At 41.4% G+C, this 288,358-nt stretch overlaps 1 protein-coding gene across 4 annotated transcripts; it reads left to right on the forward strand.

Annotated features, from left to right (window-relative positions):
* Nucleotides 1-115,493: 115,493 nt before the first annotated feature.
* nwd2 (NACHT and WD repeat domain containing 2) lies at nucleotides 115,494-240,028 on the forward strand. 4 transcript variants are annotated; one of them, XM_072566707.1, is made up of 7 exons: nucleotides 115,494-116,896; nucleotides 177,391-177,479; nucleotides 196,272-196,388; nucleotides 209,988-210,191; nucleotides 218,448-218,592; nucleotides 224,686-225,275; nucleotides 233,996-240,028. In XM_072566707.1, the coding sequence occupies exons 1-7, from the start codon at nucleotides 116,746-116,748 to the stop codon at nucleotides 237,932-237,934; spliced, it is 5,235 nt and encodes a 1,744-aa protein (XP_072422808.1). In that variant the 5' UTR covers nucleotides 115,494-116,745; the 3' UTR covers nucleotides 237,935-240,028. The 4 variants fall into 4 exon arrangements, with proteins under 4 accessions (XP_072422808.1, XP_072422872.1, XP_072422892.1 ...); XM_072566771.1 differs by lacking the exon at nucleotides 115,494-116,896 and adding an exon at nucleotides 175,964-176,060; XM_072566791.1 differs by lacking the exons at nucleotides 115,494-116,896; nucleotides 177,391-177,479 and adding an exon at nucleotides 209,159-209,352 and having other exon boundaries at nucleotides 196,308-196,388.
* The last annotated feature ends 48,330 nt before the right edge of the window (nucleotides 240,029-288,358 follow it).

Genomic DNA, 288,358 nt, shown 5'->3' on the forward strand with positions numbered 1-288,358 from the left:
ACCCAACATGAGCAAAACCAATGTAGTGTACAAAATCCCATGCAAGGACTGCACAAAACACTACATCAGACAAACAGGAAGACAGTTAACGATCTGTATACACGAACACCAACTAGCCACGAAACGACATGACCAGCTATCCTTAGTAGCCACACACACAGACGACAAGCAACATGAATTTGACTGGGACAATGCTACCATTATAGGGCAAGCCAAACAGAGAACAGCCAGGGAATTCCTAGAGGCATGGCACTCATCCACAGACACTATCAACAAACACATCGACCTGGACCCAATATACCGGCCACTACAGCGGATAGCCAGAACTGACAACCGGAAGCGGCAGAGACAGGCCACTATAAATGCCGGAGGAAACAACACAGAAGCACTTCACAGGAGGGTCCCAAGCACTGAGGATGTCACTTAGACAGGGGACGAAACGTTTGCAAGACAAATTCCCAGCTCGGCGAACAGAACCACAACAGATGCTATTCTGTTCAAATACTAATGCCATTAAAATAGCACAGAATTGGGTGTTAACATATTTACACTTTTGCTTAATATAGAAAAATATAATTTCAAGCTAAACTAAAGTCGAATGTAACATGTTTAGAAATATTTTCTGAGTGAGACAACTTCGTTAGTTAAGGAATTAGATATTACATTAATTACAGGGGGTGGATTTCACTCAGTTGCCTGGATGGTTGGGTTGTGAAGCAGAATGCAGCAGTATAATGCCAATAGCATGGTTTAATTTCCACACCGGCTAAGGTTACCATGAAGGACTCTCCTTCTCAACCTCACCCTTTGTCTGAGGTCTGTTGCTTCCCCTTAAAGAGGCACAGGTTAATCTGAAGCAAGGAGTATTTGTTCTAGGCTTTCACTATTTTGGGCCTACAGCTGAGGCTTGCAGCCATTAAACAGCAGAGCTAGTACAAGGTTGGCATGCTACCTATCATGAAAGCAATGGGTACAGGTTAACCTTACTTTGAGATTCCTATTCAGAAGCAATCACATTTAGCCCGCTTCTCATAAACAGTATTCTAGTAATACCACAAGCAAAGTTACAGACCGACTGAGAGCAGCTATGAGGATCCCTTTCATATGCACAGAAAACAATATTGTTATGTGAAGCTGTAATATCTTGCATTGAACATGCAACAAGTTTATGATCAATGTGTGTGTGTGTGTGTGTTGCCATAGACTTAGCAGACCATAGGCCGCCCTCTCATTGGAGGGAGATGGATGGTAGCGATTTAATCTGAGAGCTATCCTACCTCAGACAAGGGATGAAGTTGAGAAGGAGAGTTCTTCATGGTAACCTTAGCTGGTGTGGAAATTAAACCATGCAGATGACATCACATTGTTTCACAAACAAACCATCCTGCCAACTGAGCTAAACCCACCCCCTATAATTAATGTAATATCTAATTTCTTAACTCACAAAGTTGTCTCACTCAAAAGAATACTTCTAAGCATGTTACATGCTAATTTATTATAGATTGAAATTATATTTTTCTATATTAAGCAAAAGTGTAAATATGTTAATATCCAATTCCCCGTGTGCTATTTTAATGGTATTAGCATTTGAACAGAATAGCATCTATTATAAAATTAACAGACAAAGGAATTTGATACAAACATGTTAAGCATTCATGTGATAGCATTAGAGTATATAATTTTCAAGCTAATGTATACAAAGCACAACTTGGTAACTTTGTGTTTAAATAACACCTATCTAAAATATAAAAATAATTAGAGGCTACAAAAAAGTCTAGATTTAGTACCTATAATATTTGAAAGCTACATTTCCTATTTTTAAATAAGGCAATTTATAATAAGTTGCTTCAACCACAATTCCATTTACAGATTAAGCTCCAGCTGTTTGCAGCAGAAGAACCCATGGAGAAATTGTATTAAATATTCCCAAAGCATATGCCACATGCTGGAGTGATTGCACATGCATTCTATTCAATGAAGATTCAAATTAAACCAGAGCTAGATTACCTTAAGATTCCTAAAGATAAAAGATGCAAACAAACAGGATGAATTAGTATTGAATTTCCAAGATAAAGCAAAAACTTTTATTTAATGCAGTTTTCAAAAACTGTTTTACAGATACAGTAGTCTAATTGCAGTTAATTTACCAAACTGACAATAAACAGGTAATGACATTTAAGATGAAACTCAAGGTATAATTTCCAGTTAAAAATGTTAGAGAAATATCACTTATTGCAAAATATGACCAGCTTAACTGGGTTAGAGCTCTTACAATTCTCATCCTCGTTCCTAAACTCTTCAATATCCTCACTCTTCCCTACCTCTGTAAACTCCTGCAGCATAGCAAGCGTTTGAGATCTCTGTGTTCCTCCTCTAATAACATCCAATTTCATTTGTTTTACAATGAAACAAAAAACTCCAGTCGCTGGAGATCTGAAGCAGAAACAGAAATTGCCGGAAAAGCTCAGTAGATCTGGCGGTATCTGTGGAGAGAAATCAGAGTTAATGTTTCAGGTTCAATGACCCTTCCTCAGCAGCTGAGCAGTGATGATATTTATGCTAATGATAGGGGTGTGGTTGAAGTGGGAAAAGAGTTAAATGAATGGATTGAGATGGTGTTCAGAGCCAGAAAGGGCAAACAAGGGATAGTAAGCTGGGCAAGAGGTGAATATGGTTTAGGTGATAACGGAAATGAAAATAGGCTGATTTTGATGGGACCGATCCAAAAAGAGCAGGATCTGGGGGTGTGAGTAATGATCATAAAAGGAGATGTTCACCTTCTGAAATTGTTAAACTCAATGTTGAGTTCTGAATGCTGTAAGGTACCTAGGTGGAAGAAGAGGTAATATTCCTTCAGATTGTTTTGGGCTTCACGGGAGTGCACAGCAACAGGCCTGAGGCAGAAATGTTGGCATGAGACCATGTTGGTGTGTGAAGTGGCTGACCACTGAAGGCACAAGGACACTTTAACAGATAGAAAAAATGTTTTTAGCAAAGTGGTCACCCAGTCTATGTTTCATCTCCCCAGTGTAGAGGAGATCGCATTGTGAGCAGTGAATACAGTATACTAGACTGAGTGAAGTGCAGGTAAATTACTACTTCACCTGGAAGGTGTGTCTGGGGCCTTTCGTAATGAAGAGGAAGGAGGTAAACAGGTAAGTGATACACATTCTGCAAGCTTAATGCAAGCTAGAGGAAGTACACCTCATCTCCACAGATGTTACTGAGTTTCTCCAGCACTTTCTGTTTTCATTGCAACTGTTCCACCATTGCTAGCTTGGCCTTCAGTTTCCCAAGTGCTAAACACTGGAATTTTCTCCTCAAAACTTTCAACATTGTTTTCCTCCTTTAAAATGCAGCTTTAAGCATATCGCTTTGATTTTATGTTGTATCTATCCTAATATGAGCCATGGTGCCAGAATTTGCTTTTGAACGCTCCTGTGAAATCTTGGGACATCTTATTAATAAAGGTGCTATATAAATGGTGGTTGGTATTGTTACAGTAGCAGTGCAACACTGAGTAGTTATCCTCCTCATAAAATATAGCCATGGCTTTCAATCAAAATACCTGTTTCTTGCAGAATGAACTCTGAAAAGCCATTCACCTGTATAATGTAGGCAACCTTTTACATGCCCACAGGAAACCCATAAAAATTTCCATTTTAGTAGGAATTTCCCAGGGGACTGCCTACCACACAGCTGTAATTATTTTGTCTGTAAGACTACTGCAGGAAAGTTCAGAGGTTGTGTTGGCAATATAAAGAGCACTTAATCACAGATCTACTGCATGTTGAAATCTGTACAGCAAACTAATTAAAATATAAATTGCATTTTACAATAAATAGATTCAGGATGAATCAAATGTGAGATTTTCCTTCTCAGATTTCCTTCAAAAGAAGCTTTTTTAAAATTCAAAATAAAATGAACAGCTGTCAATGTTAGCCGACCATAATCAAAATTGTTGGATGACAGCTGAAGTGCTTTGAGACAGATAAAGAATATTTACATCATATAGATGTAACACTATGAAGAAGTCATTTTCTTGGTTAAATTTTCAAGGACTGTCAACATCTGTGCTGTACAATTTCAGCTGCTAATGTTCATGTAATGACAGGTTTTCAGTTAACTATTTTACTATTCCTTCTTTATAGTCTTTCTGATTACAGTCAGCTTTTGCAACAGCTCCCTTGAGAAATTCGACAGATATTCATGAATTTGATATTCACTGTTCTGCAAACTGCTCTCCTAGAAGCTAAACTAGTATTTCTAATGGAAATGTGCATTGAAATCTCGATAGAACTTTTAATTACATGATAAGAAATAATTGTTAAACTAATGGCTTCAGTACTATTGAGCAAAATAAATTTACTCTAAAATAATTATGCTATGTTATAGAGTCCACGTCACTTAGAATGCTTAAAGTCAGCACAAATCTAAAATGAAGAATGACTTTGAATCAGAACAAGTGTGAATTGGACTCACTCAAAATGTATGTCACAATGGTGTGAGGAACTGGTTCCCTTCACCATTTGTAACAGACAAGTGCTGAGAAGTTACTAAACTAAGAGAGTACCTCAGATAACTTGATTATGCCTTTGCTAAAAGTATTTGTAACCTCTAGGGAAATAGCTCCTTGGACAAACACCCTCCAGACAGATAGAACATACATTTTTATGTAAGAATAAAGACATTTACAAAAAAGCAGCTATCTTGAAAAATAATCCCTCCAAGTTACAAGGAAATTGAGTATGTTAACATAGAATGGAACAAATCAGAAGGCACAGAAATTCGGGCTACAAAATAAAATCATTAAACAAATTGGGGGAAAACATTAACTTCCTCCACATTCCAATTGCAAAAGATACAAAAACCATTCAAACATTTAGTATAAGACTTTAGTTAGAACACATTTGGTGTATTGTGTGCAGTTCTGGTCACCACACTATAGAAGAGATGTGCAGGCTTTGGAGAAGGTACAGAAGAAGTTTATCAGGATACTGCCTGGATGGGAGTATATTAGCTACAAGGAGAGGTTGGACAAATTTGCATTTCTGTTAGTGTGTCAGAGATCTTTTCCCCAATGTGGAAATGTCAATACTAGGGGGCTTAGGTTTAAGGTGAGAGGGGGAAATTTTAAAGGAGATGTGTGAGGAAAGTTTTTTTTTACACAGGCTGGTTGGTGCCTGGAACACACTGCCAGGGCAGGTGGTAGAAACAAATATAATAGCAATGATTAAGAGGCATTTAGATTGACACATTAACATGTAAGATTTAGAGGGAAATGTACCATGTGTAGGCAGATGGGAATAGCTTAGAATAGCATCATGGTAGGCACAAACATGGTGGGCTGAAGGGCCTGTTTATGTGCTGTACTGTTCTATGTTCTATTTTGTACCTGAGATAAAGGCTCTTTCCGATCACTATGGTCCAGAATTTCCACAATTCCATTAATGTCGAAATTATACCAAATTTACTGATTAAAACTTATGCTCAAACTTGCTACAGAATTCATTTCTGCCATAATGTGAAAAGTGGCATAACCAAAGTCCAAATGCAGTACTGCAACTGGGAAATTTGCAGAGCCTGTAGCTTTTCCTCTAGCCAGTGCACTTATCAGTTTGTTGATATGTCATTCAGTGAGTCAAATGAGCTGAAGAATTACCTCTGTGATGCTGGCACCCTCATTAGGAGAGAAACAAGATGGATCAATCAGCACTTCGAGCTGAACATGCTAAATAAGACCTTTTTCCCCTCGCTACTTGATTAATTTTCGACAAGGTTGGCAGGACTGCAGAGATCTAATCTGATCCATTGGATTCTGCTGGGCTTTATCTGTCACATGATTCTTCCACAGTTCAGCATGCATGTGGTTCAGTGTTACAGCTTCATTAGTTTGACACCTCTGTGATTTCTGATGCTGCTGCAGACATGCTGTGCTGCACTTCTCATTGAACTGAAGGTGATCCTCTTTTTTGATGGCTGTTGGAGCATGAAGTGATACATTGGACCTGGGCATTGTGCTTGAATACAGTTCTGCTGCTGATTATGGCCCACAGCATCTCATGGATATCCAGCTGGCTGTCAATATATCCAATATCTGCATGGTTTCATACAGTGGTAATGCCACAGATGGAGCTGAGAAAGGTAGACCTATGAGGTTAACGTTAAACAGGTTTTTTTTCTCCCCTCTGTTAATTTCCTCAGCACCTGGCACAGACCCAGTCTGACAGAATGAAAGGACCATGGTCAGTAGTATGGCACTGAAAACCCAATCAAATGACCCGATTTGAAACACTACTCTAAATGACAAAAATGCCAGGGACAGAAATGGGTATAAAGCCACAACACGCAAGGACATTGCTGCTGTAACTAGGAACTGTGACCTGGTCAGTCATGGGAAGGAATGTGGAAAATTCATTGGTGGAATGACCAGCTGATAAGCCCTCCTGTGCACAGGATTTCACTAAGCAACTGGTGCTTAGAATATATGGTATTACTCAATCACAAGGGGTCACGAATTCAAAGTGAGAGGGGAAAGGTTTAGGCGAAATATGCATTGGAAAGTTCTTTATGCAGAGGGTGGTGGGTGCCAGCAGGGGCATGACAACGTCATTTAAGTTGTATCTAGACAGATACATGAATGGGCAGGGAGCAAAAGGATATAGACCTTTAGAAAATAGGCGACAGGTTTAGATTGAGGATCTGGATCAGCCAGGCTTGGAGGGCTGCAGGGCCTGTTCCTGTGCTGTAATTTTCTTTGTACTTTGTTCTTTATTCTTAGGAAGTTAATAGAGACATTCCATGTAAAGTGGAGAATGTATCCAAAGCTTGTTTTCTGTTACTGTTAAATATTGGGTAAGAACCTTAGAGGATAGTGAGAACACCATTTAAGACTTCTACAGATTCCATGGGCTAGTGAACTTCCAAGAACACTCCCTCCCTCTTGTTGACTATGGTATAACTTGCCATTGGAATAGGACTCATGCAGAAATGGTTTCAGAGATGACTGGATCTTGATTTAATGAGCATGGCATTCAAACAGCAGATTAACTAAACTGTGGGGTGCTTCTGCTAAATTTGGCAAGAGTCCCCAGTTGTTAGTGAGGAGGTCATTGCAAGGTTGACTGTGCTGAGTGTATATTGTTCCTTCAATACCTGGATTGATTCCAGTGATCCATTGGGTTTTATTACTTGTGAATTGAATTTATTGTCACGTGTACCGAGGCACAGTGAAAAGCTTTGCATTGTGAGCAATGCAGGCAGATCACAGAGTAAAATAGCATAGATAATTAAATAATAGGTAAACAGTGGCAAAAACCAAAACACAGGCACAGGCGAATGCTAAGAGTTTGTGAGTCCATTCACTATTCTAACAGTAGGGTAGAAACTGTTACAAAACTGGCTGGTGTGTGCGTTCAGGCGTACTTTCTCCTCGATGGTAGAGGTTGTAGAAAAGCATTGCCAGGGTGGGATGGATCTTTGAGAATGCTGGCGGCCTTACCTTGACAGCGGGTCTTGTAGATGGATTCTATAGATGGGAGGTTGGCCTTTGCGATTGTCCGGGCCGAGTTCACCACTCTCTGTTACTGTCTCCAATCTTGAATGGTACAGTTGCCATACCAGGTAACAATACATCCAGAGTCTAGATTAGAGTGGTACTGGAAAAGCACAGCAGGTCAGACAGCATCCAAAGAGCAGGAAAATCGACCTTTCAGGCAAAAGTCCTTCATCAGGAATAGAGGTAGGAAGCCTCCAGGGTGGAGAGATAAATGGGGGTGGGGGGAGTGAGGGTGGGGCTGGGGGAGAAGGTAGCGATACAACCAGACAGAATGCTCTTGGTGGCACACCTATAAAAGTTGGCAAAGGTATTCACCTTCATGACAAACTTCCTCAGCTGCCTGAGGAAGAAGAGACATTATTGGGCATTTGTAACCAATGCGTCCACATGAAGTGTCCAAGAAAGCTTGTTGTTGATGATCACTCCCAGGAGCTTGACACTTGTTCCACCTCTGTGCTGTTAATGTGTAGAGTAACATCCCGCCGAAAGTCAACAATGAGTTCCTTGGTTTTGCCGACATTGAGATCCAGATTGTTCTCAGTGAACCATTTTTCCAGGTCTTCCACTCCTGTCTGTAGTCTGTTTCATCGCCATCTCAGATTCGCCCGATTATGGTGGTGTCATCAGTGAACTTGTAAATGGCATTAGTCTGGTATTTGACAAAGCAGCCATGAGTATACAGTGAGTACGGGGCTGAGAACGTACACATGAGGGGCTCCAGTGTTGAGTGTTAATGAGGATGAAGTATTATCCCTAACCTTCACTGATTGTGGCCTGTGGGTCAGAAAACTGAGGATCCAGTTGCAGAGAGTGGGGCCTAGTCCGAGATCTTGCGGCGATAATACTCTTGAAGGCTAACTGCAGTCAATAAGTACGATTCTTACGTAGCTGTCTTGGGTGGCAAGGTATTCTAGGGAGAAGTGAAGGGCAAATGATATGGCATCTGATGTGGATCTGTTGGTCCAACAGGCAAATTGGAGTGGGTCAAGAGTAGTGGGGAAGGCTGGAGTTGATTAATGCTTTGACCAGTCTCTCAAAGCACTTCATGACACCGAGGTTAGGGCCACTGAGAGGTCATTGAGACATGCTGCATAAGCCTTCTTAGGCAAGGGTTGATGTTGACCCTCTTGAAACAGGCAGGGACAGTGACCTACTGCAGGGAGAGGTTGATGATGTCCAAGAAGACCTCTGCCAGTTGACCTGTGCATGCTCTGAGTGTACGGCCTGGGACTCCACCTAGTCCCATCGCTTTCCTTGGATTCACACGAAGGGAAATTGATCTGACATCTGATGCAGTGACTGTTGGGATAGGGTCGTCAAGACTTGTCGGAATAGGTGTTACCTCTCCTCTGAAATTCTGCTCAAAGTGAGTATAGAAGGCGTTGAGATGATCTGGGAGGGCTGTGTCATCATCTGCTATCTTGCACTGTCTCTTTTTAGAACTTGTGATGTAATTCAGTCCTTGCCATAGCCGCCGGGTGTCTGGCTGGGTCTCTAGTTTGGATCGATATTAGTCCTTGGTTATCTTAATGGCTCTGTGAAGGTCATATTTGAGTGAGTCTCCTGATCCGAAGGCCTCATGCCTGGTTTTTAGCAGGTTCTGTATATCCTGACTCATCCAGGGTTTCCTGTTGGGCAACACCCAGATTGACTTCCTCAGCATGCAGTCCTCCACACACTTGCTAATAAAGTCTGTGACTGTGGTGGCGTACTTGTCCAAGGTACCTGCGGCCTGTTTGAACACGGCCCAATCAGCCGATTTCAGACAGCATCTCTGCTTCCTCCAACCAGCACTGGACCTGTATCCGTGAGGAAGTCTCCTGCTTAAGCTTTTGCCTGTGAGCTGGGAGAAGAAACATGGCTTTGTGGTCAGAGTTCCCAAAATGAGGGTGGGGGATGGAGCGGTAGGCATCTCTCACAGCGGTGTAGCAGTGGTCTAAAATGTTTGGGCCCCTGATGGGGCAGGTAATGGGTCTGGTGATACTTGGGCACTTCCTTCAATTGGCTTGACTAAAGTTGCCAGTTACAATAAATCGGACCGCGGGGTGTTCTATCTCCAGAGTGTTAGTGGTGGAGTACAGCACATCCAGAACTTCCTCAACCTTTTTTTGTGGCGATATGTACACAATAGTTAATATAGCAGCAGTAAATTTGTCCCACTTTTTAAGAAAGGAGGGAGAGAGAAATCAGAGAATTATAGACCAGTTAGTCTGTGGTGGGAAAGATGCTGGAGTCAATTATAAAGGATGAAATTACAACACATCTGGATAGCAGTTACAGGAAAGGTCAGAGTCAGCATAGATTTATGAAGGGGAAATTATGCTTGACTAATCTTCTGGAATTTTTTGAGGATGTAACTCTGAAGATGGACAAGGGAGATCCAGTGGATGTAGTATACCTGGACTTTCAGAAAGCTTTTGATAAAGTCCCACACAGGAGGTTAGTGAGCAAAATTAGGGTGCATGGTATTGGGGGCAAAATACTGACATGGATTGAAAATTGGTTGGCTGACAAGAAACAAAGAGTAGTGATAAATGGCTCCATTTCGGAATGGCAGACGGTGACCAGTGGTGTGCCGCAGGGTTCAGAACTAGGACCGTAGCTTTTTACAATGTACATTAATGATATAGATGAAGGTATTAAAAATAATATTAGCAAATTTGCTGATGACACAAAGCTGGGTGGCAGTGTGAAATGTGAGGAGGATGTTAGGAGAATACAAGGTGACCTGGACAGGCTAGGTGAGTGGACGGATGCATGGCAGATGCAGTTTAATGTGGATAAATGTATGGTTATCCACTTTGGTGGCAAGAACAGGAAGGCAGATTACTACCTAAATGGAGTCAAGTTTGGTAAAGAGGCAGTACAATGAGATCTAGGTGTTCTTGTACATCAGTCAATGAAAGCAAGCACGCAGGTACAGCAGGTAGTGAAGAAAGCTAATAGCGTGCTGGCCTTCATAACAAGAGGGATTGAGTATAGGAGCAAAGAGGTCCTTCTGCAGCTGTACAGGGCCCTGGTGAGACCGCACCTGGAATATTGTGCGCAGTTTTGGTCTCCAAATTTGAGGAAAAACATTCTGGCTATTGAGGGAGTGCTGCTTAGGTTCACAAGGTCAATTCCCAGAATGGCGTGACTATCTTACGCTGAAAGATTGGAGCGACTGGGCTTGTATACCCTTGAGTTTAGAAGGCTGAGAGGGGATCTGATTAAGACATAAAAGATTATTAAAGGATTGGACACTCTGGAGGCAGGAAGTATGTTTCTGCTGATGGGTGAGTCCTGAACCAGAGGACACAGCTTAAAAATAAGGGGTAGGCCATTTAGGACAGAGATGAGGAGAAACTTCTTCACCCAGAGAGTGGTGGGTGTGTGGAATGCTCTGCCCCAGAAGGCTGTGGAGGCCAAGTCTCTGGATGCTTTCAAGAAAGAGTTGGATAGAGCTCTTAATGATAGTGGAATCAAGGGTTATGGGGATAAGGCAGGAACAGGATACTGATTGAGGTTGATCAGCCATGATCATAATGAATGGTGGTGCTGGCTCAAAGGCAGAATGGCCTACTCCTGCACCTATTGTCTATTGTCTAAATTCCATGCTAGATAGAAGGAGCAGCATTTGATAGTGATGAACCCAAGGTTTGGGGAGCAATGGCTGCCAGGAATGCAATATCCGTGCACCATAAGTTGTTGATTAAAAAGCAAGCCTCTCCACCCTTTGTCTTACCCGAGGACACTATACGGTCCATACAATGAATAGAAAAGCCATCAGCCTGAAGTGCACAGTCGAGAATGGATGGGTTGAGCCAGGTTTCTGTGAAGCAGAGTGTACATCAGTCCTGCAGTTCACGCTGGAAGCTGAGCCGTGATCTGAGTTCATCCAATTTGTTCTCCAGAGATTGTACATTTGCTTGGAATAAGCTAGGAATGGGTATATTAAAACCACGTAGTCTTATTCTTACTAGCAGGCCAGCACGCTTACCCTGTTTCCTCGCAGGTTTCTTATATTTGGTCCGGTGGTCTGATGGAGTAGATTCTGACAGCCTCTAGTTAAGTGATCCTGCCTAGGACCCTGTGGAGCAGGTAGGTTTCAGTTTAGTGTATTTTTACAGAGGGTCTGCTTAGGACTCAGTGTAGCAGGTAATTTACTGTGTGTTTTTTTACCGGAAGGAGTTTGCTTAGGACCCAGTGAAGAAGTTCCTGGTTTAGTTGCTGCCAATATCAACATTTCTTAGGTAGTTAGCACAATTGAATGACATACTAGACTATTTTAGGGGAGTTAAAAGCCAACAAAGCTGCTATTTGGAATTAGATGTTAGCCAGACCGAGATATCAGGTTTCTTTCTCTAAAGGATGTTACTGTGTCCAGATGGGTTTTTAGGACATTGTGGTAGTCTTGGTAATGGTGAATATTACTGAAGCTGACTTATAATTCGCAATTTAATATTAATTGAATTTAAATTCCAACAATGATATTTTGACCACTGTTGACAGAGCTTTAGTTAGGGTTTCTGGTTGAATTAGTCTACTATTATCTTCATTAGCACAAAACAGGTGATTAATCAAGCAGCCTTAATGATTTCTCATTCAAATGAACCTCTTTAAATCTGTTACTGACAGAAAACTGACTGCAGGGCCTTAACAAAGTAGATTCAAACCACAAAATGCCGATTCACCTTGTCTGTAGGACATCACTATATGAGTATGATCAATTACATTGACCTGTGGACAGCACGGTTACTATATTTCAATGTAATTTGATTGACCCCAATGCCTACGTGGAGCCAGAAGAATACCAAAGCAATGGGAGAGAAGGACTTTTATTTGGGAGTCAAGGGCAATTGGTTTTCCTGGACTTAATGCAGACACTAAGAGCAGGTCATCTTTATAAATGTTTTGACAGGTTTCCCACTTGACAATCAGTATGATTGGTTAGGGTGCCTAACAGACATGTCTGGGTGCTGGGGGTGAGGGATTTGTGTGTGTGTAGACTTTGAATGAGGGGAGGATTTGATGTCACAGGATGTCTCATAACGTCAGAATGGTGGTCAGACATCAGGGAAGGATGAAACAGCATGGGGGTGGGAGTGAATTCAACATAGCAGGATGATTGGTTAGTTGTGGGCGTGGAAGGTGAGATTAGCTGATTTTGTAAAACGTATTCTTTCAGAGGCATGGGTTCCACTTCCTGAAGAAGGGCTGATGCCTGAAACGTCAATTCTCCTGTTCCTTGGATGCTGCCTGACCTGCTGCGCTTTTCCAGCAACACATTTTCAGTTCCACTGTCTAAGCCAATATGTATTCCCCATCCACTTGAGAATGAGCTGGAGGTTTGGCTCGAGGTTCTGACCCACAAGTGGTACTGTAAATGCATTTGCCTTATGAATCAGCTGTTTAGGAATCACAGTCTCCATGAATTAATCATTAAAAATTGGTAGAAATGGTGATGCACAAATATTAGTGCCCCTTGAAGTAAATTAGTCACCTGCCCAAACCCTTCATCACCGACCTATCAGGCAAATGTTATGAGAAGAGATTATACAAATCAGGTTTGTTTTCTCCAGAATTTAGAAGGTTATGGGTGACCTGATCAAAGTCATCAAGATATTACAGGAAAAGGCAGGGTTGACAAAGAAAATTAACTTCCACTGGGATTGGGATTCTGGGAGTAGGGGATTTAGTCTGAGAATTAGGCCCAGACTGTTCAGGAAAGATGTTCGGAATCTCTTCTACGCACAAGGGGGTGGCAGTTGTTTGGAACTCTCTTCCACAAATGGCAGTGGATGCTGGATCATTTCTTAATTTTAAACCTGAGAACAAGACATTTTTGTCAAGCAACAGTATTAAGGAACAGGACCAAAGGCAGGTGTATGGAGTTAGGTCACAGAGCAGCCATGCCTGTGTGGCTGAATGGCCTATGCCTGTTGCTATATTCCTAAAATTGTAAGATGGAGAGTTGGGAGGAGATTTAAGGCAATGTCAAGAATTTTACAATTTTAATTTACCTTTGAAGATTAAAATTTCTCCAATCATACTATAGAAAAATATTTTTGAGAGACTTGTTAGGTTGGAAAACAAATTAAAGTCCTTTTTTCTTCCTGTTTGTGACATAATAAGCTGAATTGTTAAATCATAAACAAGGCAAGATTTCCCTCATGATCAGAAGTTATATGAAACTGCATCAAGTAGAGTACAGTTAATGCCACTTACTTGTTTAAAGTTCTAGTTTCAAATCCCACCAGCTCTCGAGGTGTGTAATAACATCGCTTAACAAATTCATTGAAAAAAAGGATTTTTAAATTAAATTTAACTACTTCAACTAGAGGTCTTGTGGTGCAGTGGTAATGTCTCTATCTCTGGACAGAAGACCTGTGTTCAAGACCCCCCCCCCACCCCCACCCCGAGGTGTGTAATAATATCTCTGAATATGACTTGGAGGTGCCAGTGTTGGACTGGGGTGTACAAAGTTAAAAATCACACAACACCAGGTTATAATCCAACAGATTTATTTGGAGGCACTAGTATTCAGAGTACTGCTGCTTCATCAGGTTGTTGTGGTGGTTAAGATCATGCTCACGGAATTTATAGCCAAAGGAGTCAAGTGTCATAGAGATGTGCTACAATAAACAATTTTAGATTAAAACTTTCACCTTTTGTACGCATACATGGGATGAGAGCACGTAGGGAACGCTGAAGGACTGGATCCAAAGTCCTGATCAATGTTTCTAGTTCATGGGTGTGCTGTTTGGTTGGACCAGCTGGTAGTTGTCTGCAGTGATTCTGGTCGTTCATTTGTCAGTATTTCCTTGCAATAGTCTGTTCTATTCTGAATGACGATGGCTCCTCCTTTATCTTCCCTATGTGAGAACCTCTCTGACTATGTCGAAGGCATCTTGAAACCCATTTTACAGGGGACTCCCAGCTTCTGTCGTGACACTACAGATTTCTTCCAGAAACTCAGCACCCACATGCAGTTGAACCGGAAACATTCCTCATCACAATGGACATGTCAGCACTCTACTCCAGCATCCCCCATGATGAAGGCATCAGGACAACAGCCTCATTACTCAATACCACAATTGTGAATATCTGAGCACTGTGCTACAGCTCATCTGCTTCATCCTCGACCGCAACATTTTCACCTTTTGACAAACCAGATCTTCAGCCAGACACATGGAATAGCCATGGGGACGAAATTTGCATTTCAGTATGCCAACATCTTCATGCTCAAGTTCAAATAAGACTTCTTCTTTTCTCCACAGAAACTCCAACCAACACTACACACCAAATATATTGACAACATTTTCTTCCTCCGGACCCTGGTGAGGAGTCACTGAAACAAATACACAGTGATATCAATGAGTTTCATCCCACCTTCAGACTTACCCTAGACTACTCTTTCGTATCTGTTTCATTCTTGGAGACATGCATCTCGATCAAGGATGGGTACCTCAGCACCTCAATGTACCACAAACCAACAGATAACCTCATGATGCTGCACTTCTCCAGCTTCCACCCGAAACATTTTAAAACAGCCATCCCCTATGGACAAGGCCTTTGCATACACAGGATCTGCTCAGATGAAGAGGAATGTGAGAGACATCTGGAAGTACTCAAGGATGCCCTCATACGAACAGGATACGACGCCCAACTCATCAAGGGCCAGTTTCGACGTGCCCCAGCTAGAAACCATAATGACCTTTGTTTTTGCAGAATTACATTTTATTTTACTGCATGAGTCCATGTAAAACTTTGTAAAACAATACAGAGGGTTTGTCAGAATGACAGAGCATTGAGACACAGACAGACTTCACACCTATTGTTTAAAAAGCTGAGCCATCTTGAGAATGTAATTTAAAAGAAGTTCTGGGATTTTCATATCAATGAACAGAACCCAGCATCTCCCATTATACAAGATGAAAGTTTTAACCTAAGATTGTTTACTGGATCAATTCTGGTCTCCTTATCAGGAGGATGATGTGAAACTTGAAAGGGTTCAGAAAAGATTTACAAGGACGTTGCCAGGGTTGGAGGATTTGAGCTACAGGAAGAGGCTGAATAGGCTGGGACTGAGGGGTGACCTTATAGAGGTTTATAAAATCATGAGGGGCATGAATAGCATAAATAGGCAAAGTCTTTTCCTTGGGGTGGGGAAGTCCAGAACTAGAGGGCATAGATTTAGGGTGAGAGGAGAAAGATATAAAAGGGACCTAAGGGGCAACTTTTTCACGCAGAGTGTTGTACGTGTATGGAATGAGCTACCAGAGGAAGTGGTGGAAAATGGTACAATTACATTATTTAAAAGACATCTAGATTTGTATATGAAAAGGAGGGGTTTGGAGGGATAGGGGCCAAATGCTGGCAAATGGGATTAGATTAGGTTGGGATATCTGGTCGGCATGGACGAGTTGGACTGAAGGGTCTGTTTCCATGCTGTACATCTCTATGACTCTATGACACTGGATTCCTTTGGCTATAAATTCTGTGAGCATGATCTTATCTTCACAACCACCTGATGAAGGTGCTCCAAAAGCTAGTGCTTCCAAATAAATCTGTTGGACTATAATGTGGTGTTGTGTGATTTTTAACTTTATCTCTGAACAGTTGATTAAATTATCTAATAACTTCTACCAAGCAACAAAACAGGCTTGCTATATTTGTCATTATTGCATCGTCCCCTGTAGCATTTGTTAATTGTTTTTTTTTAAACTGTACTATGTGTGAATTGCTGGCAGTAAATAAAACACCTGAAGGTGTGGATTTGCATCTCTGACCAGGTGGGATGTCTCATGATACAGTGCTAGTGCCCCTATCTCTGAACCAGAAGGCATAAGTTCCAGTCCAACCTGATCCAGACACGTGTCATCAAACATCTACAATGGGTTGATCAACAATAACACATGTAGGGCTGGACAGCATCTACTGCTCATTCCAAATTGCCCCAGAGAAGCTGGTGTGAGCTGACACCTGAACCTCTTCTGTCTTTTTTGTTTATTTGCAATCACAATGCTCTGAGATGGGCATTTCCAGGATTCCAGCAAATTTACAAGTGGTATTTGATGTTCTATAGACTGTAACTACAATTCAGGTCAAAGGGTTCTTCTGGGTTGAATGAAAGTTTGTTTGGATGTCTGCACGTACCTTATCCGCTGCTATTAAGGCCTCAATCAGTGTCGATGGGTTGATAATTAATTGGGACGTGAATGACACATTTGTCGTAAACTTACTTATCTTCAAATTAATTCTTTCCCAGTGCTTGATAGCTGAAAGGAGATGAGAAGAGATGGAATGGCTGAAAAGGACCTTTTCAGCACAGTTTGTTGGCCAGAAGGAGCAGAATATTTACTCTAGAATCACGCAAATTTACTTTCCTAACAGTGGTAACCTCTCTCCACCCAATCCACTCCATAATCCAAGCATCATTGTCCATTGGCCTGCCATCTGAAATCTCTCTGATTCTCCATCCACTTCCTTTCCTTCTTCATGTCTGCTGCTCTGCTCCCACCTATGAGTATAGGACTCCACTCCCCCAACCTCACAACCTGGTCATTTGCCACCTGGGAAATGGAGAATAAACCATCAAGTAAGATTTTGCTGTGAAATTTGTCCGGATAATATGTTATCCACATTTCTCGTACTCTCAGCAATACCAATATCTCTCCACACTCACACCCACCTTGTGAATATTATGCAAGTCTTTAAATTTGCATTTTTTTAAGGAATGTCTATTAAACCCTAATGCCAAATCATAAGTTGGGCTTCTGACTGGATGCTAATTTGGGTGAAAATCTTGGAGGATAAAACATGTAACATTGTATTACTTCTGTGTTTCTCCACACCCAGAAAAATGGTCAAAAAAGTGAGAGCATTGCTGTGAGTAATATTTCAGGTTATGGCACTCAATTCAAAATCATATGGACACTCATTTGCTTGTTTTCCATTTTAAATAGAAATTCTGGTGAACCATGAGCAATGACTGTGTGCTTCACATGTCTGTTCTCTCTGAGTGCAGCAGTGGAAGTGATTTTTGGTTCAATATGTGGAGATAACAGATTGACATTATTCCTCCAAATATAATTATACTCGGACTACAAGCTTCACAATTCAGCTTGTTTGAAACAATGATCCAAGCATCACGTTGGAACTTGAGGTCACAGCAAAATAATTACTCTCATCCTTCACAAAAACATAAATTGCTTGTGCATTTGCTGCACACATACAGCAGACACATTTTCAACAAATCAAAGACAACTTGTGTATTCAATGTAGGATGGTATATCAGGGTATATCAGTGGAATAGTACGTTAATCAGGAGTTACCATAGTTATTAATCACCCACCTGTATAAAGCTCTTCTTGTCTAACTTGATTAATGCCACAGCTAAGTTTCTGGTTAGCATCTCATAGTTAAGGTGAGGAACACTATACAATTCATCAATAAACTTTATTGTTTGTTGTTTTAACTTTGATAGATATTCAAGATTCTCATAGGTAAATCAGTTTTGTTTGAGTCTGAAAGGGACTGAAAGAGTTAATACCTTGCTAAGTATTCCAGAAGATATTTAATAAGGTGCTAAATCAAAAGTTCTTGTGAAAAACAAATAATACGGAGGTAGGATATTGGCATGGATAACGGAAAACAAAGGATCAGCTTAATTGGGTCTTTTTCAGTTTGGCAAGATTGAACAAATAGTATGCCACAGGGATCAGTGCTGGGATGTTAACTGTTTACAATTTATATAAATGATTTAAACAAAGAGACAGGAGGCATAGTTGCCAAATTTGCTGATAATAGAAAGAAATGTCGGTAAGTAAGTAGTGAAGTAGACATAAGGGAGCAACAAAAAGATTATAGATAGGCTAGGCAAGTGGGCATGTGGAGTTGAACATAGGAAAATATGAAGTTGTCCATTTTGTCAGGAAGAATAAAAAGAAGCATGTTATCTGAATGGTGAGACACTGCAGAGCTATGTGATGGAGAGATATCTATATGCCCTGATGCATGAATCACAAGAGGTCAGTACATAGGTCCAGCAAGTAATTAACAAAGCAAAACAAATGTTATCATTTGTCATGAGGGGAACTGAATACAAAAGTGGGAAAGTTGTGTTTCAGTTCTACAGGACACTGGAGAAGCCACATCTGGAGTAATGTGGGTAGTATCGGTCACTTCTTCAAGGAAGGAATTAAATGAAAAAGAAAGCGTTCAAAGAATGCTTACTGAACTAAAACCTTGAAAGCAGGGAGTAGTTGGGTTGTCTTATGAGGAAAGGTTGAGCAGACTGGCTTAACTCTTAAATATCATGAGTATACATATAATTCATTGTAGCTTTTTGTCTTGTTCTCGTACCAATATAAAGGTGGAATAATATATACTCTATGAGAGGATAGTTCTAATTAGTTGTAAAGTAGACTTTGATTTCTATAAGTGTTGTCCTAGAAGAATGCTCCAGTTCACAACAACTGACAGTTCACTGTCAAGTTTTGTTTAAATCTTATATTTTATTGAGTCCTGTATATCAGTATATGCAACTCTCAGTACATGCAAGTGCATCATAATGGAAGGGGACAGACAATCCTCAATTAGTTGTCAGCATAATTTACGTTCAGGATTATTTAGCAAACAATAGAATCATCCAGTCATGGAAGTCTACAACACAGCAACAAAAGGTTTTTTAGCCCATCAATCTGTACTGGTAAAAAAAAGTAACTATTCTAATTCATTTTGCAGCATAGTCCATAGCCTTGTATGCTTTGACATCTCAAGTGCACACCTAAATACTTCTTAAATATGACATGGGCTTCTGCCTCTATTATTCTTACAGGTGATGAATTCCAGATGGAGATTTAGCCATCAAGGTTTCAAGGTTTTAGTTCAGTAAGCATTCTTTGAACTTTTTCTTTTTCATTTAGTTCCTTCCTTGAAGAAGTGACCGATACTACCTACATTACTCTAGATGTGGCTTCTCCAGTGTCCTGTAGAACTGAAACACAACTTTCCCACTTTTGTATTCAATAGCTAATTTGTCCATGGACTAGTGACTGGTTATTGATGATAAAAGCCTTCTGCTTGCCAGTAACTATATGATGTTTTCAGGTAGCCAATCAGCTTGGGGCTGTGAATAAACCATCAGATTTCCACCAGCAACGTAGGAGCTCTTTCCGAGTCTTCAGTAAAAAGCAATTTTAAGCCTGAAAAAAAAACCAATTTATTTTTCATGCAGCAGCTGCTATAAGCTGTGGCCTTTAAATAATAAGCCAAAATCATTTGATCAGTCTGAACCAGTCACCTGTGCTTCCTGCAAACTAGTGAAAACATCCAGAGAAGGATGACAAAAAAGCAGCATCTGATCAGCACGTGGATAGAATAGTTTTCCCTGGTTTCCCCACCACCCATCATGCATTATTTTGCATATATATATATGTGTGTGTGTGTGTGTGTGTGTGTTTAAGGGAGAGTTTACAATGGGGATTAGAGTTTTTACTAGTAGAGTTTTATGCCAATGGTCCACAAATGTTTACCTAAAGATAAAAAATATGTCAGGTAAATTAGGTAATTCTGTGTAAATTTTAAACTCTTTAATGGCAACTCCAAGAATGGCAGGGCTTGATTTCCAGCATACTACTCAATGAGGCACAATGCAGTTCAGTTTTATTACCCATAAGCACTTAAGAATTAATGACAATGCAAAACACACAGGCAAATGCACGTAATGAGCTTACAAAGAAGCATAGAGTAGAGAGGTGTCTAGCCCAAAGAGGAAGTTAAAGGCAAATGCAGTTACAGGCCTGAAGAATCTTTTCGGCTTTAAGAATAAAAAGGCCTGTTTTCCCTATTTCTTTCATAATAGTGAAATGTCAGACCTTGAGATTTTATTTTCAAATTTTTTTTTCACCAATGTTAGTTTCTGTGATTGTGGCTAAGAATGGGAGAGAGAAAGAGAGAGAGAGAGAAGATCAACCAGTGTCCTTGTTGTTATCAGTGCATGTTAAGCAAGAGATGTGAACATCTTTATGTCTGACTGAGTTTTAGTTCCTCTTCATTAAAAGATTATTAAAAGGTAGCCAGTTTAGTATAATCCATATGTGTTCCCCGAGCTTGTCAGGTGTTCATGGTAACCATTTTAGTTTTGCAGTATCCTTTTTAAAAATATATTCAGGCCATTAAAGTCTCAGGTATTAAAATTAAATCATGAAAGTTGAATATCAATATTCTATTTTTACTACAATTGTTCACAGCAACAACTTCTCTACATCCAAGCACAGTAACATAAATAGTCTTCTGGACACCCCCCACACATGCTACTTGCTACCACTTTCAGTTGTTGGAGCTAAAGAAGCTAGAAAACAAAACTAAAAATAGAAGCTTAATTTCTGAAAGACGCATAAATGTTGAAACAGGTACTAAAAAATCTGTAATTTTCGAAGTAGCATGATATTCATAAATCTTTGTCAAAGTTACCATTGACTTTGTCAGTAGCAGGAAAGCAAATGTTAAGTTGATGAGTCCTTTACATATCGATACCTTTTCAAAGAAGCGTTTTCATCATTTTACATGTTCTAAATTAAAACAAAAGGGCTACAGTCTTTCCTTAAAAATGAAATATTAAAGTATCACTAAAATATTAGAAAATGGAAAAAGTTAAATCACTATCATTTTGAGAATTACTAATTGCAATTAAAATATGCAGTAATGTACCTATCCTTAACGCTACTCATCTTTTAATACATAGCAGCCCTGAGCAATCACTTATAAAAACATCAAAGTAATTTCATTTTTTAAATTCATTCTTGGAATAGGGACATCACTGACCAAGGTAGCATATATTGCCTATCCCTAATTACCCAGAGGGCTGTTAAAGGTCAACTGCATTACTGTGGTTCTGGAGTCACATATAGACCAGACCAGGTAAGGATGGCAGTTTCCTCCCCTAAAGGACATTAGTGAACCACATAAGTTTTTCTGACAATTGATTCATATCACCATCAGACTCTTAATTGCAGACTTTATTGAATTCAAATTCCACCACCTGCCATGGTAGAATTTGAACGTTGACATTTGATATGTGCCAACCTCTCAGAACCCACATATTCCATCGCTGATCCATCCACAGAACACTTCTGCACATCAATGCTGCACCGGCAGCTATCATTGGAATGATATTGTGTGCTCAGCTAGCCACAGACTCAGCTCATGCACTGGACCAGGCTAGATCTCTACGTTCTTCACTTGGTGTCAAAGCACTCACTTAGTCTGAGTCTTCCTGACTGCTTGCCTTTGAACCCAGCTCCCTTGAACATTACTTGAGTCTCTAGATTAATAGTCTGGCAATAATGCCATTAGTCCATTACCTCCCCAAGTGGGGATCACTAACCCAGGAAACACAAGTTTCTTAAGTTTATGTTTCTTGTAAGATTTCACTATAATGGGTTGTGTCAATTTTTTAAAAGTTAATTCAATTTACTGCAGGCAGGCTTTCATTATGTTTCCAAATGGATTTTCCAATTTTCAGAAGTTAGTGGTATATTCCTAAAGGCCATATTTTCAAGCAATCTACACTCATAAAATCCTCAGCAGTTAGAAACAAAATGCGATTAAGCATTGGCAAGCAATGGCGAATATGTAGTTGTTGCAAGATGATAATTTCCTTTGTGCCACTTTGTAGAAATGATTAATCAAAGTTAATATTTAATAATTTTTCAATGTGACATCAAAGCTCTAAGATAATATTTCAGTAGTTTTTTTAAAAACGCCTGTCTTTTGTTTTGATTCACTCCCCTGTTCCTTTTCCTCATCTTGTTCTCTCTTTTTCTGGCTCATAATCTCTCCCTCATTTCTTTCTCTCTCTCTCTCTCTCTCCCTCTCTTTCTCTCTCTCTCTATCCCCCCCTTGTGTGTATGTCTTGCATGTTCATCTCTGGTGGAAATGTAACAATCAAGAACCAACAGGGAGGTACTTATAATTGATTTTTTTTTGGATGTGTCTACAACTCACCTTCGAAGCATCTGGTTTTGGTTTTAACAGAGATGGACACTTGGAAGGCGCAAAATCTTATGGAGGACACGGCAACATGATCTCTGGTGAGTTCTGTAGTAGCAGATTTGGATGAGAATTCCAGTGAAGCCTATTTCCTTGTCCGGAGCATCTCACTTTATCTTTGATATTTTTGACAAGCAGCTTGGTGAGTTTCTCACTAGGCAGCAGCAGCTACAGTCATAGAGTCATAGAGAAATGAAGCACTGAAACAGACCCTTCAGTCCAACTCGTCCATGCCAACCAAATATCCTAAATTAATCTAGTCCCATTTGCCAGCACTTGGCCCATATCCCTCTAAATCCTTCCTATTCATGTACCCATCCAGATGCCTTTAAATGTTATAATTGTAGCAGCCTCAACCACTTCCTCTGGCATACACGCACCACTACCTGCATGAAAAAGTTGCCCCTTAGGTCCCTTTTATATCTTTTTCCTCTCACCCTAAACCTATGTCCTCTAGTTCTGGACTCCCCACCTGAGGGAAAAGACCTTGTCTGTTTACCCTATCCATGCCCGTCATGATTTTATAAACCTCTATAAGGCCACCCCTCAGCTTCCGATGGTCCAGGGGAAAAAGCTTCCGCGTATTCAGAATCATCCATATATCTTAAATCCTCCAACCCTGACAACATCCTTGTAAATCCTTTCTGAACCTTTTCAAGTTTCACAACATCCTTCTGATAGGACAGAGACCAGATTTGCACACAATATTCCAAAAGTAGCCGAATCAATGTCCTGTACAGCCACAACATGACCTCCCAACTCCTATACTCAATACTCTGTCCAATAAGGAAAGCATACCAAATGCCTTCTTCACTATTATGTCTATCTGTGACTCTACTTTCAAGGAAGTATGAACCTAATGAGGAGCATAAAGGGGGATTGTTAAGTGCTTTGTTTACAGACTAACACATCTCAGTAAATTCAACATTCTATCTTACTAAACACCTCAAACAAGCTGGATGTTGAGATAATTCAACTTGGAAAACTTAGCAGCTATCTGGTGAATTCAACTCATCACTTGCTCAAGAACACCAGGCTCCTTAGGCCCTTTGGCCAAATATATCCCTCATCCATGGACAGTGGCATCTGATATGTGCCAACCTCTCAGAACCCACACATCCCATCACTGATCTATCTACAGGACACTTCTGCACCACAATGCTGCACTGGCAACTATCATTGTAATAATATTGTGTGCTCAGCTAGCCACAGACTCAGCTCATGGACTGGACCAAGCTGCATCTCCAAGTTCTTCACTTGCTGTCAAAGCACTCACTCAGTCTGAGCCTTCCTGAATACTTGCCTTTTTGCACGCTGCCTCCTTAGCCAAGATACAAAGCTCATTTTACTTGTATCTTATCTGGGCAGTTAGCGCAGACACAAAGGAAGGAAACTTGGCATGGTTGTCAACTGGCCTCAGTCAAGTCAAGGATGATAGCTTGCTCTCAGGTGGTCACAGCGCAATACGTCTAAGGCAGTGTCCAATAGCAGGGGATTGGACACAGTTAGTCAACCATTCCTGACATTCAGAGTCAGAGTGTTCTTCACACAAGAGGTGAAGAACCAAGTATCAGGCAGTCCACTGCCTCCTGACTCTTTTACCCCTCTAGTTGGCTGCTGGATGGAGAGAGAGGCAGGTATTATGAAAAATGAAAGTGGGTGGCACACATCTTGTGTAGTTGGGGAGGTATCCCAAGAGAGGGGGTAGGCAGCACAGAGGGCATGCAGGATTAGTGGGACTAGGGTTTGAGGTGGGTGACAGTGACTGATGTTGCAGGCAATAGTGAGAGTGATGGAGCATGAGCCTTGGTGGGACTAAGGCCACATTTGGCATGTTGCATGCCGTTCTGATCACCACATCATGGGAAGGATGTAGAGGCTTTGGAGAGAGTGCAAAAGAGATTTATTAAGAAGTTTCATGGATTGGAGTATATTAGCTATAAGGAGAGGTTTGGAATGTGTTCGCTAAGCATCGGAGGCTGAGGGATGACGTGATAGAAGTATGTAAAATTATGGAGTGACATGGATAGGCTGGATAGGCATCATGGTCAACACAAACAGGCCAAAAAGCCTGTTCCTATGTGGTACTGTTCTATGTGTTTACAGTAGCAGAGATAGAGTGAGTGTGAAGTATCGGAGAGAAGATAGAGTGCAGGGCATTAAACCTCCTCTCACAGTACTGTGCATTCTAAATGTAGCTCTGGCTACTCTCAGCTGAGTGGCAATCTTAAACCAGTCTGACACAACCTCACGTTGTGTCCCCCACTGTGGGGCCTGGGATTGGAGGTGGAGGACATCCCACCAGTGCACACCTCCCCATTCGGCAAGATCTCCAGGACTATGCCCACAAAGTGGGATGAGGAGTTCTCCCCTTCCAGGGCAAACGTCTAGAATAGTGCCAGTGCTTGGCTTGGCTGTTTGGAGCTGGTGTGGATGCTAGTGTTACTATTACATTCCAGGACATCTGGCAAGTGGCGAATTGTCCCAGAATGTTATATGCCAAAATAGGGCCAGAAGCAAATGTAATGGTAGCTATAAGTGGGGGTGGGGTGGGGGGAGTTAAGTAGTTAATGTGGGTGGGTTTTGTAAAACATGGCAAGAAAATATCTAAGCCTCATAGCAGAAATCCCACCAAAACAAAACTCAATGCAACTTCGACACAGCTAAACAAATGTAAAGTTCAGCCCACATCTTTAATTCTTACAGACTAGTTAAGTAGTCATTGTGTCAATTATTAACTTCAGTCAATGTTAATGAAGTGTTTTAAAATTGCATTAATTTAGCTTTAAATTTTACATATAGTATATGGATTTTCTGAAGTTTTTAAACTAATCTGAAAAACCGTAATGAGATTGAGCCATAGTTAAAAGTGGCACAATGTTATTCTGAAGGCAGGTCTTTTCCTCAACCTTGAGGCTTTCAAATTTACAAGATTGTGGTAGGAGGTGCATTGGATGTTTCTGACAACACATATCAACTGAGATCCTACCATCAATTGTGTTGATGAAGTGCAGTAATGGGATCATCAGGCACACAGGACAGATTTATAACAAGACGAAAAAAAGATGAATTTTTGCATTAGAAACATGAAGGATTGGGAGAAATAGATTGCACTAGAGTAAAAACTAATACAATTTTAGGTGGGGTCAGACTAAGAGACAATCAGACCTTAAGGCCTAGGGGCAAAAGAAGGCCTCTTGTGCCATTGAGACTGCTCTACCAATCAATGAGATTTTCGCTCATCTGATAACTCTCAACTCTACTATTTTATCTTTTCCCTATAACCCCAATTCACTTGCTGATTAAAATTCTCATGGATGCTCCCTTATGCTGAAATGATGCTCTGGTCCTAGACTTCCCACAAGGGGGAACAACCTCTCCACATCTACACTGTCAAGTCCCGTAACAATCTTCCATGTTTCAACAAGGCCATTTATCATTCTTCTAAATTCCAGTACATACAGGCCCAGCTTACACAACTCCTCTTCTTAAGACAGCATCTCCTACTCAGGATCAAACCTCGTGAAACTTGACTGGGCTGCCTCTGATGCCAGTATATGTTTTCTAACATAAGAGGACCAAAACTGTTCACAGTATTCCAAGTATGATCTAAATAACAGCTTGTATAGTTTACCAAGACTTCCCTATTTTTATACTTCAGTCCATTTGAAATAGTTATTCCATTTACCTTCGCTATTACAGGTTGAATTTAGATGTTAGTGTTTTGTAATTTAAGCATGAGGGGCCCTACAGCCCTCGTTGCTATAGTACAGGAGGCCCAGAGTCTGATAGTCTTAATGCTTTTTCCACCAACAACTCCTGGCAACATTTCTAACTGCATATTTACACGTACTATATTCCATATGACAAGCTTCTATCCTCTCATATAATCTGTCTATATTCTATTCTTGCAACCCCCCCACCCCCAACCCGACCGGGCCTGTAAACTCTTTTGTCATCCTCAACAGATTCATACTATTACTACTTTACAGAAAGAGACCATTCAGCCCATCGATTGGGAGGAAACAGGACACCCAATGTAAACCCATGCAGACATGGACAGAATATGCAAACACCATACAGTCACCTGAGGCTGGACTCGAACCTGGGTCCCTGGTGCTGTGAGGCTGCAAGTCTAACCACTGAATCACCATGCTGCCCACTACTTGGTCTCCCATCTATTTTTATAGCATCGTAAACTTGGCAGTAGTACATTCACTTTTATCGTATAAGCTTTCAATATGTATTACAAGTTATTGTAGCCCAGCTCTGATCCTAAAAGGTTGCCATTCTGAAAATGTCCCCTTCTTTCTTAACTCTGTGTATTGTATTTGTGAGTCAATCGTTATCGATGTTAATGTACTAGCCCCAACATCACAGGTTTTAACCTTATTAGGTAGTCTTATGTGATGTACCTTATCAAATGCTTTTATGAAATCCAAACACATTACACCCCCTTTATCTATTCTGTTTGTAACATCCTCAAAAAATCTAATGAATTTGCCAGCTATGATTTCCCTTCAAAATCCATGTTAATTCTACATGACCGTATAATGCATTTCTAAATGCCCTACTATTTCATCCTTCATAAGAGATTCAAATATATCCCAGTGAGAAATGTCAAGCAGGCCTGTAGTTACCCATTTTTGCCTCCCTCCCTTTTTAAATGTGTGTTATATTGACATTTTTCTACTCTTTTCCTGAAACAAAAGATCCTTGGAAGTTTACAACCAGTGAATCCACAATCTCTATGAGGGCTTGCCCTCATAATTTATTTTCTCTCTCTTTATTTCCATTTTGGACATGTTTTATTTTGTTAACTTTTAAACATCCTAATCATCTGGTTAACCACTAATCTTTGGCATATGTATGTTTTTTTCTTTTAGTTTGATACTTTCCTTGTTTAACAATGGTTGATTTATTCACTTCATTGATCCTTCTTTCTCACTGGAGTATATCTTTGTTGTGAGTCATTAACTATTTTTTAAGCATCTGCTATTGTTTCTCAAATCTTTTCTGCTAAGCTCCCAGTCCATTCCAGCCACCTTTACCTTCATTCCCATGTAAGTACCCTGATTTAAATTGAAAACAGTTGCTTCTAACCAAAGTTTCTCACTCTCAGATTGAATGCTAAATTCTACCAGATAGAGACCATTCAGTTATTTTTCCTTTGTTTATAATTGGAACTCATTTATGCTGTCTAATCTCACCTGCCCCAAGCATTATCATTCCCCAATACTTATACATTTGTTTCATGCCTTGCCTCTACTCTGATTCACCATACCTCTCCAAATCTGATCCTTTTCCCCATAATTTAGTTTAGAACACTCCTGTAAGTAGCTCATGAGAACACCAGTCACAGCTGGTGGTACAGCTATGGTACCAAATGGTACAGCTCCCATTTGCCCCAGTACAGGTACCAGTATCCATGAACCAGAACCTATTAGAACCTGCTGTGCCAGTCTTTGAGATAACTTATCTAATCTTATATGCTCAATGCCAATTTGAATTTGCTCAGATAATAATCCAGAGGTAACTTCTTTTGAAGTTCTGCTTCTTATTTTGGTAAGCACCAAATATCAACTTGTCTTGCCTATGTCATTGGTAGCTGCATGGACCCCAATAACTGGATTCTCCCCCTCCCACTACACATTTCTCTCCTGTGCAGAGTCAATCCTGAATTCTGGCACTGCACAGCCTTCTGAACTCAGGATCATTGCGGAAAAGCAATGTCAATCATAGAGTCACAGAGTAATACAGCACGGTAGCAGACCCTTTGATTAACTCGTCCATGCCAACCAGGCATCCCAATCTGAACTAGTCCCATTTGCCAGCATTTGACTGATATCCCTCTAATCCTTTGTTATTCATATACCCATCCAGGTACCTTTTAAATGTTACAGTTGTACCAGCCTCCATCACTTTCTCCAGCAGCTCATTCCATACACACACCAACCTCTGCATGAAAAAGTTCCCACTCACATCCTTTTCAAATGTTTCCCCTTTCACCATAAACCTACGCCCTCTTATTTTGGAACTCCCTCACCTTAGGAAAAGACCTTGGCCTATTTACCGTAACCATGCCCCTCATGATTTTAAAAACCGCTGTAAAGTCACCCGTCAGTCACTGTCACTCCATGAGAAAAAGCCCCAAACTATTCAGCCTCAATATTCTGTCCTTTACTTCAGCCACATTCATTTTGCTCCCCCAACTCAAATAGCTTCTTGGTGCTATGATCAACTATGTTATCAACCTTGCAGTCCTTCCTTCAGTAAAATAAACTAAAAGAATCTCAGACTTGTTGAACAGTTGCCAAGGCAGAGGCTCCTGTACTCCTGTGCTCTGGGTCACATCACCTGCCTCACTGGCAGTCACAAATCCTATTTGCATAGGATTCACACACACACTCTCACACACACACTCTCTTTTTCTCTCTCACACACACACAAACACTCTCTCTCGGTCTTTCACACACACACTCTCTCTCTCTCTCACACACACACTCTATTTGCATAGGATTTATCCAAACAAATTGAATGATCCAGATTCACCAGAGTTTGAAACATGAATTTTCATTGTAATTTCTTTAATTTTACTATCTCATATTAATCCATAAGGTCCATTCCATTTGTGGTACAATTTGTTAACTTGCCAGATAAGCAGACTATAGACTGCTGCAAAGGCTTCCTGATGTAGATTAGGGGGTGAAGGAAGTGATGCTACTGTCTAGCCCACACACAAAAAGTTTCAGTAATCTGTAATGAAATTAATATATTTCAAAATGTATGACTTGTTCTGGTCTGTATTTAAACACAGTCAAACAAACACTTTGTGTTTGCAATTAAGTTTGGTCAGCTGCAGTATAAAATCATCAGTAAATTTAACAAAATGATCATATTTAATTATGTAATGCATTTGTGTACTCTCTCATTATGTTCAATTTTGATGAGTTTAATTTGGTTCCCCCACTCCACTTCTGCAGAGACGCGTGGTGCTGGACCACACTACAGTAACTTGAATAAGCTAAAGCATTCAGAATAAAGTTTCCTTAAATCAGTTTAACTACCACTGGTTAAGGTTTGTGTGTTCTAAAATTGAAATGCATTCAAAATGCTTTTGTTGATTAAATGAATGTCGCAGTGACCATTTTGTGTTGCAGGGCACTCACTCTTATTAAGCTAAATATTGGACAAACAAAAATAAGAAAGGAGTGGATGAGTCATCATCAAGGTCATTTCCTGGCAACCATAGCAACCACAAGCAAGAGTGGTAAGGTGCTGCAAGAGATAACTAACCCCATCTTTAACTCATATATTTTGCATTGACAATACAAAGAAGAGTGGAGTTGCACCCCTGGGAGCTTTTTGCAAGATTATTTTACTGATTTTAAAATCTCTGTGAAAAAAAATCTTATGCTAAACCTTGCAATGGCAATACACGGATATAAGTAATGAAATGAAAACGGAAACAGCAGGAGTTTTCACAAGTAGTATCGATTTAATAAAGTGGCACCCCAAAAATATGAGCCAGGGACAAGGGATTGGAGGTGCAGGTTAGTAATTGAAGAGTCTGCTTTTGAGGATGGCCCTGGATTAATGGTCTGGTTCTGGAAATGAGGGCCATACCACTCAAGATGATCCAGCCAAATCTGGCAGTAGGTGGCTAAATCAGATACACTTAAGTAATGGGCTTGACGTGGTAAAAATAGGGACAATAGAAATGTAAGTAACTGGTGTAGGTTTTTTCAGGACAATCATGTTAGATGGAGGAGAGGGCATGGTTGAGCAGATTGGTCACTGCTGAATTGTCTTGGTGAATTGAGGGCAAAGCCCACATTACTGCAAGTGATTTAGGTTAGTAATTTCACGTCTAAAATGAAAGACATAACTTTCAGACATGTACTTAGCTGTCATTTGTGTAAGTTTGCAGTCAATTTCATTTATCTGATTATAACTGTGTCTTCATCAGTTTTTAGGTTTTTTTCCTTTGCAATTTAATGAAAGTATCTCACAGTGAGATAATGCAATGGAATAGTAAATCAGGACCTTGTAATAGATTTTTAATTCTTCATTCCAAGTTCTGTTATCCATTGTAAAACATTGCAATTACAATAGGAGTCTAATTGGAAAGCATATAATGGAAATATCTCATTATTAAAGTCTAATTTCCATACTTATTTTGTGTGTTCTTAACAATTTTTATTCTGTATGTTGACACTTCAAAATTATGCAACCAAATTATGTGTGTAATTCATGTTAGAAACAATGAATTCTCGTGTTACCTATCTCCTAAGTGAGGCACTAGTCAATGTTGAATTGCAATGTTTATTTTGCAGTATTTAAACAGTATAATCATGTGATATAATAGGTGGTTTCCTCTGTTCATCATCAGTTGGGGAATTGTTTGAGAAAACCTCCTCTGTTCATTATCTTTGTTAACGAATGAATGAAGAGCAGGAGCCCTTTGAACCTGCTCTGCCATTCAATAAGATCACTGCTGAACTGATTGGAACCTCAAAGTCACATTCCCATCAACCCTGACAACTTTTCAACTCTTTGCTGAACAAGAAGCTGTCCACCTCTATCTTAAAACGAGTAAAGGACTCTAATTCCACGAACTTTTCAGGAAGGGACCTCGAAAGACTCACTACCGTCAGAGAATAAATTGTATCTGATCTCTGGTTCAAACAAGTGATGCTGATTTTTAAATAGTGACTCTGAGTTCTTCCATAAAAGGAACCATCCTTTCCACATCCACGCATCAAGGCCCTCGAGGATGCTATATATTTCAATCAATGTGTCTCTTACACTTCTGAATTCCAGTGGACACAGGCCAAGTCTGCCCAACCTTTTCTCTTAAGAAAATCTATCCATTCCAAGGATCACAAAAGCAATTTTTAAGTTTTCATTTATAGTTTGGCTCCAAAGACCAAATGGAAAAAATCTTGACCCTGTTATTTGTTCTCCCACCCATCCATCCTACGAAGGTCTTGTTTTTGGTACTGCAGATAGCATTTGAAAATGGGAATTTATTTACTTTCAGAAAAGTCATATTTGATGTTATCATTGATGTTAGCCACAGAATATTAAACTATGCTGATTTATTTTAACTCAAATACAGACTATAACAAAGTCGCCCTCCAATCAGGCTTTCCTAATGGCATTGTGGGTCTACCTACAGCACACAGATTGCAGCGGTTCCAAGTGGCAGCTGACCACCACCTTCTCAATGACAACTAGAAATGGGCAATAAATGCTGGACAGTGACATCCACGTCCTTTGCGAGAATAAAAAAAGGTGTATGCCTACAGCAGGTCAGGCAGCATCCCAGGAGCAGGGGAAGTGACGTTTCGGGCATAAGCCCTTCATCAGCTTAAGCCCAAAATGTCGATTCTCCTGCTCCTGGGATGCTGCCTAATCTGCTGTCCTTTTCCAGCACCACACTCTCAGCTCTGATCTCCAGCATCTGCAGTCCTCACTTTCTCCTATATTTTTTACAATTTAGATTGTGCATTTGCTTTCCATTGTGCTAATGTGCGACAAGATTCACCCTTTGTAATTAAGTACAGCATCGGCCCTAAAATCCTATTTCCCTTCACCCAAATAATTGAGTCCAACTCCTGGAGCTGCCTCCCTAGTGGCACTGTAGCTGTAGATATACCACATAGACTTCAACAATTCAAGAAGGCAGCTCAACAACCCATTCTCATAACCAACGAAGATGGGTCGAAAATGCTGGCTTATTCAACAATGCTCATGTCCTATGAATGAATGTTGTTTCTGAGTCTTTGTTCCCAGGAGTTGTACTTCATTATTAACAACTCTTATTTAATTTGTTTGAGGAATTAAATCCTCAATTAGTCAAATAGTTTGATAATTTCTATTATTTGGGGTCTAGACAGTTGCGATATTACCAACTATCTAAAATATCCTGAAGAAGGGCTTATGCCCGAAACGTCGAATCTCCTGCTCCTTGGATGCTGCCTGACCTGCTGCGCTTTTCCAGCAACACATTTTCAGCTCTGATCTAAAATATCACCCTCTAGTGTCCACCTCTCAATTCCTTCAAGGGAGGCAATAGCTTAATGGTCACATTACTAGACTAGTAATCCAAAAATGCAAACTAATGGTTTGGAATTATTGTTTATAAAAATCGAACTGATTCACTAATGTCCTTTAAGGAAGAAAATCTGCCATCCTGACCTAATCTGACTGATGTATAATTCTAGCAATGTGTTTGAATATTAACTGCCCTCTGGAGAATAAGGAACATGCAACAAATAGGTTGAGGGTGAGGGGGAACGATTTACATAAGAACATGGAACTAGGAGCAGGAGTAGGCCAGCTGGCCATTACAGCCTGCTCTGCCATTCAGGAAGATTATGGCTGAAGGGACCGAAGGGGCAACTTCTTCACTCAAAGAATGTTGTGTGTATGGAATGAGCTGCTAGAGGAAGTGGCGGAGGCTGGTACAATTACAACATTTAAAAGGCATCTGGAAAGGTACATGAATAGGAAGGGTTTAAAGGAATATAGGCCAAGTGCTGGCAAATGGAAGTAGATTAATTTAGGATTTCTGGTCAGCATGGACAAGTTGGACCGAAGGGTCTATTTCCATGCTGTAGATCTCTATGACTCTATGACTCTAAATGATAGATGAACACTGCATGAAGCTGTCACGTGGTGCCTGATACGAACAACATGCCAGAGATGAAAGGAAAATAAAAAGAGAAAACTTCCGGAAAAGAACCTGGGCTTTCTGAATACAGTATAGTTTCCAATTTATACAAGGTCTTATGTTGTTAAGTTCTTTGTCAGGAAGGTAATTTTTTGATAGACCATCTAATCTTCTACTGGGTCCACAGCTGGAATCATAGAATCCTTACAGCATGGAAACAGGCCATTCAGCCCCACAATGACATTGGAAGGGAAAAGATTGAGATTCTGAAAGGAGATTACAGAGAGTTAGGCAGAAATTTAAAAAGGAGGTCCTCAAGGGTAGTAATATCTGGATTACTCCCAGTGCTACGAGTTAGTGAGGGCAGGAATAGGAGGATAGTGAAGATGAATGTATGGCTGAGGAGCTGGTGTATGAGAGAAGGATTCACATTTTTGGATCATTGGAATCTCTTTTGGGGTAGAAGTGACCTGTACAAGAAGGACGGATTGCACCTAAATTGGAAGGGGAATAACATACTGGCAGGGAAATTTGCTAGAGCTGCTTGGGAGGATTTAAACTAGTAAGGTGGGGGGGGGTAGTGGGACCCAGGGAGATAGTGAGGAAAGAGATAGATCTGAGACGGGTACAGCTGAGAACAGAAGTGAGTCAAACAGTCAGGGCAGGCAGGGACAAGGTATTTATTTCAATGCAAGGGGCCTAACAGGGAAGGCAGATGAACTCAGGGCATGGTTAGCAACATGGGACAATTACGGAAACATGGCTCAGGGATGGGCAGGACTGGCAGCTTAATGTTGCAGGATACAAATGCTACAGGAAGGATAGAAAGGGAGGTAAGAGAGGAGGGGGAGTGGCATTTTTGATAAGGGATAGCATTACAGCTGTGCTGAGGGAGGATATTCCCGGAAATACATCCAGGGAAGTTATTTGGGTGGAACTGAGAAATAAGAAAGGGATGATCTCCTTATTGGGATTGTATGATAGACCCACCAATAGTCAGAGGGAATTTGAGAAACAAACTTGTAAGGAGATCTCAGCTATCTGTAAGAGTAATGGAGTAGTTATGGTAGGGGATTTTAACTTTCCAAACATCGACTGCCATAGTGTTAAAGGTTTAGATAGAGAGGAATTTCTTAAGTGTGTACAAGACAATTTTCTGATTCAGTATGTGGATATACCTACTAGAGAAGGTGCAAAACTTGACCTACTCTTGGGAAATAAGGCAGGGGTGATGACTGGGGTGTCAGTGGGGGAGTACTTTGGGGCCAGCGACCATAATTCTATTCGTTTTAAAATAGTGATGCAAAAGGATAGACCAGATGTAAAAGTTGAAGTTCTAAATTGGAGAAAGGCCAATTTTGACGGTATTAGGCAAGAACTTTCGAAAGCTGATTGGAGGCAGATGTTTGCAGGTAAAGGGACAGCTGGAAAATGGGAAGCCTTCAGAAATGAGATAACAAGAATCCAGAGAAAGTATATTCCTGTCAGGGTGAAAGGGAAGGCTGGTAGGTATAGGGAATGCTGGATGAGTAAAGAAATTGAGGGTTTGATGAAGAAAAAGAAGGAAGCATACGTCAGGCATAGACAGGATAGATTGAGTGAATCCTTAGAAGAGTATAAAGAAAGTAGGAGTATACTTAAGTGGGAAATCAGGAGGGCAAAACAGGGACATGAGATAGCTTTGGCAAATAAAATTAAGGAGAATCCAAAGGGTTTTTACAAATATGTTAAGGACAAAGGGGTAACTAGGGAGAAAATAGGGCCCCTCAAAGATCAGCAAAACAGCCTTTGTGTGGAGCCACAGAAAATGGGGGAGATACTAAATTAATATTTTGCGTCAGTATTTACTCTAGAAAAGGATATGGAAGATATAGACTGTAGGGAAATAGATGGTGACATCTTGCAAAATGTCCAGATTAGAAAGGAGGAAGTGCTGGATATCTTGAAACAGTTAAAGGTGGATAAATCCCCCGGACCTGATCAGGTGTACCGTAGGACTCTGTGTGAAGCTAGAGAAGTGATTGCTGGGCCTCTTGCTAAGATATTTGTATCATCGATAGTCACAGGTGAGGTGCCAGAAGACTGGAGATTGGCTAACGTGGTGCCACTGTTTAAGAAGGCCGGTAAGGACAAGCCAGGGAACTATAGACCAGTGAGCCTGACCTCAGTGGTGGGCAAGTTGTTGGAGGGAATCTTGAGAGACAGGATGTACATGTATTTGGAAAGGCAAGGACTGATTAGGGATAGTCAATGTGGCTTTGTGCGTGGGAAATCATGTCTCACAAACTTGATTGAGTTTTTTGAGGAAGTAACAAAGAGGATTGATGAAGGCAGAGCAGTAGATGTGATCTATGTGGACTTCAGTAAGGCGTTCAACATGGTTCCCCATGGGAGACTGATTAGCAAGGTTAGATCTCATGGAATACATGGAGAACTAGCCATTTGGATACAGAACTGGCTCAAAGGTAGAAAACAGAGGGTGGTGGTGGAGGGTTGTTTTTCAGACTGAAGGCCTGTGACCAGTGGAGTACCACAAGGATCGGTGCTGGGTCCTCTACTTTTTGTCATTTACATAAATGATTTGGATGCGAGCATAAGAGGTACAGTTAGTAAGTTTACAGATGACACCAAAATTGGAGGTGTAGTGGACAGCGAAGAGGGTTACCTCAGATTACAACAGGATCTGGACCAGATGGGCCAATGGGCTGAGAAGTGGCAGATGGAGTTTAATTCAGATAAATGCGAGATGCTGCATTTTGGGAAAGCAAATCTTAGCAGGACTTATACACTTAATGGTAAGGTCCTAGGGAGTGTTGCTGAACAAAGAGATCTTGGAGTGCAGGTTCATAGCTCCTTGAAAGTGGAGTCGCAGGTAGGTAGGATAGTGAAGAAGGCGTTTGGTATGCTTTCCTTTATTGGTCAGAGTATTGAGTACAGGAGGTGGGAGGTCATGTTGCGGCTGTACAGGACATCGGTTAGGCCACTGTTGGAATATTGCGTGCAATTCTGGTCTCCTTCCTATTAGAAAGATGTTATGAAACTTGAAAGGGTTCAGAAAAGATTTACAAGGATGTTGCCAGGGTTGGAGGATCTGAGCTACAGGGAGAGGCTGAACAGGCTGGGGCTGTTTTCCCTGGAGCGTGGAGGCTGGGGGGTGACCTTATAGAGGTTTACAAAATTATGAGGGGCATGGATAGGATAAATAGACAAAGTCTTTTCCCTGGGGTCGGGGAGTCCAGAACTAGAGGGCATAGGTTTGGGGTGACAGGGAAAAGATCTACGGAGCAACGTTTCCACGCAGAGGGTGGTACGTGTATGGAATGAGCTGCCAGAGGAAGTGGTGGAGGCTGGTACAATTGCAACATTTAAGAGGCATTTGGATGGGTATATGAACAGGAAGGGTTTGGAGGGATATGGGCCGGGCGCTGGCAGGTGGGACTAGATTGGGTCGGGATATCTGATCGGCATGGATGGGTTGGACCGAAGGGTCTGTTTCCATGCTGTACATCTCTATGACTCTATGATTCTAATTCTACACCAACCATCCGAAGATCACCCCACCTAGACCAATCCCCCAACCTATCTCTGTAACCCTGCATTTCCCGTGGCTAATGCACCTCATCTACACATCCCTGAACACAATGGGTGATTTAACAATTTAACACTATGGGCAATTTAGTTTTTGAAGACATTCAATGTTTTCACCTGAATTCACATCATCCGTCTTGACAAATGTTCAAACCAAGGATACTTTGGGTGTTTCTTATTTCATCTGGCAGGCTAAATATTTGAGTTCTGCTGAGCCATGAGATCAAATCTGCCAAGCCTAATGCTGAATGTATTCTTTTCAAAATAGTTCCTGCATTATCCAAAACCTCACTCCCTGATGGATAGCATTCAGTTTTAAATCTTTGTAGCAACTTTGCTGCTTCACAGTGGTTAGCTTGAAACTTTACACAAGCTCTGCTGGCAATTCAGAGCCAAATATGTAATAGCTCCTAAAAAAGACACAGGGATCAAGGTTCATAATTAGTTTGTCCCTGTTTAAAGTAATACAGGCACTTTGCAAAATTAAAGTTGCTAAATTAAATGATAGTAACATGCAGTCCAACACTAAATGGCCTGTTGAGAGCCTTAGTGGAGGACATGTGTTTGTTTGAGACTAATATTTCTTAAAGCTAGCCTGCTCTACTTAAAGTATGAAGTATTTTGTAGAGGTGAGATATGTTCTGGCTGCAGCACTAGCTGGAGGCCACTGTAGAAGACGTCTGACCTAGGGACAGCAGAGTGAAAGTTAGATTATCTGGCACATACACAAGGCCTTGCCACAACATGAGAGACATTCTCTTCATTTAGAAATCCTGGAAGCCCTCGAAACTGGTAAATATAAAAGAGTGAGTGTTGAGAGTCACAGTGGTCATCGTAAACAGTGTCAGCAAGTGGACTTGCATGTGGTGGTTTAAGGGGCGTAATAATATCATACAAGTGGTCAAAATTGGTGAACTCATCTTCCAAAGTCTTATCATAGAATCCCTACAGTGTGGAAGGTATCCATTTAGTACGCACTGACCCTCCAAAGAGCGTATCACCCAGATCCAGCCCCCTCCCATATCCCCAAAAGCCCACACTTACCATGGCTAACCCACCTACTCTTTACATCCCAGACAATGTTTTTGCAGCACAGCTAATCCTCCTAACCTGCACATCTTTGGATTATGGGAGGAATCCAGTGCACCCAGCAGAAATAGGGCGAGCATGCAAACTCTACATAGACAGTCACCCAAAGCTGGAATTGAACCCAGGTCCCTGTCCCTGTGATGCAGCAGTGCTAACCATTGTGCCACCATGCTACCCCAGTCTTTTTAACTGAACCACCAGCTTCAACACAATGATCAATTTACCCACACATCCCAATCACTCACCTATTAACATGTCCTCTCACACCCGAATCACCCATTAATTTTATAGCTTTACTTCAACTTCACACATAATATACAATCCTCATAACTAGATCTCAAAGGTTGCAAACACAGCCAATTATTCAAATATGATGGGTACATCAGCCAGCATACACTACACCATGCTCTTTGGCCTACTTCCCACTTTCTTGCAGGTCAAGCTGATTCATAACCAGAGGAAATAGCAGCTAACAAAAGAGAACAGGGACACAACCCTTCACGGCAGAGATAATGTTCACCCCATGTGAAAGAGACAGCAGTGAGGCTATGGCCAATAGTACCATGAGCCAATAGAGCCGAATGATGTTGTGTTCCTACCTAATCTCTCTCCTATCTTACTTGTGCCTCAGCCAGACTCTGCCACTGTCAACCAGCCAGCCCTGGTTCCTGATGCCCATCCTGACTCTTCCTGTGCTATCGCAGGCTGCTTTCCTGCTTGACGAAGAAAGAAAGAGAGAGAGACAATTATTAAGGAACACAAAAGTGGGTGACACAGCTGTCATTGTCAGTGAGGTTGGGAGGCATCCTGAGTGAGTGAATAGGCAGAGCAGGGCAGAGGGTATGCAGAGTTAGTGGTGAAGGGGTTGATGGGGTGAGAGTGAGTGGGGAAAGTGTTGCAGGAAATTGTGAGAGTGGTAGAACACGAGCTACAAGGACATGAGGTGAGTACTGAATCAAAGATTGAGTGAGTGTGAGATATCAGAGAGTAGACGGTGAGCCTTGAGCCAGAGGACTAGAGAAATTCACTGAGCTTCTTCCTACACTGCTGGTCATTCCTCCAGATAATGGACTCTGCTTTAACCCAAGTGCCAAGCTTGGACCAGGCTACACAGCACTGCTCATCCTTGGGAGAGGAACCAGAGTACATAGATTTAAGGTGATTAGCCCAACAAACAAAGGTAGCATAAAGAAAAACATGCTTCTGCAATGAGTGGTTAGAATAAGATGTACTGCCTGAAACGTGGTACGAAAAGATTCAATCAAGGGTTTCAAAAAAGACTGAGATCATTCTCCTGGTTCATAACCATGTCCCTTGTTATTAACTCCTCTGCTACAGGAAAAAAAAAGGTGCCATCCTATCCACCCTATCTGTGCTCTTCATAATTTTCTACAGGTCCCAGATTCCTTTCGATCTTTGCTGCTCCAAGGAAAAGAGCCCCAGCCTGTCCAAACTTTCCTCGTAGCTCAGACACTCCATCCCAGACTGTATCCTGATAAATGACCTCTGCACCCTCTCCAGTGTGATCACATCCTTTTAATAATGTGATGGGAACTGAACATTGTACTCTAATTGAGTCCTACGCAGTTTCTGGTATATATATTTCTAGGGTAACCTCTCTGCTCTTGTATTCTAGGCCTCAGCTAATTCAGGCAAATATCCAATATGCCTTCTTCAACACTTTTTCCACTTACTCAGCTGCTTTCATGGATTTGTGGATATGCACACCAATGTCATTCTGATCTTCAGTATGTTCCTGGGTTATATAATTCATTTTATAATCCCTCCCCAAGTGCATTACCTCACACTGTTCTGGGCTGAATTTCATTTGTCACCACTGTCCCCATTGATATTCTTCTGTAGTTTATGGCTATTCCCCCTTACTATTTGCCAGTCTACCATTGTTTGTGTCATTCATTAACTTCTTGATCATATCCCCTACATTTAAGCCTGGATCATTAATGTACGCCACAAACAGCAAAGGCCACAGCACCAAGTATTATGGAAGGCCACTGGAAACAGACTTTCAATCACAGAAACATTTACCATTGCCCTCTGCTTCCCCTTCTCAGCCAGTTTTGGATTCAGTGACCAGTTGGTGTTGGGTCCCAGTAGATCTTACTTTCTTGACCCGTCTGCCGTGATTTGTCTAATTTAGATTTACCAAAAGCCTTGCTGACGTGCATGTAGATCACACTAAAATAGCATGATGTGGAGGGGCCAGTGTTAAACTGAGGTGGAGAAAGTTAAAAATCATGCAATACCAGGTTATAGTCCAACAGGTTTATTTGTAAGTGCTGCTCCTTCATCAGGTAGCTGTGGAACAGGATCATAAGACACAGAATTTATAGCAAATTATTACAGTATCTTGCAACTGACACAATATATTGAACAGACCTAGATTGCTGTTAAGTCTTTCAGCTTTTAGAATGGATTGCAGGTTTTGGTTCATTAGTATGTAAATCCCAGAACTTTTTTCAAGTCACATTCTCAAGATAACTTAAGGTTTTAAAAACAAGGTGACAGCTCAGCTCAGATAATGCCTTAAAGGTGTAAGGTTAGACTCTATCTCCCAAACGTGTGTTAGACCAGTTCTATTTCCAAAGTCGGAATTTATGAAATATTACACAGATTGAATTCCTACAGTGTGGAAATATGTCCTTTGGCCCAACAAGTCCACACCGACCCTCCGTAGAGTAACCCATTCCCCTACTGTACCCTATCAGTCTATGTTTATCCCTAACTAATGCACCTGACCTACACATCCCGGAACACCTATGGATAATTTAGCATGGCCAATTCACCTAACCTGCACATCTTTGGACTGTGAGAGGAAACTGGAGCACTCAGACAAAACCCACACAGACACGGGGAGAATGTGCAAATTCCTCGCAGACCACTGAGCCACCATGCCGATTCACTGCCTGCAGATTGTACACTTTTTGAGCAAAATAGAATATATTTGCAAATATAATTCTGCAAATGTAAATTCACCCCATAGACATGGGGAACCTGTGAATTTGCATTTGCAGATACATTCTATTTTGTTCAAACAGCACACAATCTGCAGGCAGTCCATGCAATATTTTATAAATTCCTACTTTGAAAATAGAACCAGTCTGACTCAAGATTGGGATAGAGACAGTCTCTAACCTCATACCTTTAATGCATTGTCTGAGCTGAGATGTCACCTTTTTTATAAAACCTTAAGTTATCTCAAGAATGTGACTTAAAACGAGTTCTGGGTTTTGCATATTAATGAACTGAAACCTGCAACCTATTCTAAAAAATGAAAGACTTAACAGGAATCTAGGTCTGTTCACTATATCATTTCAGTTACATGACACTACAATCCTGTTTCTATACATTCTGTGTCTTATGATCCTGTTCCACAACCACCTGATGAAGGAGCAGCGCTCCGAAAGCTAGTGTGCTTCCAATTAAACCTGTTGGACTATAACCTGGTGTTGTGTGATTTTAAACTCACATCAAAACCCCTTGTTACCTCAAAATAATTTGTCACACATGGCCTTATCTTAACAAATCCATGCTATCTATCTATGATTAACCCACATCTCTCCAATATCACATATATACCATCTCTCAGAATGCTTTCCAACATCTTTACCATTACCAAGCTTAAACTGACTGGCCTGTAATTTCCCTCTCCATCCTTATTCCCATTTCATATGAAAGAGCCAACATTGGCAATCCTCCAGCAGCTCCCCATTTGGGACCAGAGAGGTCATGAAATTTACTGTCAGGACTGCTGACATCTCATCCTTTGCCTCCCTCACAATCTCGGATTCATCTCATTCCAGGTCTGTAATTTTTTTGACTTATAAGACTGCTAAGCCCACCAGAAATCTCTTCTCTCTCTCGCTCTCTGTTAATTTCTTCTTATAGTTCATGATGTCTATATCTGCATCATCCTTTTCCGTTACAAATTCTGATGCAAAGTATTCATTGAGGACCTAGCCCATGTTTTCTGGGTCCATACACAGATTGCCTCAATGGAACATAATGGGCTCCACTCCTTCCTAAGTATTCTTCAGCTCTTTGTATATTTTTAAAAATCGCTTCAGATATTTCTTTATTCCACCCACCAATACTTGCTCATGCACTCTCCAAATTTTCTTTTCAACGTCCCCCAGCACTCCTGTGCGGATTCTGCTATACTGAGCCATTAGTATCTGCCATCAGCTTCTCTTTTTTCCCTTTATCCTGACCTTTATGTCCCTTGACATCCAGGATCTCCAGGCGTAGACTCACCATTTGTCAATGCAGGAATATATTTACCCTATACTCTTGTTATTTATTCCTTGAATGCTTTCCAGTGTTCAGATATAATTTGTCTGTCAGTACTTATTCCCAATCCACTTGGGTCAAATCATATCTTACCTTAATAAGATTAACCATTCCCCAGTTTAAAAATTTTATTCCCAGCTCAGTCTTATCTTTTGCCATAACTATCCTAAATCTAACTGAGTGCTGGTTACAATTTCCAAAAAGCTCCTCTACTGACATGCCTTTTACTCCTTCAGACTCATTGCAAACATTGGGCACAGAGCCACCCCTTCCCTTGTTGAACTTTCTACACATTGGCCAAATATATTTTTTCCAGATGAAATTTAAGAACTTTGTTCCCTCCCTCCTTTGCACACTAAAACTATCCCAGTTAATATTTGGGTAGTTAAAATCTCCTCGTTACAGCTTCATTATTCTTATGCCTCACCAAAATTTGATATTTGAACCACTTCTATTTGGGGTTCTATATGACACGCCTACCAGCCTCTTTGAGTCTCTATATGTTTTTCTTCACTTCAACTCATATGTCATCATTTGATGATCTTCCAAGATACTATCCCTCTTCACAATTATAATTGGTTCCTTGATCAATATTGTGACTCCACCACAGCTTCATTCCTCTCTGTATTTCACCTGAATGCCCTCATAACCAAGAATGTTGAGCTGATGTTCCTGCTCATCTCTCAGTCATAGCTCTGATATCATACTCCCAAAAGCGTCTTTGTGCCTTCAGCTGCCACCTGAGGGTGTTAGTCCCTTTTCTTGTTCCACTCTAACCCAAACAATTTATACAGTTGCCACATCCTCAGAAATATTCCAAAACCACAGAATTCTAAAGCCTTTTCCTCCTGCATCATCTTTCTCATCATGCATTCATCTATTCTATCTTTCTATTCCTGTACTCACTATTGCATGGCATTGTGACTAGTCTAGAGACGACTACCTGTAAAGTCCTGCATTATAATTTCCTACCAAATAACTCAAAATCTGTTTGCATGACCTCATTTCTCTTTAATCCTATGCTCAACATGCATCATGACCTTTAGCTGTTCACATTCCACTTCAGAATGCCCTGTATCTCTCAGTATTGACCCTGGAATATACATCCCAAAGTCATATCTATGGCTGCAAAAGGATCTACCTATTTCATTTCCTAATTAAACCCCTAGCACTATTGCAGCTCAACTACCCACAGCTTTGGCTCTGGCTGGCCACCATCACTCTCACCATTTCCTAAGGCCAAAACCTTATTTGCCTGTGAGATGCACCAGATCATTACTGACCTGGTCCCATTCTTCTTTCTGGGGGTCACCTAACCTCTCTCTGCCTGAACTTTCTTAAGCTCTAGGGTGACGGCATTCTGAGTGTCCGAGCCACAAATCTGTCAGCCTCGTGATACACTGTAGTGCCCCTGGCTACCATTAAATTTCAACAACCTGGAGCTCATGTTGTTCAGACCAGAGGCTCCTCCTGTACCCATGAGGTCATCCAGACTGTTAGCAACATCTAGGGTCACCCACATAGAGCCTGATGTCCCCATGCAACCCTTTACTAAACAGAATATGATCCCTTGCTTTAATTTTACCCTGAACTCTTACTTGGGTATATCTAGAAAAATCCTCATCTTATTTACCAAGTCCCATTCTGGTACCCCACCTGTCTGCCTGCTTCTCTGCAAGGGTGCTTTCCTTGCTTGTTCCTCTCAGCAATGACTGCCTTAAGTAGGGTCATCACCGCACCTACTCCTATCATTAGTTGAGAGCCAGCACAGACATGATAGGCCCAATGGTGTCCTGGAAATGGCTAAATCTATTCCCTTGTCGGAAAGTCTGTTTCCATGTGTATGGTCCACCAACTTCACCATACTCAAAGGGAATACTCTCTCCTTTCCCAGCACAAAAACCTACCTGCTAACTCTTAGACAGCAGTAGACAATGACCTGGGAAATTTTAGATATTCAGATCCATCAATTTGGAAGAATCCTGATTCAAAGAAATGTCAAAACCATCTTCACTTTCATAGCCGCAAGCAGCTCTCGTAGTCACACCAAAGATCCATCACATGTGCCACACCATTCCCTGTACTTGTTACCAACTGACACCTACACCTCAAAACACTCAGTTCCTTTATGGATGCAAACAGAGAAGTAACTAAGCTGCAAGTTATTGATAATTCCCTCAGACAGTTCTTCTGGATGAGAAAAGTGGCCTTTCACCTGCTGATTGTGTGTTCAGTTGTTCAGCTAAGAGAGTACATTAGCTACAGCAATGAGATCAGAACAGGCTGCACTGGAGTCAAATCAGCATTATATATTGACAATCATCATGATTTGCCCACCCCATCCACTCTGCAAATCAGCAGATAAATGTCAGTGCACAAAAATGGCATTCAGCAGCACTGGTCACGTTGGAGTGTGTACACATGGTGAGGAAGCCATTTTGGAGTAAAGAAAAACACTAATTCTACCTGTGTTCCAAACCTTAGCATTGGTGGGAGTTGGGGGTTGGGGGGCAAATATTTCAATGCAATTGAATGATACTAATTTATCCACTTATTTTTCTTAGTCTACACACCTACTGACAAAGTAGTACATTAGTTAACAATCTATAATTCCTGCTTTTTTGTTTCTATTGTGAGTCACAAAGTTAAACTTTGAATTTATGCAACAGAGTAAGGCAGATGATAGCGAATCAGCGGCCTACTTTACATCTCTTTAGGATATTATATCTTTTAGATTTTATATCCTCTCCCTTCATATTATTCTCCCAGCTAAAGGGTCACCACAGAAAGCTAAGGTGTTTTACTTCACTTCCTGAATCTCACATTTACCATGAAGAATAATTTTGCATAGCTTGCAGAAATTTGGGCAGCATTGCAAACTGATATACTAAATTTTTAATGCTCCTCTTTAAAAATTCAATCAAGTTCACTTTACCATTTATCAAGATGTGGATGTGTTATACCTGAAGCAAGGGCATAGAATGAGGGTCGAGAACTTCCACATTCATTGCAAAACGTAGCTCAAAGCACGACATCTGACTGAACGGGGTAGCTGCAAACTGAACGTCCCCGAGAGGCTCTGCAATATCAACAGCAGAAAATTGTGGTTACCAGAATCAATCCATAAATGTTGCAATAACCAGTTCACCTACTTTCAGCCTGAGTTCTTCCAACACCACCCAATTCTAGAGCTCAGTATTGCCTTAGTCAGCAACATAGACAGAAGACCTAAATTCCAAAAGTAAGATAAAAGTAACTGCCTTAGAATGAAGGCAGCATTCGACCAAGTGTTGTTTCAAGCAACACCATGAAGTTCATGGGTATTGGGTGAAAGCTCTTCACTGGCTGGTTTCAAATCGATTACAAAGATAGATCTATTTCTGTTGTAAATAACTAAACTCCCAAAGCATTTCCATTGTTTAGCATAAGTTAGGAGAGTGACAGAGTAATTTCCAATTGCTTGCACGAGAGCTTCTGAAGCTCAGCCCCATCCAGGGCAAGATAGATTTAATTGATACTGCATCCGCCATCTGAAACATTCCGAAGCTCAGTCACCATTAGTGCACTCAGGCTGCAATTTAGATTATCAGGGTTTTCTTCACTCATTCATTTGATCTGACCTTCATGGCCTTGGCCAGCATTTATTGCCAATCTCTAGTTATCTTTGAGAAGGGCATGATGAACTGCCTTCTTGAACTGCTACAGTCTTTGTGCTGTATGTTGACCCACAATGCTGTTAAGGAGAGAGTCCCAGTGTTGCTGCATGTTGACCCATCTACACTGAAGGAAAGGCAAACCAACCAGCATTGAAGTCATTGGCAAATCATCATAACATATCCTAAACAATTCAGTATAATTTCTTAAAGAATTCTGCCCTCCTTTTTGCTTCCTATGAAATATCTGGCTGAAGCATTTGCAGCAATCTTCAGCCAGACGTACCAAGTGCATGATTCATCTCACCCTCCTCCAGAGGTCCCCAACATCACAGATATCAGTCTTCAGCCAATTCGGTTTACTCCACATGATATCAACAAATGGTTGGAGACACTGGATACTGAAAAGGCCATGGGCCCTGACAACAATCTGGCAATAGTACTAAAGACTTGTAATCCAGAACATGCTATGCTCCTAGCCAAGCTGTTACAACTCAGTCCAATAATGTGGAAAATTGCTCAGGTATCACCTGTAAACAAACAGCAGGATAAATCTAGCCCAGCCAATTACCGTCATTCTATCTCCTCCCAATCATCAGTAAAGTAATGGAAGGCGTCATCAACAGTATTATCAAGCAGCATCTGCTCAGTGACGCCCAATTTGGGTTCTGCCAGGGCCACTCAGCTCCTGACCTCATTATGGCCTTGGTTCAAACATGGACAACAGAACTGAATTCCAGAGGTGAGGTGGGAGTGACAGCCCTTAATATTAAGGCTGCATTCAACAGAGTGTGGTATCATGGAGCCCTAGCAAGACTGGAATCAATGGGTATCAGGGGGCAAACTCTCCAGTGGTTGGAGTTACACATGACACATAGGAAGATGGTCATTGTCATTGGAGGACAGTCATCTCAGCTCCAGGACATCCCTGCAGGGGAGGGTTCCTCAGGGTAGGTCCAACCATCTTCAGCTGCTTAGTTAGTGACCTTCCCTCATTAGAAGGTCAGAAGTGGGGATATTCTCCAATGATTGTGCAATGTTCAGCACTGTTCACAACTCCTCAGATACTGAAGCAGTACATGTTCAGATGCAAAAAGATCCGGACAATATTCAGGCTTGGGCTGACAAGTGGCAAGTAACAGTCGTACCACACAAATGTGAGGTTATGGCCATCACGAGTAAGAAACAATCTAACTACCATCCCTTGACATTCAACGATGTTACAATCAGTGAATCCCCCACTATCATCATCCTGGGGCTTATCATTGACCAGAAACTCAACTGGACTCATCACATAAACATAGTGACTACAAGAGCAGGTCAGAGGCTAGGAATACTGTGACGAGTAACTCACCTCCTGACTCCCCAAAGCCTGTCAATTATCTATAAGATACAAGTTAGGAGGGATGGAATACTCTGCACTTGCCTGGATTTGTGCAGCTCCAACAACACTCAGAAAGTTTGACACCATCCAAATCAAAGCAGCCCGCTTGCTTGTCATTACATTCACCATCATCCATTCCCTCCACCACCAACACTCAGTAGCAGCAGCATGTACTATCTACAAAATAATACATAAATTCACCAAAGATCCTCAGACATCACCTTCCAAACCCATGACCACATCCATCTAGAAGGACAAAAACAGCAGATATGTGGGACCACCTTCAAGCTCCCCTCTAAGCCACTCACCATCCTCAATTAGAAATATATCATGTTTCCTTCACTGTCGTTGGGTCCAGATTCTGGAAATCCCTCCCTAATGGCATTGTGGGTCAACCCACAGCAGATGGACTGCAGCGGTTCTAGAAGGCAGCTCACCACCACCTTCTCAAGGGCAACTGGGGACGGGCAATAAATGTTGGCCCAGCCAGTGATACCCACATCCCATTCTTAGTGGGAAGGTCCGAGGGAGTGTTGCTGAATAAAGAGACCTTGGAGTGCAGGTTCATAGTTCCTTGAAAGTAGAGTCGCAAGTAGATAGGATAGTGAAGAAGGCATTTGGTATGCTTTCCTTTATTGGTCAGAGCATTGACTATTGGAGTTGGGAGGTCATGTTGCAGCTGTACAGGACATTGATTAGGCTACTGTTAGAATATTGTATGCAATTCTGGTCTCCTTCCCATCGGAAGGATGTAGTGAAACTTGGAAGGGTTCAGCAAAGATGTACAAGGATGTTGCCAGGGTGGAGGATTTGAGCTACAGGGGGAGGCTGAACAGGCTGGGGCTGTTTTCCCTGGAGCATCAGAGGTTGAGGGGTGACCTTATAGAGGTTTATAAACTCATGAGGGGCATGGATAGGATAAATAACAAAGTCTTTTTCCAGGGTTGGGGGAGTCCAGAACTGGATGGAATAGGTTTAGGGTGAAAGGGGAAAGATATAAAAGGGAGCTAACGGGCAACCTTTTTACATAGAGGTGGGTGCATGTATGGAATGAGGTGCCAGAGAAAGTGGTGGAGGCTGGTACAATTGCAACATTTAAAAGGTATCTGCAAATTTACTTATGGGTATATGAATAGGAAGGGTTTAGAGGGATATGGGCCAAAGTGCTGGCAAATGGGACTAGATTAGTTTAAGATATCTAGTCGGCAAATAAAAAATAAAGCAACTTACTTTTTGACTTGAATTTTAGCTGACACACTGCATATTCATGTCATTGTCCCAAACAGCAAAGAGTCTATTCCATTCTCCCAGTTACTCCATCTCCATCACATCTGTGTTCTAGCAATGCCACCTTAACAAGGAAGCCGCTGAATTGTCCACCTTCTTCCTCAACCAAGGATACCCCAGCACCGAAGTTGACACAGCCCCTTAGACTGGTCCAACCCATCTCTTGCACTTTGACCCTCACTCCCTCTCTTCCTCCCCCCCCAACACAATCAGGTCCCCTTGTCCTCACCTACCATTCCACTGACATTCACATTCAGTGGATTATTAGACACCATTCTCGCCACCTCCAGTGGGATGCCATCAGCAGATACATAGTCCCCCTCCACCCTGTCAGCCTTCCTTCTGGGACTCCCTGGTCTACTCCACCACCATTCCCAACATTCTCCCACATACCCATAGCACCTTTCACTGCAACCACAGGAGGTGTAACACCTACCCATTTATTTCCTCCCTCTTCAGTAACCAAGGGCCCAAATATATCTTCCAGTTGAGGCAACGCTTTACCTGCACTTCACTCAATCTTGTCTTCACTGTTCACAATGTAGTCTTCTCTACGTTGGGAAAATAAAGGGTAGGCTGAGTGACGGCTTCGCAGGCCACCTGTGATGTGTCCACTTCTAGTTGCTTCCAGTTGCCTGCCATTTCAATGCACCACCCTGTTGCCTGTCCAACATCTTTATCTCCGACTTGTTGTAGTGCTCCAGTGAAGCAAAGAGCAAGTTGGAAGATCAGCACCTCATTTCTCGCTTGGGTATCCTACAGCCTTCTGGAATTAATATTGGGTTCAACAATTGTAGGGCTTGAGCACCTTTCCCCATGCTTTCCCCCACCTTCACACACCAGGCCTTGTTATCACATGGGCTGCTGCCACACACTACCCATTGTCAACTTCTAATAGACCCCATTCAATCTCCCAGGCTGGTCCTTATCCACTCCTTTGTCCAATTGCTTTTCTTTTTTTGGGGCTCTGACTCCGCCAATCATTTACTCCTCTCCACACCTCTGCTCCAGCTACCCCCCCTCCAACATCTGTTTTTTTTATGAAATATTGTCCTTCTCCTAGCTACCATCAGTTCTGAAAGAGAGTCATTGGATCTGAAACATTAACTCTGATTTTTCTCCACAGATGCTGCCAGACCTGCTACGATTTTCCAGCAATTTCTGTTTTTGCTTCAGATTTTTAGCATCTGCATTTCTTTTGGGATTTTTTATGTCCTGTCATTGTACTTGGATATAAAGAATTGCTAGAGCCAAGCACAGACAGAATGCTTCCAACTTGTGTTTCTGGAGGATGAAGCCTGGCATCATGAGAGCCTCTTCTTAAAGTTCCATTTAAATATTACACTATCATTTTCTAGAAAGAGAGCATGACATTATATTGTGGAATGCAATGGCGGGCCAACCTCATAAATTTGCATGAAATCTTGCTCTCTTCATTAAACGTTTTCAACTGGGTTTTCCATTTCCATTAGAAGATGAAGAAAAACGGCAAACAAATATTTAGAAGGTATTTTCCCTTGTCTATTTCCAAGGCTGTTGTTAAAGATCATGATCTGTCGGATCATATTTTGCTTAGACTTGCTTTAGATCCATTATACCTTTCTTCACTAGCAGTGTCCTTCTCCCCATATAATCTGATCAATTTCTAAATTCAACAGTTGACCTCTATATATCATTGCAGCCTGACTTAAAAGCAAACTGCTCAATAAATGAATCATTATTATCAAATTTAGGCTACAGGAAAATTGCCAAAGGAAAATTTAAGTCACGTCATCAAAAATAAAAGCATGCCCACAATGTGCAGTTAAGGCAATTAATTAATTAATTAATTAATTTTATCTTTAAAGTTGCAACAGGAAAGACTTCAAAATGAACATTAAATAAGGTACTTGCTCTTAATAGAAGTCAATCAAACTCACCAGGAAATGCCATGTGGCAAAACCATGTACCATCCAACTTCTTAAAATCATGGCCCAAAATTTTCCACCATGAAATCACCAGCCCACGGTGTGTTTTTTCCCTTTTAAATAAAAGCAACACAGCCTGGTAAATATCTTTTTAAAAAATGGTACAGATAGAAGGAATCAGAGGGGCTGGCAGGAATAGTTTTCAAATGATGAATCCGATAAATTTAACCATGCCATATTAGACAGCCTGTGGATGTGCAACAGGACTAAAAAGGACATTAATGTCCTCTGTGCTTTCTCATTGAGTGCTCCCACACAACGTACCTTGACTGATGGAGATGTTGGAACAAATCTGCTCTTGGGTTTCTGCCAAACCTTCTCTTAACCTGCTACAACGGGATGTTTATAGGAGTAACCTGTGAGAAATGGGCTGCTGCAAGGAACGGATTAATCTTTGCAAAATGCTTTCCTATGCACATTTGAGAACACACCGATTGCACTTTTAATTTTGGGTATTGGAATATGGAAACACTGATTCATCAAATGGTGTTTCAGTTATATAGAATAAACTAGCTTTGGGTTATGATGGTCGACTTTGGTGGAAGAAATGCTCACAAATTAAAGCAAAACTTCTGTTTGCTGGCATTACTGTTGAGCATCTTGAAGTGCTTTGTATACCAAGCAGTTAATCCACAGTAAAGAACTTGTACAGAAGGAGCTAATTGCTCTGGGGGTTATTTTATGCATGTTGCAGAAGCTAGACCCTTGTGCACTTAACAGCACCAAATTTTAACACTTCATCAATGTAGAGCCATCAGAAATAAATGCTTTTGAATTGTAACTGCCCTGTGGTAAGACTGTAAGGACACTTACTCAAAGCTGTTAGGTCCTTCTTTGTATTTGCATGTTGCATCCAAGAATGTCTACGGGGTGTGGCTACAATTTCAATTGGATGGCCTCACTGTAAAGTTCACATTGCTTTCTCAACAGGGAAAGATGGGAGGGAACAGGAGCTGGGATCAGAAGAAGGCTTAAACGAGTCGGTTTTGTTATTTTCTCACATTCCAAATTCTTAAAATATCTTCTCTGTCACATGTAAAATTCAAGCCAAGTCCATGCACACAGAATAAGAATGTCAACATCGTATTTATTGACACGAACCTGGTTTCAGACACTGTAAATCAGGAAGGGACTGCACCAATGTGCCTGCCCTGAAAAAGAGAGTCAATCTCAATCACTTACTTTACGATAGCATGATAGCCAATGTGAAAGTACTGCAACATCAAGTGGATGACCTGTCTCCAAGGGTAACAAGAAACAACTTTCTCCTTTTCATTCAGAGTTTGTGAGCATCACTGTCTGGACCAGCATTTATTACCCTCCCTAGTTGCCCTTAAGGAGAGTGTGTTGTCCCATGTTCTTGAACAGCTGCAATCCATTTGGTTGAAGTACCACCACAGTGCTGTTGTGTTCTCAGACACTACCCTGAGGAACACCTGCAGACTTCCTCTGGAATTGAGATGGTTGATCTCTGATAACCAAAATCATCTTCGTATGTGCCAGGAATGACTGCAACCAGCGGAGAGATGTTCCCTCCAATTCCCATTGAATCTGGTTTTACTGGGGACTCTTGATGCCAAATTTGGTCAAATGGTGGCCTTGATGTCACAGCCAATCACTCTTACCTCACTTCTGGAATTCAGCTCTTTGTCCATGTTTGAACCAATGCTGTCATGAGCTCAAGAACTGAGTGACCCTAGCAGAACCTAAACTGGGTGTAAGTGAGCAGACTATTGCTAAGCAAGTGCTGCTTATTAGCACTTTTGATGACCCTTTCCATCACTTTACTGGTGATCAAGAGTAGACTGATGGGGTAGTATTTGGCTAGGTTGGAATGGTTCTCAGAAGATCTCCCACCCCTCATTACCTCAGGAGATCTCCCACCCACAGCTTCCAACCTCATAGTCCGGGAACCCCGCACTGCCCGGTTCTACCTCCTTCCCAAGATCCACAAGCCTGACCACCCTGGCCGACCCATTGTCTCAGCATGCTCCTGCCCCACTGAACTCATCTCTACCTACCTCGACACTGTCTTATCCCCCCTAGTCCAGGAACTCCCCACATACGTTCGAGACACCACCCACGTCCTCCACCTCCTCCAAGACTTCCGTTTCCCCGGCCCCCAACGCCTTATCTTCACCATGGATATCCAATCCCTCTACACCTCCATCCGCCATGACCAGGGCCTCCAAGCCCTCTGTTTTTTCCTCTCCCGATGTCCCCAACAGTACCCTTCCACTGACACTCTCATTCATTTGGCCGAACTGGTCCTCACCCTTAACAATTTCTCCTTCGAATCCTCCCACTTCCTCCAGACCAAAGGGGTAGCCATGGGCACACGTATGGGCCCCAGCTATGCCTGTCTCTTTGTTGGCTATGTAGAACAGTTGATCTTCCGTAATTACACCAGCACCACTCCCCCCCTCTTCCTCCGCTACATTGATGACTGCATTGGCGCCACCTCGTGCTCCCACGAGGAGGCTGAACAATTCATCAACTTCACCAACACATTCCACCCTGACCTTAAATTTACCTGGACCATCTCTGACACCTCCCTCCCCTTCCTGGACCTCTCCATCTCCATTAATGACGACCGACTTGACACCGACATTTTTTACAAACCCACTGACTCTCACAGCTACCTGGATTACACCTCTTCCCACCCTACCTCTTGCAAAAATGCCATCCCGTATTCCCAATTTCTCCGCCTCCGCCAGATCTGCTCCCAGGAGGACCAGTTTGACCATAGAACACACCAGATGGCCTCCTTCTTTAGAGACCGCAATTTCCCTTCCCACGTGGTTAAAGATGCCCTCCAACGCATCTCGTCCACATCCTGCACCTCCGCCCTCAGACACCACCCCTCCAACCGTAACAAGGACAGAACACCCCTGGTGCTCACCTTCCACCCTACCAACCTTCGCATAAACCAAATCATCCGCCGACATTTCTGCCACCTCCAAAAAGACCCCACCACCAGGGATATATTTCCCTCCCCACCCCTTTCCACCTTCTGCAAAGACCGTTCCCTCCGTGACTACCTGGTCAGGTCCACGCCCCCCTACAACCCACCCTCCCATCCTGGCACCTTCCCCTGCAACGGCAGGAACTGCAAAACCTGCGCCCACACCTCCTCCCTCACCTCTATCCAAGGCTCTAAAGGAGCCTTCCATGTCCATCAAAGTTTTACCTGCACATCCACTAATATTTATTGCATCCGTTGCTCCCGATACGGTCTCTTCTACATTGGGAAGACTGGACGCCTCCTAGCAGACCGCTTTAGGGAACATCTCCGGGACACCTGCACCAATCAACCACACCGCTCTGTGGCCCAACATTTCAACTCCCCCTCCCACTCTGCCGAGGACATGGAGGTCCTGGGCCTCCTTCACCGCCGCTCCCTCACCACCAGACGCCTGGAGGAAGAACGCCTCATCTTCCGCCTCGGAACACTTCAACCCCAGGGCATCAATGTGGACTTCAACAGTTTCCTCATTTCCCCTTCCCCCACCTCACCCTAGTTCCAAACTTCCAGCTCAGCACTGTCCCCATGACTTGTTCTACCTGCCTATCTTCTTTTCCACCAATCCACTCCACCCTCGCCCCGCTCCCGACCTATCACCTTCATTCCCTCCCCCACTCACCTGTTGTACTCAATGCTACTTTCTCCCCACCCCCACCCTCCTCTAGCTTATCTCTCCACGCTTCAGGCTCTCTGCCTTTATTCCTGAAACGTTGATTTTGCTGCTCCTCGGATGCTGCCTGAACTGCTGTGCTCTTCCAGCACCACTAATCCAGAATCTGGAATGGTTCTATTTTATTTGTATAGGATATACCTGGACAATTTTCCATACTGCTGAGTTGATGCAAGTGCTGTAGTTGTATGGAAACAGCCTGGTTAGTGGTGTGGCAGGTTATAGAGCACAAACCTCCAGTATTATTGCTGGAATATTGTCAGATGCAGTATCAAGTGCCTTCAGCCATTTCGGAAAATGAATCAAACTGATTGAAAAAGATTGGTATCTGTGATGCTGGAGACCTTATAAGGAGGTCGAGATGGATCATCACTTCTGGATGAAAGTTTTTACAAATTCCTCAGCCTTATCTTGTACACTAAGGTGCTGCACTCCCCCATCATTGAGGATGGGCATATCTGTGAAGTGTCAACTGTTAGTTGTTTACCAACATTTGTAACTGGATATGGCAGGACTGTGGAGCTTGGATCTGATAGGCTGATTGTGGAATCACTTAGCCCTGTCTAAGATTTGCTGTTTCTGGTGTGTGACACGCAAGTAGTCCTGTTGGTTCGTGACTTCACCAGTATAATTAAGCAAGCCTGCTGCTTCTCCTAGTCTCTCATCTACACTCTTCACTGAAATGCAGGTGGGTAGATCAAATAGCTCAGGAAAACCATGTTCCGTTTATGTACAAATCTAGACAATTCCAGTGGATTATGTAAATTTAATTTCAATTTTTTAATTACACAGATCTGATCAATGTTTGCTATTTCAAAGGGGGTTTGAGATAGCGAACAAGCTCTGTGCACCAACAAGTAGGAACAGATATAAAAGTTTGTTTCTAATACACTTCCACATCTTGTCACCACTGAAAAAGGACAGGGAATTGTTTATAGCGACAGACAAAACACTCGGAAGAAGACTTTAGAATGGGTAATGAGGTTTCTAGCAGTTCTTTGAAGTTTCTACATTTTTTTCTGGCAAAATATGGCAGGTAATCAAGAGACATCCTGTGAAAATCTGTACCTCTTTCTCAATCTGACTGCTTTGTTCAATGAATGCCTATAGTACAACTAGTCAAATCTTTCTGCATCTGTTTATAGGTCATAACATTCTTAAATTCACTAACATATATATCCTTCATGCCTATGTTATGACAAACTGAACTTGCAATAACCTATAATTGACATGGAAAATTTATACAAACATTTCCAGGATAGTTAACTAAAGAGTTAACTCATGTTTAAACATCATGTGTCAGCCAAAAACAAACTCATCCTATTTTTCCAAAGTGGAATACAGGAGAATATATTAAACTTATAGAACCCTGTTGAATTTTTGAATATTTTGTTGTGACCTGAAATCCTTTAAAATCTCCTTAAAAGATTCACCAAGTCCCAGCAACACTTTTGAGCTTACAGTCTGGAATCCAAGTAATAAAGGTCTATGGTATGGTGCTTCAGTGAATAGCAGCTCCAATGTGTTGTTGAACCAAGTTGTAGAATAAAAATTCCTGACATTATGTCACTCCAATCTCAAAGATGCTACCAATTACTTGCAAATGTCAAGCAAATTCTTAGAGCAAACAAAAACATGAGAGGGCAGGTCACTCTGAAATGAAATGCTCTCCTAATCCTTTCAATTTACAGCTATGGAACAATGCTGGAGTACAAGCAGCAAAGGGTAAATTAACAATTAAAACCTTGACTTATTACAAGCAAATTGGTGAACAAGCTTAGAGTTAAAGAAATGTTGCAGAGATTGATGTGAAATAAAGGAATCAGCATCAGGACATTGGAAACTGTTGGTGTGACCTTCATCTGCATTGTGCTGGGGCCAGTCTTCCAGCAGTTCGTACAATCAGAGAGGTGGAGAGGGATTTATGCTAAATAGTAAGAGCAAATGAATCTCGTGAGGGGTGTGATAGATTAAAACCTGAGGCATATGTAAAACAGTAGGTTAGATAAAGGAAATGATGATCCAAATGTGGTAGGCAGGGACAGAGCATATAAACATACAAGTGTACCAGCAGATCTGGCTAGCGGTTGTAAGCTAAAGTAAGGACTTTATAACCAAATGCATGTAGCGTTTGTAGCAAAAATGAACAAATTGACAGATCAAGTAAAAATAATTATGTATGGTGCTTTAGTCAATACAGAAACATGACTGCAATACTACAAAAGCTGGGATTTAGATATTCGAACATGTATGGCATTTCAGAAGAACTAGGAAAATGTCCAGTGGCAACTCTGTTAATTAAGGATGATATTAGCAAAATAGATTAAGATATTTTGTTCTAAAGATCAAGGTGTGGAAATAGTTTGGGCAAACCAAGAAATAGCAATGGTAAGAAATCACTTGCTGGAGTAGTTTGTAAACCCTTAACAGTACCTACATTCTTGGGCAGAATATACAAGAAAAATAATGGAGGCATGTCATAGGTTACTGTAATCCATATGTAGATTGGATGAATCAGATTGGAAAAGGTAGCCTGGAATATGACCTCAATGATTGTTGTTGGGACATTGTACACTCTAAAGTCAAGCAGAGAGCAGACTATTGGAGAATAAATAAGAAAGAACTGAACCAAAAACAGAAATTGCTGGAGAAACTTAATAGTCTGGTGCCATCTGTGGAGAGATAAACAGAGTTAATGTTTTGAGAGGGTGACCCTTCTTCAGAATTGATTGGACTGAGCATTAACCTAGAGAGTGATCTGGGCATAATGATCCACAAATCCCTGAAAGTGGCAATACTGGCAGGTAAAATGGTCAAGAAAGTGTACAACATGCTTGTCTTCATTAGCTGGGGTAGTGAATATAAAAGTTGGCAAGTTACGTTACAGCTGTACAAAACTTTAGTGAACCCCATTTGGAATATTACTTGCAGTTATGGTCACCACATTTACCAGAAGGACATAGATGATTTGGAGAGGATGCAGAGAAGGTTTACCAGGATGTTGCCTAATTTTGATTAAGAGGAGAGGTTAGATAAACTCGCATTGTTTTCACTGGAAACATGGGGGCTGAGGGGGTGACATGATAGAGGTATACAAAATTATGAGTGGCATTCATAGGGTGGATAGTCAGAGGCTTTTTTCTAGGTGGAAAGGTTAACTACAGGAGGGCACAGATTCAAGGGGAGAGGGGGATGTTGAGGGGAGGAGTGCACAGAAAAGTTTTCACACAGAGGGTGGTGGGTGCCTGGATCACACTGCCAGTGAGGTGGTGGAAGCAGGCATGTTATTAATGTTTAAGGCATATCTTGATAGACACATGAATGGGAGACAAACAGAGGGATAGAAACCACCCATGGACAATGGATAATGGGTCTGAATAAGGATTAGGAATCAGCGCAGGAGGGTGGGCCAAAGGGTGTATTGTATTGTATCACATTGTATTGTATCATGGAGGAGCATATTGCACTGAAACATTAACTCTATTTTCCTCCCCACAGAGTCTGCCAGACTTGTTGAGTTTCTCCAACACTCTCATTGCTGGCTATTCTACATCTGGCAATATGCAGTAAGACAGGATTATTTAATGATCTCATGGTGAAAATACCCATAGGTAGCATTAATGATAATGACTGAATTTCAGGTTGACAGGGAGAATATTTTGTTTTAAACTTAAAATGAGGACCACTGTAATGGGATGATGATAAAGCTAATGAAAATGGGCTGGGAAGATAAGTTACAGGATATATTAGTCGATATGCAATGGTAAACTTTTAATGAGTTTTCTCTAACACTCAGCAAAGATACAGATACATTCTGTTGAGACTTTAAGCAAAGGACACACTACCCATGGTTAACCAAATCAAAATAAAAAATGTACAATTCTGCTATGAGTAATGGCAGCAGAAGATTGAACAGGATATAAAGCACAGTAAAGAATGAATAAAGAATAATACGACAAAATAGAGTACCAGACAAAGTTAACTGGCAATATAAAAAAAGTGGAAACAATTTCTATTTCAAACAGAAAGACCAAGTATAGTGAGCATTGGTAGTGTTTGTTTTAATTTTGTTCATGGGATGTGAACATTGCTGACTACAAAAGATCAATGAGTCATTTTTGGGCAGGCAACACTAGCAAATAGATTAAGGATAAGTGTGTGGCCTGAACTATTTACAACGGGGTCTCCCATTTAATATGCAGGTGAATTTCTTTTTCTTCTGAGGTTTGAGAGTCTATAGAACGTTCATCATGAAGAGAGTGGTGGAAGTAGATCAATAAAAGTTAGTTAATTAGATGAATGTATGGTTGTTAAAATTGCTGATAACAAAGATAGGTAGGAAAGTAAGTTGCGGAGAGGAGATAGGGAAACTGCAAGGAGATATAGACAAGTTGAGTGAATTATCAAAGATTGATGGACAAAGTGATAAAATCAGACTTTTTTCTAACTTTGACAGGAAGAATAGAAAACAGCATATATTTAAGTAGAGAGAGACTGCAGGGTTCTGAGGTATAGTGGGGTTTGAGTATCCTGGTACAGGAATCACAAATAGAATGCAAGTATGGTAAATGATGAGGAAGTCAAATGGAATGTTGTTTATCATTGCAACAGAACAGAATGTAAAAGTAGAGTTGTTTTTCTACAGATGTAAAAAGTATCAATGAGACCACATCTCGAGAACTGGGTACAGTTTTGCTATCATTGTTTGAAACAGAAAAACTGCATTGGAAGCAATTTAGAGGATTCTTTGGATGAAGAGGTTATTTTGTGAGAAAAAAATAGAATAAGCCTGTGTCCAGTGGAGTTTAGAAGAATGAGAGATTAAAACATAAGAAATCATGAGGAGACTTGAATGGGTAGATGCTGAAAAGACATTTCCCTTTGTGGGAGAAGCTACAGCTTAGAGACACTGTTTAAAAATAAATGGGGATCTCCCATTTAATATGCAGGTGAGTTTCTTTTTCTTCTGAGGTTTGAGAGTCTATAGAATATTCATCATGAAGAGAGTGGTGGAAGTAGATCATTAAAAATTTTGAGGAAGGAGTAGATAGATTCATAATTAAGAAAGAAGTTAAAGGATTTAAGGAGTCGGCAGAAAAGTGACATTGAAGTCACTATCACATAAGCCACAATCTGAACAAATCACAGAATCCCTACAGTGTGGAAGCAGGCCTTTTGGCTCCTTGAGTCCACCAACCCTCTGAACATCATCCCACCCAGACCACCCCCGACTTTATCTCTGTATTTTCATTGGCCAATCCACCTAACCTGCACATCTTTGGACTGTGGGAGGAAAGCAGAGCACCCAGAGGAAACCCACACAGACACAGGGAGAACATGCAAACTCCGCACAGACAGTCACCTGAGGGCAGAATCAACCCCAGGGCAGTGGTACTGTAAAGCCACAGTGCTAACCACTGAGCCACCGTGCCAGGCCTGTCAAATGGCAGAGCAGGCTCAAAAGGGGCCAACCTCCAGTTCCTACTTTGTATTTTTGTTGTCACATGTACATGTGGTTTGGACTTGTCTGGCAATCACCTTGGCAAGCTTACAATGTAAACACCTCCCACAATGAGATGTCCACATCCTATCATCCGTATAGATAAGGCACAGTGACTCCAGTTACCAGCAAATCTGCAAAACCTAGATCTCAAGTTCATATAGCTGGTGGCATTTCCTCTACATGTCATTATTGAGGTCATGGGTAGTGTTCATGAATTCCCACTTACTCCAGGACTCAAATTCCACATGATCAACTTGGCCTGCCATACCTTGACTTTAGTTTACTTATGAACTTTATTTCAAACTGGACCAACTTAATAAACCTTACAACTTTTGATAAAAACTATTAGTACTGATAAATCTGATTAATACTTAAATCATACTTTACTGGTTGTAATAAAACTTACTTGAAGCACCTCCCTCCCTTGTACACAAAATTTCCCCCATGAGTCTTAATTGCTCAGTCTCTGTCCCCCTCAGAAAGAGTGTCTTGGCCTAATGCCTCTACCAAAGGTGCAAAATAATATAAAGTTACTCTTTACTATCGTTTGGACTTTATTTAACAAGATGAGACAACACTTGATGATAGAAAATGGAGTCATTCTGTGTTGCAAAAATCATTGGTTCTTTATATAGGCTTTTAACATGATACAAGTCAAAAGGTGTGGTGCAGGAAAAGTTACCACTGTCGAAGGACAAATATAACATGCGCATGCAAAAGAAACAAGCATTTAAGATCTAAACTCACTTTATCATGCATTCTAATTTATTTTTTCAAAAATGCAAAAAAATTTCAATTTCTTATTTGAAAAGGTTATTAGGAGAGTAGTGGGAAAATAATTGAATGTAATTATTTTGCACTGACACCTGCAGCATATCCATGATATTACACTTCTGCATGATTTTGTTTCTGCTGGTATTTCATTAACCTCTTCACAAAATATTTCTCACCCTTTGGAATTTTTTCCCCTGGACTAAAAGGGTACATGAACTGAAAGGTGCACAACCAAAGAGTTTTCCACCACCTGTCCACAGCCTTCGACATTTGCGTTCTGCAGGCAAATATTCCATTATGCAGACTCAAAGTGCATGTCAAGTGATAGCCTGAGCACTGACAATGATACCTGGGTTGAAATTATCTACTTGAATATGAGCTCAAGTGACACAATAATTGAGGCACAGGTAAGTCAGTTCTGCTAATGGTGGAGAGAAGATTAGCAGCTATACTATATATCTTCTTTTCCATCATTCGATGTTCATATTTCACTCACTTCTAGTGCAAATTACATCTTTTTGTAAAGGAAGAACATCGTACTTCATCAGTTTTAGTTTGAAGACTCCAAGACCAAGTTCCCTAAACTGCTGCCATTTTATTTCCCAAACTAATTGGGGAAGTGACTGGCTTGACATCTCCATGAGTTAATACAGGCTCCCAGATATTGATTATTTAGAACAAGCTTTGAGTTCATACTGAAACTTGTGTTTCATATTCAATCATTCCAAACATTTATCAGGCATTAGAAATTGCATGCTTGGTAAGCTTTATCAAAAATATTCATTTTGTCACTTACAGTAGAACATAGCAAAAGTCAAGGACAAAAAAAACAAGTCAGTCTGTTCAGCAGAGCTCATTAACAAATAAACTCTGTTTTTACAAGGAAGGCATCCAGATTGTCCCTTTATTAAATAAGAAAACACACTGGCAAAGTGCAGAAATTGACTTGTTATTTACTTGTGTTTCCTAAAAGAACTTGTGTTTATTTTCAACTCCTGCACAGGGAATAGCAATTCAGTGGTTCTGCACTGGCTTTCTATTTACTGTGGGCGATTTCCAATGACTGCCTGTCAGTTTCATGTTACAAAACAGGACAACAGCAAGAATTTCCTGTTCCATCTGCCACTGTTTGGTCATCAAAGGTTCATATGGTGTAGGTTTTAGGTGTGTCTGAGATTAGACAGCTGGCAATCCCTTCTGCAACAAGCAGTTATAGGAAATCATTTGAAATTTTTGGCAGTAAAAAGCAAGGTGAGGTTTCAGAAGAGTTTCATTAATTGGACTGCAGTGTAACTCATTGTCCACCAACAAGACATTTCTTGGAATCTCATTATTGTGGAGATAATGGAATATCTCAGGTTACTGCATCATGGAGCAGCTTCTGTATGTCACAGGCACTTGCATAAACCATGAGCTGCACATTGATGGAATAATGGCCTTTTGTATGAATAGATGTCTCTGACCGATCCTGTGATGCACAGATTAGAGTATTCATGTAATCAATGATACTTGGGGAATTGTGGGAAATGCATGCCTGCTTCAACAGTCTGAGCTCTCTGTTGTTGACAATTGAAGCAAATGACATGGTCAGCCCTTGAATAGAGAATCAAAAATATAAGTCTGACAGCATCTGTGAACAGAAATGAAAGTTAATGTTTCGGAACCGGTGACCCTTCCTCAGAACAGTGGAAGGAGAATGTTGGTCATCAGGTTAATGCGGCTGTGTACTTCAAGCTAGGACATTTGGATAATGTGACCTGTAAATGGATTGAAAGAAACCAGTGGCAAGTAAGGGTAATGGTGACTTTGAGAGCTATCAGGATAGTAAGTTCATTCATCTTGCAGATAATAGCTGATGCCATTTGATGTTTTACATAAATGTCATAGATAGCATCGATTCTGTTTTTTAGTTTGAAGTTTATTTTTACTAACTTTTTACAAGGCTATGGTATCACAGACCTAAATAAACTTGGTCCTGAGTTTACTGATGTTACTGGACATTACACACACATAACTGACGGACTCCATTACACTCAGATACTGAAGGTGAGGCAGGGAACCTTTATCTAGAAGTCACAAATCATGATGTCATACACCTATCTTAAAGACACAGTGTCTACAGTGGAAACCCTTTTCTGATATCCTGTACAAGGATTCATTTAAATTATCTGAGTATCCAGAGACAGTAATTTGGTGTACATTCAACACAACCACATCTGGTCCTTATATGATTTGTTGGTATAGATTCACTCTGCAGTATACTATTTGTCATTATGATGGATGTATCTTTTGTTGTAGATGTGTGATTGTTGTCCAGATTGATACATTCATCCTGTGTGACCAATGATTGATGATATGTTTTTGAATGCGTAGTCAATTTCTTTGCAGGAGTGGATCATTGCCCGTTACCATGACATATAATTTAGGCTGGACACAATGCATTGCCATGAACCAATAATTTCATTTGAAAATCTCAAACTCACGTGCTTTATCCTGGTTGAAATTGGAATAATTAGATTAGATTAGATTAGATTAGATTAGATTACTTACAGTGTGGAAACAGGCCCTTCGGCCCAACAAGTCCACACCGCCCCGCCGAAGCGCAACCCACCCATACCCCTACATCTACCCCTTACCTAACACTACGGGCAATTTAGCATGGCCAATTCACCTAACCTGCACATCTTTGGACTGTGGGAGGAAACCGGAGCACCCGGAGGAAACCCACGCAGACACGGGGAGAATGTGCAAACTCCACACAGTCAGTCGCCTGAGGCAGGAATTGAACCCAGGTCTCTGGCGCTGTGAGGCAGCAGTGCTAACCACTGTGCCACCGTGCCTGCCCTATAGGTCATGGATTACATTCTTGTACCATTTTCTTCCTGCTTTTCAATGATATGTTATGAACATGTACCATTCTGAGGAAGGGTTGCTCAACATGAAACATTAACTCTGATTTCTCTCCACAGATGCTGCCAAACCTGCTGACCTTTTCCTACAACTTCTATTTTTGTTTCTGATTTACAGCATCGACAGTTCTTTCAGGTTTTATTTTGTCATGAACATGTGTTTGGGTGATAAGAGTGTGGAAGAAAGAACTGCTTTCTAAACCAGACAGCTGACAGTGATGATAAACCATTGCCATGAGGAGTAACAGGTCGGTGTACCATAGTCATCTGAAAGTCTTGGTATATACCTTTACATTTAAAGGTCTTATATTTCATTCACAAACAATGCATTCTGCAAGACCATTAGCTTGAGGATAGTGAGGAGAAGTGCTAAAATGTTGAATGCTGAACTGAATCTTACCAGAAATTGGTGTCATTTTCACAGAGCCCCGACAGAGTGGAAACAGGCCATTCGGCCCAACAAATCCACACCAACTCTCCGAAGCGTATCCCACCCAGACCTATCCCCCTACCCGATTACTCAAAATTTCCCATGACTGATGCACATCCCTGAACACTATGGGCAATTTAGCATGGCCAATTCACCAAACCTGCACATCTTTGGAATGTGGGAGGAAACCGGAGCACCAAGAGGAAACCCACGCAGATACAGGGAGAATGTGCAAACTCCACACAGACAGTCACCCAAGACTGGAATCAAATCCATGTCTTTGGCACTGTGAGGCAGCAGTGCTAACCACTGAGCCACCATGCCATCCACTGAGTTTAATGGAGGGTTTTACTTGTGAGGTCTAGTGAGTTCTCTCATGCAGTATCCCAACCTCACCTCACTAATCCTGCACCACAATGCTAAGGTACTTTACTCATCTCACTCTCCCACTGGCTAATCATTAATGCTGGGACTTCCCAGAATTCCTGCGAGTACCATAGTTAAAAAGCCATTGTGCACCTAGTCAAGCTGCCCTGCATGGTTTGTACCATTCCCCAGGACAGGGCAGACAAGGGAAAGTTGGCATCTTACTTTAAAGAAGGAACCCAGGGTCTTGGTGGATGGAGTGATGCAAAGGAAGGCCATCTTCTTCCCCCAGGGCCACCAGAAAAGGCTTTGATGCCAGTCTGATCCCAAGGTGGCCAGCCAGATCAGTGAAGTTGTGACCAAGTGGAGAAATGTCCAGCAGATTAGGGAGAAAGTCAATGACTTTCTCTGCTCTGCCAGTGTAAGTGCCACTATCATCTCTCTGATACTATACACTCACTCTCTGCTCCTGTGCCTACCTCTACTGAGGCACAAGACTATTGCATGCAACATATTCTTGTTACCAACCCAAATACCCCAGATTATACTAACCTTTTCTACTGCCTAATCACTCCTTCAAGCACTTCACTATTTTATCCCCATGTGCACCAGAGCTAACTTTACAGAACACCTTCATCACATTCACTCCATCCCATTCTCATTCCAGGAGAAGATAGCCCAAATTAGAACCAAAAGAGCCAGGCCTGATGATGTGCCATCCAACATTTGAGTCCTCAGCTCTTCTGAAAAGAGTCCTTACCAGTGATGTCTGGGACCAATCCTTTGGAGATGTAGATGCATCCATCAACCAATGTAAAACTAATTACTGTGTCAATTGCTATGCTACTCCCCCACCAACCCCACTGTGAATGTATGCTTAACTTGCCCAGACTTCGAACCCTTTTCTCAAGGTCTTCTCTCTTTTATCTCTGTGGCATTACCATGGTGTCCATGGTCAAGAGAGTGGCATGCAAGATATCTCCTCCTCCATCTCTTACGATGAGAGCACAGGTGCCTCAGAAAATGAACTAGCAAGACTGCCTCCTGCATTCCCCACAAGCTCCTATGCTGACACTTGTTGGGGACATTATGCCTCAGAGGTATGTCTTTCACAGGTAGGTTGCACAGTAGCTGTGAGACATATCACCAACACTGAGCACTTGCAATTCTTCTGACCTGCCACAATTGCTTCAGACTTGCATCCTCCCTTTATCATTTCTTATTAGTAGCCTTTTTTTTAAAAAATGCAGGCTTGAACTATGATATGGAACAACAGAAATGATACAGCACAGAAAGGGGCCATTTGGACCAGCTTGCCCATGCTGACCCAAAGACACCTAAATGTTCTTTCCAATCCCGTCTTCCTGCACACGGCCCTTAGTCCTGCAGTTTATAGCACTTAATGTGTAGATCCAGGCACTTTTTGAAAGAATCTCCACCATCGACTCAGGCAGTGAATTCCAGACACCCACACCATCTGCATTAAAAGGTGTTTCCTCACATCCCCTCTAATCCTTCTGCCATTTAGTTTGAATCTATGACCCCTGTTTGTTAAACTCTTTGACAAGGGAGACAGGTTCCTCCTGTCTGTCTCTTCACTTCAATCATGTGGCCCCTCCACCTTCCCTGTTCGAAGGAAGTTGAGAGTGTGGTGCTGGAAAACTCTCAACTCTGACCTTCAGCATCTGCAGTCCTCACTTTCTCCTGTTCCAAGGAAAACAAACCCAACCTCTCACTGTAACTACAAATCTCCAGCCCTGGTCTTTGCTTTTGTTTAGAAATGTAGTGCAATTTTTTTTCCTTCCTTTCTTACAGTGATTTTGGTTCTCTCTCCTTTTGTTTGCCTTTTTTTTATTTCCCTTTCCTTTTATTTGAACATGTTGCTGGGTCCCTTGTGTAGTGTTGGTGCCAAAACAGAGATCTCAGTTTCGTCATGCACCCATTGAGCAGTTTTTGCCGCTTTTTTAAAAACAAAATGGCAGAACTAACTGTCAGCTGTGAAGCGGAAGACCTGGACAAGCAGGGAATTTGTTTCTTCAAATCTGCCTGTTGGGTCCCACAAACGCAGATGAAGAGGGGCCACCCTGCACTGTCTTAGGAGGCTTGACCATCTGGAGAGGCCCAATTGGCAACTTACTTTCAATAGGAAGTACAGCAATGATTGGAAAAGCCTAATCTTCAGCAAAGATAAGACATCTAATAAGACACAAGTGCTGAGAGCAAGGTTGCTGCATTTTAGTTTTAGTTGTATTTGTCAACTTTAGTTCTGAACTCAAATATCTGGGTTGATAACTGTTGGAATAAAACCATTACATCCAATTACTGCCACTAACTAGTTGTCGCAACAGGTTATAGTGTCCACTTGATGCCAACCAACTTATTGTGTACATGTGCTATCATCATCATCATCAATTAACGACTTGCTTTCATCATGGTGACATTTATGATTTTATATCCATGTAACATATATCACAGATAGTCGGGTTTGATTATTCAGATATCTTGAAGTTTATTTACAATATTAATTACAATGTTACAAAAGTAGGGGGTCAGTCAGCTCAGGTGAATGAACAGACAGTTTATAACATTGAGTGATAGTAACAGTGTAAGCTCAGTTACCACTCTGGCTTAAGTTACCAATGGAGGACTCTCCTTTCTGACCTTTCCCCTCACCTGTGGCATGGCGACCCTTTAATGACAGAGTGGCCCAATGGTCTGGTAAGATTGTGGTGACATTTTAATTTATAAAGTCACAATAGTCCAGATTCTGTACTTACTGATATCACACACATAAGAGACCATCTACACAGACTCTATTATACAATGAGAGTGACTGCAGGCCCCTAGGGTACCTTTATATCAGATGCCATTTGTACTTTTAAGACAGTTGTATGAAATCTTGATGTGCGAGGTCTAGAATCCATGCTGTAATACAACATCAGCTACTGTTGGAAGAGGGTGTTGATGCTTTCCTTCCAATTCCAGCTGCAAGGAACTAACAATATCATCACTCACAGTACTCAGAGAAAGTCTTCTGAAGGTAAAATGGTAAAATGGAATACATGGACAAAATGATCTAGCTCTCCATAATGAGAACCCCAACTGCCTACATCATGGTCACCTTCCCATGACTGAATACAAATGGTCATTACTTTCCACAGGGTAAAAACAATGACTCCAGATGCTGGAAACCAGATTCTGGATTAGAGTGGTGCTGGAAAAGCACAGCAGTTCAGGCAGCATCCAAGGAGCAGGAAAATCAACGTTTCAGGCAAAAGCCCTTCATCAGGAATACAGGCCTGTATTCCTGATGAAGGGCTTTTGCCCGAAACACCAATTTTCCTGCTCCTCAGATGCTGCCTGATCTGCTGTGCTTTTCCAGAAGGTCAAACCTCTAACTCTAATCCAGAATTGCTTTCCACAGAACAACAGGGTTAAACTTAGGCCTATGTTGTTAAGTCAGTTTCAATTTGTCAAATAAAATAGCAAATTTGTCTTTTTTGAAAATAAAATTGTGTTATGAAATATTTCCAGGAACAATTGACCAATATGGCTTTAAAAAGTCTATTTTACTGTTGTTGCTGGATAAAAGGTGGATTGTGAGTAAGCGTGCAGGATTATCTTCAAGGTTCTTCATTGCTTTCACTCTTGCTTCAATCATTTAAGAAAAAATAAAGACAATCTCATTACTGATTTCATGTACTTTTTTACAAGCACTTAGTGAAGAATTTTTATAGTCAGTGTAAGTAAGCCATGTAACACTTCTACAGAGTGACCCATCAATTTAGCCTTTCTTCACTCCCGCTTCAATAAGGTTAAGTGGTTTGCAGTAACCTCTGACATCTGCAGAGCCACATACAACCAAGACAGTGAAAAGAGAAGACCTAGCAGGACAAAGGTAATACCTCGGCTCTCTGGTAAAAAAAATGAAATTTTTACAACCCTTGCATTAAGTTTGTGCAGTAAAGAACTTACCTTCAGTGTTCTTCTTTCATTGACATTTCCTGGAACTGTGAATAACAATAAATACTGAAAATCATTCTTGTCGATGATTCACTCTGTTTTTAAATGAAGACATCATTGGCTAAAAATCAAACAGCATTTAATGCAGATTCATAGCATGACTCAGCACAGAAGGAGGCCATCATAATAGAGCTGCTCAATTAATTGCACTTCTGCTCCTTCCCCAGAACCCTGTAAGTTCTGGGGATATTCTTTTGAATTGTAATTTTGAATCTACTTCCATTACTCTCAGGCACTGCATTACAAATTACAAATTGCTGTGTTAACAAAGAAAATCATCTGAGCACATCTGCTTCATTTGCTAATCATCTGAAATCTCCATCTTCTGGTGACCGACTTTCTATCAGTAGACATAGATTCTCCAGATTTATTCTATCAAATCTGTTTGAATAGACTTTTGATATTGAACAGCTCTATCAAATTTCCTCTCAATGGTCTCTGCTTTAGAGAGAACAACCCTAGTTTTTCCATGTAACTGTAGTCCCTCATCACTAGTGATAAGCTGGTAAATTTCTCCTGTATTCTTACCAGGTTCTAGAAATCCTTCGGAAAGAGTGGTGCCTAATTTTTTTTAAATGATCACTCATTCACAGGATGTCGATGTTGTTGGCTAGTCACCCAACCCTCATTCTTCAGAGGGCAGTTACAGTCAACCACATTGCTGTGAGTCAAGAGTCACAGACAGGCGATACCAGGTAAGGATGGCAGTTTTCTTCCCTGAAGGGTGCTAGTGAGTTACAAAGGCTTTTTTTTCCTGGCAGGAAAAAAGAACAGAATGGTCCTAATTTCAGATATTTAAAAAATTCAAATTTCACCATTTGCCACAGCAGGATTCGAACCTGAGACCCCACAACATTACCAGGGCTCTTGGATTGAGTCTAGCAATAATAGCAGGGCTGCCCACTTTTCCTGCCTTGTTTGTGTGTTGTATAGACCCTTTTGCTAAGTCCATCAGGAAGGATGTGAGCCTGAGATGGGTTAATATTCCAGACAGCAGAGACCTGCAGGTCAAAGCCTCCTTGTACATGGATGACGTTGCCGTTTTCACTGTCAGTGCACAGACACATGAGCATCTGTGACCAGTTCAAACCGGCCTTTGGTGCAAAGGTAAATCAAGGCAAGAGCGAGGCCATGTTCTTCAGTAACTGGGCTGACTGATCCCTTCTCACCTTTTCTGTTGGGATTAGATTAACCGAAGGTGCTGGGAATATGGTTTGGAGGGGCTGGAGCTTGCATCAAACCTTAGGAGGAGCACATTGCCAAAGTGAGGCAGAAATTGGGCTTTTGAGAGCAGCGGTCCCTCTCCATTGCAAGGAAAATCCTGGTCATCAGGTGTGAGGCACCCTCTGTCTGTTCTACGTAGCGCAGATTTGGCCCAATCTCCAGAACCTGTGCCATTGCAGTAACCCAAGCCATCTTTCACTGCATCTGGAAGTCCAAGATGGATCATGTCCATGGGGACACCATATACAGACTCTGATAAGGGGTAGGAAGAACGTACCCAAAGTCACCCTCATCCTGAGGGCCACCATGTGTTTGGCTGCATCAGGCTGTGCATAGACCCTCAGTATATAAACACCAAGTGTCACTACTTACTGAGGTTTTATCTGTTCCCAGTGTTGCGAAGGATGGGACTGGCCTCATTGCTGCGGAACGCTCCAAGTAGTTGGACCATTCCATATCACCTGTCCTTGATAGAGAAATCTGCAAAGGAAAATACCTTTGAGCAGCAGTCCATCAGGAAGTGGTCAGTACGTAGCATTCTCGAGATTCTGCAGGAGATAGAGAGGGTAGAGCCTGTCAGGTGGTTCCCTGAGCAGACTCTCAAAATCATTTGGCAGAGAGCCTCATCACCAGAACTTTCCAACAAGCACCAAGGCATCGCTTGGCTGGTGGTGAGAAGGGCATTATCTATGAGCTCCTTCACATACATTCAGACTCTGCGTCACCGCATGCTGCCCTCGAAGAAGCTGCTGGTGGGCTGGGGGGTTGAGCGGTTGAGTGTGGGGTAACAACTGTCACACATCTCCTGCTAGAATGTGTCTTTGCAAAGGAAGACTGGAGAAAGATGCGGTGTTTTTTGTTGAGGTTCATCCCAAGCAGCTCTGTGATGCAGGACTCTATGCTCTATGGGTCTGTTCCCTAGGGGACACACCAAGACAAGCATTGAGTTGGACTGAAGGATCATCAACTCAGTGAAAGACATTCTTTGGTCTGCTTGAAACTTGTTGGTCTTCCAGAGCAAGGAGTTGATCTTAAATGAGTGCTGCAGACCAAACCATTCCAAGGCTGCAGATTTAAGGTGGTTGGTAAGAGGATTAAAGGGAAGGTAGTGTGTGTCTAACTAACCAGTTTGGTGGTTGGGGTAGAAACTGTTCTTTTTATTTGTTCACAGAATGAGAGCGTTGCTGTTTAGGCCAGCATTTATTGAGAGTCAACCACATTGCTGTGGGTCTGGTGTCACATGCAGGTCAGACCAGGTAAGGATGGCAGTTTCCTTCCCTAAACGACATTAGTGAACCAGATGGGTTTTTAACAATAAATCGACAACGGATTTATAGTCATCATTAGACTCCTAATTCCAGATTTTTAATTGAATTCAAATTCCACCATGGAAGGATTCAAACCCCGGTCCCCAGAACATTATCTGGTCTCTGGATTAACAGTTCAGAAATAATACCACTAGGCCATTGCCTCAAATTGCTTTTGAGTAATTTGAAAAGAACCTGGATCTGTACTTGATGCTGTAAGTTGCAAGGCTCCAGATGAGGAGCTGGTGAGTGAAATTAGAGTGGGCATGTAGTTTATTCAGCTGGCACAGACAAGATAGGCTGAATGGCCTCTTTCCACATTGTAAATTTATTATGCTTCCATTGACACAAAAGGCATTAGTGAACAACAATTAACAATGATTGTAAGCTCACTATGAGACAAGGTTTTACTTTTGGACATGTTATACAATACAAATTTCACCTTAGACATGGTGGGATCCAAATCCATGTCCTCAAAATATTAGGTAAAAACAGATGCTGGAAACCAGAGTCTAGATTAGAATGGTGCTGGAAAAGCACAGCAGTTCAGGCAGCATCCGAGGAGCAGTAAAAGGACGCTTCCTAGCAGAGCACTTTAGGGAACATCTCTGGGACTCCCGCACCAATTAATCACACCACCCTGTGGCCCAACATTTCAACTCCCCCTCGCACTCTGCCGAAGACATGGAGGTCCTGGGCCTCCTTCACCACCGATCCCTCACCACCAGACGCCTGGAGGAAGAATGCCTCATCTTCCGCCTCGGAACACTTCAACCCCAGGGCATCAATGTGAACTTCAACAGTTTCCTCATTTCCCCTTCCCCCACCTCAACCCAGTTCCAAACTTCCAGCTCAGTACTGCCCCCATGACTTGTCCTACCTGCTTATCTTCTTTTTTACCTATCCACTCTACCCCCCCTCCCCCCAACCTATCACCTTCATCCCCTCCCCCACTCACCTATTGTACTCTATGCTACTTTCTCCCCATTCCCATCCACCTCTCATTTATCTCTTCACCCTTCAGGCTCTCTGCCTGTATTCCTGAAGAAGGGCTTTTGCCTGAAACGTCGATTTTACTGCTCCTCAAAATATTAGTCTGGGGCTCAGGTTTAGGAATCCAGTGAAAATACCACTACACCATCAATTTCTTCTCATCAATAAATTCCACAATCAAAACAAAACATACTGAATAGATCTGTAATCACTTTGTAGATTTTAACTGTAGATATGTAAATATTTCTTTTGAAGAAAAGTAGTGCTGTACAATTGAGGAATGGAGTGTGAATATATTTTTGAGCATGATTAATAGAAGCTTTACATTAAATTGAGGATTTGTACTTTGTTGTTGCTGAGAGAGCCTATGTTTGAGCAAGCTTCATGGTGCAGTGTAAAAAGAGAGCCTTCTGAGGATGACAAAGAAATAATTATACAACTTGTACAATAAGAATATAATCATATAATTCAACAACAGAGTCTAATTAAGCAACATGCCACCATCTGGGAGATAATGAGGTTCTTTTTGATTGCTCCACATCCTAATGTGATGCAGCCTGAGATTGGTTGCCACAAATCTTAAACTTGTGAACTTTCCATGTCTTATTAACCTTGGCAGCATCTTTGATGAGTGCCAACTGACGATGCCAAAATCATTTGTTTTGGACTTGGCAAAAGACAACAAACCTACAGCAAACTGCAAACAATGAACAGTTTTGTCTGTAGTTCCATCTTTGGCCCAGGGAGTAGAATTCTAGGGTTGGATTTTCACACAGAATCAGTGGAAATAGGAGACAGGTCTGTTTTAGGCCAAATTCTACCTCTGGTGGGAAACTAACTGAAGTCCTGATTTTCACAACATTTAATTTACTCGGGCATAGCTTTACAATTCACTTAGAGCAAGGGAACAGTAGGGAGGTTATGTTGCAGTTATACAGCGTATTGGTGAGACTGTGTCTGAAGTCCTGTGTACAGTACTAGCCAGGGCACTTATAGAAGGATCTTAACACGTTAGAAGCAGTTCAAAGAAGGCTGACTAAACTAATACCTGGAATGAGCAGATTGCTTTATGAGAAAAGGCTAGACAGGCGAGGCCTGGATCCACTTGAGTTTAAGAGTAGAGGTGACTCAATTGAAACATAAGATTCTGCAGGAACCTGACTGGGTGGTCAATGAATGATTTGAATGATTTATTTACTGTCACATATATACGGGGAAAATACGGGGAAAATAGTTAACTGTTGCCACAATCTGGCACCATTTTGAGGTACAAGAATAAAAGAAAGAACTTCAATGTAGAGTTTGTCTCCATTGGCTGAGGTCCCAAACATGGCTCCATGACTTCTGCAAGGTCCACACTCTAAGTTTACCACAGCCAGGAGTGCCCGCTCTTGGCACCAACACTGCTGCAGGTGAAATTGCCATTCCAGGAGTCTATGCGTTAGGTCTGTGAAGCCAAGGGCGCCTGCTGACATTGCTTTGGTCTTCTCGCAACATCGAGAAGCTGAAGAAAAAGAAAAAAGACAAAAAAGGAGAGAGAGCAAGAGGAAAGGAACGTGGCCAGTCTGGAGTGGGCGGTTCAGCCTGAACACACTATCTGCTCCTCGCTCGCCAGGAGAGCCTGGGCTGGGGTGGTGCTGTGCCCAGCTCATCCTGGTGTTGTCGTCGCTACCACTGGAGACCTCCTCCTTCAGCCACCACTCTCCAGGCCTTTACAGAAAAGCCAAAAGAGAAAAAGCAAAGAATAAAATAAAAAAGGAGAACAAAAAAGATATGAAGAAAGCAGATGAGGCCTGGGCACAGCCTTACCACTCTGCCACCATCTTGTAAAGGATATGGAAAGAATATTTCTTCTTGTGGGAGAATCTAGAGTTAGGGCATCCTCATTTAAAACAACGGGTGACCCATTTAAAACAGAGATGAAGAAACATCTTCTCTTCAAGAGTTAAGTCTCTTTTGAATTCCCTTCCTCACTAAGCAGTGGATGCAGATGTAAATAAATTCTTGATTATGAAGGGAATGAAGGATTATTAGGAGAATGTAGCAATGTACAGTGGAGCTTAAAATCAGGTCTGCCATAATTGTATTGAATGGAGGAGCAGGCTCAAAGGGCCAAGTGGCCTACCCTGGTTTGTTATTATAACATGAACATGATGTACAGCTCTAGCTGGGAGCAACAGTGACGTGTAAGATGCAGTAGTTTTTTAAAATGTCTATTTAAAAGCTAGAAGAAGCGAGAAGCAAAGAAGTTCAAAATTGCCACGATATTCGTGGCCACTACTAAAGCATGGCAACCAGATTTATAAGGAGGAGAAAGCGAGGACTGCAGATGCTGGAGGTCAGAGTCAAAAAGGGCGGCACTGCAAAAGCATAGCTGGTCAGGCAGCATCCAAGGAGCAGGAGAGTCAATGTTTCGAGCATAAGCTTTTCTTCAGGAATGTGGGGGGGGGGGGGGTGGTGGGGGGGGGCCAAGGGGGCTGAGAGATACATGGGAGGGGGGATGGGGTTGAGGGGAAGGTAGCTGGGAATGTGATAGGTAGATGAAGGTAGGGGTTATGGTGATAGGTCTGAGTGGAGGGTGGAGCAGATAGGCGGGAAGGATGATGGACAGGTAGGAAAGTTCAAGAGAGCGGTGGCGAGTTGGAGGGTTGAATCTGGAGGGGAGGGGACTTGAGGAAACTGATGAAATTGACACTGATTCCATGTGATTGGAGAGTCCCGTGGGCGGCACGGTGGCACAGTGGTTAGCACTGCTGCCTCACAGAGCCTGAGACCCGGGTTCAATTCCCGCCTCAGGCGACTGACTGTGTGGAGTTTGCACGTTCTCCCCGTGTCTGCGTGGGTTTCCTCCGGGTGCTCCGGTTTCCTCCCACAGTCCAAAGATGTGCAGGCCAGGTGAATTGGCCATGCTAAATTGCCCATAGTGTTAGGTAAGGGGTAAATGTAGATGTAGGGGTATGGGTGGGTTACGCTTCGGCGGGGCAGTGTGGACTTGTTGGGCCGAAGGGCCTGTTTCCACACTGTAAGTAATCTAATCTAAAGTAAGTAATCTAATCTAAAGTGAAAAATGAGGCGTTCTTCCTCCAGGCATCAGGTAGCCAGGATTTGGCGGTGGAGGAGGCCCAGGGCTTGCATGCCCTTAGTGTAGTGGAAGGGGGAGTTGAAGCAGTTGGCCACAGGACGGTGGGGTTGTTTAGTGCATGTGTACCAGAAATGTTCTCTAAAACATTCCTCAAGTTGGCATCCTGTCTCCCCAATGTAGAGGAGATCACATCAAGAGCAACGGACAGAGTAACTGAGGTGTTTGGATGTGCAGGAAAGTCTCTGCTAGATGTGGAAGGATCCTTTGGGGCCTTGAATGGAGGTGAGGGGTGAGGTGTGGGCATAGGGTTTACACCTTTTGCAGTGACAAGGAAAGGTGCCAGGAGTGGAGGGTGGGTTGGTGGGAGGGCGTAGACCTAACAAGGGAGTCGCAGAGGGAATGATCTCTGTGGAATACTGAAAGGCGTAGGGAGGGAAATATATCTCTGGTGGTGTGGTTTGTTTGTAGGTGGCTGAAATGGCAGAGGATGGTACAGTGTATCTGGAGATTGGTGGGGTGGAAGGTGAGGACCAGGGGAGGGGTTCTTTCCTTGTTGCTGTTGGAGGGGTGAGGTTCAAGGATGGAAGTGCGGGAAGTGTAGGAGATGTGCTGGAGAGCATTGTTGCTCAGGTGGGAGGCAAAATTGCGGTCCTTCAAGTATGAAGTTATCTGGAATGTTCTGAAGTGGAATTGATCCTCCTGGGAGCAAATGCTGCAGAGGCGGAGGAATTGAGAATAAGGGATACTGTTTTTACTGGAGGCAGGGTGGGATGAGGTGTAGTCCAGGTAGCTGTGGGAGTCGGTGGGTTTGAAAATGTCCGAGTTGAGTCGGTTGCCGGAAATGGAGATGGAAAGGTCCAGGAAGGGGAGGGAGGTGTCCAAGATGGTCCAGATGAACTTGAGGTCAGGGTAGAAGGTGTTCATGAAGTTGATGAACTGTTCAACCTCCTCGTGACAACATGTGGTGACGCCGATACAGTCATCGATGGAGTGGACGAAAAGCTGGGGAATGGTGCTGGTATAGCTGTTCCAAGTACCTGATGAAGAGGCAGGCCTAACTGGCACCCATGCGGGTGCCCATGGCTATCCCTTTGGTGTGAAAGAAGTGGGAGGATTCGAAGGTGAAATTGTTGAGGGGAAGGACCAGTTCAGCCATTCAAATGAGCGTGTCAGTGGAAGATACTGGTTGATTCGGTGGGAGAGGAAGAAACAGAGGGCTTGGAGGCCTTTGTCATGGCAGATGGACATGTATAAGAACTGGATGTCCATGGTGAAGGTGAGGCATTGAGGGCTGGGGAACCGAAGATCATGGAGGAGGTGGAGGGTGTGCGTGGTGTTCCAAATGTTTGTGGGGAGATCCTGGATCAAGGGGGACAGGATGGTGTCAAGGTGTGCAGAGAGAAGTTCAGTGGGACAGGAGCAGGCTGAGACGATGGGTCGAATGGGGCAGTCAGGTTTGTGAATGTTGCTTAAGAGGTGTGGGGTTCCTAGACTATGAACTTGGAGCTGTGGAAGGGAGATCCCCTGAAATGGTAAGGTTGTGGATGATCTGGGAGATAGTTTGGTGATGGGAGGTGAGGTCTGGGTTGAGGTGGCAGTAGGACAAGGTGTCCATGAGTTGGAGCCTGGCTTCAGTGGTGTACTAGTTTTATGAGATGAGAGATCGTTGCTGACAAAGTCACAGATGTCAATGGACACATGCATACAAAACCGTTGTGTCATGGATCAGTGGGTTCCCATCACCTTCACCTTGTGTCAATAGATCCTGTAGGCAAAAGTGAGGACTGCAGATGCTGGAAATCAGAGTCTAGATGCTGGAAAAGCACAGCAGGTCAGGCAGCATCCGAGGAGTAGGAAAATCAACGTTTCAGGCAAGAGCCTTTCATCAGGACTGAAGGCAGGGACCCTCCAGGATGGGGAGATAAATGGGAGGGGGGTGGGGGTGGAGAGAAGGTAGCAAAGAGTACAATGGGTGGATGGGCATAGGGATGGAGGTGATAGATCAGAGAGGAAGGTGGAGCGGATAGTGGGGAAGGGAGATTGGCAGGTAGGACAGGTCATGAGGATGGTGCTGCATGATTGAAGAGCTTCAGGGAAGAGGAGGTGACCTGGGGGTTGCAGTGAGAGAGAGAGACTCACTGAGATTCTTGTGGAGAGAGGAGGAGAACTTCTTCAAGGTAGGCATCCTTGCAAGAGGATTCGCAGTAAGGTTAAAATCAACTAGGCAAAAGTGAGGACTGCAGATGCTGGAAATCAGAGTCTAGATTAGAGTGGTGCTGGAAAAGTGCAGTAGGTCGGGCAGCATCCGAGAAGTAGGAAAATCGACGTTTTGGGCAATAGATCCTGTGTTGAGGGTGTGGTCCAAATGTCTTCCTTGTCTCTCTTTCCTCTCCTGTTGCCTCCTAATGTTCAGGGTCCCATCCTGCAAAACGAGTCTCACCCCCACTACCACTTGGCCTAATATCTGACAACTGTGTCCCCATCACCAGCTTTAATAAAAACACATTTCTTCTGGAGAGTTGGCTGTCAACCTGTCAATGACAGCCTTGCTCCCTGCTCATATTTCACAGCAATGTTATTCTGAAGGGTATCTGAGACCCTTCAAAGCTCAGGCACTGAATATCCACTCCCCTTGCCAGCACCTCTGCTACGAACACCCCATGACCAAGACTTGAGTCTCCCTTCACCCACCTGACCCTTTCATTGTTCCAGGATGATGTCCTGGAGGGCCGCTCTGTACTTGCATCTACCCAGCCTCATAGGGGATTTGTCTTAAAAAGCATGTATTAAGTCTTACTTATTTGAAAGCCAACTTAATATCCCCGAGAAGCTCCTAATGTAGCTTGGGAAGAAGAGCTGAATTCCTCAGTCAACATTGCTAATAGCAGATGATCTGATCATGACCAAAGGAGCTGGCTAAGTGCAATTGATGCCATATTTCTGACATTCAGCAATTTTTATATTTCCCAAGTACTTCATTGGTTATGGAGTACTTTTGGGCATCTTGAAGTCTTTTGTTATTCTCAGGCACACTGTATAAATGGAGTTATTTTGTTTTATGGAATCAGAAGAAGTTTGTACTCTGCAGCAATCAATTAATTCTGTGTTTAACAGAAAATTTGTATTGTTTCATGGTCAGTCTACCTTGTGATACAGTGCATCCATTTGCTCTTAAAGTATTATACTCCTGGCATTACTGTCTGAGCATGTGGCCAACAATGTACTCTACCTTTACACAGATCACCTTGAAGCACGACATGCTATAAGAAGCATGCTGTTCTGTGTAACAGCTCAAGCATTAGAATGCTTTTGATTGAGTGTTTGCACTCAGAATTAGCAGTAATAACATAGATTGACCATGCTAAATTACCCATAGTGTCCTGGGATGTGCAAGCTAGGTGGGTTCGACATGGAGAATGAAGGGTTAGAGAAGTAGATCAGAGAGGCAGGGTCAGTGGTGCCTTGATGGGCCGAAGAGCCTGCTTCTACACTGTATGGAGTCTATACAATGTATTAGTTACTAAATATCTGTATCTAATTTCTTATGGTAGATAACATTGCTGCATCAGGTAAAAGACAATGCTGGAGGCAAAACTCACATGAATCTCTCCACACATTTTCACATTTTGCCGTGTAGGGTTTTCACTCAAGTTAAGCCTGGCGTTGCTAGCTGTTGTCACCACTTGATGTCCCAATGTTTATTTTGACGAATTGCCCCTAAGCAAAAGATATTAAAAGCAGTTTTTTTTTAGTTTCAAAAATATACTTTATTCTGGTGATGAGGCATTCTGCAAAATGACTTTGACAGTCTGTTCAGGGAACCACCTGACGGGCTTCACCCTCTCCTGTTCTCATAGGATCTCAAGGATGCTATGTGTTGACCACTTCCTGATGGACTTGTGATCAAAGGTGTTTTCCTTTGCAAATTTCTCTACAAGGGTTAGGTGATATGGAATGGTCCAACTACTTGGCAATTGGGCCAGTCAGCCACACACAAAGAACGAGGAGGACATAGGGTGCATCCTTCCCCATTCCCCAACCCTGGCCACCACTCCATATCCTCTCCTCCACCCCACCCCCACCCTCCCAGCTCCACCCCCCCCCCCCCCCACCCCACAACTTATCCAGAGCTTTGTACATGGTGTCCCTGCAGACAGGTCTACCTTAGACCTCAAGATGAAGGGGAAAATGGCTCAGGTAACTGTAATAGTGCAGGTTTTGAGAATGGGTCAGACCTGCACCACGTACAATGGAGAGAGTGCCTCACACCTGATGACCAGGTTTTTACCTGCCATGGAAAGGAAGCATTGCCCCCATAAGCCCGCATTCTGTCTTACCTTGGCGATATGCTCCTCCCAGATTTTGGGCACACCCTGGTCCCTCCAAAACATATTCCCAATGCTTTCAGGTAATCTGCCCTGACGGCAAAGGGAATCAAGTCTCAGTCAGCCCAGTGCCCAAAGAACATGGCCTTGCTTTTGCCTTGATTTACCTTGGCTCCCACGGCCAGTTCGAAGTGGTCACTGATGCTCATGCGTTTGCACACTGACAGCAGATCCCAACTGAAAACGGTGACTGCATCCATGTACAGGGAGGCTTTAACATGCAGGCCTCCGCAGCCTGAAATAATCACCCCCCTCAGGTTCGCATCCTTCCTGATGGACTCGGCAAAAGGCACTATGCAACACACAAACAAGGTAGGAGAGAGTGGTCAGCACTGATTCGGAATCATTCTAATTCCCACCCATTGGTTGCAATTGCACTGATGATGTTAGTGTAGCGCAGTCAGATCCAGTTACAGAGTCCCTCCCCAAAGCCCTTTCTGGAGAGCATGTCCTTCATGTAGGTGTGCAATATCCTGTTAAAGGCCTTCTCCTGGTCCAGGCTGACGTGGCATGCGCCCATACCCCTGTCCTGCACGTAGGAGATTGTATCCCTGAGGAGCGTATGGCTCTCAGAGACCATCCTGCCCAGTATAACACAGGCTTAGTCAGGGTGAATCACCAATCTCAGAGCAGACCTGACCCGGTTGACGATGACCTTAGACAGGATTTTGTCATCTGCATTCAACAGTGAAATTGGACACCAATTTCTAATTTCCTCCCTCTGTTCCTTCTGCTTGTAGGTGAGGGTGATGGCAGGTTTCCTCATGGATTTGTACTGGCTTCTGGCCAGATACATATTGTTGTACACCTCCAGCATAGCTGGCCAATCAAGTCCCACAGAGATGAGTACGACTTAGCCGGTAAGCCGCTGATTCCGGGAGTTTTATTATTTTCTAAGGGCTCAGGGGTCTTGATCAGCTTGTCCAACGATAATGGCTGATGCAGACTTTCCCACATGCTAGATTGTAAGGCCTCATGACAGAGGACAGGAATGGCCAGGAGATCATGCTGTCTGTGCTGACCATGTGGGCTTCGTATCATACAGACTGGCACAAAAGGATTGGCTGATGCCCAGGATGTCTGACTGATGTAACATTACCAAGCCATCTCCCTTCAGGCTGCTGCCTCCCTCTCTCACCTTCCAAACACCTTTGAGGATAAAGAACCTCTTTGATGTTCCCCTTGACTGTTTCCCACCAATCTTCTGGAGACTCAAAGAGAGTCTCATGGTTCCCCAGCCTGCTGAACACAGAGCTCTCCCTGTGCACCTTATGTAAAAAATGCAAGCGGTTCAGACACTGGACCAGAAGATTACTTTGGAGGCCTCCGAGGCAAAAAGCGAGGTTTGCTGGCTCTTCACCTCCAGAGATTGCCGTGATATTGATCCCCATTGTCTGCAGCAGGAGCAGGTTCTGAATGCTTTTCTGGAGCTTGGACAGTTTCCTCTGTCTTCCTCTCTCACCTTCCAAACATCTTTGAGGATAAAGAACCTCTTAATGTTCCTCTTGACTGTTTCTCACCAATCTGCTGGAGACTCCAAGTTGGGTTCTCCAGCCTGTATAATCCCTCGTGAGCTTTCCAATGTTTTTTGAGGACAACAGTTTCACATTCAGCTTCCACATTCCTTTGTCATCCCGCTGGTCATCCTGTATGTGATAGTCGGCCAGCAGGATGCAGGGATCAGAGAAAAACATCAGCTTGACACAAGTGGGTCTGACCGAGAATATGCAGAATTCAAACAGAAAATCTGGCTGTCTGATAGTAAAAGCAAATACCTCGAACAGGGTTCAAGAGCAAGTGGTTGTTAAAAACCCTGATGAATATAAAACAAGAAATATGCTTCAATAAACACAGTAAAGTAATCGTGATTTATCTTGACAGATTTCATTTCCAATCGGAGGAAGCTATCAGCTCAGATTTGATTATTGAAACAGGTGGATAGCTATCAGCTTTATCGACATGGAAATTGGATAGCAAATTCAGTTAAGTGTGAAAATTCAGAAATTACTGTCCAAGATGCAACAATCCTTAAAAGGTCTTGAAAAGTATTGCAGCTAAATATTGTGTGCAAATATCATATTTACAGGCACAATAAGGTGAACTGGAAGCTATTCAGGTACACAGAGCAGCATGTTTCCTGTAACATGTCAGGCTCCAAATAATCCAAGTTAAGATGGAGTAAGCATTCTTTATACACATACATTACATGCAATCAGTGATACAATGATGATGCCATAAGTATGTCTTTTAAAAGGTGCACTGGCAGTGTCACTGAAGGTGTACAGACATACTGACTGGGAATTGCCTTTCAAATGCATTGACCAAAATGAATCACCCAAACCTACAATTTAACACATTAAAAAATTAGGACTATCCATTACAGCCTAAGTTTAAAAAAATTTTAAACCATTAGTTTAGTGGTAAACATAGAAAATAGGAGCAGGCCTTTGAACCTGCTCTGCCATTCAATATGATGATGGCTGATCATCCCTCTCAGTACTCTGTTCCTGCTTTCTCCCCATTTCTTTTGATTGATTTAGCCCTAAGTTACCTAGATGACTAGTCTAGCAATACGACATATTCCACCTCCCCTACTAGTAGTCTTATTTACTTCACAAAGGCTCATTGGCACTGAAAATTGACATTTACAAACATGGAATGTCATTCTTGCAACTTTATTATTGTACATTTAACAATTTTGTGTTACTCTGTCTCTATTTCCTCACTTAATCAAATTCGTATTTCTCTCTTCTTCATTTTCTATACCCGATTTGAAATTCAGTTCAATATTCTGACATCCTACTGATTCAAAGTCTTTGCCATTCATTAATGATTGTTCAAGAAGAATTGTTCTCCGTGGTCATACAGGTCCAGTTACCCTGTGGACATTGCTGTGCTTTTTGAATGAGTGAATGTTGGGAGGCTTCAATGCAAAAATTAATGAGTTAGCCACTGAGAACAAACATTCTGTGAAATTTATTTTTTACATGGAAGTGTAGGTCCCAGCTTGACGGACCTCTGTGAAGCACAACTAGAAAAACATTAACACATTATGTCAACTGTCAACCTCCATCCCCCGCCAAATCTTCCATCACAAGCAGAAGTGGGCGGGTTGGAATTTGCATCAGGTTATAGATTTTAAAAATGTACTTCCCACTCACTCAGACATCCAAAGCCCCCAATCTTTCAGGGAATTTTTAAAAAATGTCTAAATCCCATGAAGAGTCAGGATGTTCACCAGAGGAAGTGAAAAGAGGTGAAAATTGTAAATCAGAGGTACATTTTCTTTTATTCTTCAGCATGTAACTTGCCATTGAAAAATATTTATGTGCACTACACTACAACAAAGAGCATTTGTTACCCAACCTATTATTAAATGCCTTGTGACAACTCGATTACTAGCTGAACAGCAGAGTGCCTGAGGCATATCATCGGAGTACAAGAAAACTGCTGTTATAAATTGTCACTGTGTTTAACATTGTTGTGTACACTTGTTCCTTTAATAATGGGAGAAGTAATCTATGATTAGGGGAAGTGACTGGTTAGTTTCTCTGACAATGAGAAATAACTGTTAATTCAAGTATTCACCATTTTTCAATATATTGAAATGTACCGTGTGCTTTAAGTTCAAGTTTAAATTCTTCTTTTGTTTAATACTGTTCAAGCCAACGCAGAGCTTGCATGTTATCAGGCAGGTCACTAGAGACTAGCATGGATAGAAAGGTAGATGTGAAGTTTTCTTAGAGCAAGCTTCAGTCTACTGGAGGACTTCACTCGGAGAAATCTGATCTACTATTAAAAAAGGTTTTCTTCAGAGATCTGATGATGTTCGAAGGTCATAGAACAACAGTAGTTATACGCAATTCCTAGCCATAGATGTAGCATTGGCACTTCTGCTATCGATTGGCTACTGCAGAGAGGGACAGATCACAAGTTTAATTGGCAGATTTATTATCCAACCACTAATTGTGAGAGAAGTCAGATGGATAACCCCAACTCTCCACTCACTCTGCATGCAGGAGAAAAAATAATTATGTGGAACACAGAAGAAAAGCCAATCAGGAGAATTCAGCTAAGTGGCAGACCAAGTTAATTCATCATAAATTTACATTAAACAGTGTTGTGTCAGCCAGTGTTGTCCAGCAAATGTTGCAGCCGAGCCACGGGTATAGCTACCAAAACACTCTTTCAGTTACATGCAATAATTTTACAAGAGAATTTACATTCATGCGCAGAATAAAAGTAAATGTATTTTCCACATGTATATTTGCTTTACTAATATCCAGTTGAACCAGCAAAAGGAGTAAATCACTATACAGAAAAAAAAGTCAACCAACATTGCATTTTGTCAATTTACCAAAGAAAATGCACAAATTGTGTAAGGTGCCTATGCATACATCATGCAAACAATAGACAATAGGTGCATTCTGCCCTTTGAGCCTGCACCGCCTTTCAATATGATCATGGCTGATCATCCTTAATCAGTTTCCTGTTCCTGCCTTATCTCCATAACCCTTGATTCCACTGTCCTTGAGAGCTTTATCCAACTCTTTCTTAAATGAATCCAGAGACTGGGACTCCACTGCCCTCTGGGGCAGAGCATTCCACACAGCCACCACTCTCTGGGTGAAGAGGTTTCTCCTCATCTCTGTCCTAAATGGCCTACTCCATATTTTTAAGCTGTGTCCTCTGGTTCGGCACTCACCCATCAGCAGAAACATGTTTCCTGCCTCCAGCGTGTCCAATCCTTTAATAATCTTATATGTCTGAATCAGATCCCCTCTCAGTCTTCTAAACTCAAGGGTATACAAGCCCAGTCAGTCCAGTCTTTCAGAGTAAGGTAGTCCCGCCATTCCAGGAATTGACCTCGTGAACCTACGCTGCACTCCCTCAATAGCCAGAATGTCTTTCCTCAAGTTTGGAGACCAGATCTGCACACAGTACTCCAGGTGTGGTCTCACCAGGGCCCTGTACAGCTGCAGAAGAACCTCTTTGCTTCTCTACTCAATCCCTCTTGTTATGAAGGCCAGCATGATTTTAACCTTCTTCACTACCTGCTGTACCTGCATGCTTACCTTCATTGACTAGTGTACAAGACCACCCAGATCTCTTTGTACTGCCCCTTTACCTAACTTGACTCCATTTAAGTAGTAATCTGCCTTCCTGTTCTTGCCACCAAAGTGGATAACCATACATTTATCCACATTAAACTGCATCTGCCATGCATCTGACCACTCACCTAACCTGTCCAGGTCACCCTGTAATCTCCTAACATCCTCCTCACACTTCACCCTGCTACCCAGCTTAGTATCATCAGCAAATTTGCTAATGTTATTACTCATACCATCTTCTATATCATTAATATATATTGTAAAAAGCTGTGGTCCCAGCACTGATCCCTGCAGTACCCCACTGGTCATCGCCTGCCATTCCGAAATGGAGCTGTTTATCACTACTCTTTGTTTCCTATCAGCCAACCAATTTTCAATCCAAGTTAGTACTTTGCCCCCAATGCCATGTGCCCTAATGTTGCTCACTAACCTCCTATGTGGGACTTTATCAAAAGCTTTCTGAAAGTCCAGGTACACTACATCTACTGGATCTCCCTCATCCATCTTCAGAGTTACATCCTCAAAAAAGGAGTTCTAAGATTATATAGCCAACAATTAGAATCTAAAATCATAAGAAATCAAAGCAGGAGCGTAGGCAATTCAGCATATTAAGACAGCTCTGCCATTTGGTGAATCTGTGATCATGATTTCTCAACAATGGTGCTCACTTTGGAAACGTATTGATTTACGTGTCTCCCAACATATTTTTACATGAGTTAGTTTAATAGTCTCAGGTAAAGATTAATAGGTACTGTATGATAATAATAATAATAATAAAGCTAAAAGCATTTTAAATAGAGAAAAGTTTAATCATAATTTAAAAGAAAAATAACATTGGTCATAATGTTGTCCTCAATCATGGCTGATAGTAATCAGAGCCATATATAATTTTGTACTTGAATATTAAAAGATATTTCTTTTTAGATTCAACATAATTTTCTAATCACTCCTGGGATGTCGATGTAACTGGCAAGTCCAGCATTTATTGACTTTACCTAACTTTTTGAGAATGTGTCAATTTTAAGATTTAGGTTACAATTTAAAGTCAAATTCTGAATTGTAAGACTTTAAGACATTAACCATTCAGGCAGTAGGAGACATTCTAGGGAAGTATTTCAGATATATTGGCATAAATTAGGAAACAAAACTTAATAAAGCAGGGCAGCAATTTCATGGGCGTGTTATGGCCATTGCTTACTGGTTTGACTTAGGACACAAGGTGACACTCAGTCCCCAGTCACTTTCCAAGACATTTGTGATCCTCTAATCCCAACTGTTTACTCCCTCCTCCCTACTCCCTACTCCCTATGATCTACTCCCTCTAAACAGCAGGTTCTGCAAACCTCAGTCCAAAATTGGTGCACTCCTTGTTACTGAGAGCTGCAACTTATTAATGTTTTCCAAGACGCAACCCACTGCATGATAAATAATGTTATTACATCTGAGGCAAGGCTCATTTCTTATTGGTTCAAAGGGTGTGCGATCAATCTATGGTTGGCCCTTGAGTCTGATGGTCATTAAACAATATCACTTCTAACTGTACCCTGTTCGGACACTCTGAAACACTAAGTGTCTGCCAAGCCACCTTTTAAAATAAGATGAAATGTCTTTTAATGCCATCCTCAATAAATTTGGACACTAAACACAGATCCTCAGTTAACTCCACATTAAAATCTCTGCTTTCTTTCTTTACTTTAAGCATTTCTCTGGCCAAGTCATGTTGATTGATTTCCTTATGTGTTTGGAGTTCAAGTACTTTAAATTTTATTTCTCTTCTTTTTCTATTGGTCTTTTCTGTTCATCCTTATTTTTTTTCTCCACAGCTCTTGATTTTTCATTAACTTCCCTAACCATTTTTCTTTTTCTTCCACTTCAATCTTTTTCAATTCTTTCTTTCTCTAAGTCAAACCTTTTACTTTCTCTTTCGCTCTATTTTCCATGCACACTCTATACTCATTTGATTCCAGTTTTTTGTGGAATGTTTGTAGACAACTGATTTGTGAACAGTTCCATACCTAATGTCAGTCACCAGAAAAGGTTCATATTCCTGCTTTACCAGATTAAAATGTCCAGGGTACTTCAACAATGCTTCCAATCAGCACAGGTAATCCTCAATATGATTGTCATCACCAATGCACTAATTAGACATTCTCTGTTCCTGAAAACTTTAAAAGCCCCATTTCTTCAGTAACCTTTCTTTTGATTAGAAACAGACCTTTCTTTCATATCATGCTATTAATTAAAACAAAAACAGTTATCATTAACATAAAAATTTTTAACCCTGCAATCCAATAGTTATCTGTTTGTTTCTGTCCATCGTTCAGCAACTGTCTTTTTTTTCTGAAAGATACTGAGGAAACCATATTAAAACTGTCACACAACTTTGATAGATTTCTGTTTGAGTTTTGTTTCTGTCACTAGCTCAGTAGCAGCAGTGTGCACTATCTACAAGATGTAGTGTAGAAATTCACTAAAGATCATCAGACAGCACCTTCAAAACCTACAACCACTTCCATCTAGAAGAACAGGCTCAGCAGATACATGGGAATACCACTACCTGCAAGTTTCCCTCCAAGCCACTCACCATCCTGCTTGGAAATATATCACTGATCCTTCACTGTTGCTGGGGGCAAAATCCTGGAATTTCCCTGTCGAATGGCATTCTGAGTCAACCTTATGAGAACTGCATGTGAACTGCAGCAGTTCAAGAAGGCAGCTCAAGGGCAACTAGGCATGGGCAATAAGTGCTGGGCCAGGCAGCAATGCCCATGTCCTACGAGTGAATATAAAAACAAAATTCACATGGGCATGTCTCTGAGCTTAAACTTTTATTCATAAATCTCTGCTTTGCTGTGATTTAAAGGTACATTTCAAAATATAAGCGGCTGAGAATATTTTCTGACAATGGACAGGTTTTGGGGCATCAGTAATTGTGGAATATCCTGCCTCTGACCTGGTCTTGGAGTTGAGATTACAGTATTTTCAACACCGGCCCAGTTAAGTTTCTGATTAAAGTTGGTGTTGAGCTGATGAGTGGCAATTAATATGGTTAGATGGGAGTGTGGAATTCAAAACACAAACAATTAAGCCATGACTTTACTGAATGATGCAACAGGCCTTCAGGGCTGAAGGATCTACTTCTGTCCTCTTTTGTATTTTGGTATTCCTCATTCATCAGTTGAGAGAGGGTGTTCTTTAATAACCGGCAGGCAGTGTCATTGCACAAGTTTGAACTGGTGCCATGAGATTAAGACAGTCAATGTTGAGGACATTCTACATGACCATACACCACTGTGCCACTATTTTCTGTGGGTCTGCAAGTACACTTGCTGCAGATACTCTTTGTTCTTGATTTTACTTCCAGATTTCAAGACTTCCAACATTCGCAGTTTTTCATCTTACTTTTACCGTGAAGCAAGTTCTGTTGCTTTTACTTAAGTTTTGGAAGGCACTATTAGCCGCTAAGGAGTGGTTGGTTATTTCCATTAGTTACAGAGTGTTCCAGTTAATTACAGTGCTGGAATTCTGATAGTCCAGTTAATGGTTGCTTGCAAATAATTGCTTGTGACAGAGGGTTGCTAAAATTAACTCTGGATTGAATCCACAGGCATAAAATGAACTCACACAGCTTTTAATACCTGGAGCATAAATCTGGCTGTTTCTGTGTGAAAATAAGACCACAATGAATTACATTCACAGTATTGTAATGAAATGAGCAAACTTAGAATTGACATTTGCAATGTAAAATTCCATCATTTGTAAATTAATCATGTCAGAAAATTAGTCATTTTTATTATTTCATATTGCTAGATCTTATTCATAATTGCTGCTAAACATTAAAAATTGCACAATATTTCTCCCAAGAAGTATTCCTAACAAAGCCTAATTGTTTTAATTGCTAAGGATAACAATTCAGTGTTTACAAAACCAAACCAATAAGTGTGCAACAACCCAGATCTGTGCACAATATAAGATATAAACAACACTGTATTTAAATACACTCAACTCCATCAGTACAGAATAACAACTTGACTGGAAAAAATTCACATAAAGTGAGCCATAAAATGTGTTTGTAAAGTTATTGAGCCCAGCCTTCGTCTGATTATTGTCTTTTCTGTGCCAATTCTAATACTTTCAATGTTGGGAACGAGAGCTTTCTAAACCAGCAACATGTTTTGTGAGCTCTCAAGCACACTCCTCAATAACTTCAACCAGGACCACAGAAACCATATTCCCTTGAAGAGATGGATTTTGACTTCATCTGTAATAGAATTATACAAGACAATCCTCCAGCCACATACCTTCTGATTAGATTCCCTACATTGTGGAAACAGGCCCTTCGGCCCAACAAGTCCACAGCGACCCTCCAAAGAGCAACCCACCCAGACCCATTCCCCTACATTCACCCCTGACTAATGCACCTAACACTAAAGGCAATTTAGCATGGCCAATTCACCTGGCCTGCACATCTTTGTGACTGTGGGAGGAGACCGGAGGAAACCCACACAGACATGGGGAGAATGTGCAAACTCCACCTAGACAGTTACCCGAGAGGGGAATTGAACACAGGTCTCTGGCGCTGTGAGGCAGCAGTGCTAACCACTGTGCCACCGTGCCGCCCCAAACAGCTCATGCAAAGCTTGAACCGCACCTGTGCTCCATGTTTCATTTAGTGTGCTAAATACTTCAATCTGTCTGAGCAGGTAGATTTATGGTACTGGTTTGCAAGTAAATGAGGAACTCTTTTGGCTGTGATGTCCTGGAACTATAGTCAGAATCATATTCCTGACCAATAATCATGACTCAGTTACTGCAGACTTTTCCCACTGTGTCTTTGCTCAGTCTTATGAATGTTCTGCTAAATCAAATTCTACCTTAATGTAGGCCAGATCTAACAGGAGTGGCAGGTCCCCTTCCCTGAAGGACATTTGTGAACCAGTTAGGTTCTTACAGCAATCTGGCAGCTTTTTGATCATTTTAGCTGGTGCCAATGCAAATAAAAACTTAAGTTAAAGGCCTGATTTTTCCTCAACTTGTCATGGTGGGATTTGAACTCACAACCTTGGAAATAATATGACAATCCCATAACCACTAATCTACAGTATCCAGTAGAGCTATGAAGTACAAAACAGATACTCAGATGCCTATTATGAATGTTAATTCACCAGAGAATTTACACTCTGTCCTATTTTTAGCCATTTCCCACCAAGTTGCTGCTTGTGATATTTTAAGCACTATTAACCCACTTAATGTAAACCTATTTGGAAGTACTGTACAAAAGAACTAAAATCTCCTAATAGATCTAAACTAGAACAGGGAACTCCAGATGCTCAAAGTATGAAAAAGAAACAGAAATTGCTGGAGAAACTCAGTTCTATAGAAGGGTCACTGGGCTTGAAACATTAACTCTACTTTCTCTCCACAGATGTCACCTGACCTGTTGAGTTTCTCCAGCCAAGTCTGTTTTTTGCTAATTCTCATAGGTCAGTATTTTGTGCTGTTAATTTCTTCTGTAAATTAAACCTCTTTATAATAGCATACACAGCACATCAACACATTAAACTCTGATATGATCAATAAAAGTCTATATTAGGTGGAAAGCTCTATATGAGGTGACCAAATCTCCCAGAATTTCCAACGAATACCAATGAATATGTTAACTCTGTTTCTCTCTTCAAAGATGCTGCCAGTGTTGTGTTAACATTTCCCAGTGCTTTTTGTTTTTATTTATCTCAGAAGTCTACTGGAATCAGCATCAGTCTCACAATAGCCAAAGGAAGATCTCTAGCAAATTTTAAAGTAAAGTTTGTCCAATGTAGTGCCACCCAAACAAATGCAAACCTCCTTAAACATAAAGTAAATTTTGAATAACTCTGATTGGTTTAGATTTTGACAGGCCGCAGTGGGAATAGTGATTTATCTGACCATCTACTTGGAGGAAGGAAGGGGGATACGTAGCATTAACTGTTGGTCAGGTTAAAGACAAGGGACCAAGGCTTTTATGACACACTGGTATTGCCCAAACTGTGAACCAAATGGTCTGGGTTCAAGTCTCACCTGCAAACATAGAAACATTGAAGATAGGAGCAGGAATAGGCCATTTGACCTCTCAAATCCACTCTGCCATTCAATATGGTCATAGCTGATCATCAAGCTCAATACCTTAATTCAACTGTCCCTCCATAATCGTTTGATGTGTTTAGTCACAAGAGCTATGGCTCCCTTCTTCTTCAAAACCAATAATATTTTCAACTCAATGAATGAATTCCACAGGCTCATGAATGAGAAATCTATTCTCATTCATGTCCTTTTACACTTTAGCCTTACATTTTGGTCCCTGGATCTGGACACCCTCACCATTGAGAACATTGTACATCTAACCTGTTTAATCCTGTTAGCATTTTATAGATTTCTATGAGATCCCTGTTCATTCCTCTAAATGCCAGTGAATACAATCTTTCCTCATACATCAGTCCTGCCATGCCAGGAATCAATTTAGTAAGTCTTCGTTGCACTTCCTCTATTACGAGAACATCCTTTCTCAGATAAAGAGACTAAAACTGCGCACAATGTTCCAGATGTGACCTCACCGATGCCCTGTCTAATTACAGTAAGATATCCTTGTTTCTGTACTCAACTCCTCTCACTGTGAAGTCTAACATACAGTTTGCACTCTTTACGCTCTGCTGTATCTGTGTGTTTACTTTCAGCTTACTTTTTACTGTTCTGAGGAAGGGTCACTCGACCCAAAACATTAACTCTGATTTCTCACCACCAATGCTGCCAAACCGCCTGAACTTTTCCAGCAAATTCTGCTTTGGTTTACTTTCAGTGACTGGAGTACTCAGATGCTCAGCACTCATTAAGCATTCCCCTCTCTCAATTTATTGCCATTCAAATAATAATATGCCTTCTTACTTTTGCAATCAAAGTGGATACCCTCACATTTATCCACATTATACTGCAACTGCCATGCATTTTCCCACTCACTCAGCCTGTTTAGGTCACACTACGATATCTCTGCATCCTCCTCACAGCTCACTCCTCCATCCAGCTTTCTGTCATCTGCTAATTTGGAGATATTACATTTCATGCCCTCATCCAAATGCTTAACATATATTGTGAATAGCTGGGGTCCTAGCACTAATCCCTGCAATACCCCATTGGTCACGCTGTACCATTCAGTAAAAGATCCATTTATTCCTACTCTTTGCTTCTTGTCTGTTAAGTAACGTTTTCATCTCAATACTCTACCCCAATCATATGTGATTTAATTTTACACAACAATCTCTTATTTGCAACTTTGTCAGAAGTCTTCTGAAAGTCCAAGCAAATCACATCCAATGGTCCTCCTTCATCAACTCTACTAGTTACATCCTCAAAGAATTCCAATCGATTTGTCAAGTATGATACCTGCTCTACAGATGTGTCATAGTATGCTTGAACAGGTTGACTTAAAAATATCTAAAGCTAAGGGATGTGTATAGGATCTTATCAACAATTCGACTTGAATTCAGTGCTTGGTTCTGTGACTACCTTCAGGAAATCCCTGGTATCACAAACCAGGTGGGCAAAGCCACGTTCTTGAAGGAAAGGCTATATTTTACATTGAAATAAAAACAATGAATTGTTAATGCTGGAAATTAGAAACAAAAATGAAAATTGCTGGAAAAACTCAGCATGTCTGAACATTCAGAGCATTCTGAAAGAGGGTTACTGGACCTGAAACGTTAACTCTTCTTTCTCTTCACAGATGCTACCAGACCTGCTGAGAGCGTTTCCAACAATTCCTATTTTTGTTTCTGTGTTTTACTTTATTGCCACTGTCCTATGAACCAGTTGTCCTCCCTTTCTTGCCATTGTTCCAGACTCAATTTCCAGTGGACAGAACACACTGTTGTTTATCTACGTGTGAGTGAGAAAACTTTGAGAGTGTCGAGTGTCTTAATCTTGAATCCAGGCTGTGATTGTAAGCAGCAGTAGTGAGCACCGGTGAGATTATATCCTTGGCATTCTGTTTTTATTATAAATTGCACTGAGGAGTACTCAGATTACAATTGCTACAAGGCTAGCAAGTTGTACCAGAGGCTGTATTGATGAAGGCGTTAGTGTCATGTGTCCACTATTTTCTTTATCAACATGTTCAGACAAGTTATTACACATCTTTGGAACAGGTAGGACTTGAGCCCAGGCCTCCCTGTCTAGGGGTAGGGACACTATCACTGCACCACAAAAGGGTCTTAATTGTCCCTTTTAAAGGAATCATTAATTTCAGATGATTGCCTGTAGCCACCATTGTACAATTGTTTGGTATGTCAATCGTTGCAGAAACTTACAATAAGTTGTGGGACAATGCTGAAGGATATTCTCCTGACTTTAAGGCTCTTCCATTAACCAGTTGCCCTCAGGCATGCTGCAGTAGTAGGTATTCCCTTTGGAATGAAGCATGGCTGGAAGCAGATTGAACAGAAGGCACACAGAGCATGGCAAAGTGCTACAATATAAAGAGGGAATAGGGGAAATGGGGCTCTCAGGAGGAGATCATAGCTATCTGTACCGTTTAAGGAGCAACACTTCAACCTGAACTTCACTGGGAATACCGAAAAGGCGAGCATCACTTGATACAGGTGCGATCGATTCTGTTGCAACAGTGGATACCTTCTATTATTTACGTGTCTTAGCCAAAGGATATTCGCTGTGGTTTTTCTCACTGGTCAGAAAAGAGACATCACACAAGTCATTATATGGCTCAGAATTTCTTGTTTTACCACCCTCTTGATGTCTTTTCAGCTTCTTGTAGATATGTTTATGCCTTCTGTGAATGTACGATGCGCATTTCTTCCACCTCCATTTACATGGTCATTGCCTTTTTGCACCCATCTTTGTAAGAGCCTCCAGATAAATGTGCAATCAGTGATAGAAAGATGAACTTAAGAACACAAGAAATAGGAGCAGGAGTTGGCTTTTTCCTGATGAAGGGCTTTTGCCCGAAACGTTGATTTCGCTGCTCGTTGGATGCTGCCTGAACTGCTGTGCTCTTCCAGCACCACTAATCCAGCATCTAACCCCTCAAGCCTGCTCCACCACTCAATAAGCTCATGGCTGATCTTTGCTTGGCCTCACTCCACTTATGCAACTGCTCACCATAACCCTTAATTCCTTTACTGTTCAAAAATCTATCTATCTTCGCCTTAAAAACATTCAATGAGATAGCCTCAACTCCTTCACTGGGTAGGGAATTCCAAAGATTCACAACCCTTTGGGTGAAGAGGTTCATCCTAAATCTTGTTCCCCCTTATTTTGAGGCTATGCCCCTTCGTTCTAGTTTCACCCATCAGTGGGAATACCCTCCCTGCTTCTATCTTATCTATTCCCTTCATAATTGCATATGTTTCTCTTGGAACCCCCTCATTCTTCTAAAGTCCAATGAAGACAGTCCCAGTCTACTTAATCTGTCTTCATAAGGCATCCTTCTCAATTCCTGAATCAACCTAGAGAACCTTCTCTGCAGCCCCTACAGTGCTGGTACGTCCTTTCCCAAGTAAGGAGACCAAAACTGTAGACAGTGCCCCAGGTGTGGCCTCACCAGCATCCTATATAGTTGCAGCATAACCTCCCTATTTTTTAAATTCCATCCCTCTTACAATGCAGAACAATATTCCATTTGTCTTCTTACTTATCTGCTGCACCTGCAAACTATCATTTTGTGATTCATGCACAAGAGCACCCAGGTCCCGCTGCACAGCAGCAAGCTGCAAATTTTCACCATTTAAATAATAGTCCATTTTGCTGTTATTCCTATCAAAATGGATAACCTCACATTTCCTATGGTGATGTCATTTCCTGTTCTTTTTCTCAGGGGATGGTAAATGGAGTCCAAGTCAATGTGTTTGTTGATAGAGTTCTAGTTGGAATGTCATGATTCTATGAATTCTCGTACATGTATCTGTTTGGCTTATCCGAGGATGGATGTGTTATCCCAGTCGAAGTGATGTCCTTCCTTACGCATGTAAGGATACTAGTGACAGAGGGTCATGTCATTTTGTGGATAGTTGATGTTCATGTATCCTGGTGGCTAGTTTTCTGCCTGCTTGTCCAATGTAGTGCTTGTTAAAGTTCTTGCACGGTATTTTGTAAATGACATTAGTTTCGCTTGTTGTCTGTATAGGGTCTTTCAAGTTCATTAGCTGCTGTTTTAAAGTGTTGATGGGTTTGTGGGCTACCCCTTGGCACTACTTCAACTGGGACAACACATCCATCCTAGGACAAGCCAATCATGAGAATTCCTAGAAACATGGCATTCCAACCAGAACTCTATCAACAAACACACAGATTTGGACCCCATTTACCATCCCCTGAGAAAAAGAACAGGAAATGGCACCACCACAGGAAATGGCATCACCACAGGAAATGACATCAGCAACCCAAAGAAATCCAAACATATAAATAGAAAGCAGGAATCATCAGCAGTGCTTATTCCGGAAGCTCACTGAAGATGCTACCTAGTATGGCGACGAAACGTCTGAAAATGAACCTTACAGCTCAGTGAGCAAACCTACATCCAGAACCTCAACCTGAGCTACAAACCTTCTCAAAGCAAGCTGATAAATGTTGAGGTGGGCTGGCTAAAAGACCCAGCTTGGTATTTTATAACTGAATTTACAGCACTACCCACTCACTCAACCTATAAGATAGATTATGAAAGCAGTTACCTAGCACTATTCCTATAATGACAATCATCAGAAATGTGCAGAAACATCTATCTTTTTTCACCTGCAAGTCTTTTTTTTTCATTTTGAAGTATAGGAAATTTAAATGACTTATCTTGACAATTCCACAAACCTTATCAATTTCTACTTTTAATAATCCCAAAGGAAAACCAGAAGTGGTTGTCTCCAAAGGAGTACATGACCTCTCAAAAGAACATAACAAAATTCTCACAAAAGCTACCTGTTCTCTCAAAATTGAATTCATGGCCTTTCTAAAGGAATACCAAAAGTACCTGACTTCTCCAAAAGAGTATTTGAGCTTTCCAAAGAATTCCAGCCATTTTAGATATTTTCTTCCAATTCATTAACCCCCATGAATTCTCTTTTGGAAATCTCAATCATAAAATTTGCTTCTGAAAAAAGATAGAGGCATATTTAAATATTTCCACAAAATACAAACACGTGAAATACTTACTGGAGAAGGAACAAAACTTGTCCTACCCTTAGCAAGTACGGTAGGTCAGATGACTGAGGCATCAGTGGGGAGCACTTTGGGGCAGTGACCATAATTCCATTAGTTTTAAAATAGTGATTAAAAAGGACAGACAGGATCTAAATGTTAAAGTTTTTAATTGAAGGAAGGCCAATTTTGATAGTGTTAGGCAAGAACTTTAAAAAGTTGATTGGGGCAGATAATTGCAGGTGAAGGGATAGCTAGAAAATGGGAAGCATTCAAAAATGAGATAACAAGAGTACAGACACAGTATTTTCCTGAAAGGGTGAAGGGCAAGGCTGGTAGGTATAGAGAATGCAGCCTGACTAGAGAAATTGAGGTATTGATTAAAAATAAGAAGGAAGCATATGTCAGGAATACACAGCAGGGATTGAGTGAACCCATGGAAGAGTATAAAAGCAATAAAAGTATACTTAACAGGGAAATCAGGAGGGCAAAAAGGGAACATGAGATAGCTTTAGCAAACAGAGCCAAGGAGAATACAAAGGGATTCTATAAATACATTATGGGCAAAAGAGCAACTAGGCAGAAAATAGGCCCCCTAAAAGATAGCAAGGTCACCTATGTGTGGAACCGCAGGAGCTGGGATAATATTAAAGCAGTATTTTGAATCAGTGTTTACTGTGGAAAAGAATATGGAAGCTGGAGAACATGAAGAAATAAATAGTGACATCTTGAAAAATGTCCATATTAAAGAGGAGGAGGTGCTAGATGTCTTAAATGCATAAAGGTGGATAAATCCCCAGAAACTGATCTGGTGTACCCTAGAACTCTGTGGGAAGCTAGGAAAGTGATTGCTGGGCACCTTGTTGAGATATTTGCATCATTGATAGTCACAGGTGAGGTGCTAGAAGACTGGATGTTGACTAATGTGGTACCACTACTTTAGAAAAGTGGTAAGGAGAAGCCAGGGAACTGTAGACCTGTGAGCCTGATACTGATGGTGCACAAGTTGTTAGAGGCAATCCTGAGGGACAGGATACACATGTATTTGTAAAGGCAAGAACTGATCAGGGATAGTCAACATGGTTTTGTACATAGGAAATCATGGCTCACTAACTTGTTTGATTTTTTTTTAAAAAGCAATGAAGAGAATTGATGAGGGGAGAGTGGGGGATGTGATCGACATGGATTTCAGTAAGGCATTCAACAAGGTCCCTCTGGTAGACTGGTTAGCAAGGTTAGATCACATGGAATACAGGGGGAGCTAGATATTTGGATACAGAACTGGTTTGAAGATAAAAGACAGAGGGTGGTGGAGGAGGGCTGCTTTGCAGACTGCAGGCTTGTGACCAATGGTGTGCCACAATGACAGGTGCTGGGTCCATTGCTTGACATCATTTATGTAAATGTGAATATAGGAGATTTGGTTAGTAAGTTTGCAGGTGACACTAAAATTGTAGTGGGCAGCAAAGGAGGTTACCTCAGAGTTCAACAGGACCTTGATCAGATGGGCTGAAGTTTCAATGAATGGCAGATAAAAGTTAATTTAGATAAATGTGAGGTGCTGCATTTTGGAAAGGCAATTGAAGGGACTTGTACACTCAATGGTAAGGTACTGGGGAGTGTTGCTGAACAAAGAGACCTTGGAATGCAGGTTCATAGTTCCTTGAAAGTGGAGTTGCAGGTAGATAGGATAGTGAAGAAAGCATTTGGTATGATTGCTTTTATTGGTCATTGCATTGAGTGAAGGCAATGGGTGGTCATGTTGCAGCTGTAGAGGACATTGGTTAGGCCACTTTTGGAATACTACATTCAATTCTGGCCTCCCTACTGTAGAAAGAATGTTGTAAAACATGAAAGGGTTCAGAAAAGATTTACAAGGATGTTGCCAGAGTTGGAGGGTTTGAGGTATGGGGAGAGGTTGAATAGTTTGGGGCTATTTTCCCTGGAGCATCAGAGGCTGAAGGATGACCTTATGGAGGTTTCTAAAATCATGAAGGACATGGATAGGGTGAATAGACAAGGTATTTTCCCCAGGATGGAGTAGTCCAAAACTAGAGGGCATAGTTTTAAGGTGAGAAAGGAAAGATTTAAAAGGACATAAGAGGCAACTTTTTTCATGCAGAGGGTGGAGCGTATATGGAATGATCTACCATTGGAAATGGTGAAGGCTGGTATAATTTCAGCATTTAAAGGACATCTGGATGGGTACATGAATAGAAAGAGTTTAGAGGGATATGGACTAAATGCTGGCAAATGGAACTAAATTAATTTAGGATATTGGGTCAGCATGGAGAGTTAGTCAAAAGGATCTGTTTCTGTGTTGTAAATCTGTATGACTGTATAACTTCCCACAACTGCTCACATTTCTACCCTGCCAGGTACAAATGTTGGGGGGCTTGTTTAAGAGTGGGACTTAGAGAATCAGGACTTTGGCACAATGCGTCTAAGGCATGCAGCTCTCATGGTTTGCAAATATTCAGGCAAATTAAATTTTGAAGTTTGGAATTTTCTAACATATGGAGGAATTTGGACATTCACAAATATTATATTAACTTATCAAAACTTTAAACATGTTAAACAGTAATTATGAACTTAATAAACTTCTAAAATACTCAGTTACACTTCATTCAACAAGGCATAAATTTTACAATGAGATCAGCACTGTAAAAGTGGAAGTTTCGTCAATCAATTTGTTGTATATGGATTGCAGTTTTGGATGATCACTGAAGCACCAACCATGTAAATTCTCAGAATAACTAACAGCAGCATCTCGAATCCTGTGTTATTCTGCTTTTCATTGCTGTCAGTTTCAGAGAAAGAATGACAGCTAGTAATGACAATCTTCCTGTCATTCCAGCAAAAAGTCCAGGATGGTTCTCTCCTGTGTCACTCATTGTATTTATAGATGTGGGTTTGCTCGCTAAGCTGGAAGGTTCATTTAACCCTACTAGTTAACATCTTCAGTGGGCCTCAGGTGAAGCAGTGTACATGATTCCTGCTTTCTTAAATAGAAAGCAGGAATCATGTACACTGCTTCACCTGAGGCCCACTGAAGATGTTACCTAGTAGGGTGACAAGACATCTGGAAATGAACCTTCCAGCTCAGCGAGCAAACCTACATCCAGAATCTCAAACTGATCTACAAATCTTCTCAAAACTTGCTAATTGTATTTATAATTGACTTCATTCTTCCCTTCGTGCATTGATATGCAAACTTATAAAACCTAAACTTGCCATCACCTGATTTTCCTACCCAAAAGAGAAAATGCTAGAAAGTCTCAGCAGGTCTGGCAGCATCTGTAAGGAAAGAAAAGAGCTGACATTTTGAGTCTAACTGACTCTTTGTTAAAGCTTTGACAAAGAGTCAGTTAGACTTGAAACATCAGCTCTTTACTCTCCTTACAGATACTGCCAGACCTGCTGAGATTTTCCAGTATTTTCTCTTTTGGTTTCAGATTCCAGCATCCGCAGTAATTTGCTTTTACCTGATTTTCCTAATTTAATTCATTTTCTCTTCTAACTTTTTGATTGTGTCTTTACTTATTGATTTTGTGTCATTCCCAAATAGAAAAAACAAAGGCATTTGTCACAAGAATAACAGACCTATCAACAAATTCCAGGACAATATCAAAATAAAACTGACGGACCCTCACTGGAATCTAAACATTCCTAATTTGATTCCAAGTGAAATTTAGATTGCTTCAGTTAAGCGGAAAAAAAATGCTAGTTCTGCAATACTGAATTTAAGAGACAAGCCTGTGGAGTTCAATTATTTTTTTGTTCCAGTTGACTCAATGTACTTACCTCCACTGGGGACAACCTCATTTTTCTCATCATAAAAATAGCAAAATTGCACAAAAAGAACCCATCAAACGGATTGAAATTAAATTTCTCATTTGATTCTTCATACCACTGCTAATGAACACAAAAAGATAAAGTCCAGTCTAAACTCCTTTCTGCAGTGTTCACATTCACTTACCAAGCCACTTCCTAATGAGTAAAGCAATGGATTCTTGTCTGGAGAATGAAAGTCTTATGTTTCTAAGATTTCCGGCCAAACACAGAATTGAAATTCTGCCACCAGCCAACTATCCATAAGTGGTTTTCAACACTCAAGCCATGAGTACCTTCCTGGAAGTAAAGGGAGATTAATTAAGATCAGAGCTGGACATTATCATTTAATCCTAGAACCTAGTTCATGGCTTCTGATTTCCAATTGGCTGAATCCACATCAACCTAACTTTATTCAAAGCCACTTCTGCAATCAAAGTGTGCTTCACCATGGAGGGTAGATTATCAGTATTGTATTATAATTGCAATTGACACATGCTATTTTAGATTATTGTGAGGCATTGCTGTTGAAAGTAGGCTAAGTGTTTCTTTCACAATGTTGTAATCTGTGTCACAGGCACCTTGTCTTTTTGAAGAACAAAATAAGATCAGGTTGAGTGATACATTATGGAGAATTTCAGAATATTGAATAGGTTTTCAATTTATATCTACTTTCTACATTTATAATTATAACAAGATCAGGAATCTAACATTAGCACAAAATATGGTCTTCAATATTTCAGCAGTATTTCTGAAATTAAAATTTAATTGAATTGTAGAGAACTTCAATACTTGCATTCATTTGTTCGCAAGATGAAGGTGTCCACTGACTTTTGTTTCTATTCATTCATGGGGTCTGAATGTCACTGGCTGAGCCAGCATTTATTGCCCTTCCATGGTCGTAGCTGAGGATGTCGTGGTGAGCTGCCCTCTTGAACTGCTGTAATCCATGTGCTCTGTGTAGACCCACCATGCCATTGGTGAGGGATTTCCATGATTTTGAACCACCTGTCTCTTAAAAACTGAAGGAACAGTCATATATTTCCAAGTCAGGATGATGAGTGGCTTGGAAAGGAACTCAAGGGTGGTGGCATTCCCATGTAACAACTGCATTATTCCTTTCAAATGGTAACAGTCACAGTTTTGAAGAAGGTAAGAATCTTTGATGAATTCCTGCATCCTGTAGATGGTTTGCACTGCTGTTACCGAGAGTTATGGGTGGAGGGAGTGAATAATTGTAAATGTGATGCCAATCAAGTGGTTTCTTTATCCTCAATGATATTAAGCTTCTTGAGTGCTTTTCATGCTGCACCCATCCAGGCAAATGGGAGTATTCCAGCACACTCCTGACTTGTGCTTTGTAGACAGTGGACAGTTTTTGGGGAGTTAGGAGATGAGTTACTCACTACGATTCCTAGCTTCTGACCTGCTCTTGTAACTATCATAATTTTTCAGTTCAGTTTCTGGCTAATAACAACCCCAAGGCTGATGACAGTGGGAGACTCAGCCACAGAATGACAAGGAATAACGGTTAGACTCCATTATTGGAGATGGACATTGCCTGGTGTTCCTGTAGAAGAAATATGACTTGTCACTCGTTTAGAACCTGTTACATATGAACATGAACTGCTAAAGGATCTGAAGATGAATGTGAATAGTCCTGAATATTATAATCAGCAAACATCTTCACTTTTGACCTTACAATGGAGGACAGATCTTTGTTGAAACAGTTGAATTTGGTTGGTTCTAGGCCATTAACCTGAGGAATGCCTGCAGAAAAGTCTTGGAGCTGCAATGACTGACCCCCAATATAACGATTTTGCTAGGTGCCAGGTTTGACTCCTAGAGGCAGAGAGCTTTCCCCTTACTCCAATGGACTCCAGTTTTGCTAGGATCGTCGATGCCACATGGTTAAATATGGCCTTGATGACTTGGGCAGTCACCCTAACCTCACCTTTGGACTTCAGCTTTTTTTTTCCATGTTGTACAAAGGCTGTAATGATATCAGAAGTTGAGTGACCCTCGCAGCATCCAAACTGAGCATAAGTGCACAGGATATTACTAAGCCAGTGCTGCTTAATAGCACTGTCAATGACACCTTTAATCACTTTACTGATGACTGAGAGTAGACGGATGGACAGTAATTGGCCAAGTTGGATTTCTACCACCATTTGTTTACTGGATATATCTGAGCAATTTTCTACATTATTGGGTTGTGTTGTAACAGCTAGGCTAGGGGCATAACAAGTTGTGGAGCACTAGTCTTCAGTGCCATTACTGGAATGTTATCAAGCAAGTAGGTTTTTCTGTATCCAGTGTCTCCAACCGTGTCTTGAAATCACATGAGTGAATCTAATTGGTTGAAGACTGGCCCCTGTGACACTGGGGATCTTTGGAGGTAGCGATTACTGCCCATACCTAAGGGTGGAAAGAAGAGGTGATGAGCAGCCTTTTGGAACAGCTGCAGTCTCTCCAGTGCAGGCAAGCACAAAATGCTGTTAGACAATGAGTTCCCAGTGACAGTGAAGGAGTGGAGAGTTGTTTGGAGGAGAGCTTGCAAGTGATGATGTTCCCATATATCTGCTACCCTCTGCTTCCACATGGTAGAGATTAGATTTTGGGAAGTATTGTTGAAGAAGCCTTGGTAAGTTGCTACATGCATCCTGCAGATGGTACACCCTGTGCATTGGTGTTAAAGCAAATAAGCATGAATAGTGAAACTTTCATGACTTTTGTTGAAGCTGCATTCATATAGGAATGTGAAGAGTTTTCCATCACGTTCCTGACTTATGTCTTGTAGATGATGGACAGGTTTTTAAAGATTCACAAGATGAATTACTCACTACAGAATTCGCAGCCTGTGTTCTGCTACTGTAGCCACAGCATTTATGTGCTAGCTCAATTCAACTTCCCGTCAACAGTAGACTCCACAACCCACCCCCACCTCCAGGGTGTTAAGAATTTAATGATGTCATTGAATGTCAAGGGAGGATGGGTTTGATTCTCTTTCATTAGAGATGGTCATTGCTTTGCACTTGTGGGCAGGAATGTTATTTTCCACATACCAGTTATCATATTCCAGTGTCTGAACTTGCAGTCAACACTTGATATTTTAAAATTGAACAGCAGGCTGCAAAAGGCATTCTCTTCGAGTCATCTGTCTGTAAAGGAAACAAAGGGAACTTTCCAGTCTGATATTATGTTAGTGCTCTTCCTGGAAATAACTCAGAAGGGTGATTTCAAATTTACTGTGTCACAATGAAACACAATGACATTGGCTGTCTCAAACTGTCAAATAACAATGCATGATAATCAAAATGAACAGACATATTATTGTCTGTCAAAAATGTGAAATGAGACAGTCACGTTGGTTTCCTGCTTTAAAATCAGCACAAACTGCTTGCAAAGGGGGAGAATTCTAATATAAGCCGTCAAGTTAGCTGCAAACTATCTATTCAACTCATAAAGAGAAATATTTTGAAAGAGGGAGAAAGATCCCTGACCTGTTCCAATTTTGAATTCATCTGTGAACTAACCTCTTGGAAAGCTAACTAGAGGACATCTTACAATTTATTGAGAATCCTTCACTTTTACGTCAACTAAAGCATCACTTACATCCAAGAAATGACAGGCATGCCACTACAGAAATTGAGATAATTGAAATCTGAAATTATATTGTTTTACCTCCTTCTGTGTTTAATCATTTTTTGTGTGAGAGATGAACCAATGAGATGTTGGTATCATCCTATAGCATAGAAACAGGCCCTTCGATCCACCACATCAATGCTGACCAACTAAGGTCAAATTACTACACAATTCCATTGATCTGCAGTTAGCCCATAGCCTACTATACCATGGCATTTTAAGTGTTCATCCAGAAGCTTCTTAAATGTTGCAAGGTTATCTGCCTCACAACTGAATGAGGTAGGATAGGTGCCTCTCAGGCACACATTCCATATTTCCATTAGCCCCTCAGTTGTATTTTAAAAAGAAATCAAAGGCAAATTCCAAACCATCTGTTCCTTATTCCATCTCCCTCTCTGTCAAAGTATATAAATTATTTTCCAAGCCTTTTCAGTTCTGGCAAAGAGCATATCAGACTCAAAATGTTGAAGTGTTTTTCTCTCCAAAAAAGCTGCCAGACCTGCTGAATTTCTCCCACATTTTCTGTGTTTGTTCTTCCTCCATTAATTACTGAATTGTCCACCACCATTCACAACTGAATGAGGTAGGAAAGCCAAGTTTAAGTCTGATCTGTTGGTCATGAGATCACCTTATTCTTTCTCTTGCATTCTTCTTCTACGTTTGGCATGCCAATATTTCTGTGTTGTAGCTTCAGCTTGTTGACATGTTTTTAGTTGTGTCTGATGTTCATTCTGACATGTCCTCCTGCACTCTTTGTTGAACATGGTTCAATGGTTTGATGGTAATGGGATAGTGGGGATATGTCAGGCATGAGGTTACAGATTGTGGCGGAGTGCAAGTCTTTTATTGTTGATGGACCATAGCACTTCATGGATACCAAGTTTGAGTTGTTAGACATCTTCCAAATCTATCCTACTATTGTACCACAGAACATGATAGTGGATATCTTAAATGAGAAGACAGGATTTTGTCCTCCCAAGGACTGTGTGGTAATTACTCCTACCAGTACTGTTATGGATAGATGCATCTGTGACAGATAGGTTGATGACAATGATGTTGAATACATTTTACCCTCTTGTTGGTTCTCTCACCACTTGTCACAGACCGAACCTAGCGATGACCCTTTGGACTCAGACAGCGTGGCTAACAGGAGTGCTATTGAGCTACTCTTAATGATAGACATTGAATTTCCTTCCACACAGTGTATTCTGGGCCCTTGCCATCTTCAAGTGTTTCTTCTAAAGTGATGTTCAACATGGAACCATTTTGATTCATCAGCTGAATAGATGGTAATCAGTAGGGGTTTCCCGTGACAATGTTTGACTTGATATGATATGATTTTATGAGGCCTGGATTCAATATTAAGAGCTCTCAAGTTAACTCCACCCCCCCGCAGCCCCACAATTTCATCACTGTGAGACCACTCTCAAAGATAAGTGGTTGGACAGGACATTGCCAAAGTTGGTGATGGTTGTGTGCAGGACACTGACAGTTATTCTTTCATGAATATGACTATGTCAGACTGTGACTTAATTGTGCTACGGATCAGCTCTCTCAATTTCGGCATAAGTCCAAGACGGTAGTAAGGAGAATTTGACAGAGCTGCTAGAGCTAGGTTTTCTATTGTTGCTTCAGTAATTTTAGACTTTGTAGAAAATTGGTATAACTGAATAGCTTCCTAGGAGATTCCAGAGATCTGGAATCACATGTGGAGCAGATCAGGTAAGGATGTCAGATTTCCTCTCTGAAAGGATATTAGTGAACCAAATATATCTTTGAAACAATAAATAATGGTCAACATTACTGAGATTAGTTTACATTCCAGATTAATTAATTGAATTTAAATTTCGCTAACTGCCAAGATGTGATTTGAACCTATGTCCCAAAGCGTTAGTCTGGGCTTCAGGATGTCTAGTGAGATGACCACAACATCTTTCTCCATGTGAATATCTATCAGCTGCACAAAACAAACCTCACTAATCATAAGCACTTTTAGTTTGTTCCACACTTGATTATCTAAAACAGGTTGGGCTGATGTATCTGATATCTCATTTACATTAAACTATTGCGCTGCAGATACTTGCAGTACACCCATCCCATCTCAGCCAAGCAACTCATTGGGGAAGTCAATTTCGGTTGTGGGTTAGATTTAGGATTAGGGTGGGAGTGGGATTGGGAGAAGGCTGGTAGGTGTACTGAACGCTGAATAACTGGAGCAATTAGGGCTCTGGTCAAGAAAAAGGATGCATATATCAGGTAAAGGCAGGTAGGATCGAGTGAATCCCTAGTAGAGTATAAATGCAGAAGGAGTATACTTACAAGGGAAATCAGGAGGGCAAAATGAGATGTAAGATAGCTCTGGCAAATATGATTAAGAAGAATCCATAGGCATTCTATAAGGACACTTAGGGCAAAAGTGTAACCAGGGAGAGAATATGGCCACTTAAAGATCAACATAGCTGTCTATATGTGGAACCACAAGAGACGGGTGAAATACTAAATGAATATTTTACATCAGTATTTACTGTGAAAAAGGATATGGAAGCTAAGGCACTTGGGAAAACAAATAGTAACATCTTGAAAAGAGTTCATATTACAGAGGAGGAGGTGCTGAAGGTCTTAAAACATATAAATGTAGATAAATCCCTAAGACCTGATCACGTGTTTCCCAGATCTTTGTAAGAAGCTGGGGAAGAGTTTAACTGGGCTTCTTGCTCAGATATTTGTACAATTCATTGTCATAAGTGAGGTGCCAGAAGCCTGGAAGTTGTACTGTCATTATTTGAGAAAGGTTATTGGGAAAGCCAGGGAACTATAGATTGGCAAGCCTTACATCAGTGGTGGCTAAATCATTGGAGAGGATTCTGCGGGACGAGATTTACATGTATTTGGAAAGGCAAGGACTGATTAGGGATAGTCACCCTTGCTCTGTGAATGGGAAATCATGTTTCACTAACTTAACTGAGTTTTTTGAAGAGGTGACAAAGAAGATTGATGAAGGCAGAGCGGTAGACATTGTCTATATGGACTTCAGCAAAGTGTTTGACAATATTCCACATGGTAGATTGGTTAGTAAGGTTAGAACACATGCGATCTAGGGGGAGCTTAGATTAGATTACTTACAGTGTGGAAACAGGCCCTTCGGCCCAACAAGTCCACACCGACCCGCAACCCACCCATACCACTACATCTACCCCTTACCTAACACTAGGGGCAATTTAGCATGGCCAATTCACCTGACCTGCACATCTTTGGAGTGTGGGAGGAAACCGGAGCACCCGGAGGAAACCCACGCAGACACAGGGAGAATGTGCAAACTCCACACAGTCGCCTGAGGCGGGAATTGAACCCGGGTCTCTGGCGCTGTGAGGCAGCAGTGCTAACCACTGTGCCACCGTGCCGCTAGTCAATTAGATACAAATTGGCTTGAATGCAGGAGACAAGTGTGGTGGTGAAGAGTTGCTTTTCAAACTGGAGGCCTGTGACCAGCAGTGTGCCACAAGAATTGGTGCTGGGTCCACTCTTTTCATCATTTATATAAATTATTTGGATATGAATATAGGAATTATGGTTAGTAGGTTTATAGATGACACCAGAATAGGTGGTGTAGTAGAGCATGAATAAAATTAGATGGGCCATTGGGCAGAGGAGTGGCGGCTGGAGTTTAATTTAGATAAATGCGTGGTGTTGCATTTTGGTAAAGCAAACCAGGACAGGACGTATACACTTAATGGTCAGATCCTGGGGAGTGTTGCTGAACAAAAAGACTTAGCGGTGCAGGTGCATAGTTCCTTGAAAGTGGAGTTGCAGGTATACAGGGTGGTGAAGGAGGTGCTTAGTAACATTGCTATCATTAGTTAGAACATTCAGTATAGGAGTTGGGATGTCATGGTGTGGCTATACAGGACATTGGTGAAGCTACTTTCAAAATACTGCGTAGAATTCTGGTTGCTGTTCTGTCAAAAAGATGTGGTTAAACTTGAGAGGGTGCAGAAAAGATTTATAAGGATGCTGCTGGACTGGAAGGTTTAAGTTATAGGGAGAGTTTTTTTTCCCCTGGAGCATCAGATGTTGAGGGGTGACCTAATAGGGGTTTATAAAATCATGAGGGACATGGATAGGGTAAATGACCAAGGTCTTTTTCCTAGATTGGATGAGTCCAAAACTAGAGGGCATAGGTTTAAGGTAAGAGGGGAAAGATTTACAAAGGACCTGAGGAGGAACTTTTCATGCAGCAGATGGACTATGCACAGAATGAGTTGCCACAGGAAGTGGAGGAGGCAGGTGCAATTACAACATTTAAATGGCATTTTGGATGGGTAGATGAATTGGAAGGGTTTAGAGGGATATGGTCCAAATACTGGCAAATGGGACTAGGTCAGAATAGGATGTCTGGTTGACACGGATGTATAAGACTGAAGGGTCTGTTTCTGTTCGACTCCATATGACTCTGTGACTAAGTAATCAGAAAGGAGAAATGAAAGGAGCTTGAGTACAATCATAGCATTCAATTTTTTAGATTAGAAATTTTCTGAATTAGAAATCTGCAACACACACAAAGAACTGAGCACCTGATTTAAGCATAGGTTCTCTTCTGCATTCATCAATATGATGTGCAGTACCTTCATAAAACCTAATGAGTGCATACCCACCTTATTGGATACTTAAGCACTTATTTTACATTTTAAAAATTGCTCTAGAGACTCCAAAGTGTTTAATCTTCACCAGTCAGTTTTCTACTTTTGCTGCAACATTGAAATAGCCCTTTTCAAAATTATAGATAATATTTCATGTGATTATGTAAACTTTTGTCATCTTTTTTTGTTTTGTCTGCAAGCTTTAACATGTTTCCCACACCATCACAATTCAGCGAAACCAAACAGTTTCAACCTTGGTTTCTTATTTGACCCTAAGTTGACCTAGGAGAAAGTGAGGACTGCAGATGCTGGAGATCTTCATTCCTGAAGGAGGGCTCATGCCCGAAACGTCGATTCTCCTGCTCTTGGATGCTGCCTGACCTGCTGCGCTTTTCCACCAACACATTTTCAGCCCTAAGTTGACCTATTAATGTCTTTCCACTCCATCACCACAGGTGTCCCCAGAGAGTAGGAAAAACAAGAATCTTGTTGAATTTACCACAAAACTTATTGAAGACAACTATAGCAAAATTGGGAAGGAAGAACTGACTCAGCAGCAAACTAGATTAAAATATGAAACCCTTGCAATCTGCAAGGCTTGGTACCAAATCAAAAGTCATTTATTCTGCTCCACAAAGGAAAAAAGCTCATGATTCAAACCTCTATGTCTTGGATAAAGTCCTGACACGTTGCCATCAATGAGAGAAATCTGACATGCAGTTGACAAAGAAATCAGGCAAGTTCTCCAAGTGGGAGGGCCAACATCTCATAAATCTCTGGTCATGAACCTAGAGGGCCACCTGTAACCTGACAGTCAGAATGAGAAAATGTAATGACCCCTTACAAAATCCATTTAACACAAAACCCACCGTATTGTCCAGGCAAACATGGGCTGCCTACATTGCTGACTGAAAATTCCCAAATTTCTAAGGCATTGATAGCCTTTTTTTGGTGACTCCTGAATTGTCAAATATGATAATGATAAATAAATTAGATCTGTGTTTTAATATTGCAATTATTTTGTCACTTTTCTTTGATAAATTGCAGTTCAAAATGAATTAGTTCTTCATTATTGCGTAGTGTGTGTTATTGGACCATAGTTCCCAAGGTAAAGGCAATGTCCTACATATTAATGAGGTTAAAGCTATTCAAAAGTTATACATTGGACAATGAACTCAGCAATAAATAGATTTTTCATCCCTGAATAAAGGACCCTTAATATAATGAACCCAACTATAAAACGACTTCTAAATGATATTCTTAAATAATGCCACAGTTATTCTAAGCACATTAAAGCAGAGTTAGAGTCAGGTTTTATTGTTATGTGTACTCAAGCACAGGGATACAGGATCACAGTGAAAAGTGCAGAAAGTTGTCATTCTCTGGTGCTAGCTTATGTACCTAGGTCCAAACTCTTACGTATAAAGTAGAAAAATAAAGAAATAAAGTTAAAAGTTCAACATTACAGCCCTTCTTAAGTGCTTAGCCATGAAACTGGATCCGGGCTCTTTCAGCCCAATGCTGAGACCAACACCAGCACAAACAGCCTCGAGATTTTCTGCAATGCCACCACTGCTAGAACAGATAGACCATTCTTTGGCACCATCTTATCTCTACCAACAAGGACACTGCCACGAATCCATGCTGGGGTGATCTCTGAAATGCAATCACCACCTGAAGCTGCTGGGTCCCACACTGGGCACTGGGCCCAAACTTTAATATATGCTACTGACAATGTTTCTATGACAGAATTCTGAATATATTGTAAAAATACAAACATGTTGAAAAGCTGAATTGGAAAATCTTGCAACATCCCTAAATTTTGCTATAGAACTTTTGATGTGTGTTTAATTTAAAAGATTACTAATGCTAATATATAATGTCATAGAAACATTTTATACTGTAATATTTAACACTCCATGACATGACTAATTTAACAAGCTTGTTAAAATCTAAGGTTATAGAGTCATGGAGTCTGCTCTGCCCAAGATCTTAAGAAATTACAGAGAGTTGTGAACACAGCCTAATCCATCACGAAAACCAGCCATCGTTCCATTGAATCCATTTACATTTCCCATTGCCTCGGGAAAGCAGCCAACATAATCAAAGATCCCACCCACCCCAGATTCTATTCCACCCTCATCAATCGGGCAGCAAATACAAGAGTTTGAAAATAATTACCAACAGATTTAAGAACAGTTCCTTCCCCCTGTTATCAGACTTATGAACAGACACCTCATATATTAGGGTTGATCTTTCTCTGTGACTGTAACATTATATTCTGCATTCTGTTCTATTATGTAAGGTATGATTTGCCTGGTTAGCAGGCAAAACAATATTTTTCACTGTATTTTGGTACATGTGACAATAATAAATCAGATCAAATCAAATGTGACTACAACTTTTGTTACATTATACTGCAATTATGATTTATGTACTAGTTAATCAGAGTTCCAGAAAAGGAAAGTTTGGAATTTAAGTATTAATTTGATGGAAAGAAACAATCAACATTGACATCTGTATTGTCCTCCTTTCAGAGTGAATTAGTGGTTTGGTATTCTATCTTACGAAATTTCTAATGCAAATACAAAAACTTCAAATCATAAATACTCTTTATTCCAAGAAAAATAGTGTAGACTGTTGATTCTAAAATACTTTCCAAAATGGATTATGTTAAGTGTTTGTAAATACAGGTACCTCAATCTTTAAAATATATATCTATTTCCTAGATTGACAGTCGAATCAACTATTTAAGCAGAATCCTGGATTGACAAGTAGTTAATCAAACTAATGGCAGCTACAACTATTGACCTTAGTTGATATAGGAGCTGCTGCACAAATATTGGCCTAGATGAACTTGATTTAAAAAGGAGGAAAGATAAGCCAGAAATTCCACTTCATGCCATGGTTCCAGTTCATAGGTGTGGGTTTGTCAGATACTGGGCAAGAACAGTGGTTAATTTAATTGCAAAATACCTTTTTATCAAATAGTTTGCAGACACTGAGGATTAGGGTAATTATTACCCTGTACAAATTGCATGCAATTTCCCATGAATGGAACTTTTTGATGGCAGGAGGCCCACATCATCGATCTCAAACATATCAGAGATTTGTTACAGATAGCTGGAATTTGCTATGCATTTTGACATGCAACAGATTGGTTCTCAATGTGAAGTAAGTTTTCAGATTGCAAAGAAAACAGTTTTGGATGGTTATTACTAATTGTGCAATTTTGAAGTGTTTTTAATAGCTTGTTATTCATTTCAATTAGATTCTGCTAGTCATTAGATTCTCACCATGTGCCATGAGCCAAATGTTATCCATTATTTTATTCTTCTTGGCCTAGCAGTGCCAAAGGCAAAACTTGCATTTATTTAGTATATTGGTGTCTTGTACAATCTCAGAATATCCAAACACTTTTGAAGTATTGTAATGTAAGAAATATGGTTGCCAATTGTTCAGAACAAGCTGCCATAATCATCAATGTGATAAATTCAGACATTCTGTTTTAGTGAAAAGAAATATTGACCAAAACACTGGCAAAAATCCTACTGCAAATCTTCTTTGAAACTGTGCCTTTGAAACATGTCTGTTTACCTCAGAGGGAAGTCAACTTAAGAAAAATCAGAGTATAACAGCACCGAAAGTTCGCTTGATGAACATCTAAAAAGATTATGGCATTTAAGTGGAATAGTTAAAGCTAGTAGCAATTTCACAAATTGCAAAATGCCTTGAGAGGATAAATATTGAAAGGTTATTTCCATTAGTTGATAAATTGATAATGAAGAGACACAGACTCAGGTTTATCATTGGGCGAATAAAGGAGAAGGAAGTTTTCCCAGACAGAAGCTTCTTCGGACATGGAATTCTTTAGTGACTAGACAGAGCCAATAACCTATTTTAAAAATGAAATTAGATACGTATTTGAAAATGAAGAATATAAATGAATTCAGGGAAAGGGCAAGGACCTGGTAATAGAACAGGCAGCTCCAACTGAAGCATCACCACAAACACAAAGGGCTATCAGACCTCTATCTGTGTTGTAAATTCAATAATTCTGTGGTCCAGGGTCAACTTGTAAAGTGGATTCTGCCAAAAAGATAAAACTGTTGCAGAGAGGGCATTAATTTGACCAGTCACTCAGCCCCATGAATGAAGATTCAGCTGCATAATCTTTTCCAAATGACGCTGAATAATGTCACGTGTTGAATTGAATTTTGATATATGTTTAGTTCAGAATTATTGGTATACATCTGTCCCTGCAGGCAAACAAACAAGGCACATTCACTGAAGACATGCCTGTTATCTAACCAAATAGGTAAAACCGAGCAATGTTTTATAGTTGCCTGAAACCACCTGATTTTTAAAAAAATAGTTTCAAAGCTTGGGTACTTGTTAATAAAGTTACGACAGTACAAACAATTGCTGATAAACCTCTGCACCAAAGCTGGTGATTCAACAAGATGGCATAGAGTCTTAGAGTCATACAGCACAGAAACAGACCCTTTAATCCAACTAGTCCATGCTGATCATAATTCCAAACTAAACCAGTCCCACCTGCCTGCGCTTGGCCCATTTACTTCCAAACATTTCTTATTCATATACTTATCCTTATGTCTTTTAAACGTTCTAATTGTATCCACATCTAGGATGAATTACAAGTTGTACACAAAACATCTCTGCAGGTTGAAATGACACATACAAAGAAAAATTGCTGAATCTAATCTATTCCAAAAGAAAAGTTGAAGACTTCATTATAAACTTTAGCAACAGAGGCGAGGATTGCAAACACCAAGTTATGTTCTTGCAGGCATTGTGAGTGTATATCTACTATAGTCATGTATATTCACACATATCAAGTTAGGCTATTCCTATGAATAATGAAGGATGGAGAATGACGACTTCATGAAAAAGAAGATGTGTATTTATACAGTGTCTTTTACAACAACAGGATGTCTTAAAGCATTTTATAGCCAATTAAACATTTCAGCAGCATAGCCACTTTTGCAATAAGGGAATCAGACAACGAAACTGTGAACAAACAATAATATTGGTAAACACTAGATAATGTGTTTTTGTGACCCTGATTGAGAGATAAATATTGGTCATGACATAGCTATAAATCACTTGTATTTCTTTAAATTATTGTCTTTAGGGGGATCAAAAGGCCCTTGCTTCATTGCCTTATTGAAAAGATGGTGCTTCCAATGTTCATGTTGTTGTCATTAACAAGTATTTCTACACATTACAATGAGTTGGGTTACTCAAAATTATAGTTGTAGGGTATATCTTGTTTCAAATGGTTGTATAGCAAGGGCTCAAACCTATACTAAATCAAAAACAGAAATTGCTGGAGAAACTAGGCAAATCTGACAGGGTCTGTGGAGATAAAAGAGAGTTAACATTTTCAGTTCAGTGATCTTTCTTCAAACATATACTGGTCATCTATGCAATTGTTGGCTGATGATTTAATGGGGGGCTCTAAGATGACATATCTAGAAAGAAAAGATTAGAATTGAATCAAACTATATGAAAAATGTGACTAAATAGACACTTGAAATGGGATTTCATTTAATTTTAGGTGTAATTATTGCTACTCCATATGGCACATTGTCCAGCTAACAATGTGAATTTGCAATCATTAGTGATCTAGTTAAGTTCTCATAACAATCCAGTAATTTTCATAGATTTTTTTTCTTGACAAACAAATATCTACATTTAATTTCACAAGTTACATTAATGCCATCTGGACTAAAAGGCTTGCTAAGCATTAAGCGATCTTACTGACCAGGATCTGCAGGTGGATCTAAGATTTAGATTTGGGTGTCTTGAAAGTAGGATGTGTGCTCTATATCAGGAAACAAAATATTACACTAGCATAGGAATTTCACTTGCTCAGTACAACAGCCAAGTGACTAAGAATGAAACTTATTTCTCACCACCAGAAGTCCTATCAACATTACCCAGAAACAAATTATTGTGATACGGTGTTTGAAATTATTTGAAATTTAGGACCATTTTTAAAAGTTCACATTCCAAGCTACCAAGAAATCCTGCTCAGTTCTTTCCATCTGCTTGAAATTAAAGAAATTGTAACCACTAAAACATTTATATTCCATCTACCAGCAAAAGTTAGATTACTACAAGCAATTACAATGGGACAGTAATCCATCATATACTATGAATGCAATGTAAGTGTATATCTCACTTTCATAAATCAAAGATGTTAGGTCTAACTTGACAATATTGAAATCTCAAGGATACTAATGGTATTTAAATAGCCTACAGTGCAGCTTATCAGCACAAAACACTCATAAATGTCCTGCTGCTTGTTTTCTGAGAATATGTTGCACGTTAAGGTATGTGCTTCCTGGATTATCTGGAAGCAAGTCAGAAGAATCCTGGCATCCAATACAGGCTTATCCATCCAAGTTAGGTCAATGATTCAGGATAGCAGGTCAGTCATGGACAGCAACCTGTAAAGCAGTAGATTTCCCCTGTTTATAAAGTCTACCATACAGAATTGACTGAGTTCCTGCCAACAATTAGAGGCTTGTCTTCTGGATTTACCGGATTTTCCGGATGAGTATCACAATAAATTGCTAAAGTAAAACATCGCCACTTCCATGTGCAATTGAGTAGGTGGTCTGACTGATGCATTTAGTTGATGTGATGATGTGTGAATTGGGATAGACTGGAAAGTTTTGAAAGATCGACGGCATTTCACATGTATGAGCGTACACCTTCAAAATGATGGCGCTAGTAACCACAACTTTGATTAACCAATTTACTGATTTAATTCCGTGCACATTCCTGTGAAAGGGTGATTGTCCCTAGTGTCGACCCGACCGTCATAACGCACACATCATATAATTGCTTCCAACAAACAGTTTCAGATTCACACAAATGACAGCATTTCCGGCGCATTAGTGAAAAATAATATTTTGGTTAGAAATGGTTAATCATTTTATCGGGAAAATGAATTCAATCAGCAGTGTCTGTGTAAGTCTGTAGTCCTGACTGGATCAACATGCATTGAACTCTAAGCAGGGCCATTCAGGCGTGATGCATTGGGAGATTTTGCGAACACAACCGAATGAAATCCCGTACACGCTGCTTGGATAATTAGTTCAAGGGACCTAAAGCGAGATTGCAGCCAACCACGGAGGCTGTAAATCCTTTCTGCAGAATCACTGACCTTGTTTAACTCGAAGTTTGAGAAGTGCGTTTCACCCTGTTGATATTTCTGGAGGTAGAGGGGAGCACTAGTGACCCCTATAACCTCAGAATTGATAACAGGCGGTAGGAACTGTATATAAAGGCTAATTGGGTTCGTCCAAGTTCAACAGACAGCCAAATGCCAGCCACTAGATGTGAAATTTACGTTGTTCTTCGGTATGAGGTCATATTCCTCCGTTTCCTTGGGATTTTCTTATATAACCTCTACGATCGACAAAGCTGAATTTCATAGTGTTATTGCTCTGGGAGAGAGAAGGAAAATATTCCTGTCCTACCGGTTTAAGGTGCCACCATTGTCTTTGGCACGAACGAGGTGTTGTTTGTTTTCATTGCCTACCTCAGTCAGTGTACGTGTCATTTATCTTTAAAAATGCTGACAGATGTTTGAAATATGTTATTCAATGTTTTCCCGGTGACATTTAACTCAAAGCTGCCATCTGTGTCCTACAGCTCTTCTACTGATTGCATTTATTAAAAATTAAATTTCACTGGAATGTGAGCAGAGATGAAGAGATTTCAAAGCGATCTGAATGTGAAAATTAACTGCTGTGGATGATAGATGTGTCTCTGTCTCCAGTTGTGCACCTGCTGGGCTCACATGTGGCTTTGCTGAAGCCATTTATACCGGCTGGAGCTCAGCGAAAAAGCTCAGTCTGTCCTGAGATACAGCGTCTCCTCACTCGGAGATGATTTGTTTGTTTTTTTCTCTGCCCTGCTGTCAAAGCGATATAGAAATGTGACTGCTCTCAGCGATCTGCCAGACGATACAGGTGACCTTCTGGTCACAACATCTGTGCGTCGCTCGTTTCACTCAAGGCGTTCAGAGGTTACTGGAGCTCTCTCTCTCTCTCTCTCTCTGGAGCATACTCGCTTCCAAAACACAACACACATACAAAAAAAAAGAGGCAGAGGGCGGGTTATTTCTCAGCGCTCGGTAACTGCTCTCTCTCTCGGAAATCGGGCAGTCAGCATTAATCTCTCAGTTTGTGGATCTGGGTAACCCTCAGACAGAGGAGGAGGAGGACGAGCTCCGTGTGTGTGTGAAGGAGAGGGAGAGAGAGAGAGGATGGGAAGGAGGGAGACTGGCGCCAGCTGCTGCCAAGTGTGAGAGTCAGGAAGGGAGCAGCTTTCCCGCTTTTTCATGGGGGGGGGGGGGGTGTTGGGAAAACAACCTGCTCTCACTCCCCTTTCTCAACATCGTCTCCCTCTCTGCCCCCTCCGACTCCCTCACAGCCTCCTGTGAGGATGCTCTTTCTGTCTCTGTGGGAGGTGGCGTGAACAGGTTGTCCTGTCCTGTGTGAGAGGCTTGTTTTCATTTCTCTCCATCTCCCCCTCCCCTCCCTCTCTCCCTCTCTCCCTGTGTCTGAGCTGCCACTTTCTCTTAAGTTTCTGGCTGTTTTCAGAGCAGAAACCCTTTTTGAAACCCTGGGAGGTAACCCGACCGTTTTCAGCCCAGCGGCTGGGATTGACGAAAAAGACAGTTTACCCCCGTCCCCCCAACCCCCTCAAAAAGCGAATCTGACTTTCCGGGAGAAGAATTATTTTTTTCATTGGTCTTTTTTTGGGGGGTTTTAAAATGTAGTTCTCATTTTTTTTTCGGTCTGAAATTATCTGGACCACGATTCAGACAGCCCGGCGAATTTTCCTACCAGTTTTATTTTAAATTGTTGAAATGGTTTTGAAGTAGTCGGATTGCTGTGCCCGGATTTGCAAGCTCCCGCTGCAGCCCGGTCTCTAGACGCCCAGCCCAGGACTGTGTGCAGCCGCTGGTGCTCGCTTTCCCTTCACGGCAGCTCCTTTTCCAACCGCCCGCCCCACATCTTCCTTTTCGCTTTCGGCGTGTGCTCCCCCTCTTCCTTTCCATCGCTGTCAAGATGTTGATGTGGTCGGTGCCAGGCTCCAGGCTGCCCTCTCCCCGGGACTCGGCGCTCCGAAGGGCGGCGCTGACTGGAGCAGTCGCTGCGCTCCCTCAGCATCTCCCGGGCAGCAGGAGCATAAAAGTCTTCATCAGCTCCAACCCCGAAGGTAAGGGCTCGCCATCAAGGTTCAGCTCTTTCAAACTTGAACCGTACTTGGGTGCCGACGTTTCTCCCTTTCAAAAGAGAGAGAGAAAAAAAAAAGTTTTGTGTCGACGTTTAAAAATGCAAATAATTTTAATGTGACACACGCTAAGTTTGCACTGGGGATTATCAGTAATTGTTTGGCGACTGACATCGTTAGGTTTCAGTCACTGTTCGTCGCAAACCTATTGTGGTTTCAATAATGCTGTCACAACTCTTACAGAATTGAAATTCAATATGTTCATAGTTTTAACTGACTCAAATTATAGAAGGTTTGGCAGTTTTGGAAGTTTTATTTTATAGGGTATATCCAATTCAAAACTTCAGTAAACCAGGTGCTGAAGAAATGGGACTTATGTTTCTGTCTAAAAAAAAAGTGCTGGCAATTTTACTGAGGAGGGAGTCTTCGGAAGATAAGTTTTCTGCATACCTGTATATTACCAATTAAGCTGAGTGGAAACTCTTTCTCTTTACAGCTGTACAATTATGAACGTTGTTGAGGGAAAGGTTGTGTGTGCTAGTGGCTGTACATGGCAGGCCAACATCCTAACAACTTAAAGAATTCCATCTCTACAGTGACGTCATTTTCCACCATTATATCATATTTCTGGTATTCTCCATTGCTTCAGTTCAGTCTTAGAATGTAGCCACAGTTTTATGGCTTTGATTCTTATCCACAGCAAAGCTAGAGACTGAGCTTGAAATCATCCATGGCTGAAACTATCAACCGGCGGTTTTGGCTTGAGGCAAGTTATCAGGTAAATTGACACTGGTGAGTGTGGGTGACATGATTGGTGCGGTGAGCACATCATTTGGCCCATTTTTCCCCCCAAGGAGTCAGAGGTCAGACTGCAGGCTTGCTGAATTGAAAGCTACTCTCTGTGACCCCTGCACATATGCGCAATGGCACCCCTGCCAGGAGCGCTGTTCTGCTTCCAGTTTCTCTTAACATGATATTTATATTTCATAGAATTTTAATAACACAGCCAATAATAACATCTAAAATTGTTCAGTGTCTTTCAAATAAGTTGTTTTAAAATATGTTTGTGAATGTTATGGATTAGAAACTGAAACAATGTGTTCGTATTTCTTTGGAATTTAACTTCAGAAACATTTTTAATGGAAATGTCACATAATGTCTGGCATTAGAGATTCAATGATGGGAACTGAATGGCACTGCTCATTACATGAAGATGAGAGAAATTGCTCTCCTAATGTGTAATTGATGAGGTCATGTGTGAAATAGAAAGAAGTGCTTCACATACACTATTGTGTTACCATTTCATTTAGTGAATGTCTTTTTTTTATGTTTGAAGTTTAATTGAGTATTGCTGTGCATTCAAACATAAGAGTCATCTGTAGGCAATGTGTTAATGAAGAATATTCAGCAGTGTAAATGTTTGTGCAGCTGTGTGCAACCCAGGTGCTTGAGAGCATGAATATTATTTTTTTTCCAGATTGAAATCTGATTTTTTTTACAAAATCAATTTCATTCAAGAATTAATGCCTTCAAATTAAATTTGTGTCATGTGTCAACAATGTCTTAAAATTGCAAATGGGATAAGGTTTGTTTTCTTTTTGGTTAAGGATGCTCAAGGATACAGGCTGATGCAGAACAAAGTTCGGTATCAGCAATGTTATCGACAATTAGTTTTAGGGGTGAAAGTATATATTACATTCCTAATTGTATTTAGAACATTTTATCATCAGTTGGAAATGTCCATGAGCAGATCTGTTTGCTAGATCTGAGTGTGATGTTGCAGGATATTTTAACCATTTTGCCACAGAAAGGAACTTTAAAAAAAAGTTACATTGTTTATGTTGTGTCCAGCCCAAGTGCATCTGAACAAGGTTCGAAACAAATTAAAATGATGAAAGTTCATTAATGTGCTAATATAATTTGTTTTCTTGAGGGGATAAACATAAAAGATTATTCAGAAACAACAGCAATTTGGATAATCCTGAGATTGAATAATTGTGCAGTCAATGGAAGTACCAGGGAGATTTAAATTAGACTACCCATACTTTATTGCACAGAATCAAAATTATTCGCGTTGAAAAGTTTTTGATTCCTCTGGAAAAAGTCCACGCTGATCCAGATTTGTCACAATAGCATATCTTCCTGTCTTCAAAAAAGGAGGTGCACACACATTTTAGCTACATTTCTACAATCCACTAACAAGTACTATGTGCTTTCAAAGTTTTAAGAGTGATTTAATCAGACTTTTTTTTAAAAAAAGCAGGTCCAACGCAAACAAATCAGTTGTAATTCATTTGTAATAGTTTTAACAATTCTTAAGTACATCATCAATGACTTTCACAATAAAATGACAGCACTGGTAATATAGATATGTGGTGCACGTTGATTGTGTAGTAAGTTTGAAAGGCATATTTGATTCACGAGACAAGTCAAGTAGCACTGACTTTAACCTGAAATTGCAATAAACAAAGAACAACCAAGTTGAAATCATTGAATGATCCAGATGGCAGCAATGGTTGCCGCTGACTGAGACGTAAAGTGTAGCCTTCTGTTTTATTGACACTGTACTCCGGACTTCCTATCCCGGAGCGAACCCCATAGGAATTCATGGGCAGAAACGTCGTAAAGATATCGCAAGATGTAGCCACATGCTGTTTTTGGCACCCGCTTAAGCATCTTCCCTTAAAGTCAACGAGGTAGCAGTGTTCTGGATGGTCTTTTGAATGGAGCTCGGGATTAGTGGTGCTGGAAGGGCACAGCAGTTCAGGCAGCATCCAACGAGCAGTGAAGTCGACGTTTCGGGCAAAAGCCCTTCATCAGGAACTAATCCAGAATTTGGTTTCCAGCATCTGTAGTTATTGTTTTTACCTTTTTGAGTGGAGCTGTTAAGAGTCCCTGTTTAAAGAAACTAATTCTTAACTTTCAAATGCTTAATTGCTGTTGCGACATTGTGGAGGAATGTGGGACTGTGAATTGTTCAGGTTTCGTTTGAAATAAATTTCCAACCTTTCTTTATACCGCGTTCTCTTATAATCATTGTCAGCTCGATTCCTGTAATCAACAATTGAGAGCACATCCTCGCTCAATTCCTGACTAAATTCGAAGTTTAAAGTCCAAATCGCCAAACCTGATAACAGTATCGGACGGGCCCAGAATTTTAAAACTATTCATTTTAAGTTTAAACTTCATGCACAAATACTGCATGTCTGCATAGATTAGAACTTCCTTAGCGTCCTGATGCATAATAGCATTGCTTTCAGAACATCGGCATTAGTTGTACAATAAGTCATACCTTATTTAAGTTGCAATTCGCATACCTAGGAATTTGATTTTTAGACGCTAAAATAAATATGCTTCTTGCGCAAGCCAAAGGTTAGTCTTGTATAAAGTAGAAGTTCTAAAAGAGTGAATGTTGCAGCCTGCATTAACTTCCAACTAACCTAGTTTTGAGTAGGGTCCAGCTTGAAATCCCTATGGAGACAATGTTTCATCAGTATATTGTGATAGACCTAGTTGTTATATTCAACTATTCAGTGTAACTAGCATTCCACTAATTTCTTCAGAGCTCTGAGGTCTGTGCACCAAAGTGACTTCCAGAACCAGGAGTAAAAGCTGTGAATGGCATGGACAGACTGGTTGCCAGGCATGGACCCTTAGAGAGGCTGTGCATGCAGCCACACAGCTGAGAGGGAACATTGAGTGTAACTTGTGCACATTGCCTTAATCTACATCTTGTTAACACAACTGTGCAACAAGACTCATCAGTAGTTCATCCTTCATCACTGTTAGTCAGATAAGCCCTTATTGTCAGTATGGAAAGGAGGGAATTAGTGGCAGTACTCTCGACCAAATATTGGCTGAGTACTGGAGCACATGCAACATGGTGATCCGTGACAGGCATTGCTGCTTAAATGCCACAAGGTAATGGTGGTGGAAAAAAATCCATTGGACAAAGGACAAAAATATTTGGAAGACAAGTGAATTCACCCATCCAAATACTTTCCTGCTTTAAGACTATGCAGACCATCAATTGGCAGCTCCAAGCATTTGAACAAACAAGCAGTCATCGTAAATTGTGATGGAACAACAAGTTGAAAACAGCACCCCCCCCCCCCCAGGCTAAAGCCTTCCATCCACATGGGGTAACAGGCACAGGAATAGCAATGTGCAGTAAGAGCTTAAAAAAGTTACATTTGGCTGGTGCAGAGTCCTTCAAGAAGAACGTTTGAAGTTCAGCTAGGAAGCAACTATTTCGGAGCTAGGTGAATAAAGTTTTAAAATACCTTGTTAGGCAAGGGAAAAGACTGTAAATTTATATTGCAAAGGATGAGGCTGAGAAAGATAGCCATTAAGAGAAAAGTACTTACCATTCACAATGCGCATTCCTGCCATAGTGAGTGCGCACTACCACATAACAACTGTAATGAATTAGGGGCCATAAATTTAATTTATACTAAGATTGCAGAACTTAGAATATCAGAAGTGGAATTAATATGATAAAAGTGCAGTTTAAAGTATGAAGAAGACAAGGTCTATCAGTAGAGTTTAAAAGAAGAATAGTGTTTTGATTTTAACTGTATGAAATTCTAGCAGAGCCGTATTAGCGGGTTGTAGGGAGGAGATTTACCATGTTGGGAGTCTGGAATCAGAATTCGCCGTCACAGGACATGGTGAGGCCATTTAGGACTGAGGTGAGGAAAAATGTTTCATTCAGATTATGCAATTCTCTACCACAGAAAGCTACGGAGGCCAGATCTTTAAATGGATTCAAGAAGAAGATGGTTAATGTTTTGGATATCAAAGGCATCAAGGGGTACAGGAAGAAAATGGGAATATGTAATTGAGGTAGAGGATCAGGTATAATCATACTGAATGTTGGAACAGGCTAAAGGGCTAAATTGCCTACTGCTGCTCCTAGTTTCTATGTCACTCAGATTTTAGCAGGAAGCTCTATTAATGCCTCAGCCACAAAGTTTTATTTAGAAATTTATAGAAGCAGTTTAAATTGTGTATTTGGCTGTGACTTAGGCAAAAAATCTATATGGCCTGTAGAAAATCAGGAAATCTTCATCCTGGCTGTAGGAGGAAGAAATCCAGCATTTTGACTGCAAGAAGATGCCTAGTAAGCTGTGCACAAAAACAGCATTGTATTTAAAGCTTTAAAATAATTGAAATAATGCAACGCCACAATAATAGAGAATTTGAAACTTTTTTAAGAAGAAACTTATACAGGATTGTTTCAAAAGCTTGAAAAATAACGTGGTTAAAATAGCGTTGCTACAGTACAGAATTAAAAATCCATTTAGCAGAGAGGGAATAGAGCAGCATTGAAGTACTGAAGTTGCAAAATAAGAAGAATAAGTTATCACTTTAAGAAGACATGGCAGGAGAATTAATATTTTCACAGAAATTTTAAATCAGACATGAGCCAATTAGACCACATGACTGGGCATCTTGGAGAAAACTGTTCTTTAAGTGCAGAATTGTTTAAAACTTACATATTAAATCTTAAATCTGCACAAATAAATACACTATTCTATTCAGAAGGGTCTACAGCTGTCATGTTTAAATTTGACAAAATGTAAAAGAAAGATCAGATACTTTGAGGATACTTTTGACAATTGCTTTAATCTAAGAGCAAGCAAAATTATTGAAAGAGCAACATTCTAACAGAAAGTTTGGTATTCAGTGGAATTCATAGATTGTTTCACTAATGATCTCTGCACATTAGCAGCAAACTGTAGCTTTTGAGCTTTGAAATTAAAATTAATGAGAATCAGAATTGCTGTTGGAAATATTAATGACATATTGTAAGAATTATTAGGTACCAAAAAAGATATGACTTTAAAGAAAGCTATTCAAATTTTGTTGGAAACAGAAACCAGGAAGTACTTTAGAGAAAAGCAAACATAGGAGAGAAACAGAATCCATCCTCTTTTTAAACAATAAAAACTCTAAAAATACAGATGGACAGCAAGCATTCAGTGTAGGCCAAACCATAGATCTTAAGAGGCAGTGTCAGTGGAACAAAGAAACCTCACAAGCATAAGCAATGCTCAGCTATGAGAAAAGAATACTTCATCCATAAAATAGCCAAACACCTATTCATACAAATCTATTAATGTGATAAAAACACAAAATTAGAAAACAAATCCAAGGCTATCTCCAGGGAAGTTAGTTATTCAACTGATTTGATTTTGGTAGAACCTGTTGATGTCAAGCTGTGGGGGAAATATCTTGTATAAGCTAATATTTTTGAAAGATTGTTGTTGGAGACTGCATTAAGTTCAACACAAATCTGATGTTGTTATACAATCTAGGGGGAATGAGATACCAATGTAGTTGTTTCATCCTATCTCCTGCAAGTCATTGTTACTACATCTAACTAGCCAATGTAGATTGTCTCTCTTGCTATCATGTAATAAACTACATTTTGTTAAGATAAGTGCTTTTCTCATTAAGATGCACAACCAGGGCATCCTCTGCCATGATTAACCAAATAGGCCTTTGGACTCCATGTAGAAAAAAATAATTGGTGGCAGCACTCTACCCCAGTCTTTAGCTGGTAGTGGTTAGTTCCACAGCACATGCAATAGTTGACCTGAGATTGGATTGAATTGAGTTTTGCTAAACATTTTCAGTATTGAAGAAAATCTGTCTAGTTCTGAATTTTTATCAAGAGATTTTTCCATTGAAAAACCACAAAAAGTGACTGCACGTTGATTCAGAAACTGTTTTAACATCTGGAACTCTCAGGAAGGATGCATTTAAAATAGCACTACAGTGCTAAGGAGCTACAACACTGAGCTGTGCTGCTCCTTGCTGGGAGCATGAAGTCTGTGGACTTATCCTTTACTTTATATTATGCTGCTCAGATCACCAATTAGAAACTTCTGTCAGTTCTAATGTAATACTATTTAGAACATTATATTAATAAGAAAAATGTTTTGCAATGTCTTGCATTATTTTCAAATGTAGAAAATTTAAGCAGCTTCAAAATTAAAGTTGAAACTATGGCTTTTTCATTGTTACAATAGTTGTAAAAGTGGACTTAGAGTCATAGAGATGTACAGAACAGAAACAGACCCTTCGGTCCAACTCGCCCATGCCGACCAGATAACCCAAATCAATCTAGTCCCACCTGCCAGCACCTGGCCCATATCGCCCCAAACCCTTTCTATTCATATACCTATCCAAATGCCTTTTAAATGTTGCAATTGTACTAGCCTTCACCACTTCCTCTGGCAGCTCATTCCATACACATACCACCCTCTGAGTGAAAAAGTTGCCTCTTAGGTCTCTTTTATATCTTTCCCCTCTCACCTTAAACCTATGCCCTCTCGCTCTGGACTCCCTGACCCCAGGGAAAAGATTTTGTCTATTTATCCTATCCATGCCCCTCATGATTTTATAAACTTCTATAAGGTCATCCCTCAGCCTCCGACACTCCAGGGAAAACAGCCCTAGCCTATTCAACCTCTCCCTATAGCTCAAATCCTCCAACCCTCCATCATCTGCTGTAATATCTAGGATCTTTCTTGGACTTAAATGACTTCTAAAAAAGAAAAGCACTGACTTCAGAAGGTAGCAGTGTTTAGCGAGTTGAACCAAGCTCATGAAACCACCAATAAACAAGAATCAGTCTGAGTTAAAATTAGCATCATTATAAAAAGGCACCGAAATTCCTATATTGAGAGCCAGATTAGTTCATACATTTCTGATTAGGATGAAATTTGCTTACAGGTTGCCTAGGTCGAAAAAAACAAGCCAGGCATGGAGACACACAAGTGAACTATATTTCAGGCAAATCCTTTTGAGCAGGGGAAGAATGAAAATTGTTTAGTCATAACAGAACTGAGAGGTTTGCTTTCTTTCATCCTGATTTCTCCCAACCTCTTGAAAACAGTGCCTGGTGAAAAAGAAAACAAATTACAGGAATATTTATTCATTGAGAACTCAAAGATAGTTCCAAATTTCACTACTGCTAAGGTACAAATCATCAATTAAGCAACTAAGATTTTAACCTGAGACCAGATACCTCTAAAACTTTTTAAACGGCTTATTCGTGATCTTTCATATTAGACTAGAAATTCTTCCTTTTTACCTTTATCCCTATATTTAAGTGTGTGTGTTTGATGTCACATTACTTTTTCTTGGGGCTAGTAGGTAATAATATTCCACTTGATTTTACTCATGAAGGCCCGTTAATCTAATCAACCACACAGTGTTTTAGTCAGACTCAGATGTAGCTGCATGAAGAAAATATTCAAAATCTTTGCTGCAGCCAACTGGTGATAAGGGTTGGGGTTAAAGAGAGGTTTTAATTCATCCCTCCTCACCTGGCACTCTGTATATTAATGGTTTCATTAAAAGAGTTGAGCAATAATCTGAGACGTTTTCCATTAAAATTAACAATACTTGTCAGAAAATAAGGTACATCAATGCTCGTGTCTGTAAAGAAATATGAATGTGCTTTTAATTGGTGATCCAACTTCATGGAAGAATGAGCTGCTTATGAAATAAATAACAAAATGCAATTATGGCTTATAACACTTCTCAATAATGCCTATGCTGTTGGAATGAACCTTGGATGCACACAATTGGCATTTGAGCATCGATTTTTCAAAATACTGACAGTGAGAGACTATGCCTGCTGCAGATCATGTCATACAATCATACTCTTCAGCGCAAATCATCCACACCAACCAGGCGTGCATCAGAAAATTGTAAGCTAATTTTCTGATGAATACATACCTACCTAAAAATGCAGAACTAAAATGTTTGCTGAACCAGGTGAACTGACCTATTGAGAGGCTTGCAACAACTCCTTCAAAACTATAATGCTGTACTGAATGTTACTCGAGGTGAAAGGTCACCCTCATCAATATATGTGGCTGAGACTTGCAAATGCTGGATGTTGAAATGGTGTGCTCTTTGCTTATCTATCTGTATCACTGAAACAGGATGTGCCACCTCGATGTCAGCTTTTTCCTTCACCAGTATATTTGAACTTGATGAGGCAATCACTTTGTTAGCTCTCTAACAGAAGAACTAGATTACCATAATGTTGTATTGAAAGATTCAATAGACTTTTATAAAAGCTCCTGGTATCACCATATATTACAGTCACTGGCCTTTCAGTGCCTGGCAAACACTAAGCTATTCAATTACGATCAGTAGCATGTTTCTATCAGTGTGTCATGCTTCAGGGTGCTCCAGTTAGGGTGGAGTCTGAGACCTTTGTAACATTAGGCCATATGGCATGATGCTGTCATGCGTGTCTTAAATTTTAACTTCCCCAATTCTGCTAGGGACTTAGATGGGGCAGAACTTATTAGGCACATCCAGGAGTGTTTTTTGAAACAATAGGCATGGTGGGCTGAAGGGCCTGCGCTGCACAGTGCTGCACTGTTCTATGTTCTAAAGATATACTGACTAGCTGTGAGACACAACAAAGTAAATAAACCAAAACTGGCTTATATGTTTGTACATAGGCACACATTGTCAATTTGATAATTATACAAACAAATAAAAATGGAGTTAACAAAGTTAACTTTGTTCAAACTTCAATGTTTGCTTTGGACGTTTGACAATTGTCTTGACCTAGTGATCACATAGCTGTCTGGAGAGCTATCTGTTATGTTTGGTTGCACTTGTTTGACAAATTAGTTGTGTTGTTGCAGTCACTCAACATCACTGTACAATCACCATCAGTGTTTTCTTCCTCACCGTCTTCACGAGGGATTGGTGCATCACACATTGATCTGAGTTATATTCCGTTCCTTCACAATACAGCACCATGATTATTAATGACTTCAATTGATCTGGGCTGGTTGCACATTTTAGAACTCTTTGCTGGTGCCAGATAATTGTCACTGGATTTCTGACTTGCATTCTCTGTTCAATGCATATTGGTGGTAAACTTTCTACTTGCTTTCTTCATGTATCTCTTTCAATCTCCTTGTTCTTTGAAAAAAAACATCTCAGAATAGTTAGATAATTGATTGCTAAGGGCTGTCATTCACACTGAGGTTCTGAACATAAGTTGTGCTGATGATGGTAATCCCTTCTCCATTGGTGCTGTGAAAAAATTCAACAAAGCAATGCCGAAATCTTGTTTGAGATTTGATGATTATAGATTTGGCAGCAAGATCTGCCGGACTGTGTGAGTGTGGATAGTGGGTTGACAATGTGGTATGGGTCACTCCCCACTTATCACACATTTCAAAATGTTTTGCCAGTGAACTGCAGTGCATTATCTGACACTATCCATTCTGGCAGTCCAAGTAAACTTGGAAAAGTTCTCAATGTACCTGCAATGGTTTTAGTCATTATATTGCTAGGTTGCTGAAGTATGGAAAATTTGAAGAAGTAATCTGGGTCGAGAATGTAATCTTACCCATGCACTGTAAACAAAAACCTTGCTATTCTCATCCAAGAAAAGGATGAAACATTGTGTGGATGTAAGGGTTCCCTCCAGTTCTGATGTTGCTTTTTATTCATTTGCAAGATGGAAGCTTTGCTGGCATTTATTGCCTATCCCTAATTGCCCAGAGAGTGGTTAAAAGTCAACCATATTGCTGTGGGTCTGGAGTTACATGTAGGCCAGACCAGGTAAGGATGGCAGTTTCCTTCCCTAAAGGACATTAATGAACCACAGGGACATTTCCAACTATCGGCAAGGGATTCATGGTTATCTTAGACTCCTAATTCCAGATCTTAACTGAATTCAAATTCCACCATCAGCTGTGGTAGGATACAAATCTGGGTCCCCAGCACATCACCGGAGGTCTCTGGATTAACGGCCCAGTGATAATACTACCCAGCCCTAGCACCCCCCGCCATGGTGTTTGGCATGCCTCATATGCATCACAACTTGTTTAATATCCTGTGATTCATTGCTGGCCAGTACACAGATTCATAAAACATCTAGTATGTTCAAAACAATGCATACCCATGTACCATGTACATGATATCTTGACATAATTTTGATACTAGAACTTGTTCATCCTTGAAAATGACTTACTGTGATATACTAAGTGTGAGCAAAATTAACCAATGCTATCAGGAACTTCTTTAATTCAATCAGGCCATTCCTGAATAATTGCCTTTTCCATCTCTTGTAGTTCTTCAGACACAGCAATTGCTGATTGCTACTGTTCCCTCTGGCTATGGCTAAAGTATAACAGATTTACCTTATGAATGGTTCAATTTCATTGATTAAGCAAACTCAGGGGCTGGCTATCCAAGATTTAAGCAATGAGAAGAGGTTAGTTAATAACCTTGATGTGAGAGGTCCTTAAGGAAAAGTTACCATAATAATATAGAATTCTTCATTGGGATGGAAAGTGCAGGAATCCATTAAAAACTAGGTTCCTAAATGTAAACACACAAATCCCTAAGAACATATGAAAGGTAAGTTGGCTGCAGTACACTCGATGACTTCATTAAAAGATTCTGTAGTGGAAAGGCATTAGTTAATATTTAAGGAATAAATGTTTACATTACAGTTAAATATACATTCCTTTTATACAGTTAGTACATCTCGATCAGGTAAAAGAACACAATAGGAGAAGTGCTCAACCGTGATAAACAAAATAAATCAAGACTTTAATTAGATTCAATGAGGAGTTGAATAAAGTTGACCAAAAAAGTGTAGCAAACTTGACGACTAGGAAATTTTTAGAATTCAGCAAGACTGAGAGGTTGATGAAGCAGTCAAAAAAATGGAGCACGAAAGTAAAATTTCAAGAAACATACAAGTGGTCCATAATAATGAAATTCACCAAAGATCCTTAGACACACCTACTTCCATCAAGAAGGACAAGGGAAGCAGATATATGGGAACACCACCGACTGCAAGTTCCCCTCCAAGCCACTCACCATTCTGACTTTGAAATATATTGGTGTTCCTCCAATGTTAAATTAAAATCCTGGACTTCCCTCCCTAACAGTATTGTGGCTTTAACTACAGCACATGAATTGGAGCAGTTCAATAAGACAGCTCATCACCACTTTCTTAAGGGCAACTAGGGATGGGCAATAAATGCTGGCCTAGCCAGCGACACTCATGTCCCATGGGTGAATAAAGTTTTAAAAACCTGCTTAAGTATTTACAAAGAGGAAGATTTATGAGGAAAAATGTAGGCCACTTATAGTCTGAATTGGGAAAATTAAAAATGGAGAGCAAAAAAATAGCATGGATATCAACAACTACTTCTGTCTTCACAGAAGAAAGCACAAATACCTTCTAGAAGTGCTGGGGAAGCAAATATTTTTAGGGAAGGAGGAATTGAAGGAAATAAGTTGGAAAAAAAGTGTTGGAGAAATGAGTAGAACTGAAATCTGATAAATCCCCCAGGCCTGATTATGTGCATGCAACAGTACTAAAGGAGGTGGCCATGAAAATAACTGTCAGCTGAGTTTTAATAACTTTGGGACTGTGCGTTTTAGTTATACAAACTTATAGTGGCATGTTTCAGCCACTAGATGGTGTTCATGCCAAAAAAAGATATGATGATATTCTGCATGTTTCACTCTGTTCTCACCCAGAAAAAAAGAGTTAAAATGGCAGAACCAACCAGCCTCTTTATGCAGATTCGCTGTTGTAAGTGAGAAAAGTACATTTTTGAAAGATGGCTGATTATCTAACTCAGTACCCTGTTCTGTTTTCACCCTTTTTTTTTAATCCATTTAGCTGTAAGAACTAAGAAGTGTGTTTAGTGTTTTAGCAGCTGGAACTTCATTCCTGAGGTTCTGAATTTAAACTGAGGGTATCCTTTGACTGCCATTTCTTTTTCATCTTTAGGGTTGTATGAACCCTTTTGACTTCTAAATAGGAAAGGAAGCTGTTGGTTCTGTCTTTGAAATGAAGAGGGACAGGGCGTCCAGTTTGTGAGGACTCAAAGTTTAGCACAAAGACAGTCAGTCTGCCTCCTGTCTGTGGTTTGTACTCACAGAAATTGATGTTGTTGTTAATTTTCTGAATACTGTGAAGTCCAGGGCTGTCTGATATTCAGTGAAGACTCCAAAGGTCTGTCATTGTGATTGTTTTAGCAGAAGTTGCTGCCTGCTTAAACCGTGCTGCAATAATGATCATCCACTGTGATGTGGAATTCTGCCTTCAGCAGGGTATTTGTAACTGATGAGACGATGCTTACATTAACTCTGATAACATATGAACTAGGGATCAGGGAATGCTGCACCCAAAGATTCAATGGGTATAATTGGTAAGTGTATTATGCTTCAAGTAGCCCTAGTTAAGGTGGACCCTGATGCCTTTATTCCATTTGGTCATATGTCTTAATATAGTGATGATGTCATGAGCATGTCTCTTGTAGATATACTCCATTCTAGCTTTACATAATGCAACAAAAGATTAGTGCCATTGTAGCCCAGTCAATGAAATAGGAGATGATGACATTGTGATAATATCAGCAATCCAGCAACCCAGACTAGTGCTGTGGGCGAAGGGGATTCAATTCCTGCCTCAGTCGCTGGTGGAATTTAAAATCCATTATCAAATCTGTAAGATAAAGCTGCCTCAGGAATGGTGACAGCAGCAGTTATGGTAAGTTGTCCTGATAACTCATCTGGCTCAGAAATGTTCTTTTGGAAAATGAATCTATCACCCAGTTAGGCGTCCATGTGATTCCAGATCCACAGCAATATGGTTGACTCTTAACTGGTTTTGAAAATGGCTCAGCTCAAAGGCACTTTGGGATGAGCAACAAAAGTTGGTCTTGCCTGTGATTCCCACACCTCCTGAAAGGATGGAGCAAAACAACATTTCACAAATCTTTAATTCCCTCTAGATCCACTTAGTTTTTTGACATCCATTTATATTGTCTTATTACGTTCTCAAAGTATTTGAATAAATTGTAACTTTGTAACTGACTGGCTTATTTTTCATGTTTCAACAAGCAAATTCATATTAATTATTTAAATAAACACCCTTTTTTCTGGAAGACATGTGATTGTATGGCAACTACCATTACTGCAATGTAAAAGGTCTAGAAATTTATGTCATTAGTGAGCTATGCTAGTTTTTTATGCGACACTAAAGTTTCCAGGACAATTAAATTAATGATAATATCTGCACCTATAATATCTGCACTGCATCTGCAGTGATAATGACAATTATTCACACAGAGATGTTCTGGCAGCTGGTCAGGTTGCCAATGAAAAAGGCACAGAGATTTCTAGCTACATAAAAATTGCAATAAGATAAAAATTTTGGGACATGTATTTCGTTAAAATTTGAACTCGGCCCCAGAAACAAATTTCATCCTCTTGTTGCTGACTATCTCATCATACAGTAAGTCTGAGTTCCTTCAATATAACACTGTTCTCCAGGTTAACTCATTATCTTTGTGAACCTGTGACTGATCATGTTGAAGTCTCCCCAGTTACGAATTCCACAAAGAAACTTTCCTAATAGCGGAGTATGGAGCACGGGAATGTGGGGCACGGATAAAGTGGAAGGTTGTGTGGGGTGGGGGAAGAGTTCTCGGGTCCTGGTGGGAGAGGGAGGATTGTCAGAAGTGGGTGGCACGGTGGCACAGTGGTTAGCACTGCTGCCTCACAGCGCCAGAGACCCGGGTTCAATTCCCGCCTCAGGCGATTCTCTGTGTGGAGTTCGCACATTCTCCCCGTGTCTACGTGGGTTTCCTCCGGATGCTCTGGTTTCCTCCCACAATCCAAAAATGTGCAGGTTAGGTGAATTGGCCTTGCTAAATTGCCCATAGTGTTAGGTAAGGGGTAAATGTAGGGGAATGGGTCTTGGTGGTATACGCTTCGGCGGGTCAGTGTGGACTTGTTGGGCCGAAGGGCCTGTTTCCACAGTGTAAGTAATCTAATCTAAATGTGTGTGTATATAAAGGTTCTGTTAAATAGTATTTTGAAATTAAACTTTGTACTTCATAGCCTGAGCTTTCCTGAGTAGCTATGTTTTAATTTCATCAGAACCCTCTGAATTCTCTGATTTAAGTGGATACTTTCAGTGGATTCCAAGTGCAGGATCATTTCCCAGTGGAATCTTCAATTTCCTGGATAATTTGTATAGAGCCTGCTGCAATGTGGATTCTGCAGAGTCCCCATAGCAACTCCCACATAGCTTGGAATAATAGCTGTGTAGCCAGCAGAAAATTTAGGCATTCAACCTTAATGATTTTGCCTGGTTTCAGGGCATTAACTCAGTGCTGGTCATTCCAGTTGTTTTATTTAGCAGGGCTACATGTGCGAGAGTTAAATATAAATGTGAGGTATGCACCGTGGTTGTGAAACTGTTGTTGGATGAGTGAAGGGGCTTTGCTAAATGGATCAGCAATTGCATTGAGGTGGTATATGCAGGTAAATTCATTGGCCTTAACCTCAAATGCTAATGCTCCCACTGTCTTCAGGGGTGCACTGAGCACTGAAGTAGTGTAGGCTGGCTTGGATGGTCTGAAAGGGTGCAGCCACTCAACAGTAGAATTATCACTGCACTGTGCAGCGGTATCATTGCAATTAGTAAACGTTATGGAAGTTGCATGCTGCTGACATCATTCTGGGCACTGACTAGCAGTACATTGTGCTTTCTGTGCCAATTTCAGGTACTATTGATTTTAACATCGGTCATTGTTATTGTAATTAAAACGTTACAAGCTTATTTCTGTTTTTCTGTTGATAGTTAGTTTCCTTGCCTAGTGTGCCATTCTGCATCGGTGTATTTCAATTTAAGCTTACATTTTAGAATGTCAGTTTTAATGTCTTGAGTTCTTCTGCAGTGTGTCTCTTCTCTCTGGTAATTGTGATGGATATAACGGAGAGAGAAGCCTTTCCGTCTGGAGAACTGAGTGGGTAGAAACAATAATATCACTTGGATGATGTAATCATGAAAACAGTCTGTCAGATTAAGCCAGGTTCTTTCAAATATTGTGATGAATGATTTTCATTTTCAGTTTGCACAGTATGGATGAATTAAAACAATACTGGAGTTATTATTTTTGTATCTTTAACTCCTCACATGGAGAATAGTGAGCAGATTCTGAACTATTTATTAGTTGATTAAAAACTGACCATTTTAGAACCATTCTTTACATCATAGAATCACAAAATGATGCAGCACAGAAAGATGCTATTCAGCCCATCCAGCCCTTATGGTAAACTCTTATATAAGCGTCAAAAGTGTGGTGCTGGAAACACACCAACAGGTCAGGCAGCATCCGAGGAGCAGGAAAATCAACATTTCAGGCAAAAACCCTTCATGAGGAATGAGGCTGGGAGCCTCGGGAGTGGAGAGATAAATGGGAGGGGGTGGGGCCGGGGAGAAGAAGTGTGATAGGTGGATGGAAGTGGGGGTGAAAGGTCGGAGAGGTGGGAAGGAAGATGGACAGGTGGGACAGGTCATGACGGTGCTGAGCTGGAAGGTTGGAACTGGGATAAGGTGGGGGGAGGGGAAATGAGGAAACAGGCGAAATCCACATTGATGCCGTGGGGTTGGAGGGTCCTGAGGTAGAAGATGAGGCATTCTTCCTCCAGGTGGCAGGTGGTTAGGGAGTAGCGATGGAGGACACTCAGGACCTGCATGTCCATGGCGGAGTGGGAGAGGGTGGTTGAAGTGTTATCTTACGTTAATCCCATCTGCCTTCTTATCCCCTTGGTCCTGGATACTTTTCCCTTGATAGATTTAACCAGTTTTCTTTTGCATGTCACCTATTCATCTGCTCCTACCACCATGGCAGGTATCTATTCCAGATCACAGTTACTTGCTGTGGAAAGGAATATTTTTCATGTGTTCTTTCTGATTTTTTTATGATTCACCTTCAATCTGTGCTATCTGGTTACTGTCACTTTCAGCACTCAAAGAAGCTGTTCTTTATTTACTCTATTGGAACCAGTCATTATTTTAACTTTTCTATCAAATGGCCTCTTGACCTTCTTTGCTCCAAAGAGAACAGTTTAGTGTATCCACACAGTTTGAAGATATTATTCCTTCATTCCAGTAAATCTTTGCTGCACTGTCTCTAACACCTTGTCATTCTTGCAAAAGATTAATGCCCAGAACACAACGCAATGCTTCTTCAGTAATTTTTAAGATTCAGCTTAACTTTCTTGCTTTTATATATTCCTTTAATAAAATCAAGAATCCCACATATTTTAACAGCCTTCTGAATTTGTCACTCTCAAAGATTTGCAAACAAACCAGGTTTCCCTTGGTTCTTGTACCAACTTTAAAGTTGTAACCTCTATTTTCTATTACCTCTCCCATTCTTCCAATCAGAACGCATCACTTCACACCTCTTTGCATTAAATGTCACCTGCCATGTCTCTGTCCTTTTCACCAAGTCACTGTCCTGCTGCAGTTTGTTGCTATTTTCCTCAGGATTTACCACATATCTGAGTTTTATATCACTGCAAACTTCACAATTAGTTCTGAATATCCAAGTCCATTTCATTCTTTTTTTATAAACAGCAGCGCTGATAATACTAACTCCTGGGGACATCACTATATATCCCCTCCAATCTGTAAAAGAACCATTCACTTCTGCTGTTTTTTGTCCCTTAATCAATTTTGTATCTAAGCTGCCACTGTACTTTTAATTGCAAGGGCATAGCAGTGTTGACTTTCATTTGTTGGCCTGTACTTTTCTTAATGCTAACTAATTTTGTCTCTAGAGATTTCCCCACCATTCACGATTGGCTGACAGGCTTGTTATTTGTTTTATCTCTCTCTCACTTTTTAAACCAGAGTGTGAAATTTTCAATCCTTCGATCCACTGGCACAATCCCCAAATCCATGGAGGATTGGAAAATTGTGGCCTGGACCATTACAATTCCAGCCTTCGCATCCTCAGAAATCCAGCATGCATTTCATCTGAGTGAAGTCACCTTTCTGTATTGAAGATTACCAACTTTTTAAGACTTCCTCTTTATCTGTTATGATCCCACCTGTTATGACCATGGCTGCTGCGTTACTGACACATTCCCTCTGTCTTCACTAAAGTAGGGGATGCTGCCAATGCACTCATTTAATACCTTGGACATGCACTCGACCTTCACAAAGAAGACCTCCTTTTTGGTCCCAAACCTGTCCAACCCTTCCTTTAACTACCTATTTCTTATTAATGTATTTATCAAAGACCTTTAGGTTCACTTTTACCTTTAATCGATGATTGATGCGTGACCAGTGACATGGCATGTCTTAGATGGACAATCATACTTGTTAGCAAGTGATTGCCAAAGACGGTTGTCATAGTTCACTTTGCCTCTCAATTCGGTGTTGCGATTGCCTCCGTAGTTCCTGCATTTTCATTCATTCTTACATTATGAAGCTTACTTGTTTGATAAGCCTCTTTTTCTCTGTGTCTCTCTTTATTTCTGTCTCATTTTAATCAGTTTTTAGGGAGCTCACGCTTTGTATGTCCTTCTATCCACCTTCACACAAATACGCTTACTCTGTATATAAACATTTCCACTTGAAGGTCTTCCACTGTTAATTTATTCATTTTGCCTATCGCCTTTCAATTTTCACCCACCTGGAACATATCTGTTTTCAACTTAGTAAAATTATCCTTCCTCCAGTTAAGTATTTTTATAGTTTTTTTTAATCCTTTCTTGTAACTGTTTGAAATCTGATGCCAGCATGCTCACTCTGCACTATCCAGAGCTCAATCCCATTCTGCTTCCTCTCTTGTTGGATGGGAAACACACTGATCCACAAAGGTCACTTGCACACAGTTCAAGACTTCTTCTGAGTAAAATAATTAAGATATAACTATCAGCTGCATGCTCTATCAGCTGTACTTTGTGATCCACATAGAGGTCCCTATCAGAGGGGCAGCCTGACCCACCTTGGCATCTCCAGATCGCATTAGATGTGAGGGTATCATCCATTCATTGCATCTTTTACTTCGTTTTGTTATGGATTAGGCCAGACCACTCAAAACATTCTCAACCAGGTAGCCCAGACTATAACTTTGCAATTTGTTTCAGTAAGTGTATAGTGAAAATTACCTGGATTAAGTTAGCGAGGTTGACTGCCAAGTTTTAAACCGACACAACTTTATTCATAAACCTACGCTACGAAACACAACAGAATAAAGAATCCCTACAGAACTCAGTCTTTCCAAACTAGCCTTATTTATGCTGTTCTGAATATACACAACAGTCCCAATAAGCAAACCCCCTTAAACACAGTAAAAATGGAACAAAGACTTTCAAGTCAAAGTGAGAAGGGCGGAAGGAGAGAGAGTCTCGCAGTCTGTTTCCAAACAGCCCACAGCCGATCTCCCAACTAGTTCTGGACTGAACTGCTCAGCTAGAAAGCTGGCCACGCCCCTTTGACCTACACAGGTTACTTCTAAAAACATAAAAGCGTTGGCCTAAAGACTCATCTGTTCACAGATAAACAAAAAGGCCTTTTATCTCTGTACCAAACCCAGCCGTTTCAGAGCCTGCCCAGTTTACCACCCCTCTGATATAAAAAAAGGACACAGAATCTTGGAGAAAAGGAACAGCTTTTAGAAAGAAAGGCCAGCTTTGTGACAGTTTGCAGTCCCAGAATGGCCACTGCTTCTGGTCACACTGTTCAGGTTGCTCAGCTGCCAGTTCTCCAAATGGTGGGACGGTCATCTCCAGGTTGCTGCTGTAAGGACCTGCATCTTTTTATTTCATTCATTTCTGGACAGCCGACTTAAAAAAGGAACATACTGCTTTAAACCAAGGAACTGATGCAAAGGGATGACTATAGTTTTCAAAATCATATTTACTGGAGCACATTGTGAATTGTGTGCAAGGTTATCTGTCTCTGGAGCAGTGAGAGTGAAAGCAGACAGAACAGAGCCCAGGGGTGCTGATGGTCGCTTGGTGACATCATTTTAACTGGCTGCTAACCAGGTGACCATGGGTTATGTGGGACCATTATAGCAGAAACATCTAGTCTTCAAGCAGAAAGCATCAGAATCTCTTTCCCCTGTGTGGTTTTAACAGAAAGTCACCAGTAACATCTAGCTTGCTTCTATTGACTTTCCTCTGCAAATCTCCCATTGGATGAGGATATAACCCCTTCACAGACATGGAAAGGAAAATTCTACCCAACAAATGAAAAACTGAACACCACTGAGCAAAAGAAACCTTTGGTGACATCAATGAGTTGAAAGAAAGTGAAAGAAATCATCTCATTGAATCCTATTCTCCAGGTTAGTGTTATCAAACAATTTCCCCGATATTTTGTGTCCACCCTTAATGTTTTGACTGTCTTTGTGTGTCAGTCCATTTGGGAAGGGAGTATTTAAGAAGGGTACAGTTTACATTTAAGGGTGATAAGTTATTGCTATTGAGTTTAGTTTGGAAACATTGTTGACTGATTGGGGTCTGCTCGATGATTAAAGTTGATTAGTTTGTAATAAACAGTTATTTTCTGGTTAAATACAGTATAGCTGATTTATTTATATTATGTAAGGAATAAAGAGTTACTTTTCCTGTAACTCTCAAACTATCTTGTGCACATCCTTAAGACTCAGCAGTGATTGTACCTTGCCTCATCTGCAGTTAGAGTCACAACGTGGTCTGATGTACTCTCAGTTAGGACTTGTTTCTTTGCACCAACCTAATGTATCCTGATAATTTCTATATATACTCAGCAACTAACAGCAATCTGCACAAAGATATCCCAGTCAGTGAGACTGGAAACAATTAGACGTTAGGCAACATTTCCAACCTCAGCACCTCCCTTGTGGAGAACTCAGAGCATTCCCAATTGTACATTCTGGCCCTTAGCTACTTGCCTTCCTTTACCCTTCCTCTTTCTATCAAACTGCTAGGGGTGACAGATAAAGGGTTGGAATTGGTGGACTGGCCCATGATCAGAAGCCATCTCAGCTGCCATCTCATTGTTGAGGCCTTCTGGTTCTCTATAGGATCATACAACTGGACAGAGTTAGTTTTTAAATTCCTCTTGCAGAATTGTTATGCTAAGGGCTTCGGATGCAGTCTTCACCTTTAATGTCTACAACTAAATGGTCAAATTAACTGGCTTTCTCCTCTCAGATCCTGTGTAGTCTGCCCAAGCTGCTTTGTGGATGTACCAAAATTTCTGCCTGAAAGCCTCCTGGAGACTTATTCCAGCAAGTATAGCCTTTTTGCCAATTTATAAACTATAGAAGTCTCTTCTTAAAATAGAGAATATTAAATAAGAAGTCCAAAGATGTGCAATTGAGGTGAATTTGGCCATGCTAAATTGCCCATTGTGTTAGGTGCATTAGTCAGAGGGAAATGGTCTGGGTGGGTTACTCTTCGGAGGGTCGGTGGGGACTGGTTGGGCCAAAGGGCCTGTTTCCACAATGTAGGGAATCTAATCTAATCATAAAGTTTAAAAGATATGCGTTCTGTCCGTCAACCTGCTTTGCATGAACAATACCAGCTTTTTTTTGACCACCTCACTAGTTTTGATGTCTCTTCAAAGAAATCCATTGATTTATTATAAATCAATTGTTAAATTCTTTTGTTAAAAAGTAATAGCAGAACATTGAGAATTGCATAATATAATTAAGCAGAATCAGTAGGAAGGTGTAAATGTAGAGTTGCTATGGTCCTAGCAAACTAGAGAGATACTGTCTCATTAGAGAGCGATGACTGGTGGTGAATTTAACCTGAAGTCACCACACCTCAGACAAGGGAAGAGTTTGAGAAGGAGAGTCCATCATTGTAACTTCAGCCAGTGCAAGAATTGAACCCACACTGTTAGCATCATTCCACATTCCAAACTGGCAGTCCAGAGAATTGAAAGGTGGACAAGCAGGAGGCTGGAAGAACACAGCAAGCTTGGCAGCTTAGGAAGTGGAGAAGTCAATGTTTCGACCTCCTCCCCTACTAAAGACAGGTCCCCCTTGTCCTCACCAACTCCAACTAAGACGCCTTTCTTGATCTCTCCATTTCCATCTCCAGTGACAGTCTCCAGATGGACGTTTACTACAAACCCACAGACTCTCACAACTACCTCAACTATACGTCCTCTCACCCAGTATCCAGCAAGAACTCCAGCCCGCATCTGCTTGAATGAGGAGACATTCCATTCCCAAGCTTCCCAGATGTCCACCTATTTTGAACAGTGTTTTTCCTTCCTCTGACATCCAGACAGCCCTCCACTGCACCACCTCCATTCCCCGTTCCACTGCTCAAAACCCCCCGCCTCCAAATGCAATAAAGACAGAGTCCTCTTGTCCTCACCTACCACCCCATCAGTCTCTGCATGCTATGCATCATCCTTAAACACCTCTGCATCTCCAGCTAGACCCCACCACCAAGAACATATTCCCCTACCCACCCCACACTGCCTTCCACAAGGACCATTCCCTTCACCAATCCTTGGTTCAGGTCACTCTCCCCACCAATTTGAGTTCTTCAATTTCAAATAACCTCCCTTCCCATCACCCAACTCCCTTCCCAGCCCCTCCCCCTCCTTTCCATTCCTCTCATTGACCATTCCTGCTACCAAACAGATTACTTCCTTCCATTGACCAACCAGGTAATATCGTCTACCTGGCTTCACCTATCCCCACCTCACCGTCACCACCCACCTTCTTTTATCTGCAGCTCTCCCCACACCCACCCACCCCCCCCACACCCCCCCCCCCCGGTCCTGAAGAAGGGTTATACCCGAAACATTGACTTCTCCACCTCCTGATGCTGCCTGGCTTGCTGTGTTCTTCCAGCCTCCTCCTTGTCTACCTTGAATTCCAGCATCTGCAGTTTTTTTTGCCTCTAAGAGAACTAAAAGGGCAATCAAGCCTGAAAAATCAAATAGCATTCTTTAAAGCAGTAACAGCTAGGAAAAATAAAGGGAAACCAGTGGATGTAGCATATTTGGATTTCCAGAAGGGGGACTTTTCAGAATGGCAACTGTAACTAGTAGAATGCCACAGAGTCAGTACTGAAGCCGCAATTATTTATAATGTATTAATGATGTGGGTGTGGCAAGTAGATGGACTGTCACCAAGTATGTGGGTGACACAGAAATAGCTGGGAAGGCAAATGTTGAGGGTGCTACAAAGTGTCTGGAGAGAGATATAGACAGGTTAAGTGGGTGAGTATGCACTTGTCAATGTATGGTTATGCATGAATGAAATAAAAATGAAAGAGCCAAATTTTATTTTTAAATGGAGAAAGACTGGAGATGGCCGCAGCAAAGTGGGATTTGGGAGTTCTTATGCATAAATTGGAAATTGCCAGCATACTGCAGGTGTTGGGGAAGACAAATGGAATGTCGGTCTTTATTTCAAAGAGAATGGAGTGTAATGTTAGGGAGGTCTTGTTAAAATTATACAAGCAGTAGTCAGACCATGTCTAAAATATCGTCAGCAGTTTTGATTCTCTTATTCTAAGGAATTGGAGGCAGTTATTTAGGTTTATCCCAGCTATGAAAAGATTGTCTTATGAGGAGAGATTGAGTGGATTGGATCTGTACTCATTGGAGTTCAGAAGAATTGAAAGATGAACTTATTGAAACATTCAGGATTCCTAGGGGGCTGCACAGAGTAGTTGCAGAGAGGTTGTGTACTTGTGGGAGCATTTAGGACCATAGAACCCCAAGTGAACCCTCAAAGATAGACAGATAATGTTTTAAACCATATGGGGATTGACGGTTATGTGGCAAAGTCAGGAGAGCGTCATTGAAGAATATCAAATAAACTCTGACCTTATTGAATGGCAGAACAGATCTAATGAGATGAATGGCCTATTTCTGTTCCTACATCTTCTGGTCTTATGGAAAAGGTCACAATTCAAAGCATTCAGGCTAGATCCATATGTTGGGAAATAGGTTCAGATATCTGCACCATCTCACAGGAAAACAACTTGCAGCAAGGAACCAGAGTTTTTGTCTGTATCCGGAGATTTTAATCTCTATTTTCTGTCTTGGTCAACTTTTGCCTTTATATCAATATAGCTAACTGGTTTGGACAAGAAATGCAGCCATTCATGATTCATCCTAAAGATATTATTGAAATTGCAAAGCCCAATTTAATGGGAAAAAAGAGCACACTGTTCCAATTGCATTGAGAAAGGTTTAAAAAATTCATCTGCTGAAAATGTTTGTCTGTGAAGGGACCCAGGGTCTGTTGGTGATTTTGTTGTCTAATCTTGTTGCCCTGAGGCCAGCAAGCTCTTTGTGTCTCCTCAGCTCGCTGGTTTCCTGGCCTCACCGTTCAGATGAGCAAATAATGGCTCCTCCACTGATGGTTATGCATAAATTACCAGGCCACTGTCTGGTCATTTGCCGTTTGGAAATTTACATGTCAAATTTTTACTAATTGCAGTAGTGACTGTATTTCAAAAGTAACTCATTGAAATATTCTGGATGTCCTGATGTTGTGAGAGCCTTTGTATAATAGGAAGTTATAATTTTTACACATATACTTTAAGTACATGTCAGTGGTAACTGGTAATTGTGATTTGAAACATTATACAATGTGAACTGTTTTAACACCATTTACTACACTTACTATTTGACACCTTATTTGACTAACTGTTCACAGTAATATCTGTCACCTAATACTCTATGCCATTTTTATCTTGTCGCCCAGGAAGGGAAGGTAGTAAACAATCTGTGCCAAGGTCGGCACTTGGACTCATCAAATATTATTAATTGACCTCAATCTTCTAATTGATATTGATTTAATGAATCTCCATGCACATCACACTTACTAAGTTAGATTCTAAACATTTGCACAGCCATCTGGTTCAGGATCTGACATCAGTGTGTTTGTATATTGCCCACACATTTCACTTACTAAATGCCATCGAAAAGCAATGAGATTAGAATTGGTGCTACTTCACATAGTCAGATGGAGGGCATCAGTTATTAGTACATTGGTTGCTAAGGGTAAAGAGTTTGAAACAAAGAATTGATGTAATGAATTGTAGCATGGCAGTCTGTTTCAAAGTGCTTTGCAGCCATTGGTGAACTATATCAGGCAATTATAACATAGTGGTAATGTTACTTTTCTAGTAATCCAGCACTTAAACCCCAGAAACTCAATAAAATCACAACGGGGGGAGGTGGGGGGGAGGGGGGTTGCTGGGAGAGTTGTGTTCAATCAACTGAATAAATCTGAAATTGTAAAAGCTACTCACAGGAACAATGACCACTGTATTGTCAGGCAACCAACTTACCTGCTATGGTCAAATAGGAATTAATTTTTAAAAAGCCCCTGGGGAAGTGGTGAAGTATAGGTGATGCTCTTAGACCAGTAATCCAAATCTCAAGCTTATACTTCTGGGCCATGGATTCCAACCTCCCAAAAGTGAGCAGCTGAAACTTAACTTCAATGCATTAAAAATTTAATTTAGAATTAAAGCTACTCCTAGTAATGGCAATGACTCATTGTAAAAACCCAGCCAGTTCACTAAGGCTAAGAGAATCGTTACCGTTTCATCCTTACCTGGTCTGATCCACATGTGACTCCACACCTACACCAGATGTGGTTGACTTTTAACTGTTTTCTGCAATCTGTGAACAAGCTACAGTACGCAGTTGTATGAAACAGCAGTAATGTCAAAACATTCCAGCTCTGTCAACCCTGTAAAGTTATTCTTACTGATATCTAGGGAGGAACTGAGATAGCTGCCCTACAAATTGCTTAAGGAACAGCGTGAAAGTGTGCGTGAAGTCTGATTTAGAGAATAGGACTATTCATCACCACCACTGAGTATGTTTTGCTCACTGGATGTGTCCAAGCAGAGGTAGTGGCGCTGTCATATACAAGCAGGAGGTAGATGTTCTGGGTGTTCTCAACATTGACTCTGGATCCTTTGCGGTCTCATGCTATGAGATCAAACGTGAGCAAGAATACCACCTAGTGTTGCACCTCCCACATCCCCTCAACTGATGAATCCATATCCCACCACTTCAAACAGAACTTAGAAGAAACACTTGAGGTAGCAAAGGCATGGAATGTGCTCTTGGTGGGGTACTTCAATGTGCATCGCTAAGATTTCCCAGACAAAACTACTACTGACAGAACTGGCAAGGTGCTGAAGGGCATGCCTAGGAGACTGAGCCTGTGGGTGCGTTGGATGAGCTAGCAAGTGTGATAACCCTACTTAACCTAGTGCTCATAAAACAGCCAGATGGAGTTGCAGATGTCCATGACAGAATTAGTAGAAGTAACCATTGAAGATGTTTACTGTATCTTTTATCTACGTAATGCACTGCAGCAACTCTTGAGGCTTCTACTTATTCAACCAAGGCTCACTGTACTTCACTGCATTGATGGAAGCAATTCAAGAAGGTGGTTCTTGGTCATTTCCAAAAGACCATTGATTATGATCAATAATAGTTGACCTAACTAGACTGCCCACAATTCATGAATGAATATAAAAAACAAACATGTTGTAGTTTTCAGTCAGAATAGCAATTGAAGCACTGAATGCGACATTTGAATGACTACGAGAAGTACATTAGCTTGTAGTGCTCGCTTCAGCAATCGGAGACAGCCCCATCCCTCTGTTGTACTTTTTTCTCAACAGGTGATACAGTTTGCTGTAAACCTTTTGAAAGCAGAGACAATTGTGTTTGGACTTGGTCAAGCATGTGCCAAAGTCTCCATATAAACCATTAATCCTGCAGTTCCTCCTTGTACCTGATACCCCTATACCAGGAATTACTGTATCTAAGACACAATAAAAACAAATGTACCTCAAAATACTTCTTTAAAAAATTGGGTTCCTAATTTGTTCACAAAATTGACAGAATTTGTGATATATTAATTTGAAATGAAGTTTGTGAAAAACTCCAGGTTTTCCCTTTACTTTTAGCACAATTTGATGATAAATTGATTATAGTTGTTATGGAATTTTCTAGAAGCATTTAATCCTTTTACAAGTGCTATGAAAGGCTGTGGCAAAAAGCATGTTGTTTGATGCTTTGCATTGGAGCAGTTGCCCCTCAGGCATTCTGATGAGCATTAAAAATGTGTTATAGTTCCCACCAAGGTGAAGGATGCTTCACTAACCTCAGATACACTGACAAATCAAGGTTGGAGTTATGTTGTGACTAGGTTCCTAATCTAAACAAACAAATCCTTACCAAGGTATGAGAGATGAGTTGGCTACAACAGTCTGGGTGGCTTCACTAAAAGCCATGGCAATGGATAGCAGGAGCTAATTAAGGAATGAACGCCAGTATCACAGTTAAATATGCATTCCTTTTATACAGTTAATACACTCTTTTCATGTAAAATAACTCAAAAGGAAAAGTGGCAACTCTGATTAACAACAGGAATTAAGGTAGTATTAGAATCAAAGAGGAGTTATGTAAAGTTGACAGAAAAAATAGTAAGCCCGAGAACTTGGAAAAAAAATTGAATCCAGCCAAAGAAAACCAAGATTTTGAAGAAGCAGAAAAAATGGTGTGCCAGAGTAAACTTTCAAAAAACATATATTTGGACCCTGATAATGAAAAATATCAAAGATCCTTAGAGAGCAACTTCCAAACCCACGATCACTTTGGTCTAGAAGCACAAGGGCAGCAGATACATGAGAGCACCAAGTTCACTTCCAAGCCACTCACCATCCTGAATTGGAAATATATTGCTGTTCCTTTAGTATTGCTGGATCGCAATCTTGGAATTCCTTCCATAAGGGCTTTGTGGCTCTACTCACAGCACAAGGACTGTAGCAGTTGAGGATGATAGCTCATCGCCACCTTCTCAAGGGCAATGAGGGACAATAATGCTGGATCACCAGCAACATTCACGATCCCCTAGTGAATAAATATTTTTAAAATGTGCCAAGATATCTGCCACATGTGGATTTTAAACCACAGATTGTAGGATTAAGCTCATTGTATAGACCTAACAGAAACCATCCAAAGTCTGTTCTGGAACATAGAACATTACAGCACAGGAATGGGCCCTTCAGCCCATGCTGTTGCCAGATTAAACTTCTGCCTGCCTTAGTCCATGTCCCTCCATTTCACACATATTCATGTGCTTATCTACAATTCCCTTAAACATCCCTATCATATCTGCCTCTACCACTACCCATGGCAGCAAGTTCCAGTGTCTGTGTTAAAAACTTGTCCCTCACATCTCCTTTGAACTTCCCCCCCCCCCATCTTATATGCATACCCTACAGTATTAGACATTTCAATTTTGGGAAAAAGATTCTGACCGTCAACCCTATCTATCCATCTCACAATTTTATAGATTTCTTTCAAGTCTCCTGTCAGCCTCTGCCACTCCAGAGGAAACAATCCAAGTTTTTCTAGCCTCTCCTAATATCTCAAACCCTATAATCCAGTCAGCTTCCTGATAAACCACTTCTGCAACCTCTCCAAAGACTGTACATCCTTTCTGTAATCTGGTATCCAGAAATAAACACAATACTCTTAAGAGTTCCCTAACCAAAGTCTTATAAAGCTGCACATGACATCCTGACTCTTGTACTCAATTCCCCGACCAATAAAGACAAGCATGCCATAGGCCTTCTTTACCACCCTATCTACTTGTATGGCTACTTTCAGGGAGCTATGGATTTGAACCCCAAGATCTCTCTGTACATCAGTGCTGTTCAGCGTCCTGCTTTTAACTGTATACTTTTCATTCACATTTGATCTCCCAAAGTGCAGCACCTCACATTTATCCAGATTAAACTCTATCTGCTATTTCTCCACCCATATTTCAAACTGATCCACACCCTACTGTATCCTTTGACAACTTTTTACATTACCCACAACTCCACCAATCTTTGTGTCATCTGCAAACTTACTAACCAACCTATCTATGTTTTCATCCAAGTCATATCAGAAACAACGGAGGTCCCAGTACAGGTCAGTGTGGAACACCCACCACTCACAGACCTCCAGCCTGAAAAGTACCCTTCCACCACCACCATCTCCCTTGCATGGACAAGCCGATTCTGAATCCAAACAGCCAAGTCACCGTGGATCCCATGCATCTTAATCTTCAATGAGGCTTCTTAAACCTTACTATGAAGGACCTTGTCGGAAGCCTTACTAAAATCCATGTAGGCAACATCCACTGCTCTACCCTTATTGATCACCTTCATCAACTCCTTGAAAAATTCAATCAAGTTAGTAAGACGTGACCTGCCCTGTACAGAGCCCTGCTGACTGTCCCAAATTAGGCCATGCTTTCCCAGGTGCATGTAAATCCTATCCTTAAGAATTGTCTTCAGTAGCTTCCAAACCACTGATATGAGATTCACCATTATATAGTTTCCTGAATTGTTCCTATTTCCCCTTTTGAACAGTATCTATTTAAAGAAATTCACTTCACATGGCGCCTGCAATATTCCCTTTGCATATGGATTCAAATCCAGATCCCAGCAGAGGAGAGTGCCTATTTGTCTCTGTACTGCTCAATTCCTTGCTTGAATAAGCCATCCTTTAATTTTCTATCTTAGTCTTGACCAACATGGAAAATGTTAAAGCAAATAGCATTTACTTTAATCTAATTGAACAACTACATATCTTTTTTTTAAATTCCTGTATCATGGAACATGAAATGATATTGTGAAATCTGCTTATATAGAGCAATTGCAATGTATGGGACATTTCAACTGTCTGTGTAACTGTACATTTGCCTGGACAACAAAGTACAGTTCAAGAGAACTCAATTTCATATTTTATTTTAGGCATCACTTTGTCAAGTCATGGTATAGTGTGGAACCCAGGAGACTTTGACATTGTTTGTCCAGTTACAAAGTTGCACAGTATTGTTTCACAAAATCAGCTTCTGTGACCCTTAGCAGAAAGCTATTAATTACAATATTAATGATCTACGTTAGGGTGACAAATAGGTTTGGGAGCATTTTTAACAATGCGAGATATTTTTTATCCAAATAATTCTCCTGTAGTTTTATGTTGAATATCCAAAGGCACTCCAAAATCCGTGATTAAAATACTTTTGGAAATGTTAATATATAAGCAATTTACAGATCAGAGAGAAATATTCTTTTCTCAACTTTTCCCAGTAGAAAGATATTTAATTTTGATATGCATCATACATTTCACAGAGGGCCTGTGGATTATTGGCATTAATTGGAGAAATACAGAGTAGGAATGTTAAATTATATATACAGACGAACCTCGATTACCCGAACGAGATAGGCGGGCACTATTTTGTTGAGATAATTGATTACTTGGTTAATTGATTCTATGCCTCTCCTGTGGGGCTCGGAGTTTTCTGTTATGTCCGCTCCCTGTTCAGCAGCATACAGCACATGACCCCCCGCCCCACTGCCCGACCCAACCCTGTCCAACCCCCACCCTCCCACCTGTCCCCCAACCCCACCACCTCTGCCCCCCCACCCGCCCCCCAACCCTATCCAACACCATACCCCTGCCCAGCCCCCAACCCCGTTCAACTTGCGTCCCTCTGCCCACCCCCCAAACCCTGTCAAACACCTCCCCCATCCGCCCCTACCTCAGCAGCCCACACAGCCCCAAACTCTGTCCAATACTGCCCCATGCTCACTTGCCCAACCCTGTCCAACACCACCCCCATCCATCCCCAGCTCAGTCCCCCCACCCAGCCCCCAACCCTGTCCAACACCATTCCCCACCCAGCCCCCAACCACATCCAACACCATTCCCCGCTCAGCCCCCAACCACGTCCAACACCATTCCCCACCCAGCCCCCAACCCCCAACCCCAGCCCCCCCATCCAAACTCCAGCCCAGTCCAACCCCCAACCCCGTCCAACCCCAACCCCCCGTCCAACCCCATCCCTGTCCAACACTGTATCCCTTATCCCCACCACCACCTGCCCCCAATCCTGTCCAACACTGCCCCCATTCGGCCCCGTATCCCCAAGCACAGCCCCCCTCCACCCCCCACCTGTCCTCACCCCCTCTCTGGGGCAGCCAGACTGGACACCAACAATAAGACTGTTGCTGCTGCCTTATGGGGGGTAGGTGAGTCTCCAAACAGCACGAACACACACACAATTTTTTTCTGCAACAATTTGATAGGTTCCACCTTTGTCCTGTGCAGGACAATGTTGGAGAGATTATTGGGGGGGGGGCGGGATTAGGGTACATGCCTGTGTAGAACTCCAGGGAAAGTGTGGGGAGAGGGCAGGTGGTCAGTCATCTAGGGACAGTGCCTGGGCTCCCATCGATGTTCAGGAGTGTTCTCGGCAGCATTTCAGTGAGGCAAGTTCATTTCTAATCCGTGTAAACAAAAGACGTGATCAGTGTTGGAAACACCTCTTTGATGTGATGTTTCTATCAGGGCCTCGAGATCTCCTTCGGATAATCCGATATTTGGATAATTGATATTTGGATAATCAAGGTTCCCCTGTAATATTATTTGCAGACACTATGGGCTTTAAGAGGTGTACTTTGTCCTGGTGTTTTTTTTGGGAAGAAAGGTTGTGACAGAAGTGTTGGGCAGTCTGTACCAAAGCCAATAAAGCAAACAGTTTATAAGGCCTTGCTGTTTTTTTTATGTTGGAACAATGGAAGCAGCCTGACTGGCTGTGGTCAAGCTCCCACACAACCAGGATGTTTAGGTTTAGTTTGTAACAGTTGCTGGGGTCTTGCAGCTTAGTTGGAAGCTGCAGTACATTTTTCCCTGCTGCTCACTCTCTCTCAGAATTTTCTCTTGATGTGTTTCCTCCTGGATCGGAGAATTGCATGTGAGACAATCTATTTTACTTACCTTGCCTTTGCCAAGGGTGTGTTTATGAGGTGTTATTATATTGGAACAGTTACTGTTAATAGTTAAATAATCTATTGCTCTGCTAAGTTTTCCTATTGAGTTGTTATACCAATTTCTTATTTTTTGTTGTACTTTAACAATAGTCTATGCCGAAAGTGTATTTTGCTTTAAGACTGGTAGTTTGACCAATTGATTCATATCCAAAAAACAATGCCTGGCACTTGCCTTTAAAACAAGAAAAGTTAGGGTCTAGACTATCACCTTCATATATTTTGAGGGGATTTGGTTTTGTCCCTAACAATACAACAAGGGAAAAAGCAGATGGCAATAATAATAAATGTGTAATAGAATGACATAGTTTCCAGCCAATGCATGTGTAATTCCAAACCTTTCACTGGCCACCCTGTTCTTAGTTTCTCACTTAATGAGGTAACTGTCCTAATTTGAATGAAATTAATAGAAGCAGCTAATTTGATTCAAATCTAGACCCTTGATCTGCCCCAGCTAAACAGCACTGATTCTATTTGTATCTCACTTGAATTTAAATGAGGTATGATTGCCGATCTTGGTGCACAGTTTAGCTTTTAATTTTAGCTAATCTATTTAAATTATTTAAATGTAAATCTGTGAAAGGTATATCTTAATGAACTTTTGTTTTGCAAATGATTTCAATAATTGCTCTCCAAATTTAAAATGTGGGTAGGTATCAAAATGTCTTTCAGATACCAAGTTATTGCTGAGCCAGGACTTCCCTCAACATTGACAATATTGAAGTTATCCCTCTTAGTTCTCACTCAAAAAACCCCAGAATTGATCTTGCTTCACCCACAGCACCATCGTATCACACCAGTATCAAAGTTATGTGCTGTTTCTCCCAATCTCCCCCTTGCTTTCCACTCAGTCTGTAACTTGCATCTTATACTGCATACCCATGCTTTAATTTGTCATCCTGCCCTTGCCATTCTTCATAGACTACTTATTTCTGCAGGAAAACAATATACTTGAGTCAAAATGTCTCCATGTCTTCATGTACTACTTCAGTCTTTTTGTCCCATATTTCATCGCTGCCTAGATTCTTTGCTGCTCCTGTATTGAGCTGCCTTCTTCCTCCTATTCACTATCAGCAAATGAACCTTCAATACTATTGCCCTACGCTATGGAATACTGTCAGAAATGTCTGTCTCACTGCTTTCATTCTCAGCTCCAACGTCATCTTCAATACCCTGTTCTGCATGGGAATTTGGTTGAGTGAGCACGCTCCAAATTCATGATATATGAGATAAAAAGGAAAAAAATGATAGGGATATTCTGAGGGTCTGGCAGAGCCTATGGAGAGAGAAATGGAGTTAATCTTTCGAGCCCGATAAGATTCCTCTTCTGTTTGCCTCTGCACAGATGCTGCCGGACTTGCTGAGTTTTTCCAAGATCTGCTCCTTTTATTTCAGAAATCCACAGGATTTTTGCTTTCGTTCTTGATAAATCGGGCCAGATTTTCTGAGGAGTGGCAGTTACAGCCAGGTACCTCTCCACTCCTACTTTCTGAAGTTGAGAAAGACCTCCGTGTTTCTGGTGGGAGATTCCAATTCATGGAGCCCGTAGAACTGCAGAATTTATTTTAAATCCAGCTGTGCCCCTGTGGTATGGTATACCCACATTTCTTTTTTTACAGCAGTAATTGCCATACCAGAGGTAAATGTCTGCTCCAGCAGTGGGGAAGGAGCATATTGGATCCTGGGGAAAAGGATCGCTGGGTACTGTGGGGTTTGGGAAGTGGCAGGTCCTGTGGGATTGCATGTTGGATCCTGAGGGAAGGGGTGGGGTCAAGTCAGGGTCCAGTGTTTATAAGAAGTCTGGGAGGTTTATTTTGGGGGGTTTGTGTGGTAAGTTAAGGGACTTGGGAGGAGTGAGGGGTGTCAACTTAATGGCTACCAAGAAGTCAGACGATGAAGGGCTTTTGCCTGAAACATCGATTTTGCTGCTCCTCGGATGCTGCCTGAACTGCTGTGCTCTTCCAGCACCACTAATCCAGAATCTGGTTTCCAGCATCTGCAGTCATTGTTTTTACCTCATTGATTTTAACCCTACTGCGAATCCTCTTGTAAGGATGCCTGCCTTGAAGAAGTTTTCCTCCTCTCTCTACAAGAATCTTAGGGAGTCCCACCTATCCACTCCACCGTCCTCACTGATCTATCACCTTCATCCCCTCCCCCAATCACCTATTATACTCCATGCTAATTTCTCCCCACCCCCACCCTCCTCTCACTTATCTCTCCACCCTTCAGGCTCTCTGCCTTTATTCCTGATGAAGGGCTTTTGCCCGAAACGTTGATTTTACTGCTCCTCGGATGCTGCCTGAACTGCTGTGCTCTTCCAGCACCACTAATCCAGAATCTTGTTTCCAGCATCTGCAGTCATTGTTTTTATCTAGGTACTTAATTGTCAATTTTTTTTTCTAATTAACTTAACTGCACTTCCAACCCTGCAAATTCTCCCATTTAATTCTCCCATTCCAGCATAATTGAATTGTCCATCAGAATCTTCAATTTCCCAAGTAGCTTCCTAGTGGTTTACTACATTGGGGATTCTGCAGAGTTTTAACATGCAACTACCATCTACTCTGCAGGAATGACTATCTGGCCATTAGAAATTTCCAGCCATATTTTCCAGCCTGGAAAGCCAAGTGCAAGGAGCACTGTCAAACATGATTTGCTCCAGTGTTGCTTACTAAACCATTAGTTAATTACATTAAAATTCTGTATGCAAAAGATTAAGTACTAAGAGAAAAGAGCTCAAAAATGTTCCTCAATGAACATAACTTTGTTACTTGACTTACTCAAAACACAATTAAAGGTCTGTAGTTTGGAAAATCACAAAAGTTGGAGAATATTTAGGAAAAACAAGGCATGAACAAGAAGATGAGTGAGTCAGAAAGTATAAATTAGCTATTCCCATGTTTGGTTTGTGGGAGCTTACAGTAGTAATTGAAAATGAGGGTTTCAGTGTAATTGTAGGAATGTTAATCATGTGGCAAAGAGTGAAACTGTTTAGTTAATGGTAGACTATTCCTTTATGGCATTGATTAAGCTCCAAAATGCATTAATTTGCAATAATTTTCTTTCATGCCCACAGGCCAAACAATGCAGGAAACTGTTGGATAGAATGGGCTTCTTGGAAAAGTCCAAGTAGTTTCATTTCCATTACAGAATTTCACCACAAACATTCTTATTCCCTTGCTTTTCAACATTATTTGTCAGCAGGTTATAACTGATGGATAGGTTTTAAGACTCAGAAGATGCATTGGCATCCAGTTGGCATTTCAAGCTGAAGTAGAATATAAATATTTAAGCTTTTGTCTTTTTGCACGCAAATGCTAGGTTCCCCCGCTCTTAGGAATTGAATGTTTATGCAACCTATTTCTCTAATAACTATTTAATTGTTCTGCATCATTTATAGATAGATGTGGCACCTGATGCATTGTTTGAGGGCTTGGCTAGTTCTGTCTATCTCATGCTGCTTTCATGTTGTATCTTCACCAGGTGACACAAATTTTGAGGTTTGTCTAGTGCTGCTCCTGCCATGCTCCTTGACATTCCTGATTAAACCAGAATTGGTGGCCTCACTTGGCAGTAATGAATGTGCTTCAACTTGAGGTTACAGATTGTAATGGAGTACAATATTGATGGCACTGATGACTTGTCTCATGATGTCTACTTGTTGCTGCCAGTTCTATTCCAGTTCTAAATTTAGCAACATGATGATGCTACTCAACACAATGAAGTTTGTTCACACTGTAAAGGTGAGACATCAACTCCACAGGGTCAATACAGTGAATACTCCTAGCAATACACCAGAGTACAGATGCAAGGGCAGTGAGGTAGATTGATGTAGATATGATCTTTTTAAATTCCTTCTTGCTGTTCCTCTCAAAACCGCTCAATGTCCAAATGGAAGAAGATGTGGACAATATCAAGGCTTGTTTGTACCTCACAAGAGCCAGGGATGACCATCTCCAGCAAGAGAGAATGTCACCATTATCCTTTGATGTTCAATGGTATCATCATTATTGAATCCGTGCTATCAACATCCTTGGAACAACCATTGACCAAAAGCTGAATTGGGTTGACCATATAAATACTGTCATTAAAGAACAGGAATCCTGAACCGAGTAACTCAACGCTTGACTGCCCAAAGCCTGTCCCCCATCTACAAAGTATATGTCAGGAGTGTGATGGAATACTATCCACTTGCCTGGTTGAGTGCCACTCCAACAACACTCCAGAAGCTTGACACCATCCAGGATGAAAGCAGTCTGCTTGATTGGTATCAGATCCACAAACGTCCATTCACTCCACAACCAATACTCACCAGCAGTAGTGTGTCACCCTACAAGGTGCACTGCAGAAATTCACCAACGTTTCTTAGGCAGCACCTTCCAAACCCATGACCATCTAGAATTACAAATGCAGCAAATACATGGAAACACCACCATCTGCAAGTTTCCCTCCAAGCCGCTCACCTTCCTGACTTGGAAAAATATCACTATTATTTCAGTGTCACTGACCAAAAATCCTGGAATTATGTGGGTCTATCTACAATACATGGACCGCAGTAGTTCAAGAAAGCAACTCACACCACCAAGGGCAGCCAAGGATAGGCTTTAAATGGTGGTCCAGCCAGCAATGTCCACTTCCTGTGAATGAATAAAGAAAAGGACGGGACCAGCAATGTGTACCATTTACAAGATGCATAGCAGAAATTCCCAAAGGCTCCTTATGCAGCATCTTCCAAACCCACAGCCACTACCATCTAGAATGACAAAGCGATACCACCACCAACCGTATGTTCCCCTCCAACCCACTCACCAGCCTGACTTGGAAATATATCATTACTTCTTCAGTATTGCTGGGTCAAAATTCTGGAAATGCTCAGTATAGGCCGGTTGTTGAACCAGCCAGTGATGCCCGTATCCCATGAATGAATGAAAAACAATTAACACCACCCAATCTGCCAGCTCAATTTGATTGATATGTCTTTCAGGGCTCAGAAAGTAATGACAGCAGTCAAGCTCATTGGGAGAAATATTACATGTTCTTAAGTGGAGCACACTAGAGTGCTACAGAAGGTATAAGGTGTCAAGTGCAAGTTAGGGTACTATTTTGTTTTAGGTTTGGCATTTAGGAAATTATTAAGAGATTTGGAGAGTTAAGGCTTCTAAATAAATAGCAGTGAAGTTAGAACAATTTTAGCAAGGAAATATCACAGATGTTTAATCTGTTCATTTAAATTCTTCTGCTTCAATAGAGAGATTAACCCATTTATTTTAATTGCGCAGTTGACCCATTTAATTTATTTTAAAATGTGCTAAGGTTGTGTACAATAAAATTGCTGAGTAATTTCTAACCTGTGATTATTAACATTGTTGCATTTGTGCTAGTCAGCCATTCCAACTGCACCAGAGTCCTTGTACTAACATGGTTCATATACCTTGCCCAACATTGACTCACAAAAGGCCATGGGACATTTTGAGGAGCAGCAAAGACAGCAGAGACCAAGTAGCTGTCTTTTCCACTGCTAGGCCTCTCGAGTGAAGCTTTGAATTATAGAATGATCTGGTGTGAAAGTCTCCCATCTCCGTATTGTCAACCTTCTCAAGAAGCATAAGAACTTGAAAAGGTTAAGGACTTTTGGAATTGAAATTTAACAAATGGAGAAATTAGCTCAGTTCTTTGAGTGTAACTGTCATAGGTATTAATATTTCATCACATGCTATGAAATTTACACATTGATTCTGACTGTGGGAATCCTTGTTTCAGCATTTAACAGGGACTGTGCAAAAGTTGGCAGGAATAATTAAATAACTCTGATCTGACTGCTCAATTTTAAACTGAGGTGAAATATGTTGAAACGAAGACATGATCAGTCATAAGGGCCTCTAATAATGAAATTATCAAATATGTTTGAACATAAAGATGATGACTGTATTTCGTTGTATTTGCTAATCTTACTGAGCTTAGTGAAACATCAATCAGAGACATGATGGGATCTTATAGAAGTCTGTAAGAGGTGAGTTATGCTACTCTGGTGGGAAGGTAGTAGAATCAGATGAGAAGCTCAATGAGGCATATCTCGACTTCAAGAGCGTCTTGTAGCATCTTTTATGCTTTTGCTAGTGGTGCTCACTAGGTAATGGTGAGTTTCCAATTAAGGGGGATTGTTGCAAAAACAGAAGTTTCTGGTGAAACTCAGCAGGTCTGGCAGCATCTGTGAGAAGAAAACAAAGTTAACATTTCGAGTCCACTGGCTCAACTTCAGAACTGTTGGCAACTAGGAAAAATGGTAATTATGCTGAATACAAAGTTGGGGGAGAAGGGGTGAAGGGGAGAGCTGAGCAGATAGGTGGAGATGGAGCACAGAGAGAGAGAGAAAGAGAGATGAAATATTACGGGTAGCAGACCTGTATGGAATAGAAACTGAATAAGTGATAATAAAAGCTAAGAGTAGGAGGGAATGGGTGAGCTGTACTGAAAGCAACCATAGCTAACAAGGGAAATCATGGACAGTGTTAAAGCCAAAAAAGGAGGCATACAAATTGGCCAGAAACAGCAGCAAACCCAAGGTCTGGGAGAAATTTAAAATTCAGCAGAAGAGGACAAAATACTATACAAGAGTAAGTTTGCAGAAGACATAAAAACTGACTGCAAAAGCTTCCATAGATATATGAAGAGAAAAAGCCTGGTGAAGACAAGTGTAGGTCCCTTACAGTTAGAATCAGGTGAATTCATAATGGACAAGAAAGAGCTGGCAGACCAGTTGAATACATATTTTGTCTTCACTTAAGAGGACACAAAAAAACCTGCTGGAAATGCTAGTGGTCAGACGGAGAAGAATTAAGGAGGAACTGAAGGAAATCCTTATTAGTCAAAAAATGCTATTGGGGAAGTTAATGGGATTAAAACCCAATAGGTCCCCAATAGGGCCTGATGCTCAGCATTCTAGAGTACTTAAGGAAATGGCCCTAGAAATAGCAGATGCATTGGTGATCATTTTCCAGCTTGTATAGACTCTGGAAGAGTTCAGTGAACCGGAGAGAGAAAGCAGGGTAATACAGGCTGGTTAGACTGATATCGGTGGTGAGGAAAACGCTGGAGCCAATTATTAAAGATGTCAAAACTGAGCATTTGGAAACCAGTCAGCATGGAAATCATTCATGAATTTTTTGAGGATGTGACCAGTAAAGTGGACAAGGGTAAATCAGTGATCTTGTGTACCTGGACTTCCAAAAGATTTTTGACAAGGTCCCGCACAAGGGATCAGCAAAGAAAATTAAAGCTCATGGTATCGGATGTTACTACGCTGGGTGGCAGTGTGAAGTCTGAGCAGAATCATAAGAGGCTACAGGGGGACTTGGACAGGCTGGCTGAGTGGGCAAATACTTGGCAAATGCAAGGTAAACTGGATAAATGTGAGGTTATCCATTTTGGTGGCAAAAAACAGGAAGGCAGATTATTATCTGAATGGGGAAGTTTAGGAAAAGGTGAGGTGCAGAGGGACTTGAATGTCATGGTGGAACAGTCACTGAAGGTTGGCATGCAGGTGCAGCAGATGGTGAGGAAAGTTAATAGTATGGTGGCCTTCATAGTGAGAGGATTTGAGTACAGGAGTAGGGATGTCTTGCTGCAGTTATACAAGGTCTTGGTGAGGCCACACCTTGAGTATTGTGTGCAGTTTTGGTCTCCTAGCCTGAAGAAGGACATTCTTGCAATTGAGGGAGCCCAGTGAGGGTTCACCAGACTGATTCCCGGGATGGCAGGACTGACATATAGGGAAAGGCTGGATCAACGGGCTTGTACTCACTAGAATTTAGAAGAATGAAGGGGAATCTCATAGCAACACATAAAATCCAAATTAGACTGGACAGGTTAGATGTGGGAAGAATGTTCCAGATGTTGAGGAAGTCTAGAACCAGTTTAAGAATAAGGGGTAATCCTTTCAGGACTGAGATGAGGAAGAATTCCTTCACTCAGAGGTGTGAACCTGTGGAATTCTCTACCACAGAAAGTTTTTGTGGCCAATTTGTTAGATATATTCAAAAGGGAGTTGGACATGGCCCTTATGGCTAAAGGGATCAAGGGGTATGGAGAGAAAGTGGGAATGAGATACTGAGATTGCAAGATCAGCCTTGATCGTATTGAATGGTGGTGCAGGCTCGAAGGACCGAATGGCCTACTCTTACATTATTTTCAATGTTTCTATGTAGTGTGAAATAGGCCTAGGAGTAGGTAAGAAGAGGTGACTGTGCTCAAAGCGATCCATGTCACAACAGGTCTGGATGTGTGATGGGCCAAAAGCATGGCATGATGGTATGAGGCTCTAAAGTTTTTGAACTTGACATTGAGTCCTCAACACCTGCAGGATGTCCAAGCAGATAATGAGATGTTGTCCTTTGAGCTTGTGCTGAGGCTTACTGGAACACTGCAGCAGGTCTGTAACAGAAGTATTGGTGTGGGAACAGGGGTGGTGTATTGAAGACTTAAACAACTGGAAGATTAGAGTCATTTTTATGGATAGACACAGGTTTTCTGCAAAGTGGTCACTCAGTCTGCGCTTCATCTCCCCAGTGTAGAGGACACCACATTGTGAACAGTGAATACAGTAGACTATATTGAATGAAGTTCAAGTAAATCACTGCTTCAACTGGAAGGTATATCGGATGGTGAGGAGGTTAAATAGTGTTACACCTTTCGTGATCACATAAAAAGGTACTGTGGGGTGTGATGAGGTATTGGAAGTGGAGGAGGAGTGGACCCAGTGTCCCAACCCGTCCATGCAGAAGACTGACAAGGGAGGGGAGGGGAATGCATGTCTGGCATGGTCTCCTGTTAAAGGAAATGGCAACTTACAATCCTTTGGATATGGAAGCTGGTGGAGTGGTAAGTGAGGGTCAGGGGACCCTATTGTTGTTGTGGGAGGGGAGGAAAGGGGTGAGGGCAGAAAGTGTGGGAGATGGGTCAAACAAGCTAAACATTGAGAAAGCCTGACATAAATATCAGAATGGGTACTGATGACTCCAACTTGCCACTTGTTCCAAAGGGCATCCATGTTGAACGTGGGACATGAGCATTTTAGGGCATATTCTATGAGCACTAGTAACATGCACTCCACATTCACAGACGTCAGCAGCTATTATGAAAAAGCCACGTAAGAATCCTCACGGCATGTCTTCATTCCATTTGCAGCACCTTTCTGCACTTCAAAGCTGTACCTCAGGTTTCATCAGCAGCCATCATTGTAATGCTGCAGCATGGACACTGCCACACAGGAACGCACAACAAACTCTGGACTGGACCAGGTTAAATTTCCAGGCTGTTCGCACACTGTCAAACCTAATGCTCACACACTCTGAGCCTCCCTGGATGCTCACAACAATCCCTGTGTTGTATTTCCATGTCTTGCCTTTGTACTGTATGATCCCTCACCCAGAACTACCAGGTCCATATGACATCTGTCTTACCTTGTTGACCACAGAAACACAACTGCAAGAAGCTTGTCATGGATATTCACATCGAAAGAGACAGCCTTTGCTCAAAGGGCCCTGACCTAGCATAGAGTCTATAGTGTGGAAGCAGGCATTTCAGCCCATTGAGTCCACATTGACCCTCCAAACAGCAATCCACACCCCTCAAACTATCCCTGTAACTGCATTTCCCATGGCTAATCCACCTAACCAGCACATCCCCTGGACACTACAGGGCAATTTAGCATGACCTATCAACCTAACCTACAAAGCATGTCCAGAGCAGGGTTCAGTACCAGGCCAGGGACTAGGGCATGATAAATCAGTCACATGTAGTGGTCACTGTCGGGATCCTCTACTTGTTAAAAGTGAGGAGCTGAATGTGTCAGGCCCCACTACTCATCTTGACTCTTCCTGCCATATTGTATGCTGTTTTCCTTCCAGAATGAGAGAGAGGGAGGCAGATATTAAGGGAGATGAAATTAGATAGCAAAGCTATTACTTTTAAAGCAGGTGGAGAGGTGACCCAAGCAAGTGAGTAGACAGCACAGAGGACATACAGGGTTAGTTGGGGATTAGAGTGGGTGAGAGTGAATAAGGGAAAAGTTGCAGGCAATAGTGAGAGTGTAGAGCATGAGACTTGAGCGAGTTGAGGTCACAGCAGTTACAGACGTATATTGAGTGTGTGGTATCGGTGATAGGTTTATGCCACTCACACTGGCAGAATGGGGAAGGATATTAACCATCTTTCCACACTGCTGAGCATTCGTCCAGACAGTCGAGAGTGCACTGGCCCAGATGAGAACTTCAGACCAGATTGGTATGGTCTACAGGTCCTGGACGAAGGGCAAAATTAGGGCGCATGGTATTTAGTGAGCAAAATTAGGGCACATGGTATTGGGGGCAAAGTACTAACTACTTGGATTGAAAGTTGGTTGGCTGATAGGAAACAAAGCGTAGTGATAAACGGCTCCATTTCGGAATGGCAGACAGTGACCAGTGGGGTACCGCAGGGATCAGTGCTGGGACCGCAGCTTTTTACAATATATGTTAATGATATAGAAGATGGTATTAGTAATAACATTAGCAAATTTGCTGATGATACTAAGCTGGGTGGCAGGGTAAAATGTGAGGAGGATGTTAGGAGATTACAGGATGACCTGGACAGATTAGGTTAGTGGTCAGATGCATGGCAGATGCAGTTTAATGTGGATAAATGTATGGTTATCCACTTTGGTGGCAAGAACAGGAAGGCAGATTACTACCTAAATGGAATCAATTTAGGTAAAGGGGCAGTACAGAGATATCTGGGTGTTCATGTACACCAGTCAATGAAGGTAAGCATGCAGATACAGCAGGTAGTGAAGAAGGCTAATATCATGCTGGTCTTCATAACAAGAGGGATTGAGTATAGAAGCAAAGAGGTTCTTCTGCAGCTGTACAGGGCCCTGGTGAAACCACACCTCGAGTACTGTGTGCAGTTCTGGTCTCCAAATTTGAGGAAAGACATATTGGCTATTGAGGGAGTGCAGCATAGCTTCACGAGGTCAATTCCTGGAATGGCAGGATTACCTCACACTGAAAGACTGGAGCGACTGGGCTTGTATACCCTTGAGTTTAGAAGACTGAGAGGGGATCTGATTGAGACATATAAGATTATTAAAGGATTGGACACTATGGAGACAGGAAACATGTTTCCACTGATGGGTGAGTGCCGAACCAGAGGACACAGCTTAAAAATACGGCGTAGACCATTTAGGACAGAGATGAGGAGAAACTTCTTCACCCAGAGAGTGGTGGCTGTGTGGAATGCTCTGCCCCAGAGGGCAGTGGAGGTCCAGTCTCTGGATTCATTTAAGAAAGAGTTGGATAGAGCTCTCAAGGATTGTGGAATCAAGAGTTATGGAGATAAGGCAGGAATAGGATACTGATTAAGGATGATCAGCCATGATCATATTGAATGATGGTGCAGACTCGAAGAGCAGAATGGCCTACTCCTGCACCTATTGTCTGTTGTCTATTGTCTAAATCCCATATTTGCACAACCCCACTCAGAGGGGCCTCCAGGTCACGAAGCATAAAGCTTACCAACAATTTCCCCTTGTCTACGATGTACAGAGCAAATGTCAGGAACTGAATTGAATTTATTTTCACGTATACCAAGGCACAGTGAAAAGCTTTGTCTTGTAAGCAATGCAGGCAGATCACAGAGTTAAGTAGCATAGATAAGTAAATAATAGGTAAGAAGCAGCAAAAACAACAACACAGATACAGGTGAATGTTAAGAGTTTGTGAGTCCATTCAGTATTCCAACAACAGTAGGGTAGAAACTGTTCCGAAACCGGCTGGTCCGTGTGGTCAGGCGTCTGTACTTTCTCTCCGTTGGTAGTGGTTGTAGAAAAACACTGCCAGGGTGGGATAGATCTTTAAGAATGCAGGCGGCCTTACCTTGACAGCAGGCCTGGTAGATGGATTCTATAGATGGGAGGTTGGCCTTTGTGACTGTCCGGGCCGAATTCACCACTCTCTCTAACCGTCTCTGATTTTGAATGGTACAGTTGCCATACCAGGTAGTGATACATCCAGACAGAATGCACTCAATGGCACACCTATAAAAGTTGCCAAGGGTATTTGCCGTCATACCAAATTTTCTCAGCTAGCTGCAGATGAAGAGACATTGTTGGGCCTTTGTAACCAGTGAGTCCACATGAAGAGTCCAAGAAAACTTGTTGTGGATGACCATTCCCAGCAGTGTGACTCGCTCCACTCGTTCCACCTCTGTGCTGTTAAGGTGTAGGGGGGCATGGGTAACATCCCGCCAGAAGTCAATAACGAGTTCCTTGGCTTTGCCAGCACTGAGAGCTGGGTTGTTCTCAGTGCACCATTTTTCCAGGTCTTCCACCTCCCGTCTGTTTCGTCGCCATCCAAGGTTCGACCGACTATGGTGGTGTCATTGGCAAACGTGTAAACGGCATTAGTCTGGTATTTGGCGATGCAGTCATGGGTATACAGTGAGTACAGTCGGGGGCTGAGTACATACCCTTGGGGGTCTCCAGTGTTGAGTGTTAGTGAGGATGAAATATTGTCCCCAATCTTCACTGATTGTGGCCTGTGGGTCAGGAAACAGTGACAGAGAGTGAGGCTTAGTCTGAGATCACTAGGTTTAGTAATCAGTCTCGAGGGGATAATAGTGTTGGAGGCTGAACTGCAGTCAATGAGTAGGATTCTTTCGTAGCTGTTCTTGGTGTCAAGATGTTTCAGGGAGGAGTGAAGGGCAAGTGGATCTGTTGGTCCGATAGGCAAATTGGAGTGGGTCAAGAGTAGTGGGTGGGTGGGGGGGGGGGGGTGGTGCTGGAGTTGGTTAATACCATGACAGCCTTTCAAAGCACTTCATGACACCGAGGTTAGGGCCACTGGGCAGTAGTCATTGAGACATGCTACATGAGCCTTCTTAGGCACAGAGATGATGTTGGCGGTCTTGAAACAGGCAGGGACAGTGGCCTGCTGCAGGGAGAGGTTGAGGATGTCCAAGAAGATCTCTACCAGTTGCTCTGTGCATACCTGAGTGCACAGCCTGGTACAACATCTGGTCCCATCGCTTTCCTTGGATTCACATGAAGGAAAACTGATCTGACCTCTGATGCAGTGACTGTTGGGATAGGTTCATCAGAATAGGTGTTACCCCTCCGCCGAAATTCTGCTCAAAGCAAGCATAGAAGGGGTATTCAGCAGTTCTGTAGTGACATTGTATGTTCGGGTGCAGTGAGTTTTTAAAGGGTGAAAGTGATATTCGTCTTTCAGCAAATACCCGGTGAGTAGTGAGTTTTTCAGGACAGGCATAAGGGGTGTCTTTGGGACAGGATGCGAGTTAATGAAGTGTGGTTTGTAACATGTTTGAGAATCCCTCAAAACACTGACCGTTAAAGGCAAGGTTTAGCCCAGGGCCATCAAAGTTGAAACAAATATAAAATGTCACTACATAAATTGATTTGCGATAACATTATTCCATCACCAACTCTTGTTGTTGACATCAATTTTAATTTTAAGATTATTTACCTATTTTAAATTACTCTTTGAAGCGAAGATGCATGTTCTAGTTATCGTGACTAGGTAAATGTTCGATTGTGAGTTTGCCAGCATGCATAGAATTGCATAACAATTCTGATATAATAATGTTTCTATTGAATGGTTCACCCTTCTGAAGTGAAACAACTTCTTCACAAGGCCTGGAATATTCTCTTTCCCTGGCTGAATCAGGGACATGAAGTACAAAGTATCCTTTTTTTTATAACTTTTTGTTTTTGCTTGGTTTGTGTGTGTGTGTGTGTGTAATTTATCAGTAATTCTCTTTAATTAAGCTGACAGATTCAACCACACACCTTAATAATTAAGAAAGACATACATTTTCCTTTGTCAGAAAACACTGATTACACATTGTAAGGGGACGGAATTGATGTTTCAGTTTTCTCTCATCCCTGTCTATAACAGACGGAACCTTCAATTGTTCTTTCAAAAGAGTGGTCATTTTACAGCCAAGCCTGCTGTAGTGAGGAACATTGCATTGTGTTCCTTCTTCATCAACTGAGTTATTTCTTAACATTGCTTGTCAATATCTGCTTCAGCTACTATTCCTGATTCTTCATGATATTCAGCTAAACTTGCTACTAGTTAGAAACCCAACATTTCTTCACTCACCAGTCATGACCTGTGGTGGGTCAAACTCCTTAGAGAGACCCTCTAGCTATTTTTGAATTTCCACCAATCAAATGAAGTGTGTTAAAACTTATTTTGTGTGCTGTCCATTTTAAAGATTTTAATAAAGGGAATATGAAAAACCATGTATTGTTCAATTGTTCAAATAAATGAGTTGGTCATCTGGTCCTTTGCTTATGTAACTGTTACATTGTGTAAAATAAGGATTCCACTTCAGCAAGAAATAAAGGTGCTTTGAATAATGTACAAACAGCTGTTTAGCACTGAAAGTGAAATTAATTTGTGAAACTTTAGTAGATTGTGTGAATTACAGCTAAAAACAGATGGTTTGAGGTTTCACTGCATATGAATGAAGGCAGCAATTGTTGTATATTGCACACAAAATGGCAAGGAAAATTCCCTGTTGCACTGGTACCATGACACAGAGTGATCTAGGTAAGCAGTTTCCTCTTACTGAGGAATATCATTTATGCAAATTCATATCAGAAATATGACAGCCTTGGTCTGTTTGAGGATTCAGTGTAAATTTGTTGGGTTACATTCTTGGGAGTTTCCCATCAAATGTGCTAGGTAGTACCAGCCTCGCCAACAGGAAGTTGGGCTTCTGGTATTATCACCTTCAACAGAGCACAGTCAAATGTTGTGTTACAGTCAGTTTAATTTAAAAACAATGATGGAAGATAATCAAATGGAATGAAAGCTTTTATTTGGAATTTTTCATCATTTAATAAATTAGGATTACAAGAACTTATTTAGAAAGTAGCGAATGCCAATAAAAAATATACAGCTCTGTACATTCTTATGACCAGTGTGGATTAGCAGATTGCAGATTAGCCCTGTTTAGAACATACATAAAATCTGTCTCATCATTTATTGCTGGGTGAAATGATGCAAGAATGCCAAATCTCTACATCCTAGCATTCCACTCCACGCCTCCCTCCTCTAACTCCCCGCTAGTAGTGGTGAAAGAAGGCAATCCTATTCCTCTTGGTTTATCACAGACATGAATATTAAAATTGTATCATATTGCCTAATGGTTGCTATAATCTTTGGTGCACCAGTGTTAATCAAACTTGATTTTCTGACAAGTCCCTTTTTTGCAACAGTAGAAAGGGTGTGATGTGGGCTGCAATCCACACAGGAGGGAAATCCAAACGGAGCAGGAACTTTTAATTAATGCTGACATCATTTGGGTTGTTGCAAGGGCCTTAACCCACAGTGTAAAAGTCACAAACTTATGGATTCGCTGCAAATCCTCTTGAAGGGAAAATCATGTCTGTTTAAAAAAAGCTATTGAATTACTTTTAAACTAGAAAGTGTTCAGTAAAAATTTACAAAGATGTTGCCAGAGTTGGAGGGTTTGAGCTGTGGGGATAGCTATGGGGCTATTTTCCCTGGAGCATTGGAGACTGAGAGGTGTCCTTATTGAGGTTTATAAAAAGTTAAGGGGCCTGAATAGGGTAAATAGGCAAGGACTTTTCCCTGGTTTGGGGTCATCCAAAACTAGATGGCATAAGTTTAAGGTAAGAAGGGAAAGATCTAAAAGGAACCTAAGGGCAAAGTTTTCACACAGAAGATGGTGCGTATATGGAATGAGCTGTCAGAGGAAGTGGTAGAGGCTAGTACAATTACAGCATTTAAAAGGCACCTGGATGGATACATGAATGGGAAGAGTTTAGAGGGATATGGGCCAAATATTGGCAAATGGAACTAGTTTTTTTAGGATATCTAGTCGGCATGGATGAGTTGGACCAAAGGGTCTGTTTCCATGCGGTTGTTATGAAGATGTAGAAGTGCTCTTCTTTAAGAAAGTGAAGAACTTGGTAAGCACACCGAGTGCTGGAGAATTTACAATGTAACATTTGTTCAGAACAGATAGCACTGGCTGAGTTAATTTGAGACAAAAACAAATTCAAACTTGGCCAATCAGTTGAAATTGTACCCCGAAAATACCAAATTCTAATCAAGTTTGAATTTAGTATATTGACAATCTTAAAAGCCAATGATACAATCCGATGCTTTGGTGGCGTAAGACCGGGAAACATTAAACAGTTGGGAGGAGATCTGCCAAGCCAGCATGTAGCGACTGTCTGAAAAATAGCTCTTAAAGGTACCTTTATCAATCAATAATCTGTGAAGCAGGATCCCCAAGAAGAAGAAAAGAACACCGGAATACAGAGAAGAAGCGAAACTTGCCTGGTTTTGAGATAAGAAGTTTTATTTTATAAATCTTAATTGGGTGTTTTATTGGACTAGTATTATAGAAGGGGATGGTAAAAGATAAGTTAGATGAGGGAGTTGTAAATAGTTGTTAGTTAATTATTCTGTCGTATACTTGAAGAAATAAAGTTATTAATTTTTACCTCAAATAGTTCTTGGCCTCTCAAATTTTCACAGATTACTGCACAGGATAAATTTGTTTCTGTGTTGTTGCTTTAAATTAAGCAGGAGGATTTACCCTGTATCGTAACAGTTTGGGGGTTCGTCCGGGATTTCAACTGGTCTAGACAGATTTGAATAGATTTGGGGGTACGAAAAATCCCAGCAGATTCAAACACTTGCAGGTTAGTGTCTTAGACCTTTAAATAAAACATAGGTGCGACAATTTGTTTAATTTTAATGACTTGTGGTTAATTAAAAGAGAAGTGGCTCTTAAAATTGCTAAAGAGGTTCTGGGATTTGAAGATGATTCTCAAATTTGCTAAGCAAGTTTAGAAGGAAACAAAAAGGCCATACACTTAGAATTAGCAAATAAGTTAGATTTGGGTGTAACTAAAGAGAAAATAAAGCTGAAATTGTCAGGGAATTATTCAAACATTTAGGTGTGTCAGAGAAACAGACAAGTGCAGTAGAGGTAGATAATGGAGTTAGAAAATAAACAAAGAGTGAGAGAGGGGAAAGAGAGAAGGATAGGGAGAGAGAGAGAGAGAAGGTTCTTAGCTGAGCAACAAGAGAGAATTTGAACTTGAGAAGTTGCGACTTAGTCAGCAAAGTCAAGTTAACAGGATGGAGATTAAAAGAGATGGTAGTGATATATGTAAATATAGAAACTCTGCCACATTTTGATGAGAAAGATGTTGAAGCCTTCTTTATTTCATTCAAAAAAATGGCGAGGCAGGTGGAGTGGTCCAAGGATTTAATGGGTAATAGTAGTTCAGACTAATCTGATAGGCAGACCGAGTGAGGTATTTGCTGTGTTGTCACATGAGGCGTCAAGAGATAATTGAATTGATTTGAATTTATTGTCACATGTACTGAGGCACAGTGAAAAGCTTCGGCATGTGAGCAATACAGGCAGATCACAGAGTTGAGTAGCATAGATAAGTAAATAATGGGTAAACAGCAAAAACAAAAATACAGTTACAGGCAAATGTTAAGAGTTTGTGAGTCCATTCAGTATTCTAACAACAGTAGGGTAGAAAATGTTACAAAACCACCTGGTATGTTATTCAGGCTTCTGTACCTTCTCCCTGATTGTAGAGGTTGTAGTGAAACATTGCCAGGGTGGGAGGGATTTTTGAGAATGCTGGCGACCTTTCCTTAACAATGGGCCTGGTAGATGGATCCTATAGCTGGGAGGTTGCCCTTTATGATTGTCCAGGCCGGGTTCACCACTCTCTGTAACTGATCTTGAATGGTACAGTTACCATACCAGGTAATGATGCGTCCAGACAGAGTGCTCTCAATGGTACACCTATAAAAGTTGGCAAGAGTATTCACAGTCATGCCAAATTTCCTCAGCTGCCTGAGGAAGAAGAGACGTTGTTGGGCCTTTGTAACCAGTGCATCCACATGAAGAGTCCAAGAAAGCTTGTTGTGGATGACCACTCCTAGGAGCTTGACTCTCTCCACTCCTTCCACCTCTGTGCTGTTAATGTGTAGGGGGGGGCATGAGTTACAACCCACCAAAAGTCAATAATGAGTTCCTTGGTTTTGCCGACATTGAGAGCTAGGTTATTCTCAGTGCACCATTTTTCCAGGTCTTCCACCTCCCATCTGTACTTGAATTGGTACTAGAAGCACATAGACAGTTGTTCAGAAATACAAAGAAGGAACTAGGCCAGACTTACGTTGAGTTTGAAAGAATTAAACATAGTCATTTTGATCGATGGGTGCGTGCTTTGAAAATCGATAGGACATTTGAGGCTTGAAGAGAGATTATTCTGCTGGAGGAGTTTAAAAACTCACTTCCAGAGATGGTAAGAATTCACATGGAGGAACAGAAGTTCAGGAAGTGAGAAGGGCAGCAGAATTAGCTGATGAGGACATGTTGGTGCGTAGGACAAGCTTCTGGCCAGACTTTTGTATTGTGATGGAGAGAAGTTGGGAGAAGGGGAGATCCTACACTAAGAGTAGAGAGCACTGGTAAGAATCTATCACAGGATGAAATAGAAGCCCAAGAGGTGGACAGGAGGTGAAAGGCTTCAAGTGTTTCACTGTAATGGAGTGGGATACAGAAAATTACAGTGCCGGTGGTTTCAGAAGGGCACTGGGAAAAGGTGTTTTCACTGACAGAAGGTGGGACGCATAAAGATAAAGTGCTAGTTATTAAAGGTACTGTAGAAAAAGATGTGGTAAAGGAAGCTAAGCCAGTGGCATTGGTGAAGGTAGTAAAGGAGACCCCAAGAAGTGCTGAGGAGCTGCAGGAGAGCGCACGGCCTAGGCAGGAGCTGGGTATGCAGTTAGTACCTGATCTCTACAAAGAATTCGCCTCTGTGGGTAAAGTTTATTCAGAAAGTACATGAGGAGAAGGACAAGAAATTATAATTCTGAGAGATACAGGATCTAACCAGTCGCTGATAGTAAGGGATGAGCAAATATGCACTCTTTCTGATCTGTTATCTGAGTGTGTGGTAATTTGTGAGATAGATGGATAAATATTTAGCATTCCCCTATGTAGGATCAGATTGGAGCACCAATTTAAGACTGTTAGAGTGGGAGTGATTGACAGAGTGTCAATTCCAGGAATTCAGTTTGTTCTTGGGAATGATTGTGCAGGATCCAAGGTGGGTGTGACACCCCTTGTTGTGGAGAAGCCCAAGGGAGACCAAGAAACTGAAGAGTTAAAACAGAGATATCCTGGTATTTTCCCAGACTGTGTGGTAACCAGATTACGCTTTAAATTACTGCAAGAAGTGAAAAGTAAGAGAAAGATGAAGGAGTTGAGGTTCGGTTAGCGGATAATCTGGTTGATGTAATGGTGCAGGAAAAACCTGAACAGGCAGAGGTTTAGACAGAAGTGTTTAGTTGTTTTTAAACTGGTGATAAACTTAAATAAAACAGAATTCACGAAAGCATGGGTGACGTTCTTGGGACATAACATCGATCATGGAAATTTGACCCCACAGAACGCAAAGATAAAGGCCATCAAGGAGTTTCCACGACCAACCTTGAACAAAGAGGTGCTTCGATTCTTAAGACTCAGCAGATTTTATTGCAAGTTTGTTCCAAACTTCAGCAGTATAGTGACACCATTAACCAAATTGCTGAAGAAGAACACAAAGTTTTGGTGGGCAGAACCATGCCACGAAGGATTCAACCATTTGAAATCAATATTAACCAACAAACCAGTTTTAGCTACACCAAACTTTTCAAAACCTTTGCATTTTTTTCTTAAGGGGGGAGGCGTTTTAAAGGTATAGAAGTATACCGTACCTTTAATAACGTGAAGGACTTGGCAAGCACACCAAGTACTGGAGACTTTACAATGTAACATTTGGTTCAGAACGGATAGCACTGGCTGAGTTAATTTGAGACAAAAACAAATTTGAATTTGGCCAGTCCATTTAAATTATACCCCAAAAATACCAAACTCGAATCAAGTTTGAATTTAGTGTAATGGCAATCTTAAACCCAATGACAAAATCCGATGCTTTGTGGGGGGGGGGGGGAGTGGTGTAATACTGGGGAAAGTTGAACAGTTGAGAGGAGAACTGCCAAGCCAGCATGTAGAGACTCCCCAAAAATTAGCTTTCATAAAGGTTATTTTATCAATCAGTAACCTGTGAAGCAGAATCCCCAAGAACAAGAAAAAAACACCAAAATACAGAGAAGAATCGAAACCTGCCTGGTGAGCCTGACGTCAGTTGTGGGCATGTTGTTGGAGGGAATCCTGAGGGACAGGATGTACATGTATTTGGAAAGGCAAGGACTGATTAGGGATAGTCAACATGGCTTTGTGCGTGGGAAATCATGTCTCACAAACTTTATTGAGTTTTTTGAGAAAGTAACAAAGAGGATTGATGAGGGCAGAGCAGTACATGTGATCTAGATGGACTTCAGTAAGACGTTCGACAAGGTTTCCCATGGGAGACTCATTATCAAGGTTAGATCTCATGGAATACAGGGAGAGCTAGCCATCTAGGTACAGAACTGGCTCAAAGGTAGAAGACAGAGGGTGGTGGTGGAGGGTTGTTTTTCATATTGGAGGCCTGTGACCAGTGGAGTGCCACAAGGATCAGTGCTGGGTCTTCTACTTTTTGTCATTTATATAAATGGTTTGGATACGAGTATAAGAGGTATAGTTAGTAAGTTTGCAGATGATACCAAAATTGGATGTTTAGTGGACAGCAAAGAAGGTTACCTCAGATTACAACAGGATCTTGATCAGATGGACCAATGAGCTGACAAGTGGCAGATGGAGTTTAATTCAGATAAATGCAAGGTGCTGCATTTTGGGAAAGCAAATCTTATACACTTAATGGTAAGGTCCTAGGGAGTGTTACTGAACAAAGAGACTTTAGAATACAGGTTCATAGCTCCTTGAAAATGGAGTCGCAGGTAAATAGGATATTGAAGAAGGCATTTGGTTTGCTTTCCTTTATTGGTCAGAGTATTGAGTACAGGGGTTAGGAGGTCATGTTGTGGCTATGCAGGACATTGGTTAGGCCACTGTCGGAATATTGCATGCAATTCTGGTCTCCTTCCTATCGGAAAGCTGTTGTGAAACTTGAAAGGGTTCAGAAAAGATTTACAAGGACGTTGCCAGGGTTGGAGGATTTGAGCTATAGGGAGAGGCTGAACAGGCTGGGGCTGTTTTCCCTGGAGCATCGGAGGCTGAGGGGTGACCTTATAGAGGTTTACAAAATTATGAGGGGCATGGATAGGGTAAACAGACAAAGTCTTTTCCCTGGGGTCAGGGAGTGCAGAACTAGAGGGCATAGGTTTAGGGTGAGAGGGGAAAGATATAAAAGAGACCTACAGGGCAACCTTTTCACGCAGAGGGTGGTACGTGTATGGAATGAGCTGCCAGAGGAAGTGGTGGAGGCTGGTACAATTGCAACATTTAAGAGGCATTTGGATGGGTGTATGAATAGGAAGGGTTTGGAGGGATATGAGCTGGCTGCTGGCAGGTGGGACTAGATTGGGTTGGGATATCTGGTCGGCATGGACAGGTTGGACCGAAGAGTCTGTTTCCATGCTGTACATCTCTATGACTCTATGACTCTAAATCTTAATCGGGATTTTTGGCCTCTCGAATTTTCACAGATTACTGCACAAGATAAATCTTTTCTGTGTTGCTGCTTTAAATTGAGCAGGAGGGTTTACCCTGTATCGTAACACTGTACATCTCTATGATTCTACTTTGATTGTTAAGCCAATTTGTGTAGGATCTACTTGAACAGTTCAAATTGAGTTCACCATTGATTATGAAATGCAATGAAGAGAAATTATTTCTCTCAAAGAGTTGTAAATTGTGAAATTCAGTAGCCCGAAGTGTGTTGGAAACTTGGACATTAAATAAATTTAAGGAGGAGATGGATGGATTTTTAATGAGTAATGAGTTAAAAGGTTTTGTGGAGCAGGTAGGAAAGTGGAGTTGAGGCTGAGGTGAGATCATCCGTGATCATTTCACATGACGAAGCAGGTTAAAGGGGCTGAATTGCCTCCACCTGCTCCTAGTTCTTATATTCTTGTATGTTCTGCACATTTTATGAAGCCATATTCATTATGACAATGTAGCTGTGTTTCATTAACTTCATTAATCATTTGCGATTTAAAAGCTTTGATCTTATCATGAATGGGAGTTTTTTACCATAATTAATATGCACGGAGACAGCTGAATTAGAGTTTTTGAAACTTATCTCCATCTCCATAATGCTCCTGGGTTCTCCGTATGATGGATACTGGGTGAGTTGGTATTTTCATTTGTTCAGTGACACCTTGTAAGTGTTGCTTGCTGCGCCAGAATTTACTTCCCATTCCTACCTGTCCGTGAGAACGTTGTGGTGAGCTGTTGTCTTGAACCAGCACAATACATGATGGGGAGCACACTCTCAGAGCTGTTAGAAAGGGAGTTCCAGGATTTCAACCCAGAAGCAGTTCTGAGTAAGGATAGTGCGTGGCTTGGAAGGGATCTTGCTTCTATGCATCTGTCCTTTTCCTTCTAGCTAAAATTGTCCTGTTATCATGGATGATATTAGGGGCTGTTGGATATGGATCAGGAATGAAGATTGAGGGTGAAAGGGCCTCAAATATTAGAGCAACTCCCAGACAACCAAAGTGGATGTTTTTAACTAGCATGCCTCAGTACTTACCTGTTACCATGACCATTTAAAATCTATTAAGCAAGATGGGTCTGGAGAAATGGGAAATCTCCTGCCACAAGCTGACCACCTTTGTAGCCAAAATCTGGTCCCAATAGTATAACATTTGGACAGTTTCTCCTGGATCTTCTGATTTACTTCTAATTACTTGCAAATAAATTTCCATTTCCATTCTGTAGAGAATGCAAATTTACCACACCCATACAACAATGCTCATGGATTTATGAAAAATAGACACTTCACTTTGAAAGCAAAATTAAGAATGAACACTCTGCTTTGAAACAAAATGGAGTTGAGAGATTTTATCTGCTTTGTCAATATAGATGGGACAACACAAAACTGTAGGGTAATCTGCTTGACTGGACAGGACTTTAAAAATCAAGAGACTTTTTTTGGAAAATTCATTGAGAAAACATTAAAGTGCAACATTTTCTGTGGATTTAATGGCATTGTCCACAATAACTGCAGAAACTAGTTCATTGTATGTTCTGCAGACATCTTGCCTACAGGAAAGAATGTGAGAAGAAACACATTCTATCACAAGGAAACTCAAATGGAAAAAAAACTCAAATGCTGTTGTATGTCAATGCTATGTTTTTTTTCTCTCTAGAGGCTACTGTTGCAGAAGACTAAGAAATTAATGTGGTGTCAGTTTAATGATTCTGTTCTGAATACAGTTTGTGAAATGTAGATTTAATTTACACTCTGCAGTAGAGCAGTGTAATTTGGAAAAGTTACATGCAGCAACAGGTAGGCAGAGATACAGAGGAGATAAGGCTCTTAAAGGAAAAAAAACTGTGTAAAGAGAAACACTTTAGCAATACTAAAAGACGGGGAGGTGGTTCAAAAATTAATGAGCAGTGTAACAACAGAGAAACTATCAAGACACAGATGCCAAAGTGCAGCAAAACCAAAACCAAAACCAAAAACTGGAGAAACAGATGGAATGAGAAAAGTGAAGATGAAATGCAACAACCTATTTGAGATTAGGGAAGTGAATATTGGAGAAATGAAGATTAAATTCAGCATGGTGAAGAAAATAGATCGCAAGGGTGCAGTACTGAGATAAGTTTAATTGAATAAAGGAACACTTACTAACCATTGTGAACTAAAGATTCGCAGAATATATGACTGAGTAGAAGAAGAGGAAAAAGGACGGAAGAAGTCTTGATTGTGGATCAAAACATTGTGACAGGATTGTTGGTCTGAACGGCCTTTTGTTTCTTATGCAAAACACTGCTCTTTTACAGACAGATGGAGAAGTAGAGCAAGGTCCTGACTGGTGAAGAATCATGTGGTGTTAAACCGGTAAAGTAGAAAGATAGTTGCTGCAATTATAACTCAGCATTCGAACTGGAACATCAGCCCAAAGTTTTACTTAATGTCTGAATAAGAAAACCATTCTTGAATAGTACTCTCAGGACATTAATGCTGCCTGCCATGAACTTGCAGGGAGGCACTTCTGGGTCAGAATATCAAATACCCCTTTGCCTTCCTCAATTGCCTTGAACACCCCCTCCCCCCTCCGGGCCCCAACTCCCTGAAATGAGTCAAGGGTAGCAAATGGTCCAGGATAGCCATTTAAGTGTTTGATTTTGTAACCACAGTATTGATAAGAATGACCAATCTACAGTCCTATAGAGACAAAGCCTGCATCCACATTGAGAATTCCCTCCAAAGTGCAGTGTGACATTATCATCCTATAAAATGGGATAGGTTTCAACAGATCTTGCAACTCCAAAGTGGGTAACCATGAGGAGCTGTAGGCAATCAGTGGCAGCAGAATTTTATTTGACCACTATCTGTAGACTCACGGCCCAGCAGATTCCCCACTCCATCATTATGATCAAACCAGCAACAGCAGTTCAGAGGCTAGCAATTCTGTGATGAGCAGCTCACCCTCTGACCCCTCCCCAAAGGCTTCCACCATCCACAAGGCACAAATCAGGAGTATGATAGAATACCTATCAATTGCCGACAAGTGCAGTTCCAACAATAATCAAGAATCTCAATGCCTGTCAGGATAAAGCAGTCTCTTTAACTGGCAGATCATCCACCATCTTAAACAATCGCTCTCTGCACCATCAACACACAGTGGCAGCAATGTGTACCATCTACAATGTGCAAAGCAACAACTACCAAGGCTCCTTTAACAGCATCTTCCAAACCATGACCTCTACCATTCAGAGAACCAGGGCAGCAAATGCCCTAGAGCACTCCTAGCTGCAAGTTTTCCTTCAAGTTACACACTATTCTGACTTGGAACCAGATCACTATTCCTTCACAATTGCTGTGTCAAAAATGTGGAAGCTTCTTCAAGCACAATTGAGTAACACCACATGGACTGCTTTGATTCAAAAGGCAGCTCACCTCTACCTTCTCAAGGCTAGTTAGGGATGGATGTTGCTCCTTCCTTCAATGCCCACAACCAGGAAAGTACTTTTCAAAAACTTGAACTGAGTGACACTATGCATAAATATTGGGTAATATTAAGGGAGATTGGGTAGATTGTTTTCTTTGGAGCAGCAGAAATTGAGGGGGTCATAATTGAAATGTATAAAATTATGACAGGGTAGTGTCACAACACAGGGATAGCAACCCAAACCAAATCAGCTTCATCATTCATTGGATTCACAACAAAGTGATCTTAGAACATTCAAAGACCCTCAAAATTGCTCCTAATCACACTGTACAAATAACAAGTCTTCAATATGACAAACTACAAGGCAATCCAATTAATATGTACAATCAAAGACCAAATCTTATTTGAATATGAAACCCCACTCTCATACCAAAAGACAGACAGATACAGTTAAGAGATAAATTTCAAAAAAGAAGATAAAATAATTTGACATTTAGATAACCATTTCAACAATGTATACCAGGCCTGTGTGAAATCCTTGAAGGATGGGTTGTATTGCATATACACACTTCTGTGTATCTTGTTTGAATTCCAAAGTCATCAGTCAATGCAAACAGCTCCTGCAGATGTCTGGAGACTTTTTACTTATTTCTAAAGATTCTGTTTCTGAGAATCTTCAACAAGGCAATAATTCAAGAAAATCTACAAAACCAAAAAAGGCTTCCTGGTCCACCAGCTTCTAAAGCAAAATTGCCTCATGCCCAAAACTGAGAGGGAGCCATTCAACTCTTTTTTTAATTTGTTTTTTTAACACTGTCTGTGGCTAGCTGGCCACCATTGCTCCTCCCTTGAATGATCAATTCAACATCCAACTTACCTTTTGCACTTTTTTAAAACAAGCTGCTATTCAAAGTTCAATTCTCAACTGCAACTCTCAATTCCAAACCAAAAATGAGAAAAATAAAAGAAAAAAAGTGATGATCTCAGTAGTAGACAGGAAGAACACTTGCCCCTTGATCAGGTAGCATAGATTTAAGATGAGGGGCAGATACTTAGAGGGGATGTGTGGGATGTTTTTCACCCAGAGGTTGGTGGGAATCTGTAATTCACTGCCTGCAAGGATAGTAGAGGCAGGAGCCCTCATAATCTTTAAGAAATTTTTGATATACACTTGTGATGCCAATGCATACAGTCCTCTTGGCCAAGTGATGGAAAATGGGATTTGAACAGTTAGATGCTTGTTTTTGACAGGTACAAGCTCAGTTGGCTGAAGAGCCTTTTTCTGTCCTGAAGACCTTTATGACTAATAAATAGCTGGTAACCAGGAACAAGGCAATCATTGAATCAAACAATGCAAACAATATTACAATCATTAGACTTTAGCAGATTCCATTTGAGTATCAGCAAATCTTTGAACCAGTTAGTGCCTTAATCCCCCTGCCATGGACAGGTTGGCCATTGAGTGTTTGATGCAAGGTTTTTTTATTTCAAAAGTTTACTTAATTCATTAAAAATATTTTTGTATATACATAGTCACACAGTTCAGTTCTGTACAATAGCATTTCAAGCAAACAAACAAACATTGGAGTTTAACATTATCCAAACAAACGAAAGGTATCTCTTACTTGAACCAGACTGTATCTACATGTATTTGAAGCACCAGAAGGATCTGATAACTGAATGGATCTCCATTTAACTTCAACAGGAAGACCTCAGTCTTTCCCCAGTGTGCCTTGACAGCAGCTGCTCCAACCTTTACTGCGTCCCTCAACACATAGTCGTGGACCTTGGAATGTGTCAGTCTGCAACACTCGTTCAAGGTCATCTCCTTGTTCAGGAAGATCAACAAGTTTCAGGCAGACCAAAAAATGTCCTTAACCGAGTTGATAGGTTAAATAGTGGTTGGGCTGATGGTACCAGACCTAAAGACTGTCAATGTTACCTAATTCAGAGATATAATATTTATTTTCTTGATACTTTTTCCTTACTTTATTTTCCATTTTCCATTTTGAAAACTGAGCTTTCAATTCATTTTTATTTTTTCTAAAGTTAAAATCAACATAAACTTTAAAAACCCATAGTATATTGGTGTGTGTTAGCTAAAACTCCATTTAAATTTGTAACCAGGCTGCTAGATTAATGTTGAGCTCTTAATTTTCAAATGTTATCTGCTTTTTAACACTATACCAGGCATAGCCAAAATATTCACATTGTATCTGGATCTCTGACTTTCACGGTTCATCTGCCAGAAGGACTTTGAATGTACACCTTCTATGATATTCTGTACTTTAAAAACAAACATTCATATTTATCAACCCAGAGGAATGGTTGCTGGATCTACTATGAAGGTAAAATGCAGCAATTTAATCCCCAGAGCCAAGTACAAAAGTAAATAATTGCTCTCAGGATATTGTTATTGTTTGCTGACACTTATTTTAGCACTACTCTTCTAACAGGGAGGTGAGGTTCTTATAAAAGTGAGATTATGGCAAGAGAATGTTTTTGACTGAGAAACAATTACTGGATGGTGATATCAATGCAAAAATATAGAAACATATCAGATTTTAGTTCTAACAACAAAGGAAATGACATAACAGAAACAGAAATTGTGAAACTCAGCAGGTCTGGCAGCATCTGAGGGAAGAAAGCAGAGTTAACATATTGAGCCTGGTGACACTTCATGGGAACTGCCCTGACTTGAAACATTGACTCTGCTTTCTTCCCACAGATGCTACCAGACCCGCTGAGTTTCACCACCAATTTCTGTTCCTTTGTTGTTAGAACAAAAAATCTAATACGTTTTCTATATTTTTGCATTGATAACACTACCCAGTAATTGCTTCACAGTCAAAACCATCACATTCCTTTGCCATAATCTCACTTTTACAAGAACCTTGTAAAAAGGTTCTTGTGCTGAAATAAACCAAACAACTGCAGATGCTGGAGATCGGAAACAAAAAACGGAATTGCTGGTAAAACTCAGCAGATCTGGTAGCATCTGTGGGAAGAAAGCAGAATCAATGTTTCAAGTCAGGACATTTCTGATGAGGTCACCGGATTCGACATGTTAACTCTGCTTTCTTCCCCGAGATGCTGCCAGACCTGCTGAGTTTCACCAGCAATTTCAGTTTTTGTTTCAGATTGCCAGCATCTGCAGTTGCATGTTTTATTTCAGTACATGACACAACAGCTTTTGGTCAGTTTTAGAAAACATTAGAGGGAATATATGATTTGTCTGTTTGAAAGTAACAGAAAATGAAGAGCATGAACAAGTGCAACAGTTTTGGTTATAGCACCTACAGCAGTAGATATGTTTAGGATCTAATTCCTAGTTCACTGCTCATAGTTCAAAATGGGTCCTACAGGTAAATTGATATTATCAATTCAAAAATAAGAAGTTTCATGGCAATATTCAAGAATTCCACATGCAGTCTTTTACAAATGGAACCAGTATAAAACAATTCAAATTCTCATGTAGATTATCAGCAGTTTTTTATTTTTTCCTCATCATCAAATTTATGAAAACAAGTGATCCAATGTTTGTGTATGATTTTATCAACAGCTTGGTAGGAGCTATTCTATTTACTGTCATAAAATTGAACATTGTCAGTAACCAAGGTGTGCTCAATGTATCTCTGTTTCTGATATATTGATGTTTTGATACATGTTTCCTCACAGATACAGAAGCAGAAAGGAAATCACTAAAGGAGCATGTGTACCCCAAGTTGCGGGAATTCTGCAGGGAAAACTATGGGCTTGAATTCCAGGTAATGGACTCTTGAATTGTAATGACTCATGATGCTAATGCTCATAACGCTAATCAGATAGCATCATTTTTTTCCATCCCTCCTCCAGCTGAAAGTGAGATTAGCATCCTCCACCCTACCACCTTCAGTGACACATATGTGAGTTCTCTGCTACAGTTCCAGCACAGTGTGAGAAACGAAGCTCACTCACTTCAATAATTTCAGTCCAAGACAAGATCTGAATCAGTAGTATCTTTTATTACGCTCTTGCAAGAGAGGTGTTGTGTCCACTGTTCATGAGGCAGCCAGGCACACACACACTGAATTCAACGAGTACACAATATTTATGTATTTCGTTTCTCTTCCCTCCTCCCATTGCTCCTCCCCTGTTTACATCTGTTTCTAATCTAAACCCGGCTGTTCGTCTCTGAACTCATCCGGCCTTGTCCGTGACAAAATGTTTATCTCTGGCCTCACAAGGCTGTTTGACCACCTCCCTCTGTGGTCTTATTGTTATTTATCCTTCTTCACTGCCATCTGTTTCCATGCTTACCAAAACAATCTTTCCTTCTATCCTTTTTTCACACCATGTTTTCTGACCTCCTAATGGTGGTCCTTTTTGTTTGTTTTTGCAGAACTGGGAAACAGACGCTTGTAACTGTTTGTACAGACATATCTTACTCAACCAACACCCACCTCCCCCGGTAGCCCACACTGAGCCTTGTGATTTTTGCAGAAAGAACAACATGTACAATTCTTTTCCTTACAAAAGTTATTCTGGAAGGGAGAATTTCAGTGGACAGTCCAGGCTCATACATTGAATTGTAATTTGCAATGATTCCATTTTTGAGCAGAAAATTTGCACCTTCATATAATCAGGAGTATTCTAGGTTCTAGGTGGGAATTTATCTGGTAAATCTTTTCCAAGTTCAATATTACACCAAAAGTCAAATTTAGACCTCGAACTAATAGCTTTCAAATAAGCTAAAATAGCTTAAATGAAAAAGGCAACTGTAAAATTGTGACATTTATTTATCAAACTCCTGATATCGCTTGCTGATTATTTCGTATTAATTCATGGGATATGGACACCGTGGGCAGCGCCAGCATTTATTTCCTGTCCCTAACTGCCCTTGAGCAGGTGACGGTGAGCAACTTGAACCACTGCATTCCATGTGCAGTTGGTTGATCTACAATGTCATTAGGGCTGGAATTCCAGGATTTTGACCCAGTGACACTGAGGAAATATTCCACATTCAGGGTGGTGAGTGGTTTGGAGGGGAATTTGCAGGTGGTTGTGTTCCCATGTATCTGCTGCCCTTGTCCTTGTAGTTGGAAACAGTCCTGGATTTGGAAGGTGCTATATAAGGAACCTTTGTGAATTGATCAGTAGTCTTGAGCATGGTATGTACTGCTGTTGTGAGCATCAATATGGGAGGGAGCAAGTATTTCTGGATGTGGTAACAATCAAGGGGGTTGCATTCTCCTGGCTGGTATCAAACTTCTTATTAGAATTCTAGAGTAATTAGTTCACAAATTAAATGTGATACGATAGTGATGGCAGGAGGGGTGATATGAAGCTGCTGCAGCATGTGATACATTGGACACAAAGTGATCCAGTTTGAACATCTCGGTCATAACACAGAATTGCAAAATTATTATCATGAAGGAAAAAAGCATTTGGCTCATTGTGCTTTCACCAGTCCTAGTATCTAGTAGCAATTTCCTGCCCTTTCCCCATATCACTGCAGACCATTGCGATCCAAAAGGCCATCCAGTGCTCTCTCAAACGCATCAATTGAACCTGCCTCCACCACATTACCAATCTGTGCATTACATACCCTCACAACTGAAAATATTTTTCCTCACATCACCATTGCTTTGTTTGTATATCACTTTAATTCCATGTCATGGTGGTTCAGTGGTTAGCACTGCTGCCTCACAATGTCAGGGACTAAAGTCCGATTCCAGCCTCAGGTGACTGTGTAGAGTTTGCATATTCTCCCCTTGTCTGCGTGGGTTTCCTCCAGGGGCTCCGATTTCGTCCCACTACCCGAAGACGTGCAGATTAGATGGATTAGCCATGCTAAATTGCCCATAGTGTTCAGGGATGCATAGGTGAGGTATATTAGCCTTGAGAAATGCAGGGTTACAGGGATCTAGGATAGGGCAGCGGGTTTAGGTGGGATATCCTTCAGAGAGGTGGTATGGACTCATGGCATTGAATGGCCTGCTTCCTGTTTTTTGTTGTCCTTGTCATAAAATGACAAAAAGGGGGAAAATATAATGGAAAATTAACAAATTTAACATTTACTGTGAAATCTGAAATGCTTTTCTACATTTAATACTGTGCTGAACTTTGCAAGCAATTTGCAGTCAAGGAGACAGCTTGTCTTTGTTTGAACTTTGTAAACATTCAAGCTAAGGGAAAACATAAGAACAGTATGACAACAACAAGGGAATGAAAAAAATAACAACTCAAGTCTTTCCAGTCTTTGTCTTTGAGAGCGTGATAAGAATGGTATAAGAAGAGTATCTGAATTATGCTCAAGTGCCCTTACACAAGGCATTTTTGCCAAGTGTATTGGTCCCTCTGCATGCAGAGGTTAAAAAATAATAAAGTTCTTTTCCTTTGCTCTTGCGAGTCGAGTCCATTTAATTTCCATGACACTTCCACACTGTATGTCCTCTTGTTCTTCTTTCTTTTCCAAGCAGACTCTGTTCAGCCTGTTCATGATTTTGAAAAGCCCAATCAATTCTCCTTTGATCTGTCTTCTCTCCAGAGAGAACAGTTCCAACTCCAGTCTATCTTCATAGCTGAAGTTTCTCATTCCTGGAATCATTTTAGTAAATTTCTTCCACATTCTCTCCAGTGCATCCACATCTTTCCACAGTATCTAGTTGAGGTCCAACGCACATGTCTTGGACAATTTCAACGTCAGCTCCTTGCTCTTGTATTGTGGCCCTGTCGCAATAAAGCCAAGAACACTGCCTGCTTAAGTGTTTGCAGTTCATGAAACTTTGGATCTGAGTTGAGGAGCTGGAGTCCAAGCTGCAGAAATTGCAGCACATCAATGAATGGGGGAGAGATTACCTGGAGATTTTGCTGGAGGATGCTTTCACACCTCTCAGATTAGGCCACTCAAATTTGGACAATGTTAGACAGGAAGCTGTGACTGCAGGTGAGGCACAATTGGGCACCCTGGAGGTGGTGTTCAAGGAGATTCGTCTCCTCCAATTGTCCAACAGTTATGAGGTTCTTGCAAGCCATATAGGCAAAGAGAGACTGCAGGGAGTCTGCGAGAAATGATCACAGCACCATAGGAGATAGTGCCATTCCAAAAGAGAAGCAAATGGGAACATCGCACAGAGGAACCTCGATTATCCAAACACCAATTACCTTAAAATTGGATTATCCGAAGGAGATCTCGAGGTCCCAGAAACATTACATCAAAGACGTGTGTCCAACACTGATTGCGTCTTTTGTTGACAGTGATTAAATGTGCTGCTGAGAACAGTCCCGGAGTAATGAGAGTGCAGGCACCGTCTCTAAATGACTGACCTTCCACACCCCCCCCCCCCCCCCCCGACACTTGCCCTGGAGTTCTACACAGGGACATACCCTAAAACCCTCTTCCCCAGATAATCTCTCCAACATTGTCCTGGACAGGGCAAAGGTGGAACCTGTCAAAACATTACAGTAAAAGGTTGGGTGTGTGGCTGTGTGTGTGTGCACACATGCACACGCACTATTTGGAGACGCACCCCTCAAAAGGCAGCAGCAGCAAGCTTGTTGTGGGTGTCCAGTCTGGTGTTGGGAGCGGATGGGGGAGCGGGCAGGGGGCGGTGTTGGATGGGATTCGGCGGTGGCAGGTGGAGCACGGTGTTGGACAGGCTTTGGGTGGGGCGGGCGGGGTTGTGGGCAGAGGGCGGTGTTGGACGGGGTTGGGGGATAGGTGGTGGGTTGGACAGGGTTGGGTGGCGGGCAGGTGGTAGGCAGAGGAGTAGTGTTGGACGGGGTTTAGGGAGCGGGCAGGGGCGGTGTTGGATGGGGTTGGGTGGCAGGCAGTGTTAGGGGGTGTGCAGGGGGCTGGTGTGAGACGGGGTTTGGGCGGGTGGAAGCTCACGCGCGGTGTGTGCTGCTGCCTAGCCTGAATGGGGAGCAGACTTCATTGAAAACTCTGAGCCCCAGAGGAAAGGCATTGAATCGATTAATCAAATAATCAATTATCCAAACAAAATATCTGCCCATCTCATTCGGATAATCGAGGTTCCTCTGTAATGGTTTGGGATTGTATTATTAGGAGTATAGTTACTGTTCTCATCATCTTGATCAGGAGTTCTGAAAGATGTGTTTCCTGCCCTGAGGTAGGATTAAGAATTTCTGCTCAGGGCTGGAGAGGATCATGGATTGGGAAGGTCGGGACCCAGTTGTTGTCACCATGTTGGTACCAATAACATTGATAGGGACTAAAAAGAATTTCCAATGAAAGAATTTGAAGTGTCAGGAACTCATTTAAAAGGCTCCAAGGTAGTAACCTCAGGATTATGACCTGAGCCATGTCAGAATTGGCATCGAGTAAATAAGGTCAGTGAGTTAAATATGTGATTCAAAGATTGAGGAAGGTGGAATGGGTTTCATTTCATGGGACAGTACTGAGTGGAAGGCAGTGGGAGACAGACTTCAGTAGAACTGCTCTGGGACCAGTGTTCTGGCATATTGAATAAGTGGGACTTTAGTGAAGGCTGTCAACCAAGTAAACTTGGGGGTGGGTGGTGGTTTGTCAGAGAGGAAACATCAGTTACAGAGAAAAGCATCGGGTGCCATTACAGGGATTGTGTCACCACAGTCTTACCAGACCATAGGGTCGCTCTCTCATTAGATAGAGAGATGACTGGTGGTGATTTAACCTGAGGGCTACTAGACCTCAGGCAAGGGAAGCAGTTGAGAAGGAGATTCTTTCATGGTAACCTCAGCTGGCCGGGAATTGAACCCACACCATCAGCATCGCACTGCTTCGCAAACAACCGTCCAGCTGGTGCCATTCAAATCCAGAATAGTGCAGGAAGAGATAGTGTACAAGCATTGAACCAAAACCAGCAACAAATAGGGTCAAAGGAGGAAAGGATAGTAAAATGGCTCTTCACTTAAATACCCATTGTATTTTGACAAAGTAAGTGGCACAAATAGGGGTGAATGTTGCAATCTTAATGCCATTACAGAGTCATGATTACAAGGAGATCAAAGCTGGGAAGTAAATATTCAAGGGTATGTGAATTTTTGAAAGCCAGGCAGGAAGGAAAGGATGGTTGGCAGGTTTGTGAGTATGAGATGGAATAAGTGCAAACAAGAAATAATCTTGGATCGGAAGATGTAGAATCCATATGGTTTGAAATAAGAAATAATAAGGGAGGAAGTTGGGAGTAGTTTACAGTCACTTAAAATTAGCACTATTGCAGGACAGAGAATGCTTCAGGCCGTAATGAGAGCATGTTAAAAAAGCAACTTATCAGTGATCCATGGAAGAATTCATAGAATGTATTCAGGACACTTCCAAGAACAATATTTTATTGATTCAAACAGAGATCCAATTATTTTAGTTCTGATAATGTGCAGGTTTAATAAATGATCTCAGAGTAAAAGGTCCCCTGGGAAACAGCCACTGTAATATGTTAGAATTCAGCATTCAGTGTGAGAACAAGAAACGTGGGTCAGAAATAAAGATGCTGAACAAATCAGGGTAATTGTTACAAAAGAGAGCAAAGCTGGTTAGAGTGGACTGAGGATGGAATTTAGCAGAAAAATGGTTCAGGTATAATGCATAGGTGTTAAAGAAACTGGTTCATGACTCACAACGAAGAAATATCCCAGTGAGAAAGAAGGATTCTTGGAAGACAATCACTAACCATGGCTAACTGAGGTAGTTAAGGATAGTATGAAATCAAAACAAAACAAATGCATAAAATGTGGCAAAGGTTAATGGCAACCAAAGGATTGGGAAGGATTTAAAAACCAACAAAAGATGACCAAACAAAAAAAGTTGGAGAAAATAAATTTCAAGGGCCAACGAGCAAGTAAGAGCTTCCTTAAATGTATAGCAAAGGAAGAGAAAGTGAACCTGGGTGCCTTAGAGAATGAGGGCAGTGAAATAACAATAGGGAACCATAAATTACAGAGGAGCTGAATAAATCTTCACGGAGAAGTCAATAACAGCAATCCAAAGTATTAAATAATCATTGGACAAAATGCAAACATAATAATTATCACTCAAGAAAATGAACCAGGGTAACTAATGTGGCTAAATGGGGATACTTTACTCGACCTGATGGGTTATATTTTAGGAAACTAAATGCAGTAGCTACAGAGATAGTGGATGCTCTTGGAGTGATCTTCCAAGGATCATTAGAGTTGGAAAAATCCTGGTGAATTAGAAAACTGCAAGTGTAACACTTTTATGTTTAAAATCAAAAGAGACAAAAAACAAGAGCTCAAGGCTGGTTAGCTTAACATCTGTCATTTGGCGAACGTTAGCAGAGCATTTAAAAATACATAATATGATCAAGCAGAGTTAACATCGCTTCAGGAAGGGGAAATCCTGACAAATTTATTAGAATTCTTTGAGAAGATACAGAACAGGATCGATAAAAGGGAACCAGGAGATGTATTCAGATTTTTAAAAGGTGTTTGCACATAAGGCTACTTCATAAGAGCCCAGGGATTTGGAGGCAGTATGTTAGCACATCTAGAGGGCTGGTTATCTAAAATAGGACAGAGGGTAGTGAAGTTTCTTTACAACAGAGATTGTAGAGGCTGGGTCACTAACTACATTCACAGCTGATATTGTCAAATTGTTAATCATTAAAGGAATCAATGGTTATGAGGAAAAAGCAGCAACGTAGAACTGAGGATTATCAGATTGACTATGGTCTCATTGAACGATAGTGCAGAATTGATGTGCTGAATGGCCTCCTTCTATTCCTATGTTTTATGGTGTTATATTGATAATTTGAACTGCTCTCCTGTCAAGCAAGATTCTTCTGAAGAGAACAGTCTCACAATTTTAATGTTATGTTATTTTGTTGCAGCAAGTACTTATTTTCCTAAGTAGCCTGATCTTCTGAATTTGTTTGAAACATCCCCTACTTTATTACTGATTTCTACCCCCAGAGGAGTTCATTTCTTCTTCCTACACCCAAGACAGATTCCGCCTCTTGTGAATGCAGCTATTTATTGAGACACAAAAGTGCTGATTCTCACTTTTACCGTCTCATGTCAGTAGAAAATTGACATTCTCAGATGGGTGCTTCAGACTCTGACTGAGTCTGAGATTGGGACACAACTCAGCCACCAGGATTCTCCCAACATCATAAGCCACAACCATATCATTTGTGAGAAGATTGACAGAAATCTCAGGGAAATACCCTCAATAGTGATCAGGAGGATAACTGTTAGGGCTCTGCCTCTGATTATTTATTTATTCCACAATAAAGTGTGTTATTAAACTAACATATTCACAGACCACCAATATTTATCAAAACTAATCTTGGTGTAGTGCAAACACACAAATTGTTAGGCTTATGGTTAAGATGGGCATTGAATTACTGAAAATATTTCATATAACTAAATAAGCAATAATCCTTATCCGTTGATAAGATCATGATGTGGAAGTACTGGTGTTGGACTGAGGTGGACAAAGTCAGAAGTCATACGACGCCAGGTTAGAGTCCAACAGGTTTATTGGAAATCCCAAGTTTTCAGAGTGCTACTCCTTCATCTGGTGAAGTGACTTCACCTGATGGAAGGGTCAGTGGTACGAAAGTTTGTGATTTCAAATAACCCTGTTGGACTCTAACTTGGTGTCATGTGACTTCTGACTTTGGTAAGATCTGATAGAGGATGTTTCTAAACTGTACTTCTTTTAAAAGCCATGGAAACAGGGTAAATTGTCAAACTGCAAATAGAATATGCTGATCAGAAGCAACATATTCCTTTGCATATCCCAGATAAGAGAAACTTACATCAGAATATAAGTATACAAGAAATAGGAGCAAGACTATTTCTTCAAGCCTTTTTTATCAAATAACTCCACTTTCATGCCCATTACTCATAAACCATGACATTCCTGTAAATCAAAAAAACTGACTGCACAGTGTAGAATATATTGAATTCTCCATCGACTTCTCTCTGAGACAGACATTTCTATGGTATTTGTGGGCCCAAGGATTCTGTCAGTATTCCTTTTTACTTTCACAGTCAGATTGCAACTGCACTGCATATTTCTAGGTGGGAATGCCCATCCTGGCTCCTTCGTGACTCAAAGTTTCCCTTGGGTGCAGGATAGTTGGAGAAGATCAAACCATGCGTTCTTTTGCAACACCCAGTGTGCCGTGTCCTGAGATTTTAAAAATCTGGCAGAACAAATCTGGCCACATTGACAACTGTTGCCAAAGTTGGGTTTAGTTTGGCAGTTGGTTAAGAGGTTAAGGTGTGCGAGATACCAGAGGAGTAGCATAGCTAAGTGATGGAGTGCTAAGAGTAGGTTAGGGTCCGGGAGGGGAGGCTGTATCAGGTTCAGCAGAAGAGTGGGGTGTCGGGGTTATGGGGGGAGTGGACAGTGGGGAATGAAGCATTGCGACTAGTAAGGAAAGGGGATTAGGTGTTGAGTCTGGCCATGAGGAGGGTATGTCAGAACCACTGATGTTTCACTCAGCAGGGTTGTGGCAAATTTCAGAGCCAGCAGTAAGGAAAGGGTGTCAGGACTGATGAGGGAGACAGTGTTATCAATGCTGGGGTGAGAAGATGGGGGTGTCAGTCTGGCAGGGGTGGTGGAAACATGCTGGGTTAGAGGGATTACTTATTACAAGGAGGTTGTTGTCAGGGCTCCAGGCAGTGGAGGGAATGGGGGTTCTGGTGTGAGGGATCAGGGAGATATAGTTGTGGGGCAGTGTGTTGAGTTGATGACTCAATTTACCCAGCTTGGTTTTTAATTTTTAACCTTTTATGGGTAATTATTACTTTACCAGAACCTTCCAAATTCTCTGCCTTTAATGAATTGTTTTGGAGGATTACCAGATACAGGAGAATTGACTATCAAGGTAGGCTGCTCCAATGACTATCTAGCCATCAGAATATTTTGGTCATTATATCCCTTTGCAGTTTCTTGGGCCGGATGGTCCCTTCCCCGCTCCTGGCAGGTTTGAAGACAGGGTACACAAAAATCTAGTGATTGGTCTTCTTAGCACCCTGCCAGCTCACAATTTGACTCACATTATACGAGCACACATGTTGACATTGGTGGGTCCTCCAATACTTGGTCCTATTGAAACCCTGAAGTGGCTAATTAATTTGACCTGTGATGGGGAGAGTCCCAGGCTAACTGGGAAAACTGGCAGCTTTGGCTGCACAGACTGATGTCAGGAGGTCTCCTTTGTACACCAGCGAGCAAAGTTGTTACAAGAAACAAAGGTTAAAAAGGTTAATTAAAGATTATTAGCTCAATTGGCTGCACCACTGGTTTGCAATGTAGAATGATGCCAATTCCCACCCCAACTGCAGTCACCATGAAGGTCCTCTTTTCAATCTCACCCTTCACCTGAGGCATTGTTACCTTCAGGTTAAACCATCACCAGTCATCTTTCTCTGATGAGAGAGCAGTTCTATGGGACTTTGGTAACAATAACTTTTATTTGAAAACACATGGTATTGACAATAATCCAGATGAATTGTTGAGGTAAATGATTTAGATCTAATCATCATTACAAAAACATATGGTTAAAGAGATCAAAGGTGCAAAATTAAATTCAAAGTTAGTCAAAATTTCAAAAAGACAGGTAGAATGGCAGATGGTAAGGGTAGCGTATACACTAAAGGAATCATAAAAGCTTTAGTGGAAAACTTTCTGGCCTCAGAAGAGTATGAAGCAGAAAATCAGTAAGGATGGAAATTAAAATAGCAAGAAACAGAAAACTCTGCTGGGAGTAGTTTGTACTCCTTAACAATAGTTCTGAAATTGCACAACACACTGTACAAGAAATCAGTAGAGTTTACAACAAAAGCAATGTGATAATTTGGAGGTACTTTAATCTTCACACAGTCTGAGGTAATCAAATTGGTAAGAATGCTCTTGAAGATAGCTTTGCAGTGGTTTTCATGACAGTTGTTTGAAGCAACACCTTGTGGAACTGATCAGTGATAAAGCTGTAATAGATACAGTATTATGAAATTAAGTCTAGTTAAATAGAGATGTTGTCGAAAAGGATCATTACACCATTGCATTCCATGTTAATTTTGACGTGGCATACTCCAAACACAGATGACGATATTAAACTTAAAGAAAGCCAATTATGTAGGTATGAGTGGAGAACTGACTAAGACTAATTGGGTGAATAGATTACAAGGCATGTCTGCTAATGAACTGTGGGCGACACATTGAAAAATTAAAAATATTCAACACAAGTTAATTCCTTTGAAAAACAAAATCTCAGCAAGAAATACCCTTAGCCCAGTGTTATCATCACTAGACTTTAAATCCAGAGACCTAGGTAATATTCTGGGGACCCAGGTTCAAATTTTGCTGTGGCAAATTGAATTTGAATTCAATAAAAATCTGAGGTTAACAACGTAATGATGATCATGAACAATTACCAGTTGTTGGAAAAACCTATCTGAGTCACTAATGTCTTTTATGGAAAGAAATCTGCCACTTTACCCAGTCTGGCGTACATGTGACTCGAGACCCATAGCACTGTGGTTGACACTGAACTGCCAGCTGGGTAATTACTGATGGGCAAAGAATATTGGCCTGACTAGCGACATCCATATGATATGAATGAATTTTAAAATTCCATGCTTACTCAAAAAAACGATGACGGTATTTGATCAAAATAAGAGGCTTATAATATTAACAAAGAGTGACAAGCTTGAAGATTAGAATTGGTTTAGAAACAGGCAAACCAAAAACACTCAATAAAAAGAAGGAAAGTAAAATATGAGAGTAAATTGTCCCAAAATCTAAAATAGATTGTGACAGACTTAATAAGTAGATGAAAAGGTAAAGGGTATCCAAAGTGAATGCTGGTCCATTAGAAGCAGAGATGGGAACCATTGTGGGGAATGAAGAACTGGCCAAGCCATTCAATAAATAATCTGTTCACCTTTATAACAGCAGATACAAGTTTCTTATCAGAACTAGATGGTAAATTGATAAAAAGGAAATCAAGAAAATTAATAGTAACAGGCAAAAAAGGCAGAAGACTAAAATCCAACAAATCCTACTCTTGTCAAGTTTTGGAAAAGATGGCTGCAGAAAAGAGCTAGTGGATGTGCTGGGTGTGATTTTCCAAAATTCCTTCAACTGAGACATTCCGATCAGTTTGGAAATTCACAAATAATACACCTTTTGCTTAAGGAAGGCCAGAGAGAGAAAACAGAGAATTATGTGCCAGTTAGCCTAATGTCATTTTGTTGGGAAAATGCTGGAATCTATTAATAAAAAAATCATTAACAAATGCACTTAGAAAAATACAGTATGACTAGAACAAATAAATGTAGCTTTACAAAAGAAAATCATGTTTGTCACATCTATTGCCATTTTTGAGGATATAATTAGATAGATAAAAGGAGAAATAGTAGACGCAGTATACTTGAATTTCCAAAAGGCATCCAACAAGGCACCACACAAAAAGTTAATAATAAAGAAAGCATAATTAGAGGTTTGGTCCACAGTAAGGAAATAGAGCATGGGCATAAATGGGACAATTTTAAGTTGATAAGCAATGAAAAAGGGAGTGCCACAAATGTCAGTGTTGGGGCTTCCGTCATTTACAGGTTATGTTGATAAATTAGGTGATGAGAGACAATAATGTATCTAAGTTTGCTGATGATAGAAAACTTGGTTAGAAAAAAGTAAGCTGTGGGGAGGACACAAAAAGGCTCCAAGGAGAAACTATACTGGGTTAAATGACTCGGTAACAAAATGGCAGACAGTTTATAATGTAGGGAACTGTGAAGTTATTCACCTTAATCATAATAGAAAAACAGAATATATCCTAAAAGTGTGAAACCCGAAATTAAAAAAGTTCAGAGAGACTTGGATGTAAGGAACACAGAAAGTTAGCATTCAGGAAGGCAAGGAATTAGGAAGGCAAATGGCATGTTGGCCTTCATTGCAGGAGAACTGAAGGACAGGAATAAAGAGGATCTTGCTACAATTGTATGGAATTTTATGAGACTGCATTTGGAGTTCTTCGTTATAGTCTCCACATTTATATCACCACTGATCTACCATATTACTCTTTTATTTTCCAGTCAACTTTAATTAAACCTCTCTTCATAATTTTATAATTGCCTTTATTTATGTTAAGGACATTAGTTTCAGACTTAAGTTTCTTGTTCTCAAGCTGAATATGAAATACTATCATGTTAAGATCATTCGTGACAAAAGATTTCTTACTTGACATCAACAATTAATCTTGTCTCAATATTAATTTTCTAAAATAGCTAATTGGCTGATTGGCAATGTATTGCTCTAAAAAGGGGCAGCATGGTAGCTCAGTGGTTAGCACTGCTGTCTCACGGCACCAGGGAACCAGGCGACTGTGTGGAGTTTGCATGTTCTCCCCATGTCTGCGTGGGTTTCCTCTGGGTGCTCCAGTTTCCTCCCACAATCCAAAGATGTGCAAGCCAGGTGAATTGGCAATGCTAAATTGCCTATAGTGTTAGGTGCATTAGTGAGGGGTAAATATAGGGTGGGGAATGGGTCTGGTTGGATTGCTTTTCGGAGGGTCGGTGTGGATGTGTTGGGCTGAAGGCCCTGTTTCCACACTGTAGAGATTCTATGAAAGATGAATTAGTATTACTTTGAAAGTCTGTATTTGGACTGTGTCATTTATATCCTATATATTTGCAGTATTGCAGTCTGTTGCAGAATTCAGTAATAATCTGCTCAAAATCGTGAACTTTTAGGGCTGGATTTTATGCTTCCCCGTTGGCAGATGTAAAAGTGGTGAAGCTTTTAAAATCTAATATTTGCCCTGCCCACCACCACCTGCTGGCCTACCCCATCTCAAAACTTACAAGGATGGCAGAGGTGTTGTGAGCCCACCCTGGGCAAATGGGGTGGGGGGGGAAATCTTCCTTCCTGTACCCACAAAAGGTGCTTGTATCCTCCAAAATCATTTTTTCCACTTTATCCACCTCACCTCCCCAATCCACACTGGCTTCTCAAAGCCATACAGAACTGCAGTTACGCCTAGCACACCCCTATCCCTGGCCCCATCCAAGTCCCAGGCAATCTAAACCTCTCTTCATTACAATTGAGCTACATAAGGAAGTGTTGGGCCAAATGACCTTTGGCTTGGTAAAAGAGATAGGTTTTGATTTATCTGTTAAAGGAGGAAAGCATTCTGGAGAGGCAAGGAGTAAATTCCAGGACTTGGATCTTTAAGAACTGAAGGCAGAGTCCACAATAATGGAGCAATTAAAATCAGGGATGGTCAGGAAACCAGAATTAAATGAGTGCAGATATTTCAGTGGGTTGTGAGGTTAGACTAGATTAGTGAGCTAGTGAGAGTGAGGCCAGGGGGGCAATTAGAAAATAAGCATAAACATGCAAAAACTAAAATGTTGCTTTACCAGGAGGCAAGTGTACGTCAACAAATACAGGGGTGAAAGGAAAATAGGATTTGTTGCAATTTAAGACATGGGGATGAGTTTTGAATGACCACGAATTTGGAGAGTGTAGAAAGTAGGAGACCCACAATCGTTGACTACTTTTAAAACAGAGGTAGATTTCTTGAGCAACAAAGGAGGCCATAGTTGTCTGTGGTAGAACAGAATGCAGAAGTGAATTCACAATCAGAGGAGCTATGGTCTTACTGAATGGTGGAACAGACTCAAAGTGCTGAATAGACTACGCCTGGTTTTAATTCATATACTCACATGGCCAGCCAGACACTCATTCTCATACAGAGGTTGGTTGTTGTTTTATTGTATATGCATTAGTTTATTATGTCAGTTGGTGATACTATGCATGTATCAGTGAACACACTTTCACAGACTTTTTCTAGCCTACACCTGCCGCCTGTTCTAGGTGGGATTCGCCTGTAAAGGAACCCAAATGCAATATAATCTTTTTTGTCTGTATTGTGCTGCAGTTGATTCTGTGTGGAAAAACATAACTTTTTTTCTCAATTAAGAAATAAACAGAGCTAGTAAATACATATTATGATGTGCAAGCATTCTGATACGATATTGAGGACAGACTGACGGGCAGAGGGGGTGGGGTGGCCATGTTGGTAAGGGATGATATTCTGTCCCTTGCGTGGGGGGACCTAGAATCAGGGGATGTAGAGTCAGTGTGGATAGAGCTGAGAAATACTAAGGGTAAAAAGACCCTCTTGGGAGTTATCTACAGGCCCTCAAACAGTAGTCTGGATGCTGGATGTAAGTTAAATCAGATGCTGAAATTGGCCTGTCGCAAAAATGTTACTACAGTTATTATGGGTGATTTCAACATGCAGGTAGACTGGGAGAATCAGGATGGTATTGGACCTCAAGAAAGAGACTTTGTGGAGTGCCGCAGAGATGGATTCTTAGAGCAGCTGGTGCTGGAGCCTACCAGGGAGAAGGCAATTCTGGATCTGGTATTGTGCAACGAACCAGAATTGGTCAGGGACCTTGAAGTGAAGGAGCCATTGGGAAGTAGTGACCATAATACAATAAGCTTCAATCTGCAATTTGAGAGGGAGAGGGTACAATCGGAAGTGACAAGTTTTCAGTTGAATAAAGGGAACTATGGAGTTATGAGGGAGAAGCTGGCCAAACTTCAATGGTGCAATACCTTAGCAGGGATGACAGTGGAGGAACAATGGCGGATATTTCTGTGTATAATGCAGAAGTTGCAGGATCAGTTCTTTCTAAAAAGGAAGAAAGATCCTAGGAGGAGGCATGGGTGGCCATGGCTGGCGAGGGAAGTTAAGAAACATATAAAGTTGAAAGAGAACAAGTATAACATAGCAAAGACAAGTGGGAAAACGGAGGACTGGGAAGCTTTTAAAGAACAACAGAGAATTACTAAGAAGGAAATACGCAGAGAAAAAATGAGGTAAGAAGGTAAACTGGCCAAAAATATAAAGGAGGATAGGAAAAGTTTTTTTTAGGTATGTGAAAGGCAAAAAATGGTTAAGATGAAAATTGGGCCCTTGAAGACAGAAACAGGGGAATATATTACAGGAAACAAAGAAATGGCAGAAGAATTGAATTGGTATTTCAGATTTGTGTTCACTGGGGAAGACACAAGCAATCTCCCTGAGGTAACTGTGGCTGAAGGACCTGAACTGAAGGGAATTTATATTTGCCAGGATTTGGTGTTGGAGAGACTGTTAGATCTGAAGGTTGATAAGTCCCCGGGGCCTGATGGTCTACATCCCAGGGTACTGAAGGAGGTGGCTCGAGAAATCGTGGATGTGTTGGTGATTATTTTCCAGAGTTCAATAGATTCGGGATCAGTTCCTGCAGATTGGAGGGTGACTAATGTTATACCACTTTTTAAGAAAGGTGGGAGAGAGAAAGCAGGAAATTATGGACCAGTTAGTCTGACCTCAGTGGTGGGAAAGATGCTGGAGTCTATTATAAAGGATGAAATTACGACACATCTGGATAGTAGTAACAGGATAGGTCAGAGTCTGCATGGATTTATGAAGGGGAAATCATGCTTGACTAATCTTCTGGAATTTTTTGAGAATATAACTCTGAAGATGGACGAGGGAGATCCAGTAGATGTAAGTGTACCTGGACTTGCAGAAAGCTTTTGATAAAGTCCCCCATAGGAGGTTAGTGAGCAAACTTAGGGCACATGGTATTGGGGGCAAAGTACTAACTTGGATTGAAAGTTGGCTGGCTGATAGGAAACAAAGAGTAATGATAAACGGCTCCATTTCGGAATGGCAGGGGGTGACCAGTGGGGTACCGCAGGGATCAGTGCTGGGACCGCAGCAAATTTGCTGATGATACTAAGCTGGGTGGCAGGGTGAAATGTGATGAGGATGTTAGGAGATTACAGGGTGACCTGGACAAGTTAGGTGAGTGGTCAGATGCATAGCAGATGCAGTTTAATGTGGATAAATGTATGGTTATCCACTTTGGTGGCAAGAACAGGAAGGCAGATTACTAGCTGAATGGAATCAAGTTAGGTAAAGGGGCAGTACAAAGAGATCTGGGTGTTCTTGTACACCAGTCAATGAAGGTAAGCATTCAGGTACAGCAGGTAGTGAAGAAGGCTAATAGCATGCTGGCCTTCATATCAAGAGGGGTTGAGTATAGAAGCAAAGAGGTTCTTCTGCAGCTGTACAGGGTCCTGGTGAGACCACACCTCGAGTACTGTGTGCAGTTCTGGTCTCCAAATTTGAGGAAAGACATTCTGGCTATTGAGGGAGTGCAGCATAGGTTCACAAGGTCAATTCCTGGAATGGCGGGATTACCTTACACTGAAAGACTGGAGCGACTGGGCTTGTATACCCTTGAGTTTAGAAGACTGAGAGGGGATCTGATTGAGACATATAAGATTATTAAAGGATTGAACACTCTGGAGGTAGGAAACATGTTTCCGCTGATGGGTGAGTGCCGAACCAGAGGACACAGCTTAAAAATACGGGGTAGACCATTTAGGACAGAGATGAGGAGAAACTTCTTCACCCAGAGAGTGGTGGCTGTGTGGAATGCTCTGCCCCAGAGGGCAGTGGAGGCCCAGTCTCTGGATTCATTTAAGAAAGAGTTGGATAGAGCTCTCAAGGATAGTGGAATCAAGGGTTATGGAGATAAAGCAGGAACAGGATACTGATTAAGGATGATCAGCCATGATCATATTGAATGGTGGTGCAGGCTCAAAGGGCAGAATGGCCTACTCCTGCACCTATTGTCTATTGAATGCTTAACATCTTCATCTGAGATGTACTAAACAGTTAATATCTTTACATTGGTGTCTGATTATCTAAGTTTCACTTTCACTGATTGGGTGGATATCTGCCCTCTTATTTTTAGAGTAATTACCTAGGTGTTTCACTTTTTCCTAATAAACCCTTCTCCATATTTTCAGTCGGTCTAATTGTAGCTTTGTATTGTAACCCTTTCCCAGCATGAAGATGGAAACAAAATGAATATCCCCATGTGGTTTAAACATGGATTTCTGGATGGGTTCTGGGAACAAGCTAAGAGTGGCTAGTTCTTGGGCTCTTATTATCTTCAAACATATCCCTTAGCCACCTACAGCTAGTGATCTCCTGTCAAGAATGCTGAGAGCTGCTGTCTGTATGGGGAGGCTGAACTAAACAGCTTCCCTACATTTTATTGTTTAATGTGCATTGTTGTGGAAAAGCAAATTGGGCATTCGTGTGGAAAAAAACAATTTTCATCACAGTATGTTCACTTATTTAACTGATACTGTCATTAAATGTGTGCTTCCATAATGATGTGTGAAGGGGGTTTGAATTTCACAGTATCTTGGTCACATTGAACTGGAGCACCATGCGCTGTGTTGCTATTCCATCCAGTTCACTAAATAACCCTGCCGCAGCCCTTTAATACTGCTGACTCTAGTACTGCACTAATTTCCCCTGCTGGTCTTACAGTTTTTAATATGGACTTGCAGAGGGTCAAGGTTAGCAAGATATGGAGGAAAAAGTGACGGGAGTTTATGAATCACACAATGAGCAGGTTAGAATCAGACTTGCTCCAATCATCATCAGTTCTCAGTCTTCTTTATTTAATCTTTACTCTTTCACAGCCTTTCACAGCTCCTTGTCAGTTGGCAGCCAAAACAGACTTTTAGTCCAAGTACTAGAATGTGAGATTTTATTATTACTTCTGCTATGACAGACTCACCAGATTCAACTTTAACACCACTCAGCCTCAAATTTAACACATGGGAAGTCTTGCAGTTCCAAGTATGGTATGGCCAGCTGCCTCAGCATTATCCTAACAAAGGTGTAATTCACTTCTATTGGCAGTTCTCACTTCAAAATAATTACACACTTACTTTACTTTCTGCCTGAGTGTGAATGAGAGTGAGATGGTGCTAACTTAATGTGTACTGCAGCAACTATAACTCCCCCATCACAGCTCATCAAGATCACTTTTGACAGTGTGTTCTTCTCCTGAGCATATGGTACATAGTACTTTGAGTTGGTTTGGGAAAGCAATTTATAGCTCATAAAGAATTAAATAAATTAAATCTGTTTATCTCACATCATACAACATGGAAATATCTATCAGACAATGAATTACATTTGAAGCAGTGATTGTTACTGATGTTGAGAGCAAGATTTTATGTAACACAGCAATTTACCAAAGGGAAGTTTGAAATTTTATTCTATGTATGTAACTGCCCAGAAGACAGTTCTGTTATTTATTGTAATTGGTCCCAATTTCCCCCGTTAACTTTATTCTTTTCACCCAGAGAACCCACAACCCTCTTCCTGTCATTTTGTTTCTGTGCTCCAAGGGAAACTAATTTCTATACAAATGTAACTAAAGTTTGAAATGATAGAATCATGGTTCTAGAAAATTGTGAAAATAATGAAGACCTATGTGCAACTTTAATATACCACATCGATATCAGTACTTCAACAAAAATTACCTGATAGTTCCCTCACTATTTCACTAGCACTCATTCTGAACACATTATTTTATACTTTTGCATTTGAATGTTGGAATGAGGTACAGAGTATTATTTGCAGAACCAAAAATATTGTATACACTAGAATGTGGACCTTGAGTTTTGAATTAAATAATTTGCAATTTGTACATTTAAATTACAGGTTATAGATGTTTACTGGGGACTGGACCCAGAAGAATGGGACAGTCCAGAACTCCATAGGATGCGGATGAAACTCTTAGAAGATTGCCTGAAAACATCTGCTGGTCCATGTTTCGTTGTGGGTATATAAATATTTACATATAGCCTTAGATATTCTGTGTTTGTGTGGCCTGAAAATATTTTCAGTGAATGTGCTTTCTGTTTTATCTCCAGGCTGTTTTGTCATGGCAGTATCTCTGAATCTCATTTATAAAATTGGTCACTTTTGAAAGGGCAATTAAAACACTAGCACAGAAGGATGGAAAAAGAGAGAAGCATCTGGGGTGAAATGACAAAGCTCAGTGAGAGACTTACATGCACTTTTCATGATAAGACTCATTTCCTCTTTTCTTCAATTCAGCTCGTCTTTCTTGAAGCCAAATTTGAATCACTAATTTGGGAGATGAATCTGAAATCAACATCTTAAAAGTTAATACCTGGAGGCCACCAGAAGAATACAGTTGCACGGTGTTCTAGAAATTTGTAGGTGGATTGAGAGTAGGTGGAAAAATCACGTGTTGTGTGCCTATGCATTTTGAGTAAGCCACATGTAGGTTTCCAAGGAAAGGTGACAGACAGAAAATTCCAATGTGAAATGATTTGCCTGAAACTAAAGGTAGGTAAAGCCTGGGGGATGGTCAGGGAGCAGGGAGTGAGAACTTAGAATCGAGGCTACAGAAGCAGGCAGGTCATGAGCCATATAAACAAATCCACAGGGGGCATGAGATAGTCAACCACCCATCCCAAGAGATTTGTTCAACTCTAAATTACTATGACAAAGAAAGATACATATATTTTATATTCAGTCATTTGTTCAACTCATGTTTTGACTTGAAGTTAATATTTTTCACCCAAGGTAAAAATAATCCAGGTGAAACTGCAAAAGGCAGATGACTTATAGGTACTTACCCAACGGACTGGTAACATATAGCACTCAAAACTGATTTTCTTATTTGCATTGGATATCCCTGGCTCATGTCCTTACAACGCTACCCCTTTATTCAAAATCGAGATTCCATGTCTCTGGGTAGCTCTGCCACTGGAACTTTTTCAGAGCTTTGGGAAACCCTGCAAAGAGATACATGAATATGTAATACTAATTGGCTGATATTGAAGGCAGTCAGCACAGCATCAAGGCACTGCCTATGCACATCGGAGCTTTTCTCCTAGGGAACCAATAATCAATCCCATGAGATTCCTGAGTAATCCAGAAGATTTGACAATTTTAATTGAATGCAAGGCCACATTTGAAGACCAGTGTCTCGTAAAATCTGTACACCGAAACCTAGTGATAACAGATACACAACCCAAACATTCAGTGCTATTAGTGGTGATTTTGTACACATATGTATGTGAGATTATAGGCTTACATTATCTGTAGTGGCTTATTTTCTTATAGATTCAATTTTACTTCCCCTTCTGAGTTCAAGAAATATATCTTCAAAATCCAGGAATGAGCAATTACATCGCCTACCTAGCATAATAGAAAATTGTTCCTTTAAAAATTGGTGTTGTAATTCAGTTTCTGCAATAAATTAGCTAAGAATTCAGCTTTTTCAAGATTAGAAATCAATTAAATTCAGCCTGTGCAATACTTTATGCTTGTCCTGATTACAAACTTCAGTGTCACCTTCAGAAAATTGTCCCTAAAGTGTAGTAACTTTCCAGTAATCCCTACAACACAAATAGTGCTGATTTTTCATGCTCAGCGGCATTTCATATTACTCCAATCAGTAGCAGTTTTGAGATTTCCCATACAATAGCCCAAATCCTTTCTTACACACCTGGTCCAGGAGCTTCAGCAGAAATGAAACCAAAAAGGTTTATTTCGTAGGAAGAAGTTAATTGTCACAATAATACAATAAAATACACAAAAGTCCATTATAGAATAAACTAATATTAAATAAAGAATAAATACAGTGTTTTATCATAATTTCCTTGTTATGCTCCTCCTTTGCTTAAAAGGGGGTCTTAAATATAAACATACTGAATCATGGAAGTTACATTTGAGTGACCAAAGTTTTGAGTTCACTCATTCCGTTGCACCCCATTTGAAAGTTGAATGTTAATTTTTGCAAACTGGATCCAGCTTAGTTGCTTTGCTTGCAGACTTGATCTTAAATTCTACTCCTGAATATGATTTTGCTTACACTGACGCTGACCTTAGTTGACCCAACTACTATTCCCTAATTTGCATCTCACTTCTGTCTGAGTGATCTTGTTTTCCCTGTCCTTGTTGATGCTTTGCATTGATATTTTGTTGACCATGCTCGGTTTTACTTCTCCATTCATCCACACTATTCTGAATCTGTTTCTCACCTTTTTTCTCCTTATTGAAAACTTGTATCACTCACCTCTTTTAACACACTTACCCGAAGTCTACTCCCAATATTATTTCCTTATCTATGTTTTAAGTGCACTCTATTCCACTTTCCCAGGTTCAGCTTTCATTTCCCTATGGTGAAGTGGTTCTTTCCGTAACTAACTCTCATTCCAAAGTTTAAATTGTCTAAAGTAAAACAGTGGCAATTCTGTAAAGTGTGGAATAGAATAGCATTGCAAAAATCATATAACACTAGGTTATAGTCCAACAGGTTTAATTGGGAGCACTAGCTTTCGGAGCGCCCCTCCTTCTTCAGGTATGTGTGGAGGACATAATTGTAAGACACAGAATTTATGGCAAAAATTTACAATGTGATGTAACTGAAATTAAACTTTTAAAAAACCTTGATTGTTTGTTAAGTCTCTCATCTGTTAGAATGACCATGTTGGTTTCATTTCTTTCATATACGAGTCGCGAAACTTTTATTTTGAAAAGTTACATTCTCAAGTGAACTTTAACAATTGGTGTCAGCCCAGATAATGTATTGGGTATTAGCACCTCTGTGTGTGCTGTCTGTGCCATAATGTTTAGACCAATTCTAATCTGAAAAATGAATTAATAGAATCTTACAGGGATTCATCCAGTTTTTGAGCAAAATACAATTTAACTTTGCAAGTACAAATTCACCCCACAAACTTATATGTGTAAGTGTGGATATGGGTGTGTGTGTGTGTGGGAGGGGGAGGGGGTGGTTGCAAATGTCTGTGAGATAGTGTATATGTGGGTGTGTGTCTGTGTGTGTGTGTTGGAGGAGTGGGTGGGTTGTGAGTGTCTGTGAGAGAGAGTGTATATGTGTGTGAGTGTAAAGAGGTCAAAGTCTGTGAGAGGATGCATGTGTGAGTGCGTGCTTGCACACGCGTGTGCATAGGAGTGTTGACTGGGACCTTGGGTTCATGTCACGCTGCAAGTGACCTCGTTGCACTATATACACACACACACAGACAGGCACCCCTATACAAACACACACAGAGAGACACTCCCATAGACACACACTCACACTCCTACAGACACACACTTGCACAGTCACACATGCACCCTCTCACAGACTTAGACCCCTTTACACACATACAAAGACACACACACACACTCTATCTTACAGACACTCACAACCCCACCTCCCACCACACACACACACACACATATGCACACATACACATATAAGTTTGTGGGGTGAATTTGTACTTGCAAAGTTACATTGTACTTTGTTCAAAAACTGCATGAACCCATGTAAGATTCTGTTAATTCATTTTTAGATTAGAATCGGTCGAAACATTATGGCACAGACAGCAGCACACAGAGATGCAAATACCCAATACATTATCCGGGCTGACACCAATTGTTAAAGTTCACTTGAGAATGTAACTTTTTTTAAAAATGTTTTGCAATTTACGTATGAAAGAAATGAAACTGTCATGGTCATTCCAACAGATGAGAGACTTAACAAACAATCAAGGTATTTTTCAAAATATAATTTCAGTTACATCACACTGTAAACTTCTGCTATAAATTCTGTGTCTTACAATTGTGTACTCCACAACCACCTGATGAAGGAGCGCTCCGAAAGCTAGTGCTTCCAATTAAACCTGTTGGACTATAACCTAGTGTTATGTGATTTTTAACTTTGTACACCCCAGTCCAACACCTGCATCTCCAAACCATTGCAAAAATCAAACACTGAAGAATTTACAGACCATAAGTCAAATAAAAAGGTATTTGAAATTGTAAAATTGAGTCATAGAGATGTACAGCATAGAAACAGACCCTTCGTTCGAACTCATTCATGCTGACCAGATTCCCAACCTAATCTATTCCCATCTGACAGCACTTGGCCCATATTCTTCCAAACCCTTCCTACTCATATACCCATCTATATGCCTTTTAAATCTGGTAATTGTACTAGCTCCCACCACTTCCTCTGGCAGCTCATTCCATACACGTACAACCCTGTCCATAAAAAAGTTGCCCCTTAGGTCCCTTTTATATCTTTCTCCTCTTACCCTAAACCTATGCTGTCTAGTTCTGGACTCCCCCACCCCATGGAAGAAACTGTCTATTTATCCAATCCATGCCCCTCATTATTTTATAAACCTCTATGAGGTCACCCCTAAGCCTTCGACGCTCCAGGGAAAAGCAGGAAGAATACTGATGAATGAGATCCAGAAAAGAAAGTAGTACGTTTTTGCCGATTCTTCCAGAGGGCAGACTGGAGAGTAACAGAGGCATCAACCTCAGTGTAATTAGATGAAGGATATGAAAGAGTTTGCAAATGAGCTACAGTGATGTGTGAGGATGGCACCAGACTGCAGATCTCCTGTAGCTATAAGCTCTGGTGGCTTACCTGGAAATTACCTGTCATTAACATTGATCACCTGTTCTTCAAAACACTCTGGAGATCCATTAACTGTAATCCTGCATTGTTATCTCATTCATATTTGGATATTAAGTGAGAGACCAACATTTCAAATATATTCATGAGCATTTGCAGTCTGTTTAAGATGAAGGGACAATAATCTGAGAAACTCCCTTATTTATCACACTGTGCTCAAGCTTACTTTCCTACCTCACTTGCCTGGGTCATGAAAAGGTAATGTAATTGATGTGAACACTTCCTCTGTGTTAATTAAGCCAATCTTGCATCAGTGGACTCAACTTCTTATAGCCTGGCCTATAGCACATGACAGGGATAAACATTCAGCGCTGTTGGAATATTTAGCGTTGTATCTGCAATACTGAAGAACATTCACCTAACTGGTTAAACAAACTCTTCTTAAAAACTAGGGGGTAGTTATTATAGTTATTGTTTCATGTTTGATTTTGAATTTGGTGTTGCGGTTTAGGTTGTTCCTTCAAGCAAAACCTGAGGTTGTACACAAGGTATGATTTAATTAACAAAAGAAGTGTCACAGTCTGAATTTCCTCATCCAAGATAAGTCACGCAGCATGAAGTGTTCAAATCTGACTTGTCTGGTGCTTTTTAGACCTCTGAACAATCTCAGGGATTACAGTTAATGTAACTTAAACTCTTTAATTTTTACTGCAATTTTCATCAATCATGTTGGAATTCTGCCAACAGAAAAAGTCCATTTTCATTGATGCATCTAATTTGATGAATGGTAGTCCCGAGCTCCTGTTACACTCGACATTAATAAATGTATTCCGCCAGCCTTTTGCTTGCTCTTGAATCTGTCGTTTTCATGTACCAGCAAAAGATGCCATTGGTCAAGTGGTGCACCATTGAAAAGGTCTGCTTGGGTTGCCATCTAGTGGAATGTTTGTGGAATACCTTTTTTAATCACAGATAAGAAGACAATTGACTGATTACAGTTATAAGGAGAAAGTGAGGACTGCAGATGCTGGAGATCAGAACTGAAAATGTGTTGCTGGAAAAGTGCAGCAAGTCAGGCAGCATCCAAGGAATAGGAGAATTGATGTTTCGGGCATCAGCCCTTCTTCAGGGCTGATGCCGAAAACGTCGATTCTCCTGCTGCGCTTTTCCAGCAACACATTTTCAGCGCTGATTACAGTTATAAATAAACATTGATGGATTTGCAGAAAATTAAATATAATTAAAAATACCAGCATATTCTATAATCTTTCATATAATGAAAAGAGACTTTGAATTACTCAATTAACAAAACAACTGAACCGAATTATAGAAGTCTAAATCATGCAATAAAACATGCCCAAAGCTACACATTAATAATAGAATTGGAATTATTAAGTTATTATAAATCAATGGCTCTGCTTATCGGTTTTCAACTAAGAATACATTGTCGAGTATAAGATGCTATATACTTGAACAGCTTGTAAAGCGTTCATAATTCAAATAGCAGCTTACTAATTCCTACACCATCAGTACTGAACAATTTTAGTTCAGCAAGAAAATGAATGCATATTGAAATAAAATAATTTTGGATACGTGACTGGTTAATTCAGATAATTACATCTTTCTTGTTAGGCACTTAGCTTCAGGAATTACAGGACAGAATCTTAAAGGGGCCTGAAGGTTATGGACTATGGGGAGATTTGTGGTAGAATTGTGCGAGACATCTAGCAAGGCCAATTTTGTTGTAGGGAGCAACTCACTGCATTTTTATATATCGATCGAGCAGTAAGACACGTTTCTCACTAAATAAAAATGAGTTGTCAGTGAGAGGGAAGTGTAGCTTGTTAAATGCCTTTGTTAATAGCACAACTTGCCTCAGCAATATTCAGCATCCTGTCTTACCAAATGCAGCAAACAAGCGAGATATCTTGAAAGTCCGATAGATACCTGGTGACTTCAGCTCTCTTCTGGTTGTAAGGAGTCTCCAAATTGCTCAGCACCAAACAGCATCTAAGCACATGATCCATAGCTATCAGCTGCATGCGCCTCTTGTCCCCAGACATTAGCATCCAACATTGCCAACCAGTCAAGATCTTCTTGGCACCTCTCTTAACCACTTGCAGGACACTTCAGAACACAGACCTGCAGGGAAAGAATGCTGTAAGGGACACTTCACACGCACAGACAGACACCCCAATTCATAGATTGCACCAAGCTCCATCTCAAGACTCCTCGCTTGTATATTCAATGCTCACTCACTTAGTGCCTTACAGCATGCTTGTAGCATTCATGCCTTGCCTTGCTGTGCCAATTAATCTTACACAACCAGGCAATTTGTGTTGTTGGTCAGCAGTTCTCAGTCAAGGATGTACAGCAGAGTGCAACGCCAATCTCATAGCAGCACCATGGGCCATTTGCTTACACAATGCATACTGCATGTGCAGAGAGCAAACAGACATGTCTCAATGTCTTCACTGAAGGCCATGGAGGCACCACCAGACAGGGGGTCCCAGCAGATTAAGTGATGGGCTGCTTCTCGTACCAGGCCAGGGGATTGGCCATGGTTAGGTGACCAGTTATCAGTCAGGAGGTCTGTGTTTCGGCAGTCCAGGAAGTGGATCATGGTCCATCCTGCGGGTCCACAGCAGCCAGTCCAAGCAGTAGGACTAGCGAGTCTGGATGACGTAAAGGCAGTGGTCAAGAATCTGGTCTTATCTGGGGATGTCCACTTAAGTTAGTCAAAGGAGTGGGCTCTCTCTGTCCATTGGATACATCCAGAGAAATTAAACGAAAAGGCATATATAGGAAACAAATGGAGAGGGAGGACGGGTGGTGTTGGGGAGGGTGGGGACATTGCCATGGGAAGGAGATTCAAGAATCTATTCATGAAGATTGTGAAGGAGGCAACAGATGTTGTCAGGGACCAATGGAGAACAGTACTGATGGCAACAGGGTAATTTTATAGAATCCCTACAGTGTGGAAACAGGCCATTCTGCCCAGCAAGTCCACACTGACCCTCCAAAGAATAACCCACGCAGACCCATTCCCCTACCCTATTACTCTACATTTACCCCTGACTAATGCACCTAACCTACACATCCCTGAACACTATGGGAAATTTAGCATGGCCAATTCACCTGCACATCTTTGGACTGTGGGAGGAAACTAGAGCACCTGGAGTAAATTCAGGGAGAATGTGCAAATTCCACATAGACAGTTGCCAAAGGCGGTAATCGAACCAGAGTCCCTGTCACTGTGAGGCAGCAGTGCTAACCACTGAGCCACCATGCCACCAACCAGTAATGTGGGAGGGAGAACGGGGGTTTGTCCATGGTCAGGAACAACTGGGCTTTAAGGGTGGAGGACTGTGTATGAGCACACCCAGCATGCTCAGCTTATTGCCAAGGGCTGGATGGGAAAGGTGGGTAGGGGCAGGCTCACGTGGATGGTTAGGTTGGAACCTGGGGAGATGCAAAGCCTCCAAGAATTTTGGACAGGGCTATGACGAGGGAGATCAGGATGTTTTGGGCTTCCCACATAGTTATCTGCTACTCCTCTGCAGATGGACTCTCTGATTGCCAACACACTGGGTTCTCTCCTGCCTGAAGCATTTCTGCCTTGGCCAACTATGAAGCTATTGCATTGAAGTGCTCACCAGATTGTGCTCCCCAACTTTGAAACGCTAATGTTCCCTCAAAGCTGTCAGCATCTGATCTGGTGTGTTGGGGGGTGGGGGAGGGGGATGGGGGTGGCAGGGTAGAGGTGTTTGGAGGGGGTGGGTGCAGTTTGGTGTTGTAGGCAGCAGTGTTGCTCATGTTTCTTCCATGGCCTCAGTATTCTGCTCTTCTGGGGTCAAGGAGATGCATCTGATAATGCAGGCTGTTTCTCCCTCAAAGTCGGGGACATCCTGCTGGTACCTGCAAGATAAAGGAGATAGAAGGTATCACAGCCAATGATTAGAAGTGGTGTCCAATAAATGGCACTCAACAGGGTTACTGTGAGAGTTTTAATGGTATGAAGAATGGTATATAGTCACTTGGCAGGACATAGATATCCTGATTATGTCCTGTGATGGGCTGGATTCTACCCACATATTGGATGAGGAGTCTGAAATCAGGCAACATTCCATTAGTCATTGTGCTTTGTGCCCTATTGTGCCCTGTCTTCTCCTGGAATGAGTGAGAGAAAGGAAGGGATTGAGTGAGGTATAATTATATGGCACAGTGGATAGTGTTGTTACAGATAGTGAAAAGGTGATGAGCTTTTCCAAGAGAGTGAGTAGGCAGCACAGAGGTTGTACAGGCCTAATGGTCTGAGAGACTGGGGTGGGTGAGAGTGAAGAAAGAAAGATGACGCAGGCAATAGTGAGAGTGGGAGAGCATGGGCCTTAATGGAAGATGGGTGCAGTGGCAAAGGGAGAGTGGGTGTGAGTTGGCTGAGAAGAGTGTGCCATGGAGGATTGGAGAAAATATTGACCTTTTTACAGCACTGCTGGCTGTCCCTCCACACTGTGGAGACTGTACTGACCTGGGTGGCAATGCAGCCTCCTCTGCATCAGCACCTCCACCAGGTCTTGGTTGGAAAATCACAGTGCCACATTCTCCTTCTCTGGTATCTTTACCTTGTTTGTCTGTTACCAAGTAGGGCATCTTTGGAACACCAGTGTTTGACTAGATACAACACAGCCTTTCAACAATGGCATGGGCACAAGGGATGCTGGTCACCAGTGAGTTGCAAGATGTTCCAGGAGTAGTGCATGGTGATATGGGGCTTGGAATGGAAAAGAGAGATGCTACAGGGGCAGTGTATGCAGTTAATGAGGCGGATTTGACAAGATATGGTGAGAAATCTTGCTAGATCTCACAAAGATCAGCCCTTTAGCACGAAGTCAAAAAAAGTATATGTTCATAGAACATAGAACAATACAGCACAAAACAGGCCCTTCGGCCCTCGATGTTGCGCCAACCTGTGAATTATTCTCAGCTCGTCCCCCTACACTAGCCAATGTGCTTATCCAAGGATTGTTTAAATCTCCCTAATGTGGCTGAGTTCACTACATTGTCAGGTAGGACATTCCACGCCCTTATCACTCTCTGAGTAAAGAACCTGCCTCTGACATCTGTCTTAAATCTATCACCCCTCAATTTGTAGTTATGCCCCCTCGTACAAGTTGACATCATCATCCTAGGAAAAGTACTTTTACTGTCTACCCTATCTAATCCTCTGATCATCTTGTATGTCTCTAGCAAATCCCCTCTTAGCCTTCTTCTTTCCAATGAGAACTGATCCAAGTCTCTCAGCCTTTCCTCATAAGACCTTTCCTCCACACCAGGCAATGTCTTGGTAAATCTCTTCTGCACCTTTTCCAATGCTTCCACATCCTTTCCGAAATATGGCGACCAGAATTGTACACAATATTCCAAGTGTGGCCGCACTAGCATTTTGTATAGTTGCAGCATTATATTGCGGCTCCGAAGCTCAATCCCTCTACAAATGAAACCTAACACACCGTATGCCTTCTTAACAGCACTGTCAACCTGGGTGGCAACTTTCAGGGGTCTATGTACATGGACTCCAAGATCCCTCTGCATATCCACACTACCAAGAATCTTTCCACTGACCCAGTATTCTGCCTTCCTGTTATTCTTCCCAAAGTGAATCACCTCACATTTAGCTGCATTGAACTCCATTTGCCACCTCAACCCAATTCTGCAGTTTATCCAAGTCCCCCTGTAACCTGTAACATTCTTCCAAACTGTCCACCACTCCACTGTATTTAGTGTCATCCACAAATTTACTAATCCATCCACCTATGCCTGCATCTAAGTCATTTATAAACATGACAAACAGCAGTGGTCCCAAAACAGATCCTTGTGGCATACCACTAGTAACTGGACTCCAGGCTGAATATTTTCCATCAACCCCCACTCACTGCCTTCTTTCAGAAAGCCACTCTCTAATCCAAACTGCTAAATTACCCTCAATTCCATGCCGCTGCATTTTCTCCAACAGCCTATCTTGTGGAACCTTATCAAAGGCTTTACTCAAGTCCATGTTTACCACGTCAACTGCCCTATCCTCATCTACATGCTTGGTCACCTTCTCAAAAGCCTCAATGAGGTTTGTGAGACACGACCTGCCCTTGACGAAACCATGTTGACTGAAATCAAATTGTTGCTTGCGAGATGCTCATAAATGTTCTCTCTTATAATCTTTTCCAAAATCTTTCCTACAACAGAAGTAAGGCTCACTAGTCGATAATTACTTGGGTCATCTCTACTGCCCTTCTTGAACAAGGGCACAATGTTTGCAATCCTCCAGTCCTCTGGTACTAAACCTGTAGGCAATGACAACTCAAATATCAGAGCCAAATCCTCATAAATCCCATCCAGCCCAGGGGAGTTGTCTACTTTCACTCCTTCAAGAATTGATAACACTTGTTCTTAACTAACCTCAATCCTTTCTAATCTAATATCTCGTACCTCATTCTTCTCCTCTACAATATTCTCCTTTTCCTGAGTGAAAACCAATGAAAAATGTTTGCTTAGCCCCTCTCCAATCTCCACAGGGTCCACACTCAACTTCCCACTTCTGTCTTTGACTGGCCCTATTCCTACTCTAATCATCCTTTTATTCCTCACATACCTATAGAAAGCTTTGGGGTTCTCCTTTATTCTAAAGAATATTATCTGCTCATGTCCTCTCTTTGTTCTTCATAACTCTCTCTTTAAATCCTTCCTAGCTGATCTGTAACTCTCCATCGCCCCATCTGAACCATCTTGCCTCATCAACACATCAGCCTCCTTCTTCTGCTTAACAAGAGATGCAATTACTGTTGTAAACCACGGTTATCTTACTTTATCACTGCCTCCCTGCCTGACAGGAACATACCAATCAAGGACACAATATCTGTTCCTTAAACCAGCTCCACATTTCCATTGTCTGCATCCCCTGCATTTTGCTACCCCATTCTATGCATCCTAATTCTTGCCTAATCGCATTATAATTGCCCTTGTCCCACCAATAACTCTTGACCTGTGGCAAGTACCTATCTGTTTCCATCACTAAACTAAACGTAACTGAATTAAGGTCACTCTGTCCAAAGTGCTCACCTACAACTAAATCAAACACCTGACCTGGTTCATTACCAAGCACTAGATCCAGTGTGGCCTCCCCTCTTGTTGGTCCTTTGACATACTGTGTCAGGAAACCCTCCTGTACACATTGGACAAAAACTGATCCATCCGACGTACTAGAGTTATAGCATTTCTAGTCAATGTTGGGGAAGTTAAAGTCCCCCATAATGACCACTCTGTTCCTTTCACTCCTACCCAGAATAATTTTGCTAATCCTCTCCTCCACCTCCCTGGAACTCTGCGGAGGCCTATAAAAAACTCCAAGCAGTGTGGTCTCTCCTCTCCTGTTTCTAACCTCAGCCCACACTACCTCAGTAGACGAGTCCTCATCAAAAGTTCTCTCAGCCACCGTTATACTATCCTTGACTAACAAGGCCACGCCTCCCCCTCTTTTACCAGCTTGCCTGTTCTTAATGAAAGATCTAAACCCTGGAACTTGGAACATCCATTCCTCACCCTGCTCAATCCATGTCTCCGAAATGGCCACAACATCGAAGTCCCAGGTACCTATCCATCACCTACCTTATTTCGGATACTTCTGGCATTGAAGTAGACACACTTCAAACCATTTTGCTGTCTGCCAGCACATTACTGTGACCCTGAAATCCTGACCTTGTCCTCCCTACTCTCATTCTCCTGTGCACTATAACTACACCTCAGGTTCCCATCCCCCTGTTCAGCCAATAACAAAACTGGTTTTCAACTACTTCAAAGGCTTTCAAGGTGAGAGGACATATTGACTGAGTAATTAGCAATTCATTTGGGATGTTGAACTTCATAAAGAGAGGTATTAAAAAAAGAGTGGCTTTCTCGGCTATTTCAGAAGACAGTTAAGGCTCAACCACATTGCTGGGGTTCTGTTCCTTTATGTTGGCCAGACCAAGTTAAGGATATCAGATACCTTTCACAGAGAGCATTAGTGAACTAAATGAGTTTTTATGACATTCAGCAGTGGTAAAATGGTTGCTATTATGCTACATATTAATTCTCATTTTCTTATTAGGTTTCAAATTTTACCATATGCCATAGTCTGAATCAATCACATGTCACCAGAACCTTAACCTGGGGTCCTCGATTACAAGTCCAATGACATTACCACTGTTCCACCAGCTGTCTGGAGTTCCGAGAGAATTGAATATCTTCTTCACGAACATTATAAAGTACATCTGTGAACCCAGTTTTGCAGTTATGTTAAATGTAAAAGAGCAAAGTTCTTTTCTGCCTTTTATGTTACCTGTTATCGCAAAAGTAGTTATTTTTTAGTCAATAGTGCTTTTAATCTGGTTGTTTCAGTAAGAGTCTTAAATACGAAAGCTGGTTTTGTCATCGTTTCAGCTCCCAAATGAAAAATTCAAATTTATTTTTTAAATGTTATCCATATCTACAATGAGCATAACAATATTGAGGTAAAGGTTTGACCTCAGTATTTAGACAGTAATCTGGGGAGCCAATCAATGCTCAACTCTCATCCCAATGATTTTACTGGAATGGGAATCGGAAATTCTGAAGTTGGGCTGTTCCACTCATCAAATTAGTGTTCAGATGGTGGCTAGAGATCTGTCTCAGTGTATGAAAATATCAAAGGATAGAGTCATTCAGAGGAAGTGGTTTACCCCTGCTCCTAGTTATTATGTTCCTAGTTTATATTGGAAAATTAGTCTCTAGTTGTGAGGAATTATTAAATATCAGAACCTTCAGTAAATTATAATGAATCCATAAAAGTTAAAATTCATCAAAAGAAAATTGAATGATTTCATCAGCTTTACTTTTGATCAGCTTTGGTGGTCTAGATGTGACAATGTTAACACAATGATACCTTTGTTGGTTCGTAGGGTCTGTTTGGTGAAAAATATGGCAGCATTCGGCTACCTGGGGAGGTTGAGACTTCTGAATTTGAAATGATTCTGGATGCTGCTGTAGAGGCACAACTGGACACAAAAATCCTGGAGGACTCTTATTGTAGGGATGAAAACTCCGTTCCACCAACATACTACCTCAAACCCAAGTCTGAAATGCTGAAAAATTACCAGAATACGGTACAGTTTTAAAACATTCTAAGTGTTCACAGTATTTTGATTTAATCCCTTATCATATTTTCAGAATTCTTTTTTGAATTGTTTGAAAGTAACTCAGAGTCACAGAGATGTACAGCAAGGAAACAGAACCTTTGGTCCAACTCGTCCATGTCGACCGGATATCCTAATTTAATCTAGTCCCATTTTCCGGCATTTGACCCATATCCTTCCTATTCATGTACCCATTCAGTTGCCTTTTAAATGTTATCATTAAACCAGTCTCTACCACTTACTCTGGCAGCTCATTCCACACACACACTGTCCTCTGTGTGAAAAAGTTGCCCCTCAGGTCCCTTTTAATCTTGCCTCTCTCACTTTAAACCTCTGCCCTCTAGTTTTGGATTCCCCTGCCCTGAAGAAATAACCTTTGCTATTCATCCTATCCAAGCCACACATGAATTTATAAACTTCTATAAGGTCACCCCTCAGCCTTTGACACTCCAAAGAAAAGAGTCCCAGTCTATTCAGCATCTCACTATAACCAAACTTTCCAACCCTGGCAACATCCTTGTAAATCTTTCTGAACTCTTTCAAGTTTCACAACATCCTTCTGATATTAGGGAGATCAGAATTGAATGCAGTGTTCCAAAAATTGCTCAACTAATGTCCTGTACAGCTGCAACATGACCTCCCAGTTCCTATACTCAATGTACTGACCAATAAAGGCAAGCATACCAAATGCCTTCTTCAGTATCCTGTCTGCCTGGGACTCCACTTTCAAGGATCTATGAACCTGTACTCCAATGTCTCTTTTCTCAGCAATGCTCCCCAAGACCTTACCATTAACTATATTTGTCCTGCTCTGATTTGCTTTCCCAAAATGCAGAACTTCACATTTATCTAAATTAAACTCCATCTGCCACTCCTCAACTCCTCTGATCAAGAACCCATTGCAATCTTCTTTGCTGTCCACAACACACCAATTTTTGTGTCAGCTGCAAACTCACTAACCATACCCATATGTTCACATCCAAATCATTTCTGTAAATGAAGAAAAGTGCTGAGCCCAGCACCAATCCTTGTGGCACTCCACTGGTCGCAGGCATCCAGTCTGAAAAACAACCCTCCATCACCACCCTGTGAGTTCTCCCTTGGAGCCAATTCTGTATCCAAATGGTTAGTTCTCCCTGTGTTCCATGTGATCTAACCTTGTTAACCAGTCTACCACACAGAACCTTGTTGTATACCTTACTCAAGTCGATATAGATCATGTCCAGCGCTCTGCCTTTATCAATTCTCTTTGTTACTTCTTCAAAAAACTTCATCACGTTAGTGACGCTCGATTTCCTCCATACAAAGCCATGTTGACTACCCCAATCAATTCGTGCCTTTCCAAATACATAAATCCTATCCCTCAGGATTCCCTCCAACAACTCGTCCACCACAAATGTCAGGCTCACCGGTTTATGGTTCCCTGGCTTTTCTTTACTGGAACAATAAAGAAAAGACAGCTGATCAGAGAGATAGTCCTTGTGGGAAAGAAATCCATGTTATTTTTGAAATGATGGTTGAGATAGTTTGGGAGAAGTATTGAAGGTAATTAATTCCAGTAAAGAAAATAAAGCAGTCCATTGAATTAATCAACCCCTGATGAGCAATTGACTATTAGACAGTTATCATGAACATGACATGGGACACAGCACTAGAAGATATTGCACTGATGAGGCCTGTCATGCCCGAACAACCAGCATGCAAGTTATGTACAGATGAAATGCGTGGTCTACAGTTTTAAATCATGCTAAAGTACCTAAGGCAACCCTCAATGTTTTCATTCATGATAGCATCAAAGAAAGTTGAAAGCATCACTTACCTTAAAGCAGACAAATCCCTGTCAAGAGGACAGTTTAACTTACTTGAGATCAGTTTTGGCATGTTTCATGGCAGGTTTTTCTATATGAGCCTGACCAAGATTCCTACTGCTATTCTCAGAAACTCACCTCAGCTCATCGTATTGTCCCTCTTGCCAGAGTACTTGCCAGTGCTGTGACCTCCCTGGTTTCCCCATGCCAGCCATGGACCAGGTCTGTCATGTTGGTGCTGTCCTTCACTGTGCGCATAGTGGGAGGGGACAAAAAAGAAACACTTCTCAGGGTACATAGGTGACATGGCTGACACTTCATTGCAAATATGAGTGCACATTCAAATTCATTTGCTGTTTAGGGACTGAGCTACACAGGTTGCTCATCTTCAGTGTCATCCCATCTTAGAGCCCTTCTAAGGGAATGTGACTCAATCCCTAATGCTGAGTGTACCCTAACATCTCCTCATTGTTCAATGTGGGACCAGCACATATTGAAAAGCTGTTGAAAAGATTCATTTCTATTCAACAGCAGCAGAAGTGAGATAAAAACAAACATAGGCTACGCTTGAATCTAGAAACAGACATGGACTGCTCTCCTTTAATCCAACAACAGATTTATACTCAATGACTAATCACTGCACCCAGCTCAAGTCTATTGGAACACGGTGTCTATTAACTCCTGTCTTGCTTGTTATGCCTGACAATGCGGTACTCTAACATGTTGACAGTAATGCTCCTCTTGTTCAATGACCTCATCTTCTTCCTTGGAAGACTGCTGCCACTCTTACAGCTCTTTACAATCCATCATATCCTCTCTTTGTCTGCTTCAGTTATGCACTGTATTGCAAGACCCCATCCCTACCTTCTCCCCTGTCAGACCATTGCAAGCACTGGAGCCTCAGAATTAGCAAGCCTGTCATCTGCTCCAGCCCTGGTGGAAGAATGTGCTTTATTGTATCTACACTCAGGCTCAGTCAAGGATTGCGTGATAGAGTCATCAGCCATTGTTTCAGACACTAGCCCTTGTCCCCTAGTAACTAGCCCTTGATGATTTAGCATATTCCTCCATGGAGTGGAACATGAAAGACTGCAAAAAGAAAGGCCACTGGAAGGCCTCCACATGGACCTTTGACATAGAAATCTTATCCCGATGAATGAGGTACAAGCCATATCATACAAACATAAGATTGTAAGTGTTTTATGATTATTGATACCTTAACAGCCACCTCCCATACCATTCATAAAGAGATCACTGCAAAGAAGAGGATGTTGGCAAACAATGACAGTTCAAGGTGAGAGGAAATCAGCTTTGTGCCCATGAGACATTGGATTGGACCCTCCAAGCCACTCACCACCTGGACTTGAAATATATTGCTGTACCTTCACTGTCGCTGGGTCAAAATCCCAGGATTCCCTCACTAGGGGCATTGTGGGTCAATCCACAGCACTGGACTGCAGCGATTTAAGAAGGCAGCTCTCCACCACCTTCTCAAGGGCCATTAGGAATAGGCAAATAAATACTCGCCCAGCCAGCGATGCCCACATCCCACAAGTAAACACAGTAAAGGTTAAATTAATCCCCAAGTAGGTGCCTGTTTACCATTACAAATCTTTGGCCCTGATTTTTGCTCTTGAATTGGGTAGCGAGAGTCAGGACATCTCCCTGTTTGACCTGCCAGCCTTTGGGTAAATTTCTTCAAATGGCAGGATCTTTCTCCAGGAAGGGTAGTTGCAGGATATAGTTGGGTCTGCTCACTCCCAGATGAAGATAAGGGGCAGCACAGAAGCTGCAGAATGACAAGCTGGTCTGGTTCTCCTCAGTTCTCCGAGACCTCAGTTGCTGTGTTAAACATAGTCTTTACTCTTCTCAACTTCTACCCACTGCCCACACTCCATGCCCCGTCAATGCCCACCAATTCAAGCACAAAAACCCAGCCCACTCCCAATGGCCATTCCTACATCCATGATAGCCCATGCCTCCACCTCCCCCTATGCCACTTACTATTTCATTGCAACTTAACAGTAACTCCTGCCAATTGTGATAAAAGGCCATCAGCCTGAAATGTTAGCTCCATTTCTCTGCACAAATGCTGTATTTTTTTTCCAGCTTTTCATTTCTTATTTAAGATTTTCAGCATCAAGAGTATTTTGCTCATCGTGCCCACCCATTACAGCCACCGAGTCAGCTCACCCACTTCCCATCATAGACAGAGCCCAGGAGCTATTTTGAGATGAAATAAATATCTAAATATTAATTCAAGTTTATACCATTAAAAAAGACTTTCAAAACATTTCAATTCCCAGAAGTGCATTTCCTGTAAAAGACAGCTAATCCTCTTTCTTTGTTTCCTGGGATGTGGGCATCGCCAGCATTTGATTTTTATCACTAATTGTTCTGGACATGAGTGGCTTGCCTTGCCACTTCAGAAGGCAGTGAAGAGCCAATCATATTTACTATGGATCTGGAGTCATATGAAGGCCAGGCAAGGTAAGGATGGCAGATTAATAAACCAGGGGGTGTTTTTGGCACTCAATGATAGTTTCATGGCCTCTATTATTAAGACAGCTTTTTTTTAAATTCCAGATATATTCATTGAATTCAAGGTGTTCCAGCTGCCAACATGGGATTTGAACCCATGTTCCCCGAGTATCTGCTAGAGCTGATGATTAATAGTTCAGCGAGATTACGATTAGAACTCCATTTCTGCACAGAAATAAACTCCTTTGGCTGTTAATCAAGCTGTGAAAGGAAGAACTCCAACTGAGATAATGATAAGAACAAACATTTCCTCAAATAGTTTGTATAATTTCTCAATATATGAATTATATAAATAAATTATGATTTACTATCATCTTAAGTTTCACCTCCTTTTGTTTCCTGTTTCCAGACTATACATATATGGTGCTATAATTTACATTCTATTTCTTAATGTTTTTCTTCTGCATCAAACAGTGATGCAAGTATAAAGTGTCAACCACATTTATGCTACCTGGTATTCTTGTAATATTTTAGAAATACAACAGCATATAATTTAAACATTGTCTCCCTTTCCTGAATGCTATTTAACAAACTTCTTTTTGCCACATACCCAATTACTCAATTCCCTAAAATAATGTTGAGAATCTCTCCCAAAGCCAGTATCAAATTTTGTCTGCTTTCCAATACTCTCAACCCATTTGCATATTGGAGATGCAAGCAATAGATTAGCAGTCACATCATTAACCCACATTTATTAAGTAGGTCGTGCTACATTATATGAATTACAAGATGTTGATGAGGTATAGCTTGTCATAGAATCATTGATACCACTGTAGGAGATCATTCAGACAACAGCGTTCCACTGACTCTCCACAGAGCAGGTCAGTCAGACACATTCTCCACTGTAGGCGAAATCTTGCTGAGGGTGCTGAGGTGTCATCACTGGCTCATGAGATGATGCAAGGCCCATACTGCTTCTTCCAGGGAAGATTCCCAGAATTACTTACTAACTAGGCAGTGGTGAGGCCATCGGCAATCCTATCCCTGGAGATTAGACCCTGAAGTTCCACCTGGCCAGAGCTGCTGTCATTTTGTACTTGGCAGCTCCATGGAGGAGGCTGTGGCTGCTGGAGGAAGTGCTCCTGTAGAGACCAAAAGCACAGTGGAACCAGGAGGCAGGCGTATGATGCAAGGTAGTGATGTCTCCCAGGATGAGGTCAGAAAGATGAGTACAGGAATTGGACGCAAGAGCAATGGTGTGGCTCACATGGGAAACTGCTTCTGATGCCCAGCCCTTCAATCATGCACTTAATTGAGGGACCCCAAGCAAAACACCCTTCTTCCAATGTGACGAGTTGCTTGAATGGTTACAGTGTCAAGAATACTACTTCACACCAACGTGAGCCAAGGACCTCAACTCATCCTTAATTGGACATTTAACAGTTGGAATTAATTGCTGGGTTGTAATATTAACCATGGATCTTTCTGCCTGGGTGAGGAAGGAAGGTGGTAGAATTTGGGTATGTCAACATCCCATCTAAATACATGCCCTTCCTACCTCCATAATCTGCCACCTCAGTGAGCAGAAGATTACACCCTCTATCTCAGTAGCCCTGCATGTTTATTTGCTTTAAGTGCTCATGCAATTTCCTTACTGATTTGCTTCCAAAAACCTCAGATAGTAGGCTCCAAATCATTACGACTTACTATGTAAATATTTTCTTCGTTACATTCCTCTACATCTCTCATACAGATCTTAAGTCAGTTTTGCTTAATCCTTAACCATCAAGATAACGAGATCAGCTTTTACATATCTGCCTGATTCAAACCTGTTGTAATTTTGTATACTTGTATCAAATTTCTTTTGCTCCAAGAACAAGGAAAGCTCCAGAAATAGAAGGTGAGGTGTCAGAGAGGAAGACACATCCTGCAAGGCTAGTGAAAACATGATTTTAAGGAACATATGCTAAGCTGCCAATGAACTGATTTTGCAATTGTTTCGGGGTGTCAGGAAGACATGTTAACTAAAGAAAATAGCATTGAGTGAATACACACAGAAAAGACGTTTGCAGAGAAGGAAACAGGCTGCAGCCATTCCAGCTGCAAAGGAGCATTGGAAATGGTGACAGAGATCACTCTTCACTGAGGTTTGAGTGTAATGTGGTTATGAGGATAATAGGATTGAATCTCTCTTTCTGATTTTTGTAACAAGATAATTTCAAATAGTTTTTATATAGTGTAGCATTGTTTATATTTTCTTTTTGCATGTAATAGATTTTAATTTTCACTTGTTAAAAGCACATTGGCAGCCACTTGTGAATATGTTCAGTGACTAAACTCTACATTCCGGAAGAAGGGCTTATGCCCGAAATGACGATTCTCCTGTTCCTTGGATGCTGCCTGACCTGCTGCGCTTTTCCAGCAACACATTTTCAGCTCTGATCTCCAGCATCTGCAGTCCTCACTTTCTCCTCGACTAACCTCTACAGTAAACCAAAGGAAAACTAAACTATCGTCTATCAAGCTAGGTCTCACACGGGATCGGACTTGAATTTGGTTCTCCTACTCCTGTTCTTGTTGGAGTGTACCTGATGCATCTTCTCCTTAAAGATCATCAATCATATTGTTCCATTATAGTTTTTCCCATCAGTTTCATTTTAGGCTTGCTCGATACTGAATCATATTATTTAAGTTTGTCCTTTGCCACTTTAGATGTTCAGCTTTCTATTACTCCTTGCTTTCCTGCAGCAGTTGTCTCTTATCCAAATGCTTCCACCCAGACACATGGTCCACATGGCCTATCTCATTCCCTGGCATAAGATGCAACAATGCCTTCCTTCAATTGTCCTCAGTACAAGGAAGTTCATAGAAACACAGTTCAGAACCTCTTCTCCATCCTTACTCATTAACATTATCCCAATCAATATCACCAGCATCATCACTCTTTGTTAAGCTTGGCCATATGCTTAACTTTTAAAGTTCTTCTTTGATACGAGAGCTTTTGAACAAGCTTCATAGGAAGGTCCAAGCTTCCTTAGGTTATACTGGAACCCAAAACAATGATAAAGCAGAGATCCGCACATTATACTCAAGTCCCTGATGTAGTGTAGTATATTGAGGTACTATTTTAACTGTTGATAGGTAGCAAAACCTATTTCATAAAATTGCAAATAATTTATTATTTCATTAACCTTCTTCATGAATGTGAAACAGGTTACAACACAGTCCCCTGCAGCCTGTTTCCTTCTCTGCAAAAGTCTTTTCTGTGTGTATTCACTCAATGCTATTTTCTTTAGTTAACATGTCTTCCAGACACCCTGATACAATTGCAAAATCATTGTGACATCATCTTTGTTGGTAGAATCATTTTCACTTTATAGAAAGTGGAATTCAGTCATTACTAATGAGCTTGTACTGACTGACCATAAGAAGATGCATGTAAGTGGCTTGGTCAACCTTTCCAACAGTTTACTTTCTCTCTTGTTAATAAGCATGCCTTCACAACTCATGTATCAACCAATGCAATGCAGGCTGCTCTTACAAATTAATGGGAATTTTGCACTAAATCTGTATCTTAAATATTGACTCCTGTCACACCATTGCACGGTAGCTGCATTGTGTAATATTTACAAGATTCATTATGCCAACTTTCAAGATTGCTTCAGCAGTAACTCTCAAACCATGTATCTTGACCATCTAGATAGACAAGGGCATCAGATCTATTGGAATACCACCACCTACATGTTTCCCTCTGAATCACACACCATCCTGACTTTGAAATTTATCACTTTTTGATCATCCCTTGCAAGATCCTGGAATTCCCTATCAGTTCAAGGAGTGATTTATCAAGACTTTCTGAAGGGAAAATAGGAATGGAATAAATGCACACCTCCATGAACAAAGAAAAGAAATAAGATTTTCCCTCTGTGTTCCATAGATACATACATCTGTAAATTCTCCTAATGACAAGAAATGGATGAAAATATCAGAGGAGATCAAGAACATTTTCAAAACTGCTGTAACCGTACTGCAACAGCGAGGGACAATGAATAGGAGCAAGGCCAGGAAGTATCTCTGCTCAGGTAAGAATTTTGGTTTGCTTTTCATTGTCACTGTGAAACAATGTTTTTTAAAGATACAATGAAAACAGTTGTATTATGATTGAGGAACATGTTTTCCAGACTACAAAACTTAACTGAACAATATTGGTGAACATACCTAAAATATTTACGTATTTACAAATTTACTTTCATTGAGTTGCCAAATATAAACTTGGTATAAACTTCATCAGCACTCTCCCACCTTCAAACTACAATTCTTCTCCCAGCAAGCATATATCCAAATAAATTGAAATCAAAGACCTCTTAAACTCCACAGCCCCCAAGACAATGTAGCATGATCTGAAATCCGTATTCCATCCTCTTAGTGTTTACTGAATGCTTTTAACCTATTCTGTTTCAAATCCCCTCAGAATTGCTATGACTGCACATTTTGCTAATGCCCCGTTTCCAGCTAAGGGATCTACCTGCTGCTTTTATAGCTCCATCCCTTCTATTCTAATTCTAAACACACATGGGTAATCTTCTGAATTTACATTTGTTGTAAATGTTCTGGCAATTACTAGAGCCCAGCAATTTAATTTCCTTGCCTTCTAGCTGTTAACTTCTTCAAGTAGTGTGATCATATGTTTTTAAGTGCAACACCATTTAGGTGTTTCAATTGTATCTATCACATTTTCTAAAGTTCTGCTGTAATTTCTAATAAAAAAAACTAAATTGCTTGAACCATGAACTAGATATTCACAACAGCATATTAATTATCACCCTTTGTTTTTTTAAATATTTGAGGAAGAGTTACCATTCTCTATCAGAAAGGTAAGCAAAAATAGCCTTGACTATTTTAGCAAAGCTGGTATATCCACATTAAGGGCTGAAAACAAAAATATTGCGATTTTTCCACGTCCCATCCTGATTTATTTTAATGTTTGCTTATCACACTGGCATGTACTCTGACCCCTCTAAGCTCACAGCAGGAAGGCAGACATTCAGGGATAGGGAAATTGACAACATGACAGTGGAAGCCTCGATCAGTGCATATCTAAGAATGGAAGCATCATCAGATAGAGCAAAAAGACAATGTATTAACAAGATGGCAACAGAGTAGCAGGGCTGCATGCAGGCTTTTACCTGGGGCTCATCTGCTCCCATCTGCATTCACTTCTTTTTTATCTGTTCACTTATGCTCTTTTTCTTTCTTTTTCTTCTTTTCTCTTTACTTTGGCAAGTTAGTTGGCAATATCAGCACAGCAGCAAGAGCAGGCTGTGTTCGGAATGGGGGTGGCTGCCTCCTCGTGGTCAGAGGTGGCATACGGCACCTTCTGGTGACCAAAGGTGGCGGCAGTAGACTCTTCAAGTTGGCGGCGCCAGCAAGGCAGCATTTCGGAGGAGAGTGGCTGGAGTGGGAAGCTTGGTTTGGTGGTGGCCTGGCCTACCCTAGACTGGCAGCAGAGCCGGGGACTGCCAGTTATGGGCAAGTTTGGGTTCAGCATGGGATTTTACGGCAGCATCAGAAAGGTGTGTCAAACAGCAAAAAGATAGCGTCTAAAGAGTGGTGACTCCTACGATGGTGGGTCTGGCGCAGACAGTGGCAAGGCAGTGGAGCAGCGTGGTGGCACAGGTGGCACTATTGAGCCAACTCAAGGCTCATGACAGAGACAGGGGATTCTTAAATTAGATTCTTAAACTATTCAAACTGGCACCAGATTGTGGTGATAGTTGAAGCTTGTCACTGTGTTTAATTGTATTATTCATTGTAAAATGCAAGTGACAATCAATCATTCAAATTCAATAACAAAAAACAAAATCCCACTCACATTAGGTTAATTTAACTACATTAAACGTGTCAATATTAAATTGACATTTTGAAGATGAGTTCATTATTCTGTTCATGCTAGTACATACACAGTTAACCCTTGACCACAATATAACAACCACATTTCCCACACTTGTATACAACTATACTTTCCTTCCTTGTAATGTTTTGCTTTGTCATGGCTTCACGATATAGAAAGTCTAACAAATTATGGTGCAACTTTATATTAGCAGAGGATGTTATGCTTGAGCCATGTGTGTACCTAATAGTTTTAAGACATTCTGCAAACTCCTAAAAGTGCCGATAGGCAACAGATTTAAATTATGTTAAAGTACATCATTGACAAATATATTTACTTGGCGGAAGTGGGTACTGCAGATGCTGGAGATCAGGGAGAAGATTATCATGGTGCTGGAAAAGCACAGCAGGTCATGCAGCAACCGAGAAGCAGGAAAATCGATGTTTCAGGCAGAAGCCCTTCATTAGAAATTAGGCTGGGAGCCCCAGGGGTGGAGAGGTAAATTGGGGGGGGGGGGAGGAGCTGGGGAGAAGGTAGCTGAGAGTGCCAATAGGAGGATGGAGGTGATAGGTCGGAGAAGAGGGTGGAGTGGATAGATGGGAAGGAAAATTGACAGGTGGGACAGATCAGGAGGACAGTGCTGACCTGGAAGTTTGTAACAGAGGTAAGGTGGGGGAGGGGAAATGAGGAAACTGGTGAAGTCCACATGGATGCCATGGGCTTGAAGGGTCCCAAGGTGGAAGATGAGGCGTTCTTCCTCCAGGCGGCAGGTGGTGAGGGAGCGGCAGTGAAGGAGGCCCAGGACCTCCATGTCCTTGGCAGACAGGGAAGGGAAGTTGAAATGTTGGGCCACAGGGCGGTGGGGTTGATTGGTGCGGATGTCCCGGAGATGTTCTCTGAACCGTTCTGCGAGAAAGCGTCTGGTCTCCCCAGTGTAGAGGAGACTGCAACGGGAGCAACGGATACAATAAAGGACATGTGTGAAAGTGCAGGTGAAACTCTGATGGATGTGGAAAGCTCCTTTAGGGCCTTGGATGGAGGTGAGGGAGGAGGTGTGGGTGCAGGTTTTGCAATTCCTGTGGTGGCAGGGGAAAGTGCCAGGAGGGGAGGGTGGGTTGTTGAAGGGGGGGGGGGGGGGTGAGCGTGGACCTGACCAGGTAGTCACGGAGGGAAAGGTCTTTGCGGAAGGCGGAAAGGGGTGGGGAGGGAAATATATCCCTGGTGGTGGGGTCCATTTGGAGGTGGCGGAAATGTCAGCGGATGATGTGATTTATGCGAAGGTTGGTAGGGTGGAAGGTGAGCACCAGGGGCGTTCTGTCCTTGTTGCGGATGGAGGGGTGGGGTCTGAGGGCGGAGGTGCAGGACGTGGATGAGATGCGTTGGAGGGCATCTTCAACCACGTGGGAGGGGAAGCTGCTGTCTTTAAAGAAGGAGGCCAACTGGTGTGTTCTGTGATGGAACTGGTCCTCCTGAGAGCAGATATGGTAGACGTGGAGGAATTGGGAATAAGGGACTGCATTTTTGCAGGAGATAGAGTAGAAAGAGGTGTAATCCAGGTGGCTGTGGGAGTCGGTGGGTTTGTAAAAAATGTCAGTGTTGGGTCAGTCATTGTTGATGGAGATGGGGAGGTCCAGGAAAGGGAGGGTGGTGTCAGAGATGGTCCAGGTGAATTTAAGGTCAGGGTGGAATGTGTTGGTGAATTTGATGAATTGCTCAACCTCCTCACGGGAGCACGAGGAGGCGCCGATGCAGTCATCAATGTAGCGAAGGAAGAGGTGGGAAGTGGTACGGAAGATCAACTGTTCCATGTAGCCGACAAAAAGACAGGCATAGCTGGGGCCTATGCGAATGCCCATGTCTACCCCTTCCTCTGGAGGAAGTGGGAGGACTTGAAGGAGAAATTGTTAAGGGTGAGGACCAGTTCAGCCAAACGAATGAGAGTGTCAGTTGAAGGGTACTGGTGGGGATGTCAGGAGGGAAGAAACAGGGCTTGGAGGCTCTGGTCATGGTGGATGGAGGTGTAGAGGGACTGGATGTCCATGGTGAAGATGAGGTGTTGGAGGCTGAGGAAACAGAAGTCTTGGAGGTGAAGGGCGTGGGTGGTTGGTTGTCTGGCGGCTGCAGTGGCTGTTGTCTGGTTGGCAGTCGCGGAGGCGGCATGTGTAGCCATGGCTGCAAGCTGCCGGTCGGTGAGGGTGGAAGTGACATCAATCGCCGTGGTGATGGTGGCTGGCACAGCCTCGTGGCTGATGGCTGCCGAGCAGTTCCTGAGGCCGGGGAAAGTTTCTGGAATGTTCGAAGAGCGCTGACTATTGAGGTGGGAATATAAAAGTTTGTTGTACTTACAGCTTTTGATGTTAGAAATGGTATAGAAATATTGTTTGTTGAGAGTATGAATTCTTCTGAGGATATAATACAGTAGGGGTCCTTTGCAGTTCTGAGAGAATGTGGTCCTCAGTTGAACCATAGCTGACAGTAGAGAGGTTAGGTGGCAGCGCATGGCTGTAAGTGTGGAGCAGAGGATCCGGGATGAGAACTGTTGCTGGAGGTTTTGGATTTATGATCTGCACTGGTTGTCCTGTTCAGATCCAAACTATGTTGGTGTGAATGTGGTTTGGAGTCCTTGTGGGATCAATTGCTTCCGAAGGCAGGCACTGAGGAAGGAGATGTGGCTGTGGTAGCGAGTCTGTTTCAGGACATAGTTGAAGAGCTTCAGGGTAGAGGAGATGACCTGGGAGTTGCAGTGAGAGAGAGAGAGACTCACTGAGATTCTTGTGGAGAGAGGAGGAGAACTTCTGCAAGGTAGACATCCTTGGAAGAGGATTCGCAGTAAGGTTAAAATCAACTGAGTAGAAGTGTGTAATGCAGATGTTGGAGGTTAGAGTCAAAATTAGAGTGGTGCTAGAAAAGTACAGCAGGTCAGGCAGCATCTGAGAAGCAGGATAAATCAATGTGTTGGGCAAAAGCCCTTCATCAGGAATGAGGCTGGGACCCTTGGGATGGGAGAGTTAAATGGGAGGGGAGTGGAGTTGGGGAGAAGGTAGCTAGAAGTGCAATAGGTAAATGGAGGTGGGGTAAAGGTGATAGGTCGGTGAGGAGGGATAAGGTCCTGCTATCCCATATTCCCAATTCCGCTGCATCTGCTCCCAGTAGGACCAGTTCCACCACAGAACACACCAGATGGCCTCCTTCTTTAGAGACCGTAATTTCCCCTCCCACATGGTTGAAGATGCCATCCAATGCATCTCATTCACATCCCGCACCTCTGCCCTCAAACCCCACCCCTCCAACCAAAACAAGGACCGAACCCCCCTGGTCCTCACCTTTCCCCCCACCAACCTCCGCATTAACCGCATCATCTGCCAACATTTCCGCTACCGATAAATGGACCCCTCCAGCAGGAATATATTTCCCTCCCCACCCCTTTCCACTTTCTGTAAAGATCGTTCCCTGGTCAGGTCCACGCCCCTAACAACCACCCTCCCCTCCTGGCACCTTCCCCTGCCACCGCAGGAATTGCAAAACTTGCGCTCACACCTCCTCCCTCACCTCCATCCAAGGCCCCAGAGAAACTTTCCACATCTATCAAAGTTTCCCCTGCACATCCACACATCATTTATTGTATCCATTGCTCCCGATACAGTCTCCTCTACAGTGGGGAGACCGGACGCCTTCTCACAGAGCGCTTCAGAGAACATCTCAGGGACACCTGCACCAATCAACCCCACTGTGCTGTGGCCAAACATTTGAACTCCCCGTCCCACTCTGCCGAGGACATGCAGGTCCTGGGCCTTCTCCACTGCCGCTCCCTCACCACCCGACGTTTGGAGGAAGAACACCTCATCTTCCACCTTGGGACCCTTCAAGCCCATGGCATCCATGTGGACTTCACCAGTTTCCTCATTTCCCCTTCCCCCACCTTACCCCAGTTCCAACCTTCCAGCTCAGCATTGTCCTTCTGACCTGTCCCATCTGTCAATCTTCCTTCCTATCTAACACTCCACCCTCCTCTCCGACCTATCACCTTTACCCCCACCTCAATCCACCTATTGCACTTTAAGCTACCTTCTGCCCAGCCCCACCCCCTCCTATTTATCTCTCCACCCTTGAGGCTCCCAGCCTCATTTCTGATAAAGGGCCTTTGCCCAAAACACCGATTGTTCCTGCTCCTCGGATGCTGCCTGACCTTCTGTGTTTTTCCAGCACCACTCTAATCTTGAAATATATTTACTTGTTATAACCGTTTACTCAAAAGATATTGATCTTGGCTTCTCTTTTTTTAAAGCAATCGAGGATGAGTTTGAATTTGCCCTGGGAAACCAAACACCAGCATTTCTAAGAAAGTGCGTGTGTTACATCAGGAAAATTGCTCATATTGATCGCCATGTGAAGAATCCAGCTATGAGCCGATACACAGATGTTATCGAGGTCAATGGGAAGCGTATAAGAGACCCAGTTGCAAATGAAAAGCTTGAGAAGCTCAGGGATGAGTTTATTCCTATGATTGTTGCCTCATCCAACTTGAGAGTATACACATCGATTACTCACTGCAATATGAAACTTGGATATTCAGAGGATGTGGAGAATCACTACGTTGAAGGTCTTTGTAAACAATTCTACGATGATATGATTGACATTATCCAGTCTACAGTTCAACAAAACTTTGATATTGAAACAGATGCACTTTATGATGAGGTTCTGCAGCACTTGTCCCTTTGTAAAATGTACTCCTCTCTCTATCAGTACCAATGTGAGGCTCTGAACCTCATACACAAGTATATACTGCCTTGTAAAGCAGGACATATGAGTCCACTTGTTGTCTACGGTGGACCGTGCACAGGCAAAACACTCCTACTGGCAAAAGTGGCCGAACAGGTAAAAGTGGTTTATCAAAATATTTTAATATTTGATGGTTTTATTGAATCAGTCAAAATCTATTTACATTTACAAAATTAGTCTGTGTTGGCTTGAGAGAAAACAAACAGTGAAATAGTCTGGAGAGTCAACATAATAGGTTCCACGTTCACATATGACTTTTAAATCAGCTCAGACTAGTGGATAGTGTGAATCTTTTCACTCATTGGGAAGAGGAGTGTTGGGTCGAGAGTGAGGGAAGAGTGAGTGGTTGGTGCGGAGCCTGGCTGAGGGGATCAGGACTCAGGAGAGAGAGCAGTGATTGTTGGGTCAAGGTCAGGGAATGGAGTGGTTTGAGAGAGGAGTGCTTGGGGGTTGTACAGTTCTGATTCGCGATCAGAAATTTGCTGATATTCAGGTGGTTCAAGTCACCCCCAGCTGCCGGGTTCTGATCCTGGACTTAGGGAATGTGAAATGAAGAAGGCAATAGACACGTGCTTCAGGGCAAAGGAATCTCTGTGTTTATTAAGTACAAAAGCTAAGTATAACACCATAAGTAAAGGCAAATGTAATAAATGGTGAAATTGATATAATCAGTTACAATGAGGGCAATAATTAAAGACACTATTAAATCAGAGACAGAATAAACACTATTAGAAGCTAAACAGCAGTTTTAGTTGCAAACTTCAATCAGGCTTGAACTGTCACCACCCGCCTTCCCCTCCCTGCTAGTTAGGTCAATCTTTTGGGCTCTTCAGAGTTTCAGCTCACCACTGAGGAAAACACAGTCTTAAAGTACAGCTAGCTATTGAGGTTCTTGTTGTTGGTTCTCCTAGTTTGGTACAGGTCTGTGTGTGGAAGCTCCTGTTTGAATCTCGTTTGGTTAGCTTTCCCCCCCCCCCCCCACCTCCCCCCAATTTCTTCCGATGATGCCATTGGTTGGCTTCCTGATTCAGCTTCTCTGTTTGGCCTCTGCAGTTATTGGTTCCGAAGCTGCTTGTTGGGGCTGGGAGCCTGTGGGGAAGTTGCTTGTTGGGGCTGGGAGCCTGTGGGGAAGTTGCTTGTTGAGGCTGGGAGCTGTGGGGAAGTTGCTTGTTGGGGCTGGGAACCTGTGGGGAAGTTGCTTGTTGGGACTGGGAGCCTGTGGGGAAGTTGCTTGTTGGGGCTGGGAGCCTGTGGGGAAGTTGCTTGTTGGGGCTGGGAGCCTGTGGGGAAGTTGCTTGTTGAGGCTGGGAGCTGTGGGGAAGTTGCTTGTTGGGGCTGGGAACCTGTGGGGAAGTTGCTTGTTGGGACTGGGAGCCTGTGGGGAAGTTGCTTGTTGGGGCTGGGAGCCTGTGGGGAAGTTTCTTGTTGGGGCTGGGAGCCTGTGGGGAAGTTGCTTGTTGGGGCTGGGAGCCTATGGGGAAGTTGCTTGTTGGGGCTGGGAGCCTATGGGGAAGCTTTTTCTGCAGAAGCTTGTTGATGAAAAAAAAGACTCTCTCCCAGGTAAGATCAGGGCTCACTGTTATACAGACTGTGTGCGCCGTTATCTTCTCTCAAATCTGGGTTGCCATTGTGTTCATTGTGTTTTTGGTATTCTCTTTGTGGTCACTCGAGCTTCCTGATCGTCAAGGGTGAGTGTGAATGTATTTTGATTGAAGTTGAATGCCCAGTATCTCTGAGGTTCCAAACTGTCTGTGTTGGGTTGCCCAAGGGGTTAAAGTTAGTTTCTGGTCAGTGTTAGGTTTTAGTTCATTGTTCTCTTAGAGTGGAGGCATAAATTGGAACAATAGTCCCAGATGAAAATCATTCTGGCTCTGTTTGTATTTTTTGCAGTCTGAGCTCAAGATTTTGTCCAGTACTTCAGATATTAGAAAAGTCCAGAGTTTTAGTCCAATATTTTAGATGATGGGAAATTTTCCGCTCAGTCCTACAAGATGAATGGAATAAGTACTTGGGGATGTGTGAGGTAAGAATAGGGTCAATTGATTTGTTACTCAAGAGTTAGACCATGTCCTGAGTAATTATTTAATTAATTTAATCTAAACCCTCCAAAATATTTGATGGAACTTTTGGATATTTGTGGAAGAGTCCATGTGGAGAGGATTTGCCCAGTAGAAAGTTCAATGTGCAGAGGCAGTCCATCAAAATCTGCGACAATGGGGAATTCTGCAGCATCCCCATGCACATTTCCCAACCACACTGGAATAACAACTATCTGACCATTGGAAAATCTGCACCATGATTTTCTTTAAATTCTGTAGGTTTTAGTCATGTTCATACCAGTTAAAGTGATAACACTTCATGTCATTGACCATTCATTTATCAGAGCTGGAAACATTTACAAATGCAACAAATGCTAAAGAAATATCAAGGCAAGAAAAGTGCCAGATGGCATATGGTGCCAGGCTACTGGATGATGGGGAAAAGGAAGTAGGGTGCCAGGGTGAAAAGGACAAAGGAGCTATGACAAATCTCAATGTAGGCTTGGGGAATTGTAATTTATCTATTGATTAGGCATTTTGCAGCTGTCTGGATTCAATATTGACGTCAGTAATTTCAAGCCATAATTTTTTTCTTATTTTTGGTTTGATGGCACTTGTTGATAATTTTCTGTTTGTCCTGTTTACACATAATCTAGACCAAGTCTTTTCATTCTTTACTTTGCTACAATCAACTGATGTGGTGCTCTATATATTGAGGAGAAAGTGAGGACTGCAGATGCTGGAGATCAGGGCTGAAAATGTGTTGCTGGAAAAGCGCAGCAGGTCAGGCAGCATCCAAGGAGCAGGAGAATTGATGTTTCAGGCATAAGCCCTTCTTCAGGAATGAGGAAAGTGTGTCCAGCAGGCTAAGATAAAAGGTAGGGAGGAGGGACTTGGGGGAGGAGCGTTGGAAATGCGATAGGTGGAAGGAGGTCAAGGTGAGGGTGATAGGCTGGAGTGGGGTGGGGGCAGAAAGGTCAGGAAGAAGATTGCAGGTTAGGAAGGCGGTGCTGAGTTCGAGGTTTGGGACTGAGACAAGGTGGGGGGAGGGGAAATGAGGAAACTGGCGAAATCTGAGTTCATCCCTTGTGGTTGGAGGGTTCCTAGGTGGAAGATGAGGCACTCTTCCTCCAACCGTCGTGTTGCTATGGTCTGGCGATGGAGGAGTCCAAGGACCTGCATGTCCTTGGTGGAGTGGCAGGGGGAGTTGAAGTGTTGAGCCACCGGATGGTTGGGTTGGTTGGTCCGGGTGTCCCAGAGGTGTTCTCTGAAACGTTCCGCAAGTAGGCGGCCTGTCTCCCCAATGTAGAGGAGGCCACATCGGGTGCAGTGGATGCAATAAATGATGTGTGTGGAGGTGCAGGTGAATTTGTGGCGGATATGGAAGGATCCCTTGGGGCCTTGGAGCGAAGTATGGGGGGAGGTGTGGGCGCAAGTTTTGCATTTCTTGCGGTTGCAGGGGAAGGTACCGGAAGTGGAGGTTGGGTTGGTGGGGGGTGTGGACCTGACGAGGGAGTCACGGAGGGAGTGGTCTTTTCGGAACGCTGATAGGGGAGGGGAGGGAAATATATCCCTGGTGGTGGGGTCCGTTTGGAGGTGGCAGAAATGACGGCGGATGATACGCTGTATATGGAGGTTGGTGGGGTGGTAGGTGAGGACCAGTGGGGATCTGTCCTGGTGGCGGTTGGAGGGGTGGGGCTCAAGAGCGGAGGAGCGGGAAGTGGAGGAGATGCAGTGGAGGGCATTGTTGACCATGATATAAATTGAGCCTGCTACTCTAAGAATCATATCAAATGTGAATTTTCTTTAAGTATGCACAGTATCCCAGTTTACCTGACTGTCAAACCAAAGTTGTTAGAAAGCACAGATTAGGTTTCTGTACAAAATAAGAATTACTATTTATTTTAAGTGTTATGAAGATGTGAGTGAAGATGTGAGAGAGTAAAAGCTAGCAGTGACAGCACCAAGTGTTCTCAACAAGATACAATGTAACATGTGCTCCAGCTACAGGGTACCTAGTTGTCTGGAAACAACAAAACAGTTTGAAATTCAGCTAATCAGTTTAAATTATATCCCAATAAAATACTAAATTCCAATCAAGTTTGAATTAAGTATATGGACAATCTTAAAAACCAATGACACAATCTGGGGTATAAGACTGGGAAAAATTGAACAGTTGGGAGGAGAACTACCACCAGACCAACAGCTGTAGACTGCTGGTCAGAACTTTCTGAGAGGTATCGATCTAGAGAAGGAGTTTGCATAGAGTAAAATATCAACACCAACCTGGAGAGAAAATCTACCGATGAAGATAACAAGAAGATTCAGCCACGGACTGGTTTTAAAATTTGAATTTTCCTGTAAATCTTAATTGGGAGTTTTATTGGACTAGTATTATAGAAGGGAAGGTAACAGATAGGTTAGAGGAAGGAGGTATAATTAGTTGTGAGTTAATTATTCTCTGTTATACTTTAAGAAATAAAGTTGTTAATTTTTACTTTAAATAGTTCTTGGCCTCTCAAATTTTCACAGATTACTGCACGGGATAAATCTTGTCTGTGTTGCTGGTTTAAATAAAGGAGGAGGGTTGAACCTGTGTTGTAACATAAGTAATTAGACTCTAGGTAAACAAATAAAAACTATTGGCATAAAGCACTACTAATTAAAATGCTAATCATCCCATAAGCTCCCCCTTACATGCTCACACAAACACGAAAAATAGGTTATTGAGAGGTAGAAAAAATGGAATGTTAGTTCAGTGGTCTTTATTTCCCAATTCTAATGCTGAGATGATCCTAGTTCGACTAGTCAGGCCCTGAGTGTTCACTTGTCTTTCTCTGGAAGCCTCCTGTGGTTCACTTGGAAAATGTCTCTGATTTATCAATTCAGAAGTCACAGTTCACAGCAGAAAAGGTAACTGGTTTTCTTCAAATTAAACTAAGATTTCTTTTACAGCAGAGACCAGACTCTTCTGGAGAAAACAGCAGCACATCCTTCTGTGCCTTTCTCTCTCTCTGCATGTTTGTGTCTCAGTAACTTGTTTCCACTTCCACACTGCTCAGTTAGCTGAGAACTCATCAGCTTCACTTGGAAACTATGGCTGCTTATTGTCTGTATGTTGAAGGAACCCACAGCCACAAAAAAAGAGTTCACAATAGAGCATAGAACATAGAACATAGAACAATACAGCACAGTACAGACCCTTTGGCCCTCGATGTTGCACCGATCCAAGCCCACCTAACCTACACTAGCCCACTATCCTCCATATGCCTATCCAATGCCTGTTTAAATGCCCATAAAGAAGGAGAGTCCACCACTGCTACTGGCAGGGCATTCCATGAACTCACGACTCGCTGAGTAAAGAATCTACCCCGACATCTGTCCTATACCTACCACCCCTTAATTTAAAGCTATGCCCCCTCATAATAGCTGACTCCATATGTGGAAAAAGGGTCTCATGGTCAACCCTATCTAAACCCCTAATCATCTTGTACACCTCTATCAAGTCACCCCTAAACCTTCTTTTCTCCAATGAAAACAACCCCAAGTGCCTCAGCCTTTCCTCATATGATCTTCCTACCATACCAGGCAACGTCCTGGTAAACCTCCTCTGCACCCGTTCCAGTGCCTCCACATCCCACCTATAGTATGGCGACCAAAGCTGCACACAATACTCCAGATGCGGCCGCACCAGAGTCTTATGCAACTGCAACATGACCTCAGGACTCCGGAACTCAATTCCTCTACCAATTAAAGCCAGTATGCCATATGCCTTCTTCACCGCACTATTTACCTGGGTGGCAACTTTCAGAGATCTGTGTACATGGACACCAAGATCCCTCTGCTCATCCACACTAACAAGTATCCGACCATTAGCCCAGTACCCCATCTTTTTGTTATTCATACCAAAGTGAATCACCTCACACTTACCCACATTGAACTCCATTTGCCACCTTTCTGCCCAGCTCTGCAGCTTATCTATATCCCGCTATAACCTGTCACATCCTTCCTCACTGTCAACAACTCCACCGACTTTCGTATCATCCTCAAACTTGCTCACCCAACCTTCTAACCCCTCCTCCAGGTCATTTATAAAAATGACAAACAGGAATGGTCCCAAAACAGATCCTTGCGGAACACCGCTAGTAACCGCACTCCAAGATGAACCTTTACCATCAACTACTACCCTCTGTCTTCTTCCAGCCAGCCAATTCCTAATCCAAACCTCCAACTCACCCTCAATGCCATACCTCCATATTTTTTGCAGTAGCCTACCATGAGGAACCTTATCAAACGTCTTACTAAAATCCATATACACCACATCTACCGCCTTACCCTCATCCACCTCCTTAGTCACCTTCTCAAAGAATTCAATAAGGTTTGTGAGGCACGATCTGCCCTTCACAAAACCATGCTGACCATCCTTGATCACATTATTCCTATCCAGATGTTCATAAATCCTATCCCTTACAATTCTCTCTAAGACTTTGCCCACAACAAAAGTGAGGCTCACCGGCCTATAGTTACTAGGGTTATCCCTGCTCCCCTTCTTGAACAAGGGAACCACATTTGCTATCCTCCAGTCTTCTGGCACTATTCCTGTAGACAACGAGGTATAAGATTCCTTGCTATGAAATTTAAAAACTCTGTTTTTAAAAATAATGCTTTTACATTCCAGTCCACTGCTTCTAAAGTCACAAAAATAAAAAGACACAAGCCTTACAACTTCCCCTTTTTAACCTCTCCATTTGCCATATATCATTATCAACATTTGGCCATTTAAACTGCCTTGTCCTCCAACCTATTACAGACCCTCCCTTTACTCTTTCTTGTCACCTTTCTTCTTTCTCTGTCTCAGTCGTTGATTAAAATCTGCCATGCCTCTAACCATTTCCAGTTCTGGGAAAAGGTCATTGACCTAACATATTAACTTTTGTTTCTCTCTGCCAATGCTGTTAGGCCTGCTGAATTTTTTCAATATTTTCCACTTTAAGTTATCCTTTTGTTTTAGTAACCATAGACACGAATTGTTTTGCCCACAGCATTTATTGTTTAGCTGTCAACAATCATGAGGTATTCTTAAAATTTGATTATATATCAGAGAGATAGATTAGCACAGCTGCATGTAGTCCGATCCTTATACTGTTTACAGGTGTACTTGAGGATAAGTGGTGTCACAGTATACAATATTATACAAAGCAGCTGAAGAAAGCTATAACAATGTCTCAGACATTTCAGCTGGTGACTGCTGACATTCCAATGGCCAATTGTTTGCTGATGTCCCAGGATCTAGGCTCAGTCAGTGATGATTTACTCTCTTATTGACTTTGGTTGCAAAATAATACAATTTACAAGGCAGGTGTCACTAACTGCTAAGTTACTTCATTACACTACTCTACAAATCCATATTCAAAAGCAGATATCCATTGCCAGTATCCCAATTATTTTGTTTAAAACTCGAAGAAAGATATTTGGCAGCATGTTGTGGATTGCTTTGCTTTCTAAATGTGAAAGTTTCTAAGGAAATTGGATGCAATAACATAGGATGCAGTAATATTTTTCAGCCAGCTATTAATTTTACTCGATACCTTAATTTTCTTGTTACAACCTAATAAAGGGTACTCTTAACCAACTCGTTTTAGGATTCAAATAATCTTATATTTCAGCTTTTTATCCCCTTGATCTCAGAATAGGAATGTAGGAGTGCAAAAGTAGACCATTTAGCTACTTGACACATTTCCACCATTTAATCAGGTCATTTCTGTTCAATAATTTAATTTCATACATTCACTTTTTCCTGAATCTCTTCGTATCTTCATTCAACAACTTTTAATCATTCTTCCTTAAAATTAACAATGGAATGTGCATTCATTTCCCTGCCTCACACCCGTCTCTTAAGCCCTTCTACTTCTTTTTCATTCTTAAAGGAACTTCATAAAACTGTAATAATTCTGTGTGCAGCTTCGTGTCACACTGCATGAGCTCCATCACAGGAAGATCCTTTCCATTAGATTTCCATCCATGTTTTGTGTCCAGGTGATCATTATTCCACAGGCAAGAACAGAAGATATTGTAATTGTTAGATTATGTTTTCAATAACTAATAAAAGATTATTCATGGATGCAGCTGTGTCATTTTTTTGTTAATATAGTACTGTTCTTCACAAGCAGTTTTGATAAGGCTTTTATTTTGGAAATTAAGGTAAGCCAGAAAGCCGTGTGCTTGCGAACAAGTGATGTACCGGTTGCCAAACACTGGTTAATGACTACTGCCAAACTTTATACAGCATTGCTCAAGTGGACATATTTTTATGACAGTGTTGGAAAATGCATTCTAAGTGAATGAGAGAATCACTAATCAGAACTCTGCGTTACAAACAATAATTTTAATGTCAGAGACTTTTCTTTTCATTTTAAAAACATAAGTGTAAAACAAAGTACAAAATTTCAGAATATCTGAAATTTAAAATTTAAAATTTAATTGTGGTACATCCCAAAGAGAGTGTATTTAAAGATGAAGTAATCAAGAGATGATAACCTCTGCTTGGTGTCTTGGCACTAATCAGAATGGAATAATAATCCATAATTTAAAGAATGATGATAACTGTTATTTGGTTTGTGATTAACACTGATGGAGTTTTTATCGGTATCCAGCAGTTCAATCAAAATTAATGTATATACTCCAGGAGCAAATTTTCAATAATAAGAATAATCATTAAACCATTTTATGTGTCGCCAAATGTCTTTTAAAAACTTGTAATGTCATTTTATATTTCAGGCCTATTCTTGGCTTCAAGAGGAACTGGGCCCCAATTCAGAACCAGTTATAACAGTGAGATTTTTGGGAACAACAGAGTTAAGTACAGAGCTCAAACCACTGCTGCAAAGTCTCTGTGAACAATTAGCCATTAACTATCGATGCCTCATACACCATTATCCTCAAAAAATACAAGACCTGAGGGAATTATTCGTCAACCTTCTGAACGAGTCTTCATTTCATCGACCACTGGTATTAATTTTTGATGCTCTGGAGCAGCTTTCAGATGGTGAGGAGGCACGCAAGTTATGGTGGCTTCCCATTCACCTTCCTCGTTCAGTACGTGTGATATTATCAACTCTGCCAAACAAGCATGGCATTCTGCAAAAACTGAGGTGCTTGATACAGGACAATGATAATTACATTGAACTGCCTCAACGTGACAGGAAGATCTGCAGCCAAATTCTTAAACATCAGCTTTTACAAGTGAAAAGAAAGGTCACTTCAGGTCAGCAGATCTATGTCAATGAAGCACTCTCAAAATGTACTCTGCCTATGTTTGTTAATCTGATTTACCACGAGGTGAAGCAATGGAGATCACACAAGGATGTTGATGACACTTCCCTTTGTGTGACAGTGCATGAAAGTATTGAGCACCTTTTCTGGTCCCTCGAAAATAAGTGTGGCCCTAGGCTGGTCTCAAGAGCACTTGGCTTCATCACAATGTCCAAAACTGGACTGAGTGAAATGGAGCTGGAAGATGTCCTTTCACTTGATAATTATGTTGTAAATGAAATCACAGCAAACACTAAACTTCAGAATCCACTGCGGTTACCGTATTACTTCATCTCAAGATTGAAAGAGGAGCTACGTGGTTACTTAGTGGAGAGGCAGGTGAGAAGTGTCACACTCCTAGTGTGGGCAAATCGCCACCTTCAGCTAATTGCTCAGAAACTATACCTGCAGAATCAGGAAGAAATACATGAAATGCACAGCATCATGGCCGATTACTTTTTAGGAGTGTGGGCTGGTGGGAGACCAAGGTCATTTCATCCTGAGCAAAGTCACAGCCAATCTCTGGACATTAACAATAAAAGCATTAATGATGAAAAACAAATTGGTGAAAAGACTTTTGACAGGCAAGCCCCTGAGCAGCCGTGGGTCTTTCAGTGCAACTCATTAGAGCCCGACATCTTTTTTGTGAATCATAGGAAAAGTACTGAGCTTCTGCATCATCTGACTAGAAGTGGGAGGACAGATGATCTGATGTACAGTGTCATTATGAATTTCAGTTGGCTGTACACCATGATCAAAATTGGTCACCTTGACAAAGTCCTTTCTGACATAGATCTTGCTTACAATTATTCACAGGAGAAAGAACTGAAATTTCTGGGAAGGACACTGCGAGGTATCAAATTGAAAGTTTCAAGGAACCCAGGCTCTCTGTCTGCTGAGCTGCAACAAAGGCTTCTACCTGTTGTTAGCTCTTTACCAAAGCTTAGACATCTTCTTTTAGAGTGCGACAAGGACGGCCCAAAGTATTGCTCAATAGTGCCTTTGCATTCCTCACTGGATGTGACATATAGCCCTGAAAGACTCCCCCTAACAACCAGCTACATCCACGTGATTGAGGTGCTGCCTACATTGAGCCCCAGTGTGATCATTGCTGCACTGGAAAATGGTTCAATTACTACCTGGGATGTGGAATCACAACAAATTCAGCGCCAGATTACAACTGCAAACTCAGCCGTGTTAGGGATGAAACTTACTCATGATGAAAAGTATCTTGTTGTATCAACAACAAAAAACACATTGTTGATATATGACAATCATAACTCATGTCTGTTATCAGAGGTGGAAGTCAAGGGCTCCAAGCACTGTATTGCAGGTGGGGGTAACTGTTTTATTCGTGGCTTCACATTATCAATTAACCATGCCCTCGCATGGTTGCAAGGGAGTAAAGACGTGCATGTGATTGATTTAATATATGGCTGGCCACTCTACCAATTCCATTGCTGGTATGAAGTGACTTGTGTCCAAAGTTCTCCAGATGGAGTTTATGCATTCTGTGGCCAATACCTGAACACTACAACCATTTTCCTCCTGGGAAGTGGTGAGAAGCTCTCAACAGTGACGTCTGAGCTGTCTGGTGGGTATGTGAAATCTCTTCTCATCCTGGCTGCAGCTCAAGAAATGGTCATGATTGATAATGAAGGCAGTTTGTCCGTCTGGAATATTGATGAAATTACTAACCCTCAACTTATTGAGGACTTTGACTGTCAGGGAAAGGATAATGAAGTGGTGAGTTTAGAGCTGGCAGAAGACCAAAGTGCAATCCTCATTTGTAAGACACTCAGCATTGAAATGTTGGACACTAATGTCTGGAAAGTGGCTGAGAAGTTCAAAGCAAAACGAAATGAGCGTTTCATATCAGCAGTCCTCTCCAAAAATGGTGACTCAATTATTGCTTCCATGGAACATATGTCATCAATATTCGTGTGGCGGAGAGACACTGGACAGTGTATGGCAAGTTTGCAGGAAATCTCAGGGGCCATTGTAAAGTTGGTCAAGTCAAATCTACACAATTTGTTACTGTCTTTGACATCCAGTGGTGTCCTTTCTGTCTGGGATATAGACATAATAACAGCAATCTCGAACATTGACAAAACAGGCAAAGCAATTCAAAGTATTCTCCTGCCAGGCAGAGGTGAGCTAATCTACACATTGGATGGCTCTGAATTTGTTCATAAATGGAGCTTCAGCACTGGATATATTGAAGCCATGTTTAAACATGACGGCATTGTGGAAAACTGTGTTCTCACATACTCTGGAGAGTTGATGGTCACTTCCGATGACAAAGGCACCCAATACATCTGGAACACAGTTACTGGGGACAACATCTTTCGGATCAATGGGCAGCGGATCTCCCAACTACTGATTACACACAATGATCAGTTTGTAGTCTCACTCTGTAACCAAGGTGTCTCTCGAGTGTGGAGACTGTCCACTGGTCACAAAGTCTGCAATATTCTGGTTCCCATGCAGAATGCATTTATCACATATCCTAACACGTTTGTAATTGGTGTTTCAAAAAACAAGCTGCTGGCTGTAAGCTTGTGGACAGGAAGTGTAACAAAAAAGTTCTGCTGTGATGATGGTACAACCATTGTAAATGTCAAGCTCATCCCTGATTCTCCAGACTATGTGGTTTTTATTACATCTGCTGAAACACTGTTTGTTTGGAGTGTGACGGAGGAAGCCGTGTGCAGACGTGTGCAGCTCCCTAATAATTTCCTGAAAAACCTCGAAGATTTTCAGATATCTCCCAATGGGAAACTGGGAATTTTGTCCCGAGGTGATGACAACATTAACATTATGGATCTGAACAACGGAAAACTGCGCCTTGTCCCAGCCACTGGAATCATCTGGCGTCAGAAATTATCACGTGATGGTCGTTACCTGGTATACATTTGTTTCAGAAACAACAGTGAAGAAAATGATAATGGGGCTGTGTCTAGTTTAATAGTTGTCAGATTGGCCGATGGTAAAAATATTGGAGCATGCTCACTTTACAAGACACCTGCTTTTCTTAGTCTGTCACAGCGACACCTTAACATTATTGTGGGTTTTGATGATGGCAGCATTGGGACCTACACTGTGGTCGATCGCGTTGATGCTGCCTTAAAAATTAAAATTGCCACTTCAAACAGCCGTCAAATTTTTAATAGCACGTCTCAGCAAATCAGGCCTAAGCGTGCAAACTTTATGTGCAAATATACAGCTGACTGCGTATGGAGAGAGTCTTCTGAAGTCTTTGCCCGGGATAGTCCAATTACAGTCTCTGATTCAAGTGATACTCTGGAGACAGCGCCTACCAAAAAACAACCTTACTACTCTGACAAAACAGGTTCGACATTACAGATAGACTTTAAATGTCAAAATTTTCCAGCAGAAAGCTAAGCCATGGTTTTTTTGTGTGTGCAAGAAGAGTCCCTTATACAGAAAAATATTTTTTAATGTTGAGTGCCATTTTGAAAGTCACTCAAAGGTATTTCTTTTATGCTTCTTGAGTACTAAACAGTTTTGTCACTTTAAAATAGATCTTTGCTATTTCAAGGGGACTAATATCTCAGGGGGTAAAGTTATTTCTTCCATTGCACATGTTTATTTTCATTTAGTTTTGTGACTATTCCCAACTTTTGTTTGATTTCTGTAGCTGGTGTTCAGCATGCTCATTTATTTACATCTGCTTACTCATCATAATGTTTCATGTCTAAAGGAGTTTTCGCTAAACAATGTTCCTACCGGCTCAAATTTCCATTGTAAATTTTGCCAAAATGACTTATTTTTAGTTGGGCTTTAAATGGAGGTGCAATCTCATATTTTCCTGAATTCTTAGCAAGGAGAAGATGCCATGGGACATGGATAAAATAAATGAAAGAACATATTGATATCTGATCAGGTATTAATGAAAGTGATGACTTTACCTCTTGGATTTCATTCCTTTTTAACAAAGAAATGACACATTTTTACATACAAGCACAATCACCTGTCAAGTGCTGTGAATGATGTTATACTGTATGTAGAGAAATACAGTGCATTACATCAGTTTTCACAAACGAGGAGTGCCATTATTTATCATTCCTGAAGTGCTTTCTAGATAAGGTATTATGATGTATAACTTGTACTGTCTACTGTTCCACAGAAGTTTGGTTCAAAAATAAAATAAGTATTTCATTAGCCAAACAGTGGAAAAGATGAACGATCAGCCACAATTTAATAATTCACAAATTCAGCCACATTCTGACATGATTCCCCCATTTCTGGACCATTCAGGTCTATTTACTTTTAAAAGGGGCACTTCCTCATGTTTTCTCCAGTGACGCACATTAAGCTGCATCAAAGCTGTTGAGGTTTTTAACTTCTGAAGTAGTAAGTAAAATGATGGTTATAAAATGCAAATCACTGCAGTTATAATCACATGGTCGCAGTCTATTGCAGACACTTCCCAATCATCACTGTGTATCTCCAGTTAAGCTACAGAGCATCACTCATGTTCCGAACTCTTTAGGGGACTAGATGATCTATCATAGACACCTTAAGGTTAGACAGACACTTCAATGAAAACTATAGACTTTGTAAATGGGACTTTTCTACCCATATAATTGCATCTCTATCATCAAGTTTCTGTTTGTATCAAATAAAGACTGTTAGCAATTACTTGTCTTAATACAGCTAAGAGATGCACTAACTCTAAGCCAGTTGCAGTGATATATGATTCTACCCTTGAGGTGGCATGCAATGTACCTGGTAGTAAAAAAAAGACAGTGTTATTATTTATAATACTCTACCAGCCTAGCTGCATATGACTTCATATACTCAGTGGAGCATTGCTTTAATCAGTCAATCATTTAAACTCATTACTTCCTCAAATAGGAGAGGATAGTCCTTTAAAAAAGATACTTGGAAAACAACTTACAATTTCTGGATCAGGGATCTTTCTGTCTATGTAAGAAAGAAAAATGTGAAGACTTTCTATTACACTAGCTGGATTTTTTATGCAGCTTAAATTTGATTAACTATTATGGAAACATATTTAAAGTTTTCTACTGAAGCCAACACAAATATAGAATAACAGTAGGATATTGTTGAGGAGAGTGTCTCTTCCACTGCACCATTCACAAGTGCAGTCATATTATACCATTGAACCGAGGCATAGTAATAGCACCAACATGGCTACATGGCTGATCCAACACTAGCAATCATCCAAGAAAAATACTGAAGATATTTCCTGATTATCCAAAGATTAACAGGAGGAGTTATAGGACATTACAGTATCGCACTTACTGGGTTAGATCTTGACTTATGCATTAGTAAAATATGGACGAGAGTAAAGATCCCATTTTATATCTTGCACCACTTCTATTTCTGAAATTTGATTTCAGATGTAAAATGGGTCTGTCTTGTGTTAATGCAGAAATTAAGGATCTACCACACCTTTCAGATGAGGTGGATGTTAACTCCAAGGCCACCGCACTCCACTGCTGATGTCACCTATGCAGGAGACATTTGATGGGGGGGGTGGTGTTACAGACACAGAGGAGGTGGGGACTGAGGAGGCCAGCGACACTGGGGGGGGAAGTGCTAGTGGAAACTGGGGCTTTAGAGCTGTCAGTGGAGTAGCTTTCTGCTATCACTGATGTGCTGGCCAGCAACCTTTCCAGACACCATGCTGCCAAAGAAGTGCCCTTGACAGAGTGGGAGGCCATGAGCAGTGTCTGGATGAAGAGCTGGCAATATGTAGGGGTGGGAGGGTGTTAGACACCACAGCAGTAACCCCAGTCCCCAAACAGGAATCGCCAGCTTCTAGAAGAGGCTCTCTCCAGGCTGCACATAGTGAGCCAGGCAGCAACAGTGTGGAAGAGAGCTCCGGTTCAGGAGACCTCAATGCAAACACTGTCAAGGAGGGGAAGCACTGCTTTTTCAGCCCCAGCCTCCACCTCCCCAAGTCCTGGATGAGGACCAATTCTTCAGGACTTGTGGTCGCACCAACTTTCAGCCCAGCTGCGGTTTTCCATTGCTTCAAAATGATGTGGAATGTCCCTTCACAAGTGCCTGCTCTTTGCATCACCCAGAGACAGTGTTTGCAGCACTCACAGCCCAGAGCTAAAGCTCAATGAAGCAGGCACAGAGAACTGAGCTGGGAGATACACATCAAACTATCCCATCTGCAGGGAAACTGCAAGGGGTCAAGGCAATGGCAGGAAACAGTCAGGGATCTCCTGTGGGACCATTTTGGGTGAAGTCGATAGTGCAGTGCTGACTTGTGTATATGTAGGTAATGTGGGTTTGCTGCCAGATCACATGACATTGGGAATCCTACACCCCTTGATGGTAGCAGGAGCTGGTGCCAGGAAACCTCATGTTGAAGGCAGGAAACTGTGGTTAGCACTGCTGCCTCACAGCGCCAGGGACCCGGGTTCAATTCCTGCCTCAGGCGACTGAGTGTGTGGAGTTTGCACATTCTCCCCGTATCTGCGTGGGTTTCCTCCGGGTGCTCCGATTTCCTCCCACAGTCCAAAAATGTGTAGGTTAGGTGGCCATGCTAAATTGCCCGTAGTGTTAGGTGAAGGGATAAATGTAGGGTGGGTTGCACTTTGGCGGGTGGGTGTGGATTTGTTGGGTTGAAGGGCCTGTTTCCAACCTGTAAGTAGTCTAATCAAACTCATTGATACACTCAATTCCCTACTTGCCTATAATTTGAATATGATTTAATCCTGTATCTGCAATTTAGTTGACCTCTGGTGCCTTCACTAACCTGCCTAGTGAAAACTAGTGACTTATATGTGGCTTCCTTCACTCACTGTGAGAGTCACTTGGGCTTGCAGGTGATTGACCTGCAGGCACAGGATTGAAGATGGAAGTTTTTTCACTGAGTACTTGCTGAGCTGAGAGCTGGAGTGTCAGGTACAAAATTCAGAACCTGAGCTAGTGAGTCCAAAATGTATGCAGTCCACTTAGGAGGTTGCCAGCAAGGAAGGGGAAAGTCAGTGAAAGTATGAGAATTATCCACTCTGTCCTCTCTCTGCGAGCGCTGCACGGGATGGGCTAGCTGGACTGTAACATCTCGAAACTCAGTTGAATGTTAGCAAATGATCATGACCAATGGCCAGAGGAATCTTCTCCCTGGACAATGCAATGTCTTTTTGTGCAGGAGCAACAGATGCTGCAGATTTAAAATGCTGAGCTTTTTCAGAAACCCTTGCAAATTGATTTCTAAATCTAACAAAGTGGTGGCCATCCTTTAAATATATCACCAGTCCTTGCTCAGCCATCAGGAGATGCAGACTTCCCAAAGTCACATAAGCTGGCAACAAGCCCATGTTCCCTACATTCATAAGTCAGCAAGTCACTAACAACTTCACCCAATCACTGACCCACAGCAGGTCCCTGACCCCCTCCAAACATGAATGGTATTGCATTCTCCAATGTCTGAGAGTAAGCCCAAGTTCACAGAGCCAGAATTGGTTTTACACGTGGACACCAGACGAAGATCTGACTGGGCTCAGCACTGACATGCTCCATGTTTGCAATCACCCATTCAGCATTTCACATGCATGAAGGTGACTTAGGTGAGGTACTGGAGGGTAGAAACTATCGGAAGAAACAAAAAATGTAATAGATGTATGTCATTGGGCATAAAAGCATTCCAATTATAAAAAATATTTACTCCATGTCAAGAGAATGCATGGGTTTCTGTTCATTTATGTAGAGCACAGAAAATGAGAAAAACCAAAGGTGGGACTAAATTTATGGGGAATTGTTACATTATTGTCACATGGAGATTTATCAGCCAAGTTGAAGGCCTGTTAGAAATCAGCTAAGAGAATGGCGGAAGGAAGGTGTGAGGTAGCTCTGACATTCAGCTATGTCTAGCTGCAGGTTCTCCTCAGCCATGGCAATTGCTTCTCTTCCCTTGAACAGGAAGGATGAGGCTGGCCAGTTGACTAAGCAAACCACAACAGATTACAGAGGAAGTCAACAGCCATTGGTTTATTCCTAGAATCTGGCTGCAGTACTGTAAATGGGTGAATGACCACGTTCATTCATGCAAGATGAGTCATCCACACTCCACTTCTCTCAGTGACTGGCACTCGGTAACATATATGGGTGAAGTTGGTGGAGCGGGAATGCCCACAAAGTTGGTTGTATTGGGAAGAGGCAGCAGCAGATTCGGTCAAGGACATTGCTATATGTTGGTCAATATGTTCATCTGCTGGCACTGACTGCAGCAAGGCTGTATGCAGTAGGCAGTCATATGATGGACATCTAGACTTCTATCAACTGAGGCACAGTGCTTGTCTTTGTAAGTAAACAAACATTGTTCCTCGTTATGACTTCAGAAGAAGACAAACCACAGAAGTAAAAGAAAAGGCCAAGATCAGAGGCAGTATCTCCTTCTCGGACATCCTAAGCCTATGGATGAGGCAGTACTGGAGTGGGCAGGGCAGCAAGTTGGGTGTTTGGCACTTCATTGTAGTTGGTGAGTGAGGAATTTAGATATAAGAGACTGAGTGGTTTAATGGATTGGCATTAGAGAGTCTCTAGCAGGTATGTGATATAGTGCTCGTGTGTCCAGCGCTAGTCCCAAGGCGTTCCACACTAGGTGTAGACGAGAGGGTCTTTGGAGTATCCTAAGAATGGAGTTACATGTGAGGACTATGCAAAATGCCAGGTTCAGTAATTGCAATTCCCAGGTAATTTACAAATTGCCTGGGAAATAGATTATTTTCAATGGGCAATTGCCTTTTGCTTGAAACTTGTGAAAAATTCCATTAAAATCAGAGGATTTGGAAGGTTGCCACTCACTTCAGAAAAAGTTAGAAGGTTAAAAACCTGGTCTAACTCCTGGTTAACTATTAAGTTAACACCCTGACTCACCACTTACCCCTCTCAATTAAGACTCCCCTACCCCTGACACGCATCCAACTTCACAGGGCCCAACTCCTCGCACTGCCTACAACCCCACCACCACCAGCAGGTTTGAGCTGACCCTGCTGGAACTGACAGCAACCCAATCTCTGGGGCTGTGGTTTCTGCACTAGTCATCTTCCCTGCTGGATTCCTGGACAGGGTTGTGACAGCAGATTGGGCATCATGCAGGAGGAGAAGGGGTCCTCAGAGATTACATGATCACGGCATGCCCCTTCACCTTCCACCCATTCAGATTACTCTTACATCCATGGACATGCATTCACACAGTCAGTTTCACAACCTGGTGAGCATATAGCAGACCCCCACAAACAGCTGACAGAGGCCTGAGTAGCCATCTCTTCAGTGGGGAGCACTTTTCTCCCATTATCCATCCCTGAGGCATGTGGGGGTTAGACAACTGGGAGCATCGTAGTTAAGTTGATGTTACGTTTGCTCCCTGGAAACCATTCACATGTACTCGAAGGATCCATATGCCATGTTTGCAAACAGGTTGTACATTGATCAAGAAGAAACTCTTCCTGTTGATGAAGATCACTGGCAGGTCTGTGGGATGCTGTTGAAAGCCTACGTCAGAGCAAATCTACACATGATGCTGAGCTTCAGTGGCTCCCACAGTTTGACAGAATGAAGTGGTGCAAAATAATAGGCCCTTTTGAACAAACTATTGAGCACCACTTTGATGCTACAATGAGTCACCAACAGTGAGATACCACACATTTTGGAAGTGAACTGCTGGACAGATCCAGAAACATTAAAGATCAGCACCACAGTGACCTTAATTGTCTCTGGCATCAGAGGTCACCACAGCATTGAGACTCAGTTTGACCTCCATCATAACTCACAAATCAATGACAACCTCCCAGGAGAGGCACAGTCATCAACAACCTGGCTCTCCAATATTGGAAGGGAATTGAGTCTCTGAGGTTACATACTGACTAGAGTAACCACTTCTAAGCATAGGAGCTGCTCACATGCTCCTGTATCTGTTCCCTAAGGCTGGGCTTTTCCAGTTTGCCCTAAGGTTGCTGCTGTCCCATTGGTTATAGTTGCACCTTTCTCCCTCCCTGCTGCTGCTTGGTCTTAAATCGTGAGTTCCTACTCACTTACGATCTGCTTATTGAAGTGATGGAGCTCCACTGCATTATATCCAAAATCTCCTGTCAAGATGCTGTGAATTGGTTTAATACTTGCCCAGTGCATTGCAGTATAAAGACATCCCACCATGTTAAATGGTGGTCAAACTCTGGCTCATACTTATGACGTTCAAAAAGCATCCAACAATTTCTGTTCTTATGTATGCATTCTGGCAGGTTCAAACCATAGTCACGTTTTCAGGGAAACAGCAATGTTCCTTCCTGTTTGGGACGTATTGTGTGCTCACGGCTTAGGCACTGATGCACAGACCAACTCAACTTGGGCACTGTCTATAATTTTGTTTTCATCCTTGTGTTCCACTGTTATATCTTCCAAAGTAAAGGAGGTAAAGTACCTTGTGTATATTGTGCTAAATCCTTCACAGATATGATGAAAAGTCTGGGGATCCATTACCACTGTGAGCATAGTTCCAGTTATTTTTATTCTGCTGGATATTACTTTTCGATGAAAAGTTCCTGCATGTCTCTCAAAGGTTGCATTCAGATCTTGTTAATGAGCTGCCAGTTTTCGGTACTGTTGCTCATCTCTGTTAGTGTGATCAGATAATGTTTATGTCACAGGATTAGAAAAGTGGGTTTTGTTCAGTTATAACTATGGAAGTTTATGGGTAAATGAATCATTTTTCACATGCCGCAGAAATTTCTCGAAAAAGAAATCCATTCTGCTTGTTTTATAAGACAAGGATTTGTTGTGATGTTTCACTTTAGAATTGACACATGCAACACTCCATTAACTAAAATGGTTCATACTAATCAGACTAGTGGCACTTAGTCTTCTCCCAAAATGGCAATTTGTTCCATTCTATGTGACTGTTTAGCTGACTGCACTAGAACATTTTAATAATTAATTTGTTGGATGTCAGTTTCACTGCTGAGGCAAACATTTGTTAGCCGATCCTATTTACCTTGAGGTGGCAGCAGTTTGCCACCGTAATGAACCTCCCTCTAAAATCCCCTGATTGGGGTTGGGATGGAGGTGTGTCGTTAAGGAAGGAGTGGAGGATAGGCGCACCCATAGAACTCTTAGAAAAGGAATTCCATAATTCTGACCCAGCAACAGTGAGGGAACAGTGATATAGATCCACATCAGAATGGTATGGAATTGAAATCAAAACTGACCCGTATGACGAAGCTGCTCTGAAAATGGGAATTAGGTCTGGCAATTATCCCAAAATCTACTGCAGTTTGAGAAATTCCTAAATATTATGACCACCCTCTTAGATTTCACATTCTAGAATCCTGGAGGACAAAAAAATGTAGTTTCTGGAGGTGCCTTATCCTTTGTGAAACTTTCACTTTTAGGAGCATATTTGTTCTGTTTCTTTCCAATTCACGTCTCTACCCTCAAAGTTTCTGTCTAGTTCTCCTGAAGTCACTGATTCAAGTAGGAACTTTGTCACCACTGAATGATGTCTAATCTTCAATGGCAACACCAGCAGTGTGTCTTAAGTGATGTTGTTGACTGCAAAGGAACATGACAATTGTGATTGACTGTGTATTCACTTATTGTTCATTCACAGCAGGTATCACTCAGGGAAGGGTCAGCAACAGGAACACTGATAACTGTTTAGATGTGCCCAGTTATTATGGTGGCTCTAACACTAGACAGTACATTTCATCACTGTAAAAATTATGTGTCCTGGAGATATCCTTAGTTTGTAGACTTTAAGCTGCAAGCGAAGGATACTATTAACTCCAAATAAAAACATGACTTCTTAATGTGTTGTATGTTTTCTGCCAATATTGTGAAAGTGGTACCAGAGTACAAAATAATTAAATAAATAACAGGGTCAGAAATTATTCCTCCACCTAACTTCCACTGGTAGAATAACATACACATATATTACTGTGCAGTAAAGCAATGTTAGTTTGTCTAAGAAATTAGTGACATCTTTTAAGTTTAGAAGAGGTTCGCTTTTCCAACAACTTCACTTTGTAAACAAAAAGACAATATGCTTAAAATGGTGAATTCCTAACCCAATCAATGGAAACCATGAGTTTTTTAACTGGAGCACAGAGGGTTGAGAGGCGGCCTGATGGTGGTTTGTGGAATAGTGTGAAGTTTGTGAAATGATGATAGGTATGGATAGAGCTAATGATAGTTGTCTTTTCCCTGGGATGGCAGATTTCAAGACTAGGGGGCATATATTTTAAGGTGAGAGGAGACAGATTTTAAAAGTATGCAAAGTTTTTATACAGACGGTGGTTTGCTGGGGAGTGGACTTCCTGAGAAAGTGGTGGATGTGGGTACAACTACAACATTAAAAGACATTTGGATAGATACATGAACAGGAATGTTTTGGAGGGATATGGGCCAGGAGCAGGCAGGTGGGACTAGTTTAGTTTGGGATTATGTTTGGCATGGACTGGTTGGACCAAAGAGTTTGTTTCTGTGCTATTTGACACTGTGAGGAACTTCAGCAATTGGGCGACTGATGGCACATTTTTCTGGTGCTCAGTGACCTACAACTAACTGATGTCTTTTGGTACCAGGCCAATGTTGGGTTCAATATGCTTTACCATGGGATTCACCAATCCGTTCTGTTACATAACCTCCCAACCTGGAAGGCCTTCCTTTCCACACTTGGCGTAACTTTTAACTTTTAAAAACTGGTCAGGTTTGCGTTCGGTCAGATGAGAAGGGTACGATTTAAAACTGTTTCTTGACAAAAGTCCACTCATAATGTATCCATTTCCAGTTTTAGCTGAGGCCTGTAGAAAAGGATGGAGTTTGGAAGGAAGTGATGTGGGGTAGGTTTGACTTGCCTAATCCAAGCAGACAGATTGCACTTTAATCATGATGATATGATTGCAACTGATTATTATTGCTGTCAGACAGATCACCCTATATACAGGGAACCTCACAGCTTTTTCGAGGTCAGCGTTTGTTGGATTCAGGAGGGAACTGCCTTCCAATCTACCCGCTGGATCCAGGTACCGGTCTGAGAAATCGTTGAGAACAGACCCACCACCATTTCACCCCACAAGGCCATGATCCTTTCCTACCCTCACTCGCATCCTCGCCCGATTTCCAGTCTCCAATTCCCTTTCAGTGCAGCACTTCTGTCAGACCCCACCTTCTCATTTCCCTGACCTTCTCTGCTATCCTACCTCCTGTGATCAGCAGCACAATGAATCAATACTGCTTTCCAAGTGACAATGCCTCCACCCCATCCATCAGGGTTGGCCTCCAGTTGACCTCTTTCATATACTGTTGACTTAAAGTGACACCTCATGGAGGGGAGAGTTATTAATGCAGGTTCTCTGGATCTTTCTTAATGACCCATTTACCCACAGGTTGATGTGGGCCCAGGGACTTGTGGTAAGATAATAGGGTCCCCACCTCTGGACTAGGAGGCCTAGGTTTAAATCCCACCCGCTCCAGATAGGTGTAATATTAACAGGAACTGGTTGGTTCAAAATATCTAAAAGAGCCTTTGGGATATGCATGCTTCAAATGTTGCTGCAGTATATTTTCCTCCACCTTTCAATAACCCTGAATAATGTCAGTAGAAAGAAATATTAAATGTTGAGTAGTTTCCATGCATGCAGCCAGCTGTTTACATTGGAGTTAACTTAGAAAACACTTCCTCAGACTATTAGCTTTGTAACCCATACAAAAGACATTTTTTATTAAACAATCCTCACACAACATGTTCTATATCAGAAGTATAATCTAAGAGGGACTGTTATAGCAAATTAAAATGAAAGCAAGTTGTCGCTAAGAAAAACCGAAGTAGCTTAAGGGAATATTGGAGTGCACTTTGGTGTGCACTTTTTAAATGTGTCATTGTGTCTGCAAAATATGTATCAATGAGACGGAACTTTGCACACACCCACATTTAGTTTCATAACTAGGCTTACAGTGTGGTTCCCAACCAGGAAATTTGTGACCAGTTGAAAATTTTGCCTCCAGTCTCACTCAGACCTCACTGATATTAGCAAGGGGTGCTGTCTAGCATATTCTATCTCCATACAAGTTTGCCCAAGTCTCCAAGAATTATTTTAACACAGAAGGTATGTTTTGGAAGGATCATCGGCCAATACTGATGGGACAAACTAGCCAGTGCCGGGTAATGTGATATCCAATCGCTGTTTTTGTTTAAATGGACGTTGGTGACCGGAGAGATGCTGAGGATTACTTAGTTAGCGCATGCCCAGTGTTTGCTCCACTGACCAGTTACTCTTTACATGTGATAACAGCTCATAGGGAGCTTTCTGCTTCCTTTACCTGGTCATTTTGGGCACATCTGCAAAGCCACCTCCATCAAATGGCAGCATCCATAACTCAGACACAGATCAGCTGCAGTACCGTCTCCTGAAATATATCTTTTCTGAATGAAAATGCTTTACTAGGAAAACCAACTTACAACCAAACCATTGCCTTATGTCAAGGTAATACAAACAGATCAACTACAGAAATCTTCAGTGTATTCTTCATAGACTTCATGAATAGTTTTATAAATTGGTTTTGTTGTGTTATATTATTTATAAGTCAAAACTCTGAAAACCAAATTTATTTAAGGTTAACAAATGGTTATGAAATGTTTGCCTTTAGTGTATCAGCATAGTTAGTGAAATGTCAGATATTGAACTGCTTTTTTGATTGTGGCCCTAGACATACAGAATGTTTTTTTTAATGTAATGATTTGTACTGTTGAGAGTAATCACGCTGCTTTGCAGAGATTTATATTTTTCATAAATGTTCTATTTATTTAAGGGTTTTGTTACGAAGTTGCTCTTTATTAGAGAAAATAATGTTGAAAATGTGATGAGCAATAAACTGAGTTGTGGATGCATTGTTTGTATTAATAAAATTGAGTATGGAACAGATCTGCTCTTGGGTTTTTGTATTTTATTTTGAAGCAAAACTTTCAAACAACTAGCATAAACTATAATTACAGCTTGGTCTTATCTAAATTGTTTTGACGTTTATTGTGTAAAATATGACTTTCCAGCATTTAAGCTGACAAATTCAGTCTTAATTATTCATCCCACACCCCACCACACACCCTCTCCCCCACCCCCACCATTTCCAATGTAATAGACAAAAACACTGCAATGGTTCTGCATAAAATCAATTTCTACTTCCTAATGGCCAGGGACCATTAACACCATAATGCCTCTAAATCAGCACTCCCTGGCAATCTCACTCCGAGCCACCAGAATGCCAGGTGGAGCAAGTGGAAGGGTTTACTTTGATGCACCGAGTACTTTTCACAGACCCGAGTTGCTTCAATACATTGAAAGGGAATGTTGCTACTTGATCTGGAGTACCTTGATGCTGGCAGTGAATAACCAAAATTAATTCCACAGCATTAATACCCCTTCTTTTGATGAAAACAGTGTTCACAATAAAACGATTGAATTGGGGCCGAAGTAAAGCTATGGGTCCACTAAACTTCAGGATAAATAAACTTACAATTATAATTTGACTAAGGACACAATAACCTTCAGCAACACAATACAAAGCAGCTATTGTGTTGACAGTAAACCTTTCCTCTGTTGTGATTAAGTTTTTGGAATGTTCTTTTCCCAGATCAGGAAAATCCCATGTAGATGGAATTACTTCAGCAGGGAATCTTAGAACCGGACAGGGCCATGTGAGTCAGTAGCAGTTTCCATCCTGTACCTGTCTGGCTGCTGATGGTGATCAAACTATTCCAGTTGAAGTTTAAAGGAAATCAGAAAATGAAATAGATATTCACAGGTAGCAGATTAATAGCCAAGGTCTTTTCCCCAGGGTAGGGGAGTCCAAACTTAGAATTCATAGGTTTAAGCTGAGTGAAAAGAGGTAAAAGGGACCTGAGGGGCAACCTTTTTACACAGAGGGTGGTCCGTGTATGGAACAAGCTGCCAAAGGAAGAGGCAGGTACAATTACAGCACTTCAAAGACATTTGGACAGGTACATGGATAGGAAATGTTTCAAGGAATATGGACCAAACACAAGCAAATGAGGCTAGTTCAGTTTAGGAGACTTGGTTAGCATGGACAAGGTGGGTCGAAGAGCCTGTTTATAGAACATAGAAAAGTACAGCTTGGAACAGGCCCTTTGGCCCATGATGTTGTGACAAGGTTTAATCCGAATGTAAAATAGAATAACTTAACCTATGCACCCCTCAACTCACTGCTATCCATGTACATGTCCAGCAGTCGCTTAAATGTCCCTAATCACTCTGCTTCTACCACCACAGCTGGCAATGCATTTCATACATTCACAACTCTCTGCATAAAGAACCTACCTCTGACGTCTCCTTTATACCTTCCTCCTAATATCTTCAAACTATGACTCCTCGTACCAGTCAATCCTGCCCTGGGGAAAAATCTCTGGCTATTGACTCTATCTATTCTTCTCATTATTTTGTACACCTCAATCAGGTCTCCTCTCTTCTTTCTCCTCTCCAGAGAGAAAAGTTCAAGCTTATTCAACCTTTCTTCATAAGGCAAGCCCTCCAGTCCAGGCAGCATCCTGGTAAACCTTCTTTGCACCCTCTCCAAAGCCTCTGTATCTTTCCTATAGTAGGGCGAACAGAAATGGACACAATATTCCAAGTGTGGTGTCACCAGGGACTTGTAGAGCTGTCGCAAAACCTCGCGGCTCTTACTCTCGATCCCCCAGTTAATGAAAGCCAAAACACCATATGCTTTCTGAACAACCCTACCACTTAAGTGGCAACTTTGAGGGATCTATATATTTGCACACCCAGATCCCTCTGTTCCTCCACACTACCAAGAATCCTGTCTTTGATCCTATATTCAGCATTCGAGTTTGACCTTCCAAAATGCATCACTTCGCATTTATCCAGTTTGAACTCCATCTGCCGTTTCTCAGCCCAGCTCTGCATCCTGTCTACGTCACACTGCAGCCTGCAGCAGACCCTCTATACTATCAACGACACCTCCAAACTTTGTGTCATCTGCAAAATTACTAATCCACCCCTCAACCTCCTCTTCTAAGTCATTTATAAAAACTACAAAGAGCAAAGGCCCAAGAACAGACCCCTGCGGGACCCCACTCAACACTGACCTCCAGGCAGAATACTTTCCATCTAAAACCACTCTCTGCCTTCTGTCAGCCAGCCAATTCTGAATCCAGTAGCCAAATCTCCCTGTATCACATACTTCCTGACTTTATGAATGAGCCTACCATAGGGAACCTTATCAAATGCCTTGCTGAAGTCCATATACACCACATCCACTGCTTGACCTTCATCGACCTGTCTAGACACCTCCTCAAAGAACTCAATAAGATTTGTGAGGCATGACCTGCCCCTCACAAAGCCATGCTGACTGTCTTTAATCACACTATGCTTTGCCAAATAGTCATAAATCCTATCCCTCAGAATTCTTTCCAAAGCTTTGCTGACCACAGACATAAGACTTACTGGTCTGTAATTGCCAGGGATTTCCCTATTAGAGTCATAGAGTCATAGAGATATACAGCATGGGAACAGACCCTTCGGTCCAACCCGTCCATGCTGACCATATATCTCAACTCAATCTAGTCCCACCTGCCAGTACCCGGCCCATATCCCTCCAAACCTTTCCTATTCATACACCCATCCAAATGCCACTTAAATGTTGTAATTGTACCAGCCTCTACTACGTCCTCTGGCCTCTCATTCCATACTCGTCCCACCCTCCTGTGTGAAAAAGTTGTCCCTTAGGTCTCTTTTATATCTTTCCCCTCTCACCCTAAACCTGTGCCCTCTAGTTCTGAACTCCTCGATCCCAGGGAAAAAGACTTTACCTATTTAGCTTATCCATGCCCCTTATAATTTTGTAAACCTTTATAAGGTCACCCCCCTCAGCCTCCGACACCCCAGGGAAAACAGCCCCAGCCTGTTCAGCCTCTCCCTATAGCTCAAATCCTCCAACCCTGGCAACATCCTTGTAAATCTTTTCTGAACCCTTTCAAGTTTCACAACATCTTTCCAATAGGAAGGAGACCAGAATTGCACACAATATTCTAACAGTGGCCTAACCAATGACCTGTACAGCCGCAATGTGACCTCTCAACTCCTGTACTCAATACTCTGACCAATAAAAGAAAGCATACCAAAATGCCTTCTTCACTATCCTATCTACCTGTGACTCCACTTTCAAGGAGCTATGAACCTGCACTCCAAGGTCTCTTTGTTCAGCAACACTCCCTAGGACCTTACCATTAAGTGTATAAGTTCTGCTAAGATTTGCTTTCCCAAAATGCAGCATCTCGCGTTTATCTGAATTAAACTCCATCTGCCACTTCTCAGCCCATTGGCCCATCTGCTCCAGATCCTGTTGTAATCTGAGGTAACCCTCTTCGCTGTCCACTACACCTCCAATTTTGGTGTCACCTGCAAACTTACTAACTATTCCTCTTGTGCTCACATCCAAATCATTTATGTAAATGACAAAAGTAGAGGACCCAGCACCGATCCTTGTGGCACTCCACTGGTCACAGGCCTCCAGTCTGAAAAACAACCCTCCACCACCACCCTCTGTCTTCTACCCTTGAGCCAGTTCTGTATCCAAATGGCTAGTTCTCCCTGTATTCCATGAGATCTAACCTTGCTAACCAGTCTCCCATGGGGAATCTTGTCGAATACCTTACTGAAGTCCATATAGATCACATCTACTGCTCTGCCCTTCTTGAAAAGCTGAACAACATTTGCCTCCTTCCAATCCTCTGGTACGACTCCCGTGGAGAGTGGGGAAGCAAATATCCTCACCAGCGGCTTAGCAACCTCCTTTCCCGTTTCATGGAGCAGCCTGGGATAAATCTGGTCTGGCCCTGGGGACTTATCAATCTTAATGTTTTCCAAAATTTCCAGCACATCGACTTCATCAATCTTGATCTGGTCAAGCCTGTATCCCAGCTCCTCAAAGTTTTCATTCACAACACGTTCCCTTTCCTTAGTGAAAACTAAAGCAAAAAACTCATTTAGGGTTTCCTCTATCTGCTCAGACTCCACGCACAAGTTCCCTCTGCTATCCCTGATGGGTCCTATCTTCTCCCTGGTCATTCTCTTATTCCTCACGTATGTATACAATGTCTTTGAGTTCTCCCTAATCCTTCTTGCCAAGCCTTTTTTGTGCCCCCTCCTGTCTCTCTTCAGTCCATTTCTGAGCTCCTTTCTAGCAAGCCTGTAATCCTCTAAAGTTGTGCTAGATCCTTGCTTCCCCACCTTCCGTAAGCTGCCTTCTTCTTTTTGACGAGAAGCTCCTCTGTTCATGCATCACTTGCAACAACTGCTCCTTAAATAGTCTCCACTGTACTGTATGACTTTACATCCTAGTTCCAGATCATTAGCTGTAGGCAAGCTCCAATCCAGAAACATCCAGTCAGTAGATGAAAGGAAAATGTCACAGCATCATCTGTTTGAGCGCCCTGTGCCTGGGTCAGAGAGGCGAGGTAGCAGAGCTTTCTCTTCCTTACAATAAGTGAACCTGCAAGCATAGAACAGAATTTATTCCCCTTGGAAACAGCCTGAAATATCAGCACCACATTAATTGAGTGGTTGCTCTGAATCACTATCTTTTCCTTTCCTGGATCTTTGCACTTACCGATCTAAACAGTGCACCAGAGTTCAGGGTTTTGAAGATTAACTGGTGGGTTGGGCCATCAGCCAAATCCCAACACTGTTCTGTTCTTTAAGCAGCTTTAGGAAACAACTAAGTAGAGACAAGTCTGACATTTCCAGATAAAAGCAAAATACTATGGATGCTGAAAATCTGATCCAAATACGGAAAATGCTGGAGAAACTCAGCAGGTCTGGCAGCAGGGAGAAACAGAGTTAACATATGAGTCCAATGTGACCAGTTCAGAGCATCCCGGGTGTTGTTTAGAAATAAAAACATTCTACGAAGACAACTGTGACAGTTTCCCTTAAACACTGGCAGAGAACTGCCTCGTGCCAACTGTGCCCATGTTCAATAATTGGGAGCACATTGCTAGTGGGCATGGTTTCCTGCCATCTGTAAATACATGGAAAATTACTCATGTTAACTCAATCTTCGAGAATAATTAATCAGTTGAATTGTCAAACCAGAGATCTTACAGTTCTATGCTGTACCAATCACTCATTTAAAGGTTCACTCAGTACAGCTCAGCTACTGAATAACCATTCTCCTTTTCTTCCTTTCTCAGCAGTCTTACATTCAGAACTGTCAGCTTAGGACTAATCAGAACCAACAAAGAAACTGTATTCTTAAATGTAGCAGAAATCAAGTGCCAATCTTTAAAGCAGTGTTTGATTATGTGAAGTGTCATTAATAACTGAACAACAGTTCACGTGGAAAGACGAATATAATCATCAATTAATTGCAATAATTAGTCAGAATATAGACTCAGTATGAAACAAGATCCTGGAGCATTACTCTATAAATATGATTAAGAACAGTTATGCAGATTACTTCCTAAATCAGTAGGCAGGTTTTTCTATAATCTTCCATGATAATTACTTTTGATAGATTATTTATGCACATAACTGAGCTCCCCTTGTGTATATTAAATATATATTATATAAAATAAGACAGTACTTGAGGAATTAGTGGCAGCTGCTAGACTACCACTATAAGTCGCTGTGATAAACTTAAAGCACATTAGAGGGGAATAGACCTCATCCAAGTTAGTAGCAGGTGGGCAGATGAACAAGCAAGAGGCAGTCACAACTGGTCCCAGGCACTGGGTGGCAGCAAAACATTGACAATGATACTGGGTACGTGCCCAGCATAACCCAGACAAACCAGTCAAAGTCCAAAGGCCTGACCAAAGGGGCATAGGAACAGTTGCAAACAAATTTCACTGGACCCCTCCCATTCAGTGTTAAGGAAAGATCTGTTGACTGGTCATTTTCTACCAATTTACGAGATGGGCGAAGCCTATGCCACAAGAGATTGTTCAACTTCAGCTGTTACTCAAACAATGAGAGAAGAGGTGATTCCCTGCATGGGGAATGTTATTACAGGTCGAGTGATTAAAGAAGTTTGTAAGTTGCTGAGAACAAAACAAAAAAAAAGAGCTCAGACACATTTGAGGGAATGAATAGAACATTGTAGAGAGTGCACGTTAAAACCATCCAGGGGATGAGCCTAGAAAGGTAGAACTGTTATCTAATATCTGAATGGAGAACAGGGCAACACCCATTACAGTGAGCAGATTAACTCGATTTGAGTTAATAACAGAAGGGTGAAAAGATTGCCTACAGAGAATGTAACTGGTTACAACAAAGGAGGATCTGTGAAAGTGAGAGACTTTAACCATTACTAAGAGGGCTCTGTGTAAACAGCAACATGCATTGAGACAGGAAAATAATGATCAACAGATTATACACAACATAGTGGTAGAAGTGAGAAGAGAACAGGGAAAGGTAATGATGAAGCTGGCCCCAGAGAAACTAGGTTTTGCCCTGAAGTGATCAGGACCTTACAAGATAATAATGATTAGCGATACTTGTGCTCTGCGATATGAAAGGGAAGGAGTGCTGGTAGCCTTGGTCACTACTGAAGCAAGTCACTGACTGACTTTTCCAGGAACAATCAGTCATGAGAGTAATTGAATCATATTAACCTTGATAGTGACATGTATTTTTGGGATACTAACTAGCTGCCCTGAGGAACTATCAAGAAACAGCAGTTAACATAGGGTGGATCTGCTCACTGCCTGGACCAGGGACAACTTAACTTTAGAGTCTTGTGCATGACCCGTGATGCTATCCTTAATGCTGGACAGGTAAAAGCAGAAGGAATGAGTAGCCAAGTCATTTTCCTCTGCTTAAAGTTTACCACTTATATGATAGTACTCAGATCTTCCTGAGATAGACTAATAATGAGGACATTGACAAGTGTGCAGCTTGTCTGCACTGTCACCACCCACATCTCAGAAACATGGTATACCTATAGAATGATGTACCTATAAAATGGTATACCTATAGAATTATGTATCTATAGAATGGTAATGACAATGATTACACACACCAGCCACAGTATAGCAGGAATTGGAGAATCAGATATATAAATAACTGACCCAACTTATCCAGCTTTTAGCCCAGGAAATGGACTAGTGCTAGTAAAGTTTACATTTATATCATAATATACCCATCATTCCAAACCACTCCAATATTAGCTTGTCTGAGAGATATCCAGTTCTGATCCAAGTGTTTATATGCAGCTTTGGTAACCAAGTGGCAATTCAGGCATCTCGGTTGGCCAGTGGCAGGCAGCCAATGGCTGCACCTCCATCCAGGGAAAATGTTGACTGAAATGCAAACTGGCTAGTAACATTCACCACAGCACTTTACACAAGGAGATCAGTAAGGAATGTGATTGAGTTGGCAACAATAGCCCAAAGCGTAAGAACCTGAGAAACATCTGTCAAAGCTGTGATCGGTGATGCTGTTGGCTGCCTGGACTGTGAGCACTCGAGCAGATGGGGGAATACCTGTGACAAATTCATAAGGGAAGGTGCCAGCTAGGATGGAAAAGCCAGAACTGGGGAAAATCTACAGGTTGCAAATAGTCAGAGTACAGGTGAAGGGAGACATTCAGAACATTTTGAGTTTTCCCCTTTCCCCTCAGCAACTGAATTATTGGTGAAATAAGCTTGTTGATTTCCTCAGTTGTGTTATCTGGACCTTCTTGCCTGGTTTGATACCTCTTGATTGTTGTTAAAGAATCATCCTCGGAGGGTGGGGAGTTTGAATATTTTACTTGACCTTGTCTCTTCGTATTCCCTTACTCCCTAATGGCAAACTTGAACTTGGAATGGATAGTTGTTCACTGTGGTGTGCAGCAAGCTGACTTGATTCAGTGCAGATGCTTTCACATCTATCACAAAACATCCTCACAAGGGGTGTAGTTGATTTATTTGCTGCCTTTTTGCTTGAGCGTCTTCTCAAACTTTGTCATCACTTGGAATATGAACTCTCTTCAGGTCTGGTTGCAGTGGAATACATTTCAGCGAAACCAGCACAGACTCAGTTATGGTATGAAACAAATGTTTCACTCGAACATAACTCCCCTCAGTGTATTCTGCTTGTTGTTCAGATTCTGCCGTGACCTTACAGAGCCCAGCAAAATTTTCTATTGGCCTTCTCCTTGGCCCTTAAGCTCTTCCACCTTTTGCAAGAGATTGAGACTAATTCATCTCCTTCGACTCAAGAGAAATAAAGTGTTTGGTTGTATAGTACAAGTTACAGATTCCTCTTGGCTCTGATCAACTTCTCACAGCAGGAGGTGCATACTCAACAAAACATTAACCCATTCACATTCCTTCAGATCCAAAACTCAACCTCCAACATAACAGACCTGCTATTAGTCTCTGACAATACTGATACTTCTCACATAGGCTGGGCAGGACCTAGCATTCAGAATATGCGACAGAGTGCACTGTCCAGAGGCAGAGGGTAGTGAGGGCATGGGATGAAGGGGGTGTTTAGGGGTGGGGAAGGGTCGGCGAACCGCGTTCTATGGCAACAGGGATGTGGAGTGAGAACATTTCTAGATAGGGTGGCACAGTGGCTCAGTGTTCAGCACTACTGCCTCAGAGCACCAGGGTTCCAGGTTCGATTCCAGCGACTGTGTGGAGTTTGCACATTCTCCCTGTGTCTGCGTGGGTTTCCTCCGGGTGCTCCAGTTTCCTCCCACAGTCACAAAGATGTGCAGGTCAGGTGAATTGGCCATGGGAAATTGCCCATAGTGTTAGGTGCATTAGTCTGAGGGAAATGGGTCTGGGTGTGTTACTCTTCAGAGGGTCGGTGTGGACTGGTTGGGCTGAAGGGCCTGTTGTGGGCAACACAGTGGCACAGTGCCTAGCACTGCTGCCTCACAGCGCCAGAGACCTGGGTTCAATTCCCGCCTCAGGTGACTGTCTGTGTGGAGTTTGCACATTCTCCCCATGTCTGCGTGGGTTTCCTCCAGGTGCTCCGGTTTCCTCCCACAGTCCAAAAATGTGTAGGTTAGGTGAATTGGCCATGCTAAATTGCCCCTAGTGTTAGGTGAAGGAGTAAATGTAGGGGAATGGGTCTGGGTGGGTTGCTTTTCGGAGGGTCGGTGTGGACTTGTTGGGCCGAAGGGCCTGTTTCCACATTGTAATGTAATCTAATTATTGTGAAGAAAATGGACATTGTCTGGAAAATGTTGTTAGGTGAGGGAGTGAACATCACAATGGGGTGGAGGGTTGTTGCACATTGCCAGTAGAGGGGCTAAACATTATGGGGGTGCTAGGGAGGGATTGGTGTAGTAGGAGGGCGTGCCCTGACAAAGTAAGTGGGTCAACATTGTTGGGGTTGCCTGTATGCTTCGATACTCCAGCTGATTTTCTTAGAATGAAGCTACACAGCAGGCTTGACACCTCTTACGACAATCTCTACTGAAATCCAAACAATTCAAATCCGTGTAATTCTGGCTGTTTGACCCAAATGTCATAGGAAATCACAGAGATCTGAGTGGTGTCAAATCAGCATTGGAAGCTTAACCTTCCTGTGTATGTACTTTGCATGTGCCTTTGTCAGGACTACCCCAGATTCGAAGGTACATCAGGAACTTAAGTTGAGTTATTTACCTTCTCCCCTATCAATAAAATGGACCAGGATGCAGCTTAGAGAATAAGGAGGTGTGCCTCTTGTTTAAAGACTGACCAGTTTGGAATTGAAATTGCAACATTGTATAAATGTCTGCTCCTCAGAGCACTTATGTTTTAGATAAACTACTGTCAGTAAATGGTGAGCGAGACACTACTTGCTGAGTTTGGATACTGAATAGGCAACCTCTTGGACCTAGTTTAATTTTTAACTGCTTGAAGGCTGTTGTTTTCAGCAATGGCCATCAAGCCAATCTGCAAATAAACACCTTTCCAGCAGCAATTTGAAAGAATAGCTTGTATTGCGATACAATGTAAATATTGACTACGTTAAGGGCTACACTTGGCATCAGGCAATCACTGGGAGACAGCAAAGCTGAAAATTCAAATAAGAAGACAGACTAGATAAAATGTAGAACAACTCTTCACTGCTCAGTCATTACAGTGAAACAAAATGTGACAATGAGCACAACTGCTTCAGAAAATTTCATACCACCGCCAAGTTGTGAAATTACTAGTTTAATTTACTGCAAATACAATAAGCAATAGATTAATGCAACAATAGTAACTTGTGCTTCTACATCATATTTCTCATAAAAATATGCCTTTAAGGGACATTAAACAATAGATCAGCTTCAAGTATTTATTTCAAGTTTTCAGCATCCAGTATTGTGCTTTGTATTAACTTAAAGTCTACCTTAGTTTTTAATTTAAAAAAAAAATCAAATTCAAAACTTCCAAGAACACTGGCAGAACAGTGCAAACTGTAGATAATTGTAGTAGGTACATCACAACAACAATGAAGACAACTATGCTCCAAGTTTTAATTCTGCATTAAATTTCTGCGGTTACCCACTTTTTCTATAATACTGGATTAGTGGTGCTGGAAGAGCACAGCAGTTCAGGCAGCATCCAACGAGCACCGAAATCGACGTTTCGGGCAAAAGCCCTTCATCAGGAATTTTTCTATAAGCCTGTCTTGTTACTGAAAGAATTGTCCTTCTGAATTTAATCCCTTTAAGAACCAAGGCAACATTTCTACACTGCATTTAGAAAAAGCTCAAGACAATAACACTTACCCGTTATTGCTGATTTGAAGTTAACATAAAAAAGGATCCACATCAACTTCATGATTAAATTTAACATCAGTAATTTCTGGCAAAATTTTATGAATGCAGCAGAAAGATGATTATATTTGAAAGCTGAAATAGATACTTCCAGTTCAGAAAGATTCCAACTAACAAATGATAATGTTGTGAAGTTTATGAATTCGGAATCAACACCAACATACAATGTTCATGCCACATGCCTTGCACTGGAACAAAACATAATTGTGTTAATTAACCATTGTTGAATTCTAAATGAGTAGCAATTCATTTTTTTTACACTGTTTCACATTTCCCCTCCTTTTCCTTACTCGCTTCCTCACCAGCTCTTCCACTGGCATCTTGGATATTTTCCACACCATGTGCAGTGAGGGATGAAGGATTCAATTCATGGGGCCTCTTTATCCCAATGAAGCCATACACTTAGCATAAGGTTTTATCTCCATGACAACTAGGAGGCAAACAATATCTTGATTTTTTTGAATAGAAGTTTGTTGCTGATATGGGATTAAAGCTCACTCTTACAGATTTAATTCCATCTGGTAACAGAATCCCAATGCTGTGGTATACTGCTGCACTCTGATTCATCGGTGGATATGGCTTTTTGAATTTATTTCTCTACAGAACTACCAATTCCAAACCACTATTGGAAAATCACCATTTTTAAATGTTACGATCTGACCCAGATGAAATTCCTTAATTTATTATAGTTCGAGACAGGTTACCTCAAACATTTAAGCTCCTATAAAATGAATGATTTCCCTTTAGTTATTCACTTAGTCCCTCAGCTGATCACAATAAAGTTAAGACCACTCCCTTGTAAATACTTTGTCACAGATCCAAATGAACATATGTTTTAAAGGAAGCCAATTTAACCAGGCTTCCTTGAATTAACAAAAGTTTTATGAATGACTAAATATGAGAAGAAATAGCAGCACAACACACATACACAAAGCTTGGAAATAAAAGATGAGTCCAAAAGGATAGAAGATAAATAAATGTATATAAGTCAGTCATAACTTGCCCATGCTGACCACATTTCCCAACCTAAACTAGTCCTATTTGCCAACACTTGGCCCATATGCCTTGAAACCCTTCCTATTCATATACCCATTCAGATGCCTTTTAAATGTTGCAATTATACTAGCCTCCACCATTTCCTCTGGCAGCTCATGCCATACCTGTACCACCCTCTGTGTGAAAAAGTTACCTCTTAGGGCTCTTTTATATCTTTCCCCTCTCACTCTAAACCTATGCCCTCTAGTTCTGGTATCCCACAACCCAGGGAAAAGACCTTGTCTATTTATCCTATCTATGTCCCTCATGATTTTATAAACCTCCACAAGGTCACCTCTCAGCCTCCGACGCTCCAGGAAAACAGTCTCAGCCTGTTCAGCCTCTCCTGATAGCTCAAATCCTCCAACCCTGGCAACATCCTTGTAAATCTTTTCTGAACTCTTTCAAGTTTCACAACATCCCTTCTGTTAGGAAGGAGACCAGAATTGCACACAATATTCCACAAGTGGCCGAACCAATGTCTTGTACAGCCAAAACATTACCTCGCATCTCCTACACTCAATGCTCTGACCAATTTTCAGACTGGAGACCTGTGACCAGTGGAGTGCCACAAGGATCGGTGCTGGCTCCTCTACTTTTTGTCACTTACATAAATGATTTGGATAAGAGGTACAGTTAGTAAGTTTGCAGATGACACCAAAATTGGAGGTGTAGTGGACACCGAAGAGGGTTACCTCAGATTACAACGGGATCTTGACCAGATGGGCCAATGGGCTGAGAAGTGGCAGATGAGTTTAATTTAGATAAATGCGAGGTGCTACATTTTGGGAAAGCAAATCTTAGCAGGACTTATACACTTAATACACTCCTAGGGAGTGTTGCTGAACAAAGAGACCTTGGAGTGCAGATTCATAGCTCCTTGAAAGTGGAGTCGCAGATAGATAGGATAGTGAAGAAGGCATTTGGTATGCTTTCCTTTATTGGTCAGAGTATTGAGTACAGGAGTTGGGAGATCATGTTGCGGCAGTACAGGACATTGGTTAGGCTACTGTTGGAATAATGCATGCAATTCTGGTCTCCTTTCTATCGGAAAGATGTTGTGAAACTTGAAAGGGTTCAGAAAAGATTTACAAGGATGTTGCCAGGGTTGGAGGATTTGAGCTATAGGGAGAGGCTGTACAGACTGGGGCTGTTTTCCCTGGAGCGTCAGAGGCTGAGGGGTGACCTTATAGAGGTTTACAAAATTATGAGGGTCATGGATAGGCTAAATTGGCAAAGTCTTTTCCCTGGGGTCGGGGAGTCCAGAACTAGAGGGCATAGGTTTAGGGTGAGAGGGGAAAGATATAAAAGAGACCTACAGGGCAACTTTTTCACACAGAGGGTGGTATGTGTATGGAATGAGCTGCCAGAGGAAGTGCTGGAGGCTGGTACAATTGCAACATTTAAGAGGCATTTGGATGAGTATATGAATAGGAAGGGTTTGGAAGGATATGGACCAGGTGCTGGCAGATGGGACTAGATTGGGTTGGGATATCTGGTTGGCATGGACGGGTTAGACCGAAGGGTCTGTTTCCATGCTGTACATCTCTATGACTCTACGACTCTATATAGGAAAGCATATAAATGCCTTCTTCACTATCCTATCAGCCTGCAATTCCACTTTCAAGGAACTGTGAACCTTAAATCCAAGGTCTTTTTGTTCAGCAACACTCCCCAGGACATTATCATTAAGAGTATAGGTCTTGCTCTGATTTGCTTTTCCAAAACCCAGCACCTCGCAATTATCAGAATTAAACTCCATCTACCACTCCTCAGCCCAGTGGCCCATCTGATCAAGGTCCCATTGTAATCTGAGGTTACCTTCTTCGTTGTCCACTACATCTCCAATTTGGGTGTCATCTGCAAACTTACTAACTACACCCCCTATGTTAACATCTAAATCATTTATATAAATGACAAAAAGTAATGGACCCAGCACCGATCCTTGTGGCACTTCACTGGTCACAGGCCTCCAGTCTAAAATGAAACCCTCCACCACCACCCTCTGTTTTCTACCTTTGAGCCAGTTCTGTATCCAAATGGCTAGTTCTCCTTGTAGTCCATGACATCTAACCTTGCTAATCAGTGCCCCATAGGGAACCGTATTGAATGCCTTACTGAAGCCATTATAGATCATGTCCACTGCTCTGCCCTCATCAATCCTCTTCATTAATTCTTCATAAAACTCAATAAATTCGTGAGACATGATTTCTCATGCACAAAGCCATGCTGACTATCCCTAATCAGTCCTTGCTTTTCGAAATACATATTGAGAGTGTGGTGCTGGGACAGCACAGCTGGTCAGGCAGCATCCGAGGAGCAGGACAATCGACATTTTGGGCATAAGCCCTTCATCAGGAATGAGGCCTCATTCCTGATGAAGGGCTTATTCCTGAAACGTTGATTCTCCTGCTCCATTGATGCTGTCTGACCTGCTGTGCTGTCCCAGCACCACATTCTTGACTCTGATCTCCAGCATCTGCAGTCCTCACTTTCTCCTCCTTTCCAAATACATGTAAATCTTGTCTCTCTGGATTCCCTCCAACAACCTGCCCACCATCAATGTCAGGCTCACCAGTCTATAATTCCCTGGCTTTTCCTTACCACTATTCTTAAATAGTGCACTATGTTAGCCAACTTCCAGACTTCCGGCACCTCACCTATGACTATCAACATACAAATATCTCAGCAAGGGGCCCAGCAACCACTTCCCTAGCTTCCCACAGATTTTGAGGGTACACCTGATCAGGGCCTGGGGATTTATCTACTTTTATGCATTTCAAGACATCCAGCACACCTCCTCTGTAATATATATAAATCCCTGAATAGTTTGTGAAGAAAGATGGACATTGCCTCTATTGCAATGGATGCTAATGGTGGCATTGATGTTTCTAGTTGAACAGTTGATTTTGAGATACTTGGCTTTGTAGATTGACTGAAATTATTTTGTCCTAAGACAGTAAAATGCATAGACCACGCTGAAACTCACTTTTAACCTCTACATCTTTTGTCCAGGCTTCTGGCTTTTTTACCAACAGGTTCACAGTCTGAAATATTCACAGGAAATTACAAATTCAGTTTATACTGTAACTTCGCCCTTTGAAGTTTTTTTGACACATTATCAGGTGTGACATTCCAGAGTCTCTCACTCTCGACAAACACTGAATTCATTTCAATGGTCAACCTTGCTGCATGCCCTTTTTCAAATGAAAATACATTGTAATTAAAGTTTCGCATGCTCATTGGTGGCCAGTTTTATGATTCATACTTATAATTATTCTCCTTAATGAGAATCATTTCTGTGTAGAAACAAAATTACGTTTGGAACTAACTTTATTTTAAATGTATAAAAATCATTGTGGAGTTACGAGCAGGCAGTAAATTATTGTTTCCCATGACAGAAGAGATGAGATAAGGGACCAAGTAGTCGACAATTTTCGATAAATGAACAATAACTGAAAAGTTTGGAAATGAGACTTACTATTTTTGTGAAAAGGTTCATTGCTGCTCTTGCTAGTAGCCAAAACAACGCAGACAGAGCTCTATGTGTAAGAACTTGGAAACAGAATGGAACCAAATATCAACATTGAAAAACTTGTGTTTTGGCAGGTTTGTTTGGAGCCTGTAATGCTAAAACACAGAAGAATATGAGCTTGAAAATGAACGAGAAGTAAATTCCTATTTCCAGTGAAGCCACATCTTAGAAATACATTGCTCTATCTCACCGAGTTCCTTTTACAGGTGGTAAAGTCTCTGAAAATTGTAATCCAGTCACAAATCCAAGGCAAAAACTATTCAATTGCATCAAGGCAGTTAATACATAAAATACATAAGAAACCAGTTGTGGAACCAAGTAATTTGCTCTTAACATGCATAAAATTAGAAATAATTTCATCTTGAAATAACTAATATAAAAAAAGTAACCAAATCTTGAATTACCTCATTGCAGATGACAGTGTGACGCTCCTTAATTTACATTTTCTTCAGTTATATTCACTGTGCTGGAGACTGGTAGGAACTGTAAAGTAAAATATGGATTGATTGTTGTATTTGAGTGGGTGTGCCTGTGCGTGTGTACTTATAGGGTTCTGATAAGATCCAACTTTAACTACTAACATCCAGAGGCATTGTTTATGAAAATTTTATAGGGCCTTAAGCCTACGCTTTCATGTCTAAACATTTCTAAGCAAATAGGGCTTCTTTCTCTGAGGAAACCCAAACACCTGCAATTTGTGAGAGTCCAACATTTCAGTGTGGCTCTTATATTTTTTTCTGGGGTGACTAGTTTTAGAGCGTCTATTTGCCAGGTTTTACAGTAAACTTTCCTATTGTTCCCAATTTATTATATGCAATTGTAACAAATGCCTTCCCTGGGGTCCCTGTTCTTATGGAGCTCTAAATTGTTTCTTTCATGGTGGAACACAGTAAATTCCAAGTTCTAATTTTGAGAAACTTTTATTTGAATGTTGTGTCCAATCATTTAATGGTGGGTGAGCATTATTTGATGTACAGCTTGTGTTTACAACTAGAAAACTGAAACCATTCTGGTCCCCTGAAGTAAAACCAGAAAATGCTGAAATGTGCAGCAACACACTAACAACAGCAGTAACTTGTATTTATGTCACTGTCCGCACCCACAGGGCAATGACACAGCACTTTATAATAAAGAGGAAAGGGATTTTGTGGAAAATTGAGCAGCTCGTGAGAGGAGGGAATGGAAAAGCTCAAAGAGAGGTAATTGAAAGGGGGGTTCAATGTATAGAGTAAGCTAATATGGCAGACATAACTAGGTAAAGAGTTCTTGAGAGAACAAACAAACATATTCAACAAATACTGGAACAGAAGGCACCACAGCCAAGAAGATGTCTTTTCGTCAGTGTAGACAACAGATTCAGTGCAAAATCAGTAAAGAGCAGAAGAAAGGGACAATGAGGGGTTTGAAAATGCAATTAGTTTTGAATGAATTTGAAGTTTTTTGTAGGATTGAAGCCAGTTAGAAGTGTGTGGAAGATGTCAGACCTTGTGATGATGAAACATGGGCCAGGGTTTCAACTGTTGACAAAGAGACAAATGGAATAAGTTGCAGCTGGAGGGTTGTTTTTCAGACTGGAGGCCTGTGACCAGTGGCGTGCCACAAGGATCGGTGCTGGGTCCACTACTTTTTGTCATTTATACAAATGATTTGGATGTTAACATAGGAGATATCGTTAGTAAGCTGGCAGATGACACCAAAATTGGAGATGTAGTGGACGGTGAAGAAGTTAACCTCAGATTACAGTGGGATCTTGATCAGATGGGCCAATGGGCTGAGGAGTGACAGAAGGAATTTAGTTTAGATTAATGCGAGTGCTGCATTTGAAAAAGCAAATCAGAGCAGGACTTATACACTTAATGGTAAGATCCTGGAGAGTGTTGCTGAATAAAGTGATCTTGGAGTGTAGGTTCATAATTCCTTGAAAGTAGAGTTGCAGGTAGATAGGATAGTGAAGAAAGCATTTGGTATGCTTTTCTTTATTAGACAGAGCATTGAATATAGGAGTTGAGAGGTCATGTTGCAGCTGTACAGGACATTGGTTAGGCCACTGTTGGAATATTACGTGCGATTCTGATCTCCCTCTTCTTGGAAGGATGTTGTGAAACTTGAAAGGGTTCATAAATGATTTATGAGGATGTTGCCAGGGTTGAAGGATTTGAGCTATAGGGAGAGGTTGAATAGTCTGGGGCTGTTTTCCCTGGAGTATCGGAGGCTGAGGGGTGACCTTATAGAGGCTTATAAAATCGTGAGGGGCACGAATAGGATAAATAGACAAAGTTTTTTCCCCGGGGTCGGGGAGTCCAGAACTAGAGGGCATAGGTTTAAGAAGAGAGGGAAAAGATATAAAAGGGATCTAAGAGACAACCTTTTCATGCAGAGGGTGATGCTTGTATGAAATGAACAGCCAGAGGAAGTGGTGGAGGCTGGTACAATTACAACATTTAAAAGGCATCTGGATGGGTATATGAATAGGAAGGGTTTGGAGAGATATGGACCAGGTGCTGGCAAAATGGGACGAGATTAGATTAGGCTATCTGGTCGACATGGATGAGTTGGACCAAAGGGTCTGTTTCCGTGATGTACATCTCTGTAACTCTACGCCTCTAAGTCCAATCAGAATAATCAAGGCTTTGCATTTTCTTCTTTAAGTTTAAAATTGAAGCAGAGTCAGTCGAGAGTTTAAATGTTTCTGAATTGAGAAAATGATTGGCCGTTGCTTCATTTCATATTTGAGAGATTTCAGCAGGATTTTTTAAATTAAAGTGAACAGTTTGCTTGTTTAATGATTCTGAAATGAAAGCATATTACAACCCTAAAGTGGTTTTCATGCAATATACACTTCAAAAGAGTTCCTTGGAACCATTAACCTTCAGTCAACATTAGTTCTCACCCAGTGGCTGCTATAGAGAGAAAGTTCCAGAAAGATATTTTTATTGCACTGAAATAGGTTGTGGTACTAATTCGCTAATTTGGTACACTTGGAAGCAAATCTCACAAACATCACTTGAATGTATTAACAAAAACTGTCTGCTCTGTTTCAAGGCTGGGCAGTAATTTGAAAATCCCTGATCCAGCAGGACCTCATTTTCATAAGGCAATATTTACATGCCAAATGGGTGAGCAAAGGGAAATATACTTGGGTTTGTTGTGGAAGATTGCAGCTGAGGTCGGGTCAGCTCCAATAAAGCATTCTGAACGCTGCAAGGCAGTAATTGGCTTTGACCCTTAAACCTCAGATCAGTGCAAATAAGCTTAAAAATGCCAAAGAAACATACAACAACAAATTGCATTTACATAGTGCTTTGAAAATAGTGAAACATGCCATTGAAAAATGGTGATAAATGAAAGGTTCAGACCAGAAACACTGCTTCATTAAAGTTAAATTGTTTCAGATTTCATAGGTTTTCAGAATTCATATTAGTGTTGTGAGATTACATTCTACAGGTCAGTGGGGACAGATATCTCTTTCACTGGAGCCAACATGAAAGATGGTGAAAAGGCAAATAATGTGAGAGTTGGCCTGCAGACATGCTCCCCCACATCTCACCACCTCACCAATTAAGTAGAAGTGACAAAGACTTTTGGGAACTTGCTTGACCTGTCAGCAACTAAGGCCTTTAAATTAGAGGGCATTTAAACACATCAACTTGCCAGTGATGTGATTACGTGTCTACCTGACAGACAAGGAAAGAGGTTAGAGTCCTGCCTGGGGAAGCCAATATTAGCCCAATCAGGTACCAAGCACAGTCAGGCACGGACAGAGAGGGGAGAGGGTAGCATCTGAAAGGTAAACCTTGCCTTTGCCTCGGAGTCACTCCCGACACCTGTCTATCTGCAACCTTGTCCATGAGAAGCAGAAGAAGTAGGTCTTTAGAATGCAGGAGATCCAGCCTCTGATTGGCCAATTTCCTCAAACTGACTATTGATTTTTGTTTTTCTTTACTGTGTAAAGCACACAAGATTCATGTGTCATGGGCAACTTAAATACACACACTGCCATAAGGAGTATAAGAGAGCTAGTCTTTATTCCACTGGCTATGAAGCTTTACAAACTTCAATGGAAAAGTGCAGATTGGAGCAATGGTTCCCAGCCTTTACAGTATCAAGGCACATGTCAGTGAGACAATCAATTATACATCACACTCACGTTTTCACACCACGTGTGGAAAGGGAAGTCTTGGGGAATTGTCCAGGTCCAATCAATGGAGATGTCTGATGTTAGCAAATAACTGCCTTTAATAATACATAGCTGAAAATGTGTTGCTGGAAAAGCGCAGCAGGTCAGGCAGCATCCAAGGGGCAGGAGAATCGACATTTCGGGCATGAGCCCTTCTTCAGGAATCCTGGGGTGTGCAGTGAGAGAGGGACTCACTGAAATCCTTGTAGAGAGAGGAAGAGAGCTTCTTCAAGGAAGGCATCCTTGTAAGAGGATTTGCAGTAAGTTAAAATCAACTAGGAGAAAGTGAGGATTGCAGATGCTGGAGATCAGAGCTGAAAAATGTGTTGCTGGAAAAGCGCAGCAGGTCAGGCAGCATCCAAGGAGCAGGAGAATCAACATTTCAGGCATGAGCCCTTCATTTAATAATACATACCAAGGATCCAGAGAAGATCAGACACAAGGGTATAGTCTTGATACTCAGCTAAAGCTGATATTCAGAAAGGGAGCAGGCATGGGATTCAGGGAAATCTGGCTGACTGGATACAGAATTGGCTGGCCCATAGAAGACAGAGGGTGGTAGTAGATGGAAAGTATTCAGCCTGGAGCTTGGTGACCAGTGGTGTTCTGCAGGGATTGCTTCTGGGACCTCTGCTGTTTGTGATTTTTATAAATGACTTGGACGAGGAAGTGGAATGGTGGGTTAGTAAGTTTGCCGATGACACGAAGGTTGGTGGTGTTGTGGATAGTGTGGGCTGTTGTAAGTTACAACGCGACCTTGACAGGATCACAGCTGGGCTGATAAGTGGCAGATGGAATTTAACCTGGAAAAGTGTAAAGTGATTCACTTTGGAAGGTCAAATTTGAATGCAGAATACAGGGGGAAAGGCAGGATTCTTGGCAGTGTGGAGGAACAGAGGGATCTTGGGTCTATGTCCATAAATAGCTCAAAGTTACTCCCCAAGTTGACAGGGTTGTCAAGAAGACATATGATGTGTCAGCTTTCATTAGCAGGAGGATTGAGTTTAAAAGGCACGAGGTTATGCTGCAGCTCTATAGAGCCCTAGTTAGATGACATTTGGAATATTGTGTTCAGTTCTGATCACCACATGATAGGAAGAATATGGAAGCTCTAGAGAGGGTGCAAAGGAGATTTACCAGGATGCTGCCTGGACTGGAGGGCATGTCTTATGAAAAGTTGAGGGAGCTAGAGCTTTTCTTATTGAAGCGAAGAAGGATGAGAGGTGACTTGGTAGAGACGTACAAAATGATGAGAGGCATAGATAGAGTGGATGGCCAGAGGCATTTTCCGAGGGCGGAAATGGCTGTCACGTGGGGCGATTTGAGGTGGTTGGAGGAAGGTTTAGGGGAGATGTCAGAGGCTGGTTCTTTACACAGAGAGTGGTGGGTGCGTGGAATGCACAGCCAGCAGTGGTAGCAGCGTCAGATATATTTGGGATATTTAAGCAACTCCCACAAGTCTGCACCATTTCTGGTGTATCAGTATCTCTCTCTCCTTCTATGGAGCTTCTCCAGGTCAGGGGTGCTGTTAGTTGGTCCAGTTAGACTTCCAGTAGTGGTGTACTATTCCCATTCCCCTTCTCACTTCTTTAGCCACTTATATGTCTTAATCTTCTACTCCTTCAATCTTTGTCCCTTACTCATGGCTTCTGTCTTACTCTTACTAGCTTGTCAAAGACACTAGTGTCTCCAGGAATGGGGCCCAAAGGAACACTTGCGCTCTGCTGTCAGAGACTCTGCTACACGTGGTTCAACATCTCACTTCAAAATGATACATAACACGCTGCAGCACTCCTTCAGAGCAGAACTGAAGACCCAATTTGAATGATGTGTTGAAGTTGCCTTTGTGAAGTGTAAACCCACAATCTCTCAATAAGAGAATGCTGCCACAACAATAGCTGAAGGACCACCTTACAAAGCGGTCCAGGTGTTATTTCACTTTATGGAATTTGAAATCAGAACTTTAAGAAGCATCTCGTTCCTTCACTTGAAATTGGAACATAATAAAGATGACTCATTTCATATAAAATTGGTTCCTTTAATATTTCTCAATCTTAACAGCTAACAAAAACTTTCAAACCATTCACAAATATTTCAGAAAAGTCAAAGAATGTGGATGCTGTAAAACAGAAACCAAAACAGAAATTTCCAGAAAAACTCAGCAGGTCTGGCAGCTTCTGTGGAAAGAAAACACAGTTAACATTTCAAATCCCGTGACTCTTCTTCAGATCTCAGTACTGTTTGATTCCCAAAACATTAACTCTGCTTTCTCTCCAGACCTGGAGAAAGTGAGGACTGCTGTGCTTTTCCAATGCCACACTTTTTGACTCCTTCTCTCCAGACCTGTTGAGTTTTATCCAGTTATTTCTGTTTTTGCACAGATATTTCAGAGGTAATTAACAATCGCAATTAATATCTGGGCATTCAGATGACTTTCAAAAGACTTTGGAAGGTATTAGTCATTCCTCATTGCTATTCTACTTTCTAAGCCCTATAGAAGAAGGGTTAGGCAAACTTCTTTAGTTTGGAGAAGAGCCAAGCACCATTTCCATTAAGGTGATTATGAACACAAGCATTGCGATGATGTGTCTCTGTACTGCTTGTTTATAAGCAAATAGAAAAGGCTTACCAAACATACTTTTCCAGGAAGATAATGCCTCTAATTCATATACTCTGCTTTTCTAGCAAGAATTTAGCAATCAAATGAAATGACGCTTCGTGTCTGTACACTATTTATCCACATATGATGTTTTACTTTACACATCTAGTGCCTCAACCTGATACAAACTTTCACCATAACCACTCTTCATCAAGCATAACTTGACGATTTCACACATTTCAATGACTGAAGGTCACAGTTCACTTAGAAAGGCTTGGCATAAATTATTACATTGAAATTTAATTATGTAACAAATAAAATAGCTCATTTACTGTGACATCATGTTGATTCTTCAAATACACTGTATTTTGTTAATGCTGACTAACATCTTCCTAATTCAGATACTAATGATTTAAGATACAGTAATTTTCCATTATTCCAACACTTGAATTGAAGACAAAGAGGGCTTCTGATGTGGTAGAGATTGGGCAGAATCCATAATAATAGAATTCATCAAGCACAATGTAGAGATGACAAGTGTATGACAAATGTAATTAAATATAAAACATAAGCAAATTGAATCACAACAGAAAATGTAAACTAAAAGTTTGGCTTGACCCAGAAAGGCTGGTTCAAGCAATAAGGACATGCTAAAAAATGTCATAGTAATCAAAGGTGGCTGAGATCATTTTACATATTGAGATAAGAAGGGTGTGTTGAGATAAGAAGGATCATTTTATGAGCCCATTCTTCCAATAGGCAGACTCGCCCACTGACTATCAAGTTGGAGAATTTGAGGAAAGGTGAGCCCATGTTTCCCATGAATGGGATTGATGAGAAAAATACAAGAAGCAGCATTGAATCACAAAATTATCCCTGACAATGGGCAACTTCAGTCAACTCAGTATAGACTGATAATGTCAGCACACAACTAGAATTCATTTAAAATAAACAGTAAGAGTAAATTAAAACAATAATTGCTGGAAATATTCAGTAGGTCATGGAGCATGTTCTGATGAAAGATCATTAATCCTAAGCCTAACCCATTGATCAGAAGCCCCTACCCTAAGGTTTTGCCTTCCTATGCTCACACTCCCCTCCACCTTGTCCAACATGCCCCTCACTGCCTTCACTAATGTCTTTCAGTCTGGTCCCAGTTAGAACTCTAATTTATTTGGTTGCCCAGCCCCAAAACAGAACCCCACCATCTTGGTCAACTGCCAGTTTTAGCAGAGGCCACTGCTCCTGCTTGGCATTGCCAGTGTGCAGAATTGCCTACCTCTGACTGACTGGCAGCTTCATGAGGTGGAAGATTCTCCGGGACATGGGCAAATCTCCCACTTCAAACTAATCAAACGATTGGCACCCCAAAAAATTAAACCAGTTAGCACCAGCTATGGTGCAGGAAGTCTGTAAACCCCGCTTCTGACCTCATGATGGAGGGAAGGTCATTGATGAAGCAGCTGAAGATGTTTGGATCTAGGACATTACCCTGAGGAACTCCTGCAGAGAGATCCTGGAGCTGAAATGACCGGCTGTCTGTGAACAACCACAACCACCCTCCTTTACACCAGATATGACTCAACCAGCTATTGTCCTCCCAGATTCCATTAATTCCTGATTTTCTAGGGCTCCTTGATGCCACACTCCATCAAATGCAGCCTTGATATCAAGGGATGTCACTCTCACCTCACCTCCGAAATTCAGCTCTTTTGTCCATGTTTGAACCAAGGCTGGAATGAGGTCAGGAGCTGAGAGGTTTGTTATGAAGCAAATGCTGTTCAATACCACTATTGATGACCCCTTCCATCATGTTACTGATGATCAAAAGTAGAATGATAGTAATTGGCTAAGTGGATTTGCGCTGCTTTCTATGTACAATACAAACCTGAGTAAGTTTTGACATTGTCAGGTAGATACCAGCATTGTGACTGTACTGGAAGAGCTTGGCTAGGGGATGCAACAAGTTATGAAGCAGAAGTCTTCAATACCCTTGCTGGAACGTTGTCAGGGCCCTTAGCCTTTGCAACATCCAGTGCCTTCAACCGTTCCTTAATATCATGTGGAGGGAATCAAATTGACTAAAGACCTGTGATGCTGGGATCTCTGCAGGAGGCTGAGATGGACTATCTACTCGGCACTTCTGACTGAATATTATTGTGAATGCATCAGCCTTTCACCATGGCACTGTGGGTATGCAGTTAAGAGGGAATTGCTGAGGTGTCCTCAATATTAACTCCAAACCCCATGAGGTTTCATATCATGATGTCAAACATAGCCAAGGAATTCTCCTGCTGATAGCCACTATTTGCATACACACCCCCACACCAATGGCAGATGGATAAGTGTTCTTCCATGTTTAATAGCAGTTGAAGGAAGTACTGAGGAAAGATTCAGATTGTGCTCTACTTGGTTTGGCAGCTGTACTACTGATCAAGCTGGTCAGGTCCTAAAGGACATAGCTGCTCGACTGGCTCCATGGCAAGTGGTGAGGGAACAAACATACTTGATTTCAGCCTTATCAATCTGCCAGCTGCAGATTTACCTGTCCATGGGTAATACAAGATGGCGGATGGGAAAAAAAGACTGGCTGTAAGAGCTGCCCCTTTTTTGAAGTATTTTTGGTGTCAGAGGTGTTTACCTCAAATTCCAGGAACAGAAATTATGCTTTATATATTGTTGCATTGTTTTGGAACTTTGGGGGAAAAAAGATCAAAACCACAGCACATTAAAAAGGAGAAACATAGACAAAGGGATTGACCACATGGTCAGAGAAAGAAACCTATACTGTTGTCTGACACAGCAGTGAATCAGCACAGTTACTGCCTTTGGTGTTTGAGTTCAAATATCTCTGGACATTGGAGTGCATCTAGGAAAAATGAACAAATAGCAAAATTCACAGCTGACTGTGGAGGAACCTCTGTGGGAGAGCTCACAGCACAGGACCAGATAAGTGCATAGTTTTTAAGTGTAGCCTTGCTGTAAATCTAAAGTACTGAATGGAGTGGGTTCTTTCTTGATTATGAGTTTTATTGAGATCCATCTCTTGATTAATTTTTTTTAAATCAGCCATAGTTAGCCTGAGGGAGTTATTTTTAGAGCAATAATACGGTGCTATTTTCTGCATCTGTAGATTGTGAAAGACAAAAGGTGGCTTTTAATAGAGTGGTGACATCTTACTGTCAGAAATGGAGTTTAGGGAGAATTTCCATGTTAATGATGATTATTCCTATAGGAAGTGCCTTTGATTGTGAATCCTATCATATTGCATGGATTGGTTGGAGCAGCAGTTAGAACCAACAAGGAATTTACAGGAGCTAAGGGTACAATGGATGGCAGTTATAGGAAAGGAGAAAAGCCACAGATACAGTCAGGTAATTTGGTTAACTCCAGGAAAGGTAGAAGGGCTAGGCAGGTGGTGCAGGAATCTCCTGTGACTACCCCATTTCAAATAGGTATGCTGTTTTGGAAATTGACCAAGACCAATTTTTACGGTATGAGGCAAGAACTTCCAAAAGCTGACTGGGGACAGATGTTCGTAGGTAAAGGGACAGCTGGAAAATCAGAATCCTTCAAAAATGAGTTGATGAGAGTCCAGAGACTGTATATTCCTGTTGTTCTGAAAGGCAATGCTGGTAGGTGTAGGGAGTGCTGGATGACTAGAAAAATTGAGGTTTTGGTTAAGAAAAAGAAAGAAGTATACGTCAGGTACAGACAGCAGAGATCGAATGAATCCTTAGAAGAGTGTAAAGGCAGTAGGAGTATGCTTAAGAGGGAAATCAGGGGGACAAGAAGAGGACATGAAATAGCTTTGGAAAATAGGATTAAGGAGAATCCAGAGGAATTTCATAAATTTATTAAGGACAAAAGGGTAACTAGGGAGTGAATAGCACCCCTTAAAGATCTGCAAGATAGGCTATATGTTGAACTACAGGAAATGGGGGAGATACTAAACGAGTATTTTGCATCAGTGTTTACTGTGGTGAAGGACATGGACGATATAGAATTTGGGGAAATAGATGGTGACATCTTGAAAAATGTCCATATTACAGAGGAGAATGTACTGGACATCTTAAAATGCATAAAGGTGGGTAAATCCCAAGGACCTGAATAGGTGCATCCTAGAACTCTGTGGGAAGCTAGGGAAGTGATTGTTGGGCTCCTTGCTGGAATATTTGTATCATCAATAGTCACAGGTGAGGGGCCAAAAGACTGAAGGTTAGCTAACGCGCCGTGCTACTATTAATTTAAGAACGGTGGTATAGACAAACCAGGGAACTATAGACCAGTGAGCTGACATTGATGGTGGGCAAGTTGTTGGAGGGAATCCTGAGGGACAGGATGTACATGTATTTGGAAAGTGAAGGACTAATTAGGGATAGCCAACATGGCTTTGTGCGTGGTAATCATGTCTCACAAACCTGATTGAGTTTTTTGAAGAAGTAACAAAGAGGATTGATGAGGGCAGAGCAGTAGATGTGATCGATATGGACTTCAGTAAGGTATTCGACAAGATTCCCCATGGGAGACTGATTAGCAAGGTTAGATCTCATGGAATACAGGGAGAACTAGCCATTTGGATACAGAACTGGCTTGAAGGTAGAAGACAGAGTGTGGTGGTGGAGGGTTGTTTTTCAGACTGGAGGCCTGTGACCAGTGGAGTGCCACCAGGATAGGTGCTGGGTCCTCTACTTTTTGTTATTTATATAAATGATTTGGATGCGAGCATAAGAGGAACAGTTAGCAAGTTTGCAGATAACACTAAAATTGGAGGTGTAGTGGACAGTGAAGAAGATTACCTCAGATTACAATGAGATCATGATCAGGTGGGCCAATGGGTTGAGGAGTGGCAGATGGAGTTTAATTTAGATAAATGTGAGGTGCTGCATTTTGGAAAGGCAAATCAGAGCAGAATCTATACACCTCACGATAAAGTCCTGGGGAGTGTTGCTGAATAAAGAAACCTTGGAGTACAGGTTCATTGTTGCTTGAAAATGGAATCACAGGTAGATAGGATAGTGAAGAAGGCGTTTGGTATGCTTTCCTTTATTGGACAGAATACTGAGTGTAGGAGCTGAGAGATCATGTTGCAGCTGTATAGAATGTTGGTTAAGTCACTTTTTGAATATTGAGTGCAATTCTGGTCTCTCTCCTATCAGAAGGATGTTGTGAAGCTTGAAAGGGTTTAGAAATGATCTACAAGGATGTTGCCAGGGTTGGAAGATTTGAGCTACAGGGAGAAGCTGAATAGGCTGAGACTGTTTTCTCTGGAGCATCAGAGGCTGAGGGATGACCTTTTAGAGGTTTATAAAATCATGAGTGGCATTGATAGAATAAATAGACAGGTCTTTTCCCTGGGGTGGCAGAGTCCAGAACCAGATGGTATAGGTTTAGGGTGAGAGGGGACAGATATAAAAGAGACGTAAGGGGCAACGTTTTCACACAGCGGGTGGTGCATATATGGAATGAGATGCCAGAGGAAGTGGTGGAGGGTGGTATAAGTACAACAGTGGCTTAGTGGTTAGCACTGCTGCCTCACAGTGGCAGGGACCCAGGGTCCATTCCAGCCTCAGACGACTGTCTGTGTGGAGTCTGCACATTCTCCCTGTGACTATGGGTTTCCTCCAGGTGCTCTGGTTTTCTCCCACAGTCCAAAGATGTGCAGATTAAATGGATTAGCCATGCTAAATTGCCCATAGTACCCAGGGATGTATAGGTTAGTTGCATTAGTCAGGGGAAATGTGAAGTAATGGGGTAAGGGAATGCAGCTGGGTGGGATATTCTCTGGAAGATCATAGAATCATAGAGATGTACAGCATGGAAACAGACCCTTCGGTCCAACCCGTCCATGCCGACCAGATATCCCAACCCAATCTAGTCCCACCTGCCAGCACCTGGCCCATATCCCTCCAAACCCCTCTTATTTATATACTCATCCAAATGCCTCTTAAATGTTGCAATTGTACCAGCCTCCACCACTTCCTCTGGCAGCTCATTCCACACACGTACCACCCTCTGCGTGAAAAAGTTGCCCCTTAGGTCTCTTTTATATCTTTCCCCTCTCACCCTAAACCTATGCCCTCTAGTTCTGGACTCCTCAACCCCAGGGAAAAGACTTTGTCTATTTACCCTATCCATGCCCCTCATAATTTTGTAAACCTCTATAAGGTCACCCCTCAGCCTCCCACGCTCCAGGGAAAACAGCCCCAGCCTGTTCAGCCTCTTCCTGTAGTTCAGATCCTCCAACTCTGGCAACATCCTTGTAAATCTTTTCTGAACCCTTTCAAGTTTCACAGCAGCTTTCCAATAGGAAGGAGACCAGAATTTCATGCAATATTCTAACAGTGGCCTAACCAATGTCCTGTACAGCCGCAACATGACCTCAATACTCTGACCAATAAAGGAAAGCAAACCAAACGCCGCCTTCACTATCCTATCTACCTGCGACTCTACTTTCAAGGAGCTATGAACGTGCACTCCAAGGTCTCTTTGATCAGCAACACTCCCTAGGACCTTACCATTAAGTGTATACGTCCTCCTAAGATTTGCTTTCCTAAAATGCAGCACCTTGCATTTATCTGAATTAAACTCCATCTGCCACTTCTCTGCCCATTGGCCCATCTGGTCAAGATCCTGTTGTAATCTGAGGTAACCCTCTTTGCTGTCCACCACACCTCCAATTTTGGTATCATCTGCAAATTTACTAATTGTACCTCTTATACTCGCATTCAAATCATTTATGTAAATGACAAAAAGTAGAGGGCCCAGCACCGATCCTTGTGGCACTCCAGTCTGAAAAACAACCCTCCACCACCACCCTCTGTCTTCTACCTTTGAGCCAGCTATGTATCCAAATGGCTAGTTCTCCCTGTATCCCATGGGGAACCTTGTCGAACACCTTTCTGAAATCCATATAGATCACATCTACTGCTCTGCCCTCATCAATCCTCTTTGTTACTTCCTCAAAAAACTCAATCAAGTTTGTGAGACATGATTTCCCATACACAAAGCCATGTTGACTATCCCAAATCAGTCCTTGCCTTTCCAAATACATGTACATCCTGTCCCTCAGGATTCCCTCCAACAACTTGCCCACCACTGAGGTCAGGCTCACTGGTCTATAGTTCCCTGGCTTATCCTTACCACCCTTCTTAAACAGTGGCACCACGTTAGCCAACCTCCAGTCTTCCGGTCTCTCACCTGTGACTATCGATAATATAAATATCTCAGCAAGAGGCCCAGCAATCACTTCTCTAGCTTCCCACAGAGTTCTAGGGTATACCTGATCAGGTCCTGGGGATTTCTCCACCTTTATGCATTTCAAGACATCCAGCACTTTCTCCTCTGTAATGTGGACATTTTGCAAGGTGTCCGGTGTGGACCTTTTGGTCCAAACGGCCTGTTTCTACACAGTTGGGATTCTTTGATTCTATTAAAAGGCTTCTGGTTGGGTATATGAATAGGAAGGGTTTAGAAGGATATGGGCCAAGTGCTGGCAAATAGGACTAGATCAGGTTAGGATATCTGGTTGGCATCGATGAGTTGGGCTGAAGAGTCTGTTTCTGTGCTATACATCTCTCTGATTCTATGACTCTCTGAGTGACCACCTCAGTTCTCGTGGGGATAAGTCCCATCATCACATTTCGGATACCGTTTGTTGATTGTGTCTCTCACTGTGTAAAGTGGGATAAATTTTGAACAGATCAAGAAACTAACACTTGGCCTCCAGTAGATGCAATGTGCCATCAGCAGGAGCAGAATTATACTGTAACATGACCTGCAGTCTCATGGCCTGGTATTACCCAACAATACCATTAGCTTCAATCCAGGAGATCAATAGACAAAAGACAATAGACAATTGGTGCAGGATTAGGCCATTCAGCCCTTCGAGCCTGCACCGCCATTCAATATGATCATGGCTGATCATTCCTAATCAGTATCCTCTTCCTGCCTTATCTCCCTAACCCTTGATTCCACTATCTTTGAGAGCTCTATCCAATTCTTTCTCAAATGAGTCCAGAGACTGGGCCTCCACTGCCCTCTGGGGCAGAGCATTCCACACAGCCACCACTCTCTGGGTGAAGAAGTTTCTCCTCATCTCTGTCCTAAATGGTCTACCCCTTATTTTTAAGCTGTGTCCTCTGGTTCGGCACTCACCCATCAGCGGAAACATGTTTCCTGCTGCCAGAGTGTCCAATCCTTTCATAATCTTATATGTCTCAATCAGATCCCCTCTCAGTCTTCTAAACTCAAGGGTATACAAGTCCAGTCGCTTCAGTCTTTCAGTGTAAGGTAATCCCGCCATTCCAGGAATTGACCTCATGAACCTACGCTGCACTCCCTCAATAGCCAGAATGTCTTTCCTCAAATTTGGAGATCAGAACTGCACACAGTACTCCAGGTGTGGTCTCACCAGGGCCCTGTACAGCTGCAGAAGCACCTCTTTGCTTCTATACTCAATTCCACTTGTTATGAAGGCCAGAATGCTATTAGCCTTCTTCACTACCTGCTGTACCTGCATACTTGCCTTCATTGACTGATGTACAAGAACACCCAGATCTCTCTGTACTGTCCCTTTACCTAAATTGATTCCATTCAGGTAGTAATCTGCCTTCCTGTTCTTGCCACCAAAGTGGATAACCATACATTTATCTATATTAAACTGCATCTGCTATGCATCTGACCACTCACCTAATTTGTCCAGGTCGCCCTGTAATCTCCTAACATCCTTATCACATTTCACCCTGCCACCCAGCTTTATATCATCAGCAAATTGCTAATGTTATTGCTGATACCATCTTCTATATCATTAACATATATTGTAAAAAGCTGCGGTCCCAGCACAGATCCCTGCGGTTCCCCACTGGTCACTGCCTGCCGTTCCGAAATGGAGCCGTTTATCACTACTCTTTGTTTCCTATCAGCCAACCAATTTTCAATCCAATCTAGTACTTTGCCCCCAATACCATGTGCCCTCATTTTACTCACTAACCTCCTGTGTGGGACTTTATCAAAAGCTTTCTGAAAGTCCAGGTACACTACATCTACTGGATCTCCCTCATCCATCTTCAGAGTTACATCCTCAAAAAATTCAAGAAGATTAGTCAAGCATGATTTCCCCTTCATAAATCCACGCTGACTCTGTCCTATCCTGTTACTACTATCCAGATGTGTTGTAATTTCATCCTTTATAATAGACTCCAGCATCTTTCCCACCACTGAGGTCAGACTAACTGGTCTACAATTTACTGCTTTCTCTCTCCCACCTTTCTTAAAAAGTGGTATAACATTAGCCACCCTCCAATCCTCAGGAACCGAACCAGAATCTATCGAACTCTGGAAAATAATCACCAATGCATCCGCGATTTCTCGAGCCACCTCCTTCAGTACCCTGGGATGTAGACCATCAGGCCCCGGAGACTTATCAACCTTCAGACCTAACAGTCTCTCCAACACCAATTCCTGGCAAATATAAATTCCCGTAAGTTCAGGTCCTTCAGCCACAGTTACCTCAGGGAGATTGCTTGTGTCTTCCCCAGTGAACACAGATCTGAAGTACCCATTTAATTCTTCTGCCATTTCTTTGTTCCCCGTAATATATTCCCCTGTTTCTGTCTTCAAGGGCCCAATTTTAGTCCTAACCATTTTTTTTTGCCTTGCACATACCGAAAAAAGCTTTTATTATCCTCCTTTATATTATTGGCCAGTTTACCTTCGTACCTCATTTTTCCTCTGCGTATTTCCTTCTTAGTAATCCTCTGTTGCTCTTCAAAAGCTTCCCAGTCCTCAGTTTTCCCACTTATCTTTGCTATTTTATACTTTTTCTCTTTTAACTTTATATGTTTCTTAACTTACCTCGTCAGCCACGGCCGCCCATGCCTCCTCCTGGGATCTTTCTTCCTTTTAGGAATGAACTGATCCTGTAACTTCTGCATTATACAAAGAAATATCCGCCATTGTTCCTCCACGGTCATCCCTGCTAAGGTATTGCACCATTGAACTTTGGCCAGCTCCTCCCTCATAGCTCCATAGTTCCCTTTATTCAACAGAAGTACTGTCACTTCTGACTGTACCCTCTCCCTCTCAAATTGCAGATTGAAGCTTAATGTATTATGGCTCCTTCACTTCGAGGTCTCTGACCAATTCTGGTTCGTTACACAATACCAGATCCAGAATTGCCTTCTCCCTGGTAGGCTCCAGCACCAGTTGCTGTAAGAATCCATCTCTGAGGCACTCCACAAAGTCTCTTTTTTGAGGTCCAATACCATCCTGATTCTCCCAGTCTACCTGCATGTTAAAATCCCCCATAACAACTGTAGTAACATCTTTGCGACAGGCCAATTTCAGCTCCTGATTCAACTTACATCTGACATCCAGACTACTGTTTGGGGGCCTGTAGATGACTCCCAAGAGGGTCTTTTTACCCTTAGTATTTCGCAGCTCTATCCATACTGACTCTACATCCCCTGATCAACCCTGGTTCAATGAAGAGTGCAGAAGGGTATGCCAAGAGCAATACAAGACATACTGCAATGCCTGTCAACTTGATGAGGCCACAACACAGGACCACTTGCATGGCAAACAGTAAACGCTGCAAGTGAAACATAAAGCTAAGCAATCCTACAGCCACTGGATCAGAGCTAAGCTCTGCTGCCCCAACACATCCTGTCATGAATGGTGACGGACAATTAAACAATTGACTGAAGTAGGCAATTTTTTTCCATATTGACATGATTAATAAAATAGAAGTGTATTACCAAAAGGCTGTGAGATTGGAGAGTTCTGAGATGCAGAGTGCTCAGGGTGTCCTAGTGCACGAATCACTTTTCTGCCAAGTTAAACCTGCTTTCCACTATAAGATAATCTGATGGAGTTTCAGAAAGAAGTCAAAAAATGCTTCTATATCTTATGAATTCTAATTTTGAAGCTTTACAGTCATGGTTTTCCATTCGTTTGTGGTGTTCATTAAGTAAATTATCTAAACATTCCCTGAATTCTTCAGTTCAATCTTATTCAATTTTTTTTATTCTCAGATTAAAGCAATCATTTAAGGCTTTTGAGACTTCCTCAAACATATTTGTAGTTTCTTTAATATTTCTTTAATTAAAAAATTTGTAGTTTCTTTAATTAATAATAAGATATGCAACCAAGTACAGTAGCGTTTAAATTTGAAGCAAATCTGTATCTTCAGAAACGTCTTCTGCAAGATGTCCCAACGTTATGGTCCACCTTGTGGCCTATTTGGTCCACCCTGACGATAAATCTTTGTAGAAATATAATTTACCTTTTCTTTTCAATATTCAGTAAGATTTAGTCTTACTCCTGCAAAACTGTTTTGAACCTGATACATCTCAATACTGTTTATGTTTTTTAAGCTTTTATTCTTACATCCGTCACAACTATGTTAATTTCTATTGCTGCACAGTTTGCTAGACTCTATATTGTGGCAATGTTTGTCTGCCAGTCTTTTAACTTTGTTATTTCTTTGCAGAATTGAATTAAATTCTTGCAATAAATTCAGTTAAATGTTATTTTATAGTGATCTGCTGCTTTAAACTTTTAGATTCTGTTTCCTTGCAATACTGCGCCTCTGTTATACCATCTTTTTAAATTGTCTAAATGTTGGCTACCAGCCTTTTTCAGGACTTTCTGCCTTCTGTAGCCAAGATAGAGCTTTCCTGCTTTTCACAGGCAAACACAATACATTTTATTCTGTGCACATTTTTAGAGATAGTTCTCTGTTCACAGCCATTATAAATCCTCCCCCAGAACCATGGTTTAATTACTGAGTCCTGGTCATTTTAAGTCTTAAATTTCTTCTGGTCTTGCTACTTCTACTAGACTTTTCCCCATATTTCTCCAGATTTGCTTTTTTTTGTCTTAAATAAATTCTGTGGCCTTCCTGACACTTATAATGCTGGTATAAATTACTTTTGGATCCTATCAGAAGTGGTTGTGTCTTGTGCAACCTAATCACATTAGTGGCAATGCTGATTTTTGAGATTTCTCTTCCTTTAGTTTTGTGATTTTTATGATGTTTTGTACAGTTTTCCTCTCTTTCCCTTGGGGATATATTAGCTGACTTCTGAAGTGTCAGTTACTCCTCACAGTGTCTCCTTCACAAAACGCTCAGTCATTTTCTGTTTCACTCGCCCAAACACAGTACCAGGGATGAGATGGCAAGTCTCTGTTAGTGAAAATTCAGCACAAGACCAAGTGTGGATGCAAATGATTCACTTTAAAAGCTTGGGAAGAGCGCACAAATTATATTGTTGGCTTGAGAAGCTGTGTAACCAGTTAAAATATGTAAGAAGATGTAAGCTTGCATAGTTTAAAAGGAAAATAGTTGCAAATGAGAAAATGCCACTTGAACAGCTTGCTTAAAATCTCACTACATATTTTTAAACTGTTAATTTGGCAAATGACCTCTTATAGACAGGAAAGTGTGACTCACCTATTTGCAGCATACCAGGATTATAAATGAAACTATTGTTTGATAAAGAGGGTCACTCCGGGAACTTAATTGAGAATCTAGTGATGCTTTCTTATGGTACTGGACTAACAAGTTGATCGTCAACAGAAAGAAATGAAAGACGTTCCTGAGTGCGCCATAAAAGAACACACAACTTACCTACCCCCACCATCAAGATTACCATAACAGGGGAAGTTAGAATTAATTGTTTGGAAATTCATAGAAATTACAAAAGCAGACTATTGGTCCAACTGGTCTATGCTGGCATTATGCTGCACCTTTTTTGTTCCTGCATCTTCTTTATCTCAACCTTTCAATAAGTCCTTCTATTCCCTTCCGTTTTGTGTGTTGCTCTATCATCACCTTAAATATTGCTTCCTTCTTTCTCTCAACCACACTTAGTGGTAGCTGAGTTATAAACTCAAACCAGTCACCAGTTCAAGATGTTTTTCCTGAATTCCCTGTCAAATTTATTGGTAACTATCTTATATTTATGGTTCCGAATAATTTTTATACAAAAGTAGACTTTGTATTAAACAGTACATTGAACTCGCTGACATAATGGGCAGACTGTCCATTTGCCCAGACAATTGGAATGAAACTACATTGACTCTGCCTGATTACTTTGAATTTAACTGATTTAACTGTTAACTGATATGAATTATTTGATATAATTATTTCTGTCATGAGGAGGAAGAGTTCTGGGGCAGCCACATAATTTAAGTTCAATTCAGGTGTTAAAGAAACTTGATAACTATTGTGTACAGACTTGCAGTTCGGTTTCACATTCACTCCTCACATTGCATTATCCTGGATGTCCAAGCCCAATGGTCCCAATGAGATATGATAATACAAAGAATTGTTGTCAGATTGGGATTTTATCTTTTTGCTTTTATTTACCTAATATCTAAATGGCAAAGCTGTATTTAGTGTCCAACTCCAGTTGAATTTGAAAAGGTGATGGTGACCCTTTCTCCAGCTTCATTGGTGGTGCCCAATCACAGAAGCAGCTATAAATCCGGAAATGTAAGGGAGCGAGCCACTCAGGAAGATCACAATCACCAGAGAATGGGTACTGGATAAATCATTGGAGTTACAGGCTGACAAGTATTCAGATCACAATGGACTTCATCTGAGGGTTTTAAAATAAATCGGTGTTGGGTTTTAATTTTCCAAAATTCCTTAGATTTGAGACAGGTCCCATTAGATTGGAAGAAAACCCATGTAAGTCTTTTATTCAAAAAGAGAAGGAGAAAGAAATTAGTAAACAACGCGCAGATTAGCTTATCGTCTGTCACAGGGAAAAGGTTTGAGTCTTTTATTAAAGAGGTTAAAGCAGGGCATGAATTTGAAATGTGAATGCCTGTAACAAAACTATTCATCTCAAACCTTCTTGCTGTTGTGGGTGAAGCAATTGAGTTATTAAAGTGGATAGGGAATGTTATATAAAAGGGTTAATACTTAATTAAGATCAGTGAACACCACCCATTGTCAAGACATCACAGGAATACGGTTCGAGTAAAGGAGAAGCTTGTGGGAAACGGATCTGTGCTCTGAATAGTGTGTGTTTTAATGTAAGGCACTTTCATGTAATCTGTATACAAACTTCATATTGTTTAGTCAACAAGACTGAGTTCTTAGATCAGAAACATGGACATTCTGATCCCCATTAGACTGCTTCAGACTTGAAGGAACCCACACACAATATGCTTGCAATGGTGAGCCCTATCATACTGCAGCGAGCAGTGGTGACCAGAACTATTTCTAAATAATGCCAATGAAGAAAAATTAGAAATTAGGGCTTCAAACAAAAAAAAACAAGTGGAAACAAAAGTCATACTGGTGACCCTGAAGACATCGAGAGAAGCAGATATTGCTGATTGCTGATGACAGTGAACACTGCAAACCTTGTGGCAGCACTCAACACAAAAGAAAAATTCAGAGAATGACACAGAAATCACATCGCTCCTGACAGGCTGGAAAAGAGGAAATCAGCAGCTCCAGGTTAGACTCACAGGCAATATCATGAGACAGTGGAATGTGAAATTGGTTTTAAGTCCAAGGTGAGCTGTTGAGTCAACCTGACATCAAGGACTGAGTGAGTCACAACCAAAGGTCCCTTGTGTAGAAAGGCAAACCTTAAATGGTGCATTCATTTAGGGAGAATGGGTAATTTTTTAAAAATTGTGGCATCAATCAGGAGAGACCACCTGATTTGACATGCAGGTAACATGGGCTTGGAAAATGGAACCACAAGAGAAACCTTGTATATTGTAGGAACAGAGGACCAGGGAAATCACTAAACAGGCCATTCAAAGTAGAGAAGTGGGAAGTTTTCAGAAGGCAAGGAAAACACAGCAGGAGTCATAGTGAGGTTTTGGAACATGGGAAAGCCATTCAGCTGGTGAGTGAAGCAGGGGTCTAGAAATAAACAGATGACTCAAAAGAAGAGATAAAAGTTGATACAGATCTCCAGAATCGTTCTTGTTTCTTGTAGTTAAAAAAACCTCAAAAAACAGACCCGATAAGCCAAAATAGAGGATAGATGAGAGAACTGACACTAGATGTCTTTGCTAATTTGGTACAGTGAAGAAATCTCAGAGTCATGAACAGTGTCCAGCTTTCAAAGCCAATGAGTGCTTTTTTGTAAGAAAGTAGGTCACTTTCAGAAATCCATCAATGCAGGTGACAGCCACAGAAAAGCAAAAGATTAAAGAATTACCCACAGAAACAGAGAGTTGAGATAGAACAATCTCCAGAGGAAAATAAAGCCAAAGATTTTCTAAGGGAAATTAGTAACTAGCTCATTTTAGGATGCAGGCATTTACATCAATGTGCATCATACCCTTAGACACTGGAACATGTGCCAAAGTATTCTCAGATAGAGAGCCTTGGTTGACAATATACTCAACTTACATCCAATTGACATTCAGCATATGATAAAGGATGTTATGCATACAAATCCACATAAGACATTATTAAGAAGAGAAAAAGATCCAAGATACTGGAAAGAAATAAATTGCCTGCTGTAACAGGACCACATCAATAGCTGTAAAGAATAGATTTCCATATCCCGGTTCAGGCAACCGTCTGTGTGGAGTTTGCACATTCTCCCCATGTCTGCGTGGGTTTCCTCTAGGTGCTCTGGTTTCCTCCCACAGTCCAAAAATGTGCAGGTTAGGTGAATTGGCCATGCTAAATTGCCCATAGTGTGAGGTGAAAGGGTAAATGTTGTGGAATGGGTCTGAGTGGGTTGCTCTTCGGAGGGTCGGTGTGGACTTGTTGGGCTGAAGGGCCTGTTTACACACTGTAAGTAATCTAATTTATTCTAATTTCATAAATACAATATGTTAAAAAAAAGTAATTCAAGAGAGAATTTCAGAGTTCAGAAAAAGCAGTTCTGAAGAAGTTTCATTCAAAATGTTAACTCAGTTTCTGTCTCCACAGATCCTGCCAGACCTGCTGATTTTCTCCAGCATTCTCAGTCTCAGACAACTACCTTCCATCCAACAACCTACCATTCTTTCAAGAGAAAAGAAAGAAATCACATTTGGGGAGAGTAGGGAAACCTTCAGATCACCTGAATTTGTAAATTCAAAGGTTTGGGGAACATAGGGTAATGATAAATGTAAGTATATAAGTAAATGCATAACAACATAAGAATTTTAAAATAATATAAGGAAGAAAGATTTGGAAGGAGATGTTGTATATACCTGACATAGCTGAGGCTACTCTCTGTAGTAAAGTAAACCATTCTCAAATATCTGTAATTTGCTGCACAGATGGAATGAATTTGCTTACTCATCAAGACTCTTCTTGTTGGAGCAGCAAGGTAGATATTCCAATCCACACTAAGTCACTTCAATGAACCTACACATAATAGGGATGAACAAAGGTTGGTAGTACTCAATTTCTCCAATCCTCCATCTTCTGTTCTTGTTTCCAATTTGAATGGAATGTCCAAATTCTAGATGCTGGTCTTTTATATTTCTCTTTTTGTCACTTTCAATGTAGTGTGAACCCGTAACATACAAACATTGAGGATTTGGTAGTAATAATTGAAGGCCATGCTGTGTAAAGCCCATATTCCTATAGAAGCTGGATGTATACAGCGTGCATTCTTTTACTTTACTGCTGTTTTTATTCCGACTTATTGGCTGTGTTGTTACTACTTATGTATTCCTGAACTTCAAAGCCCCCATTACTCCTGGCAACGCAACATCCAA

The sequence above is a fragment of the Chiloscyllium punctatum genome, chromosome 1, assembly GCF_047496795.1.
Source record: "Chiloscyllium punctatum isolate Juve2018m chromosome 1, sChiPun1.3, whole genome shotgun sequence".
Taxonomy (NCBI): Eukaryota; Metazoa; Chordata; class Chondrichthyes; order Orectolobiformes; family Hemiscylliidae; genus Chiloscyllium; species Chiloscyllium punctatum.

Bases quoted from the DNA above. Each gene is read 5' to 3' on its own strand.
- nwd2 (XM_072566707.1), top strand. From the start codon at position 116,746: ATGTTGATGTGGTCGGTGCCAGGCTCCAGGCTGCCCTCTCCCCGGGAC. The intron at 196,389-209,987 runs GTGGGTATATAA...GTTGGTTCGTAG, and splicing joins CTGCTGGTCCATGTTTCGTT to GGTCTGTTTGGTGAAAAATA. The intron at 225,276-233,995 runs GTAAAAGTGGTT...TTTATATTTCAG, and splicing joins TGGCAAAAGTGGCCGAACAG to GCCTATTCTTGGCTTCAAGA.